Source organism: Dendrobates tinctorius, unplaced genomic scaffold (assembly GCF_039654945.1).
Source record: "Dendrobates tinctorius isolate UK_male_01 unplaced genomic scaffold, ASM3965494v1 ptg000014l, whole genome shotgun sequence".
NCBI classification, from domain to species: domain Eukaryota; kingdom Metazoa; phylum Chordata; class Amphibia; order Anura; family Dendrobatidae; genus Dendrobates; species Dendrobates tinctorius.
In genome coordinates this window covers 2,759,936-3,034,724 of record NW_027361682.1, presented here as the reverse complement: position 1 = coordinate 3,034,724, position 274,789 = coordinate 2,759,936, and the positions used below count along the sequence as shown (strand labels likewise).

General features: G+C 45.3%; 2 protein-coding genes and 2 long non-coding RNA genes across 11 annotated transcripts; 2 read left to right on the top strand and 2 right to left on the bottom strand.

Moving 5' to 3' along the window:
- Positions 1-35,094: 35,094 nt before the first annotated feature.
- On the bottom strand, positions 35,095-116,604 carry LOC141073520 (uncharacterized). Of its 4 annotated transcripts, XM_073560798.1 has the most exons (13): positions 116,487-116,604; positions 89,536-89,679; positions 89,235-89,414; positions 89,037-89,160; positions 88,859-88,953; positions 68,246-68,395; positions 67,609-67,788; positions 67,413-67,536; positions 67,239-67,333; positions 65,813-65,903; positions 48,341-48,513; positions 47,240-47,665; positions 46,316-46,956 (listed from the first exon to the last, which is right to left on the bottom strand). In XM_073560798.1, exons 2-13 carry the CDS (start codon positions 89,605-89,607, stop codon positions 46,411-46,413), a joined length of 2,256 nt encoding a protein of 751 aa, XP_073416899.1. In that variant the 5' UTR covers positions 89,608-89,679; positions 116,487-116,604; the 3' UTR covers positions 46,316-46,410. The 4 variants fall into 4 exon arrangements, with proteins under 4 accessions (XP_073416890.1, XP_073416894.1, XP_073416906.1 ...); XM_073560789.1 differs by lacking the exons at positions 46,316-46,956; positions 47,240-47,665; positions 48,341-48,513 and adding an exon at positions 35,095-37,835; XM_073560793.1 differs by lacking the exons at positions 46,316-46,956; positions 47,240-47,665; positions 48,341-48,513 and adding an exon at positions 35,095-37,832.
- Positions 42,745-46,272, top strand: LOC141074242 (uncharacterized). The gene is made up of 4 exons (XR_012227162.1): positions 42,745-45,311; positions 45,540-45,669; positions 45,766-45,834; positions 46,035-46,272. It is a non-coding gene; the product is annotated as an uncharacterized lncRNA (long non-coding RNA).
- A 7-nt stretch (positions 116,605-116,611) lies between the features above and the next one.
- On the top strand, positions 116,612-249,367 carry LOC141073554 (uncharacterized). Of its 4 annotated transcripts, XM_073560833.1 has the most exons (12): positions 116,647-116,741; positions 119,711-119,825; positions 167,930-168,079; positions 168,209-168,388; positions 168,471-168,594; positions 168,678-168,775; positions 211,004-211,153; positions 211,281-211,460; positions 211,543-211,666; positions 211,750-211,847; positions 216,109-216,196; positions 246,411-249,367. In XM_073560833.1, the coding sequence occupies exons 3-12, from the start codon at positions 168,002-168,004 to the stop codon at positions 247,478-247,480; spliced, it is 2,190 nt and encodes a 729-aa protein (XP_073416934.1). In that variant the 5' UTR covers positions 116,647-116,741; positions 119,711-119,825; positions 167,930-168,001; the 3' UTR covers positions 247,481-249,367. The 4 variants fall into 4 exon arrangements, with proteins under 4 accessions (XP_073416953.1, XP_073416925.1, XP_073416934.1 ...); XM_073560852.1 differs by lacking the exon at positions 119,711-119,825 and having other exon boundaries at positions 116,612-116,741; positions 246,414-249,367; XM_073560824.1 differs by lacking the exon at positions 119,711-119,825 and having other exon boundaries at positions 116,612-116,741.
- On the bottom strand, positions 142,111-224,186 carry LOC141074284 (uncharacterized). Of its 2 annotated transcripts, XR_012227177.1 has the most exons (4): positions 223,627-224,186; positions 160,517-160,711; positions 144,493-144,577; positions 142,111-144,088 (listed from the first exon to the last, which is right to left on the bottom strand). It is a non-coding gene; the product is annotated as an uncharacterized lncRNA (long non-coding RNA). The 2 variants fall into 2 exon arrangements; XR_012227176.1 differs by lacking the exon at positions 223,627-224,186 and having other exon boundaries at positions 160,517-163,651.
- Positions 249,368-274,789: the final 25,422 nt, after the last annotated feature.

The window sequence follows — 274,789 nt, the reverse complement described above, 5'->3', positions numbered from 1 at the left end:
CTAACCGTAGTTAGTTACTATTCCCGGAAGCGCCGGGCTCTTCAGCTAGTAAAATATATATTTTAAAATGTATTGGCTAAGGCTCTCAGGTTTTTTCAATTTTCTTACAAAAAAATATGATGCCCTACAATATCCCACACAGTAAGATTGTCAACACAGCCTCCCATACAGTATGGTATCCACCACAGCCTCCAATATACAGTATGAGAGGCACCACAGACCCCCACACAGCATGATGTCCACCACAGGCCCCTATATAAAGACTGATGCCCCCCAAATAGTATAAGGACCCCGCAGCCCCCATATACAGTGGGGAAAAAAAGTATTTAGTCAGTCAGCAATAGTGCAAGTTCCACCACTTAAAAAGATGAGAGGCGTCTGTAATTTACATCATAGGTAGACCTCAACTATGGGAGACAAACTGAGAAAAAAAAATCCAGAAAATCACATTGTCTGTTTTTTTTTCATTTTATTTGCATATTATGGTGGAAAATAAGTATTTGGTCAGAAACAAGCAATCAAGATTTCTGGCTCTCACAGACCTGTAACTTCTTCTTTAAGAGTCTCCTCTTTCCTCCACTCATTACCTGTAGTAATGGCACCTGTTTAAACTTGTTATCAGTATAAAAAGACACCTGTGCACACCCTCAAACAGTCTGACTCCAAACTCCACTATGGTGAAGACCAAAGAGCTGTCAAAGGACACCAGAAACAAAATTGTAGCCCTGCACCAGGCTGGGAAGACTGAATCTGCAATAGCCAACCAGCTTGGAGTGAAGAAATCAACTGTGGGAGCAATAATTAGAAAATGGAAGACATACAAGACCACTGATAATCTCCCTCGATCTGGTGCTCCACGCAAAATCCCACCCCGTGGGGTCAGAATGATCACAAGAACGGTGAGCAAAAATCCCAGAACCACGCGGGGGGACCTAGTGAATGAACTGCAGAGAGCTGGGACCAATGTAACAAGGCCTACCATAAGTAACACACTACGCCACCATGGACTCAGATCCTGCAGTGCCAGACGTGTCCCACTGCTTAAGCCTGTACATGTCCGGGCCCGTCTGAAGTTTGCTAGAGAGCATTTGGATGATCCAGAGGAGTTTTGGGAGAATGTCCTATGGTCTGATGAAACCAAACTGGAACTGTTTGGTAGAAACACAACTTGTCGTGTTTGGAGGAAAAAGAATACTGAGTTGCATCCATCAAACACCATACCTACTGTAAAGCATGATGGTGGAAACATCATGCTTTGGGGCTGTTTCTCTGCAAAGGGGCCAGGACGACTGATCCGGGTACATGAAAGAATGAATGGGGCCATGTATCGTGAGATTTTGAGTGCAAACCTCCTTTCATCAGCAAGGGCATTGAAGATGAAACGTGGCTGGGTCTTTCAACATGACAATGATCCAAAGCACACCGCCAGGGCAACGAAGGAGTGGCTTCGTAAGAAGCATTTCAAGGTCCTGGAGTGGTCTAGCCAGTCTCCAGATCTCAACCCTATAGAAAACCTTTGGAGGGAGTTGAAAGTCCGTGTTGCCAAGCGAAAAGCCAAAAACATCACTGCTCTAGAGGAGATCTGCATGGAGGAATGGGCCAACATACCAACAACAGTGTGTGGCAACCTTGTGAAGACTTACAGAAAACGTTTGACCTCTGTCATTGCCAACAAAGGATATATCACAAAGTATTGAGATGAAATTTTGTTTCTGACCAAATACTTATTTTCCACCATAATATGCAAATAAAATGAAAAAAAAAACAGACAATGTGATTTTCTGGATTTTTTTTTCTCAGTTTGTCTCCCATAGTTGAGGTCTACCTATGATGTAAATTACAGACGCCTCTCATCTTTTTAAGTGGTGGAACTTGCACTATTGCTGACTGACTAAATACTTTTTTTCCCCACTGTAGCATGATGTCCCTCATAACCATCCCATACAGTATGATAGTCAAGACAGCCACCAACATAGTACAATGTACCCCAAGGACCTCCAGACAGTATAATGTTCACCACAGTTACCCCAGACAGTATGATGCCCACCACAAGCACCGTACACAGTAAGTTGGTCCCCCACAGCATGATAGATCCCTTATACACTATGAAGATCCCCCATCCAAATTAGTATGATGGTCCACTCGCAGTCCCCCATATAGTATGATGGTCCCTCCAACACCCCCATATAGTATGATGGTCCACCTCACAGCTCATTATATATTATGATGGTACACCTCACAGCCCCTATATAGTATGATGATCCCCCCCAATAAACCCCCCTATATAGTATGATTTTACAACCCAGAGCTCCTTATATAATATGATGGTACACCACACAGCTCCTATGTAGTATGATGGTAACCCAAACAGCCCTCAATATAGCATGTCTTATGGAGAGGAATTTGTACCGGCCCCTGGTGAACTGGCAAAAGCAGAGAGTGAAGTGAGTACCTTCCTTCCCTACTGATTGGTAAGTATTCGCTGTCGCATCTACACATGTGGCAAATTAATTTTTTTTCTTTTTCAGACCTCATCGTCCACGGCAACTGAGGAGGAACAGCAGGAGCAGCCAGTCCAAGTGCAGGCGGGGAGACGGCCTGTAAGTATAGACTGATTGTGATTGTCTCTTTTTTTTCCCTGACTTTTTTCTGGCCTGTTTTTCCTCTTCAGTCTTGCTTCTTTTCTGTCTTGTTTTCTATCTTTTTCATTTCCAAATTTTTCCAAGATTAATGTTTTCCATTCTTTCCTAGGCTCCACAATGGGATGAAGAACTCGCCCTGGACAATGACGCCCTGATCCAGTTAGTCCAGGAGCGAGTCTGGGACAGCCGTGATTCACTGCACTCGGACAACGTGGTGATCCGGCGGCTCTGGAATGAGGTGGCCACAGTGATGCTGGATGGCTGGGACAACGCCTCTCCATGGGTCCGCAAGGAATTTCGTAAGTATTTCAAAGCTGTGTGATGCGGCATTGACCTTGGCTGGGATCACACAACTGTGTGTGATGCTAGTAACTCCTGCGAGTTTCTAGCATCACACACATTTGTGTTATCCCGGCCTACAGTGCATTGTCTAATTTTTTTTTTTTCCATAGTGAACAAAGTCAGAACCCGTTGGCGCTCAATGAAGGACCACTTCAACAGGGATGTCCGTCAGGAGAACCAGGGTCACAGTGGTGCTGCAGCAAGGACCTCCAGAAAATACAGATATCATCGGGCGTTGGCCTTATTAAGACTGGTCCTTGCCATCAGAGCGTAAGTATTTTGTTGTATTGTATTGTGTTTTACTCTGTGCTTTTCTATTCCACAGGAGTTGGCGCTTTGACTATTGTAAATGCATAATACTAATGTTTTTCTTTTCTTTTCACAGCACCTGCAGCAGCACACTGCAACCTGGTCCTGGAGTGCCGCAGACCTATCCCAGCCATCCAACAGCCAAGAAGCAGCTTGCGGGTCAGCACCACAGACAGCTGGAGACCAGGAAGCTGGTCAATCAGGTGTTCCCCTGTCCCAGATCTCTGCCGCTGGTTTTGCAGGCACTTCCCGCCAGTGGCAAAAGGCCTCGGACAGGACTGTCATGCCGGAGTTCCTTCACTTGAGCTCGGTCTTTCAGAATGGCCTCAAGGCGCTGTCAGACAGACTGAGAAGCGGTTTTACCGTTGACCATTGCCTTGACCGTCTGGAAGCCAACCTCAACAGACCAGCGCACCATTTCTTTAACCAAATCAAACGGGGCATGGCGGAACACCTTAGTCCTGATCTCCAGCTGAATGTGATGCAGGCCTGCAACACTGCTTACATGCAGGCTATGCAGCAGAGTCAGTATGTGCAGCAGTGAATGGTGGTTGTTATGAATGAGTCACCGTAGGAGGCAAAAGCAGAAATACAAGTTAAGTCCAGAAAACCAGAGAAGTTGGCAACTATCAGATTGCAGACCCCTGAACCTATCAACACAACTAGCAGTAGCCATGGGGGGTTCCTACGATGCCCTAGACCCCTCGATCACAGCCGGAGAAATACATAGGCCTAAAGAAAGAAAGGGGAAATCTAAACTGCCCCAGAGCAGACCCCAAAGCAATAGGCAGCCCCCAACATATAATGACGGTGAAGCAAGATGAAAATACTAACACAGACAGAAAGATAGACTGAGCAAAGACTGGGCCCCAAAACTACCTAGATAGGAAAGGACAGGAAGGCTGCTGTCTGCAATCTGCCAAAACCCTATCAAAGACATAAGCCAACCAGCTGATATGAAAAAGGCTCTGAAGCAGCTAGGCTTCAAAAACTGAATCAGCACTCAGGTATTTTCAGAAGACAGAGCTAAATGAATTCAGCACACCCCAGCAGGGAATGGCAGAAATCCAGAAAAACAAAGCAAAAACAAAGTGAAAGCACAAAAGCAAAAGGTCAAGCAGCAAACTTAGCTTTGGAGGAGCAGGAATTCAGACTGGTCTCCAAGGATCCCACAGAGAAATCACCCGCAGGGCAGAAGGGCGTCGGCAGCATTATATCCAGTCCGTAACTCCACTCAGCCAGTCATCATCATCAGCCTCAGGTGTTTGACAATCAGGCTCACTACCTTTCTTTACCAGAAGAGAAAGTTCCTCGGGCCTCAGTAATGAAGGGGAAAATGAACTCACAACAGTACCTCCCCCTTGAGGATGGGTCACCGAACCCTCAACTACGCCACCAGGGCGATCAGGGTGAGCCCGATGAAAGGCACGCACCAATCGTTTGGCATGAATATCAGAGGCGGAGACCCAGGAATTATCCTCCTGACCATAACCCTTCCACTTAACCAAATACTGGAGTCTCCGTCTAGCCAGACGGGAATCCAGTACTTTCTCTACCTCATACTCCATGTTACCTTCAACAAATACAGGGTCTGGAGGTGCCACCCCCGGAACAACAGGTTCAACAAACCTCTTCAACAAAGATTTATGGAACACATTATGGATTTTAAATGTGACAGGAAGAGCCAAACGAAAAGAGACCGGATTAATAATCTCCACAATCTTGTAAGGTCCAATAAATCTAGGCTTAAACTTAGGAGAAGCCACCTTTATAGCAATATTTTTTGATGATAACCACACCATATCACCAACCTTAAACTGGGGACCAATGGTCCTATGTCGGTTGGAAAACCGCTGGGCCTTCTCCTGGGAGAGAGATAACTTATCCACCACTTGGTCCCAGATCTGGTGCATTCTCTCCACCACAGTGTCAATACCTGGGCAGGCAGAGGGCTCCACCTGCCCTGAAGAAAATCGAGGATGAAACCCAAAGTTACAAAAAAAAGGTGACATCAAAGTGGCAGAACTAGCTCTATTATTCAAAGCAAATTCGGCCAAGGGCAAAAATGAAACCCAATCATCCTGATCAGCAGAAATAAAACATCTCAAATATGACTCCAAGGTCTGGTTTGTTCTCTCTGTCTGCCCATTGGTCTGAGGGTGAAAAGCAGAGGAGAAGGACAACTGAATTCCCAGCCTGGAACATAAAGTTCTCCAAAATCTAGACACAAACTGCACTCCTCTGTCAGATACAATGTTCTCAGGAATCCCGTGCAAACGAACCACCTGTTGTAAAAACAGGGGCACCAACTCAGAGGAAGACGGCAACTTAGGGAGTGGTACAAGATGAACCATCTTAGAAAACCTATCACAAATCACCCAAATAACAGTCATCCTCTGAGAGACAGGCATATCAGAGATGAAATCCATTGAAATATGGGTCCATGGCCTCTTGGGGACAGGCAAAGGCATCAACAACCCACTAGAGCGAGAACACGATTTAGACCGGGAGCACGTCCCACAGGACTGCACAAAATTCCTGACATCACGAGACAAGGAGGGCGACCAAAAAAAACGACTCACCAGATCTCTAGTACCAAAAATACCTGGATGACCAGCCAGAGCAGAGCAATGAACTTCAGACATCACTCTCTTCTTCCACTGGTCAGGAACATACAACTTTCCCCTGGGACAACGCTCAGGTTTGTCCTACTGGAACTCTTCCAGAGCACGTCTCAAATCGGGCGAGATGGCAGAAAGAACTACCCCTTCGCCTAAGATGGTAGCAGGCTTGGTCACCACAGGAGAATCAGCAAGGAAGCTCCTAGAGAGGGCGTCTGCCTTGACATTCTTTGTTCCAGGAAGAAAAGAAACCATAAAATCAAAACGTGTAAAAAACAAGGCCCACCTAGCCTGTCTAGGGTTCAAGCGCTTAGCCGACTCTAGGTAAATCAAATTCTTGTGGTCAGTGAGGACCACGACTTGATGCTTAGCTCCCTCCAACCAATGTCTCCACTCCTCAAATGCCCATTTCATGGCCAACAGTTCCCTATTCCCCACATCATAGTTACGTTCAGATGGAGAGAACTTTCGGGAAAAGAAAGCACAGGGATTCATTTTAGATGTTACAGGATCATTTTGGGACAAAACAGCTCCTGCACCAATCTCAGAAGCATCCACCTCTACCTGGAATGGAAGTGAGACATCAGGTTGCCGCAAAACCGGGGCGGAGGTGAATCTTCGCTTCAACTCCTGAAAGGAAATAACAGCCTCCGGAGACCAATTTAACACATCAGCACCCTTTTTAGTCAAATCAGTCAATGGCTTGGCAATACTAGAAAATTTTGCTATAAATTTCCGATAAAAATTAGCAAAACCCAAAAACTTCTGGAGGGCCTTCAAAGAAGTGGGCTGAACCCAATCATGAATGGCCTGTACCTTGGCCGGGTCCATTTCAATAGTTGACGGGGACAAAATAAATCCCAAAAAAGAAATCCTCGGTACTCCAAAAAGGCATTTAGATCCTTTGACATACAGGGAATTCTCCCTCAAGATCCGGAACACAGTCCGAATATGTTCCACATGAGAATCCCAATCCTTGGAGAAGATCAAAATATCATCCAGATAGATAATCAAAAAGTTTGCTGCTCGGCCTTTTGCTTTGGTGCTTTGACTTTGTTTTGCTTTGTTTTTCTGGATTTCTGCCATTCCCTGCTGGGGTGTGCTGAATTCATTTAGCTCTGTCTTCTGAAAATACCTGAGTGCTGATTTAGTTTTTGAAGCCTAGCTGCTTCAGGGCCTTTTTCATATCAGCTTGTTGGCTTATGTCTTTGATAGGGTTTTGGCAGATTGCAGACAGCAGCCTTCCTGTCCTTTCCTATCTAGGTAGTTTTGGGCCCCGTCTTTGTTCAAGTCTATCTTTCTGTCTGTGTTGGTATTTTCATCTTGCTTCACCGTCATTATATGTTGGGGGCTGCCTATTGCTTTGGGGTCTGCTCTGGGGCAGTTTAGATTTCCCCTTTCTTTCTTTAGGCCTATGTAATTCTCCGGCTGTGATCGAGGGGTCTAGGGCATCGTAGGAACCCCCCACGGCTACTGCTAGTTGTGTTGATAGGTTCAGGGGTCTGCAATCTGATAGTTGCCAACTTCTCTGGTTTTCTGGACCTAGCTTGTATTTCTGCTTTTGCCTCTTACGGTGACTCATTCATAACAGAATCACCCGCCATACCGCAGATCCTAGGGTACTCATTAGCAGGAAAGAATTGTAAAAAAAAAAAAAGTGTGTATATTTTTTCCTCTATATCTCTGAGGCCGTAGGGGGAATTTTTTTTTTCTCTCAATGGAGATAAAGCAATTGTCTGATCGTGTGGAGCAGCTCGCTGCGGAAATGCGGGGAATTTCCGCCTACCTTGCTCATTCACATGCTGCTGAACCAAAGATTCCTACACCTGATGTATTTTTTGGAGATCGGTCTAAATTTTTGAATTTCAAAAATAATTGTAAATTATTTTTTGCCTTGAAGCCTAACTCGTCAGGGAGCTCTGCGCAGCAGGTTAAAATTGTCATCTCTTTGCTGTGTGGCGATCCCCAGGATTGGGCGTTTTCTTTGAAACCAGATGATCCTATTCTGACTAATGTGAACGCATTCTTTCAAGCTTTTGGGTTGTTGTATGACGAACCTAATGCCATTGATCAGGCTGAAAAGACCCTGCTGGCATTGAACCAGGGTCGTGATTCTGCAGAATTGTACTGTCAAAAATTCCGAAAGTGGGCAGTACTTACTACCTGGAATGATAATGCCTTGGCTGCTCTCTTTCGGAAGGGGTTGTCAGAAGCCGTAAAAGATACTATGGTGGGATTTCCTGTTCCCTCTGGTCTTGACGATTCTATGTCATTAGCCATTCAGGTTGATCGGCATTTGCGCGAACGCAAAGCTGCACGAGAGGTGTTGCCACCTGTTGAACAAATGTCTGAACCTATGCAATGTGATAGAGTTTTTTCCAGAGAGCAGCGTCAGGAGTTCAGAAGGCGTAATAAGTTGTGTTTTTTCTGTGGAGATGCCTCGCATATTATTTCTGTCTGTCCTAAACGAGAGAAACGCTTTGCACACACGTTTTCTGTTGGGGGTGTTCAACCTAAGTTTCTTCTGGCTATTACTCTGATCTGCTCCCTGTCCACATTTTCCGCCAAGGCTTTTGTGGATTCGGGAGCAGCCCTAAACCTAATGGACTTGGATTTTGCTAAACGTTGTGGATTTCCGATGACACCTCTGCAGACGCCTATCCCTTTGAGGGGAATTGATGCTACTCCTTTGGCTAAAAATAAACCCCAGTTTTGGACCCAGGTGGTAATGCGGGTCGCCCCAGACCATCAAGAAAATTGCAGATTTCTGGTGTTGCATAATCTGCATGATACTGTTGTTCTGGGGTTTCCCTGGTTACAGATTCATAATCCAGTTTTGGATTGGAAATCTGTGTCTGTGGTGAGTTGGGGTTGTCGGTGTGCCTTTAGTGAGGCTCCGGTGTTTTCCACCTCTCCTCAGTCGCATGATGTTCCTGATTATTTGGCGGACTTTTATGATGTATTTAGTGAGAATGAGTCTGCGTCTCTGCCTCCTCATAGGAGTTATGACTGTGCAATTGAACTGAGCCCGGGGTTTAAATTTCCCAAAGGTCGGCTCTTCAATTTATCTGTACCCGAGCACGAGGCTATGCGATCCTATATTAAGGAGGCGTTGGAGAAGGGTCATATTAGACCATCCTCGTCACCCTTGGGTGCCGTTTTTTTTTTTGTAGCCAAAAAGGATGGATCATTAAGACCTTGTATTGATTATCGTGCCCTCAACAAAATTACTGTTAAATATCAGTATCCGTTACCCCTGATTTCTGATCTATTCTCCAGAGTTAAAAGTGCTTGCTGGTTTACCAAGCTTGACCTCAGGGGGGCGTATAATCTTATTCGCATTAAGCATGGGGATGAATGGAAGACGGCGTTTAATACTCCGGAGGGACATTTTGAGTACCTGGTGATGCCTTTTGGGCTCACAAATGCCCCTTCTGTATTCCAGTGCTTCATGAACGATATTTTCCGAGATTTTGTCGATAAATTTTTGATTATCTATCTGGATGATATTTTGATCTTCTCCAAGGATTGGGATTCTCATGTGGAACATATTCGGACTGTGTTCCGGATCTTGAGGGAGAATTCCCTGTATGTCAAAGGATCTAAATGCCTTTTTGGAGTACCGAGGATTTCTTTTTTGGGATTTATTTTGTCCCCGTCAACTATTGAAATGGACCCGGCCAAGGTACAGGCCATCCACGATTGGGTTCAGCCCACTTCTTTGAAGGCCCTCCAGAAGTTTTTGGGTTTTGCTAATTTTTATCGGAAATTTATAGCAAAATTTTCTAGTATTGCCAAGCCATTGACTGATTTGACTAAAAAGGGTGCTGATGTGTTAAATTGGTCTCCGGAGGCTGTTATTTCCTTTCAGGAGTTGAAGCGAAGATTCACCTCCGCCCCGGTTTTGCGGCAACCTGATGTCTCACTTCCATTCCAGGTAGAGGTGGATGCTTCTGAGATTGGTGCAGGAGCTGTTTTGTCCCAAAAGGATCCTGTAACATCTAAAATGAATCCCTGTGCTTTCTTTTCCCGAAAGTTCTCTCCATCTGAACGTAACTATGATGTGGGGAATAGGGAACTGTTGGCCATTAAATGGGCATTTGAGGAGTGGAGACATTGGTTGGAGGGAGCTAAGCATCAAGTCGTGGTCCTCACTGACCACAAGAATTTGATTTACCTAGAGTCGGCTAAGCGCTTGAACCCTAGACAGGCTAGGTGGGCCTTGTTTTTTACACGTTTTGATTTTATGGTTTCTTTTCTTCCTGGAACAAAGAATGTCAAGGCAGACGCCCTCTCTAGGAGCTTCCTTGCTGATTCTCCTGTGGTGACCAAGTCTGCTACCATCTTAGGCGAAGGGGTAGTTCTTTCTGCCATCTCGCCCGATTTGAGACGTGCTCTGGAAGAGTTCCAGTAGGACAAACCTGAGCGTTGTCCCAGTGGAAAGTTGTATGTTCCTGACCAGTGGAAGAAGAGAGTGATTTCTGAAGTTCATTGCTCTGCTTTGGCTGGTCATCCAGGTATTTTTGGTACTAGAGATCTGGTGAGTCAGTTTTTTTGGTCGCCCTCCTTGTCTCGTGATGTCAGGAATTTTGTGCAGTCCTGTGGGACGTGCTCCCGGTCTAAATCGTGTTCTCGCTCTAGTGGGTTGTTGATGCCTTTGCCTGTCCCCAAGAGGCCATGGACCTATATTTCAATGGATTTCATCTCTGATATGCCTGTCTCTCAGAGGATGACTGTTATTTGGGTGATTTGTGATAGGTTCTCTAAGATGGTTCATCTTGTACCACTCCCTAAGTTGCCGTCTTCCTCTGAGTTGGTGCCCCTGTTTTTACAACAGGTGGTTCGTTTGCACGGGATTCCTGAGAACATTGTATCTGACAGAGGAGTGCAGTTTGTGTCTAGATTTTGGAGAACTTTATGTTCCAGGCTGGGAATTCAGTTGTCCTTCTCCTCTGCTTTTCACCCTCAGACCAATGGGCAGACAGAGAGAACAAACCAGACCTTGGAGTCATATTTGAGATGTTTTATTTCTGCTGATCAGGATGATTGGGTTTCATTTTTGCCCTTGGCCGAATTTGCTTTGAATAATAGAGCTAGTTCTGCCACTTTGATGTCACCTTTTTTTTGTAACTTTGGGTTTCATCCTCGATTTTCTTCAGGGCAGGTGGAGCCCTCTGCCTGCCCAGGTGTTGACACTGTGGTGGAGAGAATGCACCAGATCTGGGACCAAGTGGTGGATAAGTTATCTCTCTCCCAGGAAAAGGCCCAGCGGTTTTCCAACCGACATAGGACCATTGGTCCCCAGTTTAAGGTTGGTGATATGGTGTGGTTATCATCAAAAAATATTGCTATGAAGGTGCCTTCTCCTAAGTTTAAGCCTAGATTTATTGGACCTTACAAGATTGTGGAGATTATTATTCCGGTCTCTTTTCGTTTGGCTCTTCCTGTCACATTTAAAATCATAATGTGTTCCATAAATCTTTGTTGAAGAGGTTTGTTGAACCTGTTGTTCCGGGGGTGGCACCTCCAGACCCTGTATTGGTTGAAGGTAACATGGAATATGAGGTAGAGAAAGTACTGGATTCCCGTCCGGCTAGACGGAGACTCCAGTATTTGGTTAAGTGGAAGGGTTATGGTCAGGAGGATAATTCCTGGGTCTCTGCCTCTGATATTCATGCCAAAAGATTGGTGCGTGCCTTTCATCGGGCTCACCCTGATCGTCCTGGTGGCGTAGTTGAGGGTTCGGTGACCCCTCCTCAAGGGGGAGGTACTGTTGTGAGTTCATTTTCCCCTTCATTACTGAGGCCCGAGGAACTTTCTCTTCTGGTAAAGAAAGGTAGTGAGCCTGATTATCAAACACCTGAGGCTGATGATGATGACTGGCTGAGTGGAGTTACTGACTGGATATAAGGCTGCCGACGCCCTTCTGCCCTGCGGGTGATTTCTCTGTGGGATCCTTGGAGACCAGTCTGAATTCCTGCTCCTCTAAAGCTAAGTTTGCTGCTCGGCCTTTTGCTTTGGTGCTTTGACTTTGTTTTGCTTTGTTTTTCTGGATTTCTGCCATTCCCTGCTGGGGTGTGCTGAATTCATTTAGCTCTGTCTTCTGAAAATACCTGAGTGCTGATTTAGTTTTTGAAGCCTAACTGCTTCAGGGCCTTTTTCATATCAGCTTGTTGGCTTATGTCTTTGATAGGGTTTTGGCAGATTGCAGACAGCAGCCTTCCTGTCCTTTCCTATCTAGGTAGTTTTGGGCCCCGTCTTTGCTCAGTCTATCTTTCTGTCTGTGTTGGTATTTTCATCTTGCTTCACCGTCATTATATGCTGGGGGCTGCCTATTGCTTTGGGGTCTGCTCTGGGGCAGTTTAGATTTCCCCTTTCTTTCTTTAGGCCTATGTAATTCTCCGGCTGTGATCGAGGGGTCTAGGGCATCGTAGGAACCCCCCACGGCTACTGCTAGTAGTGTTGATAGGTTCAGGGGTCTGCAATCTGATAGTTGCCAACTTCTCTGGTTTTCTGGACTTAGCTTGTATTTCTGCTTTTGCCTCCTATGGTGACTCATTCATAACACTCCACGACCAGCATGCCGCAGCAGCTAAGGGATCCTGCCAGGAGGTCCCCCAGTTCCAGGAGGTCCACCAGCACCAGGCAGGACACACCGATGGGCCACAGAAAGCACAAAAGTGCGCACAAAAAAAGAAAAAACTCTTACTCTCCCTCCCCCCTCACCTCACACTGTGTCTCACCCGCCCCATGCCTCCAGTTCCATCCCTGAGCTCCCATCCCCCATTACTTTTGTCGCCCCTTCCCCTCGAACTGCTTCCTCACCTTTTAGCCATTCCTCGTCCCTCCACACCCCCAACTTGCCACCATCTTCCCCCAAACGTCGCTCCCAGTAATTGTTTTTCTTTTCTTTTAAAATAAATGTCATTTTGTTTTCCTCTAATACTATTTGGTTAGTGTGTATTTTGCCGCCTCCACACACTGTACCGTACACTTTGTGGTTTTGCCACCACATAGCTACAGTACTGACACATGTTTCTTGTGTCAGTCTTGGAGCTATGTGTTGTCAAAAGCACAAATATATTGGCATTGGTATTTTCACCACCAGTCTCTTCAGTCTGCTAATATTGGTCAGACTGAATAGAGGATGGTGGTGAGTGCAAGGCATATCTATTCTCACCTTGACAGGTATCATAAAGAGTGAATTGAGGATGATGTGTTTTGGTCATCATCATTTCACTCTTTGTGACACAAGGCCAGGAGATTCTAGATATGCCTTGTAATTAACCACATCATCTATTCAGTTAGTGGGGAATAGACTGAAAAGATGATGGAGAAAGTACACATCTATCATCTGCAACGTCGCTTCAGTCTGCATTTTCTATTGCACGCAGACTGGAGAGATGCTGGAGGTTAACTCATATGTGTATTCACCTGCCCAGGTGTCTTAAAACTCTGAAGTCAGGATGCGGTTTTTTGGGCATCCTCACTTCAGCGTGACACCAGGCCAGGGGATTGTACATGTAACGCCGCTGTGTTTGGACCTTGATTCACGGCGTTACTCTGCATCTCTGCTTTAACCCTTTGCTCTTTTCCCTCTAATGTGCTGGAATGCTGTTGTCAGTTATCTGTGTGGATGCTGCTCAGTGCCCAGCTCCGCTGCATAGCCATACATGCGTGTGTGGTTCCTCTGCGCTGCATGACCACCCATGTGTGCGGTCCCTGGCAGCCACCCGTGGGTTAATAGGTCTGATGCACTCTGTGTGACTTACCACGTGTGTTCAGGCTTCAGCTCCTTCCAGGTGTCCTTTGCATTGCTGATTATGTTTGGTTTGCTTAGGGTGCGCGCGGCCACACCTCCCTTCCTTTTATCAGGAATGGGTGTGTGTTACAATTGCTGCTCCAGCCTATGGCTGTATGGCAGCTCCTATATAAAGGTCCCTACCCCTTTGGGGTGTTGCCAGAGCTTCGCATTGAGTTCCTGAACCTTGCCATGTGATTTTTTGTTCTGCTCTGATTCTGTTCAGTTCTGGGGTAGCTGTTGCTCTTTGACCCTCTGTGAACTGTGTCTTGTATCTCGGGCTGCTCTGGGGGGCATAATACCCAGATCGCCTTTCCTGGAGACTGCATATCCAGGTCTGTCTGAATTGTGTCTTGTTTCTCTGCATGCTCTGGGGGGCAGAAATACCCAGATCGCCCTTCCTGGAGGCTGCATATCCAGGCCCGTGTATGTTGTGTGTTGTTTCCTGAATCCTGGATCTGTTCTTTTACCTGACCCTGTCTGAACTGTGTTCACTGTGTTATGTTCCTGAGCTCCTTCCGTGTCTTGAACCCTGTGCCCAGTGACTGTGACTCTTTGCTACCTGATTTTCCGCGATCTAGCCTGGGTTCATCTAGGAAGTAGGAGTCCAGTGTGTCCGCTGAGTTTCTGCTACTCTGTGCTCAGCTGGGGATTCGGTGCAATTCCTTGCCGGTTCCAGTCCAACCCGGCAGGGTTTGCACCAGACCGTTTGGGTTCCTTTCTAGGTCGCTGCCAGATGTCCAGAGCCTGATAACCGTGGCCTTTCGTTCGGAGCCTAATGTCCACGGCCTGATGTCAGGTGTCTGACGAACTCTTCCAATGTGCGATGTCCTGATGTCCACTCCATGTTCCTGATGTCCACTCCATGTTCCTGATGTCCACTCCGTGTTTCTGATGTCCAGTCTTGTTCTCATGTCCTGCCGGTTCCCTGGGGCCTTACCAGTGATGGCTCCTGCCATAGTCTGGAGGATGCCTGAGGTTGGTGTCTGATGCTCTCCTGCTGTGCCGGTGCTACGCCTGAGGTCTGAGAGAGAGGCCATCCTTGTATGCCCGAGCCAGTTAACCCTGGATTGCATTTACCCATGATGACCTCTGACATCATCTGAAGTTTGCCTGAGGTCGGCGTCTGACGTTCTCCTGCTGCGCCTGTGCTTCGCCAGTCCCCCCTAGTAAGCCCGTGCCAGACAATCCTGGACTGCGTCAACCCATGATGACCTCCTGCTTCGCCTGTCAACCTGAGATGGGTTTCCTTCATGATGTGCATATTCCAGAACCTGGTGTTTCTATGTTTTTGCCTTATTTTAGTAAACTTTATTTTTCTTCATACCTGAAGTTGTGCATTGTTTTTTAGTCCTGCATATGGCCATCTTGTCCACAAGCTCAGCTGCCACAGACTCCGATCGCTACCCTTCCCTAGTCGGGGTAGGTCCGGATCCCCCCTGTGGTCCAGTGGGTCCACATTCCACAATCACCTGGGACGCATACCCCGTCGTCATTATAGCTCGACAACACAGGAGTGTTGGCCGTAAGCCACGCTGCGTACGCGATCGTAACAGCACATGTGAAAAAGACTTGGGTATACTAATAGATCACAGACTGAATATGAGTCAACAGTGTGATGCAGCAGCAAAAAAGGCAAATGCAATTCTAGGATGTATTAACAGAAGCATACAGTCTAGATCACGTGAAGTCATTATTTCCCTCTACTCCTCTTTGGTCAGACCTCATCTGGAATATTGTGTCCAGTTTTGGGCACCACATTTTAAAAAAGACATCAACAAACTGGAGCAAGTTCAGAAAAGAGCGACCAGAATGGTGACCGGTCTGCAAACCCTGTCTTATGAGGAAAGGTTGCAGGATTTGGGAATGTTTAGTTTGCAAAAGAGAAGACTGAGAGGAGACTTAATAGCTGTCTACAAATATCTAAAGGGCTGTCACATTGTAGAAGGATCAACTTTATTCTCATTTGCACAAGGAAAGACTAGAAGCAATGGGATGAAACTGAATGGGAAGAGACACAGATTAGATATTAGAAAAAACTTTTTGACAGTTAGAGTGATCAATGAGTGGAACAGGCTGCCACGAGAAGTGGTGAGTTCTCCTTCAATGGAAGTCTTCAAACAGAGGCTGGACAGACATCTGACTGGGATGATTTAGCGAATCCTGCTTTGAGCAGGGGGTTGGACCAGATGGCCCAGGAGGTCCCTTCCAACTCTACGATTCTATGATTCTATGTATAAACTTTATCATTTCTCCAGTCTGCGTGCATACTGAAGCCACAGTGGAGTTACTACAACTAATATTTATACTCACATGGTCAGGTGTCAAGAGTGAAGGATGCTAGTGCATCCCAAAATCACTATTTGCAACATCAGGCCAGGTGATGTAAATATTAGTTGTATTATCTCCACCGTCGCTGCAATCTACATTAATGAAAACAGACTGGAGAGATGATGAAGGTCATACAACTTTTCTATCTAGAATCACCTGGTCAGGAGTCCTAGTAAAGTCAGGATGCAAAAATCACAGCATCCTGACTTCACTGGGACACCTGGGCAGGTGATTATTGTATTGGAGTGTATAAAGACTGGGTGCACTCGGTACAGGTATCAAAACAGGTTTGTTATTTACATACACACAAGAAATTTTTTTTGCACCATTTAATCTTGCCATACCACATGTCCTACATCAGAGATAAAGTATGCCGCAAAATGGTCCAAATTTGGCCAACTTCAACTGATGAAATCAGGCAATGGGTTGGCAGCTGGTTCATCTAGTTCAAAGATAGGGCGCTCTTTAGCCATAACGAAATTGTGAAGAACCACACATGCTTTCACCACCTCATCCAGTTTCCAGTTTATGATTAATGGCTATGTCGAGAATGCGCCATCTGGACATAAGAATCCCAAAGGCACACTCTACAGTTCTTTGTGCCCTTGTGAGTCTGTAATTAAATATTTTTCTTGTGTGGTCCAAGTCCCGGCTGGAGTAGGGTTTCAGCAGGTTTTGGCACATCTGAAAGGCCTCATCCCCAACCATTAGAAAAGGCAGTGGCGGACCTTCGGTGTGGGGAAGAGGTCGTGGCAGGGGGAAATTGAAATGGTGGCCATACAACCTACGGCCCGTGTCCGAGTTCTTAAAAGCCTGGGAGTCATTGCCCCAGCCAAATGCCCCATTGTCCACCGCAACAAACAGACAGTCTGCATCCGCAATGACCATGAGTACTGTAGAAATGTACTTTTTAAAGTTATAGTAATCCGATCCACTTTTTGCGGGTTTGGATATCCTGATGTGTTTCCCATCCACCGCTCCCAAACAGTTGGGGAAATTGCAGACTGTCAAGAATTGTTCAGCTATTTGAATCCACTTTTCCGCGGTGGTCAGGAGCATAAATTCTGGACAGAGAACGTCCCACAAAGCCCGGCAGGTGTCCGCAACTATTCCCGACAAGGTGGAGATTCCAAGCAGGTACTGGAAGTGGAGTGATGATAGGGTCATTCCAGTAGCCAGGAATCTGCCAAACAGAGAAAGAAAAAAATTAATATTTTTGTCTAGGGACATGAAAAAAATATTAGTACACGGCATAACAATAATTCTGCAGGCTTTTGTTTGCTACATAGCAGAACAATAATTCTGCAGGCTTTGGATTAGTACATGGCAGACCAAAAACAATTATGCAAGCATTGGTTTTTAAATATTATGTACCGTAATGTGACCAGGAGCCGTTCCTCAGGAGGAATTGCATGACGGAGCTGTGTGTCCTGCCTCTGGATGGCTCCTTGAACACGACCAAGCAAATCCATGAAGCTTTCTTGGGACATCCGGGTATAGTCACTAAATTTCACTGGGTTTGCCTGGAGCTCGCTATAGAGGGCTCTCCCAGTCTTCAATAATCGGATGTATCCAAAAACTTCGCTGCCGCCGTCTTCGCTGTCTCTCTCTCTGCCTTTCTTGCTGGCAAGCAATATATATACTTTAGCATTACTATTGATTATATATAGTAAACTTGAATGATCCTGTAATGCACACTTTGTTCCTTTTAATTATATTTTGTACTTTTAACTCTATCATGCCATTCAAACCTATTTGTTAAACCTTAACAAACTTTGTTATTACACAAATTTCTTGTCTGGAATTCTCTATCTACTCTATGCGCTTGGTATTGGGGGTTTTCATCCTGGAGCCAGCAGTCCCCACTTAAATGGGTGATGGACCCCTCTTCTGGAGCTACCCAACTTCTAACGGTCTTACCTTCTGGTATTGGTGCCACCGTAATGTCACTGAGTTGGGCCCATCCACCATTTTCCTTGGACATGCCTAACTTAGGACTGTCAACTCTAGGGGGCGCATTTGTAAGCGGGTACGGAGGCTAGTTCATGCCCCACACTCCTTGCGTGCGTCCTCTGAGAAGCTGATATATGTGATATGTCCGGTATAGTTTATATGTCTTGTAATATTGTCATGTTGTGTAATGTATTATATATATATATGTATATGGTCATGTTAAACAGACATAGGGAAAGTTTAGGATGGAGATTTAGCCCACTATAGGGGGGCACAATAGAGTAAGATAGGAGTAGGTTAGACCAATAGGATTTAGTTAGTTAGGAGGGGCCAACTGGGAGTAAGTTAGAGAGCTACCTGGGCTTTAGTCAGTAGGGGCTGGGAGCCCAGACATCCAGGGCCTATGGGCTGACAGTCACATGGTAGTGGAGGAATACAGGGAAGCATCAATATGGTAGCAGCTAACTTCATGGGAACAACACTAAACCATACCTCCCAACTTTTGAAGAAGGGAAAGCGCCGTGGCAAGTTTTACTCCACGCCCTGACCACACCCATTTCACAACTAGTCACACCCATGTCCACGCCCCAACCGCACCCATTTAACACTGCTGGTCACACTGAATGGTACTGAGGGCACAGTGGCTAGCATTATAGGCACAGTGGCTTTTACTGAGGAAAAGAAAGAACAGAGAGAGAAAAAAGAAACAGAGAAAGAACAGAAAGAAAGAGGGGACAGAAAAAAAAGAACAGAGAGCGAGAGAAAAAAAGAAAGAAGGGAAAGAAAAAACAGAGAGGGAGAAAGAAAGGGGAAAGAAAGAACAGAGATAAATCAAGAAAGAGGGGAAAAAATGAAACAGGGGAAAAAAAGAAAGAAACAGAGAGAGAAAGAACAGAGAGAAAGAAAGAGGGGACAGAAAAAAGAACAGAGAGAGAATAAAAGAAAGAGGGGAAAGAAAGAAAGAACAGAGATGGGAAAGAAAGAACTGAGAGAGAAAAAGAACAGAGAAAGAAAGAGCAGAGAGAAAGAAAGGAAGAACAGAGAGAGAAAGATTAGAGAGAGAAAGAGGGGAAAGAAAGAGAAAGAAGGAACAGAGCGAAAGAAAGAACAGAGAGAAAGAAAAAGAGGGGAAAGAAAGAAACAGAGAGAGAGAAAGAGAAAGAAAGAACAGAGAGAAAGAAAGAGGGGAAAGAAAGCACAGAGAGATAGAGAAAAAAAAGGGAAAGAACAGAGAGAGAAAGAAAGAACAGAGAGAAAGAAAGAACAGAGAGAGAAAGAAAGAGAACAGAGAGAAAAAAAGATCAGAGAGAAAGAAAGAACAGAGAGAAAGAAAGAGAGAACGAAAGATTAGAGAAAGAAAGAGGGGAAAGAAAGAACAGAGAGAGAGAAAAAGAAAGAGAGAAAGAACGAGGGGAAGAAAGAAAGAACAGAGAGAAAGAAAGACGGGAAAGAAATAAAGAACAGAGAAAGACAGAAAGAGGAAAAAAAGAAAGAACAGAGAAAGAAAGAGAGAAAGAAAGAGGGGAAAGAAAGAAAAAACGGAGAGAGAAAGAAAGAACAGAGCTAGAGAGAGAGAAAGAGAGGAAAGAAAAAAAGAACAGAGAGAGAAAGAAAGAGGGGAAAGAACAGAGAGAGAGAGAAAGGAAGAATAGAGAGAAAGAAAGAGGGGAAAGAAAGAACAGAAAGAGAAAGGAAGAGGGGAAAGAAAGAAGAGAGAGAAAGAAATAAAGAGTCTATAAAGATACTATAGCAGCCCGGCTCATATTGTAGTGCCCACCTGAGCCTCCTGATGCAGGACATATCATGATCCGCTCACATGGCCAACATACCCGAGTCCAAGGCGATCCCGCTGTCGGAGGAGGACACGTGATGGATCTGAAGCATTCCCTGAAGTGCCTCCATGGTTCCGTCACAATCTCCTCCCGAAATTACCTAATTTCCGGTCAGCTTCCAGCACGTCATTTCCGGTGGAACGTCACGGGCGAATTTTAAAGTGCTCCGCCGTGTACTCCTGATCATGTGACTCCTGACTCCTCCCCTCCTGTGACCTCATCACAGGTCCTGCGTGCACAGAAGAGAAGAACCGCGTAGCGACCTCATTGCAAGGCTGTGAGGCTGCGGTGGGGAGGGCGAGGATGGCGTGCATGGGGGAGCGTGCGGCTTATCTACCTGCAGTGCGGGACAATTAGACTCCCAGGTGGGACAGTGGGAGGGAGGGGCAAAAACGGGACTGTCCTGCCAAATTCAGGACGGTTGGGAGCTTTGCCTAAACGTCTGGGGCAAAATGGACGGGGAACTCCTGAAGCAGGCTAGTCTGACCAGTCAGGAAGCTGCGGTACCGAAGAAGACAGTGCAACCCTGTGATATGCCTGGAGAAGTAAGGTACAGCACAGGGAGTGGGATAGTGATGTTCTGCAAAGAAACTTGTGCTGTTTCTGTGACTAAACTGGTCGAGCTGAGTAAAGTTGTTTTGTTGAAACTGGATCTAGACTCTGACTGTCATTGTGTAGTGCTGAAGGAAAAGAAGGCCTAGCATCCCAGAGAGGACCCCGCCTTACAAGTAAGTGCACTACAGAAGAGAAAATGTATTGCTGTGGCGGGAGGCCAGGTTGCAACAGAGCAGCCACCGTTAGCCACGACTACAGCCCTGGCCCCCATTACACATTCTCCATATTATTACCTCCTATACACATTACCTCTACAAACACTTTCCCCTTTATCCACCAGTCCCACAGGGCTTCCAAGTCCCGACCTATTACCATAGTATACAGCAAGTCCGGGACTACCCCCACTTCATGGTACGTGGAAACCTCAGCCACGTACATGTAGAGAAAGGCAGTCAAAAGTCCTTTAACGTCCTCACATGTGCCACTTACTTTCGACTTTGTCCTAGGCGACATAGAACGTTCAGGAGGGGTCCCCAGTAAAGACACTCAACTCCCCGGGTCTATCAGTTCCATCACAAGTTCTCCACCTAGCCAGAAGGAAAACTGTTGTGATGCCTCAATGGCCGAGCAATCCTAACTATAGCATGAACTTAGCTGTTCCCGGCTAAAGACCCATGGCGCATTTGCCTTCGCCCCTTTTTTGGCCACTACCCCTATTTGGGACTACACCCCCTTGTAGGTCACCATCCTTGTGTGGGTCACCGCCCTTTTGGAACTCCACCCCTTTTTGGGCAACCATCCCTGTTTGGGTTATTGCCCTTTTGGGACTCCACCCCTTTCGGGGCATCATCCCTGTTTGGGTCACCGCCCCCTTTTGGGACACCACTCCTCTCTGGGGTACACCCCGTGGACTCCCCCACAGCCTTCTCAAGCACCAGTTCACAAAGTACCCCATTATCTCTCTGGGCTTGCACTGGCCCCTCAAGAGTCTGTACGACCTGGACCACCAATGTCCTTTTAAAACACCTCACCAGCTCCTACTGTCACTGCCACAGCTCCCGCTGCAGCAACTGGCTCTCCTGGCACCTCTGGCTGCTGATCACACGCCGCTGCTGCCACTTCTGCAGTCGCTTCATAAAGCTTTGCTTCACTCTGCCAGGCTCTATCCAGCTCAGCAAGGCTCTGTTCAGTGAAGCTCCGCACTGCTCTACGTACCTCCAGACGGCTCCAGCCAACTTCGCAACCCCGCCAAGTTACCGCCAGAAGTTTGTAATCTTCGTGGCCCTGCCGAGCCACAGCAAGCTGCCTTGAAACATTTTTTGTGGACCGGCCGATCCACAGCAATCACCTCCACACATGCTTCCTGGACCATTGCCTACAGTCTAGCACCATATGTAAGATAGTGCTCACTGTGTGTTGTGGTACACTCGCTTGTCAATGGGAATAAGGCACACAGGAACAGTTTCTCACTTAAACAGTCTATTCGGTTTATTTAGACATCATAAACCGCACCAAGAATAGTCCATTACTTAACTTCAACTGAACATAATAAGCACCAACACTATGTTCAGATACTTGTCTGCCCATAGTACAACCCCCTTGTCTGAGGTTGCCTTTCTGGAGCTCCGTTCCACACGCTGACTCCTTGTCAGTCCTGGTTTCTAGGGAAGCTGCCTTACTGGGATCACCGTCCCATAAGATGCCTTGAGACAAGGGCACTCCCGACAGTTCCAGATCCTCAGAAGGACGATAGCTTCCCCAAAACAGTGCTGTCACAGACTGTGCAGATACATGGTCTCATGCTGTGCTTTTCAGGGATCCGGTCCACTCCCAGGATCTTCCAACAAAAAGACCTGTCCTCCTTCGGAACCTTACAACACAGACCATGTGACCAAGCCACAGTCACATTATATAGCTGTAACTGTTGCATAGTTTGGTCACAGATGAAACTTGTAAGAGTAGATTATATGGTGTAATTCAAATTTTATCTTCACAGAAAATGAGGAACATGCATTAGCTTCTTAATATAGCATAACAGGAAGTCAGAAAAGGACCCTCTTATCAGAGAGAAAAATGAAACCAAAGTACAAGTATATGCATTACAATCATCTAATTATATAACAGTAACATCGCCATCTACTGTCAGAAAAGTGTAAACTCCTCTTGCACACAAATAAGTCTATCTGTTGCATATCTGTCAACACCCTTTCTCAACAGTAAGGACTTATTCAGATAAGCCTAATTTCTGATGTCTTTCAGCATTCAATGCCTTTGTGAAAATATCTGCTGTCATATCTTCAGTTGAGCAGTACTCCAAATTTAGGATTCCTTGTTCCTGGTGATCTCTCAAGAAGTGAAATTTCACATCAATGTATTTAGTTCTTTGATTAACTGTTTCCATTTCAGCAAGAACTAGACGTCCTTGATTGTCTTCATACATCTGTTGGTCCCAATTGTTGTCCTAAGTCTGTTAGCATTTGTCTTAACCACATTAAGGCCTTGTATTGACTATCGTTCCCTCAACAAAATTACTGTTAAATATCAGTATCCGTTACCCCTGATTTCTGATCTATTCTCCAGAGTTAAAGGTGCTTGCTGGTTTACCAAGATTGACCTCAGGGGGGCGTATAATCTTATTCGCATTAAGCATGGGGATGAATGGAAGACGGCGTTTAATACTCCAGAGGGACATTTTGAGTACCTGGTGATGCCTTTTGGGCTCACTAATGCCCCTTCTGTCTTCCAGTGCTTCATGAATGATATTTTCCGAGACTTTGTGGATAAATTTTTGATCATCTATCTGGATGATATTTTGATCTTTTCCAAGGATTGGGACTCTCATGTGGAACATGTTCGGACTGTGTTCCGGATTTTGAGGGAGAATTCCCTGTATGTCAAGGGATCGAAATGCCTTTTTGGGGTACAGAGGATTTCATTTTTGGGATTTATTTTGTCTCCGTCAACTATTGAAATGGACCCGGCTAAGGTACAGGCCATTTATGATTGGGTTCAGCCCACTTCTTTGAAGGCCCTCCAGAAGTTTTTGGGTTTTGCTAATTTTTATCGTAAATTTATAGATAATTTTTCTGGTATTGCCAAACCATTGACTGATTTGACTAGGAAGGGTGCTGATGTGCTGAATTGGTCTCCGGAGGCTGATTCTTCCTTTCAGGAGCTGAAGCGAAGGTTCCCTTCTGCTCCGGTTTTGCGGCAACCTGATGTCTCACTCTCGTTTCAGGTAGAGGTGGACGCTTCTGAAATGGGTGCAGGAGCTGTTTTGTCCCAAAAAGATCCTGTAACATCTAAAATGAATCCCTGTGCTTTCTTTTCCCGAAAGTTCTCCCCATCCGAGCGTAACTATGATGTGGGGAATCGGCAACTGTTAGCCATGAAATGGGCATTTGAGGAGTGGAGACATTGGTTGGAGGGAGCTAAACATCAAGTTGTGGTCCTTACTGACCACAAGAATTTGATTTACCTGGAGTCAGCCAAACGCTTGAATCCTAGACAGGCTAGGTGGGCCTTGTTTTTCACACGTTTTGATTTTGTGGTCTCTTTTCTTCCAGGCACTAAGAATGTCAAGGCAGACGCCCTCTCTAGGAGTTTCTGTGCTGATTCTCCTATTGTGACCAAACCTGCTACCATCTTAGGTGAGGGGGTAGTTCTTTCTGCCATCTCGCCCGATTTGAGATGTGCTCTGGAAGAGTTTCAGGACAAACCTGAGAGTTGTCCCATTGGAAAATTGTATGTTCCTGACCAGTGGAGGAAGAGAGTGATGTCTGAAGTTCATTGCTCCGCATTGGCTGGTCATCCAGGTATTTTTGGAACTAGAGATTTGGTGAGTCGGTCTTTTTGGTGGCCAGCCTTGTCTCGTGATGTCAGGAATTTTGTGCAGTCCTGTGGGACTTGCTCCCGGTCTAAACCTTGTTCTCGCTCTAGTGGGTTGTTGATGCCTTTGCCGGTGCCCAGGAGGCCATGGACCCATATTTCAATGGATTTTATCTCTGATATGCCTGTCTCTCAGAGAATGACTGTTATTTGGGTGATTTGTGATAGATTCTCTAAGATGGTCCATCTTGTACCACTCCCTAAGTTGCCATCTTCCTCAGAGTTGATGCCCTTGTTTTTGCAACAGGTGGTTCACTTGCACGGTATCCCTGAGAACATTGTATCTGACAGAGGAGTTCAGTTTGTTTCTAGATTTTGGAGGACTTTCTGTTCCAAGCTGGGAATTCAGTTGTCCCTCCCTTGTATATATGGCTCCGCTCCCACCCTCCCTCCCTTGTATATGTGGCTCCGCTCCCTCTACTGTATATATGGCTCTGCTCCCACTCTCCCTCCCTTGTATGCATGGCTCCGCTCCCACTCTCCCTCCCCTGTATATATGGCTCCGCTCCCACTCTCCCTCCCTTGTATATATGGCTCCGCTCCCACCCTCCCTCCCTTGTATATGTGGCTCCACTCCCTCTCCTGTATATATGGCTCTGCTCCCACTCTCCCTCCCTTGTATGCATGGCTCCGCTCCCACTCTCCCTCCCATGTATATATGGCTCTGCTCCCACTCTCCCTCCCCTGTATATATGGCTCTGCTTCCACTCTCCGTCCCTTGTATATATGGCTCCGCTCCCATTCTCCCTCTCCTGTATATATGGCTCCGCTCCCACTCTCCCTCCCTTATAAATATATGGCTCCGCTCCCACTCTCCCTCCCTTATATATATGGCTCCGCTCCCATTCTCCCTCCCCTGTATATATGGCTCTGCTCCCACGCTCCCTCCCTTATATATGGCTCCGCTCCCACTCTCCCTCCCTTGTATATATGGCTCCGCTCGGCTCCCCCATCATACTTACCCTCACATCGCTGACCTTCCTTCCCGTCACTGAACTTCCCTCCCTGCATCTCGCGGCGCTTCAGCTCCTGTGCGGAGCAGTCACGTGCTACCACTCATTAAGGTCTATGAATATGGACGCCACGCCTATGGAAGATGAGTGGCGTCCATATTCATAACATTAAATGAGCGGTACACTTGACCGCTCAGCACTGGATGAAGCCGCCGCTCCGACAGGGACCGGTGAGTATCAGCTGCTGCACCGCTGCCAGCTCCCCTTGTGTCCGCGGACCGGCAAGGGCACTGCAACGGCCCGGTGCTGGGCCGTGGACCGTTGGTTGGGGACCCCTACTTTAGATGACAGTCCTACCTAGACTTCCACACCTGCTGCAATCCATCCTGTTGTATATACTATAGTCTTTTTGGGTTGACCCTGCTGTTCTGTTCCCATGTACTATACACTTGTATTGCTCCCGGGTCAGTGACCCGGTTTATTAAATCTTGATTTTAGATACTCTAACTCAATTATTTTTATACCTTTTGCTTACTAGACTGTATGGGAACATGTTTGGAAAGAAAAATGAAATTGAAATCTTTTTTTTTTATTCAGAAAAAACTTAGTAATAAGCCAAACAAAAAATAGCAAACTACACATATGTGGTAAAAAAAACCAAACCAAAACAAGCAAATCAAACATTTTGTGAAAAAAAATTAAAGATAATAAACACTTCAATTTGAACATACACTCACTGGCCACTTTATTAGGTACACCTGTCCAACTGTGTGTTAAGACTTAATTTCTAATCAGCCAATCACATGGCGGCAACTCAGTGCATTTAGGCATGTAGACATGGTCAAGACAATCTCCTGCAGTTCAAACCGAGCATCAGTATGGGGAAGAAAGGTGATTTAAGTGCCTTTGAACGTGGCATGATTGTTGGTGCCAGAAGGGCTGGTCTGAGAATTTCAGAAACTGCTGATCTACTGGGATTTTCACGCACAACCATCTCTAGGGTTTACAGAGAATGGTCCGAAAAAGAAAAAAAATCCAGTGAGCGGCAGTTCTGTGGCCGGAAATGCCATGTTGATGCCAGAGGTCAGAGGAGAATGGGCAGACTGGTTCGAGCTGATAGAAAGGCAACAGTGACTCAAATTGCCACCCGTTACAACCAAGGTAGGCAGAAGAGCATCTCTGAACGCACAGTGCGTCGAACTTTGAGGCAGATGGGCTACAGCAGCAGAAGACCACACTGGGTACCACTCCTCTCAGCTAAGAACAGGAAACTGAGGCTACAATTTGCACAAGCTCATCGAAATTGGACAGAAGATTGGAAAAACGTTGCCTGGTCTGATGAGTCTCGATTTCTGCTGCGACATTCGGATCTTAGGGTCAGAATTTGGCGTAAACAACATGAAAGCATGGATCCATCCTGCCTTGTATCAACGGTTCAGGCTGGTGGTGGTGGTGTCATGGTGTGGGGAATTTTTTCTGGGCACTCTTTGGGCCCCTTGGTACCAATTGAGCATCGTTGCAACGCCACAGCCTACCTGAGTATTGTTGCTGACCATGTCCATCCCTTTATGACCACAATGTACCCAACATCTGATGGCTACTTTCAGCAGGATAATGCGCCATGTCATAAAGCTCGAATCATCTCAGATTGGTTTCTTGAACATGACAATGAGTTTACTGTACTCAAATGGCCTCCTCAGTCACCAGATCTCAATCCAATAGAGCATCTTTGGGATGTGGTGGAACGGGAGATTTGCATCAGGGATGTGCAGCCGACAAATCTGCGCCAACTGTGTGATGCCATCATGTCAATATGGTCCAAAATCTCTGAGGAATGCTTCCAGCACCTTGTTGAATCTCTGCCACGAAGAATTGAGGCAGTTCTGAAGGCAAAAGGGGGTCCAACCCCTTACTAGCATGGTGTACCTAATAAAGTGGCCAGTGAGTGTATTTACATGGTAATATTACTTTATGTATTCTTGCATGAAGAACAATAAACATGGGCTTTGCATAAGAATTTTTTGCATCCAGAACATGTAATACTTGTTTTATTATCACAAGGGCACAATAGCTGCACCTTTTTCTTATTATTCTTGAAGCACCACTGGTAGAGGCCATGGGGGTAGAAGTGCTTGTGGAGGTCATGGTTTCACTTTCCTGAGCATGTTGCTGGATGCTCTGTACAAGGCCTGCTGCTCCTTCCGTTCTCTGTGTGACCTTTCTTTCCTCAATATACGGCCTAACCAGTGATTTTCTAATATTAATAAAATCTGAGAAAAAAACAACCAGCTTCAAAAACAATAAGAGCTTCTATACCACATCAAAACATATCAGTGCTCAATGTCCAGCCATCTAACATGCTAATCATTCAGTCAGAGCAGTGAGAATACTACACCACTTGTAAAAACATTGAGTCTTTCAAATGTAAGTAACCCCCTGCTTCAACAAAGAAAGAGCCAAGGAAAAAAAACAGCTCTTAGCTGAAAAAAGTTTGTCAGCTTTGCAGACAGTATGCAGTGACCTATAGCTTGCAGAATCACACAGTAATAACACTAAGTACATGTAAAAAAATAAAATAAAAGTATTCCTTTATAGTATACAATCTACCAACAGAATTGAATAAGAAAAGAATAACAAGCTAGGTACCTGTAAAAAGCCAAGATACAGCCTGGAACAGAGTTGTGTACAGAGCTGCTGTCCAAAGAAACTGAAAGTTCAAATGGCTAAGTGTGCTAGCATATGTGTACTGATAAGATCAGAGAAGATAAGAACCCTTCTGAAAACAAGGAGATAAGCCAGGAAGACAGACTTAGGGTACCGTTACACTTAGCGATGCACCAGCGATCCCGACAATGATATGGATCGCTGGTGCATCGCTAAGTGGTCGCTAGTGAGCTGCCACACAGGCAGATCTTACCAGCGACATAGCAGGGGTCGGGGGTCGCTACTTACCTGTCTGACGCGGCGATCCTGACGTCCTCCCGCCCGCGTCCACCCGTCGCTCGTCGGCGCCGCAGGAAGCCCCCGACGAGAAATGATCCAGGACGTTCTCGCACGATCAGCGATAACCAGCGGGGGAGCCGGTCGGAGGTAAGTATCAGACATAGCGATATCGCTAGCAATATCGCTGCTGCGTCACAAAATCGGTGACGTTACAGCAATATTGCTAGCGATATCACTCTGTGTAACGGGGGCTTTACTTAGCAAAAAAAAAATCATTTGGAGGCCTTTAGAGCTTAGCTTTACAAAATAAGGCCCTCTTACACAGCGCGTTCTGCGCAGAATATACACATGTAGTGCACACCTAGTGATCTCTCTGGATACGCTCTACATTTTAGTATAGACTGCGCACCAAAAATAATCAATATAAAGCCATTTTTATGGTGCGCAGATCTCAATGCATACACCCGGCAGAGCGCGTGTACGACCCCATTGAAATAATTTAGGAAATAAATAAATTGATATACAATAGTAGATGCAATAAATAGACCCAACTGAGGTTATAACTCCTTTATTTCACTGAAAATATGGCCTCACAGCTGTAAAAAATGATTGCGGGTCACTATGACCCGAACACGACAAGTGTGCAAATCGGCGTGTAGCAAAAAGTAAACAAAAAAAAAGTACTCATAGATAGGTCCCCCCAAATGAGGAAAAGTCAAGTAACCTCAAGATTTAGTAACTTATAGAAAAATATCTACAGGGCCACACAAATTCTCTTACGGGTCACTATGACCCGAACATAACAGTAGGGTTAAAATTCACGGTTGTTTTACAGTAGTCGCTTTGTTTGGCCATCATGCCGTCCAAGAATCCAGTATAATATTATATCCTGCCCAAAAGATGCTGGTGGTATGAGTTTACCTGATTGCTTTCAATATTATCTAGCATCAGCCCATGCAGCGATCCTCAATTTGTTGCATTGCATTAAGTCAATACTTTGGATCTGAATTGCACACAATATTTTCTCGGTGTTTACATCTCTTTTCAGGAGCCATGAAGACCAAATCTTCTACACAGACGTTACAGGTCTCTTCATACAGTTGGACCTGTGCGATGTTATTGTCACGGTCCATTTTTGGAGCCGTGGCAGAATGTGGATTCTTATAGAAACCTTTTTCCCCCGGTGGCTGCTGGGGTTTGCTACAACTGTAGTTGTTTTGGTGCTGGTTTTGCCCCTGGTGGCTGCTGGGGTTACTACACATTTGAATTAACCAACAGGTGATGACTACTCCCCCTTCCTTCCTATGAAAGGTCGTCATGTGCAGTAAATCACTGTTGGTAATATTGTTCATTTATTATCCATCCTTGGTGAAGACTGGACCTGCCTGGTGGAGAGGGGGTTCAGCTTGTCTGGAGCAGTGGAGTTGCTGCTGGATGCTGTTCGGATCCTTTCTCTGTTGCTTGGAGCTTTTGCAGCAGAGCAAAGGTAAGTTTTGGGTTTTAGTTGCTTTAACTCCGTGGTGTGTTTTATTTCCCTTTGTGTGTTATTGGGTGCAGTTCACTTTATTCCCTGTCTCACCTCCTGGGGAGGGGGTTGGTGGTTTAGCTCAGGGCTAAATAGGAGATAGGGACAGGTCGGGGACTTGGGCCTCACTACCTTCAAGTGTACCCCCAAGTTAAGGAGAGTCAGGGCACCCCCTTAGCCTGAGGGGCAGTTCAGGGGCCCTGATTCCACATCTCCTGCTTTTTTCCCTACTGCCCCGTGACATTATTACCAACCACCCATTTTTTCCTGGTGAGCCATGACCCTAATGCAGACCTGTCTCCAGTAGCTGCAGACCCTCCCTGAGGAGCGTGGGGTGCTGCATGGTGTGGTGGAGCAGCAGCTGCAGCAGTGGGAGGGGTACGGGGCCTCAGCTCAGATGCAGGCTCAGAGCCCAAGTTATCTCTCCCAGACAGGTTTTCTGGAGGGAGAATTTTTTTTTTCAGGAGGCCTGCAAGCTACACTTCAGGCTCCGCCCTCGTTCATTAGGGAGGTACAGCAGGTGGGATTCATCATAGCCCTCCTTGAAGGTGATCTCCTATCCTGGGCCTTCTCCCTGCCGACCGATTCACCATCTCTACAGTCGGTGGATGAGTTTTTTGCGGCTTTGGTGACTATGCCCCCTGGGGTCCTTGCTGAGGACTCACAGGTGCAGGTGGATGAGCCCAGGCAGGTGGGAGGAGTTGGTTCCCCAGCGGTGTTGCCTGTGGATTGTCATGATGTGGGGGCATGTTTTAGCTGAGGGCAGACGTCATGTTTTCAGGGTCTGCCCAGCGCGCGCCAAATCTTCTGTACCATCTAAGGAGCCGCGCCCCCCTGGTCATGTGGAGGGAGGCGACCAGGGAGTGTATATTTCCTCCATTTAGCCCTCTCAGTGTACTATGTCAGCAGAGGTGGTGGTTGGCGGGGTACCTGAGGGCATACCGGTGTTTGTGGACAGTGAAGCGGGAGTCAATCTGGTGGACGCTCACTTTGTCACTTTGTCCAGACACATGGCCTGAGGTGTAGGACGCTGGCCAAACCTCTAAGCGTCCAGGCCATTGACTCTGTCCCACTGAGCCAGGGGAGGTTGACCCGTCATAGAAAATATACTTCTGCGCATAGGGACTCAGAATGAAGAGTCCCTGTCGTGTTACATCTTTGGGGGAATGCCATCACCTATCGTTTTAGGCCTCCCTTGGTTAGAAAAACACAACCCGGTCATAGATTGGCAGTCTAGGGAAGTAGTCAGCTGGGATCAGTCGTGTGAGGGTTGCTGCCCAGGGGCTATCGTCTCTGCCGTCTTTCTACAACCATCCCCTTCTTCTCCAGTGGGGGCAGCAGAGGTGCTGCCAGGGAGTAGGGGCAAGTCTCTACCCTCACCACATGCTAACCCTGGGTGTCGGAGTACTCTTAGGAGGAGGGGTCGGAGGAGAGTGGTGACTCCTTCTGAGCATTGTGGGGGTGTGAGTGTGACGACACAGGGGAACGCCTCTGTTGTCAGTCCTTTGATGAGTTCACCATTTTTTGGCAAACTCATGAATGGTAATAAACGTTCAGGTCCTGACCTGTGTGTGAACGAGTATGTATGGGTGGCCACCAAAAACATCCGGTGGAAGTGTTCTGCAGGGGTCCGGAGTTCTCGAGTGATTGGGCCGTATCGGGTGTCGTCCATCCTCAGCCCGGAGACTTACCAGCTGGAGTTACCCCCAATTATGCCCATACACAACTCGTTCCCCAGGTCGGCGCTCTGAAGATTTGTGGTGCCCCCGGAGCATACATTGCCATTTCCATCTGCCCACGTTTTCCATAAACCTGCGAGTCAGGTGGTCGCTGAGGTGAACTCTGGTGGACCTAGGCGTCCGCACCGTAGGTGTTTTTCGGGTGAGGTGCAGTGTTGAGGGTCCAGAGGCCCCTCATTGAAGGAGGGGTACTGTGACAGTCCATTTTTGGAGCCGTGGCAGAATGTGGATTCTTATTGAAACCTTTTTCCCCCCGGTGGCCGCTGGGGTTTGCTACAACTGTAGTTGTTTTGGTGCTGGTTTTGCCCCTGGTGTCACTACACGTTTGAATTAACCAACAGGTGATGACTACTCCCCCCTCCTTCCTATAAAAGGTCGTCATGTGCAGTAAATCACTGTTGGTAATATTGTTCATTTGTTATCCATCCTTGGTGAAGACTGGACCTGCCTGGTGGAGAGGGGGTTCAGCTTGTCTGGAGCAGTGGAGTTGCTGCTGGATGCTGTTCGGATCCTTTCTCTATTGCTTGGAGCTTTTGCAGCAGAGCAAAGGTAAGTTTTGGGTTTTAGTTGCTTTAACCCCGTGGTGTCTGTTTTATTTCCCTTTGTGTGTTATTGGGTGCAGTTCACTTTATTCCCTGTCTCACCTCCTGGGGAGGGGGTTGGTGGTTTAGCTCAGGGCTAAATAGGAGATAGGGACAGGTCAGGGACTTGGGCCTCACTACCTTCAAGTGTACCCCCAAGTTAAGGAGAGTCAGGGCACCCCCTAAGCCTGAGGGGCAGTTCATGGGCCCAGATTCCACATCTCCTGCTTTTTTCCCTACTGCCCCGTGACATTATTACCAACCACCCATTTTTTCCTGGTGAGCCATGGCCCTAATGCAGACCTGTCTCCAATTGCTGCAGACCCTCACTGAGGAGCGAGGGGTGCTGCATGGTGTGGCGGAGCAGCAGCTGCAGCAGTGGGCGGGGGAACGGGGCCTCAGCTCAGATGCAGGCTCAGAGCCCAAGTTATCTCTCCCAGACAGGTTTTCTGTAGGGAGAATTTTTTTTTTCAGGCCTGCAAGCTACACTTCAGGCTCCGCCCTTGTTCATTAGGGAGTGCAGTACAGCAGGTAGGATTCATCATAGCCCTCCTTGAAGGTGATCTCCTATCCTGAGCCTTCTCCCTGCCGGCCGATTCACCATCTCTACGGTCGGTGGATGAGTTTTTTGCGGCTTTGGCGAATATGCCGCCTGGGGTCCTTGCTGAGGACTCACAGGTGCAGGTGGAAGGAGTTGGTTCCCCAGAGGTGTTGCCTGTGGATCATCGTGATGTGGGGGCATGTTTTAGCTGTGGGCAGACTGGTCATGTTTTCAGGGTCTGCCCAGCGCGCGCCAAATCTTCTGTACCACCTAAGGAGCCGCGCCCCCCTGGTCATGTGGAGGGAGGTGACCAGGGAGTGCATATTTCCTCCATTTTGCCCTCTCAGTGTACTATGTCAGCAGAGGTGGTGGTTGGCGGGGTACCTGAGGGCATACCGGTGTTTGTGGACAGTGGAGCGAGAGTCAATCTGGTGGACGCTCACTTTGTCCAGACACATGGCCTACACATGAGGTGTAGGACGCTGGCCAAACCTCTAAGCGTCCAGGCCATTGACTCTGTCCCACGGAGCCAGGGGAGGTTGACCCAAGTCGTAGAAAATATACATCTGCGCATAGGGACTCAGCATGATGAGTCCCTGTCATGCTACGTCTTGGGGGGAATGCCATCACCTATCGTTTTAGGCCTCCCTTGGTTAGAAAAACACAACCCGGTCAAAGATTGGCAGTCTAGGGAAGTAGTCAGCTGGGATCAGTCGTGTGAGGGTTGCTGCCCAGGGGCTACTGTCTCTGCCGTCTTTCTACAACCATCCCCTTCTTCTCCAGTGGGGGCAGCAGAGGTGCTGCCAGGGAGTAGGGGAAAGTCTCTACCCTCACCACATGCTAACCCTGGGTGTCGGAGTCCTCTTAGGAGAGGTCGGAGGAGAGTGGTGACTCCTTCTGAGCATTGTGGGGGTGTGAGTGTGACGACACAGGGGGACGCCTCTGTTGTCAGTCCTTTGAAGAGTTCACCATTTTTTGGCAAACTCATGAATGGTAATAAACGTTCAGGTCCGGACCTGTGTGTGAACGACTATGTATGGGTGGCCACCAAAAACATCTGGTGGAAGTGTTCTGCAGGGGTCTGGAGTTCTTGAGTGATCGGGGTGTATTGGTTGTCGTCCATCCTCAGCCCGGAGACTTACCAGCTGGAGTTACCCCCAATTATGCCCATACACAACTTGTTCCCCAGGTCGGCGCTCTGGAGATTTGTGGTGCCCCCGGAGCATACATTGCCATTTCCATCTGCCCACGTTTTCCATTAACCTGCGAGTCAGGTGGTGGCTGAGGTGAACTCTGGTGGACCTAGGCGTCCGCACCGTAGGTGTTTTTCGGGTGAGGTGCAGTGTTGAGGGTCCAGAGGCCCCTCATTGAAGGAGGGGTACTGTCACGGTCCATTTTTGGAGCCGTGGCAGAATGTGGATTCTTGTTTTGGTGCTGGTTTTGCCCCTGGTGGCCGCTGGGGTCACTACACGTTTGAATTAACCAACAGGTGATGACTACTCCCCCCTCCTTCCTATAAAAGGTCGTCATGTGCAGTAAATCACTGTTGGTAATATTGTTCATTTATTATCCAACCTTGGTGAAGACTGGACCTGCCTGGTGGAGAGGGGGTTCAGCTTGTCTGGAGCAGTGGAGTTGCTGCTGGATGCTGTTCGGATCCTTTCTCTGTTGCTTGGAGCTTTTGCAGCAGAGCAAAGCTAAGTTTTGGGTTTTAGTTGCTTCAACCCCGTGGTGTCTGTTTTATTTCCCTTTGTGTTATTGGGTGCAGTTCACTTTATTCCCTGTCCCACATCCTGGGGAGGGGGTTGGTGGTTTAGCTCAGGGCTAAATAGGAGATAGGGACAGGTCGGGGACTTGGGCCTCACTACCTGCAAGTTTACCCCCAAGTTAAGGAGAGTCAGGGCACCCCCTTAGCCTGAGGGGCAGTTCAGGGGCCCAGGTTCCACGTCTCCTGCTTTATTCCCTACTGCCCCGTGACATTTATCTTCAGAAGCAGCCGAGTTACACCAGTCCCCTGCGTGCTACCAGGGACTGCAGTTAACCAGATGAGCAGCTGTTCAAGGCTCCATCGTCATCTATTCTAGACTCTGACTACTTCTCATCCTCCTGTACAGATTCGCTCTCGGGGCTGTATGAAAAGTTCTGCAACAATTAGTATAACATTCTTTGCTTCAATTCCACTTCATTTTCAAGATGTTTGCTGTCCGGAGAAATATTATTTCATAAACTGTAATGTTTCTGAGTGTTTGTTACTGTTGCGTCCAGTCTGGCCGGTCCGCTGTGACCTGACCAGTCTGACCTCCGGACTGCTATACAGGGGTCAGATTTGTGCTTCTGACATGTTTAGCTCACAGGATTGTGAAGCAACACCTCAGCTGTGAAAAGGATTAGATCAAAATCATTTTCACACATAAAATGGAAATGTTTCTTTTCGGGGATGACAAGCAAAGATATTGGCAGTAGTGAAACACCAGGCAGAACTGATAAATTTATGATGATGTTCCTGACACAGACAATGAGGGATCTGTTCTTGTTTTTTAGTGAAAGTTTATTTCTTGCTTTTAAATAAGTTATTGAATCTCTTTATAGAGAAAAAAACTTCTATGGACTTCACCCCTTTGTGGCGCATAATATTTCACCACGTTAAAGCGTCAGGCAAACACTGAAGACTATAATTTACTCCACGTGCCAGGGGTGTTTTGGTTGATCAGAGGGGACCATTGATGACTATAACTGATCACTCTGTTTCCACCTGACGCTTCCGCAAATTCCTTCCTAACCGACTCCAAAAAGATGTCCTTATGTACACGATTACACCATGCAGCTCCATTTAGTACGCTCTTATCCCTTTCAACAATCCTAGGTGACTGTTCTCATAGAATACATAATTTTGAACACATACAACTTCAACACTGTCACTCTTCACTGGACAGATGTCTGGGATCTGTCCACCCATTATTACCTTTGGAAATGTTGTATGTCGCTCCCCCCCCCTCTGCATGCCATCTTGTGAATCTCCCAAGAACACTTACAAAAGATTAGTGGGATCAATGCTTTTTCCTCTCCAACAAATTGGTTATGGCCACTAAATTACAAGAGACAAGCTATAAAATTGCTTCAAAGTGGTACCGGGTACCCACCACTTTGCAAATATGGTTCCCTGAGGTATCTAGTCTATGTTGGCGTTGTGGGTTGCACAAGGAGACAATGTCACTTATTTGGTAGTTTTACCCGGCTCTAGGAGCTTTCTGCGACAGGATCATCAGAGTTAAGGATGTGACAGGTGTATCAGTACCTAGCACCCCAGAGGCTACACGGCTATACATGTTTTCTATGCCCACGAAAATCACTATTACAATCATCCACTTTAGGCAGCTAAAACAATAATACCACGTCATTGGAATTCAGAAGACCCCCCCTTCTTTAGATGAATGGTTCGTAGAGATGACTAAAAACCATGCTATGGAAAAGCTGATAACATAAACACATGAAGAGACTATTACAACCCCTACTAATTGTGTTCACTGGGAAACATTCATATATTTTTCACTCTACAAAACTTTCCTAAGGTGCCTTATAGTTTGTCCCTTCTTTGCACTCCCATAGACAACAAATTGTCGAATACTTTGCCACCAATCGATGTCCTTACATTCTGATTGTAATCTAATTTACTCTATAAAGTGATTAATACCCATGGATCGCCTTGTTTTTTCATTTTCTTCTTCTTACTTACCATCTTTTAAACAACTAGGTTATTCATATACATAATCAGTTTCATATTTGTATCATGATTTTCTCTTTATCCATATGGTTTGAAGCTTTATGTAATGGTCCCTTTTTCGGTTATTTCTCTTACAGACTTTGATTTTCTGTTTATTGTTATATTATACTTTTACAAAATCAAAAAACTTTGAATTTACGAAATAAAAAATATGGCTACTTTCCTGTGTGAGCTTTAAGATGTGTAACAAGACATGGTTTCATTGTAAAACATTTTCCACATTCAGAACATGAAAATGGTTTTGCTCCTGCGTGAATTCTCTGATGTGTAACAAGTTGTGATTTAGTAATGTAACATTTCCCACATTCTGAACAGGAAAAAGGCTTCTCCCCTGTGTGAGTTTTCAGATGTGTAACAAGATGTGTTTTACGATTAAAACATTTCCCACATTCTGAACATGAAAACAGCTTCTCCCCTGTGTGTATTTTCTGGTGTCTAACAAGACATGATTTTGTTGTAAACCATTTCTCACATTCTGAACATGAAAATGGCTTCTCCCCTGTGTGAGTTCGCTGATGTATATCAAGTTTTGATTTAGTGCTGTAATATTTCCCACATTCTGAACATGAAAATGGTTTCTGCCCTGTGTGACCTATTTGATGTATAACAAGGCTTAATTTATATGTAAAAGATTTCCCACATTCTGAACATGAAAATGGTTTCTCTCCTGTGTGAAGTTTCTGATGTGAAACAAGGCTTGATTTATCTCTAAAACATTTCTCACATTCTGAACATGAAAAAGGCTTTTCTCCTGTATGAATTCTATGATGTGTAAGAAGACGTGATTTATCTCTAAAACATTTCCCACATTCGGAACATGAAAAAGGCTTATCTCGTGTGTGAATTCTCTGATGGTAAAAAAGTACAGATTTCTTACTATAACATTTTCCACATTCTGGACATGAAAATGGCTTCTCCCCTGTGTGATTTTTCAGATGTGCAACAAGATTTGCTTTGCTATTAAAACATTTCCCACATTCTGAACATGAAAATGGTTTTTCACCTGTGTGTATCATCTGATGTGTTACAAGACATGTTTTTCTCAAAAAACATTTTCCACATTCTGAACATGAAAATGGTTTCTCCCCTGTGTGAATCTTCATATGTACATCAAGATGTGTTTTCCGTTTAAAACATTTCCCACATTCTGAACATGAAAATGGTTTCTCCCCTGTGTGTATTATATGATGTGTATTGAGGTGTTGTTTCGTTGAAAAACATTTCCCACATGCTGAACATGAAAATGGTTTCTCCCCTATGTGAGCTATTTCATGTTCCACAGTGCTTATGTGACTTTTATTTTGCATATATGACTGTGATGGAGCAGAAAAAAGAATCTGTTGAAAAGGATCAGATGACAGAATTTTTCTGATGAGATCTTGAGGTGTATCTGGTATAATGACATGTTCGTCACTATTATCGGGTGTGATACCAAGATTATCTGCTGAAAAATCTGAGAATAGTAGACATCCCTCTGAGCTCCTGGTAGAGTCACCTGCTAAGAATAAAAATGATTTTACTTTTCAGTAACATTGCATTGGAATTATATACTTTATAGCATTTCTGTGCAAACTGCAATACAATTCAATTATTGACAGACTAATAATAATAATAAATTTTATTTTTATAGCGCCGACATATTCCGCAGCACTTTACATTTCAGAGGGGATTTGTACAGACAATAGACATTACAGCATAACAATAATCACATACAGTAGATTATAACAAATAACAAGAGGAGTGAGGGCCCTGCTCGCAAGCCTACAGTCTATGAGGAAAGAGGTAGACACGAAAGGTGGGTGGTAACAGTTGCTCTGATTGTATGGACCAGCCATAATGTTAAGTGTGTAACAGTACAGACACAGAGGGCTAATGGATGCATAAAGCATGTGGGAACATGATGCTGGGAACCTGGTTATGGTAAAACTTTTGGCTCTGCCACACAGGGATAGGTTAGGTTAATGTGTTGAGGCGATAGGCCAGTCTGAATAAATGCGTTTTCAGGACACGCTTAAAATTGTGGGGATTGGGGACTAATCGTATTGACCTGGGAAGTGCATTCCAAAGAATTGGCGCGGCACGTGTAAAGTCTTGGAGACGGGAGTGGGAGGTTCTGACTATTGAGGATACCAACCTTAGGTCATCAGCAGAACGGAGGGCGCGGGTAGGGTGGTATACTGAAACAAGGGAGGAGATGTAGGGTGGTGCTGAGCCATGGAGGGCTTTGTGGGTGAGGGTAATAAGTTTATACTGAATTCTGGAGTGGATGGGTAGCCAGTGTAATGACTGGCACAAGGTAGAGGCATCGGTGTAACGATTGGTGAGGAATATGATCCTGGCTGCAGCATTCAATACAGATTGGAGAGGGGAGAGTTTGGTAAGAGGGAGACCGATTAGAAGAGAGTTACAATAGTCGAGACGAGAATGAATAAGAGAAACAGTAAGAGTTTTTGCAGAGTCAAAAGTAAGAAAAGGTCGAATTCTAGAAATGTTTTTGAGGTGCAGATGACAAGAGCGAGCCAGTGATCGAATGTGGGGGGCAAAGGAAAGCTCGGAATCAAGTATGACCCCAAGACAGCGGGCATGTTGCTGGGGAGTAATAGTGGAACCACACACAGAAATAGCAATGTCGGGTATAGGTACATTAGTAGCGGGAGGAAACACCAGGAGTTCAGTCTTTGACAGGTTCAGTTTCAGATATAGTGAGGACATGATATTAGACACAGCGTTTAGACAATCGCCAGTGTTTTCTAGAAAGGCTGGCGTGATGTCAGGAGAAGAAGCGTATAATTGGGTGTCATCAGCATAGAGATGGTACTGGAAACCAAATCTACTGATTGTTTGACCAATAGGGGCAGTGTACAAGGAGACGAGGAGGGGGCCTAGAACCGACTAAGACAATAGACCACAAGGAGGGACTGAGATCATAGAGTTATGTCACCAGGTTATGGCCTTACAAATGTCCCCTTCTCTATGATACCCTGTGTCTGTCATGAATCTGTTCCAGTTACATGTTCAGAGGAGACTCATAAAAGGGATCTGTAAATAGCTGTATTAAGATATTCCTTCTCATAAATTCTCCGACCAGTACAAGCAATATAGTACATTGGAGGAGACTGGTCAAGTACACAAGTCATGGCTTTGGATAAATAGTAAGGTTTTGTATATCTTTTTACTAATGTAACTAAACTGTGGATACAAGAAAAGAGAACAAGCCCTTCATATTCTTATATAGGTCATGTAAGCCAATAGAAACATTGGCTGAATATGGGAGAACTGGAGGATCTCAAAAGGTATTTGCAGCAGTGTGCACTGCAAACATAATTGTCCGTCCCTGGTTCTTGTGTAGATCATTTAGCCTTACCGTATATACTTGTGTATAAGCCGAGATTTTCAGCACATTTTTTTGTGCTGAAAATGCCCCCTCAGCTTATACATGAGTTATTGTCATCTGAAACCAGCGGGGGAGGGACAGAGGCGGTAGGAGCCGGTGGCTGGGACATCATACTCCCCCTCCTGTGCCATTGCTGAATGTCCCCTGCATCCTCTGTTGTCCCAGGGCTGGCAGCTTCTGGACGCAACTCCACTCCCATAAGCGTGGCGTCCATATTCATGACCTTAATGAGCGGTACCACGTGACTGCTCAACCCAGGAAGAAGCTGCCGCACTAGGACAACGGAGGATGCAGGGACGTTCAGCGATGGCACAACAGGGTGAGTATGGACAGGGGGATCACGGAGGAGGGCGGGGGGAGCACGGAGCAGGATGGGGAGCACAGAGGATGGGGGAAGCAAGGGGGAGGACGGGGGGAAGCACGGAGCAGGATGGGGGAGCACAGAGGAAGGAGGGAAGCACGGGGGAGCAACGAGGAGGATGGGGGAGCATAGAGGAGGATGGGGGAAGCATGGGGGAGCACGGAGCAGGATGGGGGAGCACAAAGGAGGATCGGGAGAGCACGGAGCAGGATGGGGGAGTACGGGGGAGCATAGAGGAGTATCGGGGGAGCACGGAGCAGGATGGAGGAGCACAGAGGAAGCACGAGGGAGGACGGGGGAGCACGGAGCAGGATGGGGGAGCACAGAGGACAGGGGAGCACAGAGGATGGGGGAGCACAGAGCAGGATGGGGGCACACGGAGAAGCACAGAGGACGTGGGAGCATGGAGGAGGATGGGTGAGCACAGAGGTGGACGGGGGAGCACAGAGGAGGACGGGGGAGCACAGAGGAGGACGGGGAGCTGAGCCATACATAGAAGGATGGGATGGGGGAACCAAGCCATGCATACTGGGAAAGGGAAGAGCCACACAGAACAGGACGGATGAGGGGACAATGTACACCTGGCTTATACTTGATTCAATAAGCTTACCCAGTTTTCAGTGGCAAAATTAGGGGCCTCGGCTTATACTCGAGTATATAAGGTACAATGATGCTTGAAAGTTTGTGAGTCCTTCAGAATTGTTAATATTTCTGCACAAATTTGAGCTAAAACTACATGACATTTTCACACTGAAATAAGATCAACAGAGACGTTTACTTGCACTACCTAGCAGGTCAGTTACGTTAAATTATGAAGTCAGTCCTTCGTCCTTCCTTATGTCCATGGCTGATTATTTTCTAACTACCAGGATGGCTGATATGCCCATGGCTGATTATTTTCTAACTACCAGGAGGGCTGTTTACTTTGTTTCCTGGAGAGACCACCTCATACTAATAATGTCCTAATAGTGTCATCTAAGTACCCTATGTCATCTACATGCATTATTACTATTTACTTATTGCACACTATTTGCTCATTTTGTTTTTATCTTAAGTTCTGCTTGCAAGACTGCATTACTGCCGTTCAAAACCTTTGCACAGCGAGCTATGAAAGACTTGGACTGTACATAATCATAGTTGCTGCTCTATGGTGCACAGCACATTCAGGCTTAATGCCCAGAGTAAGAGTGCCCATGTAATCCTACCCATGTGCGCACAGAGCAGACACCCCTGTAACAAATAATGGCATCTTCCCGCAAGGCTGAGAACAAACCACCATATCTCAAAATTCTATGGGGTTCACCAAGTCGTAAATTAGTAAAGGCACCAACAAGAACTTGACTGGGAGTATACACCTCTTTCATTGTAACACAATCAGGGATGGAAACCTGACAGTGAGATAGAAATAGAGGAGTAGGAGAATGAAAAACCATAGTTGTGGGTGATACAAATGAGGACACTGATCACATACTACTTGGGGATGCTGCATGGCTACCAAAAACACAAGTTCAAGGAGAATGCATAAGAAAACAGATTGAGCCTTGATCATATAGCTGGCCAGCATGCTTTTCCGAAAAGTCTAGGTGATATTGCTTCACGTGTTTATGAAGAGATTTAGTTCCTATACTTTTCTTGTTTGTATATCTACTGTTTTTACTCCTGCAAAGCGTTTCCATTGCAGAACAACTCACCACTAGTACAACCTATTCAACCTCCTCCAGCAACATCAGTTGTGGCAGCATCTTTTTTTTCTCTTTTACACTTTCCTCTTCTTTGCAAATGCTTCTCAAAAATCACATCAAAAGACATGCTGGGTGGGTAGGTAGGTAGGTAGCTGTCCAAAAACCCAGCAACTGCCAAATCCTGCTGTATTGGTGTCATGTATAGGGGTAATAAACTAGTATAGAGGTGTACAAAACACATGCACAGTTAAAGGTCTGGATTTTTTAAATTAATTAGCTGTTTTTGTTTAACAGAATTCTCTTCTCTTAAAAAGACAAATAGAGCTAGGTAGGTACACAAGTAATGGAAAAATTCAGTACAGTCGGTCGCTTGTGACAAGCCCACTTTCTTTTACAGAGACAAAGTTCAGATTTTGAAAATTTTGTGCTGGCTTGCTGCTTTCTAGTGCATGAAGAATTACAAAAAAAAAAAATTGTGCAACTCAAATGAAAAAGAAAGATACCAACCCATCAACACTATATCCAAGATCAATCTCACTGGCTCCGGCTCCGCTGCTGGCACCACTCTTCTGTCTCTTTCTACCGATCAACTTAATCTAAGGTTATTACACTTGGGGTTATTTAGTTTGGAAAATCGAAGGCTTAGGGGTGATCTTATTACAATGTATAAATATATGCGGGGACAGTACAAAGACCTTTCTACTGATCTTTTACTCTTAAGGGGGTTTTACACTAAGCGAGATCGCTAATGATATCGCTCAAGCGACACCGATATTGTGACGCGACAGCGATCACGCTTGCGATCTCGTTAAGTGTGAAAGGTAGCAGCGACCGGACCCCCCGTCGGCTATCGCTGATCGTGCTCGAATGTGCAGGTACATTTTTCCATCGCTGACGTCCCGCTGTCCAGTAATTATCGTTGTGTTTGAAGCTTTTAAAACGATGAGCGACGTCAATAACGATGCATGGCTCAGCGACACAGGCGTGACTTACCTGCCACGCCTCCTCTTCCCTATTGGTCTTCAAAGCGCTGACAATGTGCGAAATGTATCTGACAAAAAAGGTATAAAAGACAACGCTTGAACGCCTCATTCAACACTTTGTTCCCAAGCATATTGGATGTTAACCGGTTTGGTTCCAGTGTGAGTCGCTACAGCGTATATATTTTAACGGCTTTCACAACGCGGTTGCTTCGGCGTCCCTATTGTAATCGCTATTGCGCTTTTATTAGTGGATTCATTTTATTCATCAAAAGAACAACTCTGTTTGCCAGGTATGTATTTCAATAGTACCATTTTTTTTTTTTTTAGAGTAATACTGTTAATGATTATTGTGTTGGCTTTATACAAATGAAGCTCTTGTTACCAAATCGTCTATTGATTTTATTTTATGTTGCAGTTTGTATATCATGAACGGCGCAGAGCGTGCTATTGTGGCTGCTGCTTTGGTGTTGGAGGCTGGTCGGCTACATGAAGAGGCACAGATGCAAGAGAGGCGTTCCAAAAGAAAGCGGCGCATGTGGACCAGAGAGTGGTTGGCGAAGAGGTCCGAATTCTCACACATGCAGCTCGTAAGAGAACTGCAGGAGAACAATCCTCAGGATTTCAAGAACTATCTGCGGATGTCAGAGGACTCTTTCAAATTTTTACTAGCCAGGGTGACGCCATTGATTGAAAGGAGAAATACCAAAATGCGAGCTGCTGTGCCGGTAGACGAACGATTGACCGTGACGCTGAGATTCCTGGCCACCGGACGATCACTGAAAGATCTGCAATTTTCTTCTGCCGTTTCTTTGTCACTGCTCAGCAGTTTGATTCCTGAAACATGCAATGCCATAGTTCAAAGCCTCAGGAGCTACATCCAGTTTCCTACAACAGTGGCGGAGTAGAAAAATATTGCCTCTGATTTTGAGCGGCTTTGGCAGTTCCCAAACTGTGGGGGGGCTTTGGATGGTAAACATGTGAGGATCACCCAACCGCCGAACAGTGGATCCTATTTTTACAATTATAAGGGCTATTTTAGTGTAATCCTTATGGCCCTTGTTAATGCAAACTACGAGTTCATAAATGTTGATGTTGGCATGAACGGCAGGATTTCAGATGGTGGAGTGTTAGAACATACACTTTTTGGAGAGCGATTGACCAATTGTGACCTGAACCTGCCTCCCAACACAGAGACAACCGCCAACCTCAACTTTGTTTTTGTCGGTGATGAAGCCTTCGCGCTGCATGCGAATCTACTGAAACCGTACCAACAAAAAAGTGTGACGGAGCAAACACGTATATTTAACTACCGTTTGTCAAGGGCACGAAGGGTTGTTGAGAATGCGTTTGGCATCATGGCCAGCCGCTTTCGGATTTTCCACACACCCATAAACCTAAAGTTGCAATCCATTGACTCGGTCGTTATGGCTTGTTGCGTGCTGCACAATTTTCTGCGGCGCCGCGATGCAAATGATTACACTCCGCCTGCCTTTGTGGACTCTGTTGACACAACAAATGGTCAGCTTGTTCTTGGTAGGTGGCGCGACAATGATCCCGCAGTACCTGGACTTCAAGCACTGGCAAGGGGAAGAAACCGTGATGATGCGAAGGCCTGCAGGGACCAATACTGCCAATATTTTAATGGGCCTGGTGCTGTTACTTGGCAGCATGAAATCTAGACAGCAAAAGTGTTTATTTAACATGTTTATTTCATTCTTGTGTGATAAAAACAACAATAAATTCACATAGTTGCTACTTTTCAAAGTGTTACTGGTTTTTAAAAGAAAAAAAAAATAACATAGCCCTGAGACACAGTATCAGCACTGTAGCGATCCGTTAACACGCCATTTTACAACCGCCCTTAAGTGGACTCTATAGCGTCACCGATAAGCGCGCAGTAGTACCATAACAAAAAGTACGCAGTAGCGTCACCAAATGAGGCGGGAAAACGTCGTGACGTCACGACGTTCTTGTGGCCGTCCCTGCTGCGTTGTGAAAGCAAAACAGGAAGCAATGGCTGGTAGACAGAGAGCTACACCTTGGGGGGAGGCCGAAATGCGTTTCCTGGTACAGGAGATGGAGAGGCGCGATTATGCGTGTGGACAGGCGCATGCACACCCCATGAGACACAAGCAGGCTGTGTTGCGTAGGATCAGGCGAGGACTGTTACGCCGGTTCGGAGTTGAACGCACCACAACGCAAATCAGAAAAAAACTGGCAGATCTGCGCTTTCGCTCAAGAGACCTCCTCACCAGCCTCCAACAACAAGTGCAGAGGGACCGAGGTGAGTGTTCCAGATAGTATGTTTTAAACATATGTTTTTTTTGTTTTTTTTTTTTCCAACAGGGTTTACAGTGTAAAAAAAAAAAAAAAAAAAAATATGATTCGCACAAGTGAAATTGCACAACGCAAATATAAGTCGTTTTGCCCTCAGTTTTGTTTTTTCCAAACAGCGGCGCATGCGGCGGCCCCAGCCCCATCAGCACCTGCAGCACCAACATCCCCCGCAGCACACGCAAGCCAGGCGGTGCAAGCATCTCCTGAAGCAGAGTCCGTAAGTGTATAAAATGCGTTTGTTCATGTTATTAGTATTGTTATTGGGTTGAAAATTACAAGAATAGGGGGGGGGGGAAAGAAGTCATGGTTCACATAAGCCGAACGGTAAATAAAAACCAAAGTTTATTCCAGGGAGGAAACAATAATGGAGTATTACAATACCGTTTCTTTTTTTTTATGTTTTCACCGCTTTGGAAATGTTCAATGCTCAATTTCATATTTTTAGATACCTGAGCCCGTAAGGACCCCCTCGCCCCCCTCAACGCCTCAACCACAAATTGCTTCCTCCACTTCATCCCCAATTGGTGTGTTTTCTCCAGTATCACTCCGGGAAGCTGGAGCTGACTCGACCTCCGGTAATAATTTTTTTTTTTTTTTTTTAAGCATGTGAGAAATTATAATTTGTGTAACAGTTGCTGGCATACTCTTTATTTAGACATTTTATTTTCTAGTACGTGTTGCCACTCGACGTGGAAGGGCTGTTATCTCCTCTTCTGAAGAGTCAGAGGCGCAACAAAAACGTAAGTGTTTGACCACAAGCATGAACCGTATGCACCCATCTGCTGCCACTTAACACTATGGCCCCATATTGCGATCCATAGGATATGGCCCATTTGCTACCAAACCCACATTATGCCACCATATGCTGCTCCACATACTATGGCACCGTATGCATGGACATTTACAAAACCGCCATCAACAATGTAAATTTCCTCAACAGAAATACCAACCTTACCTGAACTCTTGGCAGCACACAGGAGGGCGATGTCTGCGTTACACCAACTCGGAGTGATGCTGGACCAATTTGTGGCAGCCCAACCGCAGGGTGATAACATTTAATTTTTTTTTGTTTTGTTTAAAAAAATTGTCTATGTCATGTTGACATATGTTAAACTTTCATGGTTTGTTTAAAAATCAGTCTTAAAGAAAGAAATTAAAAAGCCTAACTGGCAAAACAATTTTTGTCTCAGTCTAGAAAGGACTTGGAATTGTAGTCATGTGTAATGCAAACATTTAAATTTCACTTTTTATTTTTTATCAACAAACAAAAAAGAAAAACCAAACAATTTTGTTAATACAACAAGTTAACATAACAACTATAATTGAGTGTAACTAAAGTCTGAGTCATTCAGTTGCTGCCTTCCAGGATTTATGAATGGGCCAGACTGCCAATGTGGGGTTCCAAAGTTCATGCTGTGTAGCGGCTGAATCGCCCTTCTTGGCGTGCTTGTTACCTGTTCTTGGGTCTGCGGCCATGGGGTTATTGACATTGCTTGGGAATCCACCAGAATATAACTGTCTTTTAGTTGTCCAACAGCAGCTTTATTTAGCGCTTCGAATATAATTCTCTCAGCCTGAAGCCTTTGTGTAACGTCCAGAGACCGAAGTCTTTCGTCCACCATGTGCGCAAAGCCCCCAATGGCTTGCTTTTCCTGCAGCGACAATATGTTCTTTGCTATATCGACAAACTCAGGAAAAGGTGGAGCGGTGGCCTTTCTTTTTCTACTCACAGGGTTACGCCTTTGCACAGTGTACGCTCCCACGGACACACTTGCCTCCTCTGCCTCCTCGTCGGTTGGGTTTGATGTTGCAGGGGTTTCAGGAATTACACATGGTGTAGGTGACACCTCTTCTGTTACATGCTGCAAGAACAGAAAAACAAGGTTAAAACACAGAAAAAGTAAAACGAGTGTTTTTTAAACACATAACAATAATTTATTAAGAGGGGGTGTGAACATTGGTACTGGCTATGTACTGTCATCGACAAAATGTGTAGAAATTATGTAATGATAAACCAATTTAAAATGAAGAGGTATCAGCTGTGAACAAAGTTACAAATCATCAACTTAATGACTAAAACTCAACTGTACCATGTACATATATATGTATCATAGGTTATTGGAGGGAAACCCAAAACATACTTACATCGACTAGAGGGGAATCAGGCCGTGTCACTGTTTCTTCCTCTTGTGGCAGTGACATAGAACAGTGCATAACCCTGGGGATTTCCTGGTCTCGCGTAAACTCCAGCAAGTTGTAGTACCACAACTTCGGAACATACACTTCATCGGTACCTGCCCCAGACCTTGTAGACTTTTCCACCTTGTTCAATTCCTTTTTGAACACTGTGCGTAGAGCTTGAATTTTTTTTTTAATAACAGCCTCGTCAACTGTTTCGCTTGGGTGATTTTCTTGATATAGATTGACAAGTTTTTCATATGCAACCTTCTTCTTGTATTTGTTACTGTAATCAGGAGACTTCACCTTCCATAGGCAGGGCAGTGAGCGATACATCTCAATAAATAGGCGTATGAACTCTTGGCTGTTAGCAACTTGGCTACTTGATGCCATCTGTAATAAAAAAGAAAGGAAATGGTGAGAACTCTTTCATTTAGGTACGGACATACATTTTATAACAAATAGTTTGTATCGCATAAGCTTGGTCGCTGCCCTAGAAAGGTATCCCGTTCAACAATTACAAAAATGGGGGCGGGCGCGGTTTCAAAACTAAAATGGCTGCTCGGACATGTGCATATGGACAAAATGAACATAGACACAATAAAAAAGAGTTTGAATCGCCTAAGCTATGTTGCTGTCCTAGAAAGGTATCCCGTTCAACAATTACAAAAATGGGGGCGGGCGCGGTTTCAAAACTAAAATGGCTGCTCGGACATGTGCATATGGACAAAATGAACATAGACACAATAAAAAAGAGTTTGAATCGCATAAGCTTGGTCGCTGTCCTAGAAAGGTATCCCGTTCAACAATTACAAAAATGGGGGCGGGCGCGGTTTCAAAACTAAAATGGCTGCTCGGACATGTGCATATGGACAAAATGAACATAGACACAATAAAAAAGAGTTTGAATCGCCTAAGCTATGTTGCTGTCCTAGAAAGGTATCCCGTTCAACAATTACAAAAATGGGGGCGGGCGCGGTTTCTACAGTACACTAAAATAAAACGATAAAAAAAAAAAAAAAAGGGCATAAAAAAATAAATAAAACTTTGGAACCAAGATAAACTTACCTTTGACGTTGCGAAAATTCCGAAAGTTAGGGAGAAAAAATATAAAAAAATTTGCACTGTTGAGATGATATTCAAAATGGAGGTATTTGAAAATAACCAATGATGATGATGATCCTTCAAGAGGGTTGCTGAAGGTCGAATAGCGAAATCGAACCAAAAATGCACTGTTGTCTCTAGGGAGAAAAATGCTGGTTTAAGCTAACCACGGCGCTCCAGAGATTTAAACTGTAACGCTATTACGTCCTCTTTAATGACGCCGCCGGCCAATGACAGCGTAGCGGTGACCACCAATCGGCGCTTTGGGGGGCGTTGTAAATTAAACGCTGAAGCACGCCCACCGAGGTCTGAATCGTTTTTTGTTTAGTAATGTGAAAGGTACTCAACGAGCAACGAGGTCGCTATGCAGATCGCTGATCTCTCTAGAGTCGTTGACGAGAGTGGACTGTTTGAAAGCTATCTAGCGATCACGTAACGACACAACAGCGATCTATGCCTGGTCGGATCGCTATCGTTATCGCTGGTGCGTTGTTTAGTGTAAAAGGCCCTTTAGACCTGTGACAGGGACAAGGGGGCATCCTCTACATCTGGAGGAAAGAAGGTTTAAGCATACTCACAGACGCGGATTCTTTACTGTAAGAGCAGTGAGACTATGGAACGCTCTGCCATATGATGTTGTAATGAGTGATTCTCTACTAAAATTTAAGAAGGGTCTGGATGCCTTTCTTGAAAAGTATAATATTACAGGGTATATACACTAGTTTCCTTGATATTGCGTTGATCCAGGGAGCTAGTCTGATTGCCGTATGTGGAGTCAGGAAGGAATTTTTTTCCCCAATGTGAAGCTTACTGTTTGCCACATGGGGTTTTTTTTTACCTTCCTCTGGATCAACATGTTAGGGCAAGTTAGGATAGGGTATGGGTTGAACTAGATGGACTTAAAGTCTTCCTTCAACCTTAATAACTATGTTACTATGTATTATTGACAGAATACTTCAGGCTGTGTTCACACGTAGCTTTTTTCTGGGTTTTAGTGTCGATTTTGAACGTGCGATTTTGCCGCGAAAACGCAAAAAAAAGCATCCCATGCAATCCTATGGCATTCCACACATGCTGTGGTAATGCTGCGGATTTCTCCGCGACGGAATTGCATCTCGGAAAAATACGCAGCATGCTCATTCTTTGTGAGGAATCGTGGGAAAATCTGCACATAGGAATGCATTGTTCTGCTTACTTTCCACATGTGGCTGTGCCCACCATGCAAAAAGTAAGCAGAACATTTGCGGATGGTACCCACGGTCTGGAGGAGAGGAGACTGTCCTCCGGGCACTGGGTACCATATCCCTGTAAAAAATAGAATTAAAATAAAAAAAATTGTCATATTCTCACCTTCCGATGTCCCTCGCAGCGTCACCAGGTCTCAGCGATGCTCCCGACAGGTCCCGTTCCCAGTGATGCATTGCGACAATGACCTATGATGACGTTGCGGTCTCGCGAGACCGCAACGTCATCAAAGGTCATTGTCGCAATGTACCACTGGGAACGGGACCTGCTGGGAGCATCACGATGATCAGGAACGCTGCGCGGGACGCCGGAAGGTGAGAAAAACACCATTTTTTATTTTTTTTTAATTATTTTTAACATTAGATCTTTTTTACTACTGATTCTGCATAGGCAGCCTCAATAGTAAAAAGTTGGTCACACTAGTCTGTTTGACGAGTGTAACCAACATGTCAGCTTTCCAAGCGATGCTACAGATCGCTTGGAAAACGCTAGCATTCTGCAAGCTAATTACGCTTGCAAATCGTTAGTTTTTCCGCGGGAAATACGCGAGAATTAAAATGTGGTTTTCTCGCATATTTCCCGCGGAATGAAATTCCGGAATTCCCACGGAAATTTCTGTGGCAATTCCGCAACGTGTGCACATAGCCTCACTCTTCTTTCCCTGCTGCATTGTATAACACACACTTTGTGAAGTATTTGTCAACGGTTTTAAGACTTTCTATTCCTGTCTCTTTTACTGAGCTCTGATGTCCCCTCACTATCCAGGACCACCTTAAATTGGGTACTTCACTACCTGCCTCAACTTTTATAAAAGGCTCTGATAATTTCTGATTTGTTACGCTATACCATGTAATGTGATAGCGCAAGGCATCATGGGAAAGCCCATGTGGCCACGAGAGTCTTTTGTGGTGAATGCAATCATCTGCAAAGTGAAAAGTTGTAGGGAAGGTGGATTGACGGGTGGACCTGTTTGCAGTGGAGAGGCAGAGGTGTAGTGTATTATGGGTGGACTGTTGGAGTGAAAGATGGGAAACAGCCGGAGATGAAGAGGAAGGATGTAGTATTGTAGTTTGACCATTAGAGGGCAGTGGAGAGTGTAGGGATGGGACTGAATAACTGCCAATGGTTGAAGAAACTGTCAGGTCATGGTGGGCGGGGTTACCAGAACGGGACGGATAAAAGGCTGAGGGAAGGTTCTGGAAAGGTCAGTAAGTGAGGGGAGCGCAAGAGATAGGAGGTTCTGCTGAGGAGAGAGGACAGAGAAGAGGCTCCGTAAGGGACTGACAGTTGAGACGGTCACGGGGGGTGGCCCACACGACAGAAGCCACAGACGAACGACCTGGGGGTACCAAACGGATGACGTACTCAGATTGGTGAAGCGTTGTGGTAGATAGGCCTAGGGCAGCCACTGCAAAAAGAACCACGGAGGACGTCACGACTACAGGAAAAGAGAGTGAAGGTACCCGGGCCTGTGTACGAAAAAGTGTGAAGCTGCTGTGGTGTATTGCTCTGGTCGTCAGGAGGATGGCCAATAAAAGTGGACCTGTTGAACACTAATTCTGTCTCCGTCTCGTGTTTGTCTGCGGCAAGAAGCGGGTCATCCCCCCTGTTGGTTATCCTACCTACATTCACACAAACTGAAATTGTTTGAATTTGCAGAGAAAAGTGAATTATCTAAAATTCTACATGCATTTGATATTCATCAAATAGATTTGCTAAGGCTGGTTTCACATTTGCGTTTTTTAGCGTTGGAAAAAAACGCATACGTGCGCATGCGTTTTTTCCCCTATATTTAACATGGGTGCGCATACCTGCGCGCTGGTAAGCGCATGTATGCGATTTTCATGCGCTGCGTTTTTTTGGGGTGTGCGTTTGTATTTTCCAGACGCAGCATGTTGCATTTTTTGGCCCTGCAAAAAAGCGCATGCGCACATATGCGCACGTTTTGCGCTAAAAATGGCCATTATAGCCTATGGATGCGCATACATGCGCACTGGCATGCTCATGTATGCGTTTTTTTGCACATGCGTTTTTTTTTGTTAACCATGGAATTTAGGGGTTTGGGTTAGAGTTAGGGTTAGTTAAGGGGGTTTAGGGTTAGGGTTAGGGACAGGGTTAGGGTTGGGGTTAGGGTCAGGGTTAGGGTTAAGTATGGTTTGGTTAAGGGTCAGGGTTAGGGTTGGGGTTAGGGTCAGGGTTAGGGTTAAGTATGGTTTGGTTAAGGGTTAGGGTCAGGGTTAGGGTCAGGGTTAGGGTTAAGTATGGTTTGGTTAAGGGTTAGGGTCAGGGTTAGGGTCAGGGTTTGGGTTAGGGTTAAGTATGGTTTGGTTAAGGGTTAGGGTTAGGGTCAGGGTTAGTTAGGGTTTAGGGTTTGGGTTAGGGTTAAGTATGGTTTGGTTAAGGGTTAGGGTCAGGGTTAGTAAAGTCATGGTTTGGGTTAGTGTGAGGGGCCACCTAATGTTGGAAAAAACCGCAAACGCGGTAAAAACGCACTAAAAACGCATACAAACGCATAAAAACGCTGCGTTTTTTTCATGCATGCTCATAAAAATGCTTGAAAAAAACGCAGCAGTTGTATGCTTTTGTATGCGTTTTTTCAATGCGTTTTTTTGCGGGAAAAACGCGCTGCAAAAAAAAGCAAGTGTGAAACTAGCCTAACCTTTACTTTATTAAGGTCCAATTAATGGATCAAGATGTTGCATGCAAAAGAAGGCAGTTCCTGCACGGATCCACAACAGAAATCTAGCACTGCGCATGGAGCCAAGCAAGTTCGCAATTTGCAAACATGACTTTTTGACATGGCCACCTACATCCACCTTATCAAACTCCATGGCCACAGCAGCTGGATGACTGAATGCCTTATACGAAACTTCAAACTTTAGCCTAAAGCAGAGACAGGAGCCCATGTAAGAATGCAGAATGACCTTCCCCTGATCTATTGCGTCTGTCTACGTTTGCCTCATTGATCCGAATGGACACGTCAGAGGCATGTGCGTATACCGTTCCTATGTATAAAGCCATAAACCCCAGACAGAGTGCTCAGCGCAGAGTACTTCAAAATGCGAATGTAGTTTTTGGTTTTAGACATCAGGTTTTTTGGTGATAGCTGAATAACTTTGTGCTGGATTCATTTTTAAATAACCAATAAATGGGCCAACCAATTATTTTATTATTCTCAGTATCTTCAGAAAAATCCTATAAAAAAATTGGAGACATCTACTTCAATAATAGAACAACATTTATTGATACATAAACAACATTACACAATAAAAATAAAGACTGAGGTGGAAAAGTAAAAGCACATCATATGGCATGGCCATAAATAGTTGATACAGAACAACGAAAACAAGGAGCCATAATTCTCATGCATATAATTTCACAATACTCTCTGGCATAATATACTCATATGGAACGATGGACCTAAATAGAAATATGTAAGCCAACAATATGCATGTGTTCCACCTCACAGTCTTTATTTTTATTGTGTAATGTCGTTTATGTAGTTTTTGTAGTCTTTGTAAGATGGCCGCTGGACACATCATTGATGGGTGTGGCGCTGAGAGGGTTAATAGGGTGTGGCAAGGGCTGGGTTTACAATCAGTCAGAGAGATGGGTAACTGACTGCTCACATATCCCCTCCCCGGGGTGCGATATAGCGGATATAAGCAAATCCCGCTGTATCATTACTGCACAATGTGTGGAGGTAAGAAGATGTGATGTCTAAACACTGGCTGCTACCCAGCCTGAGTGTCCTAGACTATCACTAACGTGCCATTATTTGTACTGCTTACTTTGTTTTGCCTTCACTGAATGCCCATGTATTTACTTTCCTTGTGGCATGGTTAATGGAGTCTTAATAAACCAGCCTGGACGTTTTACTTAAACCGCTTCCCGTACCTACGTCAAGCAAAACTGCGAGAGTAAAAAGTTTATAGTTGGTGCAGAAGCACGGGCACGAATCATGAAGAGCACGTGCCGAAATCTGCATGTCTTGGGTAAAAAAAGACTGCAGAAGTGAAGGCATACAATATAGGGAAGGTGATGAAGAAATTTATGCAGGTTAATCTCCAGCCGCAACAGCTATGGCAGCATCATCAGAGGCAGCATATGAAACTCCTAGCTGAGGTGGTCCATGCCACAGCAACTGCCCCACCTCCCAAGTTAAGGTGATGATTCAGACGTGAGGAAGACGGTAAGGAGAGCCTTGCAAAAGTTGACATCAAGGTGTTCCTGACTATTTTCAAAAGGGTGACAGAACAGGAGAAGTTGCCTCCAGAGCAGTGGGTGAAGGTTCTGGTGCCATATTCAATGGAGGGACCGCAGAAGGCCTATTACGACCTAGCCTTGCAGGATGCAAAAGAGTACGCCAAGTTGAAAACTGAGATTTTGGCGCGCTTAGGAGTGACTGAATGTCAGGATGCAACGGATGCACCACTGGGCCTATCATGGTGACAAACCTCCCCGCTTCCAAATGTTCGACTGCCTATACCTGGTTCAAAAGTGGTTGAAACTGGAATCTTCCTCCCCAGCACAGATGATTGAGAGTGTCGTCATGAACGGGGTTCATATACTCCCTTCAGAGGCACTTGCAGTCCTGGGTTGCCCAGAAAGATCCACCAGAATGCCAATGACCTGGTCAACCTAGTGGAAAGGTACCAGGCAGTTGAGAATTTGAGCTGTTATATAGCCGACACCCCCATAGACTCCTGAATATAGCAAAGGATAGTTGGTAAGCAGAGGCTACACTCTACAGGAGCATAATCAAGCTTGTGGCCCAAATGCAGGAACCAATTGCTGAAATGATACCCATTATGAGAGAGCACCTCCTTCAGGCGCAAAAGGCCCAGTTTAGGCTACTTTCACACATCAGTTTTTTGCCGTCAGGCAGGATCCGGCTATTTTTAGAAAAAACGGATCCGGCATAAATTTTTGAGAACTGTAGAAATGGATCCGTTTTTTTGCTGGATCCGTCTAGCAGGTTATATCTGTTCCTGGGGGCTGGCCAATTGGATCTGAGCATGCGCAGACTTAAAAAAACCGGATCCGGTGGCTGGATCCGTCTTTTTCTGGATCCGGCGCATTCCGGCGCCCATAGACTTTCATTGTAGCAAAAAGCTGGAAGCGCCGGATCCGGCGCTTCCGGCTTTTTCGCCGGAGACAAAAAACGTTACAGTAGCCGTTTTTTCCAGACGCCGGAATGAGACAAGTTGCCGGATCCGGCAAAAAACGGATGAAACGCAATGCCATCCGGCACGATCCGGCGCTAATGCAAGTCAATAGGGAAAAACTGGATCCGGCATTGCATTTTGCCGGATCCGGTTTTACAAAAAAAAAGCCGGATCGCGCCTGAAGGCAAAAAACTGATGTGTGAAAGAGGCCTAAGGGTGTACAATCAGTTGGCAAGGGTGAGACAGTTCAGGACTGGGAATCGTGTACTAGTGCTGGTACCCACAGTAGAGTACATATATGGCCAAGTGGCAGGGCCCCTACAAAGTACTTGAAAAGTTTGGTGACATCAACTATAAAGTCCACCAACCAGGGACAAGGAAGCCATGGTGATCTAGAGAGCCCGTGGAAGCTTTGGTGGCTGAGTCCAAAGTTGATTGGAACACGTCACAGGTGCAGAGAAGATGTTACGTGCCCAAAAGCAACAGTGCTGGGAATTGCTTCTTCGGAACAGAGACCTATTTTCAGAGTTGCCAGGTTGTAATCACAAAATAGAACATGAAGTCTTTATGGAGCCTTCTATCCGGGGGAATTTTAAGCCATATTAGATTCCCAAAGCTCGTCTAGAGGTAATCTCTAAGGAGGTGAAGTGGATGGTAAACCTAGGAGTTACTAAAAAGTCCAAGAGTGGATGGTCTACTCCCATAACCTTGGCGAAGAAATCAGATGGAGAATGCACTGACTAACACGAGCTGAATAAAGTTTCTAAATTTGACACATATTCAATGCCCCGTGTCGAAGAGCTTATTGAAAGGCTACTGCCAGCCTAGTACATTATTACTCCGGATCTCACAAAAAGGTATTGGCAGACTCCATGGTCCAAAGAGGCCAAGGAGAAGACAGCCTTTTTAATGCTAGATGGTTGTTTCCAGTATGCAGGGTTGCCATTTGGGTTGCAAGGAGCTCCAGCCACCTTCCAGAGAACCATGGATCAAATCCTAGCTTACACAAGACATCCGCCACTGCTTACATGGATGACATTGTGATCTCCAGCCAGGACTGGGGAAGCCATCTAGGCAAAGTCTAGGTGATATTTGATGCTTTAAGGAAGGCAGGATTTTCCATCAATCCAAAGAATTGTGACATGGAAGGGAAGAAGCCAAGAACTTGGGCTATGTCATAGGGAGGGGCGAGACCAAACCTCAAGTGAATTAGGTTAACTCAATCCAGAATTGGCCACCACCTCTCCGAAAGAAGCAGGTCACAGCGCTACAGGGCACTGAAGGCTACTAACGTCAGTTCATCCTTAATTTTGCCATGATAGAAGCAACTCTATCAGACCTCCTTAAGAGTACGAAATCGGCTATGGCCAAATGGTCTCCAGAAGCGGAGACAGCATTCCAGGAACTGAAGCTAGCTCTGTGTAAACAGCCAGTGTTAGTTGGTATGGATTTCTCCAAGGAATTTGTGGTCCAGACAGACGCAACAGATGTCAGATTAGTAACATAGTTAGCAAGGCCGAAAAAAGACATTTGTCCATCCAGTTCAGCTTACATTCCGTCAGAATAAATTCCCAAATCTACGTCCTTCTAAAGAATCTAATAACTGTAAGATACAATATTGTTAGGCTCCAGGAAGACATGCAGGCCTCTATTGAATCCCTCGACTGAGTTCTCCATCACCACCTCCTCAGGCAAGAAATTTCAGATTCTCACTGCCCTAATAGTAAAGAATCCTTTTCTTTGTTGGTGGAAAAACCTTCTCTCCTCCAGACCAGACACAGAGAATGCCCCCTTGTGACTGTCACCTTCCTTGGTACAAACAGATCCTAGCAGAGATCTTTGTATTGTCCCCTTATATACATTTACATGGTTATTAGATCGTCCCTCAGTCGTCTTTTTTCTAGACTAAATAATCCTAATTTTGCTAATCTATCTGGGTATTGTAGTTCCTCCATCCCCTTTATTAATTTTGTTGCCCTCCTTTGTACTCACTCAAGTTCCATTATATCCTTCCTGAGCACCGGTGCCCAAAACTGTACACAGTACTCCATGTGCGGTCTAACTAGGGATTTGTACAGTGGCAGTATAATGCTCTCATCATGTGTATCCAGACCTCTTTTAATGCACCCCATGATGATGTCTGCCTTGGCAGCCGCTGCTTGGCACTGGCTGCTCCAGGTAAGTTTATCATTAACTAGGATCCCCAAGTCCTTCTCCATGTCAGATTTACCAAGTGGTTTCCTGTTCAGTGTGCAATGGTGATATTGATTCCTTCTTTCCATGTGTATAACCTAACATTTATCAGGTTTTTTTTTTAAATCAGATTATTTTTATTAAACAGTTTTAACTTACAAAATTGAGACAAGGCACACACAGTTTTAACATACAGATTTGAGACATACTGTACCTCTTATACACAACCCAACCCCCCCTCATTATCAAATTATAACTAATATAACCGTGGGTCCCTTAGAATGTGACCTATAAATGTATAGTAGAAAAAAGGGAGAAACACACAAAAAAACAACAATTTTTAAGGGGGACAATATGAAACAAGATAGGACTTGTATAGGACTTGTATAAAGCAAGAGACCATATGGAACCAAGAAGGAATAAGGGGTACCATAATTAACGAAGCATAGGGAACAGATTCTCCAGCAGCAAAATTGGGATGGCAGACCCGGGGTGTTAAGCCAGGGGCTCCAGATTTTATCAAATTTTCTGATAGCTTTTCTTTTAATATACACTCCTTTTTCCAGCCTTATAGAACTATTGACTCTTTTAATAAACTCCTCCACCATCAGGGGTGCAGATTGCTTCCAGTGCAAGGCAATAGTTTTCCGTGCTATATATAAAATTATAGCCATACTGATCGCCAGCGGGTCTTCCACAGGAACATCCGGTATAATACCCAGCACACAGACCTTTGGATCAGGGAGCAATCTTGTACCATAAACTCTTGCCAACGTATTCAGAACATTATTCCAGTACCATCCAAGCCGAGGACACTCCCAGAACATATGCATAAGGTGTGCATCAGGTAGGCTACATCAGGGGCAGCACAAGTCACTTCTTATCGTGATTTTGTGTAAGAACGCAGGCGTTTTATATTTCCTATATATTAGATACACCTACGATAATCTCTGGGCCTCCAATAACGAAAGATAGGGCACTGAACTCAACACATAGTCCCATTGATCATCTGAGAGCTTGCCAACATCCTCCTCCCATCTAGCTTTGGTGCAAAGAGGGTACTTATCGTGGAATGCATTGAGAAGTATTCTATAGATGGAGGAAATCAGTCCTCTTCTGGATCCCAAGCCACCCACCAACACTGTCAAGGGATTATGGTCTATACTAAGATCTCTGGTTTTGATTTGAGCTGCATACGCATGCCGGAGCTGTAAAAATCTGTAATAAAACCTATGGGGAATGTCAAATTCAGTGCGCAGTTGGTCAAACTGTTTTAATGTATTTTTAGACTGAATGTGTGCCACCGTCGTCACCCCCTTCGCCTCCCAATCACAGCACCCTTCTAAAGTTTGAAATTCCAGAAGACTAGGATTATGCCACAATGGTGTAAACAAAGAGCAATCAGAACCACCCAACAAGTGCTTTCCTCTATCCCAAACCTTACAGATCATGGCCAGAGTAGGAGCTTGAGATAATTTGTTTTCCCCTCCCTGGGCGTCTACCATATACAGTGGTACTCTCCAGGGGCTATTCTGAATTGCCAGTCGCCCATTTTTCTCCAGTGCACCACACTGATCCCAACCCTTCAGTTGCTGAATCTGAGCCGCCAGATAGTAGATTCAAGCATTAGGGATAGCCAGCCCCCCATTTGTTTTTTCTCTTTGTAGGTACTCCAGACGGATTCGAACATTTATCATTGTTAAACCGCATCTGCCACCTTTTGGACCAAGTTTCCAACTTATCCAGATCCAACTGTAGCAGAATACTATCTTCTCTTGAATCGACTGCTTTATATAGTTTTGTATCATCTGCAAATATCAATATTTTACTGGGTAAACCTTCTACAGATCATTAATAAATATGTTGAAGAGAATAGGTCTCAACACTGACCCCTGCAGTACCCCACTGCTCACAGCGACCCAGTTAGAGAATATACCATTTATAACCACCCTCTGCTTTCTATCACTAATTACCCATTTACACACATTGATCCAGCATTCTCATTTTGTGCACCAACCTTCTGTGTGGCACGGTATCAAGCGCTTTGGAAAAATCAAGATATACCATGTCCAATGACTCACCTTAGTCCAGTCTATAGCTTACCTCTTCATAAAAACTGATTAGATTGATTTGACAGGAGCGATTCCTCATAAACCCATGCTGATATGGAGTAACAGTTACTCTCATTGAGATAATTCAGAATAAACTCCCTCAGAAACCCTTCAAATATTTTACCAACAATAGAGGTTAGACTTACTGGCCTATAATTTCCAGGTTCACTTTTAGAGCCCTTTTTGAATATTCGTACCACATTTGCTATGCGCCTGTCCTATGGAACATAGTAGGTAGAAACATAGCACTCAACTTAAGTGTAATCAAAAGAGGATTTATTGTAGTATGAAGGCAAAACGTTTCAGTCAACTGATGACCTTCTTCAGTTACGTGCTGGTAATAAGTTTCTTGCACTAGAATGTGCACCTATTGAGTGGCTTGATGAGTGGATCTTGCGGCGGATCCCGCGTCTGGAGGCACGTTTGCCCTTACTCCACTTCATATTAAGCTTACCAGCCAAGCCTGAGGACAATAAGTCCCAATATTGAGCACATCAAGCCACTCAATAGGTGCACATTCTAGTGCAAGAAACTTATTACCAGCACGTAACTGAAGAAGGTCATCAATTGACCGAAACGTTTTGCCTTCATACTACAATAAAATACTCTTTTGATTACACTTAAGTTGAGTGCTAAGTTTATACCTACTACCTATACGGTTTGGGAACCTAGCTTTAGCACCACCCTCTAGTTGTGCTCACGGTGTTTTGTTTCATGTCCTGTGGAACAGACCCCGTTCGCTATAGTCCCTAAATATAAAAAATAATGGTTTGTCTATTACATTACTTGGTTCTCTTAGTACTCGAGGGTTTATGCCACCCGGACTGGGAGATTTATCTATTTTAATCTTATTTAACTGGTTTCACACCTCTTCTTGGGTTAGTTTAGTGACCCTTAGCATTTCATTTTCCACCGTGAAGAAGAAGGTGTTTATTATATTAGTTTTTTCATCGTCATCTACAACCATTCTTTCCTCACAATTTTTTAAGGAGCCTACACTTTCACTTTTGATTGCTTTACTATTGATATAGTTGAAGAACAGTTTGGGATTAGTTTTACTCTCCTTAGCTATGTTCTTCTCTGTTTCCTTTTTGGCAGATTTAATTAGTTTTTAGATAAAGTATTTTTCTCCCTATAGTTTTTCAGAGCTTCAGCGGTGCCATTCTGCTTTAGTAGTTTAAATGCTTTCCTTTTACTGTTAATTGCCCCTCTTACTTCTTTGTTTAGCCACATTGAGTTTTTCCTACTTCTTGGCCTTTAATTCCCACAAGATATAAACCGCTTACAGTGCCTATTTAGGATGTTCTTAAGCATTTCCCATTTCTGTATTCTTATTTCTGAGGACATTGTCCCAGTCAGCCAGATTAACCACTTCATGACCTAGCCTATTTTGACCTTAATGCCCTGGCCATTTCTTGCAATTCTGACCAGTGTCCCTTTATGAGGTAATAACTCAGGAATGCTTCAACAGATCCTAGCGATTCTGAGACTGTTTGTTCGTGACATATTGGGCTTCATGTTAGTGGTAAATTTAGGTCAATATTTTTTGCGTTTATTTGTGAAAAAAAAAAATCGGAAATTTGGCGAAAATTTCGTAATTTTCAATTTTTATTATGTTAAACCAGAGAGCTATGTGGCACAAAATAGTTAATAAATATATTTAATAAATAGCATTTCCCACATGTCTACTTTACATCAGCACAATTTTGGAAACAATTTTTTGTTTGTTATAAGGGTTAAAAGTTAACCAGCAATTTCTCATTTTTACAACAAAATTTACAAAACCATTTTTTTTAGGGACCACCTCACATTTGAAGTCAGTTTGAGGGGTCTATATGGCTGAAAATACCCAAAAGTGACACCATTCTAAAAACTGCACCCCTCAAGCTGATCAAAACCACATTAAAGAAGTTTATTAACCCTGCAGGTGTTTCACAGCAGCAGAAGCAACATAGTAGGAAAAAATTAACATTTAACTTTTTAGTCACAAAATTGATCTTTTAGCAACAATTTTTTTATTTTCCCAAGGGTAAAACGAGAAAGTGGACCCCAAAAGTTGTTGTACAATTTGTCCTGAGTACACTGAAATCCCATATGTGGGGGGAAACCACTGTTTGGGCGCACAGCAGGGCTCGGAAGGGAAGGAGCGCCATTTGACTTTTTGAATGGAAAATTAGCTCCAATCGTTAGCGGACAGCATGTCGTGTTTGGAGAGCCCCTGTGTGCTTAACTTTGGAGCTCCCCCACAAATGACCCCATTTTGGAAACTAGACCCCCTATGGAACTTATCTAGATGCATAGTGAGCACTTTGAACCCACAGGTGCTTCACAAATTGATCCGTAAAAATGAAAAAGTACTTTTTTTTTTTTTTCACAAAAATGTTCTTTTAGCCTCCATTTTTCATTTTCACATGGGCAACAGGATAAAATGGATCCTAAAATTTGTTAGCCAATTTCTCCTGAGTACACTGATACCTCATATGTAGTCATAAACCACTGTTTGGGTGCACGGCAGGGCTCAGAAGGGAAGGAGCGCCATTTGACTTTTTGAATGGAAAATTAGTTCCAATCGTTAGCGGACACCATGTCCCCTGTGTGCCTAAACATTGGAGTTCCCCCACAAATGACCCCATTTTGGAAACTAGACCCCCCCAAGGAACTTATCTAGATGTGTGGTGAGCAATCTGAACCCCCAAGTGCTTCACAGAAGTTTAAAATGCAGAGCCGTAAAAATAAAAAATCATTTTTTTCCTCTAAAAAAGATTTTTTTAACCCGCAATTTTTTATTTTCACAAGGGTAACAGGAGAAATTGGATCCCAAAAGCTGTTTTCCAGTTTGTCCTGAGTATGCTGGCACCCCATATGTGGGGGGGGGGGGGACCACTGTTTGGGCACACGTCGGGGCTCGGAAGGGAAGTAGTGACGTTCTGAAATGCCGACTTGATGGAATAGTCTGCGGGCGTCATGTTACGTTTGCAGAGCCCCTGATGTGCCTATAAACAGCAGAAACCCCCCACAAGTCACCCCATTTTGGAAACTAGACCCCCGAAGTAACTTATCCTAGATGTGTGATGAGCACTTTGAACCCCCAAGTGCTTCATAGTTTAGAACGCAGAGCCGTGAAAATAAAAAATCATTTTTTTCCTCAAAAAATGATTTCTTAGCCCACAAATTTTTATTTTCACAAGGGTAACAGGAGAAATTGGACCCCAAAAGTTGTTGTCCAGTTTGTCCTGAGCACGCTGATACCCCATATGAGGGGGGGAACTACTATTTGGGCTCGGAAGGGAGGGAGAACTGTTTGACTTTATGAATGCAAAATTGGCTGGAATCAATGGTGGCGCCATGTCGCGTTTGGAGATCCCCGATGTGCCTAAATAATGGAAACCCCTCAATTCTAACAACCCTAACCCCAACACACCCCTAACCCCAATCCCATCCCTAATCCCAACACACCCCTAACCCTAATCTTAACACCAATTCCAACCCTAACCCTAATTCCAACCCTAACCCTAATTTCAACCCTAACCCTAATTCTAATCCAAATGGAAAAATAAAAATAAATATATTTTCTTTATTTCATTATTTTTCCCTACCTATGAGGGTGATAACCCCCCTCCCCTTTATTTCCTTTTTTTATTTTGATCACTGAGATAGGGTTTATCAAAGTGATCAAAATGTACCTGGAATGAATGAATGAATCTGCCGGCCGATTTGGTGGGTTCACTGCGCATGCTCCCACCATTTTGGAAGATTGCAGCACCTGTTATGAATGGGTCACCGAGGAGACAAGATGAAAACGCAAACGCAGGCAGAAAAATAGACTGAGCAAATGATGGGGCCCAAACTGACTAGACAGGACAGGAAAGCAAAGACACTGTCTGCAATCACGCAAAAAACCCTGAAAAATCCAACACGTCTGATGTACAAAAAACACTGAAGTCACACGACTTCGCCCTCACTATATCAGCACTCTGGTATATACTGAAAGAAAAGCAAAAAGAGACCAATATAACAGGGGACAGAACAAACTGACACAAGCAGTAACATATGGGTGGTGATCCAGCACAGCCCCAGCAGTAGCAAACTGACCCGCACAAAGCAGAGATAGACAAAACCAGATCAAATGCAAAAGATTAGCAAATGAGCCACTTAGCTGAACCATGCAGGAACAGAGCAGGAGACATCAGACCTCAGAAGGCACAGGAAGAAAATCACCAGCAGGGATTGAAGGAAGTCAGCTGTCTTAAATACTCCAGTCAGAAACCCCTGATCTCCAATCGTCATCACCATTATCAGGTAGCAAGCCTCTGTCAATCTGACAAGCTCCACTACCTCCAGTAACCACCAGAGGGAGCCCAGAAAGAGAACTCGCAACACCTCTGTCAATCTGACCAGCTCCACTACCTTCAGTAACCACCAGAGAGCCCAGAAAGAGAATTCACAACAGGCACCCATGGACAATGCAGGAGGGACACCGGTACTCAGGAGGTACCCAGGGGGGAGGGGAGGGATCGGAAGGCAGGGGGAGCGGAGGGCAGGAGAGGGGGAGCAAATACTGACTGCGGCAAATTGCTGCCGTCAGTTGGTGGCGGGGGCAGATCGCCCCCGTCAGTCGTGGGGGGGGTCAGATAGCGGTCTCCAGCCATGGCCGATGATATTGCAGCATCGGCCATGGCTGGATTGTAATATTTCACCAAATTTCATTGGTGAAATATTACAATTGCTCTGATTGGCTGTTAAAAGTGAAACAGCCAATCAGAGCGATCGTAGCCATGGGGGGGCAAAGCCACCCCCCCCCCCCGGGGAGAAGTACAAGTCCCCCTGTACCTGCAGGTCAGGTGACCTTTCAGTGACCCCGGTCACCCGACCCGCAGGAACGCCATCAATCCATGACACAGCATATGCGTCGCAGGTCGGATTGTCACCTACTTTCATGACGAATGCGCTGTGTCACAGGTCGGGAAAGGGTTAAGGGCATCTCTCTAAGCTGTTCAAACTTTGCCTTCCTAAAGTTCAGTGTTTTTGCGACAAGTCTCCCTAGCGAAAGTCAAGTGAAACTGTATAGTATCGTGGTCGCTATTTCCTAGATGCTCGACGGCGTGCAGATTTGTTATTCTGTCAGGTCTATTAAATAGTATTAGGTGTAAAAGTGCTGCTCCTCTGGTTGGATTCTGCACCAATTGTGAAAGATAATTTTTCTTAGCAGAAACCTGTTGCCTTTATGCGTTTCGTAGCTCTCTGTTTCCCAGTTAATATCTGGGTAGTTAAAGACAAGGACCTCATTATGGGTTAAAGCTTCATCTATCTGCCTTAGTAGTAGACTTTCCATGATTTCTGTTATATTTGGGGGTTTGAAACAGACTTCAATGAGAATTTTGTTACTATTTTTCCCTCCATGTATTTCAACCCACATGGACTCAACATCCTCATTCCCTTCGCTAATATCCTCCCTTAAAGTGAACTTTAGACAAGACTTTACATTAGGTGCAGTCTTGTTTCAGGAAATGAACGATAAAGAAAACCAGATAATGTACCGGAGTCGTAAACTGTTATACAGCAAGAAGAACTATTTGGAAAGTAGAGAAGTAGAGTTTGGGGATCAAGTGGGCTTTGGGACACATTACAATACTACCTATTAGGTGAAAGGTTCAGATTAGTGCGAGGTGGATGCGAGAGAATAGGAACAATGCCCAAGGGACGAGGTGGTTCTTAGCTTTCATAAATAATATAGGCCCGGGAAACTACATGGCAATGGTGACGCTCTGTCTAGTGTCACCGTATGATGGCGGAAGGTGAATCTTAGCAGATGTGGGGGGCGGTATATAAGATGGGAGAAAAAAAGAGTGAAACACTGAAAAGTTGCAAATTTTTCGAGGAACGTTTTTGGATTTTAACACCAGGTCTGCTAAAGTGGGTGTAGCATGCACGGGGCTTGCCGGTGCCCACCAAATTCATCGCTAGTACTTTCGCCATCAGAATTGTTGCTCCAATCAATCCTTGACTTGGTTACCATTTCTGTTGAGGTGCACAGAGGCGCGCACCACTGAATAGAGGTAGTGTTTGCACGTCTCAATGAATTTAGAATTACTAAACTGAACCTCCAACTGTCATTAAAGACTGGTGTGCATGGTGCCAATCTGGAGGAGATTGTCCAAGACTTGTTTTGTTTTTTTTTTACTATGGGCCTAAAAACTAATATAGGCAGGTATTTGCTAACAGAGGCAATTACTTGCCTGCTGTACTAGACGATGGGTCAGACTGGTCACCGAGCGCTCCTACCGGTGATTCAGCTGCTGCATGACAGCAGAGCAGCTCTTCTTCTTCCGGCTGCTTTGTCAACAAGACAGGACTTCCGATATCATGATGATTGCAAGCCGGTTTCCTGCACTTAAACTTTCAATCAGGATAATGTCGGCAGTCACGCCCCACCAACACATCAGCGTGGAAGACAAGCTGAATCACAAGTAAAAGCGGCCTGTGAGATCAGCAGCAGGCACAAAAGGCAGGTAAAAGCAACTACCTGCGTGATAGTTCTTAGCACATTTTTTGTATTTACAAAGATTAATTCCGAATAACCCCATAATGAATCATGCCCTACATCCAGATCAGAAGTTTCATGTGAACACACCAGAAAAAACCGAACATTTAAAGTTACTCTACAAGCCAGTGACTGTTTAGAACCTGTGACTTCTCTGCATTTAGTGGTCACTACTCACCTGTGCAGTTATCTGTAGGAATCTCCTCTTTACACCGCTCATCACCCCTCCCATATGTCTCTGTAGTATTAATAAGGGGCAGATCTTTACCCTAAAACAAAAATTGTATAAGTCACAGGCAGAGACATTTGAGAAGATCCAGACATCATCTAATGTCTATAATCTGCTTTATCCGGCATCTCCACCAAGCATAAAACATAGAATGAAAGGCCACATTACTAGAGACAACCATCTAGCAACACGTTGGGCCGCCATTTGCCCAATTAAAGGGTTAGGCCGGTATGAAATGCAGCCACCGCATTTTTGGGCTGAAATACAGCATTCTACAATGCTGTATATCTGCCCCAACCCGACCTGGAAGAACTGAAAAATAACTTTTAGTATACTCACCTGTGGGGCGGTCCATTCCAAGGGGTGTTTCTCTTCTTGGTCCAGCACCGCCCATTCTCTCACCATCGCTGTCCTAATTCTTGCTTCATGTGGATGACGCGACCCTGCATCACCCACAGTCTGCTAGGCATCGTGCTCTTGCACAGGCGTATTTATCTGCCCTGTTGAGGGCAGAGCAAAGTACTGCAGTGCTCAGGCGCCGGGAAAGGTCAGAGGCCAAGCGCCTGCACACTGCAGGATCTTGCTCTGCCCTCAACAGGGTAGATAAGTACGCCTGCACAGGAGCACGATGCCGGGGAGACTGTGCGGATAATGCAGACCAAAACAATGACACCCCTCGGACCAGACCGCCCCGCAGGTGAGTGTAATAAAAGTAATTTTTCTTCTCTTACTGTAGTTGTAGTGCATGTTTCCTATGTGGATCTCTGTAGAGTGAGTTTGTGCTATTGGTCATTGTTTACACTTTGGTAGGAAGGAAGGATCATCCCCGCGCTGCCACAAGAAGAATTCCAAAAGTTCATTATTTGTGGTATGTCCTGATGAAGGGGGTCACCTGAACCCTGAAATGTGTAAATAAACCAAGTCGAAACCGCTACAACTTTTGGATTTCTACTTGCGGTATGATCCTTACTTCCTACCAAAGTGTATGCTTTGTATACCTGTGGATCTGCAGCAGCCGCCATTATTACATGTCCTTTTTTCATTCTTACCAGGTGAGTAGTTCTCTTGGTGGGTGACCCTGTGTAACGTGTGATAAGATCCTATTTACGTTTTTGTGTCTCCCCTTTCCTTTGACTGGTCATTGTTCGCACTTAAGGGATGATATTAGGTGTGCGGTCCAAGCGTGAAAGGTGCACTGAAATACATGCTGTCATGCTCGGGTCAGGAAAGCTGCTGGCCAGTCCGAGCATTGCGATGCAAACCTCATCCGTCTGACTCTTCCCTTAACTGGTGGATAAAACAACACTGAGCACAAAACCTTCATAGACTTCTACACATCATAGGGGAGATCTCATGACATCTTCTCTCCATCTACCTGATCCTGAAGAACATTGGGATCTTCTTGTTTACAGTCCTGTGGAAGACGAGGACGGGGACATCTCTCTGGTGTTGTCCTCTCACTGGATAGAACTGGAGGAAACACAGAAACTGAATTAATTCTTTACATACAGAAAATTTAAGGCTGTGTGTATTTAGCCCTGTCTTTTACCTGGTGATGTGAGGGGCTGGGGAACCTCCATCATGACGTCCTTGTACAGATCTTTGTGTCCTTGTAAATACTCCCACTCCTCCATGGAGAAATAGACAGTGACATCCTGACATCTTATAGGAACCTGACACATACAATGATACCGTCATCCCCGATCCCTCCATAGCGTTACTGTATAATGTCCCAGCATTGTCACCTCTCCAGTCAGCAGCTCAATCATCTTGTAGGTGAGTTCTAGGATCTTCTGCTCATTGATGTCATCATGTATCAGGAGGTGAGGTGGAGGCCCCATGATTGGGCTCGGGCGTCTTCCCCATCCCTCAGACACAAGGGCCTGACAGCGCTCACTAGAGGTCTTCTTCACTACTGTGTAATCCTGGTTATGGAGAGATACCTTAACAAATCTCACTACAGACATTTACAGAGTCCTCACCTCTCCAGTTCTGTCCATCTGTTAGGGTTCCGTTTCACTTAGCGACGCACCAGCGATCCCGACAACGATACGACCTGGTAGGGATCGTTGGTGCATCGCTAAATGATCGCTAGTAAGCTGCCAAACAGGCAGATCTCTTCAGCGACACAGCAACGATCCAGCGATCAAACACAGTGATGCATGCTGGCCAGCGGGACGCCGACGACAAAAAATGGCCCAGGACATTCCTGCACGATCAGCAATATCCAGCAGGGGGGCCGGTCGCTGCTGCGTGTCACATGTGGCGAGATCGCTGTTGCATCACAAAATCGGTGACGCATTAGCGATCTCGCTATGTGAGACGGGGCCTTTATTCCCATAGATAAGAATGATGTAATGTGACGTCATCAGAATCTCTCACCTCTCCAGTAAGCCGGAAGAGGATCTCTAGGGTGAGGTGTAATATCCTCTCCGCCATCTTGTCCCTGTCCCTCTCCATCCTTGTAGGGTCACTCAGGAGAATTCTCTTATATAGAAGATCTCCACTGAGAGGATCCAATATTGTAGGGACCTGAATGGGGGAGAAGATGACGATGTAACATCATAAAGATCCCATGTAAGAAATCTCCGGAGCTGTTACCGGCTTCACATGATCACTACATCCAGTAATGGCCCCGTCCTGACCCTGGAATAACGCACAAACCAATTATAGTCACATAGCGAGATTTATCACAGAACATCTCCAATCCAGCACCAAAAACACAGAACAAATCTGAAAGAAAAATGTAAGATATCTGAATCTTAGTTAAATTTTCCATAAAAACAATACAAAGTTATAAAGTGCCAGGAACAACCTCAGAACGTCAGTAACAGATAGTGATAGAACATTAAAAGGGATATCCGACACTTTTTTTTTAACAAAAGGCTTGTAGTTGCTAACAGAGGCAACTACCTGCCTGTTGTTCCCGCCACTGGTCATTGACAGCTCCTGACAGAGATTCAGCTACTCCTGGTCAACAGAGCAGCAGTTTCTCTCCCTGTTGACAGGGCGGGACAATGTCACACTGATTAACAGCCAATTCCTACATGACAGAAGTAGTCCTGCCCTGTCAACAGGGAAACTGCTGCTCTGTTGACCGGGAGCAGCTCAATCTCTGTCTGGAGCAGTGACAGGTACAACAGACAGGTAGTTGCCTTTCTAAAGTCCTGGATATCTTCTAATCAAAACTACCTAAAATTGTAATCCCAGCAAAAGTGATTGTTCCAGATAGGCATTGCAAAAATCAAGAAAATAGAAAATTTAAAGTGTATATGAATCAGTATTCATTAACATACTGATATATAGGCAAACAAAAAGTAACTTTGGCAAATATGAAAATGGATATATATATATATGCTACAAATGATTCACAAACAATAATTATAAACACCCACCAAACACCCGACATGCGTTTCACAAATGCTTTGTCAGGAAAGGGCGTGGCTATGTAGCAGAGGAGGACAGACGTGCGCTGCAAGAGCTCCTGAACATCCTGCCTCTATCCTGCATTTACCGCCTGTCTACTGCGACATACCTGGCAGCGCTTGGTTCCCTGGGTACCAGGACCCCCCTGGAACTCCGTGGGAGAGCGCAGGACGGCTCCGGTGAGCTTGAGACCTGAAAAACCGGGGCGGACGGCGGGGCCCACACGAGGCGGCGGCCATCTTGGATGCGCGCTCTATCAGAGGGAGCGGCGGCATCCAGCGCGGCAGCATCACCGGGCAGTGACCTGTATCCTGCGGAATCAGGGGGATATGCGGTGAGTGCCCTGAAAAATGGGCCCTGCATTACTCCCCTCGCCTTACTAATAGACTCGCTGGCCTGTTGGTAACATTACTGTGGGAGAATTTGCTCTCCCTCCCACTGCTGCTGTCTCTGAGGGTGGATCTCTCCCCGCCTCCTCCCCTCGCCATAAGAATAAGAAGCCTCAGTGATATGGTGTTTCCATCTGCACAGATCCTGCTCCCAGGCCGCAATCAGTAAGCCTGGTTTCTGCTGTGTATATAATTGCAGTGGAAGGAATCCTAGACTACACATTTCTAGTTACCCTGGTGCATCTCACTGCTCTTGACCATGAATCGATCTAAAGGATCGACGGCAGCAGAAAAACTAAAGGAATTTGTCAGACCCGACCCTTCTGAGAGTGTACGTGCTCTAAGAAATAACTCTTCACAACCTCAGCGTAAAAATCGTCCCTCAGGGGGTGGAGAGGAGACTGAGCAGGAAGAAATGACTCTGAAACAGGCATCTGAACAGTTGATGCAGGCTATCTCCCTCACTAGGACATCCCTGACGGAGAAAATAGAGGATGTCTACACTGAGGTGGGGAGACTCCGTCAAGATATGCAGGCCATGAGGGGACGCATCACAGAGGTGGAGACAAGAGTGTCCCAGGTGGAGGACACCATTACGCCTATGGAGGCCAAGTTAACCAAGGTAGCGGGCTCTGTGAACGCCTGGAAGCAGAAGGCAGATGACCTAGAGAACAGAATGTGTCGGAATAACATCAGTGTCATCGGTCTGCCAGAACGCTCAAATAATATTAATAATAATAAATTTTATTTCTATAGCGCTGACATATTCCGCAGCACTTTACATTTCAGAGGGGACTTGTACAGACAATATACATTACAGCATAACAATAATCACATAGATCATAACAGATACCAAGAGGAATGTGGACCCTGCTCGCAAGCTTACAATCTATGAGGAAAAAAGGGGAGACACGAAAGGTGGGGGGTAACAGTTTCCCTGATTGTATGGACCAGCCATAATGTTAAGTGTGTAACAGTACAGATGCAGAGGGCTAATGGATGCATAAAGCATGTGGGAACATGATGCGGGGAACCTGGTTATGGTAAAAAACTTTTGGCTGTGCCACACAGGGATAGATTAGGTTGATATGTTGAGGCGATAGGCCAGTCTGAATAAGTGCGTTTTCAGGGCACGCTTAAAATTGTGGGGATTGGGGACCAATCGTATTGACCTGGGAAGTGCATTCCAAAGAATTGGCGCAGCACGTGTATAGTCTTGAAGACGGGAGTGGGAGGTTCTGATTATTGAGGATGCTAACCTCAGATCATCAGCAGAACGGAGGGCGCGGGTAGGATGGTATACTGAAACAAGGGAGATGTAGGGTGCTGCTGAGCCATGGAGGGCTTTGTGGGTGAGGGTAATAAGTTTGTACTGGATTCTGGAGTGGATGGGTAGCCAGTGTAATGACTGGCACAAGGTAGAGGCATCGGTGTAACCATTGGCGAGGAATATGATCCTGGCAGCTGCATTCAAGACAGATTGGAGGGGGGAGAGTTTGGTAAGAGGGAGACCGATTAGAAGGGAGTTACAATAATCGAGACGAGAATGAATAAGAGAAACAGTAAGAGTTTATGCAGAGTCAAAAGTAAGAAAAGGTCGAATTCTAGAAATGTTTTTGAGGTGCAGATAACAAGAGCGAGCCAGTGATCGGATGTGGGGGACAAAGGAAAGCTCAGAGTCAAGTATGACCCCAAGACAGCCGGCATGTTACTGGGGAGTAATAGTAGAACCACACACGGAAATGGCAATGTCGGGTATAGGTACATTAGTAGCGGGAGGAAACACAAGGAGTTCAGTCTTTGACAGGTTCAGTTTCAGATATAGTGAGGACATGATGCTAGACACAGCGTTTAGACAATTGCCGGTGTTTTCTAGAAAGGCTGACGTGATGTCAGGAGAAGAAGCGTATAATTCGGTGTCGTCAGCATAGAGATGGTACTGGAAACCAAATCTACTGACTGTTTGACCAATAGGGGCAGTATACAAAGAGAAGAGGAGGGGGCCTAGGACTGATCCTTGAGGAACCCCAACAGTAAGGGGAAGATGAGAGGAGGAGGAGGAGCCAGCAAAAGATACAGTAAAGGAGCGGTCAGAGATATAGGAGGAGAACCAGGAGAGAACGGTGTCCTTGATGCCGATGGAACGGAGCATAGTGAGGAGGAGCTGATGATCCACAGTGTCGAATGCTGCAGAGAGATCCAAGAGAATTAGCATGGAGTAATGACCATTTGATTTAGCTGTTAGTAGATCATTAGAGACTTTAGTGAGGGCAGTTTCAGTAGAATGTAAAGAGCGGAAACCGGATTGGAGAGGGTCGAGAAGAGAGTTTTCTGAGAGATAGCGGATAAGACGGGAGTGGACCAGGCGTTCCAAGAGTTTAGAGATGAAGGGAAGATTAGAAACAGGTCTATAGTTAGCGGCACAGTTTTGGTCGAGGATGTTTTTTTAAGTAGTGGATGTATGATGGCATGCTTAAATGAGGAGGGAAAGATACCAGAAGAGAGAGAGAGGTTAAATATTTTAGTTAGGTGAGGGGTGACAGCATGGGAAAGGGTCAGGAGTAGATGTGACGGAAATGGGTCACTGGTGCAAGTGGTTGGGCGAGAAGATGCAAGGAGCCTGCTTACTTCTTCTTCTGTGACTGGTTCAAAGTCAGAGAGTGAGCTAGATGCAGTGGGGGAGGGAGGACAGTGCATGGTATGAGGTGATTGGGAGATAATTTCCTGTCGGATCTGGTCAATTTTTTCTTTGAAGTAATTGGCCAGATCGTCAGCTCGAAGCTCCGTGGTAGGGCCCTGCACTCTTGGGTTGAGTAGAGAATGAAAAGTGTCAAATAGAGGATGTCTACACTGAGGTGGGGAGACTCCATCAAGATATGCAGGCCATGAGGGGACGCATCACAGAGGTGGAGACAAGAGTGTCCCAGGTGGAGGACACCATTACGCCTACGGAGGCCAAGTTAACCAAGGTAGCGGGCTCTGTGAACGCCTGGAAGCAGAAGGCAGACGACCTAGAGAACAGAATGTGTCGGAATAACATCCGTGTCATCGGTCTGCCAGAACGCTCAAAAGGTCAGCACCCTGAGCAGTTCCTGGAGGTCTGGCTTAAGGCCTCCCTGGGAGACGAATTCTCCTCAGTGTTCGCTGTTGAGAGGGCCCACAGAGTTCCCACAAAGCCTCTGCCTCCGGGAAGCCCACCTAGACCCTTCCTAGCACGTCTCCTCAACTGTAAAGACAGGCACCATTCTACGCCTTGAAAGACAAAAGAGTCCTATCAAGTTCAACAATGCTGTGATCTTAATCTTCCTGGATTTCTCCATGGAACTCCAGAAGCAACACGCACAATTCATCGACATCAAGAAGCGGCTCAGGGAAAGGAACATTGCATACTCAATGATTTATCCGGCTCGACTTCGGATCGTCCACGGGGGTTCCTCCGTGTTTTTCACGGATCCAGTGGAGGCTACCGAGTGGCTGCGGTCCCATAGAGGATCTCCTGCAAAGGAATCCTAATGTGCCTACTTTCGTCTGGATCCTTTAACTACAGGCTTAATTGGAGCTCTCCTGGCGAGCACCCAAATATCATTAATACCGGACACTGTGTTCAGTGATGGTATCCCCTTGTTTACTTTTCAATAGGGGCACGGGACCTTGCTCCTATACTGTTAGATTTATGTTCTGGTTTTTTTTCCTGTTTTGTTTACCTTTCTACAACAGTTTTGATTGTTACTTAGGTAAAAGTCGCAGCCAATCTCAATCTCTATGTGGTGCCTCTAAATTTTGCTCGGGTAGTACTGTATGTCATATTCAACGGAGTAAACATGGGGTCTGAGATGATATGTATGACATGAAATGTGAGAGGTATAAAGGCCCCTCGGAAAAAGATCTAGGTTTTCTCAGAGATCAGACATTATCGTCCTCACATTGTGGCCTTGGTGGAGACGCATCTGACCCGAGATACTGTTCGGTGCGTGCAGAAACCTTGGGTACAATGGTCTGTCCATGCATTTCACACTAGTTATTCGAGAGGGGTTTCACTGCTGGTGCATAGAGATGTTAGATGGGAAGCCAGGGAGACCCGGAGGGCTTTGTTTTTGTACATGCATTGATAAATATCAGGAAATATGTAATCCTATGTGTTTAGAACCCCCCTTGGCCAATACGTCTATTCTTTAAAAAGCAATGAGCTTTGCCCTAAATTATCCAGACGCGGACGTTATCTGTATGGACTTCAATATGGTCATGAATACCAACCTTGACAAATTGAGATTAGAGGGAGGCACTTCTGGGGGAGTCTCTTCACTGAACGTGACACAACTGTCACTATTTATGGAGGGTAGCGGGTGGCTAGATTTATGGAGGATGCGTCACCCTGAATCAAGGGAGTACACCTGCCACTCATCCACTAAGCTATCTCTATCGCGCATAGACTATATATTCGGATCCAGCGGCCTGGCGATGTGGGTAGACGGTATAGAACATGGCAGTAGGGGGATTTCAGACCATAGTCCGGTTATTCTTAAACTTAAATATGGGCAACCAGATAATAGGATGTTCTGGAAGTTGAATCCTTTTTGGTTAAAGCTGATGGTGACTCCAGATAGAACGATCGATCAATTGCATTGTTTCATCTCGTCCCACCCAGAACCTCAGGATATCAATTTATTTTGGGATGCCCTTAAGGCATATCTGAGGGGTTGCTTATCCTCCTTTCTTATATTAAAAGGGTAACCTCAAGGGGGGATGATGAGATGGAGCGGCGATTGAAAGATTCAGAGGCTGAATATATATCTAACCAAGCTAGTGGTAACAGGACTGAGTGGTTGGCTGCTCAGAGCTTATATGCTCAGTATACGGACACTAAGTCCAAGCGTAAACTATTCTTTACTCGCCAATCTTATTTTGAGCTGGGAAACCAGGCAAGCAAACTCTTAGCCTATTTGGTACGCCAACATAACACTTCAAACACAATACTACAGATTTGTAAGCCGGATGATTCATTGGTATCTTCAACCGAAGAAATACTTGGCTGTTTTTATGATTATTACAGGTCATTATATGAATCTAAAAGTGACTGTGACAGCTTGGGGTGTTTAGACTATCTGTCAGATGTGACATTCCCTACATTAGACCCTGAGCAGTGAGCCCTTATGGACGATGAATTTACTGCGGAGGAGATAGAAAATGCCATAACGGACATGGCCTCCGGGAAGGCCCCTGGGCCGGACGGATTCCCTATTGAATTGTACAGGAAATATTGGGATATATTATTGCCACCGTTGGTTAACGTTTTTCGTGGAATTTGGGAAGGGAAATCTATGCCTGAATCCTTTTATGAAGCCAATGTTATAGTACTTAAAAAGGCGGGAAAGGACCCCTTTGAATGTGGATCCTACCGCCCTATCTCGTTTGTAAATGTGGACTATAAAATTTTCACTAAGATTCTAGCTACCAGACTGAATTCGATTATATTGAGCCTTATACATTCTGATCAAACAGGCTTTATGCCTGGTAAGAGCACTTCCATTAACATCAGACGGGTCCAGTCAATAGCCCAATATAGCTCCCTAATGCCAGACAACAAGTGGGCACTGGCATCGCTAGATGCTGCCAAAGCTTTTGACTCTCTTGAGTGGCCTTTGCTCTCTGCGTGCTTACAATGATATGGCTTTGGTGATAAATTTATAAAATGGATCAAAATACTATATATGAAGCCCAAAGCCTATATCATAGTGAATGGCTCTGTGTCTGAGTCTTTTCCATTACATAGGGGGACTCGTCAGGGGTGCCCCCTCTCCCCGGCCCTATTTGCCCTTGCAATTGAGGCAATGGCAATACGTATCTTCCCCTGGCATTAGAGGTATAAATATAGCGGGTCAGGTAGATACCATTGGTCTATATGCTGACGATATGGTGATATTTATGGATGAAGCGGAGGAGACTCTACCACAAGTAATTGCCATTATAGATAGATTTAGTAAATACTCAGGTCTATATATAAATTGGGAGAAGTCCGCTCTGTTGCCCCTTTCCCATGCCCCAACTAGAAGCTCTCTCCTCGCTGTCTATTGTATCTAGTTTTAAATATTTGGGTATATACATATCTCGAAATCATACGCTTGACTCACAACTCAATATTCACCCACTGCTGGAACTAGTTAAAGAGAAATTTACAACTTGGAGCAAACTCCCGCTGTCTGTGGCCGGACGTATTAACCTGATTAAAATGATATTACTCCCCAAGCTCAGCTACTCCCTTCAGCATAGTGCCGTAGTAGTACCCAAGTCCTTCTTTGTAAATCTTAATTCTCAGATCACATCTTTCATCTGGGGGAAAACTAGGCCCAAACTCAAATTGACCACCCTGCAGAGGCCAAAAAAGGGAGGTGGGGTGGCGTTACCAGATTTTTTCTAATACTATTTGGCTCGGCAGGCTAAAGCTTTAAATAAATGGATGCCGGGTAATTGCCTCTCCAATTCTGAAGGCCACCTGCTCCATGCTGCACGAACTGATTGCCCACTAGGTTTCCTTGAGTTGGAGAGGACTAATGTCCCTCGCCTACTACCCTTGCCCCGACTGGCGCGATTATTATGGAGACAAATTAAGAAAGCGATTGGGTTTAAAGATTTTATAGCTGAAATGCCCATGTGGAATAATAATTATTTCCCGGAACTACTGAACCACCCATCCACTGATTTTTGAAAGCAACATAATGTCTCCTCGATGGGAGACTTGTATGATCAGAGACCTTGGTGTCTTTTGAGCAATTACAGGTTACATATGATATTCCGAGATCCCAGTTTTTCCGTTATTTACAGCTGAGGTCGGCTCTTCAATCACACATAAGATGTAGGGGTGTGGACCGTACTATCTCATCTCTGCCTCTGATAGGAATCCTTAATTCGCAGGGTCCCCAGGGTCTCATCTCCTCTTTATACACGTACATGCTGTCGGTGGGAACGGAATCTGCTATAAGCTCTATTAAAAGGAAATGGGACTCATCCCTGATACTCGGGGAGAGGAGTGGGAGGGGATCCTGGAGTCTCTGATTGGAGTAACACCATCTATCTAATATATAAAGCTCAAGTGTGTGTATGTATGTACAGTATGTATGTATGTATGTGTGTATGGCATCTGCACCGTCGCAGCTTCAGCCACAAAATTTGGCACAGTCACATGTCTGGACCCCGAGAGTGTCCTAGGCTATGTCATCATAGGTTGCAAGCCCCGCCGCTCATTATGATGTCATAATGGTTGACTATGGGATGATGTGTGATGGGTTTATGGGCACTGGACTATGGGATGGAGGATATGTATAACGGGTATATGGGCACGGGCCTATGGGATGGAGGATGTGTGATGGGTATATGGGCACTGGACTATGGGATGGAGGATATGTATGACGGGTATATGGGCACGGGACTATGGGATGGAGGATATGCATGATGGGTATATGGGCACGGGACTATGGGATGGAGGATATGTATGATGGGTATATGGGCATGGGACTATTAGATGAAGGATGTGTGATGGGTATATGGGCACTCGACTATGGGATGGCAAATATGTATGATGGGTATATGGGCATGGGACAATGGGATGGAGAATATGTATGATGGGTATATGGGCATGGGACTATGGGATGGAGGATGTGTGATGGGTGTATGGGCACTCGACTATGGGATGGAGGATATGTATTTTGGGTATATGGGCACGGGCCTATGGGATCATGGATATGTATGATGGGTATATGGGCACGGGACTATGGGATGGAGGATAATTATAATTTGCTATAACTAACCACAGTTAGTTACTATGCCCGGGCAGCGCCGGGCTCTTCAGCTAGTTAATAATAAAATGATAAAGCTGTATATAATTAATCTATCATACTTAACTCCGACACGACTTTTCAAGATGGGTCGACTTCAATCATCAGACCGTCTGCGATGTCATTCGCCAGATGCGGATTTTGTTCACATGATCTGGCAATGTCCCATTATTTTACATTACTGGAAAGAGGTGACCTTGCTTTTGTCATCCTTGATGCAGGCCCCAGTTCCTCTTGAACCACTGGTCTGCTTGTTTGGGGTATGGGATGAGGAGAATTGGGGTCATCATGATGGGATTTTTCTGCGTGAAACACTATGGCGCGGAAGGTGTTGGCACTACGGTGGATGGGGGGTTCGTGTCCCTCTCTTAGGCTGTGTGCACACGCTGCGGATTTTGCTGCGGTTCCGCAGCGGTTTTGGCCGCTGCGGACCCGCAGCAGTTTTTGCTGCGGTGTACAGTACAATGATTCCCTATGGGAATCAAAAACCGCAGTGGAGACGGTGCGGAATTTTCCACGCGGATTATCTGCGGTTTTCAATCCGCAGAAAGAATTGACATGTCAATTCTTTCTGCGGATTCCCCTGCGGTTTGCCATCTCCTCCATTGAGGAGATGAAAAACCGCAGGGCCAAACCGCAGAGCAATCCGCAGGTAAAACCGCAGGTCTTTTGACCTGCGGTTTCACTTGCGGATTTTACAAAATCCGCGCGGATGAATCCGCACCTAATCCACAGCGTGTGCACACAGCCTTAGAATGTGGATTGACCTGGTGAACTCGATTGTTCCATACGAACGTACACTATATCAAAATAGGGGATGCCCGGGCAAGTTTGAGAAGATCTGGGAGAGGTGGAATTCCTCTCACCTAACTTTGCAAAATTGAGACACCATATGTGAGATACAATGATTTAGGATACTAGGCTGCGAAGTAGGCACCAGTTGATGTAGTTGTAGTTTAGGAATTTTCTTTATTATCTGAATGACAATACGATAAAAGCTTGTGTAACTCAACTGATATACATACTTCACAATGTATAACCGGCTACTCTTTCTGTATATTTGAAGGGCTATCTGTGTATCTTATTATCATAAGCCAATATGTATGTTATGCATTCTTTTTGTTCAATAAACGAATTTAAAAAAAAAAAAAAAAATGCTTTGTCAGGGGTGGTTGGTAGGGAGAGGATAGGGGTAGGGATGTGTGGGGAGGGGAGAGGCGTGAGGAGCTTAGCCAAACATTTAAATTGCAAGCGTGATGGAAATATATATGTATTTCATATAGATCTCACTTGCCTGCACATGGCTATATACTGATATATATATATATATATATATACAGTGGGGCAAAAAAGTATTTAGTCAGTCAGCAATAGTGCAAGTTCCACCACTTAAAAAGATGAGAGGCGTCTGTAATTTACATCATAGGTAGACCTCAACTATGGGAGACAAACTGAGAAAAAAAAATCCAGAAAATCACATTGTCTGTTTTTTTTTTCATTTTATTTGCATATTATGGTGGAAAATAAGTATTTGGTCAGAAACAAGCAATCAAGATTTCTGGCTCTCACAGACCTGTAACTTCTTCTTTAAGAGTCTCCTCTTTCCTCCACTCATTACCTGTAGTAATGGTACCTGTTTAAACTTGTTATCAGTATAAAAAGACACCTGTGCACACCCTCAAACAGTCTGACTCCAAACTCCACTATGGTGAAGACCAAAGAGCTGTCAAAGGACACCAGAAACAAAATTGTAGCCCTGCACCAGGCTGGGAAGACTGAATCTGCAATAGCCAACCAGCTTGGAGTGAAGAAATCAACTGTGGGAGCAATAATTAGAAAATGGAAGACATACAAGACCACTGATAATCTCCCTCGATCTGGTGCTCCACGCAAAATCCCACCCCGTGGGGTCAGAATGATCACAAGAACGGTGAGCAAAAATCCCAGAACCACGCGGGGGGACCTAGTGAATGAACTGCAGAGAGCTGGGACCAATGTAACAAGGCCTACCATAAGTAACACACTACGCCACCATGGACTCAGATCCTGCAGTGCCAGACGTGTCCCACTGCTTAAGCCTGTACATGTCCGGGCCCGTCTGACGTTTGCTAGAGAGCATTTGGATGATCCAGAGGAGTTTTGGGAGAATGTCCTATGGTCTGATGAAACCAAACTGGAACTGTTTGGTAGAAACACAACTTGTCGTGTTTGGAGGAAAAAGAATACTGAGTTGCATCCATCAAACACCATACCTACTGTAAAGCATGGTGGTGGAAACATCATGCTTTGGGGCTGTTTCTCTGCAAAGGGGCCAGGACGACTGATCCGGGTACATGAAAGAATGAATGGGGCCATGTATCGTGAGATTTTGAGTGCAAACCTCCTTCCATCAGCAAGGGCATTGAAGATGAAATGTGGCTGGGTCTTTCAACATGACAATGATCCAAAGCACACCGCCAGGGCAACGAAGGAGTGGCTTCGTAAGAAGCATTTCAAGGTCCTGGAGTGGCCTAGCCAGTCTCCAGATCTCAACCCTATAGAAAACCTTTGGAGGGAGTTGAAAGTCCGTGTTGCCAAGCGAAAAGCCAAAAACATCACTGCTCTAGAGGAGATCTGCATGGAGGAATGGGCCAACATACCAACAACAGTGTGTGGCAACCTTGTGAAGACTTACAGAAAACGTTTGACCTCTGTCATTGCCAACAAAGGATATATCACAAAGTATTGAGATGAAATTTTGTTTCTGACCAAATACTTATTTTCCACCATAATATGCAAATAAAATGAAAAAAAAAAACAGACAATGTGATTTTCTGGATTTTTTTTTCTCAGTTTGTCTCCCATAGTTGAGGTCTACCTATGATGTAAATTACAGACGCCTCTCATCTTTTTAAGTGGTGGAACTTGCACTATTGCTGACTGACTAAATACTTTTTTGCCCCACTGTGTATATATATATATATATATATATATATATATATATATATATATATATATATATAATCACAGCTAACATGAACTCTATAATCAATTGCTCAGAATGACCCAGTGACCTCGTGAGCTAGCTAGCTCAAACCAGGATTGTCTTGTGATATATTTGCTAGACATGAGAAAAGAGGAAGTAGGAACAGATGTTCAAACTGATGTCTCCATCTTGCTGAATTGTCAGGAAAATGTTTACAGTAAATCATGCATTGCTGAATCACACTTTTGTTAGACATTTCCATATATGATCATATACTCAAAGCAGCCAATAAGATAGAAGTTCAGCCTTATGTTAATTTGCTAACCACTCCTTTCTATACGTAATTATAAAACTATGTACGTGCAATAAACCTCCAGAGTTCTGGTGGAATGTTATGCTGGTATTAACCATGTATAGCATCTTCATTTCTTTGAGCGCTCGAAACACTGTTTTAATTTGGATCTATCCATCCAAATTTCCATAACACAAGTAGCCAATAGAAAAGGTGCATAAGGTGACAGCAGGTGATTTCAATGCAAATATCAAGTAGTAAGAAAAACTCACTTAGAATGGAGAGACAGTGTTGGTGCTGTGTACTCGCCGACATATGCGCAAAAGAGCATATTGATCTGTAATAAGATAGTCTACTGAAGGAAATCATGGCACAGATATGCGCCCACATGAAAAAGCCAATAGAAGGACTTAGCAGGTGACGCAACGGTCAGGTGATTGGGTAGATGATGCTGCGTTCAGGTGACAGCAGGGTCAGGTGTCCATCGTGTCAGAGAACAGAGCATCAGGCAAACAGTATTGAAGGGCACCTGTCCATTAGACCTGCCCCTGAGGTGGTTAGAAATTTCCTCCAGATCCTACCATAAATTTTCGTACTGACTGACTTTCTACTCCGGAGCAAGGTGAAGACCAGGTTTGAAAAAAATCCTCTCTCTCAAAAGTGACTTCTCAAGGTCCATGCTGTCAAATGAAGACCGGATGCTTGAGGATGCCAAACCGGGCCATGGGAGAGTAGATCTGGAACTTCTGGTAGTATTCATGGCTCCATGATTGACATTAGCCTCATTTAAGAAAACCATGGCCTCTTGGGTCAAAAGGGAGCTACGAAGGTGATTCTTGCATGATCCTCTCTGACTTTTCACAGGACTGCTTGTATTAACATCACTGGTGGAAAAGCATAAGCTAGATTGAAGTTCCATCTGATGATTCTCTCTGGGATCCAAAGAACATAATTTGAACTTCTCTACTTTCATGTTTTCTCTGTTCTCAAATAGAACTATATCTGGCAGCCCCCACCGGTCTGCAATCTGATTAAAGAATATCTGGTTCAGAGCCTATTGTGGCTTAAGAAGTCCACTTTATAGTTTTCTTTCCCATTTATGTGAAAAGCTCTTAGAGAGAGGAGATAATTTTCTGCCATCTGAAAAATCAGATAGGTCACTTCCATTAGAGAATTGGACTGGGTTCCTCCCTGATGGCTAACATAGGTCACTGTCAACTGGTTGTCTGAAAGGACTCTCACATAATGCCCCTGTAAGGATCAAAGGAGGTATTTCATGGCATGCTCCACTACCAGTAGACCTCTTATGTTTGAGAAACCTTACTTCTTTTCTCTTGTCCATTTTCACTGAACAAGGTGAAAATCTAAAATCGGCACCACATCCCTTTGGGCATCCATCTGTAGTAATCACCCACAATATTTGTTTTACCCAAGGTACTACACTTGACAGATTGTTGGAGAGAGTGTTAATGTTCCCTCCAGCTGTTCTTTTAGTGCATATTCGTCTGCGAGAACATCCCGCTATAAAACCCTGGTGTTTATCCGGCCCCATAGTACTGCCAGGATACAATAGGTCAAATAACCCAGCAATGACATAGCTTTCCTGAGAATTATACTAGGACGTTTTACCGCCTGAAACATGGTTGCATATTTTCTCCTTTTTCTCTTCTGGGAGAGAGCATTTCTGATTTACCAAGTCTAGTAAAAGGCCTAAAAAGACTTGCACTGCTAGGGGTATTAACCTTGACTTCTTCAGGTTTAATAACCAACCTAAGACTTTCAAGGTAGTGCTGACTTGCTTTAATTGGGAGCTGCAGTAATGCATTGATCTGCCTAAAATCAAAAATTCATCCAAATGTGGAATTACTGGAGAGTCCTTTTCCCGAAGTTGATCTGTCACTTCTGCTATTATCTTCATGAAAACTGAAGGGGCTACTGACAATCTGAAAGGGAGGGCTCTGAACTGAAAATGTTTGATTTTCCATTTTATGACTAAAGTAACTCTGATAAACTTTTGGTACCTCACATGAATCGGAACATGATTGTTCTAGATCTAATGGACGAGTACTATCATATAGCAACCTGAGAAAAGCACCTTTTTGGATGAACTTATGGATTCCATTTTGAATGCTTGGAATTTGTTCAGGCTCTTCACATTGATTATCATTCTGTCATTGAAGAGTGGATCCACTTTCTCTGTAATATCGTCATGGATGATAGAGAATTAACACTAGCACCAGGGAGTTCTTCTATAAAAAAAATCCCTGTGAGGGAATGGGCAGAGTGTAACAACCCTGCTGGCATCACTGCATGGCCTCCTATCCCCTGCACACCAACTTACTTTCTGCTTCAAGCCATGCTGTGAATTCTGCCTGTTGCCAGCTCTGTGCCTCTGCTCTCCATGTTTCCAGACTGTGTGTATGGGGGGGGGGTGGCGCCTGAACTCTCTGGTTCTTATGCAGTCAGGGTGCACCTGTGTAATGGGTCCCTGACCAATTACCTAGAGCCCTGGACTATTTAACCCTGCCACAGCCACTGAAACATTGCCTGAGCAATGTCTAAACTCAGTTAGCTCCTTGCTGCTGAGCTAGCCAGGCCCTGTCCTATGTCTTGCCTTCTCTGAAGGCTCTTACTGCATATTCCTGTGTCTTGGTACCTTGCCTAGCATTTCTCTGTCCGCCTGCCAGGAGGCAGAATATCCTGGCCCTTGAGTCTTGTTCCCAGTGCCTTGTCTGTTCTCTGTCCGCCTGCCAGGAGGCAGAATATCCTGGTCCTTGTGTCTCTGTCTGAACTCAGTCTTACCTCTGTCTGTCAGTCTCCTTGTCTGTGGTCCCTTCTCTGCTGTGTCTTTCCTTGTGTCCTCCCTGAGGCTCTGCTCTCTTGCAGCTCTGCCTGCTGTGTTCCCTTGCAGGTCTGCTCTCTTGCAGCTCTGCCTGCTCGGCTCCCCTGCCGCTCTGCCTGCACGGCTCTCTAGCCGCTCTGCCTGCACGGCTCCCTAGCCGCTCTGCCTGCACGGCTCCCTAGCCGCTCTGCCTGCACGGCTCCCTAGCCGCTCTGCCTGCACGGCTTCCTAGCCGCTCTGCCTGCACGGCTCCTTAGCCGCTCTGCCTGCTCGGCTCCCTAGCTGCTCTGCCTGTTCGGCTACCTAGCCGCTCTGCCTGTTCGGCTACCTAGCCGCTCTGCCTGTTCGGCTCCCTAGCCGCTCTGCCTGTTCGGCTCCCTAGCAGCTCTGCCTGCTCGGCTCCCTAGCTGCTCTGCCTGCTCGGCTCCCTAGCCGCTCTGCCTGCACGGCTCTCTGGCCGCTCTGCCTGCACGGCTCCCTAGCAGCCCAGCCTGCTCTGCCTACTCCACACTCCAGCCTATATCTGTACCTGCACCTCCTGTGTGAACAGGTCCAAATCCTGTTCCAACATACACCACTCCTTCCTGCCTACACCTCCTGTGTGAACAGGTCCTTACCTGTCCCTTCTCATACCACGCCAGTCTGTCCTGTGTCTCCAAGCCGTGCCCGCCTGTCCTGTGTCTCCAAGCTGTGCCCGCCTGTCCTGTGTCTCCAAGCCGTGCCTGCCTGCCAGTGTACCAAGCCGTGCCTGCTTGCCCAGTGTCTCAGCCTGCCTGTTAGTCGCACCTGTCCAAGTGACTTGTCCCCGAGTGGGATCAGCAGCCACAGCCAGACACCACCCTGGAGTGGCACCCGACAGCTATCTGCCGCACAAGCCTGACCTCACCATCAGAGGCTCCAGTGAAGACCGAGGTAGCTGTCGTTGTCACGCCTCTTCCAGGGTAGTCTGGTTTGTGGCACAGTGGGGCCACAACCCCCCTGCTCGCGCCAGTCAGCCAAGGTGCGAGCGTGACAGTTTGCTCAGGCCATGGTCCCCGCTGAGTCCCATGTCCTTCTGCTTGCAGAGCATGAGGGACTTTCTCTCTGCCAGTATGAGCATCTGGAAGAATTTGTTCCGCCCTGTGTGGTTCTGATTGTTGAGACTTCTGAACCCATCATTGTCTCCAATGCCATCTACAACCAGCTCCTGGCTTATGAGAGGCTTGACCCTGAAGATCCTCCAAGGTTCTATGGAGATCCTAAGGAGTGCCAAGGGTTCCTGGAGCAGTGCCTGAGGTACATTGAGTGGAATTCAGCCTGTTTCCCCTCTGATTGGGTCAAAGTGGGATATATAATGTCCTACTTAGCGGGAGAAGCTTTGATGTGGATCTGTCCCCTCTGGGAAGCAGGGGATCCTATCATCATGGACCTAGAAGCCTTCCTAGTGGCCTTCCGTAAAGCCTTTGAAGTACCCAGTCCAGCTACGTCTGCCAAGTCTTCCCTTTCCAGATCTGAGAGGCGCGCGCCAGAAGGGCGAGACCAGTGAAGAAACCGCCTCGTCAGACCGTGACCGCCGTCCGAAACCCTCTAGTTCCTCCACCTGTTAAAGCAGCGACTCGAGTTGAACCCAAGAAGACTCTTAAGAGTGGGCTGGCAAAGCAGCAGCCTGAAACCAGTCGTAAGATGGGCATACAGTATTGCTGCGGTTGTGTGGAACACCCGGACGGCTTCTGTCCGAGGGAGCGCAAGCTCCAAAACCTTGGGTCAGTGGGAGAGGCTGCCCTTGGTAAGGGTCCCTCCTCCTCACTAAGATCGGTGACTGTTCGTGTGCCTTGTGGGAGCTTCGGCCCTGCAGATGTGTTAAAGCTGCAAGCCAGACGGAGTCTGTGTAGGGTTCCTGTTCCACAGCTCCAGAATCCGGTGACGGTGTTTGGTGATGGTTGTGCCCTACTTATGAACAGTCGAGTGTCGAAGGGACAGCTACAGCTCCAAATCGGAGCATTATATTTGGAGAAGTTTATTTTACACTTGCTGACCAGTTTGCCCATCGGTCCTTCTGAGCCGGATACTCTACTGCCCGTTCCGGTCCGAAGACCCAGTGTGGTGCCGCACTTGGAGCTACTTACTCACCAAAGGTATCTAGTTCCAATGTTACAAGGTCAGGCTACAGTGTTACCTTCCCCATCTGTTCTGCTGGCTATTGGGCCATGGTGTGCTGATGTCACTGAAGAAAAGGAAGCAGTGGCGCCTTCTCCACACACCTCCTGTGACCAGTTCCCAGAAGCATCCCTGTCGCTTGAAAATTTTTCTTTAGGCCATGGGCAGAAGATGGATCCTGTATGTATGCCTCCAGCTTCCATTTGGCAGGTGGGTGAAAAGGTTGGAACAGTGACCCACGTATCTCCATTTCTCACCAACCTGGAAGAGGAACAGTTTTTTCAGGGTAACAGGCTGAAGTGGCTCCCTGTATGTATGCCTCCAGCTTCCATTTGGCTAGTTGGTGAAGATACCTGGGCAGAGATGCTTCCTCCTGATCCTAAGGAGGAGGTCAAATTTTCTTGGGATATCGGGCTGAAGTTGGACTCAGTGAAGGTCTCTTCTGTTTCCAGCTGGCCGGCTGATGTAGGGGTCAAGTCTGAGGCTTCCAGGTCCCTGCTTTCTGCCACCCAGGAGAAAGAAATCCAAGTCCTTATACCCTCTGTGTTGGAAGCTGACTCCATCGGGCACCAAGAAGCTTGGCACTCCGGGATTCCTAATGGCACACATATTCCACCCTACCTGAAGGATGTCGTGTCAACCTGGACTGTGTGTGGTCCCATACCCCTTCTTCAGGTCATTCTGGCAGGCTTGAGGAAGAGGGGTCGTAAAGGGGGGGTACTGTAACAACCCTGCTGGCATCACTGCATGGCCTCCCATCCCCCGCACACCAACTTACTTTCTGCTTCAAGCCATGCTGTGAATTCTGTCTGTTGCCAGCTCTGTGCCTCTGCTCTCCATGTTTCCAGACTGTGTGTATAGGGGGGGGCGGCGCCTGAACTCTCTGGTTCTTATGCAGTCAGGGTGCACCTGTGTAATGGGTCCCTGACCAATTACCTAGAGCCCTGGACTATTTAACCCTGCCACAGCCACTGAAACATTGCCTGAGCAATGTCTAAACTCAGTTAGCTCCTTGCTGCTGAGCTAGCCAGGCCCTGTCCTATGTCTTGCCTTCTCTGAAGGCTCTTACTGCATATTCCTGTGTCTTGGTACCTTGCCTAGCATTTCTCTGTCCGCCTGCCAGGAAGCAGAATATCCTGGCCCTTGAGTCTTGTTCCCAGTGCCTTGTCTGTTCTCTGTCCGCCTGCCAGGAGGCAGAATATCCTGGTCCTTGTGTCTCTGTCTGAACTCAGTCTTACCTCTGTCTGTCAGTCTCCTTGTCTGTGGTCCCTTCTCTGCTGTGTCTTTCCTTGTGTCCTCCCTATCTGAGGCTCTGCTCTCTTGCAGCTCTGCCTGCTCTGTTCCCTTGCAGCTCTGCCTGCACGGCTCTCTAGCCGCTCTGCCTGCACGGCTCTTTAGCCGCTCTGCCTGCACGGCTCCCTAGCCGCTCTGCCTGCACGGCTCCTTAGCCGCTTTGCCTGCTCGGCTCCCTAGCTGCTCTGCCTGTTCGGCTCCCTAGCTGCTCTGCCTGCATGGCTCCCTAGCCGCTCTGCCTGCACGGCCCCTTGCAGCCCAGCCTGCTCCACACTCCAGCCTATATCTGTACCTGTACCTGCACCTCCTGTGTGAACAGGTCCAAATCCTGTTCCAACATACACCACTCCTTCCTGCCTACACCTCCTGTGTGAACAGGTCCTTACCTGTCCCTTCTCTTACCACGCCAGTCTGTCCTGTGTCTCCAAGCCGTGCCCGCCTGTCCTTTGTCTCCAAGCCGTGTCTGCCTGCCAGTGTACCAAGCTGTGCCTGCTTGCCCAGTGTCTCAGCCTGCCTGTTAATCACACCTGTCCAAGTGACTTGTCCCCGAGTGGGATCAGCAGCCACAGCCAGACACCACCCTGGAGTGGCACCCAACAGCTATCTGCCGCACAAGCCTGACCTCACCATCAGAGGCTCCAGTGAAGACCGAGGTAGCTGTCGTAGTCACGCCCCTTCCAGGGTAGTCTGGTTTGTGGCACAGTGGGCCCACAACCCCCCGGCTCGCGCCAGTCAGCCAAGGCGCGAGCGTGACAGTTTGCTCAGGCCATGGTCCCCGCTGAGTCCCATGTCCTTCTGCTTGCAGAGCATGAGGGACTCTCTCTGCCAGTATGAGCATCTGGAAGAATTTGTTCCAGTCAGCCAAGGCGCGAGCGTGACAGAGTCCTACTGCTTTAGCCCCCAGGACTGAATCATATTTCCTCTATCAGAGTCCCTGCTCCCTCATTACGTCACCAGTGCAGACTTCTCCTACTGGTAGATGCTAGAATGATTGGACTCCTGCCAGGTATGACCTCGTTTCCATCTCGTGTTGTGGGTGTGTTCTGGCTTCCTCAGGAGCACAGCGTGCCACTAATCATACTGGAAAGCTGTGGGTAGCGGGCTCCATCTTCAGTGCTCATTTTCTACATCAATGAGAAGCTGCAGATGCAAAGGGGTATAGTGTGGTGTCCTCAAAGCATTGAAGATTTTGTGGGAGAATGCCTGCATGGAATCTAGAGGGCATGCAATGATGGAGGAATGCATGTGTGGAATTCAGGGGGTGTAGGGTGCTGGGGGGGACTTCTGTGTGGGATTTTGATAGCATGCTATGTTGGTGGGATACCGGGTAGTATGCCTGTGTGTGTTTTGGGGGGTATAAGATGCTGGATGAGTTTTGTGGCTCATGCATGGTTATGATTCTGGGGGGAGTCTCATGATGCTGGGAGGGCCTCTGTGTGGGATATTGGGAACATGCAATGCTGTGGTAATGCTTGTGTGGGTTTCTGGGGGCACGATTGAGGAGAATGCCCGTTTGGAATTTGTGTCTCTAATGAATTGGCCGCTCAGACTAAGGGAAGAATCAGACAGATGTATAACTCGGACAGGGATGCCATCGCAATGCTTGGACTGGCCATTGGCTCTCCCTACCCGAGCTTGACAGCTGTCATTTTCAGATCAGGACACCATTGGCCAGTTAAAGCATTGTAAAGCTATCCCCGTTTGATTTAGACAGCCATATCACTCTTCCCTTATACTGGTAGATAAAACAAGACTGAGCACAAGACCTTCACAGCCTTCTACACATCATAGGGGAGAATTTGTGAATCCTTCCCTCCATCTACCTGATAATCCTGAAGAACATTGGGATCTTCTTGTTCACAGTTGTATGGAAGAGGACGGAGATATCTCTCTAGTGTTGTCCTCTCACTGGATAGAACTGGAGGAAACACATACAAGGACTGAAATAATTCTTTAAATCCAGATAATTATAGGCCGTGTGTATTTAGTCCTGTCTATTACCTGTTGGTGTGAGGGGCTGGGGAACTTCCATCGTGACGTCCTTGTACAGATATTTGTGTCCTTCTAAATACTCCCACTCCTCCATGGAGAAATAAACGGTGACATCCTGACACCTTATAGGAACCTGACACATACAATGATACCATTATTCCCCAGATCCCTTCATGGTATTACTATATAATGTCCGAGCAGTGTCACCTCTCCAGTCAGCAGCTCAATCATCCTGTTGGTGAGTTCTAGGGTCTTCTGGTCATTGATGTCCTCATGTATCAGGGGGTGAGGTGGAGGCCCCGTGATTGGGCTCATGAGTCTTCCCCATCCCTCAGACACAGGGCCCTGACAGCGTTCCCTAGAGGTCTTCTTCACTACTGTGTAATCCTGGTTATGGAGAGACACATGAATAAATCTCACTACAGACATTTCCAGAGTCCTCACCTCTCCAGTTCTGTTATTCCCATAGATAATAATGATGTAATGTGACGTCATCAGAATCTCTCACCTCTCCAGTAAGCCGGAAAAGGATCTCTAGGGTGAGGTGTAATATCCTCTCCGCCATCTTGTCCCTATCCATCCTTGTAGGGTCACTTAGGAGAATTCTCTTATATAGAAGATCTCCACTGAGAGGATCCGATATTGTAGAGACCTGTATGAGGAGAAGATGACGATGAAACATCATAAAGATTCCATGTAAGAAATCTCTGGAGCTGTTACCGGCTTCATATGGTCATTACATCCAGTCATCGCCCCGGTACAAGACACAATCCAGTTATAGTAAATTACAGAGATTTATCAAAGAATATCTCCAATCCAGCACCAAAAACACAGAACAAATCTGAAAAGAAAAATCTAAATTATCTGAATCTTTATTAAATATCCCATGAAAACAAGACAAAGTTATAAAGTGCAGGGAACATCCACAGAGATCGGGACGGCAGAACCGAGGACGTCAGTAAAAGATAATGACAAAACATTAATATAACCTACAGAAAATAACCCAATAAATGACTGTCCCAGAGAGGCCCTGCATAAATCAAGGAAACCGAGAAGGGGATAGAGGTGTCAGGGCAGAAATAATGATTCCAATTAGTGAAAGAAAAAAAAACCAAAACTATGAGATACAATTCATTAGTCCCTTTTCACCCAAGCCTGTTTTTTTATTCATGAACAGGCCAATTTTTCAATTCTGACCCGTGTCATTTTATGTGGTAATAACTCTCGAACGCTTCAACAGTTCCTAGTGATTCTGAGAATGTTTTCCAGTGACATATTGTACTTCATGATAGTGGTAAAATTTGTTTGATATTTTTTGGGGAAAATATCAGAAATTTGGCAAAAACTTCACAACTTTTCATCTTTATGCCCTTAAACCATACAGTTATGTCACGCAAAATAGTTAATATATAACACTTCCCATATCTACTTTACATCAGCACAATTTTTGAAACATCATTTTTTTGTTAGGAAGCTAGAAGGGTTAAAAGTTGACCAGCAAGTTCTCATTTTTCAAGCAAAATTTATTTGAATTGACTTTGAAGGTCCTATATGACAGAATATACCCAAAAGTGACAAGGTGCTCAAAACTAGAGTTCAGCGAATATCTTCGGTTCCCTGCTTATTCGGCAAGCTATAGCACTTGCCGAATTAGCTACAGCGGGATCCCGGCTTCCTGGATCGCGCCAGCAGAACAGCTGATCGCACCCGCAGCTGCATGTATCGCGGCTGTGTCACAGCACATGCATGGAGTACCTGTGTGTTGGGCTCTCCATGTATGTGCTGTGACATTGACACAGCTACGACACATGCAGCTGCGGCGGCAATCAGCTGTTCAGCCGGCGCAATCCAGGATGCCGGGTTCAAGAAGTTTAATCATTCAGGTGCTTCCCAGGAATTAAAGCTATGTGGAAGGAAAAAAATTAACATTTTACCTTTTTTTCACAAGGTTATTAGGAGAAAATGGAGCCCAAATTAGTTTTGCAATTTTCCTGGGTATGCAGATATGGCCCAATATGTTGGGGAAAACTACTGTTTAGGCACACGGCAGGGATCGGAAGGGAAAGAACAGTTTTACTTTTTGAATGCAAATGACTGGAATCAAAAGTGGACCCTACATCGCTTTTGGAGAGCCCTTGATGTGCCTAAACAGTGGAAACCCACCACATCTGACCCTATTTTGGAAACTAGAAACCCCCCTAAGGAACTTATCTAGATATGTGGCAAGAATCGTAAACCCCCAGGTGCTTAACATAAATTTATAACGCTGAGCCGTGAAAATAAAAAATAAGACATTTTTTCCACAAGAGTGTTCTTTCAGCCCCAATTATAGTTTGACAAGGGTAAAAGGACAAAATAGACTCCAAAGTTGTTGTGCAAATTCCCTCGAGTACACAGATACACCATATGAGGGGGAAAAACAACTACGGCATTTTAGCGCACGGCAGGACTGAGAGAAAAGTACAGATGGTTTGGAGGGCAGACTTTGATGGCATGGTCTGCGTGCTCCATGTCACGTTTGGAGAGCCTCTGATGTGCCTAAACAGTGGAAACCACACACAAACAACCCAATTTTGGACACTACACTCCTCAAGGAGTTTATCTAGAAGCATATTTTTGTAGTAATGACTATAATGCTTTTGGTTTTACTGGTGAATGAGTTTACAATGTGGAGGTATGTGTAAGTTGTGTGGAATATATCACATTATAAAAAAGTGCTATGCCAACAGGGTAAAAACAATTTTTATTAATTTGTGGACGTGTAATACACATGAAAGCAATGCTTAACGTAAAGGCCAGTTTTCTCATTTCACAATGGTAAACTAGGTCTTTTCATATTCCCCTCTTGGAGCATACTCTGCACCTTTTTTGTGTACTTCCCCATTTAGGGAACTTCTCCAGGAAAATGTGGAGCTGGCACAATACGGGTACGATCAGTTTCAGAAGTACCGGGACCATCACCATCCTGAATGCCAAACAATAGGGCCTTGATGACTACCCACTGAAACTAAAGGAAGATCCCATATTGACTACAAATCGAAACAGCACAAAAGCTTTATACAGTGCCATCTGTACAATGTGCATGGCCAATTTTTTGTACCATATTTTAGCTTTTCACATAGCACTGTATGGTTTGAGGACCTGATCAGAGACATCTACACCCATCCATGTACTTATTATAATCTAGGATACAATCTGGCTTTGGGACTTGTGTTTTATACTTCGGACAGTGACAAGGGAGCTGTTGTCACGTTGTATGGTGGTCAAGAGAAGGACATCCTCTTGTCCTTATACTTGATCACCAGCATGTTGTCGCAGCAATGGGCCGATTTTGCCTTTTCTCAGCAGTTGTCCAATTAGTGGCTTAGGGAGACCTCTCTGACTCTTTTGCACGATGCCAAATACAACTGTACCTCTGTATCTCTGATAGAGAGGTTCTTTAAGAGCAGGATGCTTGTGTAAAAGCTATCAATGTGGAGGTGATGACCCTTATCCAAGAGTGAGTGCAGCAATTATCACACAATTTTAGCACTCATCACCTAGATATGGCGTGAAAGTGCAATGAGGACTGCGCTTGCTTCTGGTGGAGTACAAAGTTCTTTATTCAGCCAACGCGTTTCCTGAGCCTACTGGCTCACTTCATCAGGGCAGATTACATTGAAAGATAATGAAACATTCTTATAGAGAAAAAAAAAAAAAAATTGGCGCCAATGCAGGGTTAAATGACATCAACAAAGGTCAAACAAAAAAAAACAAAAAAAAAAACTCAAAAACTCATTGGCGCCAAATTTTTTTTTTTTCCTTTCTATTCACCTAGATATGGGGGCATTCAAGGGGTCAATCTGGGTGTATTTCCCTTCGTAGACCCAACATATGTGTGCACGGTAGATTATATCAGCACTCCGGTATTGCTGAAGCTCTGATTTTCTATGTCCTTTGTCACTGGGTCCTTCTCCAGTGCCACACAATCAACATAGCAAGAGAAGAGTGAACATTTCCAATACCTTTATTTAGGCAAAAATACGAAAGGTCCATATTCAATTCAATACTCAAAGGATAAGATAATCCAGAAGCAGAATTCAGTTCGGTACAGGATAAAGCCCTGGGAAATGGAGGCCAACAATCCAGCAGACAGAGGATAACATAGTCCATATACTATTCTTCCTTTGTGAAGTGCTGTGATCACATCCTAGTTCCACACAGGATCTGAGATTGTGTCTCACCTCACTGATATTTTAAGTCTCCCTCCTCATTCAAAGATCAGGGGAGGTGGAGAAGGTCGCAGAGGATCATTGCTTCACCAAGCTAGGTCAATATGCCATAAGCATATGGGCAAGCAATACAGTATTGTGGAGGGCTGATATCAGATGGCAACAACAGCCATTCATCCATTAGCAAATAACTCATCCTACACGAGAACACAATGAAAATCAGTAAAATATTAATACAAACAAAATTATACCCACATATCATATCCCACCATCACAACCTCTCCCCCATCTTAATAAGTGAGCACACCATGAGGTCTACACAGACTTCTGGCCTGCTCACTTTAGGTCACTTTCCTCCACTGTTTATAGTTCCTTGTACAGTGGCAGGGGATTGCAATAATTATAAGCACTTGTCCTTCCATAAATTCCCGGGTCCTGGCGATACGGTCATTTTTTGACTGGACTGGGCCACTTGCTGATGTTCATTAGCCACGGTAGCTAGCTGGGCGAGATCATCTCTGAGCTCTACAATATAGGGAATGATGGACGTTCCAATGTCTGCGACATCTCCCTCCAATTGTTCTTTCAGAAGAGTGTGAGGCCCATGGACCTTCTGGCCAAACAGATTGCTCCCCAGTGAGGTCCAGATGTCGTGGTGCTTGAAGGGCCTGTAGTCAAGTGGCTGCTCCCACAAAATGACACTGCAACTCCCCAGTGTCTTTTCCAAGGAGGATATCCTCTCATAACTCCAATCCAACAGTTTTTCTCCCAAACCATAATCCAAACGCACCAAAGCTCGCTGTACAGTATACCGTATTTTTAGCTTTATAAGACGCACTTGTTCCCCCACATTTTGGGGGAAAGTGGGGGGTGCATCTTATAAAGCGAATCTGTGTGCTGCTGTGCTAGAGTGGGGGGGCGGCTCTGGCGTGGAGTCAGGGGGCTGGGGTGGGCTGGATGGGGGCTGCAGAGACAGCGGGAGGTCCTGTGCTCCCGCTCATTAGCCTCATGTAATATTCACTGCACCCGCTGTCCATCACCCCGGTGCTGAAACAGCACCGAGTTGGTAGACAGGGGAGCGGTGCATATTACATGTGCCTGCACTCACCCCCATTCACTATATACACCTACTGATGATCACTCCTGCTCCCAGCTCCCCCGTGGCTTTCCTGTGTCGTCTGCTGTCATCCTCCTCCTGCAGGGCGAGCGGCAGCAGCAGCTCATTCAGGCAGCTAATTGCTTCAGGACTTTGCATGATGTGACCAATAGGACCTGCAGTCACATGACTCCTAGTGTGCACTGCGAGTCACATGACCGCAGCTGAGCAGCTCCTATTGGTCACATCATGGAAGGTCCTGTAGCAACAATGAGCTGCCTGAATGAGCAGCAGCTGTGTGCACCCTGCAGGAGGAGGATGACAGCAGACTCAGCACAGACACAGGTAAGCCACGGGAGAGCTGGGAGCAGGAGCGATCATCAGTAGGTGAGTTAACTGTTTATTATTTTAGCATGTGCTTGCCAGCAGGGGGGAATATAGGGATGGGGGGCCATGTGCGTACCAGTAGGGAGGCATATAGAGAGGGCGTCCATGTGAGTGCCAGCAGGGGGGCATATAGTGACTGGGGGGCCATATCCAGGATAGGATGGGGGGCTATGTGCCAGCACAAATGGGCAATGTACAAGGTTGGGGGTTATATAAATACCAGGATGAGGGACATATACGGTATATGATTTGAAAGATGGACACTGGCATTATAAGACACACCTCCATTTAACATAAAAAAACATTTTTTTCTCTTTTTCTTCACCAAATTTGGGGGTGCGTCTTATAATCAGGTGCGTCTTATAAAGCGAAAAATACGGTATATTTGCAGACACACCCCGCCAGGACAATGGGTAGTCCCGGGTGACTTGCCTCGGGTCGAACCACACGGGGTCAGCGATAGTCAGAAATGACCCCGTGTCTCTAAATCCTGACACTTTGCATGTTGTGTTGCCGTTGCTGTGTATTTCTGAAGGACAAAGGCCAGAGTCCGTACACTCCAGGAGGGGTATTTATGGTGCTCGGGTCGGTGGTCCTCTCGGGTGAGGGTGGTGGTAACTCTTCCTCAGGTGGGATGGAGTGCACAAGATGCACTGGATGAGGTGGGGCTGCGTGGGGCTCCCTCCGAATCCTAGAGGGATAGCTGGATTGCAAATACCCAGGTTGCCCACACCCATAACATCTCCTCTCGGTGATACCCCAGGTCGTGGTAGGAACCGTGGGGGCCCAGGATTGTGAGACATGATTGTCATTGGCCTGCGGCTGGGGGGGGGGAAGGGCAGATACAGTCTGAGGGGGCCAGGTCGTGGGAGCAGGCTGTGGTTTATTATTCAGAAGTCTCCTCCATTGCGGTCGGATAGTAAGGGCCTCATCGGCCAGAGCGCAGCTCTGTCTTCGGTGTCCGCTTCCGGACCCATTCTCGTAATTCTGCGGGGCACTTGGCAAAAAATTGTTCTATAAGGAAAGCCTGTATAACATCTTCCACAGTAAAGGCGTTTTCTGCTTCCAGTCATATCCTAAACGACCCTTCCCCCGTGGTGCATGGGAGGTCTCTGAACTGGGCCCTATATGCGTCTGGGGTGATAGTCTGCTTTACAATGTTAGAATCCTTTTTCTGCTGGGAGACAATGGTTCGGTAAACCTGCGCTGCGCTTCCATTCAGGAGTCCCACTAATAAACTTATCCAGCCAGAGTGGAGTACCTCCATTACAGCACACTGCTGCTCAAAGTCCTTGAATAATCCCTCCACATCTCCAGAAGCCTCATCAAATGGCTTAAAGTCTGTCCGGGTGATCAGTACAGGCTTCCGGATCATGGGGTTTATACTCCGCATTGCATTACTCCCTCTTTCGATCTCCATCGATTCTTGTCTCCGCTGTGCTCGATGAGCAGCCTCCTCCTTATACTCCTGAGAGACGGTTGGGCCCAGAACCATCATCTCTTCTTTGTACAACACCACCCACTGGCTTTTGGGGTGGGGGTCCTCGTCTCCTGCGCTTGTCCTTCAGACATGGGAGTAGGTGGTCTGGCTAGCACTCACCAGTAGATCAATTAAGGCCTCTTTAGTCAGTCCCTGGTAATTCAGGCCCAGGTCTCTGGCTCTCTCTTGTAAACTGGATACAATCCAATTTCTGTACTCACTCTGTGGGTGGGTCTCCTTTTGGTTATGCTTTGTTGATCCCATTGCTTGCCACCAGATGTCATGGGTTCCTTCTCCGGTATCACACAATCAACAGGGCAAGTGAAGAGTGAACAATTCCAAGACCTTTATTTAGGCAAAAATGCGAAAAGCGTACTTACCATTAACGCTATCTCTCTGAGACCATGACGGCACCACGGAGAGAGGGGATCCGCCCCACGGGAACAGGAAACCTACAGATAAAAATGCGGTACCTCTCTCCCGCATCAGTTGTTTTACAGAGCATTAACGGAACTTCAGCCTAATACTAACACAACTTTAAAAAAAAATTTCTATAATCATTAAACTGTGTAGAGGAGACACCACTTTACTTTTTGAGTAAGCTGTATTTACAATAAGTGCGCACCCCACGCGTGTAGGGAGGGAATATACGGGTGCCGTCATGCGCTCAGAGAAATACCGTTAACGGTAAGTAACTACGCTTTTCTCTTTCCCACATGACGGCACCATGGAGAGAATTGCAGAGACTATCAAATAGGGGGGGACCACTGCCTCCAGCACCCTTCTACCAAAGGTTAGATCTGAGGAGGTGGCTAGGTCCAGCCGATAGTGGTTGAAGAACGTAGAAGGAGAGGACCAAGTGGCGGCTCTACATATCTGCTCAATGGAGATGCCTGCTCGCTCTGCCCAGGAAGTTGACACCTCTCTTGTGAAATGGGCTGTTATTCTGCCTGGAATGTCCGCACCCTGTGACGAGTACGGCAAGGTGATGGCGTCTCTTATCCACCTCGCCAGCGTGCTTTTTGATGCCTTTCGCCCTTCTTGGCCCCTGGAAGCAGACATAAAGAGACCTATCCTTTCTACACTCCCTGGTGGCCGCTAGGTATGCAATTAGGCATCTCCTAACATCTAATGTGTGTAGGGTCTCTTCTCCCTTGTTTTTGGGATGGGGCAAAAGGAGGGGAGGGAGATTTCTTTAGTTCTGTGGAATCGAGATGATACCTTCGGCAGATAGGCTGGGTCTGTCCTAAGGACCACCCTGTCATCCAGGATGTGTAAATGGAGGGAAAGCCGACAGGGCCTGGATGTCACTAATTCTACGGGCCGATGTCAGGGTTATCAAGAGGAAGGTCTTGAGAGATATTAATTTTAACGGTGCTTCTTGTAAAGGCTCAAAGGGAGGCTTGGTCAGGGCAGAGAGCACCAAGTTTAGATCCCAGGGAGGAGTGTTTAGGGAAGACATAGGCCTGGATCTACCGGCTGCTTTAATGAATCTGGACACCCAACGATTCCCTGCCAAGTCACAGTTGTATAGGGCCCCAAGGGCCGCCACTTGAACCTTTAATGTGCTGGTAGCTAGACCTTGCTCTAAGCCCTTTTGTAGGAACTCTAAGATCTTTGGTATGGGTACCTTCTCCTTTGGACTGGCCCTTTATAATGAAAGGAACTTCCTCCAGACCCTCCCGTACTGTTTAGTGGTTATCGGTTTTCTACTTCGTAGTAGAGTGGATACTAAATTTTGGGAGAAGCCTCTGTTGCTTAACAGAGCCCTTTCAAATTCCAGTCCGTCATATGTAGGTTCTCCACCTGGGGGTGCAGTACTGGGCCCAGAGAGAGTAAGTTTGGGATATCCGGGAGGACCCAAGGGTCGGAGATGGACATTCTCCTCAACCAAGAGAACCACGTCCTTCTCGGCCAGAAGGGGACTATTAATATTACCCTTGCTTTGTCCTCCTGTATCTTCCACAGAACTGATGGAATTAGAGCTATTGGTGGAAACGCATAAGCAAGGGGAAAGTGCCAGGGGATCATGAGGGTGTCCAGGGCTACTGGATTCCCGGAGGGGTCTATGGAGCAGAAGGTTTTCACCTTCCGATTTGTCCCGTTGGCGAACAGGTCTATATCAGGTTTCCCCCATAGTACCGTGATCTGGTTGAAAATTTCCTGGTTCAACTCCCACTTGCCCTGTCTCAGCTGTGTGCGACTTAGAAAGTCCGCCGTGACATTGTCTGCCCCTTTTATGTGGCGTGCTGTCAGTGAGCCTAGGTTTTCCTCTGCAAACTGGAGAATTGATCTTGTCAATGTCATTAGGGCGCAGGATCTTCTACCCCCCGATGGTTTAAGTAAGCCACTACTGTGTGGTTGTCTGAAAACACCCTTACGTGGTGGGTTCTGAGGGATTCCACAAAATACATGAGGGCGAGCTTTACCGCTAGCAGCTTCATGTTCGAAGAGGCTGCCTTTTCGTTCTCTGTCCAGACCCCCGGAGTTACCTGATTGTCCAAGTGAACCCCCCACCCCCTGGGGCTTGCGTCTGTAGTAAGGACTCGAGATACCGGTATCACCCAAGGGACCCCCTGGATACAGTAGGTTGGATGATTTCGTCCACCACTCTAGTGAGCGAGCTGTTTCGGGTGATATGTCTAACCGCCCTTCTAAATTTCTGTGAAGGGAAATTTCTGCCGCTAGTGTTTCCCACTGGAGATCCATTGTGTGAGCATGGGCCCACTGCACGGCTGGCATACAGGCAGTCATTGACCTGAGCAGGGACATGGCCTTCCTCAGGGTTGTTACTGTGCGAGTTATTGCTCCTGATGCCATTTGTTTTATGTGCAGCATTTTCCCATTTTCTATGGTTATGCCCAAATACTCTTGTACTTGGCTCAGGACCATCCGGGATTTTGGTAGATTTAGCATCCAACCTAGGCCAGTCAGAGAATTCATAGTCCTGCAGAGGGACAAGGTGTTGCCTATTACTAGGAAATCGTCCAAGTATGGGACTATTAGGACGTCCTGCTCCCTTAGATGTGCCATGACCTCTGCTATCATTTTTGTGAACACCCTCTGGGCAATGGCCAGCACAAACGGGAGAGCTTTGAATTGATAGTGTTTAATCTCTCCCCCCATAGCTACTGCTAACCTGAGAAATTGGCGGTAGTCCACCTGTATGGGAATGTGGTAGTACGCGTCTTTTAGGTCGAGTACAGTCATGTAACAGGACGGAAACAGCATTTTCACTGCCGATTTTATTGTTTCCATTTTGAATGGGTGGATTATCAGGCACTTGTTTAATTTTTTCAGGTTTATTATTGTCCTGAATGCAGGGCCGTATTTCCCATTAGGCACTCGAGGGCCTGTGCCTGAAGCGGGACTCTGTGGAGGGGCGGCACCTCAGCAATGGTTTTTTTTTCCCTCCGGTCGGTCCATCCCTCTTCCCCCCTCCCTCGATGACATCATACTCACCTCCTGGCTCCTCCAGCGGTGTCTGCAGCTCCGATGATCTCTGGCGCTGCTATGCTTTCCTGACTGTGTGCGCGGTCACGTGGTACCGCTCATTACAGTAAGGAATATGGACGCCACGCCACTCTCATAGGCGTGGCGTCCATATTCGTGAGCTTAATGAGCGGTACCACGTGACCGCACACACAGGAAGCATAGCGGCGCCGCTGGAGGTAACAACATTCACGTGCAGGGACCGCGAGACTCGGAGGACTCAGGTGAGCCCGCGGGTGGGTGGGAAGAGGGGGAGGATGAGCCCAGAGAGCCAGGCATACGGGGGGGAAGAGGATGATCCCGGAACCATGCATACGGGGGGGGATGATGATCCCGGAGCCATGCATACGGGGGGGGGGGGGGGGGGGGGAGAGGATGAGCCCGGAGCCATGCATACGAGGGGGGGGGGGGAGAGGATGAGCCCGGAGCCATGCATACGAGGGGGGGGGGTGAGAGGATGAGCCCGGAGCCATGCATACGGGGGGAGGATGAGCACTGAGCCATGCATACAAGGGGGGGGAGAGGATGATCCCGGAGCCATGCATGTGGGGGGGGGGAGAGGATAATCCCGGGGCAATTCGGGGGGGGGGGGGGGGGGGGGAGAGGATGGTCCCGGAGCCATGCATACACGGGGGGGGGGAAGAGGATGATCCAAGAGCCATGCATACACGCGGGGAGGATGATCCCGGAGCCTTGCATACAGGGGGGTGGAGAGATGATGAGCCCGGAGCCATGCATACAGGGGGGGAAACGAAGTGTGCGGCTGCATGAATTTCTACGTAGCTGACCGCTCTGGTCCCGAAAGCCGGAGGCAGTGCCGTGTATTGAGGTGCGAGACTCATGCGAGTTTTTCGCAAGTGTGACCCCGGCCTACCACAGTATATGTGTTTCTTTATTTAACTCTATGTACCATTTTATTATAAATATTACTAAACATCGGGCTTGGTATTACCTTGGTATTAGACACATACAGTGCCTTGCGAAAGTATTCGGCCCCCTGGAACTTTTCAACCTTTTCCCCACATATCATGCTTCAAACATAAAAAGACCAAATGTAAACTTTTGGTGAAGAATTGGGACACAATTGAAGTTGAACGAAATTTATTGGTTATTTTAAATTTTTGTGGAAATTCAAAAACTGAAAAGTGGGGCATGCAATATTATTTGGCCCCTTTAACTTAATACTTTATTGCGCCACCTTTTGCTGCAATTACAGCTGCAAGTCGCTTGGGGTATGTCTCTATCAGTTTTGTACATCAAGAGACAGAAATTCTCTCCCATTCGTCCTTGGCAAACAGCTTGAGCTTAGTGAGGTTGGATGGAGATCGTTTGTGAACAGCAGTTTTAAGCAAACTTTAAGTGACACTTTTTATGGATATCTTTGAGAAATGGCTTTCTTCTTGCCACTCTTCCATAAAGGCCAGATTTGTGCAGTGTACGACTGATTGTTGTCCTATGGATAGACTGTTCCACCTCAGCTGTAGATCTCTGTAGTTCATCCAGAGTGATCATGGGCTTCTTGGCTGCATCTCTGATCAGTCTTCTCCTTGTCTGAGATGAAAGTTTAGAGGGACGGCTGGGTCTTGGTAGATTTGCAGTGGTATGATACTCCTTCCATTTCAATATGATTGCTTACACAGTGCTCCTTGGGATGTTTAAAGTTTTGGAAATATTTTGTATCCAAATCCGGCTTTAAACTTCTCCACACCAGTATCACGGACCTGCCTGTTGTGTTCCTTGGTCTTCATGATGCTCTCTGTGCTTCAAACAGAACCCTGAGACTATCACAGAGCAGGTGCATTTATACGGAGACTTGATTACACACAGGTGGATTATATTTATCATCATTAGTCATTTAGGACAACATTGGATCATTCAGAGATCCGCAATGAACTTCTGGAGTGAGTTTGCTGCACTGAAAGTAAATGGGTCGAATAATATTGCACGCCCCACTTTTCAGTTTTTGACTTTCCACAAAAATTTAAAATAACCAATAAATTTCATTCAACTTTACAATTGTGTTCCACTTGTTGATTTTTCACCAAAAATTTACATTTGGTATCTTTATGTTCAAAGCATGATATGTGGGAATAGGTTAAAAAGTTCCAGGGGGCCGAATACTTTCGCAACGCACTGTACAGATAGATGATAGATCTATCTATTAACTGTGTGTGTAAACATTATTCTTCAATGGAGTTTGTAAATGAAGAGGTTAAGCAAGAAATGGAATCACAGGATTCACAATTTTTTTGGGGGGTAAATAATAGTTACTTAGCCTACAAAAATGCATACAAATCCACATGAAAAAACGCTTGAAAATCTGCATAAAAATGCACGGATTTTTACCTGCATTTTCTGCTAAGAGATGCAGATTTTGTGCATAACATTCTGCAGACAAATCTGCAACGTGTGCACATACCCTAAGGCTATGTTTCCACGTTCAGGAGACACTGCAGAGAGGACACAGCTCTGCCCAAAGCTTCGCCGGCTTTTGTACATGCGGTGACTCTGCATGTTATCATTGAACCGTGTGGCATCACCGCATTCTATTCATAGACTGAGCGTCTCCGCGAGACAGACATGCTGCGGTGTAGAGAGATGCGCCACATGTGCGTATACATGGGTCTGCCACCTGCGTGTTTGAACACATAGTGGAGACAGGATTTCATAAAATCCCCTCCACTATGCTGTAACATCTGGACGTATTGGACATATGAATAAGGCCTTAGTCAGAGACTGGGAAGTAACCTAATATATAAAGCTCAAGTGTATGTGTGTATGTATGTATGCCCAGGGTAGGCATCCGCACAGTCGCAGCTACAGCCACAAAATTTGGCACAGCCACACGTCTGGACCCCGAGAGCGTCCTAGGCTATGTTGTGAGGCAAAATCTTAACCCCACGCGTTCCAATTCACCAAACAATTTTGCCCCTATCTACATAATGGGGAAAAAGTGTGTGTATCAAGCCCCGCCCCTCATTATGATGTCATGGTTGCCATGGCGACGCTGATGTCATAGGTTGCAAGCCCCGCCGCTCATTATGATATCAATGGTTGACTATGAGATGGAGGATGTGTGATGGGTATATGGGCACTGGACTATGGGATGGAGGAAATGTATGACGGGTATATGGGCACGGGACTATGGGATGGAGGAAATGTATGACGGGTATATGGGCACGGGACTATGGGATGGAGGATATGTATGATGGGTATACAGGCACGGGACTATGGGATGGAGGATATGATGATGGGTATACGGGCATGGGACTATGGGATGGTGGATGAGTGATGGGCACGGGACTATGGGATGGAGGATATGTATGATGGGTATACAGGCACGGGACTATGGGATGGAGGATATGTATGATGGGTATACAGGCATGGGACTATGAGATGAAGGATGTGTGATGGGTATATGGGCACTCGACTATGGGATGGAGGATATGTATGATGGGTATATGGGCATGGGACTATGGGATAGAGGATGTGTGATGGGTATATGGGCATGAGACTATGGGATAGAGGATGTGTGATGGGTATATGTGCACGGGTCTATGGGATCATGGATATGTATGATGGGTATATGGGCACGGGACTATGGGATGGAGGATAATTATAATTTGCTATAACTAACCACAGTTAGTTACTATGCCCGGGCAGCGCCAGGCTCTTCAGCTAGTAGAAGAATAAAATCCATCTAGCAATCCTCCAATGTCTGCTCGACATGGGATGGGGAGAGTTAATAGTTCAGTTAGTGCAGACACCAGACTTCTTGTTGTTAACCATTTAATGCTCTCTTGTCCACCACACTGCAGTATCAAAAGAGGAAGACAGCGAGACAGGCAGCAACATGGCATCGTGACCTTGAAACAGAAGATCCTCAGATCCTGGTATTGTGCATAATATTAAGAATATTTATTCATTGATATTGCGCTATTAAGGTCAGGATCAGATTGCGTTTTGCAGCCCGTTCAGCGCATAGCATTGACTGGTTGCGTTAACGGTATAGCATATTGCGATCGCGTTATGCTATACCCGCTAGCGCAGATGATTCATCTGCGCTAGCGGGTACGGAGCCTCAGACGCTGTAGCCCGTGTCCGAGGTTCCGTCACAGAATGACGGCACATCGCGAGCGCATGCCGCTTTACGGCATGCGTCGCGATGCGCCACATAATGGGGTCAATGGTAGCGTTAACGGACTGCCTAAACGCAATGTAACCCCAGCCTAACCCCACAGCACTTTACATACATCATCAACACTGTCCCCATTGGGGCTCACAATTCAAACATCCTATTAGTAGATCTTTTGAGTGTGGTAGGAAACCCACACAAACACGGGGAGAACATATAAACTCTTTTCAGATGTCATCCTTGTTGGGATTTGAACCCCAGTGCTACTGAGCCACTATATACAGTACTAAGCCACTATATACAGTGCTAACCTCTGAGCCACCGTGCTGCCATAATAGCTATGCAAGAATGTTTTTGCTGGCAGCATTGTATATTAGTTTCATTTCACCCCTTCAAACTTTTTATATGTGCATGTAGCTCTTTCCAAGACAAATTCCATAAATACCTTTATATGGTCAGTCCCTTTCTCCCATATTCAGAAATCGGCATTTCAATTGATATATAAATAATGCCTAACGACTATGGTGAATCTTATCCCTCTGTCACTCCAGCTCTATTTCCCACAGAGAGCCACCTCCTTCACTGACAGCCTCTGTGTGTTTCCTTCTGGAAAAAAGAGCTGTAGTCGAACAGGAAGAGGTGACACTGAGCAGGTATAGAGCTGGAGCAACAGATCTACTCCCTCATTTGAATATGTATGCAAACCGATTTCAGATGAATGGACTGAACATGTAAAACTATTGCCGGAATTGTCTTTGAAAGAGCTACATGGGCATAGACACAGATTCAGACCCCTTACTCATTCCCTATGGGACTTGCGAACATGTGCAGCACTTGCGGTGAGACAAATAAAACACAGCTAGCAGTGTTTTTTTCCGTTGCTGCAAGTACCGCATTTTCGGGATCGCGGCAAAACCGCAAGTGCCGCACATGTCCGCAAGTCCCATAGGGAATGAATGAGGCCATATGCAGCGTTGCCATAATTGATCTGTTACGTGACAGATGCGGAAAAACTGCCGAATCTGCCGAGAATGGCGAAAATCCCTGATGTGAAAGTAGACTAAGTCACTGCCGACAGTGTCTGCATTAGTCATACTCGCCAATGGGGGGAAGGCAGCACAAACTCTAAATACGGCCCTGCCTGAATGTCCCATCTGGCTTCCTCCTTAGGAAGATAGGGGAATAGAAGCCTTCTCTTTCTTGGTGAGGGACCTTTTGCAATACTGATTTCTCCACCAGGGTCTGACTTTCCTGTTGAATAGCGGCTTGCTCTTCCGCCGACTGCCTCCGTGGGTTCACTACGAAAGAGGGTTTGGGTGAGGTGTGAAAATTTAACTTAAGGCCTGTTTTTATGATGTTTAAGATCCATTGACTGATATGTTTTCCCAGGTTGGGAAGAAGAGGGCCAATCTTCCTCCTACCTGGGAGACACCTTCATTGGGGTGGCTTCTTGTCTGCTGGTTTTCCAAACATGAACACCTTTCCTTTGCCTCTTCTATCTTCCCCACTTGTCCTGAGAGTTTTTAGATGGCTTCCTCTGGATAAATTTCCTGCTCCGAAAACGCTTGAAGGGGAAATTGGATGGTTAGGGAAAGACTTCTTTTTATCCCCCGCTTTGTCGAGTATATCATCTAGTGTATGTCCGAAAAGGAATTCACCTTCACAGGGAATGGAGCAAAGTTTTGTTTTTGTTTGTAGGACCCTCATCCAGCACTTGAGCCATAGGACCCTTCTAGCTGCGTTCGAGAATGAGGCTGCCCTGGCCGCTAGCCTGATTGAATCTGCGGATGCGTTCGCTAAAAAGGCCACCGCTCCTCTCATCAATGGGACGGAGTCTAGAATTGCGCCTTTCTGAGTTTTGTTTTTTAGCTGGTCCTCCATCTCTCTAGACCACGTGTTTATCTCGCGGAGACGCTCAGTCTACGCAAGATAAATAACCCAGTTCTATGAATAGGATGCGGTGATGCCACACGGTTCAATGATAACATGCAGAGTCACCGCACGTACAAAAGCCCGCAAAGCTTTGGGCAGAGCTGTGTCCTCTCTGCTGTGTCTCCTGAACGTGGAAACATAGCCTTAGGGAATGTGCACACGTTGCAGATTTGTCTGCAGAATTTTATGCACAAAATTTGCATCTCTTAGCAGAAAATGCAGGTAAAATCCGTGCATTTTTTATGCAGTTTTTCATGCGGATTTGTATGCATTTTTGTAGGCTAAATAATCTATTATTTACCAAAAATAAAAAGAATTGTGATGCCATTTCTTGTTCAACCTCTTCATTTACATACTCCATTGAAGAATAATGTTTACACACACAGATAGATGATAGATATATCGATAGATGATAGAACTATCTATACAGTGGGTTGCGAAAGTATTCGGCCCCCTGGAACGTAACCTTTTCCAACATATCATGCTTCGAACATAAAGATACCAAATGTTACATTTGGTGAAGAATCAACAAGTGGAACACAATTGTGAAGTTGAATGAAATTTATTGGTTATTTTAAATTTTTGTGGAAAGTCAAAAACTGAAAAGTGGGGCGTGCAATATTATTCAGCCCCTTAATTTTCAGTACAGCAAACTCACTCCAGAAGTTCATTGTGGATCTTGTCCAATGTTGTCCTAAATGACTAATGATGATAAAAATAATCCACCTGTGTGTAATCAAGTCTCCGTATAAATGCACCTGCTCTGTGATAGTCTCAGGGTTCTGTTTGAAGCACAGAGAGCATCATGAAGACCAAGGAACACAACAGGCAGGTCAGTGATACTGTTGTGGAGAAGTTTAAAGCCAGATTTGGATACAAAATGATTTCCAAAACTTTAAAAATCCCAAGGAGCACTGTGCAAGCAATCATATTGAAATGGAAGGAATATCATACCACTGCAAATCTTCCAAGACCCAGCCGTCCCTCTAAACTTTCATCTCAAACAAGGAGAAGACTGATCAAAGATGCAGCCAAGAGGCCCATGATCACTCTGGATGAACTACAGAGATCTACAGCTGAGGTGGAACAGTCTATCCATAGGACAACAATCAGTCGTACACTGCACAAATCTGGCCTTTACGGAAGAGTGGCAAGAAGAAAGCCATTTCTCAAAGATATCCATACAAAGTGTCGCTTAAAGTTTGCAACAAGCCACCTGGGAGACACACAAAACTTGTGGAAGAAGGTGCTCTGGTCAAATGAAACCAAAATCAAACTTTTTGGCAACAATGCCAAGCGATATGTTTGGCATAAAGGCAACACAGCTCATTATCCTGAACACACCATCCCTACTGTCAAACATGGTGGTGACAGCATCATGGTTTGAACCTGCTTTTCTTCAGAAGGGACAGGGAAGATGGTTAAAATTGATGGGAAGATGGATGGAGCCAAATACAGGACCATTCTTGAAAGAAACCTGTTGGAGTCTGCAAAAGACCTGAGACTGGGATGGAGATTTGTCTTCCAACAAGACAACGGTCCCAAACATAAAGCAAAATCTACAATGGAATGGTTCACAAATAAACGTATCCAGGTGTTAGAATGGCCAAGTCAAAGTCCAGACCTGAATTCAATCGAGAATCTGTGGAAAGAGCTGAAAACTGCTGTTCACAAACGATCTCCATCAAACCTCACTGAGCTCGAGCTGTTTGCCAAGGAAGAGTGAGCAAGAAATTCAGTCTCTCGACGTACAAAACTGATAGACATACCCCAAGCGACTTGCAGCTGTAATCGCAGCAAAAGGTGGTGCAATAAAGTATTAAGTTAAAGGGGCAGAATAATATTGCACTCCCTACTTTTCAGTTTTTGAATTACCACAAAAATTTAAAATAACCAATAAATTTCGTTCAACTTCACAATTGTGCCCCACTTGTTGATTCTTCACCAAAATTTACATTTGGTCATTTTATGTTTGAAGCATGATATGTGGGAAAAGGTTGAAAAGTTCCAGGGGAACAAATACTTTCGCAAGGCACTGTATATATCTAATACCAAGATAATACCAAGCCCGATGTTTAGTAATATTTACAATATAATAAAATGATACATAGTGAGTTAAATAAAGAAACACACACATAAAATCTGCGTTAGGCGAGGGTCACACTTGCGACAAATTCGCACGAGTCTCGCACCTTAATACACGGCACTGCCGCCAGGACTCGGGACCAGAGCCGTCAGCTATGTATAAATTCATGCAGCTGCACACTCTGGTCCCCCCCCCCCGTATGCATGGCTCCGGGCTCATTCTCTCCCCCCCCCGTATGCATGGCTCCGGGCTCATTCTCTACCCCCCCCCCCCCCCCGTATGCATGGCTCCGAGCTCATTCTCTACCCCCCCCCCCCCGTATGCATGGCTCCGGGCTCATTCTCTACCCCCCCCCCCCCCCGTATGCATGGCTCCGGGCTCATTCTCTCCCCCCCCCCCCCGTATGCATGGCTCCGGGCTCATTCTCTCCCCCCCCCCCGTATGCATGTATCCGGGATCATCCTCTCCCACCCCCCCTGTATGCATGTATCCGGGATCATCCTCTCCCACCCCCCCCCGTATGCATGTATCCGGGATCATCCTCTCCCACCCCCCCCTGTATGCATGAATCCGGGATCATCCTCTCCCCCCCTGTATGCATGTATCCAGGATCATCCTCTCCCACCCCCCCCTGTATGCATGGCTCCGAGAACATCCCCCCCAGTATGCATGGCTCCGGGATCATCCTCTTCCCCTGTATGCATGGCTCCGGGATCATCCTCCCCCTGGAAGCATGGCTCTGGGATCATCCTCTCCCCCCTGTATGCATGAATCCGGGATCATCCTCTGCCCCCCCACCGTATGCATGAATCCGGGATCATCCTCTTCCCCCCCCCCACCCCGTATGCATGAATCCGGGATCATCCTCACCCCCCCCCCCCCCGTATGCATGAATCCGGGATCATCCTCTCCCCCGCCCCCCCCCGTATGCATGAATCCAGGATCATCCTCCGCCCCCCCTGTATGCATGTATCCGGGATCATCCTCTCCCACCCCCCCCTGTATGCATGAATCCAGGATCATCCTCTTTCCCCCCCCCCTGTATGCATGAATTCGGGATCATCCTCTCCCCCCCCCCCCCCGTATGCATGAATCCAGGATCATCCTCTTCCCCCCCCCCGTATGCATGAATCCGGGATCATCCTCTCCCCCCCCCCGTATGCATGAATCCAGGATCATCCTCTTCCCCCCCCCTGTATGCATGAATCCGGGATCATCCTCTCCCCCCCCCCCCCGTATGCATGAATCCGGGATCATCCTCCCCCCCCCCCCCTGTATGCATGTATCCGGGATCATCCTCTCCCACCCCCCCCCCCCTGTATGCATGAATCCGGGATCATCCTCTCCCACCCCCCCCCCCCTGTATGCATGAATCCGGGATCATCCTCTCCCCCCCCCTGTATGCATGGCTCCGGGATCATATTCTACCCCCCCCCCGTAAGCATGGCTCCGGGATCATATTCTACCCCCCCCCCGTATGCATGGCTCCGGGATCATATTCTACCCCCCCCCCGTATGCATGGCTCCGGGATCATATTCTACCCCCCCCCCCGTATGCATGGCTCCGGGATCATATTCTACCCCCCCCCCCGTATGCATGGCTCCGGGATCATATTCTACCCCCCCACCCGTATGCATGGCTCCGGGATCATATTCTACCCCCCCCCCCCGTATGCATGGCTCCTGGATTATCCTCTTCCCCTATATGCATGGCTCTCTAGGCTCAGCCTATCCCTCCCCCCCCCCGCGGGCTCACCTGAGTCCTCAGAGTCGCGTGGTCCCTGCACGTGCATGTTGTTACCTCCAGCGGCGCCGCTATGCTTCCTGACTGTGTGTGCGGCCACCTGGTACAGGATATTAATCTCATGAATATGGACGCCGCGCCTATGAGTGGCGTGGCGTCCATATTCATTACTGTAATGAGCGGTACCACGTGACTGCGCACAGTCAGGAAGCACAGCAGCGCCAGAGATCATCTGAGCTGCAGACACCGCTGGAAGAGCCAGGAGGTGAGTATGATGTCATCGAGGGAGGGGGATATGGACCGACCAGAGGGAAAAAAAAAACATTGCTGAGGTGCCGCCCCTCCACAGAGTCCCGCTCCAGGCACATGCCCACGAGTGCCTAATGGGAAATACGGCCCTGGTGATAATTTTCAAGGGGTGGAGTTCACGAGATCAATTGCTGTAAGGGTTGCCTTGGTCGTAGGGTGCCTTGCTGCAAAGGGGGAAGAGAACTGGAGGAATGTACCCCAATGTGCAGAGTCCTGGTGCTCCTCCAGGACTGAGTCCAGTCCCCTCTATCACAGTCCCTGCTCCCCCATTACCGCTCACCAGTGCAGACTTCTCCTCCAGCTCTTACATGTGGAGCCGGCTGTAACCTAATGTGCAGAGTCCGGGTGCCCCCCAGGACTGAGTCCTGTCCTCTCTATCACACAGTCCCTGCTCCCCCATTACCGCTCACCAGTGCAGACGTCTCCTCCAGCTCTTACATGTGGAGCCAGCTGTACCCTAATATGCAGAATCCCGGTGCACCCCAGAACTGAGTCCTGTCCCCTCTATCACACAGTCCCTGCTCCCCCATTACCGCTCACCAGTGCAGACTTCTACTCCAGCTCTTACATGTGGAGCCGGCTGTACCCTAATGTGCAGAGTCCCGGTGCTCCCCCAGGACTGAGTCCTGTCCCCTCTATCACACAGTCCCTGCTCCCCCATTACCGCTCACCAGTGCAGACTTCTCCTCCAGCTCTAACATGTGGAGCCGGCTGTACCCTAATGTGCAGAGTCCCGATGCTCCCCCAGGACTGAGTCCTGTCCCCTCTATCACACAGTCCCTGCTCCTCCATTACCGCTCACCAGTGCAGACTTCTCCTCCAGCTCTTACATGTGGAGCCGGCTGTACCCTAATGTGCAGAGTCCCGGTGCTTCCCCAGGACTGAGTCCTGTCCCCTCTATCACACAGTCCCTGCTCCCCCATTACCACTCACCAGTGCAGACTTCTCCTCCAGCTCTTACATGTGGAGCCAGCTGTACCCTAATGTGCAGAGTCCCGGTGCTCCCCCAGGACTGAGTCCTGTCCCCTCTATCACACAGTCCCTGCTCCCCCATTACCACTCACCAGTGCAGACTTCTCCTCCAGCTCTTACATGTAGATCCGGCTGTATACTAATGTGCAGAGTCCCGGTGCCCCCCAGGACCGAGTCGTGTCCCCTCTATCACACAGCCCCTGCTCCCCCATTACCGCTCACCAGTGCAGACTTCTCCTCCAGCTCTTACATGTGGAGCCGGCTGTACCCTAATGTGTAGAGTCCCGGTGCCCCCCAGGACTGAGTCCTGTCCCCTCTATCACACAGCCCCTGCTCCCCCATTACCGCTCACCAGTGCAGACTTCTCCTCCAGCTCTTACATGTGGAGCAGGCTGTACCCTAATGTGCAGAGTCCCGGTGCCCCCCAGGACTGAGTCCTGTCCCCTCTATCACACAGTCCCTGCTCCCCCATTACCGCTCACCAGTGCAGACTTCTCCTCCAGCTATTACATGTGGAGCCGGCTGTACCCTAATGTGCAGAGTCCCGGTGCTCCCCCAGGACTGAGTCCTGTCCCCTCTATCACACAGTCCCTGCTCCCCCATTACCGCTCACCAGTGCAGACTTCTCCTCCAGCTATTACATGTGGAGCCGGCTGTACCCTAATGTGCAGAGTCCCGGTGCCCCCCAGGACTGAGTCCTGTCCCCTCTATCACACAGTCCCTGCTCCCCCATTAGCGCTCACCAGTGCAGACTTCTCCTCCAGCTCTTACATGTGGAGCCGTCTGTACCCTAATGTGCAGAGACCGGTGCTTCCCCAGGACTGAGTCCTGTCCCCTCTATCACACAGTCCCTGCTCCCCCATTACCGCTCACCAGTGCAGACTTCTCCAGCTATTACATGTGCAGAGTCCCGGTGCCCCCCAGGACTGAGTCCTGTCCCCTCTATCACACAGTCCCTGCTCCCCCATTACCGCTCACCAGTGCAGACTTCTCCAGCTATTACATGTGCAGAGTCCCGGTGCCCCCCAGGACTGAGTCCTGTCCCCTCTATCACACAGTCCCTGCTCCCCCATTACCGCTCACCAGTGCAGACTTCTCCAGCTATTACATGTGCAGAGTCCCGGTGCCCCCCAGGACTGAGTCCTGTCCCCTCTATCACACAGTCCCTGCTCCCCCATTACCACTCACCAGTGCAGACTTCTCCTCCAGCTCTTACATGTGGAGCCGGCTGTACCCTAATGTGCAGAGTCCGGTGCCCCCCAGGACTGAGTCCTGTCCCCTCTATCACACAGTCTCTGCTCCCCCATTACCACTCACCAGTGCAGACTTCTCCTCCAGCTCTTACATGTGGAGCCGGCTGTACCCTAATGTGCAGAGTCCCGGTGCTCCCCCAGGACTGAGTCCTGTCCCCTCTATCACACAGTCTCTGCTCCCCCATTGCCGCTCACCAGTGCAGACTTCTCCTCCAGCTCTTACATGTGGAGCCGGCTGTACCCTAATGTGCAGAGCCCCGGTGCTCCCCCAGGACTGAGTCCTGTCCCCTCTATCACACAGTCCCTGCTCCCCCATTACCGCTCACCAGTACAGACTTCTCCTCCAGCTCTTACATGTGGGGCCGGCTGTCCCCTAATGTGCAGAGTCCCGGTGCCCCCCAGGACTGAGTCCTGTCCCCTCTATCACACAGTCCCTGCTCCCCCATTACCGCTCACCAGTACAGACTTCTCCTCCAGCTCTTACATGTGGGGCCGGCTGTCCCCTAATGTGCAGAGTCCCGGTGCCCCCCAGGACTGAGTCCTGTCCCCTCTATCACACAGTCCCTGCTCCCCATTACCACTCACCAGTGCAGACTTCTTCTCCAGCTCTTATATGTGGAGCCGGCTGTACCCTAATGTGCAGAGTCCCGGTGCCCCCCAGGACTGAGTCCTGTCCCCTCTATCACACAGTCCCTGCTCCCCCATTACCGCTCACCAGTGCAGACTTCTCCTCCAGCTCTTACATGTGGGGCCGGTTGTACCCTAATGTGCAGAGTCCCGGTGCTCCCCCAGGACTGAGTCCTGTCCCCTCTATCACACAGTCCCTGCTCCCCCATTACCGCTCACCAGTGCAGACTTCTCCTCCAGCTCTTACATGTGGAGCCGGCTGTACCCTAATGTGCAGAGTCCCGGTGCTCCCCAGGACTGAGTCCTGTCCCCTCTATCACACAGTCCCTGCTCCCCCATTACCGCTCACCAGTGCAGACTTCTCCTCCAGCTCTTACATGTGGAGCCGGCTGTACCCTAATGTGCAGAGTCCCGGTGCTCCCCCAGGACTGAGTCCTGTCCCCTCTATCACACAGTCCCTGCTCCCCCATTACCACTCACCAGTGCAGACTTCTCCTCCAGCTCTTACATGTGGAGCCGGCTGTACCCTAATGTGCAGAGTCCCGGTGCCCCCCAGGACTGAGTCCTGTCCCCTCTATCACACAGTCCCTGCTCCCCCATTACCGCTCACCAGTGCAGACTTCTCCTCCAGCTCTTACATGTGGAGCCGGCTGTACCCTAATGTGCAGAGTCCCGGTGCTCCCCCAGGACTGAGTCCTGTCCCCTCTATCACACAGTCCCTGCTCCTCCATTACCGCTCACCAGTGCAGACTTCTCCTCCAGCTCTTACATGTGGAGCCGGCTGTACCCTAATGTGCAGAGTCTCGGTGCTCCCCCAGGACTGAGTCCTGTCCCCTCTATCACACAGTCCCTGCTCCTCCATTACCGCTCACCAGTGCAGACTTCTCCTCCAGCTCTTACATGTGGAGCCGGCTGTACCCTAATGTGCAGAGTCTCGGTGCTCCCCCAGGACTGAGTCCTGTCCCCTCTATCACACAGTCCCTGCTCCCCCATTACCGCTCACCAGTGCAGACTTCTCCTCCAGCTCTTACATGTGGAGCCGGCTGTACCCTAATGTGCAGAGTCCCGGTGCCCCCCAGGACTGAGTCCTGTCCCCTCTATCACACAGTCCCTGCTCCCCCATTACCGCTCACCAGTGCAGACTTCTCCTCCAGCTGTTACATGTGGAGCCGGCTGTACCCTAATGTGCAGAGTCCCGGTGCCCCCCAGGACTGAGTCCTGTCCCCTCTATCACACAGTCCCTGCTCCCCCATTACCGCTCACCAGTGCAGACTTCTCCTCCAGCTCTTACATGTGGAGCCGGCTGTACCCTAATGTGGAGAGTCCCGGTGCCCCCCAGGACTGAGTCCTGTCCCCTCTATCACACAGTCCCTGCTCCCCCATTACCGCTCACCAGTGCAGACTTCTCCTCCAGCTGTTACATGTGGAGCCGGCTGTACCCTAATGTGCAGAGTCCCGGTGCCCCCCAGGACGGAGTCCTGTCCCCTCTATCACACAGTCCCTGCTCCCCCATTACCGCTCACCAGTGCAGACTTCTCCTCCAGCTCTTACATGTGGAGCCGGCTGTACCCTAATGTGCAGAGTCCCGGTGCCCCCCAGGACGGAGTCCTGTCCCCTCTATCACACAGTCCCTGCTCCCCCATTACCGCTCACCAGTGCAGACTTCTCCTCCAGCTCTTACATGTGGAGCCGGCTGTACCCTAATGTGGAGAGTCCCGGTGCCCCCCCAAGACTGAGTCCTGTCCCCTCTATCACACAGTCCCTGCTCCCCCATTACCGCTCACCAGTGCAGACTTCTCCTCCAGCTCTTACATGTGGAGCCGGCTGTACCCTAATGTGCAGAGTCCCGGTGCCCCCCAGGACTGAGTCCTGTCCCCTCTATCACACAGTCCCTACTCCCCCATTACCGCTCACCAGTGCAGACTTCTCCTCCAGCTCTTACATGTGGAGCCGGCTGTACCCTAATGTGCAGAGTCCCGGTGCTCCCCCAGGACTGAGTCCTGTCCCCTCTATCACACAGTTCCTGCTCCCCCATTACCGCTCACCAGTGCAGACTTCTCCTCCAGCTCTTACATGTGGAGCCGGCTGTCCCCTAATGTGCAGAGTCCCGGTGCCCTCCAGGTCTGAGTCCTGTCCCCTCTATCACACAGTCCCTGCTCCCCCATTACCACTCACCAGTGCAGACTTCTCCTCCAGCTCATGTGGAGCCGGCTGTACCCTAATGTGCAGAGTCCCGGTGCTCCCCCAGGACTGAGTCCTGTCCCCTCTATCACACAGTTCCTGCTCCCCCATTACCGCTCACCAGTGCAGACTTCTCCTCCAGCTCTTACATGTGGAGCCGGCTGTCCCCTAATGTGCAGAGTCCCGGTGCCCTCCAGGTCTGAGTCCTGTCCCCTCTATCACACAGTCCCTGCTCCCCCATTACCGCTCACCAGTGCAGACTTCTCCTCCAGCTCTTACATGTGGAGCCGGCTGTACCCTAATGTGCAGAGTCCCGGTGCCCCCCAGGACTGAGTCCTGTCCCCTCTATCACACAGTCCCTGCTCCCCCATTACCACTCACCAGTGCAGACTTCTCCTCCAGCTCTTACATGTGGAGCCGGCTGTCCCCTAATGTGCAGAGTCCCGGTGCCCCCCAGGACTGAGTCCTGTCCCCTCTATCACACAGTCCCTGCTCCCCCATTACCGCTCACCAGTGCAGACTTGTCCTCCAGCTCTTACATGTGGAGCCGGCTGTCCCCTAATGTGCAGAGTCCCGGTGCCCCCCCAGGACTGAGTCCTGTCCCCTCTATCACACAGTCCCTGCTCCCCCATTACCGCTCACCAGTGCAGACTTCTCCTCCAGCTCTTACATGTGGAGCCGGCTGTACCCTAATGTGCAGAGTCCCGGTGCCCCCCAGGACTGAGTCCTGTCCCCTCTATCACACAGTCCCTGCTCCCCCATTACCGCTCACCAGTGCAGACTTCTCCTCCAGCTCTTACATGTGGAGCCGGCTGTACCCTAATGTGCAGAGTCCCGGTGCTCCCCCAGGACTGAGTCCTGTCCCCTCTATCACACAGTCCCTGCTCCCCCATTACCGCTCACCAGTGCAGACTTCTCCTCCAGCTCTTACATGTGGAGCCGGCTGTACCCTAATGTGCAGAGTCCCGGTGCCCCCCAGGACTGAGTCCTGTCCCCTCTATCACACAGTCCCTGCTCCCCCATTACCGCTCACCAGTGCAGACTTCTCCTCCAGCTCTTACATGTGGAGCCGGCTGTACCCTAATGTGCAGAGTCCCGGTGCCCCCCAGGACTGAGTCCTGTCCCCTCTATCATACAGTCCCTGCTCCCCCATTACCGCTCACCAGTGCAGACTCCTCCTCCAGCTCTTACATGTGGAGCCGGCTGTACCCTAATGTGCAGAGTCCCGGTGCCCCCCAGGACTGAGTCCTGTCCCCTCTATCACACAGTCCCTGCTCCCCCATTACCTCTCACCAGTGCAGACTTCTCCTCCAGCTCTTACATGTGGAGCCGGCTGTACCCTAATGTGCAGAGTCCCGGTGCCCCCCCAGGACTGAGTCCTGTCCCCTCTATCATACAGTCCCTGCTCCCCCATTACCGCTCACCAGTGCAGACTCCTCCTCCAGCTCTTACATGTGGAGCCGGCTGTACCCTAATGTGCAGAGTCCCGGTGCCCCCCAGGACTGAGTCCTGTCCCCTCTATCACACAGTCCCTGCTCCCCCATTACCGCTCACCAGTGCAGACTTCTCCTCCAGCTCTTACATGTCGCAGCTTCCTAACCAGAAAACACTCCACTTCCTAGTTCCTACAAACGCCCATCCTGCTCCTCCCCCTCACAGGTTTTGAAGCTGGACTGTATGGACTCCTTCCACGTGTGACGTAATTTCTGGGGGCGTGTCATACCGGGAGGGGCGTGGTCTGACAGCACAGGCAGGAAGAGAAGCCTCGATTACACATGTGTCTGGTGTCTGTGAGTAGCAGGGAGTGAGGTCAGTGACAAACAGGAGGGTTTATTAACAGATTAATGTCTTCTCACATTTTTGGTTGACAGGGCTGATACTTGGGGTTATCTAGTGGGTTTTGGAGACTTAATGTTTGGGTCATTTGGGAGTTGGGCTTCTGGAGGGGAGGGGAGATTAATGCACACTTGGGGAGTCTGGGTGGGCTCACTGCGGTGAGGGATTAGTGCAAGTTTTTGGGGTTTGTTTGGGCTCCTAGGGGGGTCTCGTTGAGTCCCTTGGGGTTTAATGCACGTCTGTGGGATCTGGTAATGTCCCGGAGGGCTTAGTGCACGCTTGTGAAGGCAGGGTGGGTTCCTCACTGGGGGGGGATTAGTGCATGTTTTTGGGGTTTGCTTTGGCTCCTGGTGGGGGGTTAATGCATTCTTGCGTGGTCTGGTTGGGTCACTTGGATGGATGGTTAATTCATGTCTGCTGGTACTTTTTTGGCCCTGGGGGCGGTTAATGCACGCTCGTGTGGTCTGGTTGGGCCCCCAGGGGGATTACTTGATCCTTTTGGGGTCTAGTTGGCCCTATATCTACAATAATATATACCTGACAGGAGCGCGTACAGTCTATATCTACAATAATATATACCTGACAGGAGCGCGTACAGTCTATATCTACAATAATATATACCTGACAGGAGCCCGTACAGTCTATATCTACAATAATATATACCTGACAGGAGCCCGTACAGTCTGTATCTACAATAATATATACCTGACAGGAGCCCATACAGTCTATATCTACAATAACATATACCTGACAGGAGCCCGTACAGTCTATATCTACAGTAATATATACCTGACAGGAGCCCGTACAGTCTATATCTACAATAATATATACCTGACAGGAGCCCGTACAGTCTATATCTACAATAATATATACCTGACAGGAGCCCATACAGTCCATATCTACAATAATATATACCTGACAGGAGCCCGTACAGTCTATATCTACAATAACATATACCTGACAGGAGCCCGTACAGTCTATATCTACAATAATATATACCTGACAGGAGCCCATACAGTCCATATCTACAATAATATATACCTGACAGGAGCCCGTACAGTCTATATCTACAATAACATATACCTGACAGGAGCCCGTACAGTCTGTATCTACAATAATATATACCTGACAGGAGCCCATACAGTCTGTATCTACAATAATATATACCTGACAGGAGCCCGTACAGTCTATATCTACAATAATATATACCTGACAGGAGCCCGTACAGTCTATATCTACAGTAATATATACCTGACAGGAGCCCATACAGTCTATATCTACAATAACATATACCTGACAGGAGCCCATACAGTCTATATCTACAATAATATATACCTGACAGGAGCCCGTACAGTCTATATCTACAATAATATATACCTGACAGGAGCCCGTACAGTCTATATCTACAATAATATGTACCTGACAGGAGCCCGTACAGTCTATATCTACAATAATATATACCTGACAGGAGCCCGTACAGTCTATATCTACAATAATATATACCTGACAGGAACCCGTACAGTCTGTATCTACAATAATATATACCTGACAGGAGCCTGTACAGTCTGTATCTACAATAATATATACCTGACAGGAGCCATACACTCTATATCTACAATAATATATACCTAACAGGAGCCCGTACAGTCTATATCTACAATAATAATAATAATTTTTATTTATATAGCGCCAACATATTCCGCAGCACTTTACAATTAAGCGGGGACATTTACAGACAATAAATTCAATACAAGTTAAGACAATTCAAACAGTGACATTAGGAGTGAGGTCCCTGCTCGCAAGCTTACAATCTACAAGGAAATCGGGGGACACAGTAGGTGAGAAATGCTTGTTAATTCAGGTCTGGCAATTATAATAGGGATTTTCATATAAAGCTGCATGATCCGGTCATCAGCCCGTGTGTTTAAGTGCAATAAACAAGTATCAAGTGCAGTTATTGTGTGCATGGAGGGTGTGGAGACAGATGAATAGTAGGGTGCAGATTCAGAATAATATTTGGAAGGAGGGAACAGGGCAAAGTTAGTTTACTGAGTAGTTGATGTGGTAGGCTTGTTTGAAGAGATGGATTTTCAAAGCACGCTTGAATAGGTCGGGGCTAGGTATCAGTCTGATCGTCTGGGGAAGTGCATTCCAGAGAGTTGGAGCAGCACGAGAGAAGTCTTGGAGACGGAGGTGCGAGGTTTGGATTACGGGGGATATTAGTCTTAGGTCATTTGTAGAATGGAGGGCACGTGTAGGGCGATAGACAGAGATGAGAGAGGAGATATAAGGCGGTGCAGAACAGTGGAGAGCTTTGTGGGTGAGAGAGATGAGTTTATACTGGACCCTGTAGCGAATAGGTAGCCAGTGTAATGACTGGCACAAGATGGAGGCATCGGTGAAGCGGCTGGACAGAAATATGACCCTGGCTGCCGCATTCAAGATGGATTGGAGAGGAGAAAGTTTGGTAAGAGGGAGACCGATCAGAAGAGAGTTGCAGTAGTCCAGACGAGAATGAATAAGAGCGACAGTAAGAGTCTTAGCAGTTTCAAAGGTGAGAAAAGGTCGGATTCTGGAGATGTTTTTAAGATGCAGGTGACAAGAGCGACTGAGTGATCGGATGTACGGAGTAAAGGAAAGTTCAGTGTCGAATATGACCCCAAGACAGCGGGCATGCTGCTTGGGAGTTATGGTTGAACCCTCCAGGGTTATTTCGATGTTAGGTAGAGTGAGGTTAGTAGAGGGGAGAAACACAAGAAGTTCAGTTTTAGAGAGATTTAGTTTCAGATAGAGGGAGGACATGATGCTAGAGACAGCAGACAGACAATCCTTGGTATTTTGAATTAGGGTAGGGGTGATGTCAGGGGAAGAAGTGTATAATTGTGTGTCATCAGCATAGAGATGATACTGGAACCCAAATCTGCTGATTGTTTGTCCAATAGGGGCAGTGTATAAAGAGAAGAGGAGGGGGCCTAGGACTGAGCCCTGCGGGACCCCGATAGTAAAGGGACGAGAAGAGGAGCCGGAAAAAGATACAGTGAAGGAGCCGTCAGAGAGGTAGGAGGAGAACCAGGAGAGGGCTGTGTCCTTGAGGCCTATAGAGCGGAGCATAGTGAGGAGGAGCTGGTGATCCACAGTGTCAAATGCGGCAGAGAGATCCAGGAGAATCAGCAGGGAGCAATGACCTTTTGATTTAGCTGTTATTAAATCATTAGATCATTATCTACAATAATATATACCTGACAGGAGCCCGTACAGACTGTATCTACAATAATATATACCTGACAGGAGCCATACAGTCTATATCTACAATAATATATGCCTGACAGGAGCCCGTACAGTCTATATCTACAATAATATATACCTGACAGGAGCCCGTACAGTCTGTATGTACAATAATATATACCTGACGAGCCCGTACAGCCTGTATCTGCAGTAATAAATACCTGACAGGAGCCCGTACAGTCTGTATCTACAATAATATATACCTGACAGGAGCCCGTACAGTCTGTATCTACAATAATATATACCTGACAGGAGCCCGTACAGTCTATATTTACAATAATATATACCTGACAGGAGCCCGTACAGTCTGTATGTACAATAATATATACCTGACAGGAGCCATACAGTCTATATCTACAATAATATATACCTGACAGGAGCCCGTACAGCCTGTATCTGCAGTAATATATACCTGACAGGAGCCCGTACAGTCTGTATCTACAAAAATATATACCTGACAGGAGCCCGTACAGTCTGTATCTACAATAATATATACCTGACAGGAGCCCGTACAGTCTATATCTATAATAATATATACCTGACAGGAGCCCGTACAGTCTGTATCTACAATAATATATACCTGACAGGAGCCATACAGTCTATATCTACAATAATATATACCTGACAGGAGCCCGTACAGTCTATATCTACAATAATATATACCTGACAGGAGCCCGTACAGTCTGTATGTACAATAATATATACCTGACAGGAGCCCGTACAGCCTGTATCTGCAGTAATATATACCTGACAGGAGCCCGTACAGTCTGTATCTACAATAATATATACCTGACAGGAGCCCGTACAGTCTGTATCTACAATAATATATACCTGACAGGAGCGCGTACAGTCTATATCTACAATAATATATACCTGACAGGAGCCCGTACAGTCTGTATCTACAATAATATATACCTGACAGGAGCCCATACAGTCTATATCTACAATAATATATACCTGACAGGAGCCTGTACAGTCTATATCTACAATAATATATACCTGACAGGAGCCCGTACAGTCCATATCTACAATAATATATACCTGACAGGAGCCATACAGTCTATATCTACAATAATATATACCTGACAGGAGCTCGTACAGTCTATATCTACAATAATATATACCTGACAGGAGCCCGTACAGTCCATATCTACAATAATATATACCTGACAGGAGCCATACAGTCTATATCTACAATAATATATACCTGACAGGAGCTCGTACAGTCTATATCTACAATAATATATACCTGACAGGAGCCCGTACAGTCCATATCTACAATAATATATACCTGACAGGAGCCTGTACAGTCTATATCTACAATAATATATACCCGACAGGAGCCCGTACAGTCTATATCTACAATAATATATCCCTGACAGGAGCCCGTACAGTCTATATCTACAATAATATATACCTGACAGGAGCCTGTACAGCCTATATCTACAATAATATATACTTGACAGGAGAACGTACAGTCTATACAGTAATATATACCTGACAGGAGCCCATACAGTATATATCTACAATAATATATACCTGACAGGAGCCCGTACAGTCTATACATTAATATATACCTGACAGGAGCCCATACAGTATATATCTACAATAATATATACCTGACAGGAGCCCGTACAGTCTATAGATACAATAATATATACCTGACAGGAGCCCGTACAGTCTGTAGCTACAATAATATATACCTGACAGGAGCCTGTACAGTCTATAGCTACAATAATATATACCTGACAGGAGCCCGTACAGTCTATATCTACAATAATATATACCTGACAGGAGCCCATACAGTCCATATCTACAATAATATATATCTGACAGGAGCCCGTACAGTCTATAGCTACAATAATATATACCTGACAGGAGCCTGTACAGTCTATAGCTACAATAATATATACCTGACAGGTGCCCGTACAGTCTGTATCTTCAATAATATATACCTGACAGGAGCCCTTACAGTCTATATCTACAATAATATATACCTGACAGGAGCCCATACAGTCCATATCTACAATAATATATATCTGACAGGAGCCCGTACAGTCTATATCTACAATAATATATATCTGACAGGAGCCCGTACAGTCTATATCTACAATAATATATATCTGACAGGAGCCCATACAGTCTATATCTACAATAATATATAACTGACAGGAGCCCGTACAGTCTATATCTACGATAATATATACCTGACAGGAGCCCGTACAGTCTATATCTACAATAATATATACCTGACAGGAGCCCATACAGTCCATATCTACAATAATATATATCTGACAGGAGCCCGTACAGTCTATAGCTACAATAATATATACCTGACAGGAGCCTGTACAGTCTATAGCTACAATAATATATACCTGACAGGTGCCCGTACAGTCTGTATCTTCAATAATATATACCTGACAGGAGCCCGTACAGTCTATATCTACAATAATATATACCTGACAGGAGCCCATACAGTCCATATCTACAATAATATATATCTGACAGGAGCCCGTACAGTCTATATCTACAATAATATATATCTGACAGGAGCCCGTACAGTCTATATCTACAATAATATATATCTGACAGGAGCCCATACAGTCTATATCTACAATAATATATAACTGACAGGAGCCCGTACAGTCTATATCTACGATAATATATACCTGACAGGAGCCCGTACAGTCTATATCTACAATAATATATACCTGACAGGAGCCCGAACAGTCTGTATCTACAATAATATATCCCTGACAGGAGCCCGTACAGTCTATATCTACAATAATATATACCTGACAGGAGCCCGTACAGTCTATATCTACAATAATATATACCCGACAGGAGCCCGTACAGTCTATATCTACAATAATATATCCCTGACAGGAGCCCGTACAGTCTATATCTACAATAATATATACCTGACAGGAGCCTGTACAGCCTATATCTACAATAATATATACTTGACAGGAGAACGTACAGTCTATACAGTAATATATACCTGACAGGAGCCCATACAGTATATATCTACAATAATATATACCTGACAGGAGCCCGTACAGTCTATACATTAATATATACCTGACAGGAGCCCATACAGTATATATCTACAATAATATATACCTGACAGGAGCCCGTACAGTCTATAGATACAATAATATATACCTGACAGGAGCCCGTACAGTCTGTAGCTACAATAATATATACCTGACAGGAGCCTGTACAGTCTATAGCTACAATAATATATACCTGACAGGAGCCCGTACAGTCTATATCTACAATAATATATACCTGACAGGAGCCCATACAGTCCATATCTACAATAATATATATCTGACAGGAGCCCGTACAGTCTATAGCTACAATAATATATACCTGACAGGAGCCTGTACAGTCTATAGCTACAATAATATATACCTGACAGGTGCCCGTACAGTCTGTATCTTCAATAATATATACCTGACAGGAGCCCTTACAGTCTATATCTACAATAATATATACCTGACAGGAGCCCATACAGTCCATATCTACAATAATATATATCTGACAGGAGCCCGTACAGTCTATATCTACAATAATATATATCTGACAGGAGCCCGTACAGTCTATATCTACAATAATATATATCTGACAGGAGCCCATACAGTCTATATCTACAATAATATATAACTGACAGGAGCCCGTACAGTCTATATCTACGATAATATATACCTGACAGGAGCCCGTACAGTCTATATCTACAATAATATATACCTGACAGGAGCCCATACAGTCCATATCTACAATAATATATATCTGACAGGAGCCCGTACAGTCTATAGCTACAATAATATATACCTGACAGGAGCCTGTACAGTCTATAGCTACAATAATATATACCTGACAGGTGCCCGTACAGTCTGTATCTTCAATAATATATACCTGACAGGAGCCCGTACAGTCTATATCTACAATAATATATACCTGACAGGAGCCCATACAGTCCATATCTACAATAATATATATCTGACAGGAGCCCGTACAGTCTATATCTACAATAATATATATCTGACAGGAGCCCGTACAGTCTATATCTACAATAATATATATCTGACAGGAGCCCATACAGTCTATATCTACAATAATATATAACTGACAGGAGCCCGTACAGTCTATATCTACGATAATATATACCTGACAGGAGCCCGTACAGTCTATATCTACAATAATATATACCTGACAGGAGCCCGTACAGTCTATATCTACAATAATATATACCTGACAGGAGCCTATACAGTCGATACCTACAATAATATATACTTGACAGGAGCCCGTACAGTCTGTATCTACAATAATATATACCTGACAGGAGCCCGTACAGTCTATATCTACAATAATATATACCTGACAGGAGCCCGTACAGTCTATATCTACAATAATATATACCTGACAGGAGCCCATACAGTCTATCTACAATAATATATACCTGACAGGAGCCCGTACAGTCTGTATCTACAATAATATATACCTGACAGGAGCCTGTACAGTCCATACAATAATATATACCTGACAGGAGCCTATACAGTCGATATCTACAATAATATATACCTGACAGGAGCCCGTACAGTCTGTATCTACAATAATATATACCTGACAGGAGCCCGTACAGTCTATATCTACAATAATATATACCTGACAGGAGCCCGTACAGTCTATATCTACAATAATATATACCTGACAGGAGCCTGTACAGTCTATATCTACAATAATATATACCCGACAGGAGCCCGTACAGTCTATATCTACAATAATATATCCCTGACAGGAGCCCGTACAGTCTATATCTACAATAATATATACCTGACAGGAGCCTGTACAGCCTATATCTACAATAATATATACTTGACAGGAGAACGTACAGTCTATACAGTAATATATACCTGACAGGAGCCCATACAGTATATATCTACAATAATATATACCTGACAGGAGCCCGTACAGTCTATATCTACAATAATATATACCTGACAGGAGAACGTACAGTCTATACAGTAATATATACCTGACAGGAGCCCATACAGTATATATCTACAATAATATATACCTGACAGGAGCCCGTACAGTCTATAGATACAATAATATATACCTGACAGGAGCCCGTACAGTCTGTAGCTACAATAATATATACCTGACAGGAGCCTGTACAGTCTATAGCTACAATAATATATACCTGACAGGAGCCCATACAGTCTGTATCTTCAATAATATATACCTGACAGGAGCCCGTACAGTCTATATCTACAATAATATATACCTGACAGGAGCCCATACAGTCCATATCTACAATAATATATATCTGACAGGAGCCCGTACAGTCTATAGCTACAATAATATATACCTGACAGGAGCCAGTACAGTCTATAGCTACAATAATATATACCTGACAGGTGCCCGTACAGTCTGTATCTTCAATTATATATACCTGACAGGAGCCCGTACAGTCTATATCTACAATAATATATACCTGACAGGAGCCCATACAGTCCATATCTACAATAATATATATCTGACAGGAGCCCGTACAGTCTATATCTACAATAATATATATCTGACAGGAGCCCGTACAGTCTATATCTACAATAATATATATCTGACAGGAGCCCATACAGTCTATATCTACAATAATATATAACTGACAGGAGCCCGTACAGTCTATATCTACGATAATATATACCTGACAGGAGCCCGTACAGTCTATATCTACAATAATATATACCTGACAGGAGCCCGAACAGTCTGTATCTACAATAATATATACCTGACAGGAGCCTGTACAGTCCATACAATAATATATACCTGACAGGAGCCTATACAGTCGATACCTACAATAATATATACCTGACAGGAGCCCGTACAGTCTGTATCTACAATAATATATACCTAACAGGAGCCCGTACAGTCTATATCTACAATAATATATACCTGACAGGAGCCCGTACAGTCTATATCTACAATAATATATACCTGACAGGAGCCTGTACAGCCTATATCTACAATAATATATACTTGACAGGAGAACATACAGTCTATACAGTAATATATACCTGACAGGAGCCCATACAGTATATATCTACAATAATATATACCTGACAGGAGCCCGTACAGTCTATACAGTAATATATACCTGACAGGAGCCCATACAGTATATATCTACAATAATATATACCTGACAGGAGCCCGTACAGTCTATAGATACAATAATATATACCTGACAGGAGCCCGTACAGTCTGTAGCTACAATAATATATACCTGACAGGAGCCTGTACAGTCTATAGCTACAATAATATATACCTGACAGGAGCCCATACAGTCTGTATCTTCAATAATATATACCTGACAGGAGCCCGTACAGTCTATATCTACAATAATATATACCTGACAGGAGCCCATACAGTCCATATCTACAATAATATATATCTGACAGGAGCCCGTACAGTCTATAGCTACAATAATATATACCTGACAGGAGCCTGTACAGTCTATAGCTACAATAATATATACCTGACAGGTGCCCGTACAGTCTGTATCTTCAATAATATATACCTGACAGGAGCCCGTACAGTCTATATCTACAATAATATATACCTGACAGGAGCCCATACAGTCCATATCTACAATAATATATATCTGACAGGAGCCCGTACAGTCTATATCTACAATAATATATATCTGACAGGAGCCCATACAGTCTATATCTACAATAATATATAACTGACAGGAGCCCGTACAGTCTATATCTACGATAATATATACCTGACAGGAGCCCGTACAGTCTATATCTACAATAATATATACCTGACAGGAGCCCGAACAGTCTGTATCTACAATAATATATACCTGACAGGAGCCTGTACAGTCCATACAATAATATATACCTGACAGGAGCCTATACAGTCGATACCTACAATAATATATACCTGACAGGAGCCCGTACAGTCTGTATCTACAATAATATATACCTGACAGGAGCCCGTACAGTCTATATCTACAATAATATATACCTGACAGGAGCCCGTACAGTCTATATCTACAATAATATATACCTGACAGGAGCCCATACAGTCTATCTACAATAATATATACCTGACAGGAGCCCGTACAGTCTGTATCTACAATAATATATACCTGACAGGAGCCTGTACAGTCCATACAATAATATATACCTGACAGGAGCCTATACAGTCGATATCTACAATAATATATACCTGACAGGAGCCCGTACAGTCTGTATCTACAATAATATATACCTGACAGGAGCCCGTACAGTCTATATCTACAATAATATATACCTGACAGGAGCCCGTACAGTCTATATCTACAATAATATATACCTGACAGGAGCCTGTACAGTCTATATCTACAATAATATATACCCGACAGGAGCCCGTACAGTCTATATCTACAATAATATATCCCTGACAGGAGCCCGTACAGTCTATATCTACAATAATATATACCTGACAGGAGCCTGTACAGCCTATATCTACAATAATATATACCTGACAGGAGAACGTACAGTCTATACAGTAATATATACCTGACAGGAGCCCATACAGTATATATCTACAATAATATATACCTGACAGGAGCCCGTACAGTCTATATCTACAATAATATATACCTGACAGGAGAACGTACAGTCTATACAGTAATATATACCTGACAGGAGCCCATACAGTATATATCTACAATAATATATACCTGACAGGAGCCCGTACAGTCTATAGATACAATAATATATACCTGACAGGAGCCCGTACAGTCTGTAGCTACAATAATATATACCTGACAGGAGCCTGTACAGTCTATAGCTACAATAATATATACCTGACAGGAGCCCATACAGTCTGTAACTTCAATAATATATACCTGACAGGAGCCCGTACAGTCTATATCTACAATAATATATACCTGACAGGAGCCCATACAGTCCATATCTACAATAATATATATCTGACAGGAGCCCGTACAGTCTATAGCTACAATAATATATACCTGACAGGAGCCAGTACAGTCTATAGCTACAATAATATATACCTGACAGGTGCCCGTACAGTCTGTATCTTCAATAATATATACCTGACAGGAGCCCGTACAGTCTATATCTACAATAATATATACCTGACAGGAGCCCATACAGTCCATATCTACAATAATATATATCTGACAGGAGCCCGTACAGTCTATATCTACAATAATATATATCTGACAGGAGCCCGTACAGTCTATATCTACAATAATATATACCTGACAGGAGCCCGTACAGTCTATATCTACAATAATATATACCTGACAGGAGCCCGTACAGTCTATATCTACAATAATATATACCTGACAGGAGCCTGTACAGTCTATATCTACAATAATATATACCCGACAGGAGCCCGTACAGTCTATATCTACAATAATATATCCCTGACAGGAGCCCGTACAGTCTATATCTACAATAATATATACCTGACAGGAGCCTGTACAGCCTATATCTACAATAATATATACCTGACAGGAGAACGTACAGTCTATACAGTAATATATACCTGACAGGAGCCCATACAGTATATATCTACAATAATATATACCTGACAGGAGCCCGTACAGTCTATATCTACAATAATATATACCTGACAGGAGCCCGTACAGTCTGTAGCTACAATAATATATACCTGACAGGAGCCTGTACAGTCTATAGCTACAATAATATATACCTGACAGGAGCCCATACAGTCTGTATCTTCAATAATATATACCTGACAGGAGCCCGTACAGTCTATATCTACAATAATATATACCTGACAGGAGCCCATACAGTCCATATCTACAATAATATATATCTGACAGGAGCCCGTACAGTCTATAGCTACAATAATATATACCTGACAGGAGCCAGTACAGTCTATAGCTACAATAATATATACCTGACAGGTGCCCGTACAGTCTGTATCTTCAATAATATATACCTGACAGGAGCCCGTACAGTCTATATCTACAATAATATATACCTGACAGGAGCCCATACAGTCCATATCTACAATAATATATATCTGACAGGAGCCCGTACAGTCTATATCTACAATAATATATATCTGACAGGAGCCCGTACAGTCTATATCTACAATAATATATATCTGACAGGAGCCCATACAGTCTATATCTACAATAATATATAACTGACAGGAGCCCGTACAGTCTATATCTACGATAATATATACCTGACAGGAGCCCGTACAGTCTATATCTACAATAATATATACCTGACAGGAGCCCGAACAGTCTGTATCTACAATAATATATACCTGACAGGAGCCTGTACAGTCCATACAATAATATATACCTGACAGGAGCCTATACAGTCGATACCTACAATAATATATACCTGACAGGAGCCCATACAGTATATATCTACAATAATATATACCTGACAGGAGCCCGTACAGTCTATAGATACAATAATATATACCTGACAGGAGCCCATACAGTATATATCTACAATAATATATACCTGACAGGAGCCCATACAGTCTGTATCTTCAATAATATATACCTGACAGGAGCCCATACAGTATATATCTACAATAATATATACCTGACAGGAGCCCGTACAGTCTATAGATACAATAATATATACCTGACAGGAGCCCGTACAGTCTGTAGCTACAATAATATATACCTGACAGGAGCCTGTACAGTCTATAGCTACAATAATATATACCTGACAGGAGCCCATACAGTCTGTATCTTCAATAATATATACCTGACAGGAGCCCGTACAGTCTATATCTACAATAATATATACCTGACAGGAGCCCATACAGTCCATATCTACAATAATATATATCTGACAGGAGCCCGTACAGTCTATAGCTACAATAATATATACCTGACAGGAGCCAGTACAGTCTATAGCTACAATAATATATACCTGACAGGTGCCCGTACAGTCTGTATCTTCAATAATATATACCTGACAGGAGCCCGTACAGTCTATATCTACAATAATATATACCTGACAGGAGCCCATACAGTCCATATCTACAATAATATATATCGGACAGGAGCCCGTACAGTCTATATCTACAATAATATATATCTGACAGGAGCCCGTACAGTCTATATCTACAATAATATATATCTGACAGGAGCCCATACAGTCTATATCTACAATAATATATAACTGACAGGAGCCCGTACAGTCTATATCTACGATAATATATACCTGACAGGAGCCCGAACAGTCTGTATCTACAATAATATATACCTGACAGGAGTCTGTACAGTCCATACAATAATATATACCTGACAGGAGCCTATACAGTCGATACCTACAATAATATATACCTGACAGGAGCCCGTACAGTCTGTATCTACAATAATATATACCTGACAGGAGCCCGTACAGTCTATATCTACAATAATATATACCTGACAGGAGCCCGTACAGTCTATATCTACAATAATATATACCTGACAGGAGCCCATACAGTCTATCTACAATAATATATACCTGACAGGAGCCCGTACAGTCTGTATCTACAATAATATATACCTGACAGGAGCCTGTACAGTCCATACAATAATATATACCTGACAGGAGCCTATACAGTCGATATCTACAATAATATATACCTGACAGGAGCCCGTACAGTCTGTATCTACAATAATATATACCTAACAGGAGCCCGTACAGTCTATATCTACAATAATATATACCTGACAGGAGCCCGTACAGTCTATATCTACAATAATATATACCTGACAGGAGCCCGTACCGTCTATATCTACAATAATATATACCTGACAGGAGCCTGTACAGTCTGTGTCTACAATAATATATACCTAACATGACCCCGTACAGTCTGTATCTACAATAATATTTACCTGACAGGAACCCGTACAGTCTATATCTACAATAATATATACCTGACAGGAGCCCGTACAGTCTGTATCTACAATAATATATACCTGACAGGAGCCCGTACAGTCTATATCTACAATAATATATACCTGACAGGAGCCCGTACAGTCTATATCTGCAATAATATATACCTGACAGCCCGTACAGTCTATATCTACAATAATATATACCTGACAGGAGCCCGTACAGTCTGTATCTACAATAATATATACCTGACATGAGCCCGTACAGTCTGTATCTACAATAATATATACCTGACAGGAGCCCGTACAGTCTGTATCTACAATAATATATACCTGACAGGAGCCCGTACAGTATCTACAATAATATATACCTGACAGGAGCCCTTACAGTCTGTATCTACAATAATGTATACCTGACAGGAGCCCGTACAGTATCTACAATAATATATACCTGACAGGAGCCCATACAGTCTGTATCTACAATAATATATACCTGACGGGAGCCCATACAGTCTGTATCTACAATAATATATACCTGACGGGAGCCCGTACAGTCTGTATCTGCAATAATATATACCTGACAGGAGCCCGTACTGTCTATATCTACAATAATATATACCTGACAGGAGCCCGTACAGTCTGTATCTACAATAATATATACCTGACAGGAGCCCGTACAGTCTATATCTACAATAATATATACCTGACAGGAGCCCATACAGTCTATATCTACAATAATATATACCTGACAGGAGCCCGTACAGTCTATATCTACAATAATATATACCTGACAGGAGCCCGTACAGTCTGTATCTACAATAATATATACCTCACAGGAGCTCGTACAGTATCTACAGTAATATATACCTGATAGGAGCCCGTACAGTATCTACAATAATATATACCTGACAGAAGCCCGTACAGTATCTACAGTAATATATACCTGACAGGAGCCCGTACAGTCTATATCTACAATAATATATACCTGACAGGAGCCCGTACAGTCTATATCTACAATAATATATACCTGACAGGAGCCCGTACAGTCTATATCTACAATAATATATACCTGACAGGAGCCCGTACAGTCTATATCTACAATAATATATACCTGACAGGAGCCCGTACAGTCTATATCTACAATAATATATACCTGACAGGAGCCTGTACAGTCTGTGTCTACAATAATATATACCTGACATGAGCCCGTACAGTCTGTATCTACAATAATATTTACCTGACAGGAACCCGTACAGTCTATATCTACAATAATATATACCTGACAGGAGCCCGTACAGTCTGTATCTACAATAATATATACCTGACAGGAGCCCGTACAGTCTATATCTACAATAATATATACCTGACAGGAGCCCGTACAGTCTATATCTACAATAATATATAACTGACAGGAGCCCGTACAGTCTGTATCTACAATAATATATACCTGACATGAGCCCGTATAGTCTGTATCTACAATAATATATACCTGACAGGAGCCCGTACAGTCTGTATCTACAATAATATATACCTGACAGGAGCCCGTACAGTATCTACAATAATATATACCTGACAGGAGCCCATACAGTCTATCTACAATAATATATACCTGACGGGAGCCCATACAGTCTGTATCTACAATAATATATACCTGACGGGAGCCCGTACAGTCTATATCTGCAATAATATATACCTGACGGGAGCCCGTACTGTCTATATCTACAATAATATATACCTGACAGGAGCCCGTACAGTCTGTATCTACAATAATATATACCTGACAGGAGCCCGTACAGTCTGTATCTACAATAATATATACCTGACAGGAGCCCATACAGTCTATATCTACAATAATATATACCTGACAGGAGCCCGTACAGTCTATATCTACAATAATATATACCTCACAGGAGCCCGTACAGTCTGTATCTACAATAATATATACCTCACAGGAGCCCGTACAGTATCTACAGTAATATATACCTGATAGGAGCCCGTACAGTATCTATAGTAATATATACCTGACAGGAGCCATACAGTCTATATCTGCAATAATATATACCTGACATGAGCCCATACAGTCTATATCTACAATAATATATACCTGACAGGAGCCCGTACGGTATCTATAGTAATATATACCTGACAGGAGCTTATACAGTCTATATTTGCAATAATATATACCTGATAGGAGCCCATACAGTCTATATCTACAATAATATATGCCTGACAGGAGCCCGTACAGTATCTACAGTAATATATACCTGACAGAAGCCCGTACAGTCTATATCTACAGTAATATATACCTGACAGGAGCCCATACAGTCTATATCTACTATAATATATACCTGACAGGAGCCATATAGTCTATATCTGCAATAATATATACCTGACCGGAGCCCATACAGTCTATATCTGCTATAATGTATACCTGACAGCAGCCCGTACAGTCTATACAGTAATATATACCTGACAGGAGCCTATGCAGTCCATATCTACAATAATATATACCTGACAGGAGCACGTACAGTCTATACAGTAATATATACCTGACAGGATCCCATACAGTCTATATCTACAATAATATTCACCTGACAGGAGCCCGTACAGTCTATATCTACAATAATATATACCTGACAGGAGCCTGTACAGTCTATATCTACAATAATATATACCTGACAGGAGCCCGTACAGTATCTACAGTAATATATACCTGACAGAAGCCCGTACAGTATCTACAGTAATATATACCTGACAGAAGCCCGTACAGTCTATACAGTAATATATACCTGGCAGGAGCCCATACAGTCTATATCTACTATAATATATACCTGACAGGAGCACGTACAGTCTATACAGTAATATATACCTGACAGGAGCCCGTACTGTCTATATCTACAATAATATATACCTGACAGGAGCCCGTACAGTCTATATCTACAATAATATATACCTGACAGGAGCCCGTACAGTCTTTATCTACAATAATATATACTTGAGAGAAAGGAGAGCCTAGAATCCAAATCCATTTCAACCGTATAATATTTTTATTTACCAAAAATGACACACGTTGGAGATACAGGAAAATTACAAAACCAATAAAATGGGCAATCACATAAAACCCGATACTGGAAAAACAAGCGGACAGCCTGTGATGGGCATGTACAACCAAAAGACAGATACCACAGGTTTACAATATAGTCACAATGACAATAAGAAAATGGCATAGAGAGTAGTCACTGAACCAGCCACAGAACAGTTAATTAATCTATTGTGCAAGAGTCACTGTCAAAAAACAACCCCAGAGCAGTGTTATGTATTATATAGTACATGGAGATGTCAGTGCCAATGACTAGTAAATTGAGTATACATCACCCAATATGTCCTGAGACTAAATGAGTGGGAAACTCAGACATACGCCATGTCAGTGTGTCATAAATCATGCAGTAAACGATCCTGTAGGAAACGTCAAAGATGAGCTCAAATGAGCTGGTTAAACATACCCATCATGTCCCGGTGTGTAAAGGCGTCAGCTTGTGTGCCCCTACGCGCGTTTCGCGGTATAGGAGACCGCTTCCTCGGGGGGTGTTTAACCAGCTCATTTGAGCTCATCTTTGACGTTTCCTACTGGATCGTTTACTGCATGATTTATGACACACTGACATGGCGTATGTCTGAGTTTCCCACTCATTTAGTCTCAGGACATATTGGGTGATGTATACTCAATTTACTAGTCATTGGCACTGACATCTCCATGTACTATATAATACATAACACTGCTCTGGGGTTGTTTTTTGACAGTGACTCTTGCACAATAGATTAATTAACTGTTCTGTGGCTGGTTCAGTGACTACTCTCTATGCCATTTTCTTATTGTCATTGTGACTATATTGTAAACCTGTGGTATCTGTCTTTTGGTTGTACATGCCCATCACAGGCTGTCCGCTTGTTTTTCCAGTATCGGGTTTTATGTGATTGCCCATTTTATTGGTTTTGTAATTTTCCTGTATCTCCAACGTGTGTCATTTTTGGTAAATAAAAATATTATACGGTTGTAATGGATTTGGATTCTAGGCTCTCCTTTCTCTCATATCATTGAGAATCGTCTCCATGTTAATAGATTTAATGAGGCACTATTCATGTATTTTACTAATAATGTAATAAGGATGTTTCTTTGGAGTATTTTTCAATAATATATACCTGACAGGAGCCCGTACAGTCTATATCTACAATAATATATACCTGACAGGAGCCCATACAGTCTATATCTACAATAATATATACCTGACAGGAGCCCGTACAGTCTATATCTACAATAATATATACCTGACAGGAGCCTGTACAGTCTGTATCTACAATAATATATACCTCACAGGAGCCCGTACAGTATCTACAGTAATATATACCTGATAGGAGCCCGTACAGTATCTACAGTAATATATACCTGACAGGAGCCATACAGTCTATATCTGCAATAATATATACCTGACAGGAGCCCGTACAGTATCTACAATAATATATACCTGACAGGAGCCCATACAGTCTGTATCTACAGTAATATATACCTGACAGGAGCCCGTACAGTCTGTATCTACAATAATATATATCTGACAGGAGCCCATACAGTCTGTATCTACAGTAATATATACCTGACAGGAGCCTTTACCGTCTGCATCTACGATAATATATACCTGACAGGAGCCCGTACATTCTATATCTACCATAATATATACCTGACAGGAGAACGTACATTCTATATCTACACTAATATATACCTGACAGGGGCCCGTACAGTCTATATCTATAATAATATATACCTGACAGGAGCCCGTACAGTCTATATCTACAATAATATATACCTGACAGGAGCCCGTACAGTCTATATCTACAATAATATATACCTGACAGGAGCCTGTACAGTCTATATCTACAATAATATATACCTGACAGGAGCCTATACAGTCTATATCTACAATAATATATACCTGACAGGAGCCCGTACAGTCTATATCTACAATAATATATACCTGACAGGAGCCTATACAGTCTATATCTACAATAATATATACCTGACAGGAGCCCGTACAGTCTATATCTACAATAATATATACCTGACAGGAGCCCGTACAGTCTATATCTACAATAATATATACCTGACAGGAGCCCGTACAGTCTATATCTACAATAATATATACCTGACAGGAGCCCGTACAGTCTATATCTACAATAATATATACCTGACAGGAGCCTGTACAGTCTATATCTACAATAATATATACCTGACAGGAGCCTATACAGTCTATATCTACAATAATATATACCTGACAGGAGCACGTACAGTCTATACAATAATATATACCTGACAGGAGCCCATACAGTCTATATATACTATAATATATACCTGACAGGAGCCCATACAGTCTATATCTACAATAATATATACCTGACAGGAGCACGTACAGTCTATATCTACAATAATGTATACCTGACAGGAGCACTTACAGTCTGTATCTTCAATAATATATACCTGACTGGAGCCCACACAGTCTATATCTACAATAATATATACCTGACAGGAGCCCATACAGTCTATATCTACAATAATATATACCTGACAGGAGCCCATACAGTCTATATCTACAATAATATATACCTGACAGGAGCCTGTACAGTCTATATCTACAATAATATATACCTGACAGGAGCCTATACAGTCTATATCTACAGTGGGGCAAAAAAGTATTTAGTCAGTCAGCAATAGTGCAAGTTCCACCACTTAAAAAGATGAGAGGCGTCTGTAATTTACATCATAGGTAGACCTCAACTATGGGAGACAAACTGAGAAAAAAAAATCCAGAAAATCACATTGTCTGTTTTTTTTTCATTTTATTTGCATATTATGGTGGAAAATAAGTATTTGGTCAGAAACAAAATTTCATCTCAATACTTTGTGATATATCCTTTGTTGGCAATGACAGAGGTCAAACGTTTTCTGTAAGTCTTCACAAGGTTGCCACACACTGTTGTTGGTATGTTGACCCATTCCTCCATGCAGATCTCCTCTAGAGCAGTGATGTTTTTGGCTTTTCGCTTGGCAACACGGACTTTCAACTCCCTCCAAAGGTTTTCTATAGGGTTGAGATCTGGAGACTGGCTAGGCCACTCCAGGACCTTGAAATGCTTCTTACGAAGCCACTCCTTCGTTGCCCTGGCGATGTGCTTTGGATCATTGTCATGTTGAAAGACCCAGCCACGTTTCATATTCAATGCCCTTGCTGATGGAAGCAGGTTTGCACTCAAAATCTCACGATACATGGCCCCATTCATTCTTTCATGTACCCGGATCAGTCGTCCTGGCCCCTTTGCAGAGAAACAGCCCCAAAGCATGATGTTTCCACCACCATGCTTTACAGTAGGTATGGTGTTTGATGGATGCAACTCAGTATTCTTTTTCCTCCAAACACGACAAGTTGTGTTTCTACCAAACAGTTCCAGTTTGGTTTCATCAGACCATAGGACATTCTCCCAAAACTCCTCTGGATCATCCAAATGCTCTCTAGCAAACTTCAGACGGGCCCGGACATGTACAGGCTTAAGCAGTGGGACACGTCTGGCACTGCAGGATCTGAGTCCATGGTGGTGTAGTGTGTTACTTATGGTAGGCCTTGTTACATTGGTCCCAGCTCTCTGCAGTTCATTCACTAGGTCCCCCCGCGTGGTTCTGGGATTTTTGCTCACCGTTCTTGTGATCATTCTGACCCCACGGGGTGGGATTTTGCGTGGAGCACCAGATCGAGGGAGATTATCAGTGGTCTTGTATGTCTTCCATTTTCTAATTATTGCTCCCACAGTTGATTTCTTCACTCCAAGCTGGTTGGCTATTGCAGATTCAGTCTTCCCAGCCTGGTGCAGGGCTACAATTTTGTTTCTGGTGTCCTTTGACAGCTCTTTGGTCTTCACCATAGTGGAGTTTGGAGTCAGACTGTTTGAGGGTGTGCATAGGTGTCTTTTTATACTGATAACAAGTTTAAACAGGTGCCATTACTACAGGTAATGAGTGGAGGAAAGAGGAGACTCTTAAAGAAGAAGTTACAGGTCTGTGAGAGCCAGAAATCTTGATTGCTTGTTTCTGACCAAATACTTATTTTCCACCATAATATGCAAATAAAATGAAAAAAAAACAGACAATGTGATTTTCTGGATTTTTTTTTCTCAGTTTGTCTCCCATAGTTGAGGTCTACCTATGATGTAAATTACAGACGCCTCTCATCTTTTTAAGTGGTGGAACTTGCACTATTGCTGACTGACTAAATACTTTTTTGCCCCACTGTACAATAATATATACCTGACAGGATCCCGTACAGTCTATATCTACAATAATATATACCTGACAGGAGCCTATACAGTCTATATCTACAATAATATATACCTGACAGGAGCCCGTACAGTCTATATCTACAATAATATATACCTGACAGGAGCCCATACAGTCTGTATCTACAATAATATATACCTGACAGGAGCCCGTACCGTCTATATCTACAATAATATATACCTGACAGGAGCCCGTACAGTCTATATCTACAATAATATATACCTGACAGGAGCCCGTACAGTCTGTATCTACAATAATATATAAATGACAGGAGAACGTATAGTCTATATAGTAATATATACCTGACAGGAGCCCATACAGTCTATATCTACAATAATATATACCTGACAGGAGCCCTTACAGTCTATATCTACAATAATATGTACCTGACAGGAGCCCATACAGTCTATATCTACAATAATATATACCTGACAGGAGCCCGTACAGTCTATATCTACAATAATATATACCTGACAGGAGCCCGTACAGTCTGTATCTACAATAATATATACCTGACAGGAGCCTGTACAGTCCATACAATAATATATACCTGACAGGAGCCCATACAGTCTGTATCTACAATAATATATACAGTGGAGATAGCAGCGCAATATGTGAGCGAATGTCATAGACTGCGAGAAAGAGAACTATGATATGCCATGGACTTCTATGGCCCCCACCTTGGATCTGCCCCCATCCACCTTTCCTGCTGCCTGGCCCTGAGGGAGCAGGACTCAGTCCTGGAGGGGCACTGGGAATCTGCACATTAGGGTACAGCCGGCTCCACATGTAAGAGCTGGAGGAGAAGTCTGCACTGGTGAGCGGTAATGGGGGAGCAGGGACTGTGTGATAGAGGGGGCAGGACTCAGTCCTGGGGGGCACCAGGACTCTGCACATTAGGGTACAGCCGGCTCCATATGTAAGAGCTGGAGGAGAAGTCTGCACTTGTGAGCGGTAATGGGGGAGCAGGGACTGTGTGATAGAGGGGACAGGACTCAGTCCTGGGGGAGCACCGGGACTCTGCACATTAGGGTACAGCCGGCTCCACATGTAAGAGCTGGAGGAGAAGTCTGCACTGGTGAGCAGTAATGGGGGAGCAAGGACTGTGTGATAGAGGGGACAGGACTCAGTCCTGGGGTAGCTTCGGGTCTCTGCACATTTGCTCCGATGATCACGTGTGTATTACTGTGAAGACCTGTAAAATCTGCATTCATGTAATGACCACAGACAGGATACAGATTTCCAACACTGAGCAGTACTCTAAAATGTAACATTTAATATAGTTAAAAATATATTCACAATTCTCTATAAAATATAAAGGTAGTTCCTCCCAGGTCCTTAGAATATGGCAATTGCCACGGTCAGGAGTCCGTGACCTTTGGCCAGCACACGGCTATCATATCCGGCTATCATGAAAGAACTGTGGGCAGTGAAGAAGGCCTTGAAATATTTTCTCCCCTTGCTTCAGGGCTGCCACACTCGAGTCATGACGGACAATCGAGCAGCGGTAGCTTACATCAACCACCAGGGTGGAACGAGATCCCGGGGCCTCATGGAAATATCAAACCTACTATTCCAATTTGTAGAACAATATCTGTTATCCATCACGACACTACATGTAAGGGGTGTCGAAAATCTACAAGCAGACTTCCTGAGTCGCAGACACCTGAGACAGGTCCTTAAACCCTCAGGTTTTCCAACAAATAGTTCAAGCTTGGGGCAAACCGGAAATAGACCTGTTCGCCTCCTCACTCAACAGAAACGTCAGGAAGTTCTGCTCACTAAATCCAAAAGAACATCCGTTTGCAGTAGATGCCCTACAAATACCCTGGAAGTTTTCCCTGGCCTACGCGTTGTCCCCCCCGATGACAATGATTCGGAATCCGGAAAATCAGGGACGATCAAATGAGAGTAATTCTAATAGCCCCGTTTTGGCCGAGGAGGCCATAGTTCTCCCTTCTAAGGCACATGTCAGTTACAGATGCATGAATCTTACCACCGGTTCCAGACCTGTTCACCCAGGGACCAGTGGTCCACAGTCAGGTGAAGGGCTTCCATCTGGCAGCCTGGAATTTGAGAGGGTTCTACTGAGTCGCCAGGGTTTCTCACCAGGGTTAGTCTCCACCCTGTTGAAGAGTAGGAAACCTATCACATCCAGAATCTACGGTAGAACGTGGAAAAAGTTCCTATACTTCCTGGGGGAACCTTTAGGAGATGTAGCTCCAGTGGGACCTATCCTAGAGTTTTTACAGGTGGGGCTGCAACTCGGGTTAGCAACTTGCACCCTCAAAGTCAAAGTTTCAGCTCTAGGGGCCCTATATAACTGCAACCTAGCGTCCAATAGGTGGGTGTCCCGGTTCATAAAGTCTTGTAGTAGGTCTAGGCCGGTCATTATCCTGAAGATAACACCCTGGGACCTGAATCTAGTTTTGGAGGCTTTAACCAGAGACCCCTTTGAGCCATTACAGGAGTTGTCACCAAAATTACTCACACTTAAAACAGTATTACTGGTAGCCTTAACATTGGCCCGTAGAGTGAGCAACCTATAGGCTCAGTCTGTATGCCCTCCATATACCCAAGTTTTTGATGACAGAGTGGTTCTAAGATCAGATCCGGCCTATCTCCCCAAGTTAGTCCTTAAGTTCCATAGGACTCAGGAGATCACCTTGCCATCATTCTGTAATAATCCTCGGAACCTTGGGGAGCAAAAGTTCCATACGTTAGATGTAAGGAGGGCCATACTACAATACATGTCAGTGACTAGTCAGTGGAGAAAAGATAAGGCCCTGTTTGTAGCCTTTCAGGGTAGTAGAAAGGTGTATGGGGTAGCCAAAAGTACCATTGCCAGATGGATCAGGGAGGCCATTATGTTATCCTACTCTGTGAGTGGCACTCCGGTTCCTGAAGGCATCAAAGCTTACTCTACCAGAGCCGTGGCTACCTCCTGGGCAGAGAAGGCTTAGGTAACGATTGAGCAGATTTGTAAAGCCACTACTTGGTCCTCACGTTCGACCCTTCTCAAACACTACTGACTAGATCTATCTTCCACTACTGACCTAACCTTTAGTAGAAGGGTGCTACAAGTGATGGTCCCTCCCTAAGGTGTTTCATTCTACAGAAGCCTCTCGTGTGTGCTGTCATGGAAGGGAAAACACCAAGGTTACTTACTGGTAGCCGTTTTTTCTGGAGCCCATGACGGCACCAGTATATTCCCCCCCTTATCACTCCTTTGGTGTGCACTATAGTTTGGGTGTTTTTTAGTTAATATAATGTGCTGATAGTTTTACCATGTGTACTAACCAGGGGGGGCCTCTCCTGCTCTGTTTAGCTAAGCACATCAGGGGCTCTGCAAACGCAACATGATGCCCGCAGAACATTCCATAAAAGTCTCCATTCCAAAACTGTGCTCCTTCCCTTCCGAGCTCTCCCATGCGCCCAAACAGTGGTTCTTCCCCCCCACATATAGGGTATCAGCATACTCGGGACAAATTGCATAACAACTTTTGTGGTCCAATTTCTCCTGTTACCCTTGGGAAAATAAAAAATAGCGGGCTAAAGCTATGTGCCCATGTTGCTTTTTTTAGCGTTGCGGCCACGGAAACGCTTAAAAAAAGTATCCCCATGCATTACTATGGGATTCCGCAGTTGCTGTGTCAATGCTGCAGGTTTTACCACTGCAGAATCGCATAGCAGTAAAATCCGCAGCATGTTGTATTGCCAACTGTTCAGCAATAAGGTTCGGATACGGCTTTAAAGAAGGCTACTACTTGGATATGACACAATTTTATTATACAATGATTAAGTTAAATGATAGAACACCAAGTTAATGGAATGGCAGATATAACATTACCCTGTCTTGATAATTAATTTCATGTGATTCATACAATTATTATGAATTATAGTACATAGAAAAATAAGTATCCATACTATACATTACCAAGCATTGTAGCATCACTTCTCTGCTGGAGGGACCGCAGTGTCAGTGAGAAGGAAAATACTCTGGTCTTGTCATCAAAGAAAACGTGCACCCACGATAGCTTCTGGAAATGTCCCTGCTGGAAATGTCCCTTCCTGGAAATGTCCCCTCTTCCTCACTGACATAGGGTCCACCTTTTTATACACAACACTCCCACATTACAACTGTGCAGTATGTTTAGTCTGCATCAGAATCTTGAATCTGCACAGTACTTTGTTGTCTTCACAACAGCACAAGACTTCAAGGTCTGTTTGTTATAGACTACTACAATCTTAGTTTGTTTGCGCCAACCAGAGATTCGTTTGCCATTAGCATGTCTCTTAACAATAGCACAATGTTTTGCTACTGATTATAACCCAGGCTCTGTTTGCCTCTGGTCAACTTGTCAAAGTTGTCTATCACTGTTCAAAGTTCAACATATGTTGCTTGTTACAAAGTTAACTCTTCATGCTCATAGCATAATGCTCTAAGATGGGCAGCATGACTTCCATAATCACCTATTCTGAAAACTGGATACCTATCGTAACTCAGACACACACTCATACATGTCACGATGTGTATCACAATCGGTCCTTGATTATTGATGTCATGCATGACCCAATATTGCTACATGAGACCATAACATTTTGGTCTCTCTTGTCAATCGAGAATCATACTATTATTGAGCACAAGACTTCCTTGTTCAAGCAGCATAAATATTCATTATCTATACAGTTGTTATTCCTATTGTAAGAATACACCACACAGAATTAGTTGGAAAGCTCCTTGTAGAATTCCCATCAACCACCCCCCAAGTGAAAGTATTCAGTATCTATCACTGTTTGTCAGCGCAAATATCACAGTGGTCACTTGTGTACAAATCAGGATAATGAATCTTTGAAACACAGAGCTTCAAAGACCACAGAACAATTCCTTGTCTTATGGTATTGACACAGAGCAAACGCTTTGTGGCTTAGTGTCAAAGTTCAGCATTAATGATATTACACCATAGTATATTGCAATATAATGTTTGGATTCAAACAACCATATTTCATATTTGCAATACTTTCCATCCTTGGTCTAATGACCACACTCTATCAAAGCATATAAACAATCTATTACAATATGTAGGCTATAAGATATCCATATTTTTATTAGCACCACAATCCACCCTTGGATATCTTATAGCCACACATTATTTATCCAACAACAACAAACCAATGCATGCATAATACAAATTACTCCTTAAAGTTAACCTAGAGCTAACACCTGACCCACTAGTTATATTAGTTGGAATATAACGAGAAGTGATATTTCCATAGGAAAACATCCCACCTCTAGGCAATCTTACATGTTCTGCAAATGATGGAGAGATCACTATACTGTTATACGTCATATTTGCCCACCCTCATACTTTTGCACTTTTTATCTGAACTGGAGCCACATATAATAGCCCTCTCCCCATCCCCAGTCTGATTCATCATATTTAAATGTTTATCACAAGTCCACTGACAGCATGGATCAGCTGGCATCATTCTTGGAGTCCTTCTGTTAATCATTTCTCCCATTAGAAATTTTCTTCAGTACAGTTCACATCTTGGGTCACATCTTCTTGGTCTTTGCCCTTCAAAAATGGCTAGTGTTCACTGAGCCAAGTAAAGCCATAGATTCTGTTTGGTTTTCAGAAATCCACACTTTCCATAGCTGGTATCTGTCTGAAGATTGCTTGGCTTGAAAGCAGTCTCACAAGATGAAAGCAATAATACAACGCTTACAGATCAGATTTTGATCTAAAGGGAAAACAAAAAACATTATTATCTGAGATCACATTGACCGCTACTTGAGAAATGACCTGAGCAGATTCAGGACACCGAATTGATTCCACCAAATTTTAGAAATCCACTGGCTGAGCTATTCTAGCTTCTCTCTGTAATATTGACATGTCACTTTAGTCAATATTCATACATTTCTGCTGGATAAATCTGATCTATCACATTACCTCCATTCATTGAAATATCAAACATCACTGTTCAAGGTGCAACTTACAAACGGATTTTACAAACCTATTATGTTCAAATAAAGATTAAAGACATACATAAAACTAAACCACAACTTTTAGCTAAATACAGTCCAATTCATCACAATGGGATGATTACTTATTTAATTGTTTGCAAACAATTATTTTAACCTTTACCTTTGAGCTCATTAGTCTACCCCCATGTCTTATATATAGCTAAATACATTGAATCCGATTCCTCTGAAAATCTGGTTTGTCCAGTCTGGAGAAAGAAAACACAAAGAAAAAGGTTAGAATACATACAAGTCAAATACTGCACTTTGTCCTTATCCTATCTGTACAAAAACAAACAAACAATCCTCACTGGACACTGTCTTAAAAGGATAACACAGGAATGATGACTGGTGACCCATGTAAAATGATCCAGCCCCATAGACAGAACACAGGAATAGTAGCATCGTCTTTTTGGGGTCTACAATATGATAAATTCTGCTCTTTCCCAGTCTCACTCTTATCCACCGTTGGGATCTGCATTTCTTGCGACTTTTGTGCAGTTGTAGCAAAGTCGGCTTTTTTACATGAGTCTGTAAATTCAGTATCATCATAGATGGCAAGTTCTTCCTTATTCTCAATACCATCAATATTCTGGTGCAATGAATGGCTCTCTGGTTTGGTATTACAGTAACGTTTAATGTGGCCCATCTTCCCACATTTAAAGCAATGCCTAGGCCTGTAAACAGCAGACACATTCTCTGATACTTCATCCTGCTCTTTTAACTTAAGACACCACTCGTTTAACCCCTTCACTACCAAGGGTGGTTTGCACGTTAACTACCGGGCCAATTTTTACAATTCTGACCACTGTCCCTTTATGAGGTCATAACTCTGAAACGCTTCCGTGGATCCCGGTGATTCTGACATTGTTTTCTCCTGACATATTGTACTTCATGTTAGTGGTAAAATTTCATTCATATAACTTGCGTTTATTTATGAGAAAAACGGAAATTTGGCGAAAATTTTGAAAATTCCGCAATTTTCCAACTTTGAATTTTTATGCCCTTAAATCACAGAGATATGGCACACAAAAAAGTTAATAAGTAACATTTGCCACATGTTTACTTTACATCAGCACAATTTTGGAACCAAAATTTTTATTTGTTAGCAAGATATAAGGGTTAAAAGTTGACCAGCGATCTCATTTTTGCAACACCATTTTATTTTTACGGACCACATCACATTTGAAGCCACTTTGAGGGGTCTATATGATAGAAAATACCCAAAAGTGACACCATTCTAAAAACTGCACCCCTTAAGGTGCTTAAAACCACATTCAAGGAGTTTATTAACCCTTCAGGTGCGTCACAGGAATTTTTTGAATATTTAAAAAAAATTAACATTTAACTTTTTTTCACAAAAAAAATTACTTCAGGTTCAATTTTTTTTATTTTACCAAGTGTAACAGGAGAAATTGGACTGCAAAAATTATTGTGCAATTTGTCCTGAGCACGCTGATACCTGATATGTGGGGGGGAACCACTGTTTCGGCGCATGGCAGAGCTCAGAAGGGAAGGAGCGCCGTTTGACTTTTTCAATGCAAAATTGGCTGGAATTCTGATCGGACGCCATGTCGCGTTTGGAGAGCCCCTGATGTACCTAAACAGTGGAAACCCCCCACAAGTGACCCCATTTTTGAAACTAGACCCCCTAAGGAACTTATCTAGATATGTGGTGAGAACTTTGAACCCACAAGGGCTTCACAGAAGTTTATAATGCACAGCGGTACAATTAAAAAATCATATTTTTTCCACAAAATGATCTTTTCACCCCCAATTTTTATTTTCCCAAGGGTAACAGGACCCTAAAAGTTATTGTGCAATTTGTCCTGAGTACACTGATACCCCATATGTGGGTGTAAATGACTATTTGGGCACATGGCAGAGCTCGGAAGGCAAGCAGCGCCATTTGACTTTTTTGGCTGGAATTGAGATCAGACACCATGTCGCGTTTGGAAAGCCCCTGATGTACCAAAACAGTGGAAACCACCCACAAATGACCCCATTTTGGAAACTAGACCCCCCAAGGAACTTATCTAGATGTGTGGTGAGAACTTTGAACCCCCAAGTGCTTCACAGAAGTTTATAACGCCCAGGCGTGAAAATAACAAAAACATTTTTTTCCACATAAATGATATTTTTGCCCCAAAATTTTTATTTTCCTAAGGGCAACAGGAGAAATAGGACCCCAAAAGTTGTTTTGCAAATTGTCCTGATTAGGCTGATACCCCATATGAGGGGGTAAAACACTGTTTGGGTGCATGGAAGGGAAGGAGCACCATTTGACTTTTTCAAAGCAGAATTGGCTGGAATTGAGATCAGATGCCATCTTGCGTTTGGAGAGCACCTGATGTGCGCAAATAGTGGAAACCCCCAATTCTAGCCCTAGCCCTAGCCCTAACCCTAGCCCTAACCCTAACCCTAGCCCTAACCCTAATGGGAAAATGGAAATAAATACATTTTTTTAATTTTATTATTTTTCCCTAACTAAGGGGGTGATAACGGGGGGTTTGATTTACTATTTATGGCGGTTTTTATGTTTGACAGCTGTCGCACGCTAAAAGACGCTTTTTATTGTAAAAATAGTTTTTGCATCACCACATATTGAGAGCTATAATTTTTCCTTATTTTGACCCACCGAGTCATGTGAGGTCTTATTTTTTGCGGGACGAGTTGACGCTTTTATTGGTATCATGTTCGGACATGTGACATTTTTTGATCGCTTTTTATTTTGTTTTTTGGGACGCAGAATTTACAAAAACCAGCGTTTCATGAATTTCTTTTGGGTGGTGCGTTTACGCCGTTCCGGGTGCGGTAAAATTTATAAGGCAGTTTTATTCTTCGGGTCAGTACGGTTACAGCGATACCTCATTTAGGTCGTTTTTTTATGTTTTGGCGCTTTTATGCAATGAAAACAATTTTATATAAAAAATAATTATTTTTGCATCACTTTATTCTGCGAGCTATAACTTTTTTATTTTTTCGCTGATGATGCTGTATGGTGGCTCATTTTTTGCGGGACAAGATGACGTTTTCAGCGGTACCATGGATATTTATATACGTCTTTTTGATCGCGCGTTATTGCACTTTTTGTTCGGTGGTATGATAATAAATCATTATTTTTTGCTTCGTTTTTTATTTTTATTTTTTAAGGGGTTCGCTTAAGGGGTTAACTATTGGGACAGTTTTATAGGGCGGGTCGTTACGGACGCGGTGATACCAAATATGTGTACTTTTATTGTTTTTTTTTTTTTTTTATTTCCAAAAAATGAATTTATTGGGGAATATTTTTTTATTTTTTTTTTAATTTATTTGGCGATTTTTTTTTTTTTAAATTATTTTTACACTTTTTTTTAATTTTTTTTTTACTTTATTACAATGTCCCATGGGGGACATCACTGTCCTGTGACAGATCGCTGATCTGTCACATCACAGATCACTGTGACAGATCAGCGATCTGTCACAGGCACTGCACAGGCTTCCTCATGCCTGCGCTTTGCAGGCACTGAGGAAGCCAGCTTCCTGCAGGCCCCCGGAGGTCCCCGTCGCCATATTGGATCCGGGGACCTGCAGGAAAGGAGTCCCCCGCAGCAGCGCTGCTCATTGCACTGCCGTGGGGGGCTCAGGGAAGCACGGAGGGAGCCCCCTCCCTGCCGATGCTTCCCTTTAACCCCCGGTACACCGCGATCGTGTTTGATCGCGGTGTGCAAGGGGTTAACGTGTCGGGGGCGGTCCGTGACCGCCCCTGACACATTGTGCCGGGTGTCAGCTATGATAATTAGCTGACACTCGGCCGCGATCAGCGGCGCTCACCACGTGGGCGCCGCTGATCGTGATGACGTAATATTCCGTCCATGGTAATTAGGTCCATGGTCACATGGACGGAATATTACGTCAATTGTAGGTAAGGGGTTAATAGTTTTACAAATCTTTCATATGAACTGGTATTTCTTAGAGACACTCTTGTGGCATAATCTACATTACAATGATTTGCCATTGAAAATAGAAAACTAGGATCATTCTGAGACATATCTGGATGATTGCAAACATTTCTGTACAATGCCAAATAATTACTACAGAACAACATGGGATCATCAGATCGCCTGAATCTGAACATTGCCGGGTCCTTGCCACCCCTAGTATTTATTCTACTTAAGGTAGATTGCAACTCAGATCTAATAGACACACTGCAATCTTCTACCTCATTCTGGTTTTGCTTCCCTGTAGCTGTCTCTACAACCTGGATCTGGCAAATACGATGAGCTTTTAATGGGTTAAGAAGAGGATCCATTTCTTCCATCTCCCCATCAAAATGATCATCCCCCTGTTCTGGGTTGGTGACAGTTTCAGAGTCAGTTGACTCCTGTGCATCACCATCCCACTGATCTGAGTTCCTCTCCATCTCTGCTCTGGCCATGGCCAAAGCTTCATTCCTGTTCACCTTCCCCCTCTTCTTTCTGCGCTTATACTGTGGAGCAGAGGGGCGTGGAAAGCTAGCGCTGAAGGACGCCTACACAAAGTCTGAATCGTTACTATGGACAGCGTGTGAAACGGTACAAACGATCACGGTGGTCGTTTGTAAAATCGCTGATGCGTCGTTATGTAGATCGTGCAATATGACTGCTTACTAGCGATGCACAAACGATCTTGGCCAGGTCGTATCGTTGTCGTAATCGCTGGTGCGTCGCAACATGTAACGGTACCCTTACACATACAGCAGTCTGTCCTGCATCATGCTGAGTTCCAACACATTTGTCCATTACTATCTTATTCTGACCCTGTGCTGCCACCAATGTATTCTGGGCCTCACATAGCTGTATTTCCAATTCCTGCACTTTAGTTAACATTCTTTGCTTTTCCTCATGCTGTTTTCTATATGCAGATAGCAGGATCCAGCCACACCTACTAAGAGCACATCATTCTTTCCCTTTTTCTACTTTTACTTTCTGCAAGCATTCTGCTACATCAACAGGCTTTGCATCTTGCTAATATTTGCCCCAACGTTCACTTGAACCAACACTGTGCGACAAAATATGATATGGAGTTTCCTCCCACCCTGGAGTCTCAATAGACTCACTTACAACCACTTTTTTTTCCGACAACTTTCTTTGCATATGGGTGTTTTGCTCATGCATATCTCGGTATGTACTGAGTAAAATCCAAATACGCCGTCCTACAGACACTACATCACCTGCCTGAGCAGGGACGCCCCTGAGTACATCAACAACATCAGTGGGTGCTGACCGCATCACCTGCCTTTGCAGGGACACCCTCGAGTAACTCACCAACATCGAGGGGTTAACTGCATCACCTGCCTTAGCAGGGAGTACTTCAACAACATCAGTGGGTGCTGACTGCATCACCTGCCTTTGCAGGGACACCCTCGAGTAACTCACCAACATCGAGGGGTTAACTGCATCACCTGCCTTAGCAGGGAGTACTTCAACAACATCAGTGGGTGCTGACTGCATCACCTGCCTTTGCAGGGACACCCTCGAGTAACTCACCAACATCGAGGGGTTAACCACATCACCTGCCTGAGCAGGGACACCCCTGAGTACTTCAACAACATCAGTGGGTGCTGACTGCATCACCTGCCTTTGCAGGGAAAACCTCGAGTAAATCACCAACATCGAGAGGTTAACTGCATCACCTGCCTTAGCAGGGATCCCCATGAGTAAACCAGCAACATCATGGAGCTCTGAGCCCTTGAGCTTATTCTCCCAGGGTTCTGCCAATCCACAACAATGCATTTCTTGCGCTATAATATTGTATGGAGCCCTGGTCCAGCCGGGGATCTCCACACAACCATCCTCTTTCTTTTTTCCTTTCTTAAACATTTTGTTTTTCTGACTTTGTGCCAAAAACCCAAACATTTTGGCCTAGTGCCGACAAATTATTATCTTTTTTTTTTTAATCAGATAGTTTTTATTCACATTTTCATTATAACAAACAAGTGAAAAACAACTGTATCACCATCCCCCCCCAACATCCCACACCCCTGCCCGGTCCACAAAAGAAATAAGAAAATTATACACAAAAAGCACAAATCTTATGAAAATATAAAATACATGCACTTAGACACAGTGGATAACAATGTCGACCAAAATCAGCTATTAGACGAATAGGTTCGCTGCTGGCAGACCCGGGGTGTCCAGCCAACCAGCCCAAATTTGCTCAAAAGTATTTGGTCGTCCCCTCTTAAGGTATATGGCTTTTTCTCTATAGAGTATATAGTTTCATTTATTGATGTATTTGTAGAGTTAGGTGGGCCGAGCTGGGGGGTGGTCCCTCTTCTTACCGCGCAGAGATAAAAAACAGAGACACGATGGAGGCAGATTCTGAGTGCAACAGGTCCAAGTTTATTTCACTTGCCGTCTGTCTGACGGCCTCAGAGCACACCGCACTTTCTTTACCTTACGGCCCTCTGTTTCCAGGGCCGCTTCCCACACACCGTACTCTGAACTGGGGACGCGTGTGCGTACACCGTCCCCTCTTCACTCGTCGACGCTCCTGACAGGTCCGTCACTGTGGCCGCCTTAGGCCCGTAAACCAACAGCGCTTCCACTGATCAGTCGTCGTGTCAAATATGGTGTCTCACACCCAGTGCCTTGTCCCTTCTGCGGTCCTTCCTGTCAGGACCACCCCCCTGACATTCTCTCTCCTCAGTCCCCCTGGTTTAGATTCTCCTCACAGCGCACAGACTGTCGCAGTCCTCCTGTCACTGGAGCTCCCCCTGGGGAACAGGAACCTTCTGGAACCCTCCCTCAGTATTTATAGCTCACCCGGTCCCCTGTCACTGTAACCACGCCCCCCATGACCAACAGTTTCTCCAGCCCTAAGCTGTTGTCAAGTCCTTTGCTCACACTCCTCCCTGCCATCTAATGGTCAACCCAATGTACTGCACGTCCACTACACTTTCCTAGCTGTTTCCCCACTGTAATAACTGACACCTACCTACACTGTGCAAACCTTTCCTTCTTCACTCTGACTAGTCCGTCCGTCCGTCAGGTCACCTTCCCTACATATTCTGTCCGAGATGGCACCTTATCTGAAATCCAATGGTATGCTATCAGCTTCCTAGCAGCATAAAGCATTCTGGCAACTGCGGTTTGAAGGTATTCATCTCCCCCCACATCCTCCACATAACCCAAGACACAGACAACGGGATCTCTCGGGATATCCTGTCCTGTAGTCACATGGATCAAATTAAGGACCAGAATCCAAAATACCTGCAGGCAGGGGCACGTCCACAACATATGTAAGTTATCAGCATTCTCGAGCGTACATTTAGGGCACTGCGAATCCATCCTCATCCCCATATCAAATAACCATTTAGGGGTTCTATAAACTCTATAAAGAATATACAATTGGGACAAACGATTGGATTCGCTAAGAGACAGCCTAGGGACCATCTGCAGAATAGATTCCCATTGACCCCCTGAAATGGCGCCCAACTGTTGCTCCCACTTCGCCAGCGCTCCTATCGGATGCTTCACCAAAACCATTGAAAGAAGTCCACCGTACACAAACGAGATTAAACCCCTAGTGGATGCCTGCAGCCCGAGCCTGCTGACAATAGCATCCTGGTGTATAGATATGCTATTCATTTGGTCCTGCACTGTGTAGGCATGCCGCAACTGCAGATACTGGAAGAACATAGAGTGTTGGAGCGGAAAATCCCGTCTCAGTGTGTCAAAGGACTTAAAAACCCCATCCTCCACTAATTGCGACAGCCACCAGATACCTATTCGCCTCCATTGCGCAAAACCTTTAAGTGACCTCATTTGCGGCAAATACGGGTTATCCCAAATAGGGGAGTATTTTGTGAAACCCGTGATTCCTCTTAACTGTTTAATTTTATCCCACACTTTAATCATGAGAAGGACCGTAGGATATCTAGACTCCCAAGGTCTAAATCTGCCCGCCTCTAAGTTGGATAACAGCGACCCCTGACCCACAAGAGACCGGAAAATCAACTGGCCCCCCGCTGTCTTCCCTGGGAAGCCCTCCATTCCCCCCGCCATGTGCTGACATTGAGAGGAGAGAAAGTAGAGCCATGGATTGGGCAGCGCCAGCCCCCCCATCTCTTTAGATTTTTGTAAATGTTCCAATTTGATCCTTGCACCCTTTTTTAACCAAATAAGTTCTCTAAATATCGCATTAATTTTGTAAAACCTATTTTGAGGGAGCCAGACTGGGGAGTTGTGAAGAACATACAGAAGCTGCGGCATGATCACCATTTTCAGTAAGTTCACTCTCCCCACCACAGAAAGATGCAACTTAGCCCAGGCCTTAACCTTCCCCTTAATCCTGGATCCTGGCCATCAGTGGCGAGAGATTCAAATATTCAAAATCCATTAGTTTATTAGATATAATACCCAGATATTTGAAAGTCGTTACAACCGGCACCTGTGTGACGTTGATTGGGATCGGATCTAAAGGGAGAATCGCAGATTTTTCCCAGTTAATAACTAGTCCCGAGACAGCGCCAAAAGAATTAAGGAGCAGCATCACATTATGTAATGATCTATCAGGGTCAGCCAAGAGCATAAGCAAGTCATCAGCATAGAGTGCTACCTTCTCCTCCTGTCCTCCGTATCTGAACCCCTCGATGCCCTTATCATATCTTATTCTGGAGGCCAGAGGCTCTATTGCTAAAGCAAAGAGTAGCGGGGACAGAGGGCAGCCCTGCCTCGTACCTCTATAAAGAGGAAAAGGGTCAGACAGTGATCCAGTTGCTCGTATTCGTGCTTTTGGTTCGGAATATAGGAGCCTGATCCAGCTAATAAAACTCGGACCAAACCCCATACAGCGAAGTGTAGCCCAGAGGTAGGTCCACTCTACACTGTCAAATGCCTTGGCGGCATCCAGAGACAGGACCACCCTCCCCCCCGCATTATCCGCCCTCACCTGCATGTTCAAATACAGTCGCCTAATATTTTTGGCCGTAGACTTACGAGGCATGAAACCCGTCTGATCCGAATGTACTAACGATTCCACCACCTTCGAAAGTCGAGTGGCCAAAACCTTCGCCAGGAGCTTAATGTCCACCGTCAGGAGGGAAATGGGTCTATATGACGCCGGGAGTGTCGGGTGTTTGTCCTTTTTTGGCAGCACAGTAATAGCTTCCCGCATAGAAGATGGGAGAGCTCCAGAACTGAGACTATCATTGAATACAGCCAGCAAGGTAGGGAGTAGTACCGATTTATACTTTTTGTACACCTCAACCGGTAAGCCATCTACCCCCGGCGCCTTACCATTGGACATAGATCCCAAAGCCTCTTCAAGCTCCCCCAAGTCCAGCGGCTCATCAAGCATACGTCTCGCCTCGTCAGTTAGACTTGGGAGTTTAGCGGGCCCCAAAAAGTTGTCAAGGTCTTCAGTCGAGGCCCTGGTGTGTGAGGAGTATAACTCGGTATAAAAAGTCTCCAAAATTCTCAAAATACCCGGTGTGTCATTGAAAAGTTGCCCACCCACATCCCGAAGGCCGGCTATAAACGAGGGCCCCCCCGTGCTGAAGTTATAACCGAGAGCAAATGACCAACACTCTCCGCATTTTCAAAATATTGAACTGACTGAAACATACGTTTTCGTTTCGCAGTTTCTAGCTTCATTTTAGTCACCTTCAACTGTGCCTCTTTTAGCCTTTTCTGACTGACGAGAGTGAATCGCATGGAGAGAGCCTTTTCCGCATCCTCCAGCTCATGAAGTATAATCTGAGATTCTGCTCTGGAATTAGATTTAAGCTTTGAAATCTCACGTATATACATGCCCCGCAGGTATGCCTTCAGAGTCTCCCAAACAGTCAAACTAGATGCTGAACCCAAATTAAACCTGAGATGTTCCTGTATCTCAAAGCTAAAGCTATCATTCTTATCCACTAGCTGCAGCCAAAACGGATTAAGTCGCCATAACAGTTTAGTTTTCAATCTATTATCCCCCCCCTTGATTGTAATGGACATGGGCGAGTGATGGACTGTTCTCGGCAAATAATTAACGTCTAAAATTTTTCTCAGCATCAAATCGTCACCCATACCCAAATCAATGCGTGACACTGAGACAAAGGTAGAGGAGAAGCATGAATATTGGTAGACATCAGGATTACGACTTCTCCATAAGTCAGTCAGGGCTAGCTCATGTAACAAAACTCCGAAAGGCGTACGATTACCTCCCGGTTTCAGGGGTGCATGATTACCTCTATACCAGTGGGAGTCCAAAACATTATTAAAGTCCCCCACCAACATATAAGGGACCCCCGGAAAGTCCCTCAACATGGTATGAATTTTATATATAACTTTGCTACTCTAAGGCGGGGGGATGTATATAGAAATGAGTATCATTATCTCAGCAAAGAGTTTGCAGAATAGAAAGACGAATTGCCCCTCCGTGTCCACCACCACCTGATTGCATGTAAACTGGGCACCTGAACAGACCAGTATGCTAACTCCCTGGGAGTATTGAGAGTACGTGGAATGATACCCATGTTGTATCCACCTCTTATTTAATATACCAAGTGTCTCAGGAGAAAGATGCGTCTCTTGTAAGCATGCAACAGTTGGCTTCTGATCCATTATTAAGGAAAATATGGCCTGTCTTTTTACTGGGGACTTTAGCCCTCTAATATTCCAGCTAAGTATTTTAACGTCACCCATTCTCAAGTCGATATACAGTCGGTGCCAATATCCACCGTGTCATAGTAGAGCTTACATTGTTGTGCACAAAAGTTACATAGTACCCGACAAACCCCTAGAACCCCCCCTCCCCCCCCAGAACTCTCCCCAACATGTCCCCCGGCAGTGCCAAGGGTATTTCAACCAAGGGCGATGTTATTCCCTTCCACATCAGTCAACGGGCGTTTCACTTCCTAACTGCTGCCCACACATAACAGGATGAGTTCCCACAGCACATGGCAACCATCTATAGCAAAACGACAACATGTCGAGCAGTTTCCTGCAACAGAACCGAAAGTCAAGACACCAGACAGCGCAGAAGTGTCCAAAGTAGCAAATACATCATCAGCCGCATTCCCGGTCTTCCTCATCCTTCCTCAGCTGCTGTTCATTCAGATCCAGCCAGTCCATAGCATCTTTAGCATCCAGAAAAAAGTGAATTTTGTTTCGGGCCTCGACCTGCAGCTTGGCCGGGAATATCATAGAATATCGGATACCTATGGCCCTTAGACGTTTTTTGATGTCCATAAATTTAGCTCTCATTCTTTGGACTTCTGGCGAGAAGTCAGGGTAAAAAGAAACTCTGGAGCCATCAATAGAAAGGTCAGGATGTTCCCTTGAGTATCTAAGGATATTATCCCTGTCCCTATAGTGGAGAATTTTAGCCAAGATAGGCCTCGGTTGGTAACCAGGAGGAGGAGAGCGGGTAGGAACCCTGTGAGCACGTTCCACAGCATATAAATGAGTTAGATTATCAGTTCCTATTTTCTCCTTAATCCAGGCTTCAATAAAAACAGTAGGATTTTTGCCTTCATAACGTTCAGGCATGCCAACAATGCGGACGTTGTTCCGTCTAGACCTGTTCTCTAGGTCATCAGTTTTGGCCCACACAGCAACCATATCTCTTTTAAGTTCTTTATGATGCTGCGCTGACTTAGGCTGGTTTCACATTCGCGCTTTTTAAGCGCACGCACGGCCGGGGGTAGCTCCGCCCCCGAGCCGGCTCTCTGCCCGGCGTGCCCGCCCCTTCCTTGTAGCGCCGCCTCCTAGCGCACAGCGGCGCCTGCGATCGGCGCACCCTATCTTTAGCATAGGGTGCGCAGATCGTGCGCAGGCCGTGCGCTAGTTGCGCTTTGACCTGCGCTGCGCACTTTTGACGGTGCGCCGTGCGCGCCAAAATCAAACTTTTCGGATTTTGGCGCGCACGGCGCACCGTCAAAAGTGCGCAGCGCAGGTCAAAGCGCAACTAGCGCACGGCCTGCGCACGATCTGCGCACCCTATGCTAAAGATAGGGTGCGCCGATCGCAGGCGCCGCTGTGCGCTAGGAGGCGGCGCTACAAGGAAGGGGCGGGCACGCCGGGCAGAGAGCCGGCTCGGGGGCGGAGCTACCCCCGGCCGTGCGTGCGCTTAAAAAGCGCGAATGTGAAACCAGCCTTAGACACAGTACCCTCCACATCTCCAACTCGTTTCTCAAGTTGCCCGGTTCTGTTTTTAACGGTGTGCTGTTCATGCCTCACATTTTGCATGGATTCTTGTAAATAACCCAGCTGAGTGAGCACAGAAGAAATAGCAGACCCACACTGCATAACTGCTGTCAGCACATCTTTGATAGTAGGTTCAGTTGGCATTTGCAGCTGCAGTGCTTGGAGCTGGCTTTTGTTTTGCTCCACTAGTTCTCCCCAGCTGGCTGCAGCGTCCTGCTTCTCCCAACCTCTAGAGCCTGTGGCCTCCTCCTCTCCCCTCTCTCCCACCTCCGGATCCATACCTCCACCTGCAGACTCCAGCTCTTCATCTGTCTCCTGGAGGGACTCGTGCTCTGCCTCCTCCACTCTGGCAAAGCGTCTCAGCCAGGCTGCCTCCTCCCTGTTCCTGGCCTCACTGTCTGCAGCTGCTTCCTCCAGAGCACGCACTGTGTTAGCAGCTCCATCTTGGGACCCAGGCCCCAGCTCATTAGTCACTCTTCTCTGACCTTTTTTGGCATGATTTAGGGCTAGAGGCTGAATATCTCTGTCCAGCGGCACCTGCAGTTCTCAGGAATGCACACAGATTAGTTACTGACCGTGCTGTGGGGATATAATGGCAGTAATCAGTAGCTGTGTGTGGGAGCTCAGCAGACCCACGTCCTCCTCACATGCTGCTAGGCCACGCCCCCCCACAAATTATTATCTTATTATAAAATGAGTTAGGACGTGAGGATTATTTCTTATCCCAACAAAGAAAAAAAAAAAATTCAGAGCCTTCTGCGTATCCTGCCGACTACGCCAATTTATGTATTGCCAACTGTTCAGCAATAAGGTTCGGATACGGCTTTAAAGAAGGCTACTACTTGGATATGACACAATTTTATTTTACAATGATTAAGTTAAATGATAGAACACCAAGTTAATGGAATGGGAGATATAAAATTACCCTGTCTTGTTAATTAATTTCATGTGAATCATACAATTATTATGAATTATAGTACATAGAGAAATAAGTATCCATACTATACATTACCAAGCATTGTAGCATCACTTCTCTACTGAAGGGACCACAGTGTCGAGAAGGAAAATACTCTGGTCTTGTCATCACAGAAACCGTGCACCCACAATAGCTTCTGGAAATGTCCCTGCTGGAAATGTCCCTTCCTGGAAATGTCCCCTCTTCCTCACTGACATAGGGTCCACCTTTTTATACACAACACTCCCACATTACAACTGTGCAGTATGTTTAGTCTGCATCAAAATCTTGAATCTGCACAGTACGTTGTTGTCTTCACAATAGCACAAGACTTCAAGGTCTGTTTGTCTACTACAATCTTAGTTTGTTTGCGCCAACCAGAGATTCGTTTGCCATTAGCATGTCTCTTAACAATAGCACAATGTTTTGCTACTGATTATAACCCAGGCTCTGTTTGCCTCTGGTCAACTTGTCAAAGTTGTCTATCACTGTTCAAAGTTCAACATATGTTGCTTGTTACAAAGTTAACTCTTCATGCTCATAGCATAATGCTCTAAGATGGGCAGCATGACTTCCATAATCACCTATTCTGAAAACTGGATACCTATCGTAACTCAGACACACACTCATACATGTCACGATGTGTATCACAATCGGTCCTCGATTATTGATGTCATGCATGACCCAATATTGCTACATGAGACCATAACATTTTGGTCTCTCTTGTCAATCAAGAATCATACTATTATTGAGCACAAGACTTCCTTGTTCAAGCAGCATAAATATTCATTATCTATACAGTTGTTATTCCTATTGTAAGAATACACCACACAGAATTAGTTGGAAAGCTCCTTGAAGAATTCCCATCAACCACCCCCCAAGTGAAAGTATTCAGTATCTATCACTGTTTGTCAACGCAAATATCACAGTGGTCACTTGTGTACAAATCAGGATAATGAATCTTTGAAACACAGAGCTTCAAAGACCACAGAACAATTCCTTGTCTTACGGTATTGACACAGAGCAAACGCTTTGTGGCTTAGTGTCAAAGTTCAGCATTAATGATATTACACCATAGTATATTGCAATATAGTGTTTGGATTCAAACAACCATATTTCATATTTGCAATACTTTCCATCCTTGGCTAATGACCACACTCTATCAAAGCATATAAACAATCTATTACAATATGTAGGCTATAAGATATCCATATTTTTATTAGCACCACACATGTTCATTATTTCTTTGGAATTGCTGCGATTCCGCCGCCATAGGATTGCATTGAAACGCTCACTGACTGCTAGGTCATCAGAGGTCATTGCCGCCAGCGCCGATGACGACCGGGAGGGCTCCGGGGGCCGACAGAAGGTGAGTATATCCCTATTTTTTTAATTTATTTTTAACATTCTATCTTTTACTATTGATGCTACATAGGCAGCATCAATAATAAAAAGTTGGTCCCACTTGTCAAGCACTATGCTTGACAAGTATTACCAACCTGTCAATCACTTTTCCAAGCGTTGCTTCAAATCGTTGGAAATGCCCTAGCATTCTGCAAGCTAAAAACGCTTGCAAAACGCTTGTGTTTTGCGGGAAATCGCATGTGAATTCCGCATGCGTTTTACCCGCTGCAGGGAGTTGTGGAAATGCGGACAATTCGCAGCATTTCTGCAACGTGGGTGCACAGCCTAAAAAATAATTTTTGAGGGAAAAAATGATTTTTTTTTTTTTCACGACTGCGTTTATAAACTTCTTTGAAGCACTTGGGGGTTCAAAGTGCTCACTGCACATCTAGATAAGTTTCTTAAGGGGTCTAGTTTCCAAAATGGGGGTCACTTGTTGGGGGTTTCCACTGTTTAGGCACATCAGGGGCTCTCCAAACGCAACATGGTGTCCGATCTCAATTCCAGCCAATTCTGCATTGAAAAAGTCAAACGGTGCTCCTTCCCTTGTGCGCTCTGCCGTGCGCCCAAAAAGTGGTTTACCCCCACATATGGGTTAATGGCGTATTCAGGAGAAATTGCACAACAAATTTTCTCTTTTAACACTTGTGAAAATAAAAAAAAATGGTTCTGAAGTGAATTTTTTGCAAAAAAAGTTAAATGTTAATTTTTTTCCTTCCACATTGCTTCAGTTCCTGTGAAGCACATAAAGGGTTAATAAACGTTCTGAATGTGGTTTTGAGCACCTTGAGGGGTCCAGATTTTAGAATGGTGTCACTTTTGGGTATTTTCTATCATGTACACCCCTCAAAATGACTTTAAATATGATGTGGTCCCTAAAAAAAAATGTTTTTTTAAATTTTGTTTTAAAAATGAGAAATCGTTGTTCAAATTTTAACCGTTTTAACTTCCTAACAAAAAAATGTTGTTTCCAAAATTGTGCTGATGTAAAGTAGACATGTGGGAAATGTTATTTATTAAGAAATTTGTGTGACATATCTCTGATTTAAGGGTATAAAAATTTAAAGTTTGAAAATTGCATATTTACGTTTTTTCGTAAATAAACACAAGTCATATAGAAGAAATTTTACCACTAACAAGAAGTACAATATGTCATGAAAAAACAATCTCAGAATCAGCGGGATCCGTTAAAGCATTCCAGAGCTATAACCTCATAAATTGACCGTGGTCAGAATTGTAAACATTGGCCTGGTCATTAAGCTGCAAAATGGCTGTCACTAAGGGGTTAAATTGAATTTATACATAAATCAAAGCAGACCTAGTCTAAAACTTTAATACACCAAAGAAGACAAGAGTATATTCCAAAATTCATTTATTAGACAAAATTATTCTAAAATCCAAAATATTGCAGAGTACATCAGCACAACAAGTGGAACACACTGACCTATATCAGATATGTTATAGACAAAGTAGCTGCATGTTTATGACCTTAATATTAGTATTATTTCAAGATTAAAATTCTTAAATAAAATAAGGTCCATGCTACAAATGCTTGAGCACATGGTATAACACCATTACTATACTCCCAATCACAGCGCTTAAATAGTTAAATACAAAATAGTATAACTTACAATGGCAGTCAAAGTGTTCCACCTCGCCCCAACGCACGTTTCGTTATCTACTTCATCTGGAGGCGTGTGTTGGGGGAAGGATGGAACCTGTTTTATAATACTCTTCAGCCTATCAGCCTCTCTAACTATTCTTGTATATATTTAAAATGATTGGACGATATCCACATCCTTGCAGCCGACATTAGATTCATCGCTCTGCGGAAAAGAAAAGCATCAGGATCACTAATTAATCACAGAGAAGGTAGAATAATTAAAGAAATACAAGGATGGTCAGATGTAACGATAAAACAAGCCAATAAAGGCGGAAATGTGGTTTTGTGGCCCAATGAACTTTACGAAAAACAAGCCAATAAACTTTTGGGAGACAAAACCACATATAAAAAATTAACTTCAAATCCTCTTACTGCTTTTCAACAGGATCTTTGCAGTATCTTCATAAAAGCTCATGATGAAGGAATAATTCCTAAACAACTGATGGATGCCATATTAATAATGAAACCACGCCTTGCAACGTTTTATTTGATCCCAAAGATTCATAAGTATCCATTTAACCCTCCATGTAGACCTATAGTGTCTGGCAATGAAAGTGTTTGTGAAATTGCTTGTCAAATTGTGGATTTTTATTTAAAACAAGTAGTATCCACTTTACCTTCTTTCATTAAAGACACTACTGAAGCATTACGTAATCTTGATGGCTTGAATGTCAGTGATGACATGGTTTTGGTGACTGCAGACTTCGAAAGTTTGTATACATCTATTAAGCATGCTGATGGTGTGAGGGCCGTCTCCTGGTTCCTTGAAGCTGGGAATTTTGACAAGTTCTTGTCAGAATTCATTTTGATTCTTTTGAAATTCATTCTTCATTGTTTTATGTTTAATGGCCAGATTTTTTTTACAGCTTCAGGGGACCGCGATGGGGTCGGCCTGCACACCATCGTATGCAAATTTGTTTCTCGGCGCATGGAAACGAGAAATCTTTCTAACTAATCCAATTGGAGGTATCGATAAAGTGCATCATTGGATGCGATTTATTGATGACATTATATTCGTATGGGAGGGGTCTTTTGACCAACTGGAAGAATTTATGGCTACCCTTAATCAAAATGAATTAAATATAAAACTTACCTTTTGCCATGGACGGAGTGTCAATTTTTTGGATCTTGGCATTAAGATTGACCAACGGGGAGATATTGTGACCAATGTATATAGAAAACCTACTGCTGTCAATTCTTTACTTCATGCCAGCTCTTCTCATTTGAAATCTACTATCAATAGTATTCCGATTGGCCAACATCTGCCTTTGAGACGTATTTGTTCAACAGATGAATTATTTAAGGAACAAGCCAGGGACCGTTATCAAAGGTTCAGAAACAGAGGTTATAGCCATAGGCAAATCCGACGTGGGTACAAGAGAGCCTTGGCTGTTCCTAGAAATGATTTATTGTATAAATCCAAGACAGAATCTGATAAAAAACAGACCAATGATGTAAGATTCATTACTCCTTTCAACAGCCAATGGCGAAAATTAACGAACATTATTGAAAAACATTGGTCAGTGCTTCATACAGACACGATTTTGGGCAATTGTCTACCTGTGAGACCTTTAATTACGGCCAAGAGATCTGATAATCTACGAGACTTACCGGTACGGAGCCTTTATTCACCAAAAACCAAACAGGTACATGAAATTAAAGAATATATGAGAGGATTTTTTCCTTGTACATTCTGTTTGGCATGTAAAAATCTTGATAAGAGTAAAGAATTTAGAATCTCTGATAGTTCTAGGACCTACAAAATTTTTCACTATTTGACATGTTCATCTAAGGGCGTGATTTACTACGCGACATGTCCTTGTAATAAAATTTATGTAGGCATGACTACCCGAGAACTAAAAATCAGGGTCAGAGAACATGTCAGAGATATTGATAAAGCAAAGAGTTCTCAGAATGATGAGACTCTTAAGACCATTCCTAGGCATTTCAAGAATTTTCACAACTGCGATTCTAATAAGTTAAGAATTATGGCCATTGATCAGGTTTCTGTTGGAACTAGAGGGGGTGACTTATCTAGAGCCTTGGCACAGGTGGAAAGTCGCTGGATTTACTGTTTAAATACGGTCAATCCAGCAGGTGTTAATGGAAATTTTGAATTTAGTTCTTTTTTGTAATATACTCTTGCCTTCTTTGGTGTATTATATTGATTGAGTTTTGATTTGGGCATTTGTGTAACCTAGTCTAAAACTTTGCAGTTCTCTAGATGCTAGGCCGGAGCCATTAATCCATGGAGCCCATATTTTTTCAAATTTGGAGATGGCCTTCCTTTTCAAATATATATATTCCAGATTTAATAGCCAATTATTTTTATCTTTAAATTCTGTTACTGTAGGCGCCTGCTCTGATGACCAATGCTGGGCTATCAATTTCCTGATGAAGGTCTGAGTTGTAGACCGAAACGTCATATAATTTTGGGAGAATCTGTTGTACAAATAAATTTCTTCTGCATATATTTCTTTTGAGTGCCGGAATTTCTTATACTATACATTTTGAGGAGTGGTATCCTTTTCCGTGCACCTCGAAGACGGAGTGACGTGTACTCTATTCTTATAAAGTAATGAGATGAGTCCTCCAGAGTTATGTGAGCTGGCTATCCTCTGTATTACATCCTCTTTGTTCACTCCGTTGTTTAGGACAGGACCCTCTGCCTGACATGCATGTCGTAACTGAAGATACTTATAAAATCCCGTATTGGGTTGTCCATATTCATTCTGTATTTGTGAGAACTCCTTGAGTGTATTTCCCTATAAAACGTGTGAATCTTTCTACTCCTTTTAAACTCCAATTTTTAAACCCATCCAAATTATATAGACTATGCCATGGAATTTCCCACAATGATGGAAACTGTGAAATTCCTTGTATACCTTGTAGTTTCTTCACTGTCCCTCAAAGTTTGTGTATTAACAGTATAGCTGGTGGTTTTACAAGAGGATAACCTAAATTTGTGAGCCTCCAATGCTTCATAGAGTCGATTTAAGATGTGATTGGAGTAGTAAACATTGAACTCCCCGTCCCCCACCAAGGTCGTCCCACCCACGAATGTGCTGGAGCTGAGCTGCCATATATATAATAAACCCACGGATTTGGGATTGCAAGGCCACCCATTGTTTTATCTCTTTGTAGAGTTTCCAGTTTAATTCTTGGAGATTGTCTTCTCTAGATTAAGGGTACCGTTACACTTAGCGACGCACCAGCGATCCCGACAACGATACGACCTGTAAGGGTCGCTGGTGTGTTGCTACATGATCGCTAGTAAGCTGCCAAACAGGCAAACTCACCAGCGACCAGGACCAGTGAGCATGCTGGTATCCAGGGTAAACAGCGGGTAGCTAAGTGTGCGCGGCACTTTGTTACCCGCTGTTTACCCTGGATACCAGCTCCCAGCATCTGCTTACAGCGCTGGGAGCTCGCTGATCGCTGGTCTCTCGCTGCCACACGCAGCGATGCGCGCTGGCCAGCGGGAGACCAGCGATCGAAAAACGGCCCTGGCCGATGCTGCATGATCAGCGATAACCGGCAGGGGGGCTGGTCGCTGATCCCCGTCACACACAAAGATCTCTGGGTCAGAGGAGACTGCAGACAACCCTGTCGTGTACCCCTCCCCAATTCAAAGACTGAAGTAAGATGCCCATTTACCCTTAATTGTGCCAATGGCCTCTCATATAATAATTTGATTCATGAAATAAATTCAGCACCCATACCAAATTTCTTCAAAACTACCCACAAATATTCCCACTCAACAGAGTCAAATGCTTTAGCAGTGTGAAGCGAGCATATGACCCCATCTCCTGCATTATCCACTGGTAGCTGAACATTAAGAAATAATCTACGGTTATTAACGGCTGTAGACCTATCGGGCATAAAGCCCGAGCGATCACTGTGTATGATATTATAGATATGTAGATATATTATGTTATTTAACCTGGAGGCCAGAACTTTTGCTATAATTTTAACATCCGTAGGAAGCAAAGATATAGGCCTATAGGAATCAGGAAACAATGGATCCTTGCCGGGTTTGGGTATAACGACAATGACCGCTTCTCTCATTGATAGAGGCAGAGTGCCTTCCTTAGCTGCCCCCTGGAAGGTGCACAACAATTGAGCTAATAATACAAATTTCTTGTATAGTTGCACAGGGAACCCATCCAACCCTGGTGATTTATTATTAGCCATTGATGCTGTGGCCATTTGTAGCTCCTCTAATTGCAGGGGACTATTCAGGTATTTTTGATCTGCCTCAGAGATAGCTGGAAGATCAATTCCCTCCAGATAAGTCAGGATTTGTTCTCTGCTAACCTGGATTTTGGTTCAGTATAAGTCCTGATAGAATTCCTTGAAAATATTTGAGATTTCATCGGGCTGATTAACAATTGCACCTTCCTTGTCTTTTAAAGCTCCTATAAAGGATGTCCCTATTTGAGCCCTTGCGATCATAGCCAATAGATGTCCTGCCTTTTCCCCTTCTTCATAGAAATGTATCTGGGAAAATAATCGTTTATTCTTGTCCTTCTCCCTAATGTGTGTTGAGTATGCCTCTTGCGCCTCCTTCCAAGCCATTAGTTCCTCCTCTGCACCTGATAAGATAAATTTCTTGTCCGTGATTCAAAACGTGTCCTGCAAGAATTCCCCAAATTGATTAGTTTTAGGCTATGTGCCCACGTTGCAGAAATGTTGCGGAAATATCCGCAGCATGTCCGCAACTCCCGCCGCGGGAAAAACGCATTCGATTTCCCACTTGTTTTCCGCGATTTTCGCGTGCGGAATTCAAGCGCATTCCCAGTGATTTGAAGCATCGCTTGGAATGTGATTGACAGGTTGGTCACACTTGTCAAGCATAGTGTTTGACATGTGTGACCAATTTTTTTACTATTGATGCTACCTATGCAGCATCAATAGTAAAAGAATGTAAAAAATAATTTAAAAAATAGTTATTCTCACCTTCCGACGGCCCCCGATCTCCTCCACGGCGCTCCCATCTTCCGGTCCTAGTAATGCTTAGCGTGAAGGACCAGAGATGGCGTCACGCTTGCGAGAGCGCGACGTCATCAACGGTATTTCGCGCAAAGCATTACTGGGACTGGAAGATGTCGGGCGCGTGGTGAGAGGAGGAAAAGAGTCCGGGGGCCGTCAGAAGGTGAGTATATCAATATTTTTTATTTTAATTCTTTTTTTTTACAGGTATATGGTACCCAGGGCCTGGAGAAGAGTCTCCTCTCCTCCAGACCCTGGGTACCATCCGCGCATGAAGCGCTCACTTTACGCATGGTGGGCATAGCCACATGCGTAAAATGGGTGTTTCAATGCAATCCTATGGGTGTGGAATCGCCGCGATTCCGCACAAAAAATGATCATGCTGTGGATTTTACCACGATGCAATTCCGCAGGGGTAAAATCCGCAGCATTAGCACAGCATGTGCGGAATCCCATAGGATTGCATGGGATGTGTTTTTTTGCGGTTTCACGGAAAATCGCAGCGAAAACGCAAAAAAAACACTACGTGTGAACGCAGCCTTAGTCTTGGATCTATTTATGGCTTGTATCAAAACTATTTCCCCTTATATAGTCCATGAATGCCTAAAAAAAGAGAGAAAAATAATCATTTCTTGGGAGCCTGCCATTATAGGATAAAAGACACAGAATCCATTTTCCTCTGGGCCGCTTATTACTCGATAGGAATTATGACCCCAGCAGTCAGTCAGATATTTTCTGATATCACATGACTTAAGTTATACTTATTTCTTCAGCGTTGCGGATTCTGGTGAAGTCGCTGCTCATTTAGATCCAGCCAGCGGAGTGCTTCCTTAGGATTTTCAAAAAAAAAGGAGGCTCCTCCCCGGGCGGTCACTCTGAGTTTCGCGGGGTTCAGCATAGAATATGGTATTTGTAGCTAGTGTAGAAGACGTTTCACATCCACAAATTGTGCTCTGCGGTTTGACACTTCAATGGAGTAGTCGGGGGGAAAAAGGACACCTTTTGGCCATTGACGGATATGTCCCCTTTATCACGAGCTGCCTTAAGGATGTTGTCATGGTCCTTATAATGAAGCAATTTTATTGGGACTGGGCGTGGAAGTGCTACCGGTGGTAATGGCCGGGTAAGTATTCTATGTGCCCTCTCCACAGCAAAGGGGTCAGGTGTTCTGCCCCAAACAGGGAATGCAGCCATTTCTCAAAATAATCAGTAGGGTTGTTGCTCTCAGTTTTTTCAGGGATGTCAATTAGCCTTATATTATTCCGCCTAAGTCTGTTCTCCAAATCCTCTGTTTTAGCCAGCAAGGCCAAGATCTGTTGATCATGTCTGCGGTTGTCACTGATAATTTGCGGCTGTTTATCCTCCAGGTCACTAAAGGCCCTTTTACATTTAGCCATGCACCAGCGATCCGACCAGCGATATGACCCGGTCAGGATCGCTGGTGCATCGCTAAATGATCGCTAGTGAGCTGCCACACAGGAAGACCTCACAGCGATGCAGCAGCGACGCAGCGGACGATACTCACTTTTCACACTCAGCGATCCAGACGTCCTCCCGCCCGCGTCCAGCGTCGCTCGTCGTCACAGCAGGAAGCGCCCGACGAGAAATGGAGCCGCCCGATCTCGCGAGATCAGCAATAGACAGCGGGGGAGCCGGTCGGAGGTAAGTATCACACACAGCAATATCGCTAGCAATATCACTGCTGCGTCACAAAATCAGTGACGTTTTAGCGATATTGCTAGCGATATCGCTATGTGTAAAACCCCCTTAATTCTCCCTTAGGATGCTGTAGTGCGATCTTTTGCTTTTTGCAGCCCCTGTCTCTGTTCTTTCTTAATCTCACCCATCCTGGACCCTGTGCACATGTGACCGCAGGGTCAGTTACATCGGCCGCTCTGTGTGCACTATTATAGTGTTGTGTTTATCATTTTTTATTCATTATTATCATTTCTTCCCTGACACAAATCCCCTTCTAGGTTTTCTCAATTTATGCAGCGCCTTTCTGGGACAATCACATTTACTGGGATTACAATTTTCTGTGATTTATATTCATGTTCTATCATTATCTGTTACTGACATCCCCGATTCTGCCTTCCCGATCTCTGTGCATGTTCCCTGCACTTTATAATTTGTCTTGTTTTCATGTGATATTTAATAAAGATTCAGATAATTTAGATTTTCCTTTTTAGATTTGTTCTGTATTTTTGGTGCTGGATTGGAGATATTCTGGGATAAATCCCCGTGTGTGCCTATAATGGGACTGTGTGTTATACCGGGGGCAGGACGGGGCCATGACTGGATGTAGTGATCATGTGGAGCCGGTAACAGTTTTGGAGATTTCTTACATGGGATCTTTATGATGTTACATCGTCATCTTCTCCCCATTCAGGTCCCTACAATATCGGATCCTCTCAGTGGAGATCTTCTATATAAGAGAATTCTCCTGAGCGACCCTACAAGTATGGATAAGGACAGGGACAAGATGGTGGAGAGGATATTACACCTCATCCTAGAGATCCTCTTCTGGCTTACTGGAGAGGTGAGAGATTCTGATGACATCACATTACATCATTCTTATCTATGGGAATAACAGATGGACAGAACTGGAGAGGTGAGGACTCTAGAAATGTCTGTAGTGAGGTTTATTAATGTGTCTCTCCATAACCAGGATTACACAGTAGTGAAGAAGACCTCTAGGGAGCGCGGTCAGGCCCCTGTGTCTGAGGGATGGGGAAGACCCCTGAGCCCAATCACGGGGCCTCCACCTCACCCCCTGATACATGAGGACATCAATGACCAGAAGATCTTAGAACTCACCTACAAGATGACTGAGCTGCTGACTGGAGAGGTGACACTGCTGGGAATGCTGGGACATTATACAGTAACACTATGGAGGGATCGGGGGATGACAGTATCATTGTATGTGTCAGGTTCTTATAAGGTATCAGGATGCCACCGTCTATTTCTCCATGGAGGAGTGGGAGTATTTAGAAGGACACAAAGATCTGTACAAGGACGTCATGATGGAGGTTCCCCAGCCCCTCACATCACCAGGTAATAAACAGGACTAAATACACACGGCCTATAATTATCTGTATGTAAGGAATGAATTCAGTCCCTGTATGTGTTTCCTCCAGGTCTATCCAGTGAGAGGACAACACCAGAGAGATGTCCCCGTCCTCTTCTTCCACAGGACTGTAAACAAGAAGATCCCAGTGTTCCTCAGGATCATCAGGTAGATGGAGAGAAGGTGCCATGAGATCTCCCCTATAATGTGTAGAAGGCTGTGAAGGTCTTGTGCTCAGTCTTGTTTTATCCACCAGTATAAGGCTTCTTTTACACTTACCGTGGTTTTGCGGCCCCAATAGATTTCTATGGGGCCGCAAAATCTGCCCGTAAAAATCCACGGTGTGCCTTACGGCCGTGAAAAAAGATTGAGCCTCAATGGGGCTGCAAAAACAAACAGAAGTTTGTTTTTGCGGTGCACCATCACTTCCAGTTTTGCAGAACGCCATTTTTTTACCACAATACTATTTCCATAGTATTGGAAAAATGAAAAAAGTTGCGATCCGCAAGTATTTAATGGTCTGTTATTGCGGCAGACTGTAAAAATTGCGACTATATGGGCCGCAAAAAACACGGCAAGTGTAAAAGTAGCCTAGGAAGAGTCAGATGCAGGGCTGTGGAGTCGGAGTCGGTATAAAATGGACCAATTCCGACTCCTAAAATATATAATAAATTGGGTACAGTAGTTCAATGCAGAATACGCTGAATATTTTTTCATAGGAATTTGGGAAAGTTATGAAATGTCCTATAAATGACTGTTCTATTCGTGATCTAAGGCCTCTTTCACACATCAGGTTTTCGGCGTCAGGCGCGATCCAGCGCTTTTGACTAAAACCGGATCCGGCGAAGTGCAATGCCGGATCCGGTTTCCCCCCATTGACTTGCATTAGAGCCGGATCGAGCCGGATGGCCATGCGTTTCATCCGATTTTCGCCGGATCCGGCAATGTGACGCGATCCGGCGTCTGGAAAAAACGGCTACTGTAACGTTTTTTGTCTCCGGCGAAAAAGCCGGACACGCCGGATCCGGCGTGTCCGCCTTTTTCATACAATGAAAGCCTATGAGCGCCGCAATGCGCCTGATCCGGTGACAGCCGTATCCGGCGGCCGGATCCGGTTTCTTTGGTCTGAGCATGCTCAGTAGCTCTGCCCACAGGACATATATAAAAGCAAGACAATGGGACCCTCAGCCACACCCAACATGCCACCCAAGCCAAGAACCAGGAGCAGGAGAAGGCAGCAGACATCAGCAGCAGCACCATCAGCACCACCCCAAATGGAGCAGCATGCTGAACAACGGGAGGGGAGTCCAGCAGCAGATGAGAGACGGTAATTATCAAATCCCCCATTCCTCCAAACTAGGGCTATGGAATATCAAGATATTCATTGGCCCTTTGTTTCTCTTTATTCAACAGCCGCCCAATAGATGCAGCAGCAGCAGCAGCAATGGCAGCAGCAGAAACACCACCCACAGCCATGGAGTCTGGCCATGAGGAAGACAGCACATCTTCTGGGAGCCCTCCCTCGCATCGTCAGCGTTTGACGGTAAGTTTTTATTTCCAAAATCCATCATCTCTGTAATATATGTGTATTCATTGCCTTTTATTTCAAAACAGGAATCACAAGATGAAGAGGAGCTCCCAGAAGAAGAAGGAAGGGGTGGACAGACACTTGGAGTGGGCTCACAATTGGTAAGTTTTTTGCATCAAACGCAGAAACACAACATCACACTACACACAACACATAGAAAACAATGTTCTGCAGACCACACACAGCAAACAAATGCCTACATCCAAAGACATAACATTTTTTGTTTTCTTCTCTAGTCTTCCCAATCTGGTGCTCGGCCAAGAGGTCCTCGCAGTGCCTCCCAGGGTCGTCGGCGACAGCAACGCGGCGGTCACCAGCGTGTAAGTATAAATATTTTTGCTTTGTTTTTTTTGCACTTTTTATTTCATTTCTTTTGTGGAGGCTAATTATGTTATTTTTGTCTTTTTCTTTAACAGCCTTCACAGCGTGCTCCCGACTCTGACGGTGAGGATGGAGGGATTGATGTGGACCGCCTCATCGATCTCGTCAGAGAAAGGGAGCCGCTCTGGAATATGGCTGACCGCCGCCACGCTGACCTGATCGTTACCCGACGACTCTGGGAGGAAATCTGTTCGCTCCTTGTGGGCCGCTGGGAGGACCTCGAAGCTCGGGCCCAGATTAAAGAGCGTAAGTATATACAGTACCGGTTGCTTGATTTAAACCAGTGTTTCCCGAACTCCAGTCCTCGTGGTCCCCACGGATCATGTGTTCAGGATTTCTATTTACTTTGGAAATCCTGAAAACATGACCCCTGGGGACCATGAGGACTGGAGTTTGGGAAACACTGATGTTGTATACTAACCACTTTGTCCTTTCTCGTTTCAGGGGAGAGAATTGTGAAGCGGTGGCGGTCTGTGAGGGATCGTTTCAAGAAGGAGTTCAATAAAGAGATGCGGGCCCCGAGTGGATCTGGAGGACGCAGGAGCAAGTACAAGTACGCACGAGCCCTGTCGTTCCTCCGGGAGACAATGCTCACCAGAAGGTAAATATTACACACCACATGTGACAAAAAAATGTTTAGATGTAACTTTTTTTTTTCAGCCAGGGCCATACCATGTCACTATTTTAATTGTTTTTTTTTCCTCTTTATTCCACAGCACGGTGAGCAGCACTCGGGAGCCTGCACGATTGGACCCTTCTGAGGCGATCCCTGAGGAGACCGGCACCGAGGGACACTTCGACCGCCCCGGTACATCTGCACCTTCCTAGCCTTCCCACACATTCGACCCATCTGTCCCATCCACCAGCACAGGAGCATCGTGGCCGCCTACATTACATGAAGCTGCTGGTGAGGAGATCGCTTTCCCTTTACCCCACCCTTCTGCCCCTGCCACCTCTAGTACACCTGCGGGAACTGGGCGGCAGCGGCAGAGGGGTCAGGAAAAGAGTTATGCGCCAGAGTTCTTGCATCTGAATGCATCTTTCCAGAACTGTCTAAAAGTCTTGTCAGAGCAAATCTCCGCAGGCTTTCAGCAGATCAACTCCAGCATTCTGGAGGTGAAGACACTTCTGCAAACCATGCATTCAGAAGCAAGTTCTTCGCCAAACCACACCTTTTTCAGGTCTGTTGTGGAGCGCATGGCAACACTATCTCCTACCCAGCAGATGCATGTAATGAATTCGTGCCACGGTGCTCTACAGCAGGTTACCTCCCAATCTCCACCTCCCACCACTGTAGTTCCTCCACCTGCACCCCCTCCAGCCACTTTCCATCCTCCCCCTCCTATTACATCTGCACCCCCTCCAGCCACTTTCCATCCTCCCCCTCCTATTACATCTGCACCCCCTCCAGCCACTTTCCATCCTCCCCCTCCTATTACATCTGCACCCCCTCCAGCCACTTGCCATCCTCCCCCTCCTATTACATACCAGCAACCTCCCCAGTACCAGCAACCTCCCCAGTACCAGCAACCTCCCCAGTACCAGTCATCTCCCCACTTCCAGCAACCTGCCCCGTACCAAACTCCTTCCCCGAACCAAACTCCTTCCCCGTACCAAACTCCTTCCCCATACAACTTTCCATCAACATCATCTGCTCCTACAGTCCCTGCCCAACCCTCCACTCCACCGCACACCACCTCTTCTGCCTCCCACATGTCCACCCATTCTGTAGCTTTTTCCACACCATCACCTCTAACTGTTCCTTCCCCACCACGATCCCAATCCTCTCTCCACACTCCCAGTGTCGAAGTGTCCCGCAGCCCCTCCAGCAGTATTTCCACCCCACACTACACAGATTTATGATGTGTTTTGTAATAAAAATGCCCATGTTTTTTTATCGGTCGTCCATGACAGCACCACCTGAGAGAGGGGATCCGCCCTTCAGGAACAGGAAACCTACAGATACAAAAGGGCGGCACCTCTCCCACGCATCAGTTGGTTTCCTGTTCCTAGAGGACGGGACTTCCTTCAGATCGTCCATCATGGAGTCATCGAGGGATTCCCAGGCCGGCTGACTGACTCAGGTAGCGGGGGGATCTCCTACCTCGGTCAAGCTCGGGGTACCTGGAAGCGCCACGGTGGGGCCGGATAGGTCGCCACGGCAGTGGTTAGAGCAGGCGGAGCAAAGGGTCCGGTGGACAGCCGTCTCCAGAATGCGGGCACCAGGTATGTATGCAGGCCCCTCCTGATGCGTTTTGCCCCGGGGTCCGGTCTCAAACCCCCTCCGGCCGGGTCGGCGGTTGCGTCCGGTCGCCAAGCGCAGGCTGGCGCGCATGGGGGCGGCGGGCATACCGGAGCCGGGGGCGCCGTGCCGGCTCCTTTCCGCGCGCTCCCGCGGCCTCTGACGCGCGGCGGAAGTGACGCGGTGGAAGGGGCGGGGCCGGGAACGCCAAAACCGGAAGTCAGGTGCCGGCCGCCTTCCTAGTGTGCGCCGCGTGTGCGCGGCGATCCGGGGGGACGCGCGGTACCCGAGGCGGTGGGGGGGGGGGACGGTTCATGCGGTGGAAGGTCGCGGGAGGGTTCCTGGGGGAGGTGCCGCGCCAGTGCCCTGCTGACCGGATACTGGGAGGCCTTAAAGGGCAGGAGGTGATGCTGCCGGGGTGCTTCTGAAGGCCCAGCGATGGATGACAGAACCCCCATAGAGCAGCAGGACGTGCAGGAGCACCCACAGAAGGAGGCCTCGGTGAAGCCTCATACGAGTGGAAGCGGACGAGTGAGCAGAGCCGCAGAAGTTCCTCCAGTCTAAAGGATTCCCCCTGCCTCCCTCCGTGATCCGGTACCTGCCTCATCTGCATGGGTAAGAGATCTCCGTGAATGTACCCTGATGCAGTGTTCCCTTATGTGCCCCTTACCAGACGGCCACCCCAAAAGACTATGTCAGCCATGTGTGCGACAGACGGTAGGGGTTGGAAGGGGACGGGGGCCCAGGCATAGACTGACAGGCCCTTGCACTCTCCCCCATCCTTACAGGGACAGAGATGAAAGCCCTATCTAAAAGGGACTCTTCTAGGGGGAGAGAATTTAGTTTCTCAGGGTCGGAGTCCTCAGCTGCCCCTAGGAACAATTACTCCTCGGATTCCCCGGCCTCCACTTCATCCTCTTCGGATGAAGACTCAAGCCGATTCTGCTTCCCATTAGACCAGATGGACAAGCTAGTTAAAGCAATAAGGTACACCATGGCAGTAGCAGACTCAAAGCCAGAGCTTTCGGCACAGGTAATGTTCGGAGGTCTAGATCCCAGGAAACACAAAGCTTTTCCATTAAATGATAAGGTCCAGAGCCTGATAGAAAGGGAATGGAAGAGACCCGAAAAAAGGGGCTCCTTACCACCTGCCTTCAAACGGAGGTACCCATTTGATGACCCAGTGGTAAACAGATGGGATAAGGCCCCTAAGCTGGACGCGGCAGTAGCCAAAGCCTCCAAAAAGTCCTCCATACCGTTCGATGATATGGCCTCCTTAAAAGACCCGCTGGATAAAAAAGCGGATTCTTTTCTAAAGGGAACATGGGAGATGTCAGCAGGCGCCCTAAGACCAGCGATAGCTGCCACTTGTATAGCCAGATCCGTGATGGTCTGGCTAGATCAACTAGATTCCCATCTGAAGGACGGAGCCCCAAGAGCATCCAGTCGGAAAACTCTACCGATCATCCAGAGTGCTGCGGCTTTCTTGGCTGATGCCTCAGCAGACTCGGCAAGGATGGCGGCTAGATCAGCTGGGTTATCAAACGCAGCTCGAAGGGCCCTCTGGTTAAAATGCTGGCCAGGAGATATCCAGGCCAGGTCACGACTCTGCTCCATTCCATATGAGGGGAATATCTGTTTGGCCCCGTCCTGGACGAACTTTTAGAGAAAGCCGGGAACGATAAAAAGAAGTTCCCCAGCCTCCCGAATCCTTCTTATTGACGCCCCTTCACCAGGAAAGGATATTTCCATAGAAGGCCGTCCAGAGATCAGGGCAGATGGGACGACAAAAGAAGGAGAGGTACAGGTTTTATGTTCGGAGGAGGGGGGCGCCAGGAATGTCCATCACGTGACACTAAAAACCGCCCCAATGACTAGATGCTGTGGGGGGAGACTAGCTGCCTTCTACCCAGCCTGGTTGCTGATCTCTAGCAGCAACTGGATACTGGGGGTGATAGCTGCGGGTTTACGACTAGAGTTCACCCGGGTTCCCCTAGATCGATTTAAGGTCACCCCTCTCAGGTCTTCCACATCAGAACAAGCTGCCCTGGAGGCCGAGGTTCATGAGCTTTGCCACAAGAAAGTCCGGACTATGGTTCCAGAGGGAGAAAGGGGGAAAGGTTTCTACTCCCCTCTGTTCCTGGTCCGCAAGCCAGACGGCTCTTTTAGGACTATAATTAATCTCAAGTCCCTCAAACGATTTCTTGGTTATACGGCCGTTCAAAATGGAAACAATCAATTCAACAATAAAGTTGTTGTTTCAAAACTGCTTTATGGTGGTGTTAGATTTAAAAGATGCATACTACCATATACCCATTCATACAGCCCATCAGCGCTTCCTCAGAGTAGCGGTTCAGTTAAATGAGTCAGTTGAACATTTCCAATATGCGGCCCTCCCCTTTGGGGTGGCAGTCGCTCCCCGGGTGTTTACTAAAGTGGTGGAAGGAAGTTATGGCCCATCTACGTGAATCTAACATTCTAGTAGTCCCCTACTTAGATGACTTCCTGATTATAGGGAAAACGGCAAAACATTGTAAGGAACAGCTACAGAGGGCAATGTCGGCCCTAGAGCGGTTAGGTTGGCTGCTTAATATCAAAAAATCTCGGTTACAGCCGATGAGAATTCAGCAATTTTTAGGCCTGATTCTAGATTGAGAAACAGGCTGCCTCCGGAGAAGCTTGTTCGCCTACACTATCAGATCCTAAATGCTGCCAATAACCCCACCATGTCCCTCAGGAAAGCCATGTCCCTTCTGGGTTCCCTTTCCTCCTGTATCCGGTGGTCCAGTGGGCCCAGTTTCATTTAAGAACACTACAGGGGAGGTCTTACTGCATCAAAAAATCCTTGGAGGTTACTTGGAGGGCCAGCTAACCTTGTCCCGAAGCACAAGGGAGTCCCTAGAGTGGTGGCTAGAAAAGGATAATTTGTCCAGAGGGGTTCCCTGGGAGTGTGACATATCCCCCATAGTCACTACGGATGCTAGCCCTTCCGGTTGGGGGGCTCATATGGGTGAAGTCCTAGTCCAGGGCCTATGGGACCATCACCAGATAAAAATGTCATCTAATTTGAAAAGAACTGACAGCAGTAGAGCAGGCAGCTAAGAAGTTACTTATGTATCTGCAGGGCCATCATGTGCGAGTGTTCTCCGACAATCAGGTCACAGTGGCTTATGTCAACCACCAAGGTGGGACTCGTTCCAAACCCCTGAGGAATGTGGCAGAACGGTTGTTCCAACTAGCAGAACAGCCATTCTAAGCTGAATGTGCATGCCCTCGTCAGAGCGCAGCCGTTAAGCAGCTTGAGGCCGGGCCAGTACCGGCATGGGAGACTGGCTGGGAATTCCTTGTCCTGTTGACATAAATGCCGCAACCTACTAAAACAAGGAGAATGGTCCCTAAACAATTCGATCTTCGACCCGGTTATACAAAAATGGAGACAGCCAGAGGTAGATCTCTTCGCCACCAAGGAAATTAAGACTATTCTGCTCCCAAAATCCCAGAGAGAACCCCCTGGCGGTAGATGCCTTTCTGATAAAGCGGGACTTCAGGCTAGCATACGCCTTCCCTCCCCTATCGCTACTACCCTTGGTGTTGAGAAAAATCAAGAGAGACAGAGCAAGGGTCATAGTCATTGCTCCATTTTTGCCCAGGAGGGCATGGTTCTCATGCCTCAGGACCATGTCGGTGTCCGATCCTTGGGTTCTTCCGGACATCCCGGATCTCCTATCCCACGGCCCAGTCTTCCACCCTCAGGTGGCTGGCCTACATTTGACGGCGTGGAGTTTGAGCGGGCACTCTTAAAAGAAAAAGACTTCTCCCCAGACTTGATTAACACCCTACTTAAGAATAGGTAGGCCATTACTACCAAGATCTATGCTAGAATTTGGAAGAAGTTCCTGCAGCGCTCTGAAATAGTTGCTGGGGGTTCAACTCCAATAAATCAGATCTTAGAGTTTCTTCAGAAAGGTCTGGATATGGGACTTTCCACTAGTACTCTTAAAGTACAAGTATCAGCTTTGGGGGCTCTCTTTAGCTGCAACATCGCAGGTAATTACTGGATCAGTAGGTTCATTAAGGCAGCAGGTAGGTCCAGGCCAGTAGTGAAGGATAGATTCATGCCATGGGACTTGAATCTAGTCCTTACGGCCATGACGGAAGCTCCATTCGAACCTATTTCATCAGCTTCCATTAAAAATCTGTCCCTCAAAGTAGCCTTCCTGGTAGCTCTAACCTCAGCTCGCAGAGTAAGCGACATCCAGGCATTATTTAGGCGTCCTCCTTATATACAGGTTAGGCTAGTTTCACACTTGCTTTTTTTTGCAGCGCGTTTTTCCCGCAAAAAAACGCATTAAAAAAACGCATACAAATGCATACAAACGCTGCGTTTTTTTCCAGCATTTTAATGCGCATGCAGGAAAAAAACGCAGCGTTTTTGCGCGTTTGTATGCGTTTTTTGTGCGTTTGCGTTTTTTTACAGATTTTGGAAAAACCCCACAAAAAAGAAAAAACAACCATTCAACAACACACAAGACCAATGGGACTTCATTGTGGGTGTGGTATGTTAATATATATACACCCTGTCTACAGTATTCTTCACATTTGCTTGATTCTTCTCGTGACCATGGATCTGCGCTGGAAGAGTTTTCACTTCAACTTGGATTTGGACATCGCGATGGCTCAGGCGTATGCAGTTGCTTGCCATGAACAAAGGAAGAGAGAGAGGCAGCGAAGACGGCGGCGTATGTGGATACATCCGATTGTTGAACTCCGGGAGAGCCGTGGGGCATACCATACCCTCTACAGCGAGCTCCAGTCAAACCCGGAGAAATTTACAGATTATATCCGGATGTCCCACGAAAGTTTCATGGATTTGCTTGCTCGTGTCCAACAATCCATCCGGAGACAGGACACACAGCTCCGTCGTGCGATTCCTCCTGAGGAACGGCTACTGGTGACATTACGGTATGTTTTAAAAACAAAGGGGTGTGGTCTGATGTTTTTTTTTGTAAATTTAGTATTCAAAACCTTGGGTAATTAGTTTTCGTGAATGTACTAATATTTTTTTTATAGTTTTTAAAAATAATATACATAAATATTAATTTTACTTCTTTGTCTGTTCACAGATTCCTGGCGACTGGAGAAACCCTATCCTCACTACACTTCCAGTACCGTATTGGAATCTCTACCTTGTCTGGAATTGTTGCTGACACCTGCCGGGCTCTCTGGAATGTTCTTTGCCCAGAATTTATGCCCCTGCCCACCGCTGAAAAGTGGATGGAAATTGCTGACAAATTCTGGACAGTATGCAATTTTCCCAACTGTTTGGGAGCTGTTGATGGGAAACACATACGGATCATCAAACCCCAAAGAACGGGATCTGAGTACTATAATTACAAAAAGTACTTTTCAATAGTACTCATTGCAATTGCGGATGCCGGATGTATGTTTGTAGCAGTGGACATTGGAGCATTTGGCCGTGGTAATGACTCGCAGGCTTTTAAAAACTCAGACATGGGCCGGAGGTTGTATGGCAACCAATTTAATTTCCCTATGCCACGGCCTCTTCCTCACACCGAAGCTCCGCCACTGCCCTTTGTAATGGTTGGCGATGAGGCTTTTCAAATGTGCGGAAACTTACTGAAACCCTACTCCAGCCGGGACTTGGACCACACCAAAAAAATTTTTAATTACAGGCTGACCAGGGCCAGAAGAACTGTCGAGTGTGCTTTTGGGATTCTTGTTTCCAGATGGCGAATTCTGGGCACGGCCATTAATCTTAAACTTGAAACAGTCGATGAGGTGGTGAAGGCCTGTGTGGTTCTACATAACTTTGTGATGGCTAAAGAGCACCCGACCTTTGAACTGGACGATGATGCTCCTAACCCATTGCCTGAATTCACTCAGCACACACTCAGGTCATCCGTTGAAGTTGGCCAAATGAGGGACAAATTTGCGGCCTACTTTATTTCTGATGTAGGACGGGTGCACTGGCAAGATGAAATGGTGTAATGTTGTTGTTTATGGTAATAAAAATCCTTATTTGATACCATTACTGAGTGCACTATATTTTTTAAACTCCGATTAATTAAAAAACTTCCCATGTATAACTGAATTTTGTTATGTTCACACACCTGGGCAGGTAAATACACATACGAGTTAAAATGCAGCATTGCTAGTCTGCGTGAAATATATTGGAATGAGCAAAGCTGCAGGCCATGAATCAGGAAACCATTTTTTTTCAAGATAAAATTGTGCAAATAGTTTAAAACAAAGTATGTGATTTTCTCAAAACACAACACTCAAAACCCAACCCCAATGAAAGTCCATGGGGAATACAAGTCAGCATTGAGTGGATGAATGTAATCTGCTCCATTAAAAGTTATTACACTAGGCCTTTGAATTGACTATACTAGGCCGTGGTATTTCAAATATGAGTATACTAGGCCTTGGGGCTAGTAGTATAGTAATATGTGAAATACCACGGCCTAGTATAGTCATACCAAGGCCTACTGTTATAACTCGATTTTTAACAACTAGCATCTTGTTTCAACAAAAACAAACTGGTGAAACTAGAAAGAAACTTATTTTTTAGACAAGTTTCAACAGTTTGTTTTTCATGAAACCAGATTCTATTTGGTAAAACTAGAGTTATTACACTAGGCCTTGGAATGACTATACTAGGCCGTGGTATTTCAAATATGAGTATACTAGGCCTTGGGGCTAGTAGTATATGTGAAATACCACGGCCTAGTATAGTCATACCAAGGCCTACTGTAATAACTCGATTTTTAACAACTAGCATCTTGTTTCACCAAAAACAAACTGGTGAAACTAGAAAGAAACTTATTTTTTAGACAAGTTTCAACAGTTTGTTTTTCATGAAACCAGATTCTATTTTGTAAAACTAGAGTTATTACACTAGGCCTTGGAATGACTATACTAGGCCGTGGTATTTCAAATATGAGTATACTAGGCCTTGGGGCTAGTAGTATATGTGAAATACCACGGCCTAGTATAGTCATACCAAGGCCTACTGTAATAACTCGATTTTTAACAACTAGCATCTTGTTTCACCAAAAACTGGTGAAACTAGAAAGAAACTTATTTTTTAGACAAGTTTCAACAGTTTGTTTTTCATGAAACCAGATTCTATTTTGTAAAACTAGAGTTATTACACTAGGCCTTGGAATGACTATACTAGGCCGTGGTATTTCAAATATGAGTATACTAGGCCTTGGGGCTAGTAGTATATGTGAAATACCACGGCCTAGTATAGTCATACCAAGGCCTACTGTAATAACTCGATTTTTAACAACTAGCATCTTGTTTCACCAAAAACAAACTGGTGAAACTAGAAATAAACTTATTTTTTAGACAAGTTTCAACAGTTTGTTTTTCATGAAACCAGATTCTATTTTGTAAAACTAGAGTTATTACACTAGGCCTTGGAATGACTATACTAGGCCGTGGTATTTCAAATATGAGTATACTAGGCCTTGGGGCTAGTAGTATATGTGAAATACCACGGCCTAGTATAGTCATACCAAGGCCTACTGTAATAACTCGATTTTTAACAACTAGCATCTTGTTTCACCAAAAACAAACTGGTGAAACTAGAAAGAAACTTATTTTTTAGACAAGTTTCAACAGTTTGTTTTTCATGAAACCAGATTCTATTTTGTAAAACTAGAGTTATTACACTAGGCCTTTGAATGACTATACTAGTCCATGTTATTTCACATATGACTATACTAGCCCTTGGGTTGGTTTTTAACATGTATTTACCCATCAGTGTGTGTGAGCGGCGCAAACAACATTAATGAAACTTATTAATGGTGAACCACAAATGTAAATTTATTTTTTATCACAAAAAAAAAATTTAAAAATTATTTTTTACGGCGTTTGGGGGCAGATGGTTTCAATTTGGGGGTGTGCAGGGAATATGCAACACTTGCAGTTGAAGACGGTGTTTGAGGGGAAGGGGCAACAAAACTTGTGGGGGAAGGTAGTCCAGTTAAGGGAATTAAACTTGGAACACTTGTAGGAGAGGAAATCTGTTCAGTTACATTAGTTGTAATGGCATGTCGCCGTAGGCTTGTGTGCCTGGACCGACTTTGGCCCAATGCCCGCCTTGATTGATTTCGCCTTGAAGTAGGGGCAAATATGGAATGTAGGTCCCCCGTCTGCTGGTATGGCTGCTGCTGCTGAGGTGGCGGCTGCTGCTGCAGAGGTTGCGGCTGCTGCTGAGGTGGCGGCTGCTGCTGAGGTGGCGGCTGCTGCTGAGGTGGCAGCTGCTGCTGAGGTGGTTGCTGCTGCTGAGGTGGTTGCTGCTGCTGCTGAGGTGGCGGCTGCTGCTGAGGTGGTTGCTGCTGCTGCTGAGGTGGCGGCTGCTGCTGAGGTGGCTGCTGCTGCTGAGGTGGCGTCTGCTGAGTTGGCTGCTGCTGCTGAGGTGGCTGATGCTGCTCTTCTTGTTCAGTGCTCGTCCTTGCAGGAGGACTGGTGGCGGCAGTGATGGCCCAGGTTTGCAGAGTGGTGGTGGCAGGGCTACTACATGTTGTTGTAGCGGCAGGGCTGTTCCATGTTTGCCTAGTGGTGGCTGAGCTCCACGCATGCATGGGATTGGCGGTGGTGCTCCAGACAGGAGCAGCGCTTGCCATGGTGGTGTCGGTGAAGTGACCAGCTGCACTCAGACTTGTGGTGGTGTAACGGTGGGTGTCCAGCCTTTGAAGAGAGGTGTCCGTGCAGTGGTATGCAGCACAAGTCGGTAGTGAGGTGAAGCGAGTCAATGGTGGCACAGGTGGAAAGGACACCACTGACTGCTGACCGTACCGATTATGCTGCATAGCCTGCAAGAAAGCATTGTTGCAGGCCTGCAGCACATTCAGCTGTTGATCAGGACTAAGGTGTTCCGCCATGCCCTTTTCAATCTTACTAAAAAAATGGTGTGCTGGTCTGTTGAGGTCGGCCTCCAGACGGTCAAGGCGCTGTTCTACAGAATTGAAGCGGTGTTCAAAGTGGTTAAAACCACGTTCCATCAGTGCAAAACCGCTTTCAACTCTGTCGGACAGTGACTTGAGGCTGGAATTAAATGTCTCGCTCAAATGCATAAACTCGGGCAAGACATTCCTGTCCAAGGCCCTCTGCCGCTGGCGGGTAGTGCCCGCATAACCAGTGGCAGAGACCTGGGACAGGGGAACACCTGATGGCCCAGCTTCCTGGTCACCAGCTGTGTGTGTGTGGGACCTGCAAGGTGCTTCCTGGCTGTCGGATGGCTGGGACGGGTCAGAGGACGTCCGACGAAGGACCGCTCCAGGGCCAGGTTGCAGGGTGCTGCTCCAGGTGCTGTGGAAGAAAGGAAAATCATTACTACCATGCCTTTACAAGAAGCATCAGCTGTGGATTAGAAAAACACAGATTAATAAAAATAAAATCCCAAAATGTATAATACTTACGATCTTGTGGCAAGGACCGGTCTTAGGAACTGCAACGCGTGATAGTGACGGTATCTAGTTCTGGTCCTTGACGCAGATCCACTGCGAACCTGGCCCTCAGCACGAACATCACTGTTGAAGCGGTCCTTGATCGAACGCCAACGTGTTCGGACTTTGTCCACTGTTGATAAAAAAAAACAGTGCCGTCAAGTACAACAGTCACTGCTTCACAATTTAGCAATACAATAATCAAAGCAGTCACTGTACACCCCGATGACACTGTTGGGTTTCCTGCTAGAATACACCTAGCACGAAACCCAACAGTGCCGTCAAGGACAACAGTCACTGCGGCACAATGTAGCAATACAATACTCAAAGCAGTCACTGTAGACCACGATGACACTGTTGGGTTTCCTGCTAGAATACGCCTAGCACGAAACCCAACAGTGCCGTCAAGGACAACAGTCACTGCGGCACAATGTAGCAATACAATACTCAAAGCAGTCACTGTAGACCACGATGACACTGTTGGGTTTCCTGCTAGAATACGCCTAGCACGAAACCCAACAGTGCCGTCAAGGACAACAGTCACTGCGGCACAATGTAGCAATACAATACTCAAAGCAGTCACTGTAGACCACGATGACACTGTTGGGTTTCCTGCTAGAATACGCCTAGCACGAAACCCAACAGTGCCGTCAAGGACAACAGTCACTGCGGCACAATGTAGCAATACAATACTCAAAGCAGTCACTGTAGACCACGATGACACTGTTGGGTTTCCTGCTAGAATACGCCTAGCACGAAACCCAACAGTGCCGTCAAGGACAACAGTCACTGCGGCACAATGTAGCAATACAATACTCAAAGCAGTCACTGTAGACCACGATGACACTGTTGGGTTTCCTGCTAGAATACGCCTAGCACGAAACCCAACAGTGCCGTCAAGGACAACAGTCACTGCGGCACAATGTAGCAATACAATACTCAAAGCAGTCACTGTAGACCCCGATGACACTGTTGGGTTTCCTGCTAGAATACGCCTAGCACGAAACCCAACAGTGCCGTCAAGGACAACAGTCACTGCGGCACAATGTAGCAATACAATACTCAAAGCAGTCACTGTACACCACGATGACACTGTTGGGTTTCCTGCTAGAATACGCCTAGCACGAAACCCAACAGTGCCGTCAAGGACAACAGTCACTGCGGCACAATGTAGCAATACAATACTCAAAGCAGTCACTGTAGACCCCGATGACACTGTTGGGTTTCCTGCTAGAATACGCCTAGCACGAAACCCAACAGTGCCGTCAAGGACAACAGTCACTGCGGCACAATGTAGCAATACAATACTCAAAGCAGTCACTGTAGACCACGATGACACTGTTGGGTTTCCTGCTAGAATACGCCTAGCACGAAACCCAACAGTGCCGTCAAGGACAACAGTCACTGCGGCACAATACAGAGCAGGGAAATACTCACTAAACGCCTTTTTGGCGGATGCTGTGGCGCTGTCCCAGCCATCCATCAACGCTGCGGCCACCTCATTCCATAGCCGCCGTGTCACCACATTGTCCTTGTACAGCCGGTCACGGCTGTCCCACAACGGCGAACGCTCCTGGACCAGGCTGATGAGCTGCTCATTATCCAGGTAGACGTCTTCATCCCGTTGTGGAACCTAGACAAAACACATTCATTAGAATAATCAAATTTAAATTGACTAAAAAGTTACAAAAAAAGAAAAAAAAAAAAGAGTAAAAATAGAAGATAAAAAAAAAAAAAAAACATTACAAATCATTTGATACTTACATTACGTATCACCACCGGGACTTGGCTTCGCTGCTCCTGCTGTTCGCCCTCACTATTCCCGTCCGCAGATGATGATGACGATGTCTGAAAGTTGAAAAAAACGTAAGAGATTTGGAGAAGCAGCAGATATACTTACCAGATGCACGAAAATAATCACCTCACGGTCTGCTTGCGCCAATTCCTGCCGCGATGGGGAATACTCCGATTCTGAAGACATACTGCATGTAAAAATAATAAAAATCATTAGTACATACATAATTTAAAAGGACAGGCATATAATGTAATATACTCACATTCTTCGCTGATATAATGTGTTCTTGGTTGAATGTCTGCTCTTCAATCTGTCTAGTGTAGTAGTGGCAGAGTTTTGGCAGGCACCTCCTTTATATAGCCTTTTTTTTTTGGACTTTAGAAGATTCTAACTAGGATAAAAAGTGGACACCACCCAAAAAACGCTGCGCTAAAAAAGCGCATACCTGCGCATGCCAGTGCGCACGTATGCGCATCCATAGGCTATAATGGCCATTTTTAGCGCAAAACGTGCGCATACGTGCGCATGCGATTTTTTCAAGGGCCAAAAAATGCAACATGCAGCGTCTGGAAAATACCATCGCACACCCCAAAAAAACGCAGCGCATGAAAATCGCATACATGCGCTTACAAGTGCGCAGGTATGCGCACCCATGTTAAATATAGGGGAAAAATCGCATGCGCACGTATGCGTTTTTTTCCAGCGCTAAAAAACGCAAATGTGAAACCAGCCTTAGGACGGGTAATACTCAGACCTGATCCGGCGTACTTACCTAAAGTGGTTTCTAACTTTCATAGGACTCAGGAAATAGTCCTTCCATCCTTCCTCCCTAATCCAGCTAATGAGAAGGAAGAAAAACTACATACCCTGGATGTTAGGAAATGCCTCATAGAATATCTGGCAGCTACCGATCCTTGGAAGAAAGATAATGCCCTATTTATTTCTCACCAAGGCCCTAGGAAAGGTTGTAGAGTGTCAAAAAATACACTAGCCAGGTGGATTAGAGAAGCAATTTCTGTAGCATACACTTCAAAAGGCAGGTCTCCACCTGGGAAGCTGAGGGCGCATTCCACCAGAGCCATGGCGACCTCGTGAGCCGAGAGATCAGAAGTCTCCATCGACCAGATATGTAAGGCGGCTACTTGGTCCTCTCCGAGCACCTTTTATAGTCATTATAGGCTAGACCTGGGTGCTTCCACAGACCTCTCTTTTGGTATAAGGGTGCTGCAGGCTGTAGTCCCTCCCTAAATAGTTATTACTCTCTGTAATTCTCTCAGGTGGTGCTGTCATGGACGACCGATAAAGTCTTAGTTACTCACTGGTTAACGGTATTTTTCGGAGTCCATGACAGCACCCGTATATTCCCTCCCTTTTAGTCTATTTTGGGTGTGCACTCCTTCCTCTTATACGTACACGGGTAATTTAAATAGTCGTGTATAGTATTGTATATAAGTTATGCTATTAACCATTGTGGTCCTCTGTGCTCTGTAATCCAACTGATGCGTGGGAGAGGTGCCGCCCTTTTGTTTCTGTAGGTTTCCTGTTCCTGAAGGGCGGATCCCCTCTCTCAGGTGGTGCTGTCATGGACTCCGAAAAATACCGTTAACCGGTGAGTAACTAAGACTTTCAAACCTTTATTAAAAAAGTTTTTTTAACTTTAAAAACAGTTTACAAACAAAAAAATATTTTAAATAAAAGTTAAATTATTGTTTACACTGGTTGTCTGTCATTTCTTTCTGCGGCGAAATATGTTTAAAAAAAAGGTTAAATAAATTGTATTTAAAAGGTAAAAAGGTATTCAAAACCAGGTATATAACTGTGGGTAAATTTTAGCTTTTTGCCACAGTTGTGTTCCTGGTTGAGTTTGAAGCAAAGTATTTCACCTAAAAAGTTGTGTTTATTGTTGGTGATTTCATAACAATGTACACAACTTTTGTTAAAAGGTGAAATACTTTGCATAAAACACAACCAGGTACACACCTGTGGCCTAAAGCTAAAAATAGAGACCATGACAAGATAGCCAACTTTGGTTGGCAAAGGTATATACTGTTGGTACAGAAGGTACACAAGTTTGGTTAGGGCACAAATCTTTCACACTCTGTCATCCTGCCAGTGTACTCTGCCTTGAGGTGACATAAAGTATAGTGCAAAATTGTCCCTCATTACCGAAACCGTCACAGAACTTCTAGTGGTAATGTCATGGTAATCTTGCAAGGTGGTTTCTTCAGAGGTGTCCTCAATGGAAATGGGTTCCTTGCAGATAACAAAATTGTGGAGTACCACGCAAGCTTTGATCACCTCGTCAACAGTTTCTGTCTTGAGGTTGATCGCAGTCAATAGGACCCGCCATTTGGCTGTCAGAATACCAAAGGTACATTCAACCATTCTTCTTGCTCTTGTGAGGCGGTAATTAAAAATGCGTTTTGGTCTTGTCAATCCTCTGCTAGAGTATGGTTTCAAAAGGTGTTCTGACAGCTGGAAGGCTTCATCCCCTACACAGACAAATGGCATAGGTGGACCAGATGTTTGCGGCAGCGGTCTAGGGGGTGGGAACTGGAAGGTGTTTCCATACAGTTTACGCCCCATGGCAGACAGTTTGAAAACTTGAGAGTCATTGGAGCGGCCATAGGCCCCAATATCCACAGCAATAAATTTGTATTCCGCATCAGCGATGGCCATGAGGACAATTGAAAAATATTTCTTGTAATTGAAATATTCCGATCCCGATCCGGCTGGCTTTACAATGCGGATATATTTCCCGTCCACAGCGCCCAAGCAGTTGGGAAACTGACATATCTGTTGAAACTTGTCAGCAATTTCAATCCACCTCTCTGTTGTGGGCTCTGGTAAAAACTCTTCAGCTAAGGAGTCCCACAGTGCACGGCATGTGTACTTCACTATTCCTGATATGGTGGAAATCCCGAGTCTGTACTGGAAATGCAGTGACGAAAGGGATTCTCCAGTTGCAAGAAATCTGTGGGGAATTAAAAAACAATCAATTAGTTTAAAATCACAGCATTACATACCAAAACTCAGCTATAACACTTGGAGATACAAACTACCACCAACAAGATTACAGTGAAAGTGTGCTCTGATGCGAGCATATCCAATAAATGTGGCTTACCTTAAAGTCACCATCAGACGCTCTGCGGGTGAAACAGAGAAGCGGCAATAGGTGTCTGCTTTTCTTATGAGGTGTTCAATGCGTTCCACCAAGTAATCAAAATTCTCCATTTTCATCCGAACATATCCAAAAAATTTATCCGGGTTTCGTCGAAGGTCCATGCAGAGTGTAGAATAGACCCCACGCGTCATTCTCTTGGCTGTGATGGGGTGGATCCACAAACGTCGTCTACGATGCCTGATGCACTGCTGTCTCGCTCTCTCCTTCTCCAGAACAATCACCCTCAAACGATTCGCCTCCGCTATAAAATCCGCCAAATTCTTCAAAATATTTCCAATGACAACATCCATCTTCGCCAGTAACTTGCTCTTCTCTCCAACCTGCACTTTCTCCTCGACAACTTGTCAAAGAAGGGCTGTAGGAACACTCTATATATAGTTTTCCAGTAGCCAATCCCGTTCGGAAGGCCACAAGGGTCAATTTTAAAAACCGGATCCGGCGTAATCCGTCGAAAAACGGATAGAAAAACGGATGAACCGGATGAGACGGATCCGGTTTTGTCTGTCAAGAAAAAGACGGATCCGGCAGAAAACCGGATCCGTCACATCCGGTTTTACTAAACATTTGCCGGATCCGGCGTTCCGGCACGACGCCGGATCGCGCCTGACGCCGAAAACCTGATGTGTGAAAGTAGCCTAAGGCTACATTCACACACAGCATTTTTGCTGCGCTTTTTGAGGATACGTTATTCAGCTGCAAAAGCAGATCAGCTTTTTAAAAAACAGCATCACCTGAAAGGCTTTTGAGATAATGTTTTCAATAGCAAAAGCAGATTAGAAAAGCGCCACACAAACTGACATGCTCATTCAGTCCAAAAATTGATCCTCACAAAACGATGTGTCTGAATGTCATATCTTGAAACCCACTGACTTTACTGGGATGTCCAGAGTCAGTGTTTTACTGCAAAAACGCTGTGTGTGAATCATGGCCGTAGCCAGCGAGGGGCAGGGGGGCAGCTGCCCCCCCTAGAAGCAGGGGCACTCACCTATCTAAACTCACTTGTATGCTGCAGTGCTCCCGTCCTGCACCGGCTCCAGATTGCAGGGGGCAATCTCCCCTCCTCTGCCCTGTCTTCTGCCGTCTTCACCAGAGAGAGGAGTGGGAGGGGTGCCTGCCCTGCACAGGATCCGATTCCTGGGCCCTGAGCGTGGGAAAGTGAAAGTACTACTGCTCATCTCTGTCACAGGAAGGTAATTAATGCTAATATTGTAGGTGATTATTATGTGCTCTCTGTAAAAGGAAGATCTTAAAAAGACTCTCAAAAGACGCTTCATGTTTCTTAAAATGGATGCTTGCACACGTCACAGAGTGAACTATTTTGCCATTAATGTTCGATATGTTTGTGACAATAAAGAAACTGTTACCAAGACACTGGCAGTAAAAGATACTAAAGCTCATCACAGCAGCCTGTTTCTCCAGGCCTTAGTGGAAAAAGTTCTGCAAGATTACGAACTCAAAAAAGAACAGGTTCTTGCTATTGTAACGGACAATGCCTCAAACATGATATGTACAATTAAACTGATGAATGAGAGTAATGAACAACAGCTAGAAGAAAATATAGGGTTCAGTATTTTTGAGATGGAAGGCCACAGTGCTGTTCATTTAACTGAGGAACAAACAGATATTACAACAGAAGAACAGCAAAATTATACTGTAGAAATAGATGATCTTGTTGAAGCTGCTTCAAAACACTTTCCTATTCATCACATGCGCTGTGTTGTGCACACGCTGCAGCTGGCAATAAGAGATAGTCTACAAGAGGGACATGCTGGAAATCTGATTGGAAAAGTGAGGAAATTGGTTATTGCCGCCAAAACCTCTAAAATTGATTCCATCTTGAAGAGACGTGCTGGGAAAGGGGCAATTGTTGATCAAGCCACTCGGTGGGGCAGCACTTATTTAATGATTGAGCAATTGCTTGAACTAAAACCGTTTCTTATAGATATGGCAAACCCTCAGGTAACCCTAAATGAAGGTCAATGGACACAGGTGGCTGAATTGAAGGAATTGCTTAATCACACATTTACCGTGACTAAAAAAATTACAAGCTGAGGATTTAACTCCTGGCATTTTCATAAGGGAGTGGAAGAACTTTCTATTTTGCCTGTCCCAAAGAGGAGGTTTAATCGCAGATGGTATTTCTGCTTCAATGAAACATAGAGAGACACAGCTATTGGAAAATAAAATTTTTCTGGCAGCTGTTTATGTGGACCCAAGTCATCGTATACTGCTTGATGATCAACAGCTTACTAAAGGAAAAGAAGCTCTGACTGAGGTAGCAGTTAGGATGAGTGGCCTACAGGACGACTGCCAGGCGCAAGAGGACTTGGGTCCTGACAGTGCTACTGCTGCCATATCTTCATCCTCATCAGATGAGGAGTTTGACTTTGACAAGTATTTAGATGACATGGAGCAGGCAAAGCGTTGCCGCAAGAAAAAAGATTTTACTCCGTCTCCTATAGCAAGCAGATTGACCATATTTCAGCAAAATGTTTCACTTGCTCTCAAAGAAATAGAAAAATTCAATTGTTCATCAAAACTGACTGTGCATGAGGCAGTTCCTTTATACCCGGAAATTGTTAGAGATGTTGCCCATGTGGTTATGGCTTTGCCTCCAACCCAAGTTAGTGTAGAGAGGTTGTTCTCTAGACTTAAAATAATTAGGTCAGATTTGAGGTCATCTATGAAGGAGGATCTGATGGAGGCAATTCTATTTCTTAGAACAAATTCATAGACTGCACAAATGTTATTTAGTATGTTTTTGTTGAAAACTTTTTTTGCCACTTACATAGTTTATTACATAGTGTTATGTGTGTGTGTGTGTGTATATATATATATATATTATATGTAATCGATATTACATAGTGTATTACATATTTACAATTTATTACAGTTTTTTGTGTTCTAAAATTGTATTCCAATAAATATATATTATATTCTATCTAAATATCTTGATTATTGTATCATAAAAATGATTAAATGTCTGATGTTCACATTGTACTACAATAAATTTTTCACTTAAATATAAGCAATATATGTGGGAGTCGGAGTCGTGGAGTCAAAGTTGGTGTAAAGGAAATTGAGGAGTCGGAGTCGCAGGTTTGGCTTACCGACTCCACAGCCCTGGTCAGGCGTATAACTTGGACGGGGATTGCACCATAATGCTCGAAGTGGCCGGTGGCCCTCCCAAACCGAGCATGACAGCATGTATTTTTATTGAACTGTCATGCTTGAAGTGCACACCTAATATTCCTCAAGTGCCAGTAATGAGCAATAGCACAACCTCACTCTATAGATCTCCATATATAAAGCATGCACTACAACTACAGTCTATTGTATATACAGTAAATCACCTTGAAACATCTTCCAAGTCTCTTCCCAGCCTCAGGGCCGACCCTCTGTAACTCTCTCCTACCCAGCTGTACGGCTGACCCTCTGTAACTTTTTTCCTGTCCAGCTGCAGGACTGACCCCCTGTAATTCTCCCCTGCCCAGCTGCAGGGCTGACCCTCTGTAACTCTCCCCTGCCCAGCTGCAGGGCTGACCCTCTGTAACTCTCTCCTACCCAGTTGTAGGGCTGACCCCCTGTCACTCTCCCCTGCCCAGCTGCAGGACTGACCCTCTGTAACTCTTTTCTACCCAGCTGTAAGGCTGACCCTCTGTAACTCTCCCCTGCCCAGCTTAGTTACCCGCTGTTTATTCTGGATACCAGCTCCCAGCCTCGGCTTACAGCGCTGGGAGCTCGCTGATCGTTGGTCTCCTGCAGTCACATGCAGCGATGTGTGCTGCCTAGCGGAAGACCAACGATCAAAAAATGGCCCAGGACATTCGACCACGATCAGCAATATCCAGCAGGGGGGCTGGTCGCCGATGCGTGTCACAAGTAGCGAGATCGCTGGCGAGGTCGCTGTTGCGTCACAAAATCGGTGACGCTTCAGCGATCTCGCTATGTGAGACGGTGGCTTAAGTCTCTGAACATTCCAGTAATTTTAAAGAAATTTCTCTGGGGCAGCCAAATTGGAGCATTTTGCAACACCCATAGGAATTGTGGCATCTATGACTTCCTGGCGCTGCTGGAGTGGCAGCCTGTTACAGTAGCTCCTTCTTTGCTCTCCTTTTTTCTCTGTTTTTTCTATCTCTTTTTTATTGATACTCCAAAGGACATTGCACTATGGAAAACCATAAGAGGACCTGGACCTTCGATGGACTTTTAACCTTGTTTTTACTTGGATCTATTGTGTTGGGAAATCCAGGAACTGAAAAAGACCCTATTGTCTACTCCAGAGAAGCTATACTGCTGCTTAGGGATACAGCAAGGCAGCATGCTGCTAATAGACCAGAGGTCATTCTACCAGAAATAAGGAGAACTAAGAGAAGAGGTTGCAGAGCAGGAGCCCTCAGGAAAGCTAGAAGAAGGCGCTATAGACCTGCTCTTCCCTCCGTCATTATGGGCAATGTGAGGTCACTCGGGAATAAGATGTACGAACTGTCGGCGCTGACCAGACATCATCGGGAATTAAGGGAGTGCAGTATGTTGCTGTTTACAGAGACCTGGCTCACCGAAGGTACTCCGAACACTGTTGTCTCGTGGATGGCTTTAAACTCATTCGCGCGGACAGGACAAGGGAGAGCGGTAAGAGGAAAGGCGGAGGGCTGGCGATATTTGTGAATGATAGATGGTGTGACTCTAGGCATATCGTGGTCAAAGAGCAAACATGCTGTAAGGACATTGAGCTATTAGCTGTGGGCATGAGACCTTTTTATTTACCGAGGGAACTATCGCATGTAATCATGATAGCTGCATATGTCCCCCCTTCTGCGAAAGCTGATGCCGCCACTGAGGTCCTACAATCCACAGTGAGCATGATGCAGTCCCTTCACCCCCAAGCACTCCTTCTGGTTTCGGGAGACTTCAATCATGTGTCTCCAGCATCCATACTACCCGGTTGCACACAGTATGTTACCTGCCGCACTAGAGACAACAAAATATTGGACTTGTTCTTTGCCAATGTGAGAGGGGCATATGCCTCGTCAGCCCTACCGCCCCTTGGAAGATCGGATCACAACCTAGTGCACCTCCAACCCGTGTACAAGTCACTTGTACAGAGAGAGCCTGCTGTCACTCGCACAGTGAGGATATGGACTGAGGAGAGTAATGATGCTCTGAGAGACTGCTTTGAAACAACCACTTGGGATGTGCTGCAAGATTCCTATGGTGATGACATGGATGGTCTCACACACTGTATAACGGACTACATTAATTTCTGTGTAGACAACACGGTACCCACAAAAGTAGTGAGGTGCTTCTCTAACAATAAACCATGGATCAGCCCCGGAATAAAGGCTCTTCTCAAAGAGAAGAAGTTGGCCTTCAGATCAGGTGATAAGGGCTGGCTGAGAGAGGTGCAGAAAGATCTGAAGAATCTAATCAGGCAGGGTAAGGGTAATTATAAGAGAAAGATTGAACTGAAATTGTCACAGAAAAGGATTCATGAAGTCTGGGAGGGTCTAAAGTCTATATCTGGGCATAGACAGACTGTCTCCAGGATGGTTGTAGATAAAGAGGGGCTTAATGAACTTAATTAATTCTTTAACAGATTTAATCACACACTGGCTGCTCCTGCCCCTGCATACCATTCACACCTCTCTGCTGCAATAACCTCACCCCCTGCTGCAACTTGTCAACTGAGCCAGGGTCTGTTCTTCACAAGTACCCAGGTTGCAAAAGAACTGGATAAGATCAAAGTTTTGAAGGCTGCAGGTCCTGACGGCATCAGTGCAAGGCTAATCAGAACCTGCGGGCACCAGCTGAGTGAGATCATTACATATCTGTTCAATATGAGCCTGAGAATAGGTATAGTACCACAACTGTGGAAATTATCGTGTGTGGTACCAGTTCCGAAGAAACCTTATCCGAAAGACCTTAATGACTATAGACCTGTAGCATTGACATCACACCTGATGAAGGTACTAGAGAGATTGGTTCTCACACATCTCCGTCCTCTAGTGAGCTCGGATATGGACCCTCTCCAGTTTGCCTACAGGCCGGGCATTGGTGTGGATGATAGCCATTATCCACCTTCTAGATAGGACTCTCTCTCACCTGGAGAAACCTGGGAACACCGTGAGAATAATGTTCTTCGATTTCTCTAGTGCTTTTAATACCATACAGCCAGGTCTACTGTAGAGAGACAAGCTGGGCCTTGTTGGCGTGGACCTCCAACTCTCCACCTGGATCCTTAACTACCTCATGAACCGACCTCAGTTTGTAAAGGTTCGGGACAGTGTGTCAGACACGGTGATCTGCAATACAGGGGCACCTCAAGGTACAGTTCTTGCCCCTTTTCTCCTTCGTCTCATTGGGGGACACAGAGACTGTGAGTGTATGCTACTGCCGTCTGGAGGCCGACACTAAGTATACAAAAAACAAGTTAGCTCCTCCTCCGCTGCATGCACCCTCGCCCCGATAGCGGGCGGAAACCAGTTTTTTGCTTAGTGTCTGATGGAGGCACACGCAGTCTGGATCTCTCCAGACTATTTTTTTGTTTTTTCTCCCATGGACGCCTGGGACCTTAACCTGGTTCTGGGTGTCCTGCAGGGCTATGAAGAGGAGACAGGGGCGACGGATCCTATTAAAAGGGTCCGATCTCCCCAAACCATCAACGGGCGAGCACGCGCGAGTATTGCCTCCGTTTATCCTTTCCCGCACCGAGGGACATCTCTGGGACTTTTCACCAGACATCTATTTTTCTTTTTTATTTTTGTGAAGATGAGACAGGGGCAACACATCCTATTGAAAGGATCCGATTTCCCCAAACCAACAACGGGCGACCACGTGCGAGTGTCCCTCCACGTATCCTTTCCCGCGACGTGGGACACTATGCCAGACTTAGCCTTGTCTACCCCTAGGTATCGAAACCATGGGCTTGCACAGAGGCACAAGACTATTCTGTGCGGCCCCCACTGCTCCACCAACGCACGACGGCGGTGCTGCATGGCGGCGGACGGTCCCTCTCCTCGCCCCTACAGGGCAGACGGAGCTAGGGTGCCTGCACCGTCCAAAAAGGGATTACCTCATGGCCTCGGCTGAGGGCAGGTATGGATGACTGGGGAGGTCCCCGGGGCAGCGAGAGGCTCCAGGTTAGCTGTACGGCCAGAGGTGGCAGGTTCGGGGGCTAGGGCTCGCACCCCCGGATGGGCAACAGGTGATCCAGCAGGCTCCATTGCTCTCCCTCCTCCTCTCCTCCCTCCTATACCAGCACGTGGAGGGCCGCGGATCCCCCAGCGGGGTGAGTGCTTCATGAGAGTGCCGGCGGGATCACCGGGATAGCGGGGCCGCCAGTGCACGGGCGGGCGGGCAGTGACTAAATTTAGCCCGCGGCTTCGGCCCAGGCCGCGGGTGGAAGTCCCGCCCCCCGGCGTGACATCATATCCGGCGCCGCCCCCCATGACCGGGGCGGACGCTGGATAAAATTGAGGCCCCGGCTTCAGAGCAGGGTAGGCCGCGAGCAGGTGAGCACTCGCAGCCTACCCAGAGGTGAAGGAGCAGGCAGACTCAGGAGCGCGGGAGAGACACGCAGGAGTCGGGTAAGTGCGACCCCGTCCCGGAGCCACACTAAGGGTTACCCTCCTCCTCATTTCCCCTTGAACCTTCATAAAGGAAAAAAAAAAAGGGAGAGAAAACTGGCCTATTTCTGCAATATGTCTGGGAAAGGAAAAAAGCATGCGTTTCCTGTGGGGTTATGTTCCCATGAGCGCAGACTGTTATGTTATGTGAAGCCTGTAGTTCTGAACGCACCCAGGAGCCCTCCCCCGCAACGGAGCCCAGGGGTCTGGATCCCCCGGAATGGGCGTTATCGCTTTCTCAGGAATGGAAAATTAAAAATCCATTTTATTGTGCCAATGCATATTAAAATTCCAGCAGGTACAGCATATCAGTCGGATGACTGCAGAACAACGCGTTTCGACGCCTCAGGTCTTAATCATGTTCTGACATTAAATGCAACCAACTTCCTTATGTTGGATTCTCCCACCTCCAATAATCAGAAACAGATGTGTGGACTGCTCCAAAGGAGCTCCTGATATGGTAATGGTAGGAGAGCCAAACAGAATGGAAGGAAAAACAGTCAGTGTAGACAACATAACATAAATAACATGCATAATATATAATATTCTTTATCTTTTTTTCTCTTTCTTTCCTTTCCCCTCTTTCTCCTTTCTCCTTTTTCCTTTTAAAAGGAGATATGAAAACTCCTAATGTAAAATAAAAAAGATGAATATGAAAATCAATAATTGCAACAACATATTTTAAAGTACATATCACATATTCATGTCCCATAAATAATGTACCATAAATTATACTACAAAAGGATATGTACAAAAAAAAAAAAACACAATCAAATATATGGGTAAATTCAGTATCCACCAAGACATCATCCCATCATTATTAGGAACAATTCCTGAGAGAATTTTTTTATCCAAATTAAATAAGTATGATGTCTGCTGGATACACAAAAAATCACATCATCTGAACTGTATCAAAGAGCAGTCTTTTCTCTTCCCTATTTCTCTCCTCCTACCCCTTCTTCCTTTCCTCATTCCTTTCTTTATCCTATTTTTATTTATCAGATTAATATGAAGAGAAAAAAAAAAAAAAAATCTCCAAAAAAATTTTTTTTTTTTTCTCTCTTTTTCCTTCACTTCTCTTTTCCCTTCTCTTTTCTCTTTCTTTCTTTTTATTTTATATAAAAATATTTAATAAATCTCTAAATGAGAAAACCCCAACCAATATACAACAAACGATCCATACAATATATTACAACCCCTGAATGAAAATCTGGGATAAACATATTTAATAATGCAATATAAGATCTTGTCGGCTATTCATTCCATCTGGATATCTTGTGCCCAGGGTGAAGATCCAGAAGGACTCCCTGTTCAAGAGTTTCCTTCTGTGATCTCCACCCCGAATCGGTCTGTGCACCTGTTCTATTCCCATGAAGTAAAAGCCACTAACATCCCCCTTGTGAACTGTGGCAAAGTGCTTTGAAACTGCCGAAACCGCAACAGCATTATGATTAGACACATCTGAGAGATGCCTCCTGATTCTGACCTTCAGGGGTCCCGTGGTGCAACCAGTGTATTGGATGTTACAAATTCTGCATGATATTAAATATACAATGTAGGAGGAATTACAATTTATTAAGTTTTTAATGGTAAATGTTTTTTTTATTTACCATAGAAAAAAATGTTTTTCCTTTTTGTGCAAACTTACAGGTTTTACATCTAGCTGCACCACATTTATAAAAACCCTTTAGTGTCATCCATGAGGATCCTTCTGTCTGGCCACTCTCACTTGTAAAAAGACTGGGGGAAAGAATAGTGCTAAGTGTAGGTGCCCGTTTAGCAACACACCTAATACTATTCTGAATCACCTGTTTTAGAATGGGATCCTCATTAAGGATTGGTAGGTATTTTCTCACAATGCTAGTAACCGTATTGTACTGGTTACTGTAATTGGTTGAAAAGACAATATTATTATTCGTTTTATTTTTCAGATAAGATGATTTATGTTTAAACAATAAGTCTTCCCTGTTGATTTCGCTTACAATTGATTTAGCTCTATTGAGAATCCAGGCACGATACCCCCTCTTGGAAAGCCTGCTGCAAACCTGACTTTCTTCCCTATTGTAATCACTGGATTGGGAGCAGTTTCGTTTTATTCGAATCAATTCCCCCACCGGAATATTATTCTTGGTCTGTGCCGCATGGCAGGAATCTGCCGTTAAGATGGAATTAGTGGCAGTAGGGTTGCGGTAAGGAGTGACTATGACCACATCCAAATCACTAATAGATAAGGTGACGTCCAAAAAATTCAATGTGGTCAAATGATGATAAGAGGTAAATTTTAGATTAAATTCATTAGTATTCAAATATGAAACAAACCCCTGTATACTATCCTCTGGACCACACCAAATCATCAACAGATCGTCCAGATATCTGCCATACCATAGCAGACATTTGGAAAATGGATTCTCATCCGAATACAGGAAATCCTCCCACCTCGCCATAACGATATTTGCAAGGGAGGGGGAGAAGCGAGCTCCCATACTAACTCCTCTGCACTGCAAATAAAAATTTTTATCAAAAGAAAAATAATTATGCTTTAGGAGAAAATCAATAGATGAGATTAAAAAATCTTTCAAACATGTGTCATAGTCACTAAATCTGTCTAGATGTTGAGATAGGCAGCGTAATGCAACGTTATGAGGTACAGATGGATATAAAGAAATCACGTCGCATGAGAGCCAGGAATAATGAGATTTCCAACAAAAATTGTCCAGAGCCTTAACCACCTCTTTTGTATCCCTGATATAACCTGGTATATCAAGAATCAAAGGTTGAAGAAAATGATCTATCCAGCCTCCCAAATTCTCCCCCAATGAGCCAATGCCTGAAACTATTGGTCTCAGTGGGGGAGGAAAAATGTTTTTATGAACTTTTGGGAGACAATGGTAAATCGGAACCACAGGGTTTTTATTAAATAAAAAATCCTTAGTTTTCTCACTAATAGCACCCACACAGACTCCCTCCTCTAGATTATTCAATAATAAATTATTATAATGTCTAGTGGGGTCCTGATCTAACTCTATATAGGTGTCTATATCCTGTAGGTCCTGAAGAATCAATTTTTTATATAAACCTGAATTCAACAGTACAATGGCACCCCCCTTGTCAGCCTCCCTGATTATAAGATCAGGGTTAAGTTTTAACTCTTTCAGAGCCAATCTTTCCCTGTGTGTTAGATTATCCTTAGGGGGAACCATTGTATCATTCAATTCTATAAGTTCAGTGACAATAAGCTCCTGGAACAAATCCAGTATTGGGGGTCGTGATTGTACCGGATAATATTCCTGATTAGAAAGTACAGGTTGAGCAAGCATGGTGGATTTAACCAAGGCAGTATCACAATTGGCAGAAAGGAGTCTAAGATCCATTACAGCTTTCTGTTCACAAAAGGAAAAAAAAGTGTTACTACAATTAGGAATAACCATATCAGTATTAATATTGACATCAACGTCCTGTGGGAGGATCCCATTGTTGTTGTCAAAAAAATGACGTTTTAATGTGATGTTACGTGCAAATTTATTCAAGTCCAATATAGTCTGGAAAATGTTGAAATTTGTATTAGGGGCAAATCCCAAACCCCTACTCAACAAAGAAATCTGCTCTTCAGATAGCACGTAACTAGACAAATTCCACACAGGAAGGGTTAATGTCTCTGATGTTGATGGTATACACAAGAGGCATTGTTTCTGGTGTTTCCTGCCCGCTCTTCTGGTACGTTTTTTGACTTATTTTTTTGGAACACTTGTGCTGGATTCTTGTTAATATATTGTTTAGATCTAGTAGTGATGCCAGATATGTCCAATGAGGAATTGGAAAAATCAGTTACTCCATCTGAGGTGGAGGGTAGAGATGTATCACCTGTAGAGTCAGAGTTGTCAAAATTGACTCGATTAAAACTGGAGTGACGTCTCCTTCTAATAATCGATCTTGGTTTATAGTTCCAGGTGTAAATCTCATTTTTGGCATAATCTGTGGAGTCTCTCATAAACTTCTTCTTTTTAATCTCCATAATATTTCTCTCCAATTTTGACATTTTTGTTTGTATTTTGTCATAGGAGATTTTATATGAGTCCAAGTTATTAAATTTCTTGAGAGAATCCTTTATATTAAGTATATTGGATTTTGTCTGCACCAATTCCAGTTCCTCCTGTTTAACAATTAAATGCATCAATTTAATGGAACAGTCACTTAGTATATTATTCCAGTTTGTAATGAACTCGGTGTTGTATTTAGTAGTGGGAAATTTTCTTAAACGTAAACCTCTAGGTATCATACCTTTATCGATGTACGTCTTTAAAGAGGTAGAATCCCACCAAATCTTGAGTTCTTTGACCATGTTCCGTTCAAGATCCAGCATGTGTTCTGGGAATGAATCCTGTTCAGATGATGGTAATGCGTTTTCCGTTGCATTAAAAATTGATGCCAATTTGGAAAGTCTGGTAGTATATTCATCTTGATCCATAGGAGGATCTACACCAGGATCCGACATTTAGATGGTAAAAGTATGCAATTCCAATATGACAAAATCCTCAGTCGGGAGCACGAGATTCAAAGCCAAGGTAAATGAAGTAAAAGAACAGAATAATCCAGCTCACCGCACTGCCTTGCTGGTAGGATCCAAATCCTGCGCACGGATTTGACTAGGCAGTCAATCAATAGTAGAAAAAAGGGAAGAAAGTTCCAGCGCCAGGAATGGAAAATTAAAAATCCATTTTATTGTGCCAATGCATATTAAAATTCCAGCAGGTACAGCATATCAGTCGGATGACTGCAGAACAACGCGTTTCGACGCCTCAGGTTTTAATCATGTTCTGACATTAAATGCAACCAACTTCCTTATGTTGGATTCTCCCACCTCCAATAATCAGAAACAGATGTGTGGACTGCTCCAAAGGAGCTCCTGATATGGTAATGGTAGGAGAGCCAAACAGAATGGAAGGAAAAACAGTCAGTGTAGACAACATAACATAAATAACATGCATAATATATAATATTCTTTATCTTTTTTTCTCTTTCTTTCCTTTCCCCTCTTTCTCCCTTTTCCTTTTTCCTTTTAAAAGGAGATATGAAAACTCACCTTATCTATTAGTGATTCGGATGTGGTCATAGTCACTCCTTACCGCAAACCTACTGCCACTAATTCCATCTTAACGGCAGATTCCTGCCATGCGGTACAGACCAAGAATAATATTCCGGTGGGGGAACTGATTCGAATAAAACGAAACTGCTCCCAATCCAGTGATTACAATAGGGAAGAAAGTCAGGTTTGCAGCAGGCTTTCCAAGAGGGGGTATCGTCCCTGGATTCTCAATAGAGCTAAATCAATTGTACGTGAAATCAACAGGGAAGACTTACTGTTTAAACATAAATCATCTTATCTGAAAAATAAAACTAATAATAATATTGTCTTTTCAACCAATTACAGTAATCAGTATAATACGGTTACCAGCATTGTGAGAAAATACCTACCAATCCTTAATGAGGATCCCATTCTAAAACAGGTGATTCAGAATAATATTAGGTATGTTGCCAAACGGGCACCTACACTTAGCACTATTCTTTCCCCCAGTCTTTTTACAAGTGAGAGTGGCCAGACAGAAGGATCCTCATGGATGACACTAAAGGGTTTTTATAAATGTGGTGCAGCTAGATGTAAAACCTGTAATTTTGCACAAAAAGGAAAAACATTTTTTTCTATGGTAAATAAAAAAACATTTACCATTAAAAATTTAATAAATTGTAATTCCTCCTACATTGTATATTTAATATCATGCAGAATTTGTAACATCCAATACACTGGTTGCACCACGGGACCCCTGAAGGTCAGAATCAGGAGGCATCTCTCAGATGTGTCTAATCATAATGCTGTTGCGGTTTCGGCAGTTTCAAAGCATTTTGCCACAGTTCACAAGGGGGATGTTAGTGGCTTTTACTTCATGGGAATAGAACAGGTGCACAGACCGATTCGGGGTGGAGATCACAGAAGGAAACTCTTGAACAGGGAGTCCTTCTGGATCTTCACCCTGGGCACAAGATATCCAGATGGAATGAATAGCCGACAAGATCTTATATTGCATTATTAAATATGTTTATCCCAGATTTTCATTCAGGGGTTGTAATATATTGTATGGATCGTTTGTTGTGTATTGGTTGGGGTTTTCTCATTTAGAGATTTATTAAATATTTTTATATAAAATAAAAAGAAAGAAAGAGAAAAGAGAAGGGAAAAGAGAAGGGAAGGAAAAAGAGAGGAAAAAAAAAAAATTTGGGGGAATTTTTTTTTTTTTTTTTTTTTTTCCCTTCATATTAATCTGATAAATAAAAATAGGATAAAGAAAGGAATGAGGGTAGGAGGAGAGAAATAGGGAAGAGAAAAGACTGCTCTTTGATACAGTTCAGATGATGTGATTTTTTGTGTATCCAGTAGACATCATACTTATTTAATTTGGATAAAAAATTTCTCTCAGGAATTGTTCCTAATAATGATGGGATGATGACTTGGTGGATACTGAATTTACCCATATATTTGATTGTGTTTTTTTTTTGTTTTTTTTTTGTACATATCCTTTTGTAGTATAATTTATGGTACATTATTTATGGGACATGAATATGTGATATGTACTTTAAAATATGTTGTTGCAATTATTGATTTTCATATTCATCTTTTTTATTTTACATTAGGAGTTTTCATATCTCCTTTTAAAAGGAAAAAGGAGAAAGAGGGGAAAGGAAAGAAAGAGAAAAAAAGATAAAGAATATTATATATTATGCATGTTATTTATGTTATGTTGTCTACACTGACTGTTTTTCCTTCCATTCTGTTTGGCTCTCCTACCATTACCATATCAGGAGCTCCTTTGGAGCAGTCCACACATCTGTTTCTGATTATTGGAGGTGGGAGAATCCAACATAAGGAAGTTGGTTGCATTTAATGTCAGAACATGATTAAGACCTGAGGCGTCGAAACGCGTTGTTCTGCAGTCATCCGACTGATATGCTGTACCTGCTGGAATTTTAATATGCATTGGCACAATAAAATGGATTTTTAATTTTCCATTCCTGGCGCTGGAACTTTCTTCCCTTTTTTCTACTATTGATTGACTGCCTAGTCAAATCCGTGCGCAGGATTTGGATCCTACCAGCAAGGCAGTGCGGTGAGCTGGATTATTCTGTTCTTTTACTTTATCGCTTTCTCGGTCCATGGTTTCACTTACGAAGGCGATTGAGACCCTTCAGGCCCCGGATAGGGGTAGAGATGACGGCTCGCCTGTTTGGGAGGGTTCATCCACCTCACAAGAGCCTCCGGCCTGCAGGAGCCGCACACTCTCTAAGCAGACGCATAGGGAGAAAACCCATATGGCGTCTCCGGGCCCCTCCGGTGCTTCGGCATCCGTGAGTGCGGCGTCTCGCTCACCGTCACCATTTTCTGGGAGCGAGCAGAGTTCAGGTGATGACGTGGAGGAATCCTTGGACCTGGATACCCCGGGGTGTCGGGAGACGGTAGACAGTCTCATTGAAGCTGTCAATCAGACTCTGGGGATTGAGGTGGATGTGTCCCTAACCGCAGGGCATAAGATATCCTTCAAAAAGGCCAGGCGACCACATAGAGTGTTAAGCACTCATCCAGAGTTCGAGGACATAGTGCAGCGGCACAGGGAACGTCCAGACAAGCGACAGAACGTCCAGACAAGCGACAAAAGGACAAAAGATGCTAGAAACGAGATACCCGTTTGCACCAGAGCTCTGTAAGAGATGGCGGAATCTCCGATTGTGGATCCCCCAGTGTCACGCCTGGCCTCAAGATCCCTGTTGTCAGTACCTAGTGGTTCTTCCATTAAGGAGCCCACGGATCGGCTCATAGAAGGTTTAGCCCGCTCGGTGTATGAGGCATCAGGAGCAGCACTCTCTCCTTCATTTGCGGCAACATGGGTAGCCAAAGCCATGATGTCATGGTCAGATTCTTTGAATAAAGTCCTACAAGATAGAGACTTGCCGACGGAGGTGTTTGAGATAGCAAATCAGATCGCGATGGCGGGTGACTATTTAATTAATGCATCCTTGGATGCGGCTAATTGCGCGGCACTAGCGGCAGCAAATGCTATCGCCATTAGGAGAGCCTTGTGGCTAAGGCTATGGCGGGCTGATTCGATTTCTAAGAAATCGTTAACTTCCCTGCCGTATCAGGGTAACCGGCTATTTGGTGAGAAATTAGACAAACTCATTTCGGATGCCACAGGGGGAAAGAGCAGCTTTCTCCCACAGCAGAAGATTAGACTGCCTTTTCGTCAGCCTCAGGCACGCTTTCGAGCATTTCGCACCCCCGGATGGGCAACAGCGGCCAGTTCTTCCTCCCCAATTCGCTACACCCAGGACAAGGAGCGTCAGGTCACGTATAGAACCAACCCGCTGGGTAGGATGCGGGGCCGACCTCCCAGGTCAAGGGGGGCCAGGTCCCAGAGGCCCTCAGCAAAATGACTCGGGGCATCAGGTACCCGAGCACAGCAGAGTAGGTGGAATTCTCCTCAGGTTCCGCCACGTCTGGGTCGAAGTGGCACACGACGCATGGGTGGCGGAATTAGTGTCATCCGGGTACAAAATAGAATTTGTCGGGAATCCTCCAAGACGATTTTTTCGTTCCCGTCTTCCCAAATCGGAATCCCGGGCAGAGGCATTGCTAGGGGCCATCAGGTTTCTTCAGCGCAACGGGGTCATTGTACCGGTTCCAGAGTACGAAAGAACTCAAGGATTTTATTCCAACCTGTTCGCGGTCCCCAAGAAGGACTGAACAGTAAGGCCGGTTCTGGACCTAAAGCTCCTGAACAGGTTCATCAGAGTCAGACACTTTCGAATGGAATCCCTCCGGTCAGTGATATAGGCCATGGAGCAGGGAGAATATTTGGCCTCGATCGATGTCCAGGATGCCTACCTGCACATCCCTATTTTTCCCACGCATCAAAGGTTCCTACGGTTTGCAATCGATGGTCGGCATTTCCAATTTGTGGCCCTGCCTTTTGGGTTGGCCACGGCCCCCAGGATATTCACAAAGGTAATGGCGGTCGTCATGGCCATTCTACATTATCGGGGCATAGTGGTCTTGCCGTACTTAGACGACCTCTTGGTAAAGGGTCCGTCCTTTCGGGCATGTGAGGAAAATGTCAGCATCACGCTGGATACCCTATCTCGCCTAGGATGGTTGGTCAACGGGAAAAAGTCATCCCTTATCCCAGCTCGGAGGATTCCGTTCCTAGGGATGATTTTCAACACTTCCCGAGGGTTGGTAATTCTCCCTCAAGACAAGGCTCGGGCGCTCCGGCAGGGAGGCCCTCATACTATTCGATTCGGGATGAGGGTTCTAGGGAGGATGGTGGCGGCAATGGAAGCAATTCCGTTTGCTCAATTTCATCTTCGTCCCCTGCAGCACGCTCTCTTGGTAGCTTGGGACAGGAGTCCGTTCTCCCTCGATCATCAGTGCAGGTTGTCCTCTCAAGTCCGGCGAGCACTTCGGTGGTGGACGCGCGACTCTTCGCTTCTGCAGGGGAAACCCTTTCCCCCAGATGAATGGTTGGTGATCACAACCGATGCGAGTCTTCTCGGTTGGGGAGCAGTGTATCGCCATCACACGGCCCAGGGGCAATGGTCACCTCAGGAGGCTTGTCTCCCGATCAACTTGTTGGAGATTCGAGCGGTGCGGTTGGCACTGCAACATTTTCAGCACTTGCTAGCAGGACGCCCAGTCCGGATTCAGTCAGACAACGCCACGGAAGTGGCGTACGTGAATCACCAGGGAGGCACGCGCAGCAGGGCAACCATGCGTGAGATAGAGCATGTACTCCGTTGGGCCGAGAGGCACCACTCAGTAATCTCAGCAGTTCACATACCAGGCGTGGAAAATTGGGCAGCAGATTTCCTAAGCCGGCAAGGTGTCGCGGCCGGGGAATGGTCCCTGCACCCCGAGGTCTTCCAGCAGATTTGCCAACGGTGGGGGACTCCAGACATGGATCTGATGGCCTCCAGGGAGAACGCCAAAGTGGGCATGTTTGTCGCTTGGTCTCAGGACCCGCGAGCAATCGCAGTGGATGCGTTGGTCCTACCATGGAACCAGTTTCGGTTCCCATACCTGTTTCCCCCACTGCCACTTCTCCCGAGGGACATCAGAAAGATCAAGACAGAGGGAGTCCCGGCAATTCTGCTGGCCCCAGACTGGCCCCGTCGAGTATGGTACACGGATCTAGTGCAGCTTCTCGCAGACGTGCCTTGGCGTCTGCCGGAACGACCAGACTTACTGTCCCAGGGGCCGATCTGCCACCCGAACTTAGGGGCCCTGTGTTTGACGGCATGGCCGTTGAATCTTGGATTCTGACCCAGGCGGGGTTTGGGCGTGAGGTGGTTGCTACAATGGTTAGCGTCCGGAAGCTGGCCTCGGCGAGGGTTTATCATAACACTTGGAAGGTTTTCTTTCACTGGTGTCGAGAGCACGGGGTTGCGCCATTGTCCTTCTCGGTTCCCAACATCCTGGCTTTTCTGCAGTCAGGCCTAGACGCAGGTTTGGCCCCGAGTTCCCTGAGGAGACAGATATCGGCCTTGTGTGTCCTTTTCCAGCGAAAGATCGCTACCAATATGCAGGTGCAAGGCGACAACCTGGCCAAGCCTGCACACGTTTTCTAAGCATTACAATGTGCATACTCAGGCTTCGTCAGATGCGAGCCTGGGTAGGAAAATTCTCCAGGCAGCAGTGGCACGCCTTTAGACAGGAGGGCATGCGGTTTGGATCGGTGAGTTGCTCCCACCCAGGGACTGCTTTAGGACGTCCCACAGTCTCTGTGTCCCCCAATGAGACGAAGGAGAAACATGGATTTTTGTGAGTACTCACCATAAAATCCTTTTCTCCGAGATGCTCATTGGGGGACACAGCACCCACCCTGATAGCCAGTTGGCTCTTGTTTATTTGATTAGTATAATTCCTTGTTTAATGTAGGGTGGTCCTTTTTCCAGACATGATTTTCTGCGTTAAGGCTAATTTATTGTTATGTTCTCCTACTGCTTTTGCACTAAACTGGTTTCCGCCCGCTATCGGGGCGAGGGTGTATGCGGCGGAGGAGGACCTAACTTGTTTTTTTTATACTTAGTGTCGGCCTCCAGACGGCAGTAGCATACACCCACAGTCTCTGTGTCCCCCAATGAGCGTCTCGGAGAAAAGGATTTTACGGTGAGTACTCACAAAAGTCCATGTTTCTCTTCACACTGTACACTGCAGATTTTAAGTGCAACTCATCTAGCTGCTACTTGCAGAAGTATTCTGATGACTCTGCAATAGTAGGCCTCATCACAGGAGGAGATGAAAGAGAGTACAGAGATACTAACCAAGCTTTTGTGGAGTGGTGTCAGAGGAACCACCTTAGGATTAATTCCGGGAAGACCAAGGAATTGTTGGTGGACTTTCGCAACGGAAAAAAATCCACCAGTAGTGGTGAACATTCAGGGAAATTACATTGAGATAGTCGACACCTATAAGTACCTTGGTGTGATCCTCAATAATAAGCTTGACTGGGCCCATCACTTGGATGCAGTGTACAGGAAGGGCCACAGTAGGCTTTATCTGCTCAGAAGGCTGAGAGCCTTCGGAGTTAGGGGGGCACACCTTGCATCCTTCTTCAACTCTGTTGTGGCATCAGTCATCTTCTTTGGTGTGGCGTGCTGGGGTAGTGGCATATCAACCAGGGACAGGAATAGGCTGGACAAACTGATTAGAAGGGCCAGCTCTGTCCTGGGATGCCCCCTTGATCCAGTTCAGGAAGTAGGCGACAGGAGGATACTGGCCAAGGTGAGCTACATGGTGCAGAATGATTCCCATTCCATGCATGAGACCGTGACAAAGATGTGCAGTACTGTCAGTGACCGGCTACTTCATCCTAAATGTGAGAGGGAGCGCTATCGAAAGTCCTTCCTTCCTGCTGCAGTTAGGCTGTATAACCAGCACTGTCCAAAACGGAGAACGACCCAAACAGTGAACTGATAGATCCAAAGTTGTGATAGTCCGGTTATGTCAATGTAATGCCTTTATGCATCTGTATCTGTACTTGTTCCTGCCTTGCTGCTGTAATGCTCTGAATTTCCCCATGGTGGGACGATTAAAGGATTATCTTATCTTATCTTATCCAGATAATCTTGACCAAGTTGGTGTGCTCCACATCAGACAGTGGTAGTTTAGACCTCGTTTCCAGTTTGCATTTGAATCTCGCCAATATTGGGTTAAGGTTAAGTTTCTCATAGTTGGTTATTTGAGATGTTACATTAATACCTAAATATTTAAATTCAGTGACCACTTGTAAGCCCGACTCCGTATAGTGTGGTGCATTAGTATTCTCGTAATCCAGTGGAAGCAATACTGATTTAGTACAATTAATCACCAAACCCGAATATTTTCCAAACTTCTCATCTATCTCCATAGCTACAGGTAATGTTTTGGAGACTTCGTCCAAAAATAAAAAAGCATCGTCAGCATAAAGCGCAATTTTCTCCTCTCTATTCCCTCTGTGAAATCCCACTACTCCAGGGTGCTTCCTAATAATCACAGCTAATGGTTCAATGGCCAATGCATACAGCAGGGGAGACAGAGGACAACCCTGTCGTGTACCCCTCCCCAATTCAAAGACTGAAGTAAGATGCCCATGTACCCTTAATTGTGCCAATGGCCTCTCATATAATAATTTGATTCATGAAATAAATTCAGCACCCATACCAAATTTCTTCAAAACTACCCACAAATATTCCCACTCAACAGAGTCAAATGCTTTAGCAGTGTGAAGCTTTGGGTATAACGACAATGACCGCTTCTCTCATTGATAGAGGCAGAGTGCCTTCCTTAGCTGCCTCCTGGAAGGCGCACAATAATTGAGCTAATAATACATGCCAGAATTTCTTGTATAGTTCCACAGGGAACCCATCCAACCCTGCTGATTTATTATTGGCCATTGATGCTGTGGCCATTTGTAGCTCCTCTAATTGCAGGGGACTATTCAGGTATTTTTGATCTGCCTCAGAGATAGCTGGAAGATCAATTCCCTCCAGATAAGTCAGGATTTGTTCTCTGCTAACCTTGATTTTGGTTCAGTATAAGTCCTGATAGAATTCCTTGAAAATATTTGAGATTTCATCGGGCTGATTAACCATTGCACCTTCCTTGTCTTTTAAAGCTCCTATAAAGGATGTCCCTATTTGAGCCCTTGCGATCATAGCCAATAGATGTCCTGCCTTTTCCCCGTATTCATAGAAATGTATCTGGGAAAATAATCGTTTATTCTTGTCCTTCTCCCTAATGTGTGTTGAGTATGCCTCTTGCTCCTCTTTCCAAGCCATTAGTTCCTCCTCTGCACCTGATAAGATATATTTCTTCTCCGTGATTCTAAACCTGTCCTGCAAGAATTCCCCAAATTGATTATTTTTAGGCTATGTGCCCACGTTGCAGAAATGTTGCGGAAATATCCGCAGCATTTGCGCATCTCCCGCCGCGGGAAAAACGCATGCGTTTTCCTGCTTGTTTTCCGCGATTTTTGCGTGCGGAATTCAAGCGCATTCCCAGCGATTTTAAGCATCGCTTGGAATGTGATTGACAGGTTGGTCACACTTGTCAAACATAGTGTTTGTGACCAATTTTTTTACTATTGAGGCTGCCTATGCAGCCTCAATAGTAAATGGTAGAATGTAATGGTAGAATGTAAAAAATAATAAAAAAAAAAAAAGTTATTCTCACCTTCCGACGGCCCCCAATCTCCTCCGCGGCGCTCCCGGCATCTTCCAGTCCCAGTAGTGCTTAACGCGAAGGACCAGAGATGACGTCATCAATGGTATTTCTCGCAAAGCATTACAGGGAACGGAAGATGTCAGGCGCGTGGTATGAGGCGGGAAATTGTCCCGGGGCCGTCGGATGGTGAGTATATCAATATTTTTTATTTTAATTCTTTTTTTTACAGGTATATGGTACCCAGGGCCTGGAGTAGAGTCTCCTCTCCTCCAGACCTTGGGTACCATCCACACATGAAGCACTCACTTTACGCATGGTGGGCATAGCCACATGCGTAAAATGAGCGTTTCAATGCAATCCTATGGGTGCAGAATCGCTGCGATTCCGCACAAAGAATGATCATGCTGCGGATTTTACCGCAATGCAATTTCGCAGGGGTAAAATCCGCAGCATTAGCACAGCATGTGCGGAATCCCATAGGATTGCATGGGATGCGTTTTTTTTACGTTTTCGCGGCAATTCCGCAGTGGAAAATTGCTGCGAAAACGCAAAAAAAGCTACGTGTGATCGCAGCCTTAGTCTTGGATCTATTTATGGCTTGTATCAAAACTAGTTCCCCTTATATATTCCATGACAGCCACCTTCTTTAAGGGGTCTCCGAAACCCCTCCTACATTCCAAGAGATACATTTTACTTGGTTAGCCATTGGGATATGGCGCATAGGGGATGGACAGAATATGCATGGCAAGCGTTATCATGACTCCGGTTCCCAAATACAAGGCCATGTTAATACCCCATTTTCCATGCGAGATAACTGTAATCCATACAAGTAGCAGAACTGTGCAGCACATTCTGTCAACAGTCAACTTAAAAAAAAAATATACAAACCGAAAAATACAGATCCATCCATAAAAACCAGATGGATGGGGTTACCAGTTCAACTCCCTTCCGTACATAATGCAAGCGAACAACCTACAAAAAGAGAGAAAAATAATCATTTCTTGGGAGCCTGCCATTATAGGATAAAAGACAAAGAATCCATTTTCCTCTGGGCCGCTTATTACTTGATAGGAATTATGACCCCAGCAGTCAGTCAGATATTTTCTGATATCACATGACTTAAGTTATACTTATTTCTTCAGCGTTGCGGATTCTGGTGAAGTCGCTGCTCATTTAGATCCAGCCAGCGGAGTGCTTCCTTAGGATTTTCAAAAAAAAGGAGGTTCCTCCCCGGGCGGTCACTCTGAGTTTCGCGGGGTTCAGCATAGAATATGGTATTTGTAGCTGGTGTAGACGACGTTTCACATCCACAAATTGTGCTCTGCGGTTTGACACTTCAATGGAATAGTCAGGGAAAAAGGACACCTTTTGGCCATTGACGGATATGTCCCCTTTATCACGAGCTGCCTTAAGGATGTTGTCACGGTCCTTATAATGAAGCAATTTTATTGGGACTGGGCGCGGAAGTGCTACCGGTGGTAATGACCGGGTAAGTATTCTATGTGCCCTCTCCACAGCAAAGGGGTCAAGTTTCTGCCCCAAACAGGGAATGTAGCCATTTCTCAAAATAATCAGTAGGGTTGTTGCTCTCAGTTTTTTTAGGAATGTCAATTAGCCTTATATTATTCCGCCTAAGTCTGTTCTCCAAATCGTCTGTTTTAGCCAGCAAGGCCAAGATCTGTTGATCATGTCTGCGGTTGTCACTGATAATTTGCGGCTGTTTACCCTCCAGGTCACTAATTCTCCCTTAGGATGCTGTAGTGCGATCTTTTGCTTTTTGCAGCCCCTGTCTCTGTTCTTTCTTAATCTCACCCATCCTGGACCCTGTGCACATGTGACCGCAGGGTCAGTTACATCGGCCGCTCTGTGTGCACTATTATAGTGTTGTGTTTATCATTTTTTATTCATTATTATCATTTCTTCCCTGACACATATCCCCTTCTAGGTTTTCTCAATTTATGCAGCGCCTTTCTGGGACAATCACATTTACTGGGATTACAGTTTTCTGTGATTTATATTCATGTTCTATCATTATCTGTTACTGACGTCCCCGGTTCTGCCATCCCGATCTCTGTGCATGTTCCCTGCACTTTATAATTTGTCTTGTTTTCATGTGATATTTAATAAAGATTCAGATAATTTAGATTTTCCTTTTTAGATTTGTTCTGTATTTTTGGTGCTGGATTGGAGATATTCTGGGATAAATCTCTGTGTGTGACTATAATGGGACTGTGTGTTATACCGGGGGCAGGACGGGGCCATGACTGGATGTAGTGATCATGTGGAGCCGGTAACAGCTCCGGAGATTTCTTACATGGGATCTTTATGATGTGACATCATCATCTTCTCCCCATTCAGGTCCCTACAATATCGGATCCTCTCAGTGGAGATCTTCTATATAAGAGAATTCTCTTGAGTGACCCTACAAGGATGGATAGGGACAGGGACAAGATGGCAGAATGGATATTACACCTCACTCTAGAGATCCTCTTCCGGCTTACTGGAGAGGTGAGATTCTGATGACATCACATTACATCATTCTTATCTATGGGAATAACAGATGGACAGAACTGGAGAGGTGAGGACTCTGGAAATGTCTGTAGTGAGGTTTATTAATGTGTCTCTCCATAACCAGGATTACACAGTAGTGAAGAAGACCTCTAGGGAGCGCTGTCAGGACCCTGTGTCTGAGAGATGGGGAAGACCCCTGAGCCCAATCACGGGGCCTCCACCTCACCCCCTGATACATGAGGACATCAATGACCAGAAGATCTTAGAACTCACCTACAAGATGATTGAGCTGCTGACTGGAGAGGTGATACTGCTGGGAATGCTGGGACATTATACAGTAATGCTATGGAGGGATCGGGGGGTGACAGTATCATTGTATGTGTCAGGTTCCTATAAGGTGTCAGGATGTCACCGTCTATTTCTCCATGGAGGAGTGGGAGTATATAGAAGGACACAAATATCTGTACAAGGACGTCATGATGGAGGTTCCCCAGCCCCTCACATCACCAGGTAATAGACAGGACTAAATACACACGGCCTATAATTATCTGCATGTAAAGAACGAATTCAGTCCCTGTTTGTGTTTCCTCCAGTTCTATCCAGTGAGAGGACAACATCAGAGAGATGTCACCGTCCTCTTCTTCTACTGGACTGTAAACAAGAAGATCCCAATGTTCCTCAGGATCATCAGGTAGATGGAGAGAAGGTGTCATGAGATCTTCCATATGAGCTGTGAATGGCTATGTAGGGCTTAAGTTCAGTCTTGTTTTATCCACCAGTATAAGGCTTCTTTTACACTTACCGTGTTTTTGCGGCCCCAATAGATTTCTATGGGGCCGCAAAATCTGTCCGCAAAAAATCCACGGTGCGCCTTATGGCCGTGAAAAAAAGATCGAGCCTGAATGCGACTGAAGAAATAAACAGAAGTTTGTTTTTGTGGTGCACCGTCACTTCCGGTTTTGTGGAACGCCGTTTTTCTCCCCCAATTCTATTTCCATAGTATTGGAAAATAAGGGTCTGTTATTGCGGCAGACCGTAAAAATTGCTACAATATGGGCCGCAAAAAACACAGCAAGTGTAAAAGTAGCCTACGGGAAGAGTGAGTCGTATAACTCGGACGGGGATTGCACCACAATGCTAGAAGTGGCCGGTCATGGCCGGTCATGCTTGGAGTGCACACTTAATATTCCTCAAGTGCCAGTAATGAGCAATAGCACAACCTCACTCTATAGATCTCCATATAGAAAGCATACACTACAACTACAGTCTATTGTGTATACAGTAAACCACCTCGAAACATCTTCCAAGTCTCTTCCCAGCTGCAATGCCGACCCTCTGTAACTCTACCCTGCCCAGCTGCAGGACTGACCCTCTGTAACTCTCCCCTGCCCAGCTGCAGGGCTGACCCTCTGTAACTCTCCCCTGCCCAGTTGCAGGTCTGACCCTATGTAACTCTCCCCTGCCCAGCTGCAGGACTGACCCTCTGTAACTCTCCCCTGCCCAGCTGCAGGGCTGACCCTCTGTAACTCTCCCCTACCCAGCTGTAGGGCTGACCCTCTGTAACTCTCTCTTACCCAGCTGTAGGGCTGTCCCTCTGTAACTCTCCCCTGCCCAGCTGCAGGGCTGACCCTCTGTAAAGGCCCCGTCACACACAGCGATCTCGCCAGCGAGATCGCTGTGTGTGACGGGGATCAGCGACCGGCCCCCCTGCTGGTTGTCGCTGATCGTGCACTAATGTCCTGGGCCATTTTTTGATCACTGGTCTCCCGCTGGCCAGCGCGCATTGCTGCGTGTGGCAGCGAGAGACCAGCGATCAGCGACGCTGGTTTCTAATGTAAACATCGGGTATCTATGAGTTGCGCGGCTCTTGGATACCCGCTGTTTAAGTTGGAAATGAGCACACACGCTGGTTTCCAGGGTAAACAGTGGGTATCTAGGAGCCGCGGCACAGGCACCCGGTTCTCTGGCAGTCACTGGACACACACTGTACGTCCCGCCCTCCCTGGTCCCCACAGTTGGCGATGGTGGAAGCTGGTCTGCGTGGCACTGCTCTGTGTGCACGATTCTCCACTGCTCCGTACGACTCTGCTCTCTCTGGCTTCTTGGCACACGGTGCTGCACTCCCTGGCTTGCTGATGAACACACACCTAATCTTGGCACAGTGGCCCCGGTCTCTCTCTTCAGGTGCAGCACTGCCTGTCACTGCCCTGGCACACACTGGTGAGGAAGGGAGGACCTGTGCGCACTGCTCACCAGTCTCCTGCGCGCTGCTCTCTGCTCTGTTCCTCTCCGACGCCAGACTGCAGTCCTTTGCGCACTTTTTCCTTTTCTGCTTCCCCCCATCCTTCTGTCACTTCAGGAAGCTCCGTCTCCCTTAAGCTTCCCCAAGACTACTGGGGAAGCTCCGCCTCCCTAATCCTCACTCCCTGGGACAGAGGATGCAGCCTCTCAAGTTCCGGACCCAGCATGCATGTGCCTGTGGTCCGGTCCACCTCCTTACTCATACGCATGCGTTGTTTTGAGGTGTGTGGCGGGGCGTGCAAACGCAACATGTTGCATTTTTTGAAGCGTCAAATATGCGCAGGCATGCACATCCAGATGAGTGCATCAAAAAAACGCATTACTGTCTATAGAAACTCATTGGTACGCAAGGGCATGCGTACGCATGCCTTCTTCAAAATGTAAATATAAATCCCATGAGACAAGTCCATTTATGTCTGATGTCATATCGAACGCATGCGCATAAACAACACAAATGCATACCAACGCATGCACACACAGCGGTTTTTCTGTCATGCGTAAGATGATGCGCATAAAAACGCTATGTAAACGTACGTTATGCATGCGCGGATGATACGCTGCGGACTCAAATAATAATGTGAACCTAGCCTAACTCTCCACTGCCCTGCTGCAGGGCTGCCCCTCTGTAACTCTCCCCTGCCCAGCTGCAGGGCTGACCCTCTGTAACTCTCCCCTGCCCAGCTGCAGGGCTGACCCTCTGTAACTCTCCACTGCCCAGCTGCAGGGCTGACCCTCTGTAACTCTCCCCTGCCCAGCTGCAGGGCTGACCCTCTGTAACTCTCCACTGCCCAGCTGCAGGGCTGACCCTCTGTAACTCTCCCCTGCCCTGCTGCAGGGCTGACCCTCTGTTATTCTCCCCTGCCCAGCTGCAGGGCTGACCCTCTGTAACTCTCCCCTGCCCAGCAGCAGGGCTGACCCTCTGTAACTCTCCCCTGCCCAGCTGCAGGGCTGACCCTCTGTAACTCTCCCCTGCCCAGCTGCAGGGCTGACCCTCTGTAACTCTCCCCTGCCCAGCTGCAGGGCTGACCCTCTGTAACTCTCCCCTGCCCAGCTGCAGGACTGACCCTCTGTAACTCTCTCCTGCCCAGCTGCAGGGCTGACCCTCTGTAACTCTCCCCTGCCCAGCTGCAGGGCTGACCCTCTGTAACTCTCAACCGGCCCAGCTGCAGGGCTGACCCTCTGTAACTCTCCCCTGCCCAGCTGCAGGGCTGACCCTCTGTAACTCTCCCCTGCCCAGCTGCAGGGCTGACCCTCTGTAACTCTCCCCTGCCCAGCTGCAGGGCTGACCCTCTGTAACCCTCACCTGCCCTGCTGCAGGACTGACCGTCTGTAACTCTCCCCTGCCCAGCTGCAGGGCTGACCCTCTGTAATTCTCTCCTGCCCAGCTGCCTACAATCCATAACAATCACATAAAAGTGACTACAATAAACCATAGCATTAGTCATATAGTTACAGTACTAGTCATCAGGGTCCTGTAATAACATTATATATTACAGCATCACAAATATACCTTTGTCATATAGAAATTATCTTCAGGAGATGCCAGGATCTTCCATTCCTTTGCACCAGGAATATGACAGTGAGTTTTCCTTGTTTTCCACATTCACAGTCCTCAGATCTTAACCCTATAAAGCATATCTTTTCGACGAGGTAGAATTGGTTGTTCAGAGCATCTCAGCTTCTTCATCTAAATTGCGGCAATTGCAAGAACCCATCCTGTTGGCATGGGCCAGTATTCCTGGGGAACCATCTCAGCACCTTGTGCAATCTATGACGTGATTAATATCTGAGGTTCTGAAGGGCAAAGAAGATCCTACGTGTTACTGTATGGGTGTCTCTAGTAATGTGGCCATTCATTGTATGTTCTACTGTGTTGTTCGGACTATAAGATGCACTTTTTTCCCAAAAAATATGGGGGGAAAAGGGGGGTGCATTTTATAGTTGGAATGTACTTACAATTAGCGTGTGGCAGCAGGAGTTGGGCGATTCTTCCGGTGGTCCAACACTGCAGGGCGATGATCTCGCTCCCATCCCAGCCTGGTGCGGCAGGTTTGGCGGTGCTTGGTGGTGCGAGGGGCTCCAGCGACATTTTGTGAAAGCACGGAGCCCCCGCACTTCTATTGCCTCGATGCTGTGGCCTCTGGGAAAATGGACGCCGGAGGTGGCGCATGCTCAGATTTGAGATCTCTGCTTGGAGATCTCATCTGACAATGCATGCGCTGCCTCCAGCATCCATTTTCCTGGAGACTACAGCATCGAGGAAATAGAAGTGCGGGGCTCCGGGCTTTCACAAAATGTAGCCATAGCCCCACACCACCGAGCACCTCCAAACCTGCGCACCAGTCTGGGTCATATCGTCAGGCCACAAAACACCCCCTGTGACTCCACTCCACCAGCGCTGCCGATCCCCCCTCTAGGTATGCTGAATTCAGGACTGTAAAACGGACCCCCATTTGACGCATTCATTTTTTTTCCTATTTTCCTTCTGAAAAATTGGGGTGCGTCTTATGGTCCGGTGTGCATCTTATAGTGTGAAAAATACGGTATATCTGGTGGAGATGACAGGGTAAAGATGGTCATAGACATTAGATGGTGTCTGGATCTTCTCATATGTCTTCATATGTCAGTGACTTTTAGAATATTTCTTTCAGGGTAAAGATCTGCCCCATAATACTACAGAGACGTATATGAGGGGTGATGAGCGGTGTAAAGAGGAGATTCCTACAGATAACCACACAGGTGAGTAGTGACCACTAAATGCAGAGAAGTCACAGGCTCTAATCAGTCACTGGCTTGTAGAGCAAAGGCCCCATTACATTTAGTGATGCACCAGCGATCTCGACAACGATACGACCTGGTCAGGATCGCTGGTGCATCGCTAAATGGTGTCACTAGTGAGCTGCCAAACAGGCAGATCTCACTAGTGATGCAGCAGCAGTTGGCGGTCGATACTTACCTGTCACACGCAGCGAGGGTGACATCTTCCGCCCACGTCCATGGAGTCGCTCGTCGGCTCCAACAGGAAGCCGGCGACGAGGAATGGACCAGGCCGATCTCGCACGATCAGCGATATCCAGCAGGGAGCCGGGTCGGAGGTAAGTGTCACATGTAGCGAGATCGCTACCGATATCGCTGTTACGTCACAAAATCGGTGTGAAGGGGGCTTTACTTTAGATGTTCTGAGTTTTTTTCGTGCGTTTACTGAAACATTTGATGTGGATGTAGGGGCTGATTCACTATGGGGACTATTTTTTATTTTTACAGTGTGATAAGAAATATCACTCAGGTAGTCACTCCCTACCTATCTTTTTGCCTGCTGCTGATCTCTACCGACACAGAGCTGTCACAGGCCGCTCTTACTAGTAATATGGCTATTCTTCCGTTCTGCTCTGTTGACGGGGTGTGACTGCTGATGTCATGCTGATTGGTAGTTTAGCTGCTGGAAGCCGTCTATTAATCACCATGGTATCGGAAGTCATGCCTTATGTACAAATCAGCCTAGAAGAAGAAGAGCTGCTCGGCTGATGTGGAGAAGCCGAAACACCGGCAGGAGCGGTCAGTGACCACTATGACCCAGCGTCAACTACAACAGGCAAGTAATTGCTTCTGTTGGCAAATACCTGCCTGTTTAGTTTTTAGGCCCAGGATCTAAAAAAATTAAGTCTTGGACAATCTTCTCAAGATTGGCACTGTGCACACCAGTCTTTAATGAAGGAGGGCTGTGGGGAAAGTTCTACTGAATTCATTCAGGCGTGCACACCCTACTTCTCTGTGGTACACGCCTTGCCAGAAATAATACCCAAGTCAAGGATGGATTGGAGCAACATTTCTAATGGTTGTAACATACTTAGTTGATCCAATCTACATTTTTATTTACAGTTATAATAGGGATTGACTCAAATCCTGCTTTAGCCTAGTCCCTGGCTTTGAACTCATCAAGGACTCCCCTTTCTTTAGTTACCGCTGTCTGTTGCCATTTACTATCCATAATAGTGTTTAGTAGATAATCACAAGGATATGTATTACTCGGGTGGCAATGTGCGGCATGGATCCATGTTGGTTTCCCTTCGAGTTTCACTGAGGTAGGTGTTGCCAGGAGTACTTGGTATAGCAGCTCAAACTGTGGATCTAGGCTCCTTCTCACATGTCGGCGTATGACCACCAATCACCTAGTTTCAGCTGATGCACATGTGCACTGGCATTAGGATCTGGAATGGATGAGAACACATGTTTATGCACCACATTAAGTCTTCTTTGCATGGCCTGGACATAGGCTGTCATAGAACCATGTTTTATTTGTAGTACCTATGGAAAGTATAGACCAGTCTTTGGGGCACTACCAAGCAGGACTTCAGAAGGAGACAAGCCTGTCTTTCTATTTGGAGTGTGTCTGACTGAAGAGAGTGCAAGACACAAGCACCAAGAGACAAGCACTCTACCCACTTCTTTCCTGTCTCTGTCATGGCCCTTGGAATTTTTAAGTTTGTCGTTTTAGCATTACCACTTTTGACCGGATAGGCTTCCGGCCAAACAGAGAAGAGATCTACACATACTAGGACATATTCATACACTCCTACCTTGGGTAGTTGTATGTAGTTAATCTGCAGTCTCTGAAACAGGTAGAGAGGCCTGGGTGTCACTTTCTTAGGGACTTCTGTTTTACCTGTGTTGTGCTGTGCACAGGCGGGCAGGACTGCTCAAGTTTCGCAGCTGCGTAACTGAAACCAGGAGCGATCCAGAAGGCATTGGCCATGGTACACATGTGACTTTTTGAGGCGTGAGTGGGGCCATGTGCTGCTTGCTACATTACTGGGATAAGGGACATTGGTAAACACACAATTTTATCCCTATTCTCCCATATTCCATTTGAGTTTAGCTCAGCTCCCATTTTACCCCAGTGTTCCTTTTCTGTGGGGGAAGCCTGTTGCTGGAGGGATTTCAGGACATTTAGGCTCAGTGTGGCTGGAATACGCTGACTCTCCACCACCTTCCTCTGCTCCCTAGGCCACCTTGCTGCTACTTTAGCAGCCTCATCCTCCCATCTGTTGCCCTCTACCTCCATGGAGTCACCTTTTGTGTGTGGTTTCACCTTGATTATGCCAACCTGGACTGGTAACATCAATGCCTCCATTAATTGTTTCACCAGCTCTGCATTTTTAATGGGCTTACCAGCAGCTGATGTAAGATAGGGCCATAATCATGGGCTATTCCCCATGCATAATTTGAATCTGTGTAAATATTAGCGACTTTACCTGCAGCAGCTCTACAAGGCTCAGTGAGTGCCTTCAATGTTGCCTCCTGCAGTGCTGACATGTGAGGAGCGGGTGGTTCAGCTCGGATTACCTCATGTGAGGATACTACTGCATATCCAGTGTAGAATCGCCCGTCTTGGTTGTATCTGGTGCCATCTACAAAAAAACCCCTCAAAATCTGCATTAGGATCACGAACATGTGCAAAACCCACTGTATCTTGACTCATCAGTTCTATGCAGTCATGTTCGTGCGTCATATCAGAGTACTCTTCCTGGACGGACGAGTGGGGGCAGCGGTTCCGCATTCATGATTTCATGGAGGGAAACAGCAGCATATTCGGTGTAGAACTGGCCATCCACGCCATACTGCGATCCATCCACAAAGAGCTCATGGTCTTGGTTATCTAGTGGGACATCGGCAACATGACTGAAACCCCCCTGTGGGACATTATCTGTACACAATAAGAAAGAAAGTTGGCACCAACTTATGAATGAATGCAGGTATATTTAAAAAGAAGGAAAAAGATGCGGCACTGACCCAGATTTGCAGTGCAGTGTTTCTTTATTCTACCATTAAAGGTCACACAATAAAGGACAGGCAGATAACATGAGGCATGCGGGGAAAAAGACGGACGACAGCCGTTTCGCGTACACAGACGCTTCAACAGGTCCAGGTGTGTAATTACGTGATGTCATTTCCTTAAATAGGTCCATGACTAACAACAGGTGAACATTTAAAAAAAACATGAATGGACATTTTCAATTAAAAACAAGTAACATAATTACATCTTTATACTGACTGCAGGAACAATCACAACAAGAGTGTATAAAGATCCTTACAAACAATTTTTTTCTCTCTTTACAAAAAAATAGACAGATCCAACCTATCATTCAGTCCTAAAGGACCCTGCGCTTTAGATTTAATTATCCATCTGGCTTCGTGTCTCATCAACAATTTAGTATGATGACCACCTTGTGGTGGAAATTTTACAATTTCTAAACCAGCAAAGCGTAGTAATTCCGGGTTGGAATTGTGTTTTTCTTGCGTATGTTTTATTAAGCGCAAAGACCCTTTTCCTGTACTGATGAAATGATAATGTTCACGGAATCTTGTTGCAATTGGTCTAATAGTTTTTCCTATGTAAAAAAATAACCAAGGACAAAACAAAATATATACCACAAATTTACTTTAACAAGAAATAAAATCTTTTCCTCTCTGCTGAACGGGTCTGATTTTTAGAGGATTGGAAGTCATATGTAAGTGACGGTAATTACAGTTACCGCATTTAAAGTTCCCTTTTTGGTGACTTTTTTTGTAACCAGTTTCTATCAAGAGATAACAAACGATTATGAACTATAAGATCAGCTATATTATTAGTACGTTTATATGCAAATTGCGGAGCCATAGTACAGATTTCCTGCAAATCTTTATCAGAGCGCAAAACATGCCAATTTTTTCATCATACCGCTTGGACAAAGTGCAATAACACGCGATAAAAAGACGGCTATAAATAATCATGGTACCGCTGAAAACATCATCTTGTCCCGCAAAAAACAAGCCGCAATACAGCATCATCAGCGAAAAAATAAAAAAGTTATAGCTCGCAGAATAAAGTGAAGCAAAGATAATTATTTTTTTCTATAAAAGTTTATATTGTATAAAAAATATATATATATATATATATATATATATATATATATATATATAAGGTATCGCTGTAATCGTAGTGATCCGAAGAATAAAGCTGCCATACCAATTTTACCACACGCGGAACGGAGAAAAATAAAAAATTCCTGAATTGCTGGTTTTTGTTGGTTCTGCCTCCACAAAAATCAGAATAGAAAGCGATCAAATAACATTATGTACCCGAAAATGGTACCGATAAAAACGTCAGCTCGTCCCGCAAAAATCAAGCACGCACAAGACTGTCGACTGGAATACGGAAAAATTATAGCTCATTAAAAATCATTTTTGTTGAAAAAAATAAGATTTTATTTTCACGGCTCTACATTATAAACTTCTGTGAAGCACTTGGGGGTTCAAAGTGCTCACCACACATCTAGATAAGCTCCTTGGGGGGTCTAGTTTCCAAAATGCGGTCACTTGTGGGGGGTTTCTACTGTTTAGGTACATCAGGGGCTCTCCAAACGCGACATGACGCCCGCAGACCATTCCATCAAAGTCTGCATTCCAAATCAGCGCTCCTTCCCTTCCGAGCTATGCCATGCGCCCAAACAGTGCATCCACCCCACATATGGGGTATCAGCGTACTCAGGACAAATTGCACAACAACTTTTGGGGTCCTTTTATCCTTGGGATAATAAAGATTGGGGATGAAAAGATCATTTTTTGGAAAAAATATGATGTTTTTAATTTTACAGCTCTACGTTATAACCTTCTGTGAAGCCCTTGGGGGTTCAAAGTACTCACCACACATCTAGATAAGTTCTTTTGGGGGGTCTAGTTTGCAAAATGGGGTCACTTATGGGGGGTTTCCTCTGTTTAGGTACATCAGGGGCTCTCTAAACGCGACATGGCGTCCGCTCTCGTTTCCAGCCAATTTGACATTCAAAATCTCAAATGATGCTCCTTCCCTTCTGAGCTCTGCTGTGCACCTAAAGATTGGTCTTCCCCCACACATGGGGTATCGGTGTACTCATGAGAAATTGCACAACAAATATTGTGGTTCAATTTCTCCTGATACCCTTGACAAAATAAAAAAAAATGTGTGAAAAATTTTGGGGGGAAAAAAGTTAAATGTTCATTTTTTCCTTCCACATTGCTTCAATTCTTGTGAAGTAACTAAAGGGTTAATAAACTTCTTGAATGTGGTTTTGAACACCTTGAGGGGTGTAGTTTTTAGAATGGTGTCACTTTTGGGTATTTTCTGTCAAATTGACCCCTCAAAGTGACTTCAAATGTGAGGTGGTGTCTTATAAAAATGGTTTTGTAAATTTTGTTGTAAAAATGAGAAATCGCTGGTCAACTTTTAACCCTTATAACGTCCTAACAATGAAAAAAATTTGGTTCAAAAATAGTGCTGATTTAAAGTAGACATGTGGGAAATATTATTTAGTAACTATTTTTTGTGACATATCTCTCTAATTTAAAGGCATAACAATTAAAAGTTTGAAAATTGCAAAATTTTAAAAATTTTCGCCTTATTTCCATTTTTTTCATAAATAAAAGCAAGTCATATCGAAGAACTTTTACCACTAACATAAAGTACAATATGTCACAAAAAACATTCTCAGAATCAGCTGGATCCATTGAAGCTTTCCAGAGTTATAAGCAGATAAAGTGACAGTGGTCTGATGTAAAAATTAAGGCCTGGTCATTAACCTACAAAATGGCTTGGTCGTTAAGGGGTTAAACTATACTAACACCACGTCCTCTATATCTCACCGGCAACAGCAGAAAGCATTACTATTTTATTAACCTCTGTAACAAGTGACATGGGAAATATTCCAGGGTCTGCCTTCTACTCCTCATGGCCAGCATTTCACTAGGATCCCAGAGACACCATACATGGGGCTCTACAAAAACTGGTCCCCTAGGCTGGGATGAAAGGTCTGGTGGCTATAGCCCAGGTGAAGACTGCAGGAGAGCAGCAGGGGTTTGAGGTGGGCTGCCTACCCTGGCTAAGTAATTGTCCTAGTGAGTTTTGGATGGCAGGAAAGGAGCTGGAGGGCAGGGCAGGTACTGAAGGGGTGTTGGTGCCATCCAGTGCAAGCATAATGTTCATTGGGGGCGTAGCATATGGGACACTGGCCTGGGGGGGGGCACACTGTGCACATGGATTGTGGGGGGCATAACAAAGCATACAATTCTAGCTTAGGAGTAGAAGGTTTAACATTTCCTATGTGCCAACAGGGGGCACCACATACATGACAGGTCTCCACCCAAACTAAATTCTAGTTGCTACATACACAGGGGGACAATGTAAGGGGGTGGAGACAAACTTGGAGCAGCAGGGCGATCAGTGCCATCTTTGTTTCATGCACATCACCTCTAATTACACAGAGGATTTTCCATCATCTCTCAGCCTGAACTTACAAGCCAGCATCATTTAAACATCCTCTTTTTTTCCTTCAGTATACTTCCAGAAATTCTCATCTTCCAACTTCTCTTTCCTTTCTTTGATAACGCCCTTCCTTTGATAACTAACCTTCCATTTTCTGCTGCCTTTAGACAAACGAAACGACTGAGTGTTCTCCAGTCACCAGAAATTCCAGCCCAAATCTGTGAACAGCGCAGAGGATGAGATGTCTGCCTGTCTTCTTGCGCCACGTGGTCTGACCACTCTTTGTCTCCCCTCTCGCTCTGAGAGTCTGAGATCACGAGGTCACACGCTGTACCTCCCCTTTCCTCGCTTACTGTCACAGATAGGAAGGGCAATCCCGGAAGAGAGACAACACTCTCAGACACACATAATCGGACAGACCGACAAACACAAAACCTGTCTGTCCTCTGTAACTGGGATTTCTGTCTCGGAACTTGTGCGCAGTGCTGAGGTTCAAAGAGGTGTCTGCTCGTTTCTTGCGCCCTGTGGTTCAACCACGCTATGCCCCGCACTCGAAACTCTAGGAGCACACAAACCTTGCACGCAACTTGCCACAGACCACCTCTAATCCCCCCTGCTTCCTACGACACAGGCAGAACTCAGATAGCCCAGAACAGTGCTGATACACACAAGACATGCCACAGGTTACAGGCAATCAATCGCGGTTTGCGTTCCTCACAGCCAGTAGCCGTGGGTTCCTTTAGGGGCCACCGGGTGTACGTATCACACCCCCCCCCCCCCCCCCGTGTCAGGGCAGCACAGACACTCGGCAAACACGAGCACAGAACTACACAAAATGGATCGAGTAACACAGGCAAGTACTACAGATTCATAAGGAAATCAGCAGACTTACCGTGTTTTCATGGAGGTGGTCAGTCTCCCTGTGAAACCACCCTGGAAGTTACCCCTCAATCCATTCCGAGTGTCGATGTTTGGTGACTGTACCCCCTTAGTGCCCCACTTTTGGTGCTAAGAATGTGAGGGTGATCCCTTAAATTGAGATCTTAGTGATTGCCTGTACCTGACCCAATAAATAGCTGAGTGCTAGCTTAAAAGATACACATCGGATACAGAATTAGATGTACACTCCTTTCCCAGCAAAGGCTTGCACACAACTGCCCTTTATTTTCAGGACAAGGAACTGTACAAGAGACAGGAAAAGGGCGTCACACAATCTTCTGAGCAGCCAGTGTCAGTCTGATAGGTCGATGTCAACTCCACTTCCATATATGGTGATGTATTCACGTCTGCATTCCAAACATTCCCTCCAGGGTTTCATTCAGGACACAGACGCCATGTTGCTACACCATATTTGAACTGACTTATGTAAGGTTTAATAACTGATTTCATTAGCCATTCTTTCCTTCATAGCTTTAGCCTTAACCCCTTCCCGACCCTTGACGCCACATAGGCGTCATGAAAAGTCGTGCCAATACGACCCATGACGCCTATGTGGCGTCATGAATTGATTGCCCTCCTGCGGGTCGGGTGACCGGGGTCACTGAAAGATCACCCGACCCGTACACACAGGACACCTTAGACTTAACCCCAGGGGGCGTGGCTTAGCCCCCACTTGCCTACGATCACTCTGATTGGCTGTTAAAAGTGAAACAGCCAATCAGAGCGATTTGTAATATTTCACCAATGAAATTTGGTGAAATATTACAATCCAGCCATGGCCGATGCTGCAATAGCATCGGACATGGCTGGACACTGAGACCCGACCCCCCCCACACACACACACCGACTGGCGGGGGCGATGGGCCCCCGCCACCGACGGACGGCGGCGATCGGTCGCCGCCATCATCATCTGATCCCCCTCCCTCTGCTCCCCCGCACCTTCCGATCCCCCCCGATACCTCCGATGTCCTGCTGTGGCTCCAGGGGTCCCGCCAAAATGGCGGGCGCATGTGCAGTGCGCCTGCCATTTTCCAAGATGGCGGCGCCCATGAATTTGCCGGCTGGCCATTCATTTTTCATTTTGATCACTGTGATGAACACTCACAGTGACCAAAATGAAAAAAAAGTAAATACACCCCCCGTTTATCACCCCCATAGGTAGGCTCGTATAATAAAATAAAAAAAATATTTTTATTTTTACATTAGGGTTAGAATTAGAGTTAGGGTTGGAAATAGGGTTAGGGTTGGAATTAGGGTTAAAATTAGGGTTAGGGGTGGGTTGGGGTTGGTAGTTGGTATAGGGTTAGGCTTGTGGTTAGGGTTAGAGTTGGGATTAGGGTTAGGGTTGTGGTTAGGGTTATGATTAGGATTGGGTTAGGGATAGGGGTGTGTTAGGGTTAGAGTTGGAGTTAGAATTGAGGGGTTTCGACTGTTTAGGCACATCACGGGGTCTCCGAACGCGACATGGCGCCACGATTTATTCCAGGCAATTTTGCATTCAAAAAGTCAAACAGCACTCCCTCCATTCCGAGCTCCGACGTGTGCCCAAACAGTGGTTCCCCCCACATATGGGGTATCGGCGTACTCAGGACAAACTGGACAACAACTTTTGGGGTCCAATTTCTCCTGTTACCATTGTGAAAATAAAAAAAATTGCAGGCTAAAAAATCATTTTTTGAGGAAAAAAAATATATTTTTATTTTCACGTCTCTGCGTTATACACTTCTGTGAAGCACCTGGGGGTTCAGAGTGCTCACTATGCATCTTGATAAGTTTGTTAGGGGGTCTAGTTTCCAAAATGGGGTCATTTGTGGGGAAGCTCCAAAGTTTAGGCACACGGGCTCTCCAAACACGACATGGTGTCCGCTAACGATTGGAGCTAATTTTCCATTCAAAAAGTCAAATGGCGCTCCTTCACTTCTGAGCCCTGCCGTGCGCCTAAACAGTGGTTCCTCCCCACATATGGGGTACCAGCGTACTCAGGACAAACTGAACAACAACTTTAGTGAAAATAAAAAATAGCGGGCTAAAAAAAATCATTTTTGAGGAAAAAAAAAATTTTTTTAATTTCATGGCTCTGCGTTTCTAAACTTATGTGAAGCACTTGGGGGTTCAAAGTGCTCACTACATATCTAGATAAGCTCCTTGGGGGGTCTAGTTTCCAAAATGGGGTCACTTGTGGGGGGTTTCTACTGTTCAGGCACATCAGGGGCTTTGCAAACGGAACATTCCATCAAAGTCTGCATTCCAAAATCGCACTCCTTCCCTTCTGAGCTCTCCCATGCGCCCAAACAGTGGTTCCCCCCCACATATGGGGTATCGGTGTACTCAGGACAAATTGCACAACACCTTTTGTGGTCCAATTTCTCCTGTTAGCCTTGTGAAAATAAAAAATAGCGGGCTAAAAAATCATTTTTGAGGAAAACATTTTTTTTTTATTTTCACTACTTATAAACTTCTGTGAAGCACTTGGAGGTTCAAAGTTCCCACCACACATCTAGATAAGTTCCTTGGGGGGTTCCAATGTTTAGGTACACAGGGGCTCTCCAAACGCGATATGGTGTCCGCTAACTATTGGAGCTAATGTTCCATTCAAAAAGTCAAATGGTGCTCGTTCCCTTTCGGGCCCTGCCGTGCGCCCAAATAGTGGTTTATGACCATATATGAGGTATTGGTGTACTCAGGAGAAATTGCCCAACAAATTTTAGGATCCATTTTATCCTGTTACCCATGTGAAAATGAAAAAATTTGATGCTAAAAGAACATTTTTGTTGGAAAAATTAAAATGTCCATTTTTTCCTTCCACGTTGCTTTAGTTCCTGTGAAGCACCTGAAGGGTTAATAATCTTCTTGAATGTAGTTTTGAGTAGCTTGAGGGGTGCAGTTTTTAGAATGGTGTCACTTTTGGGTATTTTCTGCCATATAGACCCCTCAAAGTCACTTCAAATATGAGTTGGTCACTAAAAAAAATGGTTTTGTAAATTTTGTTGTAAAAATGAGAAATTGCTGGTCAACTTTTAACCCTTATAACTTGCTAACAAAAAAAAATTGTTTCCAAAATTGTGCTGATGTAAAGTAGACATGTGGGAAATGTTATTTATTAACTATTTTGTGTCACATAACTCTCTGGTTTAACAGAATAAAAATTCAAAATGTGAAATTTTCAAAATTTTCGCCAAATTTCCGTTTTTTTTCACAAATTAACACAAAAATTATCGACCTAGATTTACCACTAACATGAAGTTCAATATGTCACAAAAAAACAGTCTCAGAATCGCTAGGATGCGTTGAAGCGTTCCAGAGTTATTACCTCACAAACGCACACTGGTCAGAATTGCAAAAAATGGCAAGGTCATTAGGGTCAAAATAGGCTGGGTCATGAAGGGGATAAATTTGTAATTTTCACAATGGATAATAGGAGAAAACAGACCCCATAATTTTTTATGCAATTTTTCTTGAAAGCAATGATGCCCCATATGTGGTCAAAAACTTCTGTTTGGGAACGTTGCAGGAGTAGGAATAAAAAAGAGCGTTATTTGTCTGGAATAGATTGTAAATGCCATGTAGCATTTGGAGAGCCCCTGACATACGAAAACAGCAAAAACCTCTAATTTAGTGACCCAAGTTTGGAAAATAGACCCCTCAAGGAAACAGTGGAAACTGCCCAAGTGACTCCATTTTGTAAAATACAACCCCCCCTCCAAGGAAATTATCTAGATGGATAGTGAGCATCGTAAACCTACAGGTACTTCACAGAATTTTACAACCGTGAACTAAAAATGCAAAAAAAATATTTTTCAGGAAAAAGTTTTTTAGCCTCCAATGTTTTCTTTTTCACAAGGACAGCAGAAAAAATGGACCTTAAAATTTGTTTTGCAATTTCTCCTGAGTACACAGTCCATTTGTGGTCAAAAAATACTTTTGAGGCATAGTGCAAAGCTCAGAAGGGAAGAAATGCCATTCTGGAGTTCAGATATTGCTGGAATGGTTTGAGAGTGCCATGTCGCATTGGCAGTGCCCCTGTGGTGCTTAAACCCCCCATATGTGACCTAATTTTACAAACTACACCCAACAATTAATTTATCTAGGCGTGTAGCGAGCATGTTGACACCACATGTGCCTCACAGAATTTTATACCATTAGGAGGTGAAGAAAGAATTACATTTTTACCACTAAAATGTTGTTTTAACCCCAAATTTTTCTAAGGGCTCCAATACACTAAATGTAACCAGGAAATACTATTTAGGCACAGTGCAAAGCTCAGAAGAGAATGAGCACCATATCATGGTGTAGATTTTACTGTTACGGTTTTCGAGTGCCATAACAGCAGAACCCCCATATGTGACCCCATTTTACAAACTAATCCTTTTAATGAATTCACCTAGGGGTGCCATGATCATATTGACACCACAGGTGTGTCACACAATTTTATACCATCAGGCAGGGAAGAAAAAATAATTACATTTTTACCAAAAAAACTTTGTTTTAGCAACAGATTTTACATAGGAATATGGGTAAAAATTGCTCCAAAATTTGTCATACAAGTTCAGCTGAATGTGGAAATATTCCGTATATATGGCTGTATAGTATTCCTTAGCCATACGACGATACTTGAGGGACAAAGGGCATTTTGCCTCCTGGAGTGCAGATTTTCCTAAAATAATTTGCAGACTCCATTTTCAGAGCCCATAACTGCTACAAGAGCAGTTCCATTTAGGAAATTATACTCCTTTGGGAATTTATCTACTGGTGTAGTGACGCTTTTGACTCCATGAGATTTTTCCAGAAACAACCAGCAGTGGATGTTGCTGAGTGAAAATTACAAACTGTCATTTTAGTGTCCAGTACATTGTAGTGCCCATTCATTATGCCCAGGGTCGGGCTTTGGGTGACATGCTTCTGCAAAATTGGCGGAATTTCATTGCTACGAAAATTCCAGACATGTGTACGCTAAATGTGGTTTAGGTACATTGGGGATCAGAAAGGGCATTTGGATGTGGGAGTGCAAAATTTGCTGAATTTTTTTGGGCAGCAAGGAGCCATTTCGCTTTTCCAGAGCTTTTGTACTACCAGTAGGGAAGCCCCCTGTATTTCCATTGACAGATGGATGGACCTCAGTGGGGACTTGCTTTTTTTTGGATGAATTTGAAGCTTTTGTTGGGAACATTTTACATAACATTTTGGATCACATTTATCCTGGGTTTTGGTTTTATTTTTTACGCCGTTCCTCGTGCGATATAAGTGATTAGGCGACTTTATTCTTTGGGTCGGTGCGATTACAGTAACACCAGATTTACCATATATACTCGAGTATAAGCTGACCCCCCTAATTTTGCCACAAAAAAACTGGGAAAACTTATTGACTCGAGTATAAGCCTAGGGTGGAAAATGCAGCAGCTACTGGTAAATTTTCAAAATAAAAATGGATACCAATAAAAGTAAAATTAATTGAGACATCAGTAGGCTAAAGGTTTTTGAATACCCATATTGATTCAGGAGCCCCATATTTAATGCTCCATACAGTTCATGATGGGCTCCATAAGATGCTCCATACAAAATACACCCCATATAATGCTGCACAAAGGTTAAAAATGGCTCCATAAGATGCTCCCTAGAATAATATGCCCCATATGCTGCTCCATAAAGGTTATATCCCCATAAGATGCTCCATAGATTATGCCCCATATGCTGCCCCATAAGATGCTCCATAGAATATGCTGCCCCATAAGATGTTCCATAGATTATGCCCCCATATGCTGCCACCATAAGATGCTCCATAGATTATGCCCCCATAAGATGCTCTGTACATTATACCCCCATATGCTGCTCCATACATTATGCCCCATATCCTGCTACATAGAATATGCCCACATAAGATGCTCCATGTATCATGCCCCCATATGTTGTCCCCATAAAATGCTCCATACATTATACCCCCATATGCTGCTCCATAGATTATGCCCCCATATGCTGCCCCCATAAGATGCTCCATATATCATGCCCCTATATGTTGTCCCCATATGCTGCTCCACATATCATGCCCCTAATGCTGACCCCATAAGATGCTCCATACATTATGCCCCCATATGCTGCCGCTGCTACTGCAAATAAAAATTAAAAAAATGACATACTCACCTCTCAGTCGCTGGGTGCCAGGTGCCGATGTCGCTGCTGCCTCAGGACCTGGCACCTGAGACATTCACCTGTCCTGCGCCCATCGCTGCTTGCCGGCCGCCGCTGTCTGCCACGTCATCTGTCAGTGACGTTCAGGCAGCAGAGGGCATGGCGCGCACTAACAACGTCACCGCGCCCTCTGCTGTGTGAATGTCATTGACAAGAGGACACATCAGACAGCAGCAAGCACCGATGGACCGGGAACAGGTGAATATAGCCTATACTTACCCCGTCCGGGCTCAGTCTCTGCAGTCCCGTTCTCCCACGGTCTCCCTTCCTGCCTTCAGCGATCACGTGATACCGCTCATTAAACTCATGAATATGCGCATATTCATGAGTTTAATGAGCGGTACCTTGTGACCACTGTAGGAAGGAAGGGAGACACTGGAGAAGTGGGGGCTGCAGAGACCGAGCCCAGACAGGGTAACTATGATCTGTGACACCCCTGCTCCCCCTCCCTCGCCGACCCCCAGGTATATGACTCGAATATAAGCCGAGAGGGGGACTTTCAGCCAAAAAAAAATGGGCTGAAAATCTCGGCTTATAGTCGAGTATATATGGTATATACAGGGGTTGGACAAAATAATGGAAACACCTGGAAACATCAATAAAAGTTAGGTTAATATGGTGTAGGTCCACCTTTTGCGGCGATTTCAGTCTCAATTCTCCGAGGTATGGATTCATACAAAGTGTGAATTGTTTCCAAAGGAATTTTAGCCCATTCTTCCGTTAAAACACCATCCAGTTCTTTGAGCGACGATGGTGGCGGAAATCGACGTCTAACTTGAATCTCTAAAATCGACCATAAATGCTTAATAATGTTGAGGTCTGGGGATTGTGGGGGCCAGATGAGATGCTCAATTTCATTAGAATGTTCCCTGTGCCATGCTTTAACGATTCTAGCTGTATGAATTGGTGCATTATCATCCTGAAATCCTGAAAGATGGCGTTCCCCTCCGGGAACAGTGCTTGAACTGTAGGATGCACTTGGTCACCCAAAATTCCTAAATAATCGCGGCTGTTAATTCTTCCATGAAGGGATATCATTGGCCCGGCGGATCTCCACGAAATAGCACCCCAGAACATCACAGAACCTCCCCCATGTTTTACGGTTGGGAGAAGGCAGTCTGGATGGAATGCTTCTTTCGGCTGTCTCCAAACGTACACTCAGCCTGAGGTCGGAAATAGGGTAGACGATGATTCGTCTGAGAATATCACATGTTTTCACTGCTCGAGGGACCTATTCTGGAGGTTTCCACACCACTCTAAACGTTTGGAAACATTTATCATTGAGAGCAGCGGTTTTCGAATTGCAGCTCTTCCGTGGAATCCAGATTTGTACAGCTCCCGAGGAACTGTTTTCGTGGAAACTAGGTTCTGTAGGTGTTCATTGAGCTCAGCAGTGATTTTTGGAGCCGTGGCCTTGCGATCCTCTCTCACTATTCGCTTTAGAGTCCGACGGTCTCTCTTAGTCAACTTCGACTTTCGGCCGGACCTGTGCTTTGCTGCGGACGTTTTTCCTTCTCTTTTAAACGCAGTCATTACTTTGGAGACAGTACCTCTTGACACGCCAAGCATTTGGGCACTTTCTGTTACACTAGCGCCTGCCATACGAGCACCAACAATTTGGCCTCTGAGTATCCAAGAGGTCTGCCATTGGTATCAGGTTCTCATCAATGTTCTTACAATTCTGCAAAACAAACAGTTAATTTACATACACATATCACATGACACAAATAATCAACTACAAAGCATTACCATATGTCAAGGTTTGCATGTTTATAACATGTTCGAAGATTTGATGCCAAAACGTTAGGTGTTTCCATTATTTTGTCCAACCCCTGTAGGTATTTTATGTTTGGCTGATGTCACACATTAAAAGATGCTCTTTATTGCAAAAACAATTTTTTGCATTCCCATATATCGAGAGCTATAATTTTTCCAAATTTCGTCCGGCAGTCGTGTGAGGACTTGTTTTTTGCGGGACGAGTTGACGTTTTTATTGGTACCATTTTCGTTCACATAACATTTTTTGATCCCTTTCTATTTCGATTTTTGGGAGGCAGAATGAACAAAAATCTGCAATTCAGGAATTGTTTTTTCAGGTTTTTTTATGCCGCTCCACGTGTGGTATTAATAAGGCAGCTTTATTCTACAGGTCAGTACGATTACAGTGGGTACCACATTTATATCATTCTTTTATATTTTGGCACTTTTACACAATACAAATTATTTTATAGAAAAAATCATTTTTGCATCTCTGTTCTTGTAGCAATAACTTTTTAATTTTTAAACTGATGGAGCTGTATAGTGGCATATTTTGTGGGACGAGATAACTTTTTCAGGGATGCCATTTTTATTTACATTTGTCTTTTTGATCACATTTAACTTAGAATTTTGTTCAGTGGTTCTATCTCCACAAAAGAATCTGACATGTTGCGGTTTGTCAACCTGCGCTGTGGATGAGTTTACGCAGCGTAAAAAAGAAGTACAGCGGGCATGGGATTTCTATTAATCCCATCCACTGTGCTTGTATCGTAGAATGCAACAGTTTGGACTCAGCGCAGGTGAGCTGCTTCCAAGACACTGCTATTTTGGCTCGTGGGCACATACCCCACCTGGCAGGACTCGGCATGCACCTCGATACCTGGTGGCAGTGACGCCCGTGTGGTTATTCTGGTTCATATGGGTGGGCTCTCATGCTGATATTTAATTTTTTCATTCAATATAAAAATGACGTGTGCTCCCGCATAATTTTCATAACCAGCAGAGGGAAAGCCGATGGCTGAGGGCTGATGTTAATATTCTGGGAAGGAGCCTATTGCCATAAAGGTTCCCAGGTTATTAATATCAGCTCACAGCTGTTTGCTTAGCCATTCCTGGCTAGTTTACACGGGGTTCCAGAAAAAAATTGACGTAGGGTCCCCCTAAAAATTGTAAACAGCAAAAGCTAAACAGACAGCTGTGGGCTGATATTAATAGCCTTGTAAAGGGCCATGGTTTATGGCCCCCTCCCAGACTAAAAACATTAGCTCTCAACCATCTCAGAAGTGGTTCATCAAAAGGATGCTCCAAATCTGGCACTTGGCCTCCCTCTTCCCACTTGCTCTGATGCGGAGGCTAGTGGGGTGATAGTTGGAATGTTCATGTCAGCCTTGTATAGGCAGCTGACATGAAGCCCAGGGGTTATTAATGGAGATGCGTCTATAAGACACCCTCATAACTGACCACATATTCAAGTTGTAAATAAAAAAAAATACCTAAAATAAAGTCCTTAATTTGAAATAAATTGCCACACGGGTTTACAAATTTATTTAAAAATGAAGAACACATTATACTCACCTTAACAACTAATCCCCGATGCCCTTGTCCTCTGTAACAAAAACAAAAAACAACCATATGCTCACTTGTCTGAAGTGAAGAGATAATCCATAATGTCACACGACAATCCTGATGACTTTGAGAGCAGTCACTTTTTACAGTAGACAAGGGCTTCGAGGATTAGATGAAGGTGAGTATGCTGTGTTTTTTTTTATTTAAGTATTTATTTGAACTTTTTTTTCATTACTTTGAGGCCAGGTGATAGTTACACTCATCAGCAGCTCCTGCTGTCACTATTATTAGCGACAGCAGACGTAGGCTGATGGGAGTAGTGGTTTCTTATCAGCCGACGCCTGTGACCAGCTGTAAGCTTTTTACCGCAGGTCACAGTCACAGCTGCGGGGTAACTTTGACATCTGACAGCGTGTCCTCGAAGTGCTCTGATCAGAGCTGCTGGTGTTTCTTGCACTGTCACACAGATGACAGCAAACATTTTTAGACCTGCATTTTTGCTGCTTATTTGAGTGACTCAATTAAAGTCAATGAGTGAAAAATGAGGCAAAACGCACAAAGAATCGACATGCTTCGGATTTAAAAGCTGCACAAATCCTGAAAGGAATACTACTGATCAAGTGGACAGCACTTCATGATTCTTAGGGTATGTGCACACATTGCAGATTCTGCTGTGGAATTTTCCATGCTGATTTTGTTAAATCCGCAGGTAAAATGACCTGCGTTTTACCTGTGGATTTAGTGCAGATTTACTGCGGATTTTGTGCAGATTTCCACTGCGGTTTTACACCTGCAGATTTCTATAATGGAGCAGGTGTAAAACTGCTGCAGATCCGCACAAAAGAAGTGACATGCTGCAGTTTCAAATCTGCGCGGAAAAATCCGCAGCATGTGCACTGCGTTTTTTGATTTCCATAGACTAGAATGGTACTGTACACTGCAGGAGAATCTGCTGCGGATCCGCAGGGCCAAATCCGCTGCGGATCCACAGCAGAATCCGCAACCTGTGCACATACCGTCATTGACTTAGCTGGTATAAGGGTTCCATAGCGTTTTTGGGCCATTTTCGTGTGGAAAAAATGCAGCAAAAAACACTCCAGAAATGCACCGTCTGCACACAGCCTTAGTGTCAAAAACTGATATAGTTTAAGGTAAAATTTATGCAGAAATATGAGAACATTTTGAAGGATTCACAAACTTTCAAGCACCAATGTAAGGCCAAGTAATCTACAAAAGAACCAGGGATGGACAACTACAGTATATACTCAAGTATAAGCCAAGGCACCTAATTTTGCCACGAAAAACTGGGTAAACTTATTGACTCAAGTATAAGCAGAGTATGCATTGTCCCCTCATCCCTATCCTGTTATGCATGGCTCCCCCCGTCACTGTCCTTGTATAAATGGCTCCTTATCCCCTATCCTTGTATGCATGGTTCCCAATTAAAAAAAAAACATCCTACTTGCCTTCCTGCGCCCCCTCGCTGCATCTCGTTCCGACTCCAGCTGCTCTTTCTGCCGAGCAATCGCCTGACCCCACTCATTAAGGTAATGAATATTTACTCTACGCTAGGGATGAGCGAGCATATTCGTGGATACTCGGCGAGTTATGCAGTACTCGCCGTACTCGACACAAACCGATGATTCCACTACTCGCCTCGCACTATTCAGATCTCCCGCACAGCATTTGCCATTCACAGTAATGCCGCACCCTTCTTGGTTGTGGGCGGCATTACTATGATTGGCTGGCTGCCCAGCGTCATACATGTCATAGCATGGCTCTATCTAAGCCCTGCGGCCGCCATTTTCTGCACATTGCATGCAGAGCACATCTAGTGTAGGGAGAGTTGTGTTTCTTTGTGCAAATCATCCAGAAATTCCCAAAAGCTCTTTTCAGAACTGAAAGTATAAGGTCAGGGACTGAGTAGTGACAGTTTTCCCCAGCTATTTTTGGGGTCTCATTTATCCCTGTTCACAGCGAATAGGACGCACGGTACTGCACAACTGACAAGCAGCCAGCACCGCTGTCTTGTGTGGTTACTGGGGTGCGTAATCTCGCCTTAAACCTCAGGGCAAGTTTTTAGCGGCAGCACCGCTGTCTTGTCTCGTTATTGGGGTACGCAATCTCGCCTTAAGGCTAAGTGCACACGTAGCAGAAAATTTCTGCTCAAAAACCTGACACCCTTCCCAGAAGCCGCGCCTTTTTTTCCCGCGGCGTTTGCGCGTTTTTGATGTGTTTTTTTCCGCAGTGGTTTCAAAACGCATGGAACAAGCCAAAAACGCGGAAAAATCCGCAAAATTAATGAGCATGCTGCGTTTTTACCGCGATGCGTTTTTTTCGCGGTTAAAAACGCATCAATGTGCACAAAAAGTGCAAAATGCATAGAAATGACTGGGAAGCTTATTTTTAGCGGTCTTATAGTGAAAACCGCTAAAAAAACGCTGTGTGTGAACACAGCCTTAACCTCAGGGCAAGTTTTTAGCGGCAGCACCGCTGTCTTGTCTCGTTACTGGGGTGCGCAATCTCGCCTTAAACCTAAGGGCAATTTTTTAGTGGCAGCACCGCTGTTTTCTCGTTACTAGGGTGCGTAATCTCGCCTTAAACCTCAGGGCAGTTTTTTTGTGCTGTTGCGGTGCTGTGTTCACAGCGAATAGGACGCACGGTACTGCACAACTCAACGCAGCCATCACCGCTGTCTTGTGTGGTTACTGGGGTGCGTAATCTCGCCGTAGGCCTCAGGGCAATATTTTTGTGCTGTTGCTGGTGCTGTTTGTAAAACACAAAGCAGTACTAGCAGTGCTAGGCTGTAGTGCTACCTTCCACAAAGCACTAACTGCTCCTTGTTCCCCAATATCTGCATCTGAACATCTGCAACACTGGCAGAAAAATCAAAAAATCCTACAAAGGCTGTTGTGATGGGACATGGACATGGGGTTGTCATTGGTGCCCAACAAGGCACAGAGTCTGGGAGACCAAAGAAGGTTGATTCATCTGGTGAACTTTCCTGGTCTGGAACATAAACAGGTCTGGAAGGTAGAAGAACAAGAACAGATCTTGGATGGCTGATAAGGCCTCAATGCAATTTTCTAGCAGCACCCAATCGTCCATGACAAAACAGTCTCCTGTCCATACAGAGAACACTTGGTCATCCTATTCTCAACCTGTTCCTACCCCGTCAAGAGTCACAGGAAACATTTGACCCCAACCCTTTGGCCACTCTGAGGATCTGTTTTGGTCCATTTTCTTCCGCTGCTTCTGGCCTCTCCCCGCGCGACATTGAAGAGGAACGTGAGGTATCCTCTGCTGATGATTGCCAAATATTTGAAACCCCACGGCCAGAAGAAAGCCAATTTCAGCCACATGATATACCGGGTAAAAAGGTGGAGTATGATGGTGATGACACACAGTTGCCATCTGGCCAGTCGCCAATATCAACACGGAAGAAGGATGAAGACATGGACGATGAGGTGGTCGATGATGAGACTAACGATCCGACCTGGACCGTTGGCACGCATAGCCAGCACAGCAGCACAGAGGAAGAAGGTGGATACGTAGCAAAAGCAAAGGCTTCAAGGGCTACTGGTTTGAGTAGAGTGCGAAGTGTGTCAACTGTTGCCAAGAGCAATCGCTCTGTGCCCCAAGTCAAGGCAAGGGTGCGTTCAGCCGCTGTCTGGAAATTTTTTTCTGATAGTCCTTCTGAACCAAATGTTTTCATCTGTAGCATATGCCATAGGAAGCTGAGCAGAGCCCAGGGCAAGGGCAACCAAAGCACCACCAGTATGCAGAAACATATGGCAGCCAAGCACCCTAGTCGGTGGGCTGAACAACAGGGTACCAAATCGATGACTGTGGGTCAAACCACTGCCATGTCGCCTGTGATCCATCCTTCCCAATGTGCTGGCCAGGAAGCAGGTGATCATACCTCTTGCTCACAAGCTGCGGTTGCACAGACACAGGACACAACTAGCTCATCCACTTGTTTGTCCCAAGCAAGCGTCCAATTGTCCGTGCCCCAGATGTATGAAAGTAGGTGTAAATACCAAGCCACGCATCCACAAGCACAAATACTGAAAGCGCACATTGCCACGTTGCTAGCCATGGAGATGTTGCCATTTAGGCTGGTGGGGACACAGTCTTTCCATGCTCTGTTGGCTGTGGCTGCCCCACGATACTTGGTTCTCAGCCGGCACTATTTTTCCCGGTGTGCCGTACCCGCGTTACACCAGCACGTGTTAAACAATCTAAAGCATGCTCTCACCAATGCCATAACTGGGAAGGTCCACCTTACAACAGACACGTGGACAAGTACTTGTGGCAAGGGACGATACATCTGTCACGGCACACTGGCTCAGCCTGGTGGAGGGTGGGACAAAGTCTCTAACTGGACCATCACATATCCTACCCACGCCACCAACTTCAATCAGGGTTTCCGCCTCATCATATACATCCTGTCTCCCCTCTTCCTCCTCCTCCTCCGCCTCGTCATCCTATGCTGAATTACCCTCCACATCACTCCCAAGTTGGGAGCTGTGCAGCAGCGCATCGGCAAAGCGGCAACATGCTCTGCTGAAGCTGATCTGCTTAGGTGAAACACCACACACTGCAGCAGAGCTGTGGCAAGGACTAAAAGAACAGACCGAGCAGTGGCTCTCCCCACTGCAACTCCAACCCGGTCTGGTTGTCTGCGACAATGGGTGTAACCTGGTGGTGTCTTTACAGCTCGGGAAGCTGGTCCATGTGCCATGCATGGCTCACGTGCTGAACCTAGTGGTGCAGAAATTTATAAAAACATACCCAGACTTGCCGTACCTACTTGAGAAGGTGCGCCATATTTGCACCTATTTCCGCCATTCGTCAACCGCTGTTGCCGGTCTTGCAGCGCTTCAAAAGCAATTTAATTTGCTAACCCACCGACTCATTTGCGACCTGCCAACACGTTGGAACTCAACATATCATATGTTGGCAAAGGATAAGAGCAGCAGAGGGCACTTGCTGAATACCAGCTTAAACATGCCCGTCACACTGAGATTCAGCCAAGACACATAACAACTGTCGAGTGGGTGTGGATCGCTGATATTTCTGAGGTGTTTGATAACTTTGAGTACTGCACCAAGCTTGTGAGCGGTGATCAGGCTATTATCAGCGTAACCATCCCTATGCTATGTCTACTGAAAAAATCGCTGCAGAATCTAAAAATGGAATCATTGTGTGCCCAGCAGCTGGGTATGGAGCAAGATTTCACAATGGGTGATCCTACTCAGCCTAGCCAATATCAGACAACATTGGGGGATGAAGATGATGAGGAGGGAGAGGACTTATTTTTCAGTGGTACCGAGGGGACACCTCATGCTACAGAGGGGAATCCCGACCCCAGCTTCATGTCTGTCCAGCATGGGTGGGCTGGAGAGGAGGAGGTGGAGGAGAGTCAGTGTGAGGAGAGGATGGGTATTGTTCCACCTTCTGGGGTCACAGAAACTTTGCCTCTTTGCAGCTTGGCACACATGGCACACTTCATATCTGACTGTCTGTGCCAAGACCCTCGCATAATCCACATTTTCAATAGCAACCTATACTGGTTTGTCATCTTTCTAGACCCACGGTACAAGGACAAATTTCCTTCGCTACTGTTGCAGTCACCAAGGGGTTTCACAATTGAATCCTTCAAAAGGGCCGTTGTCGATCATTTCATGGCAACAGCACCCTCAGACACCGCTGCTAGCAGAGGTACCAGCTCTGTACAACAGCATGCATTAATGGGGAGGACACGCCAAGCAGGTCCCAAAGAGGTGCTGGTAAAATGTCAACAAACTGGGCCATCTTCAATAAACCGGCTCATCAGCAAAAACTAGCTGGGCCAGTACCAATGTCAAGGAGAGAAGTTGAACAAGATGGTCAACGACTAAGTGACCATACCTGCGTCCTTCCTGATGCTTCTGTTCCATTTAATTACTGGGTATCCAAGCTGCATAGTTGACCAGACCTCTCCTTATATGCCTTGGAGGTGCTGGCCTGCCTTGCTGCTAGTGTGATGTCAGAGCATGTTTTCAGTGCCGCTGGGGCAATCATCACAGATACACGCACATGGTTGACTACAGAGAATGCAGACAGGTTGACTCTGATAAAATTTAACAAGGACTGGATTTCGCAACAGTATTTAAGCCCTACAGATGACAGTATCCCTACCTAAAGTCACCCAAAACATTATTTTTTGGCAATTGGTGATCACGTCCATCCCTTCCCATACAAGCCCCTTTTCTTCTTCTTAAAAAAGTTTAGAAATCCTGCTCATGGTGAATAAGCTAAAAACAATGTTCCATTAGGCTAAGTGCACACGTACCGGAACTCTTGCGGAAATTAACGCGAGAATTCCGGAATTCCATTCCGCGGGAAAATCGCATTTTAAATTCCCGCGATTTTCCCGCGTAAAAACTAGCATTTTGCAAGCGTTATTTAGCTTGCAAAATGCTGGCGTTTTCCAAGCGATCTGTAGCATCGCTTGGAGAACTGATTGACAGGTTGGTCACACTCGTCAAACATAGTGTTTGACGAGTGTGACCAACTTTTTACTACTGAGGCCTCCTATGCGGCATCAGTAGGAAAAGATAGAATGTAAAAAAAAAAAAAAAAAAATGGTGTTATTCTTAGGCTGAGTTCACACGTGGCTTTTTTTCGCGTTTCCGCGGCGGTTTTAACCGCGCGATTTTGCCGTGAAAACGCGAAAAATAAGCATCCCATGCATTCCTATGGGATTCCGCAATGCTGTGCTAATGCTGCGGTTTTTACCGCGGCGGAATCGCTTTGCGGTAAAAACCGCAGCATGCTCATTAATTTGCGGAATCGCGGCGATCCCGCACCAATAGGAATGCATTGTTCCGCTTACTTCCCGCATGTGGCTGTGCACACCATGCGGAAAGTAAGCAGAACATTTGCGGATGGTACCCACGGTCCGGAGGAGAGGAGACTATCCTCCGGGCTTTGGGTACCATATCCCTGTAAAAAATAGAATTTAAAAATAAAAAACAACAAGGACAGTAGTCCAAGCTTTATAATTGTGAATCACTTGTGATGATGATGATGATGGGTGGCTTCTTCCTCCTGCGTTAACCATCACACAGCCCCTAGGGCAGATTGCTCTCCTTACACCACTTACACACTTAGCTGTCAGATCGCCTCCATCATATCTCGTTGTTATGGCACTTCTGATATATCACTGTCTCTGCGTAAGTGGCGTACAAGCCCCGCTTTGCTGGCAAAAAATGACAGAACTTCAAATAGTGTTTGTACATTCTAGTGAAGCAATGATGTAAAACTACTTGTGCAGCCCCTGACCAGGTGCCCCCATATTATATACATTTGATTACACCATACATATTTTAACATTTACACATTTTTTAGCCTTTTCCTCAGCCCCCAGACCGCTTTGTAGGGTTCAGCAGACAATTACTCGCATTTTCCATTGACTAACATTGGACTCGCTACTCGTACCGAATACCCGAGTATTATGATGTACTCGGTACGAGCACAGCGAGTCCAAATACTTCACTACTCGCTCATCCCTACTCTACTATGGGAGTGGAGAGGCATGAATATTCATTACCTTAATGAGCTGGGTCACGTGATCGCTCGGCTGGAAGAGCTGCTGACGCCAAAACAAACAAGATGCAGCGTGGGCGCGCGCCGTAAGGTATGTAGGATGTGTGCTGGAAGTCGACGGCTGCAGCTGTAACTGTGTGCGCTATAAGACAAATGTAAATTTACTGCCAGCGCAGTGAATATTAATTTCTCTTTAGTAGCGGGCACAGGCTTTAGCCGCTGACTCCTGCCTCTGTGACCCGCTGCTCCCCCTCCCCGCCGTCTCCCTGGGACAGTGACTCGTGTATGAGTTGAAGGGGGCGTTTTCAGCACACAAAAAATTTGCTGAATAACTCGTCTTAAGCCCCCGTTACACACTGCGATATCGCTAGCAATATCGCTGTAAAGTCACCGATTTTGTGACGTTGCAGCGATATTGCTAGCGATATCACTGCATGTGATACTTAGCTCCGACTGGCTCCCCCGCTGGTTATAGCTGATCGCGCGAGAAGCTCCAGGACCATTCCTCGTCGGCCACTTCCTGCTGGGCTTCCTGCTGTGGAGACGAGTGACGCGTGGAGCCGGGCGGGAGGACGCAGGATCGCCGCGTCTGACAGGTAAGTAGCGATCCCCGTCCCCAGTGATGTCGCTGGTGAGATCTGCCTGTGTGGCAGCTCACTAGCGACCACCTAGCGATGTACCAGCGTTCCTGACTGCGTCATATCGCTGGTCGGGATCGCTGGTGCATTGCTAGGTGTAACGGTACCCTTATACATGAGTATATAGGTTTGTTTGCAGAGGACACTGCTGTAAATACTTTTTCAGATCCCCTGGTGCTCCCATATTTAGTAAATGTCTCTATTGGCTTGTATGACATACAGTTGTACTCAAAGGTTTACAAACCCCAGCAGAATTTTTGCTTTCTTGGTCTTTTTTCAGAGAATATGAATGATAACAACAAAACTTTTTCTCCACTCATAGTTAGTGGTTGGGTGAATCCATTTATTGTCAAACTACTGTCTTTTCTTTTTAAATCATAATGACAACCCAAAACATCCAAATGCCCCTGATAAAAAGTTCACATACCCCATTTCTTTTTACCGTGTATTGCCCCCTCTAAAATCAATGATAACTTCTAGTCTTTTGTGGTAGTGGTGGATAAGGGTCTTTATTTTCTCAGATAGTAAAGCTGCCTACTCTTCCTGGCAAAAAGCTTCCAGTTACTGTAAATTCCTGAGCTGTCTAGCGTGAACTGCGTGCTTGAGATCTCCCCAGATTGGCTTAATGATATTATGGTCAGGAGACTGAGATGGCCACTCCAGAACCTTCACTTTGTGCTGCTGTAGCCAGTGACAGGTCGACTTAGCTTTGTGTTTTGGATAGTTGTTATGTTGGAACGTCCAAATACAGAAAGAACACCGTGAGCACAACTCAAGATGGTGCTAAGGTTAGGTTCCCAAACCGTTAAAGCAACAAATATGAACCTAGCACTCAACTATTTGAGTGCTAGGTTCATATTTGTTGCTGGAACGTCCAAATACGTCCCATGCGCAGCTTCCGGGCTAATTGCAAATTTGCCTTCAGTATTTGCTGATAACTTGCTGCATTTATGTTTCCTTCAATTCAATTTCGACCAAGTTTCCTGTGCCTTTGTAGCTCACACATCAGCAATCCACCTCCGTGCTTTACAGTAGGAATGGTGTTTCTTTCATCATAGGCCTTGTTGACCTCTCTCCAAATGTAACGTTTGTTTGTTACCAAAAAGTTCAATTTTGTTCTCATCAATGTTGTTGTCGTTGAGCCGTGTTCACACAATGAGACTTTCCCGACTCAGAGCTTCACCCTTTTACATTTTACAGACTTGGTCTCTGTATGAGGTGGCGGTGGGAAATCGTCATCATCATCACTTGTTCCAGAAGTTTTATGTCTTGTCTCTGTGTTGTTTTGCATATTGTAGGCAAGATACTTTTGTGGCATTTGTGCAGTGATGGCTTTCTTAGGGCGACTTGACCATGCAGCCCATTTTTCTTCAAGTACCTTCTTATTGCGCATCTTGAAACAGCCACATCGCTAGTTTTCAGAGAGTCCAGTATTTCAGCTGATGTTGTTTGTGGGTTTTTCTTTGCATCCCGGCATTTGTGGACAAAATGTTTGTTGGTCTACCTGACCGTGGTTTTGTTTTTTTACAGAGCTCCTGATTTTCCATTTGTTAATTACAGTTTGAACACTGCTGACTGGCATCAATTCCTTGAATATAGAATCGTAGAATCATAGAATAGTAGAGTTGGAAGGGACCCCCTGGGCCATCTGGTCCAACCCCCTGCTCAAACCAGGATTCGCTAAATCATCCCAGACAGATGTCTGCCCAGCCTCTGTTTGAAGACTTCTATTGAAGGAGCACTCACCACCTCTCGTGGCAACCTGTTCCACTCATTGATCACGCTGTCAAAAAGTTTTTTCTAATATGTAATCTGTGTCTCTCTCTCTGTGTCTCTCCTCTCATTCAGTTTCATCCCATTGCTTCTAGTCTTTCCTTGTGCAAATGAGAATAAAGATGATCCTTCTACAATGTGACAGCCCTTGAGATATTTGTAGACAGCTATTAAGTCTCCTCTCAGTCTTCTCTTCTGCAAGCTAAACATTCCAAAATCCTGCAACCTTTCCTCATAAGGAAGGGTTTGCAGACCGGTCACCATTCTGGTCGCTCTTTTCTGAACTTGCTCCAGTTTATTGATGTCTTTTTTTAAAATGTGGCACCCAAAACTGGACACAGTATTCCAGATGAGGTCTGACCAAAGAGGAGTAGAGGGCAATAATGACTTCACGTGATTTAGAGTGTATGCTTCTGTTAATACATCCTAGAATTGCATTTGCCTTTTTTGCTGCTGCATTACACTGTTGACTCATACTCAGTCTTTGATCTATTAGTATACCGTAGTCTTTTTCACATTTGGTGTTGCTTAGCCCTATTCCTCCCATTCTGTATATGCTTTTTTCATTTTTATTGTCCAGATGTAGTACTTTGCATTTTTCCCTGTTAAAAACCATTCTGTTAGTTGCTGCCCACTGCTCCAGTTTATTTATATCTTTTTGAATCCTCTCTCTCTCTTCTCTAGTATTAGCTATCCCTCCTATCCTTTGTGTCATCAGCAAATTTAATCAGTTTACCCTCAATTCCTTCATCTAAATCATTTATAAAGATGTTGAACAATACAAGGCCCAGGACGGAGCTCTGTGGTACCCCACTTGAGACATTCTTCCAACTGGATGTGCAGCCATTTACGACCACTCTTTGTGTCCGATCACTAAGCCAGTTATGAATCCACCTAACAGTTGCCTTGTCCATTCCATACTTAGCCATTTTCTCAATAAGGATTGTGTGAGATACTTTGTCAAATGCTTTGCTGAAGTCAAGATATACTATATCTACAGCATTTCACTGATCCACCCAATCAGTGATTCTGTCAGAAGGAAATTAGTTAGTCTGTCATGACTTATTAGTTACAAACCCATGCTGACTCTGTTTAATCACTTCATTCTTATCCAGGTACTTACATACATGTTGTTTAATAATTTGTTCAAAGATTTTTCCTGGTATAGAAGTCAGACTCACCGGCCTATAGTTGCCTGGGTCCACCTTCTTCCCCTTTTTGAAGATGGGAACAACATTTGCTCTTCTCCAGTCTTCTGGGACTTCTCCTGTTCTCCAAGAATTTTCAAAGATTATGGAGAGGGGTTCAAAAATTTCTTCTGCTATCTCCTTCAGTACTCTGGGGTGTATTTCATCTGGACCTGGAGACTTGAATTAATTTAGGTTAGCTAAGTGTTTCCTCACTATCTTATTGTTTATAGATATCCTGGATTCTTCTATTCCCTTAATAGTACAGTGAAGAACAGTTCATGTTACATTTCCTTTCTGAGAGAAAACAGATGCAAAATAGGAATTTAAAAGTTCGGCCTTCTCAACATCCTGTCTTACCTTTTCATCATTTTCATCCTGTAAAAATCCTATAGCATCTTTGACTTTTCTTTTACTTTTGACATATCCCCAAAATCCTTTATTATTGCTTTTGACATCTCAAGCAAGCCTCAATTCATTGTTAGCTTTAGATCTGATTTATGCCCTGCAAATTCTGCAGACAGCATTATATTCTTCTTTAGATATGCCTCCCTCTTTCCATTTTATAAACATTTTTCTTCCTTTTTAGCATGTGCTTAAGTTCAGTGTTCATCCATCCTGGTTTCCTTAAATGCTTCATATTCCCTCTTTTCGGAATTGTTAACAATTGTGCTTTGAGAATTTCATTTTTCAAGATTTCCCATCCTTCCTGGACATTTTTGTCCTTAAGGATATCCAGCCATTGGATCCCTCCAATTCTCTTTCTGAATCCCTTAAAATCTGCCTTTCTGAAATCTAACCTTGACGTCTGAGTCTTCACATGTCTTCCTCCTCTAGTTATCCAGAATTCTAAAATAGCATGGTCGCTACCTCCTAGGGTCCCATCCACTTTTACCTCCTCAACCATTTCCTCCCTGTTTATAAGGATTAGATCCAAGGTAGCAGTTCCCCTTGTTTTCTCCCCTACCTTTTGGAAGATAAAGTTGTCGGCAAGAGAGGATAAGAATTTTCTTGACCTGTTAGTTTTGCCTGAGAGAGATTCCCAACAAATGTCAGGATAGTTGAAATCTCCCATGATAACTATGTCATATTTTATGGAGAACTTGGCCATTTGATGCATAAAGAGTTCATCCATATCTACAGCTTTCACAGGTGGCCTGTAGTAAATGCCTACAATGCCAAGAGTGTGGAAAGCAGTAATCAAAGCAAAAGGTGGCTACTCTGTAGAACCTAGAATAAAATACATATTATCAGTTGTTTCACACTTTTTTGTTAATTATATAATTCCACATGTGTTAATTCATAGTTTTGATGCCTTCAGAGTGAATCTACAATTTTCATAGCCATGAAAATAAAGAAAACTCTTTGAATGAGATGGTGTGTCCAAACTTTTGGTCTGTACTGTAGTAGTTTGACAATAAATGGCTTCACCGAACTACTAACCATGAATGGAGAAAAAGTTTTGGTGTTCTCATTCATATTCTCTGAAAAAGGCCAAGAAAGCCAAAATTCTGCTGGGGTATGTAAACTTTTGAGCACAACTGTATATATGAATATAAAGGACTTGTTCTTTCTTGTATCCACTGTTTAGTTACATCAATAAAAATGAATATAAAACAACTCATTTCCTCCAAAGCCATAACTTGTGTACATGATCAATCTGCTCCAGTGTGCTTTGCTGTGTGCTACAGTGCTTGTACCTGTCAGCGAATGTCTGAAAAGGAATCTCCTAATAAAACGGATTACAGATCCCTTTTATGAGTCTCTTCTGAACTTGTAACTGAATCAGATTCATGACAGACACAGGGAATCGTGAACTGAAAAGATGGCTACAATAGAGTAGTGAAAATTTGTAAGTACATAACCTGGTGACCTAACACGGTAATCTCAGTCCCTCCTTCTGGTCTATTGTCTTAGTCTGTCAATAATTGAATTGTATTGCAGTTTGCATGGGAATGCTATAAATTATTTAATATAATTAGTAATAGAGATTCAATGCAGTGTTAATGAAAAATACTTAAATCATTTTTTATCCTTAGCAGATGACTGTACCAGGAACTCAGAGAGACGTCTGATAGTCTCAGATTTTTCAGCAGATAATCTTAGTATCACACCCAATACCTGTGAAGAACACGTCATTATACCAGATACACGTCAAGATCTCATCAGAAAACCTCTGTCCTCTGATCCTTTTCATCAGGTCCTTTTTTCTGCTTCATCAAAGACAAATATGCAAAACAAAAGTCACAGAAGGGCTGTTGAACATGAAAAAGCTCACATAGGGAAGAAACCATTTTCATGTTCAGAATGTGGGAAATATCTTGTTGCACATCTGAAAAATCACACAGGGGAGAAGCCATTTTCATGTTCAGAATGTGGGAAATGTTTTACGCAAAGATCATATCTTGTTAAACATCAGAGAATTCACACATGGGAGAAACCATTTTCGTGTTCAGAATGTGGGAAATGTTTTAGACATAATTCAAGTCTTGTTGCTCATCAAAAATGTCACACAGGGCAGAAAGCATTTTCTTGTTCAGAATGTGGGAAATGTTTTGCGCAAAGATCATATCTTGTTAAACATCAGAGAATTCACACAGGGGAGAAACCATTTTCGTGTTCAGAATGTGGGAAATGTTTTAGACATAATTCAAGTCTTGTTGCACATCAAAAAAGTCACACAGAGCAGAAAGCATTTTGTTCAGAATGTGGGAAACGTTTTACACGTAATTCAAGTCTTGTTAAACATCAGATGGTACACACAGGGGAGAAGCCATTTTCTTGTTCAGAATGTGGGAAATGTTTTACACGTAATTCAAGCCTTGCTAAACATCAGATGGTACACACAGGGGAGAAGCCATTTTCTTGTTCAGAATGTGGGAAATGTTTTACACGTAATTCAAGTCTTGTTAAACATCAGATGGTACACACAGGGGAGAAACCATTTTCTTGTTCAGAATGTGGGAAATGTTTTAATCGGAAATCACATCTTGTTAGACATCAGAGAATTCACACAGGGGAGAAGCCATTTTCATGTTCAGAATGTGGGAAATGTTTTAATCGTAAATTACACCTTGTTAAACATCTGAAAACTCACACAGGAAAGTAGCCATTTTTTTTTTAATTCAAAGTTTTCTTTAATTTTTTAACCGCATAATATAACAATAAATAGAAAATCAAAGCCAGAACAAGCAAGAACAGAAAAATGCGATATACAGACTTCAATACATAAAGAATCAAAGGATTTGAATAAATAGGGATAATCATGGTACAAATATCATGAAACCGATTTAGTACAGTGGGAGAAATAAGTATTTGAGCCCTTGCTGATTTTGTAACTTTGCCCACTGACAAAGACACAAAGAGTCTATAATTTTAAGGGTAGGTTAATTTTAACATTGAGAGACATAATATCAAAAATAAAATCCTGACAATCACATTAAATAAATTATATAAAAACTTTCAATTCAGCGATTTTGGCATTTAAAAAGTCAAACAGAGCTCTTTCCCTTCCAAGCCCTGCGGTGTGCCCAAACAGTTCTTTTCCCTCATATATGGGGTAGCAGTGTACTCTGGAGAAATTGCACAAAAAATTTTGGGGGCCATTTTCTCCTGTTACAATTCAAGCCATAATTAAGAACCAGTTGCCTGACGAGTTTCGAGTGCATTCAAAGAACCCTTATGCTATGTGCACACGCTGCGGATACGCAGCGGATTTGGCCCTGCGGATCCGCAACAGTTCTTCAGACAGTGTATAGTACTATTATAGCCTATGGAAAACCAAAAACGCTGTGCAGCTGCTGTGGATTTTTCTGCGGATTACAATCCGTAGCATGTCAGTTCTTTGTGCGAATTCCGCAGCGGTTTCACACCTTTAACATAGTAGAGGTGTGAAACCGCAGGGTAATCCGCATTTAAACCGCAGGTCTTTTGACCTGCGGATTTACCTGCGGATTTTACCAAATCCACGCGGAAAAATCCGCAGAGCAATCCGCAGCGTGTGCACTTAGCCTGAATCATAGGATACAAGACATAAAAATGAACAACCCTATATCCAAAAAAGGACCAATGAAAACATAAGTCATTAATTATATATGCACAAGGTGTGATTGCAAAACTCTGGATGAACACAACCTTAAGGCTGGGTTCACATTGTGTTATGGCAGTTTTCTATCGGATGGCGTTACAACGCGGCATTAATGCTATGTAACGTATACGTTAGCGCAGCCATAGACTGCCATAACGTAGCGCATCGCTAACGCATGTCATAGTCTGCAGGCGTTAGCGATGTGCCGTCATGCTGTGACGGACCCTCGGATGCGGTCAGCAGAATTCGAGGGTCTGTCACTGCTAGCGCCGATGGAGCATCAGCACTTGCACGATCACATAACGCAATCTTTAAAAGGCATTTGCGTTGGTGCAGTTAATTTATGTGTTGAACGGACTGAACTAATGCAATGTGAACCTAGCCTAATAGATATAGAATAAATCGTTATATATGCACAAGGTGTGATTGCAAAACTCTGGATGAACACAACCTTAATAGATACAGAATAAATCGTTTCTAGAATTCATACCTTGAGGAAAATTAGTATTCAACTTTAGAATCCAATAAGCTTCACGAGAAAATAACAAAAATAAATGATAAACTGTGAATTTTACAATTAATACATTTAACCTCAGAATCACTGAGATCCATTGACATGCTCCAGTATTATTGCCATATGAAATGATACTGGTCAGATATAAATATTTGGCCTGGTCATTAGGGTCAAAATTGGCTCAGTCACTAAGGAGTCAATTGAGTGGAAAGGAGAGCGGAGGAGCTGAGCAATCTTTTATCCTAAAGAGAAAAGGACCATCTAATGGTGGACAGTCTACCTGAATTTGGGAGCTGGAGAGATCTTTTCCTGATTTGTGTGTGGGTTGACTTAAACCTGCCGGATACCGAATCACAAGGAAAAACCCGAATTTAATGGTCAATAGTACAAATATAATATAAAAATATATTTAAAAAAAAAAAATAAGAAAATTAGAAACAATAATAATGTTTAAAATACCTTTATTATATAATAGTGGTACATGTATATAAAAAAGCAATGTGTGCTCAAATCAATTAAAATATATACCAATATAGGTTTAATAAACAACACATAATTGTCCAATAAAAATATATACCAATATAGGTTTAATACACAGCGGTCCACATATATAAGATAATGTAATTTACACCTTTTCAAAATAATTGTCCAATAAAAAAGTGACCAAAAAAATATATCAAGCGCCAAAACAATTATGTAGGCTTAAACAAAGTGTCAGTATATTCAATAAAAAACTGCAAAGGTGCAATATCAACCATCTAATAATGAAGTGTTCATCCAAATGATACAAATTAAAGTGCTAAGTGCAAAAAAAGGGGAACAGAAGTGCAAAAGGACAATTAAGGGTGTATACCTTTAAGGACCGCCGGTAAGCGAGCAACACCCCCTGACGAAGGATTTATTCCGAAACGCGCGTCGGGGCTGTGTTGCTCGCTTACCGGCGGTCCTTAAAGGTATACACCCTTAATTGTCCTTTTGCACTTCTGTTCCCCTTTTTTTGCACTTAGCACTTTAATTTGTATCATTTGGATGAACACTTCATTATTAGATGGCTGATATTGCACCTTTGCAGTTTTTTATTGAATATACTGACACTTTGTTTAAGCCTACATAATTGTTTTGGCGCTTGATATATTTTTTTGGTCACTTTTTTATTGGACAATTATTTTGAAAAGGTGTAACTACATTATCTTATATATGTGGACCGCTGTGTATTAAACCTATATTGGTATATATTTTAATTGATTTGAGCACACATTGCTTTTTTATATACATGTACCACTATTATATAATAAAGGTATTTTAAACATTATTATTGTTTCTAATTTTCTTATATATTTTTTTTTTTTAAATATATTTTTTTATTATATTTGTACTATTGACCATTAAATTCGGGTTTTTCCTTGTGATTCGGTATGCAGTTTCCCTCGAATGGTCTACCATTCATCCATGAGCATCCACTTTTAAACATTGATATTAGGAACTCTATATAATTCTTTTTTTAATTTCCTGCGTTTCTTTGTGGTATTGCTAACCAGGTCAATTGGTTTCATTTTAAACCTGCCGGAGTATTGACCTGCCATATGGACTGTACTTTCCTGTTGTGTTTACCTATGTGTCAGAGAATGGTTGTGTCGATTTAACATTCCCCTGCGGTTTATAGAGAATAGATCTTGCCTTGTTGGACTAAAAATGTTGCTTGTATGAACGCTGCCTAATGCCTACATGAGTGAAACTCTACACAGGATATTAAAATCACATACATAAAAAGTCTGATCATTATTAAAATCCGGACTAGCAAGGCACAGGAGCAGATTATAGATGCGGAGAACTGATCTGCAGAACTCCAGTCCATCAGTAGTCTACTAATCTATGACCTCTGGATGGGAGTCCTGCGAATCTCCATTCTTCCTGGCTCCTCTTTTGATTAGCTAGGCTGGAGTGAAGTAGTCAGAGCTTCATGCTGCAAAAATGATGTTGTGCAAGCTCCGCTACTCAACAGAAGAGCCGCAAAGAACAGAGACCCACAGGCCTCCTGTCCAGTGGTCATGGATTACTGACCTGGCAGATGAATTAAGAGTTCTGCAAATAGATTCTCCATCTCTATTTCCATCACATGAATATACAAAACATAAGGAATAAATATGATGATACTTATGATAAGGATGCAAGATGCTATGTCGATAGCTAAACATAAACTATTACACCTGATAACATATAAGAGAAATGGTCTAATCAATAAGTATAATATATGGTCAGGCACACACCCCTCTGTTACAAAAGATGTGGTTGAGGAATATTTTCTGGAGAACATGAATTACAAATTATTAATCAGAATCAAATATAACGGATCTAATGTAAAATGGCAGAATAAATTCCACTCCCAACCCCACAGAATGGAGAGGAATGAGTTCCTCAAGGCTCTGTCCTGGGGCCCCTACTTTTTTTTATCTATATCCTTGGCCTAGGACAACTCATAAAGTCCCATGGCTTCCAGTACCACCTGTATGCGGACGACACTCAGATCTACCTCTCTGGCCCAGATGTCACCTCTGCTGTCCAGAATCCCGGAGTGTCTATCAGCCATATCCTCCTTCACCTCTCACTTCCTAAAACTCAATGTAGACAAAACTGAACTCATCATCTTTCATCCATCTCGCGTATCTTCCCTACCCGATCTATCCATTACGGTAAACGGCATCACGCTCTCTCCCGCACCTGAAATCCGCTGCCTCAGAGTACCTTTCGACAATGCTCTGTTTTTCAAACCGCATGTCCAAACTCTTGCCACCTCCTGTAGCCTCCAACTAAAAAATATTTCCAGAATCCATCCCTTCCTCAGCCCTCAATCTACTAAAACTCTTGTGCATGCCCTCATCATCTCCCGCCTTGATTACTGCAACACCCTCCTCTGTGGCCTCCGCCAACTCTCTTGTACCATGCCAGTCTGTTCTCAACTCTGCTGCCCAACTAGTCCACCTCTCTCCTCACTACTCCCCTGTTTCTCCCCTCTGTAAATCCCTCCACTGGCTCCCAATGAATCCAGTTCAAACTATTAACACTGACCTACAAAGCCATCCACAACTTGTCCCCTCCTTATATCTCTGAACTCATGTCCCAATATCTTCTCATGTAATCTTCGATCCTCCCATGACCTCCAACTCTCTTCCACACTTATTTGTTCCTCACACAACTGCCTCCAAGATTTCTCCCGAATATCCCTCATCCTCTGGAATTCCATGCCTCAACACGTCCGATTTTCCAAGACTCTGATCCTTCAGATGGAACCTGAAAACCCATCTCTTCAGAAAAGCTTACAGCCTGCAATAACCATTCTGCCGCCTCACCACCACCACAGCTGTTGCACTCCCAACCTTCTGTCTCTTCCCCATTATCCCGTAGAATGTAAGTCCGCAAGGACAGGGTCCTCTCCCCTCTGTACCAGTCTGTCATTGTAAATTTGTTTACTGTAAACGATATCTATAACTTTGTATGTAACCCCCCCTCTCATGTACAGCACCATGGCATTAATGGCGCTATATAAATAATAATAATAAAAATAATCTGGACCTTGGCTACGTTTTAGTGAATATATAACTCAAAGCTTATTGCTTTCACAGCTTGAAATATTTTGCTTGTAAAAATCTGTAATAACCACAGAATTGAGAAATAAAGTGGTCCTCCATTCAAGTTCTTAGAAAAAAATCACTGCAAATAAATGGCAAGAAGCAAAAGGATTGACGTTCCAGCTCCATAAAAACAATTTTCCTTATTGAAAAAAAATATTAAAATATAGATTGGCAGAAAAACCCTCCAATATAGTGAGTGTACACACAGCTGCTGGTATAACGGCAACGTGTTTCGATCACAGGAGGATCTTTTTCATAGCTAGCCTTAGTTTAGCAGCATCAAACATATATAGGCTAATGTAGCAAATAGAAATGGTCTGTTGTATCAGGTGATTGATTTCTAAGGTCCTAAATAGGAACAACCTGAAACATAGTATCCATCAATGCTACTAAAACAGAGAGGGGAAAAAAAACTAATTAAAAACATTATAGTACTATTGCACACATTTAGGTTAACATAAATGATTATTAATAATGAAACATTATAGCATTTTTTCTATTTAAACCATCAGGCGGTCTCGTGCCTAGATTATATATCCAGAATGCCTTTCTAGTGAGTAGACGTCTGCGCATGTCACCTTCCCTCCTAGTGTTTTTGATTTGCTCTATCGCTGTAATAGATAGAGACTCTGTTTTTCCATTATGTTTGATAACAGTGTTTTGCAACCATGGATGTATTACGTGCAACATTAGCATTATTTATATCCCAATATGTTCTACAAAGCGGGTTTTCAGTTTCCTTGTACTGCACCCAGTATAAATTAACTGGCATGCCTCACAAAAAGTTATGTATGCCACATATTTTGAATTACAATTTATAAATTGTTTGATATTGTAACTTTGCGTTTTTTCATGGTTAAAGAACTTTTTTCGTGACATTTGCATGTTTTGCACTTGTTCACACCACATTTATAAACCCATTACCCTTTAGCCAGTTTTACATAGGAGTTTAGATGATAAAAATCCTGGTGAAAGTGTATTTCCTATAGTGGGCGCTCGTCTAGCAACAATATTTATTCATGACTCTAGGGTTTTAGCTAATACATTATCCTCATACAAAATAGGCAGGCATTTATTTATGATATTTTTTCTTGTTAAATTGAGGACTAAAACGTAGACAAACACATGGTTTATTAATATTTTGTTTAGTCTGTAACGATAATGTAAAAATATCATGTGTACCTATCATGTATGATGTTCCTTGTTATTACACTTTTCTAGAACGATTCAAAGCTGCACAGAGACAAGCGACCCCCCCCCCTCATTTTCCCCCTGGTCACAGCTGCACATTTTCCACTCACAGCCCTTCTCTGCAGCTCACAGCCTGTAACATGAAACTACAGCTCAATCACTCCTTCCTGATTCCCCCTCCCACCAAAGGAATGTTAATTAGCCAAGAGGTAGCTTCTTTGTTTCTTCTCATGTGCCTGACTTCTCATAGACTATAATTGGAATCTAATTATTTGGTCATAATGCTATGCCAGAGTGATAGAAAATGACAGATACATATTTTGAACGTGCTTTGATAGAGCTTTGCTTCGGCACCTCTTGTTAAATTATAGCACGAACAGAATCCAAGAAATGGATTTCTCCTGAAAAGAATGAAATAACTAGTTCGAGTTTGGTTTTGAATGATTGCCAGCAACAAGCTGGAAAAGATGATACTATGTGCGTTTCTATACGAGGCACCCTCTGCGAGTTATGATTATTATAATTTTTTAGCCAGATTGTAACTTTGAAAGCAGGAGGGCAGCCATAAACCCTCCCCTTTAGTGATGTCACAAGCCCAAAGGTATAAGGTATTTTCCCCTACCCCTTCATTCTAGCCTGGGATGCTGTGGTAATAAGATCTCAAATGCATTGTGACATCTGGCTCCTCCTCCCCGCATGGTTTTGTCTAAGCTGATCGAAGCAACATGTAAGTTATTTTTGCTTTTAAACCCTTTTATTTGTATTCGCTTTGAACATACTTTTAATTGTCTCCTATTGTAAAATCTTTTTGTCTTCTGTAAACACTGCCTATCTTTTGGGAGTAAAATATAAAATTATTAGTTTCATCTCCCTGATTCATGTGTGCCTGAATTTGATTACGCTACTAATTTGGGTTGGCTTCAGACCCCTTTATTAATTATTATTAAGTAATATTAATAGAGTATTCGGAGCTGGTGGCAGCGAAGTGTGTCCTGGGCTGGTGGGTACCATTGGCAGTGACGGAACGGGTTTTATAAGCTGATTGGCTGCAGCTAAGACTAGTTATAATTCGCTCGCTGCAGCGTGCCTGGTAGCCAGTCCACATTGAAGCGGCCGTCCGGCGACCAAATATCCTAGGTGCAATTCCCTGACTGACCTGAGGGTAGGGGGGCGCCGGAGAGCTGCGAGTTCCAAAGTGGAACTGAAAAGTGGGATATACATAAATCCCTGCAGTTCGTGATATATTGTGGCAGCAGTGGGATAACTCCAATAAGCCCCTGCTGTAAATTGTTGGGGCAAGACTAGCTTGGTGTTTTTCATCACATTGTGGCAGTGGTGGGATAACTAAGATAAGCCCTGCGCATGTGAGAGCCGTGTGCCAGCCGACGGTCACCCCCGTTCCATGACGTATTGGTGGCAGCGGTGGGATCATAGAGCATTAGTGATCTGGTTTGAGCAATCATTCCTCTCACTAAAGACTTGCACGGTTCTTCCGAGGACCCTGCAGTAAAAGTTTTGGAGAATGAAACTCAGTGTTTACTAGTCCTGAGACAATTGTGTGTACTTGCGATTACCCCCACCATTCTCTTTGATTTTCTATTCTATCTGTCATTTGGCAACCATGGCTACGAGGGGAGAATCTTATTATAAGCGGCAGACCAAGGAAAATCTTATTGCCCTATGCACGTCAAACCAGGTTGATGCCGCCGACCAAACCAAAGACCAGTTGGTCACGGCTCTGGTGCAATGGGAGGAGAGCCAGGGCACAGCAGGCAGCACCAGTGCCGTTGGTGCAGCTGCAGAGGTCCAGCTGGTGCAGGCCGGCTTTACCAACAGGCCAGGAAGTCGTGGACCGCTATCTGCAAATGGCCCTGCAACAGATCTCCACCGAAGATATGGACAGACGTCTGCACCTGATCCTGCAAGCTCGAGAGCCGAGCGCCAAGCTCAGAGAGACTATGAACTGCAGATGGCCCGGCTGGGGATACCTCCACAGCCCAGAGCAGTGAGCCCAGGGCTAAAAGGCAAAAACCCTGGAGGCGCTTGCTTCTCCCGCCAGACCAAGATAACAACTATGATGCCATCAAGCAGGCCCTGATCGCCAAATACCGGCTGACACCTGAGGTATACCGCAAGAAGTTAGGAAACTCCAACTTGGCCCACACGACAGTTATAGCAATGTGGTGCAAGACTCCAGACCCACTTTGACCAGTGGATCCACGGACTGTCAGTGGACACCTTTGAGCAGCTAAGGGACCTTATGATCAAAGACCAGTTCTTACATCTTTGCCCAGCTGAGGTCCGACAGTTCATACTGGACCGAGAGCCAACGAATGCGGACAAAGTAGTGCAGATCGCTGACAACTATGAGACAACCGGAAGTCGGAGACTCGGAAGCCAGTCACCGCCAGCTAGAGAGGGGGTAAGCCTGCAACCAACCCCAGTGCCCCTGCCAGCCGTCCCTCCGGAGGCCCTGTCTCTTGCCTACTTCAGACACTCGCAAGTGTTTTGCCTGCAATTGGACTGGTCATATCAGTGCCACCTGTCTGGAGAAGAACCCCCCCAGCCAAGGCCCTCAGGCCCAACGCATCCTTTCATTTGGTAAGTGGGATAGTTGGGAGGATTGATGACAACGTGCAGCACGTCCGTGTGGGGGCCCATCTCGCTACAGGCCTCAAGGACACCGGGGTTAAACGAACCCTCTTCCGACTTGGACTGGCGGCCCCTGAAGAGTTTATTGAGGGGAAAACCCTAACTGTCACCGGGATTGGGGGCGTCCGCTGCCCCTTGCCGACGGCCTGGGTTTTTCTTGATTGGTGTGCTGGGAGCGGGGTGCGGGTATCTGAAAACCTGCCCACTGATGTTTTATTGGGGACCGATTTGGGGAGGATGGTTGCAGACTACATCCCTGACACCCCTCCCCAACCTGATGATAAGGGTAACGTTAACCCTGATGATGGGAAACTGAATATGGTACCCGACAATGCTTTGTTGAGTAATGATGCATCTGCTAACCATTTTTTCTCTAGGAATGATGCTGATAATGATGTATCTGTACCGAATGAACCTGATAACCATTTTTCTGAAACGGTAGATGTGTCCACAGGTACCGGAGTGCTCAGCCACGCTGCTCTGTGGAGGGAGATGGCTGAGGAACCCCTAGCAGGAGCAAGCGATGGTGCTCAAGGAAATGGGGAGATGCATGGGAACCGTGAGGAAGGTGATGCCATGCAACTGACCAGTGTCACCGAGGAAGGTAGCTGGCCCATAAGTAGCACTGCTCCTGAAGTGTTGGGGGTGGATGGGGAGGTAGAGCCCATAGCAGTGCCGGCTGATGGGTCTGTAGAAATCCCCGGGGAGACAGCATATGTAGACGCTGTCACCCGCAGAGTGCCTGGATCGCAGGTAGCCCTGTCTTCTGGACCCTCTTCCGCCACAGGAGTGACTGAGCCAGAGGTGAACCCAGAGCAGGTTCCAGAGGGTCCCAGTGAGGAGGGGACCCTGATGTCACTTCTGGCTGCCTCCAGCCAGGAGTTCCAGACCGCTCTGCACTCAGATGTGAGCCTGGAGAAATTGAGACACTTCACCGAGACGCCCACATCTGTGACTGATAAGGAGAGGGTGTTCTGGGAACAAGGAAGGCTGGACCGGGAGATAGTACCCGGAGAATCCCAAAAGGAATTTTTGAGGGAAGACAGCTGGTCGTCCCCTGTCAGTTCAGAGCTGAGTTGTTGCGGATTGCCCATGAGATTCCCCTTGCTGGACACTTGGCGGTCAGCAAAACTAAGGCACGGCTGTCTCAACACTTCTATTGGCCCAAGATGGTGACAGATGTAACAAACTACTGCCGCTCCTGTACCACCTGTCAAAGAGTGGGGAAGGCGGGGCCTGCTCTTAGGCTAAGTGCACACGTTGCAGTTTTTCGCGTTTCCACGGCGGTTTTAACCGCGCGATTTTGCCGTGAAAAATAAGCATTCCATGCATTCCTATGGGATTCCGCAATGCTGTGCTAATGCTGCGGTTTTTACCGCGGCGGAATCGCTTCACGGTAAAAAACGCAGCATGCTCATTTCGCAGAATCGCGGCGATCCCGCACCCATAGGAATGCATTGTTCGGCTTATTTTCCGCATGTGGCTGTGCACACCATGCGAAAAGTAAGCAGAACATTTGCGGATGGTACCCACGGTCCGGAGGAGAGGAGACTGTCCTCCGGGCTTTGGGTACCATATCCCTGTAAAAAATAGAATTTAAAATAAAAAATATTGTTATTCTCACCTTCCGACGTCACGCGCAGCCTTCCCGCCTCTCCACACTCCCAGTCCCAGTAAGCCTTTGCGAGCGATGACGTCTGTTCTCGCAGGATTGCGAAGTCTCGCGGTCATTCGTGCGACGTCATCGCGAATGATCCCGCGAGAACGGACGTCATCACGGTAATTCGCGCAAAGGATTACTAGGACCGGGAGCGTGGAGAGAGGCAGGAAGGCTGCGCGGGACGACGGAAGGTGAGAATAACAATATTTTTTTTTATTATTTTTTACATGCTATCTTTTACTATTGAGGCCGCATAGGCGGCCTCAATAGTAAAAAGTTGGTCACACTCGTCAAACACTGTTTGACGAGTGTGACCATCCTGTCAATCAGTTCTCCAAGCGATGCTCCAGATCGCTTAGAAAACGCTAGCAATTCTGAAAGCTAATTACGCTTGCAAAATGCTATTTTTTCCGCGGGAAAATCGCGGGAATTTAAAATGCGATTTTCCCACGGAATGGAATTCCGGAATTCTCGCGGTAATTTCCGCGAGAGTTCCGGTATGTGTGAACCCAGCCTTAACGCTCCCCTGATCCCTTTGCCAGTGATAGAGGAGCCTTTCCAGAGAATCGCAGTGGACTTTGTGGGCCTGCTGGCCATCCCCAACAGCTCCGGAAAGTGATACATTCTCACCGCTGTAGACTACGCTACCCGGTACCAAGAGGAAGTAGCTCTGTCCTCAACCAGGGTGGATAAGGTGGCTGGTGCACTAGTGACCATCTTTTCTAGGGTAGGATTTCCCAGGGAGATGCTTACCGATCAAGGGACCCAATTCACGTATTGCCTAATGGAGGCTCTCTGTGAGAAAATGCAGGTGAAGCATATGGTATCGAGTGGTATCACCCACAGACCAATGGCTTGTGTGAACGCTTCAATGGTACCCTCAAGCAGATGCTCCACATGCTGGTTGAGACCCGAGGGCGCGACTGGGAGTGGTACCTCCCACACCTGCTATTCGCTTACCGAGAAGTTCCGCAGGCCTCGACGGGGTTCTCCCCCTTCGAGCTCCTGTATGGCAGGTAAGTTCGGGGACTCCTTGGGTTGATATGAGAATCCTGGGAAGATGAGCCAATCCCCTCTGAAGTGTCCATCATGGATTATGTCATGTGCTTCCGTGACAAAATGCAGACCTTGACGCAGTTGGTATATGACAACATGGTGCAGGCTCAGGCTGACCAGAAGCACTGGTACGACCAGAATGCCCAGGAGCGGACCTACCAGGTGGGTCAAAAGGTGTGGGTGCTGGTCCCCGTACCAACGGATAAGCTTCAGGCAGGCCCGTACGTTGTCCACCAACAGCTCAACCTGGTCACCTACGTGGTCACCCTTGACCGCGCTCAGGGTAGGCGCAAAGCCTTTCACGTCAACATGATGAAGGCTCATCATGAACGTGAAGCCTGCGCCCTACCGGTCTGCATCCTGCCTGAGGACGGGGAGGAAGACCCCCTCCTGGACATGCTGGCCCAAGCCAAAACCGGTGGGTCCATCGAGGACATGAAGGTAAGCGACTTGTTAAAAGTACCCCAGCGGTCGCAGTTGTTGGCCACCCTGGAACCCTTCCATGCCGTGCTCTCCAACCAACCGGGGAGGACGGGTATAGCGGTCCACGAGGTGGACACCGGGAATCACGCCCCACTACGGCAAACACCTTATCGGATCTCTGAGGCGGTGCAGCAGGTTATGCGCCAAGAGATCGTTGAAATGTTACAGCTGGGGGTGATTCAACGGTCCAAGAGCACGTGGGCATCACCTGTAGTTCGCGTGCACAAAAAGTATTGGACCACCCGGTTCTGCGTGGACTACAGGGGGCTCAACGCCATGACAACCTCTGATGCACACCCAATGCCGCGCATCGAGGATCTGCTTCAGCGGTTGGCAGACGCAAAATACATATCCATCATGGATTTGAGTAGGGGATACTGGCAGATTACCATGAGCCCGGAGGCGCAGGAGAAATCCACCTTTATCACCCCGTTCGGACTGTACGAGTCCACAGTGATGTCCTTCGGCATGAAAAATCCCCCTGCCACCTTCCAGCGGATGGTCACCTGCTTCGGGGACTGGAGGAGTACGCAGTGGCCTACCTGGATGACATTGCCGTCTTCAGTTGCACCTGGGAGGAACACCTTCAGCACGTCCAGGAGGTGCTCAAGTGTCTTCACCAGGCTGGCCTGACCATCAAGCCAGGAAAGTGCGAGATGGGCATGAGCAAGGTCCACTACCTGGGACACCAGGTAGGCGGGGGTTCCATGAGTCCAGAGTCGGAGAAAGTGAACACGATCATGTACTGGCCACCCCCAGGACCAAGAAACAGGTGATGTCCTTCTTGGGCACTGCATGCTACTATAGGCAGTTCGTCCAGAACTATAGCAGCCTGGCAAAACTCAGTGTTTACTAGTCCTGAGATAATTGTGTGTACTTGCGATTACCCCCACCATTCTTTGTTTTTCTATTCTGTTATTTGGCAACCATGGCTACGTGGGGAGAATCTTATTATAAGCGGCAGACCAAGGAAAATCTTATTGCCCTATGCACGTCAAACCGGGTTGATGCCGCCGACCAAACCAAAGACCAGTTGGTCACGGCTCTTGTGCAATGGGAGGAGAGCCAGGGCACAGCAGGCAGCACCAGTGCCGTTGGTGCAGCTGCAGAGGTCCAGCTGGTGCAGGCCGGCCTTACCAACAGGCCAGGAAGTCGTGGACCGCTATCTGCAAATGGCCCTGCAACAGATCTCCACCGAAGATATGGACAGACGTCTGCACCTGATCCTGCAAGCTCAAGAGAGAGCCGAGCGCCAAGCTCAGAGAGACCATGAACTGCAGATGGCCCGGCTGGGGATACCTCCACATCCCAGAGCAGTGAGCCCAGCAGCGCTCAGTCCGAAGCCCCGGCCAGAGCATTTCCCCATGATGGAGGATGGGGACTTGGACACTTTTCTACGGGCCTTTGAGAAGGCGTGCCGACAGTACCAGCTGCCTACGGACCAATGGGCCAGGTACTTGACCCCAGGGCTAAAAGGCAAAGCCCTGGAGGCGTCTGCTTCTCTCCCGCCAGACCAAGATAACAACTATGCCATCAAGCAGGCCCTGATCGCCAAATACCGGCTGACACCTGAGGTATACCGCAAGAAGTTAGGAAACTCCAACTTGGCCCACACGACAGTTATAGCAATGTTATAGAAGGGTAGGGAAAATAAGGGGAGGTCAGCTCACCAGTCTCAGTTGCGATCCATAATCCTTCTGCGCACGGAGTCACCTTGATCAGGGGCATTGACTGAAGCAAAATAAAGGATGGAATCTCCAGCGCTGGACTTCAGTTAAAAATTCATCATTTATTATAAATTCTTGAAATCGGACAGAAAAAAGTATGAATAAGGACCTACAGGCAGATGGGGTCTCTGGTGGTCTCCAACCAACGCGTTTCGACCTAGAAGGTCTTACCCATGAGTAAGACCTTCTAGGTCGAAACGCGTTGGTTGGAGACCACCAGAGACCCCATCTGCCAGTATGTCCTTATTCATACTTTTTTCTGTCCGATTTTAAGAATTTATAATAAATGATGAATTTTTAACTGAAGTCCAGCGCTGGAGATTCCATCCTTTATTTAGTTATAGCAATGTGGTGCAAGACTCCAGACCCACTTTGACCAGTGGATCCACGGACTGTCAGTGGACACCTTTGAGCAGCTAAGGGACCTTATGATCAAAGACCAGTTCTTACATCTTTGCCCAGCTGAGGTCCAACAGTTCATACTGGACCGAGAGCCAACGAATGCGGACAAAGCAGTGCAGATCGCTGACAACTATGAGACAACCGGAAGTCGGAGACTCGGAAGCCAGTCACCGCCAGCTGGAGAGGGGGTAAGCCTGCAACCAACCCCAGTGCCCCTGCCAGCCGTCCCTCTGGAGGCCCTGTCTCTTGCCAACACCAAACCTACTTCAGACACTCGCAAGTGTTTTGCCTGTAATTGGACTGGTCATATCAGTGCCACCTGTCCGGAGAAGAAGAACCCCCCAGCCAAGGCCCTCAGGCCCAACGCAACCTTTCATTTGGTGAGTGGGATGGTTGGGATGATTGATGACAACGTGCAGCACGTCCGTGTGGGGGCCCATCTCGCTACAGGCCTCAAGGACACCGGGGTTAAACGAACCCTCATTCGTCTCGGACTGGCGGCCCCTGACGAGTTTATTGAGGGGAAAACCCTAACTGTCACCGGGATTGGGGGCGTCCGCTGCCCCTTGCCGATGGCCTGGGTTTTTCTTGATTAATGGACCTCACCAAGCGGAAGCTACGTCAAACAGTCGACTGGACAGATGGCTGTGAGGTGGCCTTCCGAGCTTTGAAAACAGCCCTGTGCAGCTCTCCCGTCTTGAAAGCAGTCGACAGCAGTCGGCCATTCCTAGTACAGTCTGACGCGAGTTTGGCCTCGGTGCTGTGCTAAGCCAGGTCAACTTGGGGAACCAAGAGCACCCTGTGTTGTACCTGAGCCGGAAACTTCTGCCGAGGGAAGTGAGACACAGAAAAAACACAGTATGACAAATGTGCATGAATACTCTGTTGTAAAATACATGTAACAATATGCAGCAAGTGCTGGTAAAAGATAGCAAAAACAGGGTATTTAGTTGATTCGTTTTTTGCAAAAAATATATACGAAGCCACTCCACCACGTCACGGTATACCCTTCTCGGAGCAGTCCTATCTAATGTATTTAAACCTGATCATGTGAACAGTAACTACATGAGCAGGATTCAGAAAGGCGCTGCCCGGTATGGGCACGCTGGGCAAAATGGAACTTCATGTGCAAGTCCCACATGATCACGTTTAAATACATTTGGTCATACTGTGTTTTTTCTCTGTCTCAGTCTTTGGGTGGTGTGAACATTGACCTGTTCATTTTTGTGCATGTCCCATGTGTTTTTAATTTACCGAGGGAAGTGGCATACTCCACCATCGAGAAGGAGTGCCTGGCCACGGTCTGGGCCCTGCAACGTTTGCAGCCCTACCTGTTCGGGTGCACCTTCACGGTGGTAACCGACCTCAACTCTCTGAGCTGGCTGCACACCGTGTCCGGAACCAACGGAAGGTTGCTGTGCTGGAGCCTTGCCCTCCAGCAGTACTTTACTGTACAACACAAAAAGGGCAGCGAGCATGGAAATGCCGATGTGTTGTCCCACCGGGGCGAACCCGCTGAGGTGCGCATGGCAGCGTACCAACAGGTCCTGCCTCCTTAGCGCACTCTAAAAGGGGGAGTTGAAATGATAATGTAAAAATATAATGTACAATGCCTTGCGAAAGTATTCGGCCCCCTGGAACTTTCCAAACTTTTCCCACATATCATGCTTCAAATATAAAGATACCAAATGTAAATTTTTGGTGAAGAATCAATAAGTGGAACACAATTGTGAAGTTCAATTAAATTTATTGGGTATTTTAAATTTTTGTGGAAATACAAAAACTGAAAAGTGGGGCGTGCAATATTATTCGGCCCCTTTACTTTCAGGGTATCAAACTCACTCCAGAAGTTCATTGTGGATCTCTGAATGATCCAATGTTGTCCTAAATGACTAATGATGATAAATATAATTCACCTGTGTATAATCAAGTCTTCGTATAAATGCACCTGCCACAGTCTCAGGGTTCTGTTTGAAGCACAGAGAGCATCATGAAGACAGGCAGGTCCGTGATACTGTTATGGAGAAGCTTAAAGCTGGACTTGAATACAAAATGATTTCCAAAACTTTAAACATCCCAAGGAGCACTGTGCAAGCAGTCATATTGAAATGGAAGGAGTATCCTACCACTGCATATCTACCAAGACCCGGCCGTCCCTCTAAACTTTCATCTCAAACAAGGAGAAGACTGATCAGAGATGCAGCCAACAGGCCCATGATCACTCTGGATGAACTGCAGAGATCTACAGCTGAGGTGGAACAGTCTGTCCATAGGACAACAATCAGTCGTACACTGCACAAATCTGGCCTTTATGGAAGAGTGGCAAGAAGAAAGCCATTTCTCAAAGATATCCATAAAAAGTGTTGTTTAAAGTTTGCAACAAGCCACCTGGGAGACACACCAAACATGTGGAAGAAGGTGCTCTGGTCAGATGAAACCAAAATCGAACTTTTTGGCAACAATGCCAAACGATATGTTTGGCGTAAAGGCAACACTTCTCATCACCCTGAACACACCATCCCCACTGTCAAACATAGTGGTGGCAGCATCATGGTTTGGGCCTGCTTTTCTTCAGCAGGGACAGGGAAGATGGTTAAAAGTGATGGGAAGATGGATGAAGCCAAATACAGGACCATTCTTGAAGAAAACCTGTTGGAGTCTGCAAAAGACCTGAGACTGGGATGGAGATTTGTCTTCCAACAAGACAGTGATCCCAAACATAAAGCAAAATCTACAATGGAATGGTTCACAAATAAACGTATCCAGGTGTTAGAATGGCCAAGTCAAAGTCCAGACCTAAATCCAATCGAGAATCTGTCGAAAGAGCTGAAAACTGTTGTTCACAAACGACCTCCATCAAACCTCACTGAGCTCGAGCTGCTTGCCAAGGAAGAATGGGCAAGAATTTCAGTCTCTCGATGTACAAAACTGATAGAGACAAACCCCAAGTGACTTGCAGCTGTAATCGCAGCAAAAGGTGGGCAACAAAGTATTAAGTTAAAGGGGCCAAATAATATTGCACGCCCCACTTTTCAGTTTTTGTATTTCCACAAAAATTTAAAATAACCAATTAATTTTGTTGAACTTCACAATTGTGTCCCACTTGTTGATTCTTCACCAAAAATTTACATTTGGTATCTTTATGCTTGAAGTATGATATGTGGGAAAAGGTTGAAAAGTTCCAGGGGGCCGAATACTTTCGCAAGGCACTGTACCTATCATGTATGATGTTCCTTGTTATTACACTTTTGTAGAATGATTCATAGCTGCACAGAGACCAGCGACCCCCCCCCCTCATTTTCCCCCTTGCCACAGCTGCAGATTTTTCACTCCGCCCTTCTCTGCAGCTCACAGCCTGTAACATGAAACTACAGCTCAATCACTCCTTCCTGATTCCCCCTCCCACCAAAGGAATATTAATTAGCCAAGAGAGAGCTTGTTTCTTCCCATGTGCCTGACTTCTCACAGACTATAATTGGAATCTAATCATTTGGTCATAATGCGACGCCAGAGTATGCGACCCCTCTTGTTAAATTATAGCACGAACAGAATCCAAGAAATGGATTTCTCCTGAAAAGAATGAAATAACTAGTTCGAGTTTGGTTTTGAATTATCGCCAGCGACAAGCTGGAAAATATGATACTATGTGCATTTCTATACAAGGTACCCTCTTCGAGTTATGATTATTATAAGTTTTTTAGCCAGATTGTAACTTTGAAAGCAGGAGGAGCGCAGCCATAAACCCGCCCCTTTAGTAATGTCACAAGCCCAAAGGTATAAGGTATTTTCCCCTACCCCTCCTTCATTCTAGCCTGGGATGCTGTGGTAATAAGATCTCAAATGCATTGTGACATCTGGCTCCTCCTCCCCGCATGGTATTGCCTAAGATGATCTAAGCAACATGTAAGTTATTTCTGCTTTTAAATCCCTTTTATTTGTATTCGCTTTGTACATACTTTTAATCAGTGCTTTTTTTTGCGCCGGTACGCGATGGTACGGCGTACCGGATATCTGAAGGTGCTGCCACAAACCTTAAAATAATAAAGCATTCATTCTTACCGTCCGTCGCTCTGTCACCGCTGCCGTCCTCCAGTCCCTGCTTCTTCCTGCTTGTACCCGGCTATGACCAGGTGCAGCAGCAATGACGTCATCGCTGCTGCGCCTGTCACATGACGCCGGCGAAAGCAGGAAGAATCAGGGACTCGCAGCAGTGGTGGAGGGTAAGAATGAATGGTTCATTATTTTAAGGTGTGCGGCAGCATGGGGGGCTGTAACCTGTGATGGGGACTATATACCACTGATGGGGGGCCAGTCTGTATTGGTTTGATTCGTTTAAATCGTCATTTATATTAGTGTGCTGCTGTCATGATAGGGCGCAACAGCGGTTTGAAGAAGCTACTATCAGACAGGTTTCCGTCCGTCCGACTTGAGCTAGCTGTTGGTGACACCGTCAAAGAAGTATCCGGAATCAACAGATTTAAGGTTTCCTCGATAAGTTATATGTATTGAATCACGAGTCACCGAAGAACAGCAGAGAGCTACAACAGTGTGTGAAATTATTAGACGTTCAGCTGCTTAAGATTGGCTGAATACTCAGCACCAGATGGGTGTCATCGAGTTTCCGTTCCGTTTCCGCAGTATGGGAAAATTTCGACGCATTGGCTGAACATTTTCAACAAGCGAAACTGTGTCTGTCGAGGGACCAAAAAGAAAAATGCACTTATGAGGGTTTGTGGCGAAAGATAACCTCCACAGAATTCGTTCTGGATCTCGCTTTGATGTGCGACACGCTGCAGGAACTATCAGAATTAAGTCTGGATCTTCAAGATCGTAAGCTGGACTTGTACACTGCCAACCAAAAGATAAAACCAGCTGTTCAGGTGTTTAAAGAAAGGCAAACGAGACCAGTTTCATATTATGAAATGGCCGAGAAAGCTGTTGAAAGTTTGCGGTTTGGGAACGCTGTCCTCCACCAGAAGAGACGTCATTCGCGGATTTCGTGAATACCTGATGGAGAGAAAGTGCTCTGAGAAAATGGTGCCAGTGCAACACGCACTCTGTACCATTCCTATTTCCTCCAGCGAATGCGAACGGGGATTTTCGCAAATAAACCTGATCGCGACACCATCCCGTGCATCGTTGCTGATAAAGACTCTTTCTTCGCTGCTTTTTGTCAGGCTAGTTGGGCCACCTTTGAAACTGTTTGATCCAACAAAGTACGTTGACTCTTGGATACTTCGAGGTCGGCGATCAGCCATTGACAGAAACAGTAAAGAACGAACTCGAGACGTCGTGGCTGATGAAAATGTATTTGAAATTTGACATTTCTTAAAGAATACAGCCTAGGTAAATCGGTTAAGGAATACGAAAACCATATTTTGCAAGTGAAAAAAATCGTTTATACAGTATTACTCATTTTTTATTTTTCCTTTGCAATCTGAATTACATAGTTTTTGATTGAAAATAGCGTACAGACTACAGTACTGAATAATGAGAAATTAATCAGAAATGCGTACCGGCAAATTTTTTTTTTACAAAAAAAGCCCTGCTTTTAATTGTCTCCTATTGTAAAATCTTTTTGTCTTCTGTAAACACTGCCTATCTTTTGGGAGTAAAATATAAAATTATTAGTTTCATCTCCCTGATCTGTAACGAATTCATGCGTGCCTGAAGTTGATTACGCTACTAATTTGGGTTGGCTTTGGACCACTTTATTAATTATTAAGTAATATTAATAGAATAATCGGAGCTGGTGGCAGCGAAGTGTGTCCTGGGCTGTTGGGTATCGCTGGCAGTAACGGAACGGGTTTTATACACCCCAGCTCCCCCTCCCCCATCGACCCCCAGGTATATGACCCGTGTATAAGCAGAGAGGGGGACTTTCAGCCCATAAGAATGGGCTGAAAATCTCGGCTTATACACGAGTATATATGGTATTTAAAATTAGTAATTATCACAGCAAACAAAATACACAAATATAAACCTCTATTCAGTGTGGGTTATAGTTGATTATCAGGTGTAGCATAGCTGGGAAGGACAGGGATAAATACCAGCACTGCAGGTCTTCATTAGGAGTGTGCATGCAGAGTTTGGCTAGGAACCATAAAATGGGTTCAGCATGGTGCTGCTTGGAAACCACTGATTCTGCTTGTGAAGCAAAGGCAAAGGTGTAAGCTCATGAGTGACCAGCCAAGATGCGAAATGTATTTGAGAGACAAATGAAGGTCTCTCTGACTTGAGTGACTGGAGAGTCACCTAGAAGCTGAGCAGTCTTTGGTCCTAGAATGAAAAAGTATCATTTAATGGTGGACAGTGTGGGAGCTGGGGAGATCTCATACTGAACTGTGTATGGGTTAACATATACCTGCCGAAGTATTCACCTACCTATGTACTGTACTCTCCTGCTGTGTTTACCCATGTGCCGGAGCATGGCTGTTTTGAGTTAAAGATCCTCTGGGGTTTATAGAGAATAAACTTTGCCTTGTTGGACAAAAAACCTTTCTTGTGTGAACGCTGCCTACCTGAGCGAAACACTATATGGGATATTAAAATCACATACATAAAAAGACTGACCATGATTACAAACCTGAATAGCAAGGCACAGGAGCAGGGAAACTGCAAATTAGTATTAATTAAAGATGGGGAGAAATGATCTGCAGGACTCCAGTCCATCAGCAAGTCACTAATCTAAGACTGCTGGATGGGAGCCCTGTGAATCTCCATACCTCCCTGCCTTGTGGCTCCTCTTTTGATTAGCCAAGCTGGAGTGAGGTAGTGAGTTCATCACACTGCTATAATGATATTGCGCAACTCCGCTACCCAAGAGAGGAACGGGGAATGCAGGGGATTACAGAGATCCACAAGCCTGCTGTCCAGCAGTCACAGATTACTGACCTAGTAGATATATAACTCAAAGATTATTGTTTTCACAGCTTAAAATATATTGTTTGAAAAAAAATATGTAATAACCACAGTTAAAAGAAAAAGTGGTCCTCAGAGCAAATCACTGCAACTTTAGCCAACTTCTATCCTCCTTTATGTTCTCCAGACAACTTTCAAGAAATTAATACTCAGTGGAGTTCTTGTGATGTGATACAGCATCTCTGCATTTAACTTTCTAGAACCACTAGCTAGGAAAAAATATAATTGTTTTATAACAATTTGAAGAAAACTTTCTAAAATATGCTATATCCACTGCTAAAGAAAGCAATTTGCAGGGTCACAGTTCAGCAATTCAATCAGCTTCTCTAGGATGAGAATCTCATCCATTTTGCTGCATATTAATCGGCCTCTCTTTATATTTTTTTTGGTGTAAGACTATGGAAAATATCTACAGAAGAGATTGTCTTATTTTACTTGGGAGAAACAGCGATTGAGGACTTGTCATAGTGGACAACCCCTATAACATAGGGTTCCCTCAATATATTTTTAGCCTGGTAATGAAAGTTTAAATTGCACAAATGGAATACGGTTGGGGCATCTTATATAATGCTTTGGTGTCAAATAAAATTAGCTCCGAGGTAATGAATAAGACCCGAGATGGGTCAAAACGTCAGCAATGTAATATAGTCGTTTTGTATTATTTTTTTCCTCCTTCCTCCCCCTTTGTTTCAGGGACTTGAATAACATTATTGTAACAACCATGCCAGCATCACTGCATGGCTTCCCATCTCCCATCTTACTCACCACTCCGGGCCATGCTGTGAGTTCTGACCTCTGCTGGCTCCTTGCTGTGAACCTCTTGTCCTTGCTTGCTGCATACATCTTGGCTGTGTGCTTAGGGCAGCGGCCCCGGCAATTCCTGGTTCTTATAGAGACAGTGTGCATCTTCCTAACGTGTCCCCAGACTATTGCCAAGAAGCATCAGGTACTTAAGGCATCCCCACCCATAGGGGGATGCCTGAGCAACAATCTTTCTCAGTCAGTGCCTTACTGCTGAGTTGTAAGGTCCTGTCTTGCTGTATCTCTCGTTTATGCCTCTCAGGGGGCTGCATACCCTGGTCTGAATCCTTGTTCTTGTTTCTTATTCCATACCTGACTCTGTCTGAACCAAGTCCTATACCTGTGTCCGTTTGTATTCCTGTAGCTTTCCCTATCCCGCTGTGTGTTTTCCTTGTTTTCACTCCTTCAACTCTTTGCTCTGCAAACCTGTGGCTCTGCTTTTTGCTCCGCAACCTGCGGCTCTGCTCTTTGCTCCGCAGCCTGCGGCTCTGCTCTTTGCTCCGCAGCCTGCGGCTCTGCTCTTTGCTCCGCAGCCTGCGGCTCTGCTCTTTGCTCCGCAACCTGCGGCTCTGCTCCGCAACCTGTGGTCTTGCTCTTTGCCCTGCTGGGCACCTTGCGGTTCTGCTCTGCTGTGCACCCTGCGGTTCTGCTTTTCCCCACATCCTGCGGTTCTGCTCTGCTCCTGCGGTTCCTGACCCTTTAGTCTCTTTAGTCTGTACTGGCTCCTACCTGTTCCCTAATCAGATCAGCTGCCACAGCCAGACACCGCCCTGGAGTGGTACTTGGCAGCTACCTGCCACACAAGCCTGACCTCACCATCAGAGGCTTGAGTGAACACCAACGTAGCTGCTTAGTCACGCCCCTTCCAGGGTAGTCCAGTGTTTGGCACAGTGGAGCCACAATCCCACACTCGCGCCATCCAGTCTAGGCGCGAGTGTTAGTTTGCTCAGGCCATGGTCCCCACTGAGTTCCATGGTCCTTCGCTCTCGGAACGTGATGAACTTTTTGCCTGCCAGCATGAGCAACTGGATAATTTACCCGATCTGAAATCTGGACCTTCACTGCACCTCCCACAATCATAGTCCCTTCTAATGTAGTTACTCAACCGTCATCCATCCCGGCGGATCCGCCTAGGTTCAGTGGGGAGCCAAAGCAGTGCCATATGATTTTGGAGCAGCGCTTGTGATAGTCCGAAGAGTTTGCTCCCTATTTCGCCACTGATCGGATAAAGGTGGGATTCCTAATGTCCTACCTAGTAGAAGATGCTTTGGAGTGACTCAACCCCCTCTGGAAGCAGGGGATCCCATCACCTCGAACCTTCCTGGTGGCCTTCTGTAAGGTCTTTGATATGCCTATTTCTGCATCTCCAGCAAAGTCTTCCTCTCCAAGCTTCCAGATACAAACTAGACGAGGGAGACCTGTGGGTACACCGTCACACGTCCGACCACGACCGTCCAAAACCCACCTGTTCCTAAACCTGCAAAAACAGCTACCCGAGCAAATCCCAAGAAGGCTGATAAGTGTGGGCTGGCAGAGCAGCAGCCTGAATCCAGTCATGAGGGGGAAATGCGGTGTCACTGTGGTGTGAGACATCCAGACGGTTCCTGCCCTAAGCTTATACTCCAGAACCTTGAGCCATTAGGAGGGTCTGCCCTTGGCGAGAGTACCTCGTCTCGACCAATATCTATGACTTTCATTGCCTTCTGGGAGCTTTGGTGTAACAAAGCCGCCAGCCATAAGAGTCGGTGTGTGATCTTTGTTCTTCAGGTCCAGAATCTGATGAATGTTTGGTGATGGATGAGCCCTTCTCAAGAGCTGTCTAGTTCTTCAGGAACAACTACAGCTCAAACTTGGGGGCATTATACACAAAGAAGTTCATTTTCCACATGCTGTCTGGTAGGCCCATGGGTCATCCAAAGCCAAGTACTCTACTGTCCGTTCTGGTTTGGAGACCCGGCAAGATGCTTTGTTTGGAACAACCCAGTCACGAGAGGTGTCTGGTTCCCATACGTCTAAGTCAGCAGTGTCGTCACTGTCTTCGTATGGTCTGCTAGTCGTCGAGTTAAGGTGTGCTGACGTCTCAAAAGAAAGTGAAGTGGTGGCATTCTCTCCACACATCTCCAATGACTATACCAGTGTCCAGTTCCCAGGAACATTCCTGCGTCTAGGAAATTTTTCTTTGGATAATGGGCAGAAGATGTATCCTGCGAGGGTACTTTCAGCTTCTATGTGGCCGGTTAAAGATGATGAAACGGAAGTTTTTGCATCTCTGCTTCCCACCAACCAGGAGGAAAAAGTCCAGTTTTCTCGGGATAATGGGCAGAAGTTGGTCCCAGTGAGGGCGCCTTCTGTTTCCAGGTGGCCGGTTGATGTAGAGGTCAAAATGGAAACTTTCAAGTTTCTGCTTTCCATCAACCTGGAGGAGGTTCACGTCATTGGATCTCCAGTAGTGGGAGCTGACCTTGTCGGGCAGAGGGACTTGGCATTCCGGGATTCCTAAAATCACACCTGCCTCATTCTACCCCAAGGATGTCGTGGTGTGCTGGACTGTGTGTGGTCCTAGACTTCTTCTGCAGATCAGCCTGGCCGGCTTGAAGAGGGGGTTTAAAGGGGGGTACTGTATACTATATCTGTTTCCGTTCGTATTCCTGTTTGTAGCCTTCCCTATCCCGCTGTTTCCTTGTGTTCACTCCTACTCTTTGCTCCACAACCTACGGTCCTGCTCTTTGCTCCGCAACCTGTGGCTCTGCTCGTTGCCCTGCTGCGCACCTTGTGATTCTGCTCTTTACCCTGCTGCGCACCTTGCGGGTCTGCTCTGCATCCCGCGCTTCTGCTCTACACGGCACCCTGCGGTTCTCCTCTGCTCCCGCTCCCTGTGATTCTTGTTACTTTAGTCTGTACTGGCTCCTACCTGTTCCCTTATCCCATGTCTACCTGCCTATGTTCCTGTCCTACCTGAACCAGTTCCAGTCCCGCTAGCCGTGCCCGCCTGCTGCCAAGTGCCAGCCGCACCCGTCAGTGTCAGCTGTGCCTGCCACAATACCAGTCGTGCCCGTCTGTACTTGCTCGCACCTGCTATTTGTGTTCACTCCCTCAGTGGGATCAGCTGCCACAGCCAGACACCACCATCTAGTGGTACCTGGCAGCTACCTGCTGCACAAGTCTGAAGTCACCATCAGAGGCTCCAGCGAACACCAAGGTGGCTGCTTAGTCACACCCCTTCCAGGATAGTCTGGTTTGTGGCACAGTGGTGCCACAATCCCACGCTCGCAAAATCCAGTCTGGGCGCGAGCTTTACAATTATCTTGCATCACCTGAACCGAGTGTGTAGTTTGTCATACAATGTCTACGCCATGGAAGATATATCATAGTTGTTGAAGAACATAACCACTTTTGTGTGACAAATACTATACGGTCATTTCTGCCTTTAAAAGTTGTGAATTATAGTGTTCATTACCACTCTAAATAGCTGTTGTGTTTCGGGGCTTGAAGCATTTGAAAGTTTTCAATTCAGACCTTTAATTTGAGACCCCATAATTTCTATGAACCCCACTGGTCACATCAAACCAGCAGGTCATCCTACAAATTGGATGGAACAAGCTGAGCATTGGATGATTACCTGAGCAACAGTCCTGATCATGTATTGCAGCATGTATCCATTGTCAATGTGCAATAGGATGGAAAAAAGCATCACTGGACCGCCTTTTTGAGCTGCAGTTGTATATTATACACATTGTTTATATATACGAGTATTATTTGGATACTAGTTTTCAAAAACAAAATGGTCAAAGGTAATTGTGTACACTTTTTAAAAAAATTATACTTCTCTAAATTGTTACCCTTTCTTTTGAAAATTTTACTGTAACTTTTTTTCTTTTACATTTTGTCAATAAAACAAAAAAAGAGAATGTCGAGGGCAGGGAAGCATGGCTAGCCATGACAGAGTGAAGATGCTCATCACTGAGCTCCTCAAGATTTTTCACTTGATCACGGACATCCACTACCCAACATGGGTAAAAACACCACTAACAAGACAAGGACCCATTCCTCAACGAGGGAACCTTCCCCTCCCAAGGTCACTGAAGTTTTTCTAACACTCATCAGATGCTGCTGGACTCCGATGCCCACCATGTCTCTACCACTGCCGTGATGGAGGGACCTGGTGAGTCATCCTCTGAGTTCCCCTGTCAAACACCCTTGTGGAGAGACTCTCTGATCTCACCATCGTCCAATATCCTCAGCAGACCGTCACTGTGGTGATGGCGGGTAGAGTAACACCATTACAAGATGGCTCCCACCCCATGCCGGGAGCAACGCAGGTACAGCAACCCTCGAGCTTTTACTGCACGTCAGCTCACATTGCTTCCAGTCCTCACATCTCAACTTCATCATCTCCTCCTTCACCTTCTTCTCCTCTCGCTTCCTCAAACGCAATGTGGACAAATCTGAACTAACCATTCTATAACAATTGATAACATCACGCTTTCCCCCGTACCGGAGGTCCGCTGCCTCGGAGTAACCCTTGACTCTGCCCTGTCCTTCAAACCGCACATCCAAGCTCTCTCCACCTCCTGTCGCCTCCAGCTCAAAAATATTTCCAGAATCCGTCCCTTCCTCAACCCTGATTCTACTAAACTACTTGTGCATGCCCTCATCATCTCCCGCCTCGACTATTGCAACATCCTTTTCTGTGGCCTCCCTGCTAACACCCTTGCACCTCTCCAGTCTATCCTCAACTCTGCCGCCCGACTAATTCATCTTTCTCCTCGCTACTCCTCTGCTTCTCACCTCTGCAAATCTCTTCACTGGCTCCTATTTCCTCAGCATATCCAATTCAAATTACTTATACTGACCTTCAAGGCCATCTACAACCTGTCTCCTCCATACATCTCTGAACTAATCTCCGGTCCTCCCAAGACCTCCTTCTCTCCTCCACTCTTATTCGCTCCTCACCCCACCGCCTCCAAGACTTCTCCCAAATAGCCCCTATCCTATGGAATTCCCTGCCCCAACACATCCGGCTATCAACCACACTCGGATCCTTCAGACGGAACCTGAAAACCCACCTCTTCAGGAAAGCCTACAGCCTGCAATGATCCCCGCTGCCTCCTCGCCACTATTGGAGCTACTGCCTCACCATCACTAGAGCTGCTGCAACCCCCCAGCCTACTGTCTCCTTCACCCACCATCCCGTAGCATGTAAGCCCGAAAGGGCAGGGTCCTCTCTCCCCTCTATATCAGTCTGTGATTGTTAGTTTGTTTACTGTAAGTTGTATGTAACCCCGTCTCATGTAC

Bases quoted from the DNA above. Each gene is read 5' to 3' on its own strand.
- LOC141073520 (XM_073560789.1), bottom strand. From the start codon at position 89,607: ATGGATAGGGACAAGATGGCGGAGAGGATATTACACCTCACCCTAGAG. The intron at 89,415-89,535 runs GTGAGAGATTCT...CTCCATAACCAG, and splicing joins TTTTCCGGCTTACTGGAGAG to GATTACACAGTAGTGAAGAA. The intron at 65,904-67,238 runs GTAGATGGAGAG...TTTTTGTTTTAG, and splicing joins CCAATGTTCTTCAGGATCAG to GGTAAAGATCTGCCCCTTAT.
- LOC141073554 (XM_073560824.1), top strand. From the start codon at position 168,002: ATGGATAAGGACAGGGACAAGATGGTGGAGAGGATATTACACCTCATC. The intron at 168,776-211,003 runs GTAGATGGAGAG...CTCCCCATTCAG, and splicing joins GTGTTCCTCAGGATCATCAG to GTCCCTACAATATCGGATCC. The intron at 211,461-211,542 runs GTGATACTGCTG...TGTATGTGTCAG, and splicing joins TTGAGCTGCTGACTGGAGAG to GTTCCTATAAGGTGTCAGGA.